This window comes from Anser anser (assembly GCF_964211835.1).
Source record: "Anser anser genome assembly, chromosome: 3".
Lineage (NCBI taxonomy): Eukaryota > Metazoa > Chordata > Aves > Anseriformes > Anatidae > Anser > Anser anser.
This window is the reverse complement of record NC_139722.1, coordinates 50,728,946-51,017,303: the sequence shown is the minus strand read 5'-3', so window position 1 is coordinate 51,017,303 and position 288,358 is coordinate 50,728,946. Positions and strand designations below refer to the sequence as shown.

At 42.1% G+C, this 288,358-nt stretch overlaps 3 protein-coding genes and 2 long non-coding RNA genes across 19 annotated transcripts in view; 4 read left to right on the top strand and 1 right to left on the bottom strand.

Moving 5' to 3' along the window:
* The window catches only part of FYN (FYN proto-oncogene, Src family tyrosine kinase), a 135,413-nt gene extending 37,009 nt beyond the window's left edge, over positions 1–98,404 (top strand). Inside the window, exons 2-14 of one of the 5 annotated variants that reach the window (XM_083831559.1) lie at positions 21,107–21,177; positions 43,307–43,441; positions 58,446–58,703; positions 59,296–59,392; positions 62,887–62,985; positions 64,248–64,351; positions 68,644–68,793; positions 71,881–72,045; positions 76,714–76,893; positions 78,504–78,580; positions 78,677–78,830; positions 86,373–86,504; positions 95,521–98,404. In XM_083831559.1, coding sequence (XP_083687685.1) covers positions 58,457–58,703; positions 59,296–59,392; positions 62,887–62,985; positions 64,248–64,351; positions 68,644–68,793; positions 71,881–72,045; positions 76,714–76,893; positions 78,504–78,580; positions 78,677–78,830; positions 86,373–86,504; positions 95,521–95,729 — 1,614 coding nt within the window. In that variant the 5' untranslated portion in view covers positions 21,107–21,177; positions 43,307–43,441; positions 58,446–58,456 and the 3' untranslated portion in view covers positions 95,730–98,404. Of the gene's footprint in view, positions 1–21,106; positions 21,178–39,608; positions 40,306–43,306; positions 43,442–58,445; positions 58,704–59,295; positions 59,393–62,886; positions 62,986–64,247; positions 64,352–68,643; positions 68,794–71,880; positions 72,046–72,521; positions 72,678–76,713; positions 76,894–78,503; positions 78,581–78,676; positions 78,831–86,372; positions 86,505–95,520 lie in introns of those variants that run through there. The other 4 variants (XM_083831562.1, XM_083831560.1, XM_083831561.1 and 1 more) reach the window with 4 other exon arrangements.
* A 6,953-nt stretch (positions 98,405–105,357) lies between these two features.
* On the top strand, positions 105,358–133,408 carry TRAF3IP2 (TRAF3 interacting protein 2). 3 transcript variants are annotated; one of them, XR_014582242.1, is made up of 12 exons: positions 105,358–105,501; positions 106,664–106,831; positions 115,088–115,174; positions 115,412–116,155; positions 119,202–119,391; positions 121,628–121,803; positions 123,042–123,130; positions 124,549–124,617; positions 126,548–126,664; positions 127,641–127,729; positions 127,829–127,903; positions 132,802–132,866. XR_014582242.1 is itself a non-coding variant. In XM_083830885.1 (11 exons), exons 3-11 carry the CDS (start codon positions 115,159–115,161, stop codon positions 132,946–132,948), a joined length of 1,623 nt encoding a protein of 540 aa, XP_083687011.1. In that variant the 5' UTR covers positions 105,358–105,501; positions 106,664–106,831; positions 115,088–115,158; the 3' UTR covers positions 132,949–133,408. The 3 variants fall into 3 exon arrangements, 2 of the variants coding, with proteins under 2 accessions (XP_083687011.1, XP_083687012.1); XM_083830885.1 differs by lacking the exon at positions 127,641–127,729 and having other exon boundaries at positions 132,802–133,408; XM_083830886.1 differs by lacking the exons at positions 105,358–105,501; positions 127,641–127,729 and having other exon boundaries at positions 106,418–106,831; positions 132,802–133,408.
* LOC310897355 lies at positions 132,599–165,026 on the bottom strand. Of its 7 annotated transcripts, none has more exons than XR_014582244.1 (5): positions 164,594–165,026; positions 153,517–159,790; positions 148,710–148,861; positions 144,918–148,626; positions 132,599–142,527 (listed from the first exon to the last, which is right to left on the bottom strand). It is a non-coding gene; the product is annotated as an uncharacterized lncRNA (long non-coding RNA). The 7 variants fall into 7 exon arrangements; XR_014582245.1 differs by having other exon boundaries at positions 132,599–146,793; positions 148,335–148,626; XR_014582249.1 differs by having other exon boundaries at positions 133,553–134,143; positions 136,556–148,626.
* A 196-nt stretch (positions 165,027–165,222) lies between these two features.
* On the top strand, positions 165,223–287,248 carry REV3L (REV3 like, DNA directed polymerase zeta catalytic subunit). Of its 3 annotated transcripts, none has more exons than XM_083831555.1 (32): positions 165,223–165,492; positions 211,181–211,370; positions 214,778–214,852; positions 216,285–216,445; positions 219,285–219,381; positions 231,517–231,611; positions 232,142–232,246; positions 233,221–233,305; positions 233,391–233,539; positions 233,827–233,955; positions 236,139–236,376; positions 240,245–240,384; positions 243,438–247,638; positions 248,015–248,997; positions 249,601–249,683; positions 250,814–250,939; positions 252,490–252,682; positions 255,083–255,194; positions 264,324–264,439; positions 269,057–269,175; positions 269,805–269,923; positions 270,910–271,051; positions 274,053–274,297; positions 275,301–275,409; positions 276,283–276,489; positions 277,111–277,220; positions 278,282–278,396; positions 280,056–280,193; positions 281,246–281,436; positions 282,322–282,568; positions 283,380–283,589; positions 286,091–287,248. In XM_083831555.1, exons 1-32 carry the CDS (start codon positions 165,354–165,356, stop codon positions 286,229–286,231), a joined length of 9,510 nt encoding a protein of 3,169 aa, XP_083687681.1. In that variant the 5' UTR covers positions 165,223–165,353; the 3' UTR covers positions 286,232–287,248. The 3 variants fall into 3 exon arrangements, with proteins under 3 accessions (XP_083687681.1, XP_083687682.1, XP_083687683.1); XM_083831556.1 differs by lacking the exon at positions 165,223–165,492 and adding an exon at positions 212,483–212,561 and having other exon boundaries at positions 211,241–211,370; XM_083831557.1 differs by lacking the exons at positions 165,223–165,492; positions 211,181–211,370; positions 214,778–214,852; ... (6 more) ...; positions 233,827–233,955; positions 236,139–236,376 and having other exon boundaries at positions 240,254–240,384; positions 243,402–247,638.
* LOC310897692 lies at positions 165,772–204,622 on the top strand. Its single transcript, XR_014582485.1, has 3 exons — positions 165,772–168,726; positions 171,131–189,971; positions 191,269–204,622. It is a non-coding gene; the product is annotated as an uncharacterized lncRNA (long non-coding RNA).
* Positions 287,249–288,358: the final 1,110 nt, after the last annotated feature.

Genomic DNA, 288,358 nt, shown 5'->3' with positions numbered 1-288,358 from the left:
GAGGGAGCTTTAGACCAGCAGTTACAAGCCATCAAGTTCCGTCCTCCCTGGATGTGTAAAATGAATAGGCTTTTTTGTTGTTGTTTTGTTTTAATTTTGCCATATAGTCAAAGCCTTGAGTTTTTACTGTCTCGTGTGGCTGAGGAAATCCTCATGTGTGGAATCCCAGTTTGTGTGTCCTTTTCCAGTATTGGTCTTGAGAGCTGGGGAAATGTATGGACTACAAGATTTTTTAGATAGATAATGGAGCATTTTCATTTTTGGAACATCATTTTCTGCTAGGAACAAGTTGATGCTCAAAGTACTTTCAGAAGGATCTTGATGTCAACAGAAATCTCCAGTGAAACAGCACTCCAAAAAAAGCTATTGGAACTGGAAGGTCTTTTCTTTCTTGAGGGATCTGGCTCAATTTACTAGATTACAGACAAAAGAGCATCATTAGTGCCCATGTTGAACCCTGGGTTACGCTCCCTCTTCATCTACTTTCCTGCAAACACAACACAGGGGGTTGGAAGTGGGCATCTCAGATACCACATAGCATTTGGGGGGGAATGGTTTGAACAGTTTGTTCTCCCCTCTCCCTTTTTTCTCTAAAGAAATATCAGTCCCTAAGAGTTTCTCAAGGTATGTATATATATATATGTATATATATATAGCGAGTTGTCATTCCTACTGGTTGCAGACGCCTGCTGGAGTACTACCCGAATTTGTCCTGTATACTCTCCTGAACGCGGTGAGACCAATCGGATGCTCTTCTTGGGTGCGTTGAGGAACCTTTAGAGTGGCCACAGCAACAAACAGCGTACACACCCCCTGACCTTGCTGTTACCAAGTGATCTTCCTCTTCCAAGCACACGTGACTAATCGTAGCTACAGATAGCTGCAAGGAAGTAGGCTCGAAGGGAAAGAGAAAGCAGACCTACACAGATGTTTTGCATGGTCACCCATGTCAGTCAGGTTACAAATAACGAAAGCTGCTGTGTTTTACATGCATGCATAAATCTCATGGCTGCTTGCAGTTGTGTTTAGCTGTCTGGGTGGGTGTTTCTAATGCAGATTACATTCAGAAATGTATGCGCCAGATATTTAAAACCCTTCTTTTTCAATCACTGGTGCATACCAGAGACTTACTGATTTTCTTTTTCAATAAGAAGCATAATCTAGTTATTTTGTAGCATTCCCTTTCATGAAAGAATGTGAAGTTGAAAGAACTTTGAAGTTGAAATCAAGTTTGAATATTCAAAATGTTGTTGGCTTCTCCCTTAAAGCTGTAGGGCTAAAGTCAAAGAGGTATTTAAGAATTTAAATTTATATCGAATAGGATTTAAGAACCAGATTCATAAATACATTTTTTTGGATTTGTCCCTAAATCTTTAAACGGTAGTTGCCATGTTCGTCTTTTTTGCCACAGCTGAGAAAGCTCCGTACTATCTTTCAGTGTGAAAGAATAGAGGGGAGAGCAGAAGAGTGCAAAAATGCATGAAGCCGTGAACTTGTTAGGTTGCTGTTTACTACCAGCAGGCGAAGGTCTCCCTAGCTGCTGCCCAAAATGTGGGTGATGGAAGAGGAGGTGAGGCTGGAATTGGTGTCCCCAGCAACACGAGCTTCCTCCGAAAGACGAGAGTCATCACTGGCACTGGCCAGCAGCCCTTGCAGAGGAGACTTGCAGCTGACGCAGCCTGCATCAGCACCGGCCCCGAAGTTCAGGAGATGTGCCAACGGGTCTGCTCCCTCCTCAGAAGCCATCCACTGCCCGAAGAAGGGAGTAGCAGCTTTCTAGCAGGAATGAGCACTTACCTGGAGGGAAATGGTGGCGTGCACCACCACAGCACAGATGATACTATACGTTCATCTTCTAGCTACAGCCACTCAACTACTGTTGCATGGCAAAACCCTCGTGCCAGCCCATGCAGGCTGTGCTGGGAATGCCCCCCTTCCTCGCCTGAGCAGAGTCGGGGTATTTCTTGCAGGGGGGCGTTCTGCCTGCTGATCATTCAGGGCACGTGCGTGCACAGACGTGTATCGTAAGATACGTCTGCTTGAGTCTTAGCTGTGAGGCGTGCAGCGCTGGAGAGCCTCTGCAGCAAGTCCCGTGTCATCACTAGAGGCTGACCAGGATCCACGCACGTTTCTGATCTGCTGGGTTTGGTTTCACACCTACTGCCACCGATGCCTCCCTGCCCCCTTCCCCGCTGGGGGAGGATGGTGCAGACCTGCGCTGAGCCGTGCACAGAGCAGAGACCGCCAGTGGTGAGCTGCTGGGAGGAGCGTTGGTGGGGATTTTTGTGTGGCGGTACCTTCCCCACCTTCCCCAACCACAACCTTGTTCATTGCCCTTGCAGTAACTGGGCAATATCACCTGGCGCTGACTTAAACTGAAATTGTCTTTCCTTAACCTTTTTTAAGGACTTCTTTCTGCCTGCCATTATGTTTTTACCCCGTTCCTGTCTCTTCGCAGTTTAAGATTTCTTCTGAGGTCCACTATCAGCCTGCTGTCCAGTGTGTTTCCTCTTTAGTTCCTCTCCCACTAATGGGTTTTTTATAACTAACGTTTCACTGAAATGCTGGAAGAGCATCATCAGCCATGCTCTGAGCAGCTGGGGGCTGCTCGTGGGCAAGGAGTACTCCCTAGCCAGGCACAGGCCTGCTACAGGTGCTGGCTGGCAGGCTTCAGAACAAGAGACGGCATCCCTGCCTGTCAAAGAGGTCACCTGGACCAGCTCCCCAGTCTACTCTTTTAGTATGTCCTGGGGTGTGATGCTGTTTGGGGTTTTGGTTCATTTTCTGTCCCTTTCAAAAGTTTGCTTTGCCTTGAGGTTGAGACTTCTATAGTAGCGTTAAGGTGAAACAAAAGGTCGCAGCTCATTTCTGAGGTTTTCAAACAAAAAGGTTAAATGGTTTGCCTCTTTTATGGTCAACGGGTTTTGTCTCTTTCTGAAGGCCTGCCACGTATTTTCACCAAGGTGTCATATTTTATTTCGGAAGAGAACAGTTGTAACTTTCTAAATGCGGTTTTTGTAGTTGACCCTGCTACCCTGTGAAAAGGAACCTCCTGCATTTTTCTGGCAGGAAGAAGGCAGCTTTACGTGCTTTGTGTTTTTTCCCTGTCTGTGGGAGCCTGCGCCTATAGAAGCGAGTGGGAATTTTCCCACTGATGTTGGCAGGGAGGGTGATCAGAGAAATGCGTAGCTTTGCAAAGTTTCCGTGCTCGGTGTCTCTCGGAGTCCTTAGTGGTGTTGGTCCTTTTGATCTAGAGCATCTGGTTTTCCCCGGGAAGATGATGCTCCATAAAATCCTTGGCGATGAGAATGGTGATTTCTGGATGCAGGGTGATAATAAAAAGTGCATTTCCCCTCAGCAGCAGAAACTTTGAGATTGCTGGCACAGAGAGATTGCCATCAGAAACTCTGAAAGACAGAGGGTGTCAAAACCTGTGAGAGGGGAAAAACACACATAGCTGATGACTGTTTGCCTCATGTTCATTTAATGGCGTGAAACTGGCTTAGTAGAAGCAAAAAACATCAGTAGCACTGAAGGTTTGGCTGAAAGTGGGTGTAGCACTGACAAAGGTTTAGTGCTTGTGATTTAACTTGGTCGACTCACCCAAGTCTTGCAGCTTTTTAATGCAAAGCAGAAGATCAGTTTCCAGGTTAAAAAAAAAAAATAGTATAAAAGCTATCCTTTTTTTCCTGCCAGTATTTATTTAATGTCAGTTTACTTTGTGAGTATGGATGCGTTTAATAAAAATTCTCCATCTGCTCAAGGAAAAAATAGAAGTTGTTAAAGTTCATCTGCAAAGACACTTCATTGTGGCTTAGCGAATGTAAAGGACTAGGAGATAAATTCAGTCATTTAGAGTCTGAAGAGATTAATATTTCATTTTGCCCAGAGACCTCCTTCTAAGTGTGAAGCTTTGAGAAAGGTTGAGTCGCTGTGCTTTGTACACCCAGCTCAGCCCAGGAGAGCTGATAGGACTGTCTGTGCAAGACGTGTCAGCTGCAGCGTCGCCGCATTCATCTCCAGTGCCAAGCAGCTCCAATTACTCTTTGGTCAAACAAACTTCTTATTCATGGAGGTGCAGTTGTTTGCCAGAGCCATTTGCAATCATGTGGCAGAGGGGGCACAATTAATACATTGTAAAAATGAATTATTTTTTAATGGCATATGCTATGGAGATGTAATGGAGCCCCGCTGGCGTTCATCTGAGGGGTGCTGCAGGGCCAGGGCGAGGAGTTGCCAGCTCAGAGTAGAGCACTAGAAATTCTCCAACCACCACAAAAAGAAAACGTGAGCACGAGAGCCCCCGTGGGAACTGTGTTTTGGTTTCAGCACCGTCGGTTAACGTTGTCAAACGGCCTGTCTCAAACTGTTAGGACTGATGAAGTGCCAGTAATTATCATTTAGAAAGCTGGTGGCTGCCAAGACCATCGCACACTTCACATGTGTTGGTTGGGCTGGTTTGAAGTTACTTTGCTTTAAAAAAAAAATAATAAAGAAATTACTGAGCCTGCACTCTGATCCAAGAATAGCGTTGAGTTTTGACAAATGACAGTCGGTGCTGGCAGTAATTATTTTTGGTGCTCGGAGTAGGCTTGGGGGCTGCTTTCTTAGAGTGCATCACCGGTGCTGTTTGTCTTGTGGGTAACAGGGCTGCTGATATCTCTGGGTATTTGCAGCAGATCAAAATAAAAAACAAGCTATGGGGGTCTCCCTTTCCCTTCCTGTGAAACTGGACAGAAAGAAAATTTAAAATAGCCATCGTTAGAAGGAAAAACGTCCCTATTTTGCAGTTAATTTCCAGCCACTGTAAAGAAACAGATTCAGAGTGGAAGGGCTGAGCAGGGCAGGGGAAGCTCTTAGAAGGAGCTCTGTCTGCACGCCACCATCGCTTCGTCTGCTCCCAGCCCTCTCAAGCAGCCTGTGTGTAAAAGCCATGGCTGGAGGCAGAGCAAATGTCATCGATTTCCTTCTGAAGGAGTCCGAGTGCGGCCCTTACTGAGAGCTGAGGATGATATGGACACAGCTGGATCACCCAGCCATTGCTGGGAGAGGAGACGGTGATGGAGGAAAGGCCGTGTAGAAGCTTGCACGGTATTTTTCATATGGAGATTTGTGACTTTGTCAGTCATCAGTGAATAAGCTGGTGAGAAAATCTCTCAGTCACAATGCTTATCGGGTCTGAAGGGCTCCAAGTGTGAGCTGTCAGTCCGTCCAAGAACATATCACTTGTGGGTGTTCTCTGCTTTTCCCTTGAGCATGCGGCTCGAGACAGGTCTGCTGGGGCTGCATAGCCAACCTCCGAAGCTCCTGCTCTCCTGTTCTCCTGTGCCGCTCACCCGCTGCTGCTTCTGCATAGAAAACAAAATGTTTCGTCTCGGTGTGGTTGATTTTAAACTCCAGTCTCTCTGGGATCCAGTGGTCGGTGCAGCAACAAACAGGCGAAGCGTTGAGCTGAGGTAGGGAGGAACAGCAGCGCCTAAGGAATGGGAACAGATTGCCACATTTTTCATCCACACTCCCAACTTGCATCGGATCTACACCTTTACAATAGCTAATGTCATATACCAGCTTAACCGAAGTCTTCATGGGATACAGAAGGAGAAATTACTCTTTTCAAATATAATTTCAGGACCTGTGAATCAAGATGCTTGCTTATGGCCTAGAGAGCTCCAAATATTGCATCATGAAAATTAAAAAGCAAACATGCTGCATTTCATTATTTCATCTGCATGAGCACTTCACTATGTCTAATTCTGTTCATCTGAAATTATAAACAAACTTACCCTGATATAATCTAATTTTCATTATAGATGCCAAATTCTGTTATGCTGGGCAACAAATTGGCTTAAGATAATTCCGTCTTTAGAAAATATAGTTGTAATCAACGGATTTATAGTTTAATAAAGTCTCATGATATATCTGTGCCCTATAGCTTACAGAGCTTTATTTTCAGTTCAGTGCTCCCTTTAGTCTAATTTAGGTTTATTGGTACAATCATTAGATTTAAGATATGCGCTTTTATTTCTAACCAACAAGGGGTGTCAGCGTGAGATATGGAAAGAAGCAGAACCAATTATGAGGCATTTTACTGCAAAGCTGTTGATGGATGCTACCTAGGGGCAAGGGAGAGCAACCAGATCCCGTGTTTTGTCTAGAATTTGGAAGGGGCAGGGGACACTGAGAATATGTAGGGTCCCAACTAGAAAAAGTGAGGCAATTTTAGTCTTAAAAAAAAAAAAGCTTTCGCCAAAAAGCCTTCTGTAGACCAAAAATCATTTTACCTTCCTTTTTCCCCCAGCCAGGTCTAAACTGTAATTTCTGAACACTGTGGTGTTCAGCAGCTCTGCCATACATATGGATGTGGAGAACTAATTGCATCTTATTTGTGGACATATTTAAGCAAGAGAGAAGAGGGAAAGCTAATTGGAAATCTTTCTTATGTGGTTTGTCTGTTTGCGTGTGTGTGTTTTAGTTTTCTCATGCATTTGTTTACCTACCTGCTTGTACGTAAAAGAGTGAACCTGTTATGTTTTGCTTTTTATTTTTTCAGAAGAGCTTTTTGTTTTATTAAGGAAAGTCACGTGCCTGCAGCTCACTCAGCTTCTTTCTTGTCTGGGTAAACTGGTAGAAATAATTTATTGGGCTCAGATAGAAAAAATAAGCAGTAGGGAAAGTCATAAGACAAACGAGATGAAAAGCAGTTATACAAAGAGAAAGAATGAAGAATAGTATTTTTTTCTTCCAAAAGTTTGATGGTGTGGGAGAGCGTAGGCTTGTCCCAAGATAAACTGAGAAGCTTTAGCCTCATTTTAGATGAAAGGGAGGGGCAAGTACATCTTTAGTTGTGGCCCATTGCTCTTTTGTGTAGGAAATAAAGCCTGGAAACCTAAATTAAACTATTGTTTTCTATGCAAATGTGTTTATTTCTTTCCAACATTTTACTACTGCCTCCTTCTTTAAAATAGGTTGTTGGTTTTTGTTCTCGGTGAATGGCTAAGCGTAACAAAAAGTGCCCCAGTTCTGGATTTCGGAGCAGCGGCATGTGCTGGCGGTCGGTGCCAGCGTTCCCTGGGAATGCTGCAAACGGCGTCTCCACGCCACTGTTTTGATTTCGGAAGGGGAATGATTTATGTCCATGCTCCGAGCAGGGAGTGCGTTAGAGGAAATACTGGTGCGTGAACAAATGAACACGTGGTGAGCGACTGTGGATCTGGGTCATTTATAACATGTAGGTGAGATTTGGTGTGACAATTTTGCAGGCTGCTCAAAATCCTAAGCAGGTGCGCACACGGGTGGGGGTTTCTAGCTGGCTGATGTTGTGTGATCAGGATTAAAGTATGTATACTTTTATTTTAGGAGTGTGTAGAAAGCGAGGGTGCGTGAACATGCTCTGGCGTAGGATCTTCGAATGGCGGTTTATCCCTGTTTCAGGGGGCTGTTGTCTTCCCTAGGTATATGCGTTTTAGCATTGACTAAAAGCCCGTGACTAAATGCGGGTGGCCGGAAAAGGAGCAATCTGTCACGGTTACCGCGGCGTGTCAGCAGGACGGACACGGCCGAGCTGTGAGGGACGTGCGGCCGTACAGGCGGCTCTCTCACTGCGGCCGTCTCACCGAGACGCGCCGAGGAAGAATGGTGAGACCCTGTGCGTGGGCTCCAGCCGGGAGCGAAGGCTTGTGCTGACAGGACAGGGAGACCTTATCTCTGGTATAATTGGAGGTAGCGGGGGGTATGGCGGGCACCAGCTTCCCGTTCTCCCCCCCGCCCCACCTCCCATGCTTTTGGATTAAAGAGAGGGTTTCACCAGTTAGAAAGCTGCATTTCATAGGGACAGGAACCAAGAGACAGTTCATTTCTATGGAGGGTTGCTATAAATAGCTTGCTCTGTTAACATACATTCTTTCACCAAATGAATCCTACAAGCAGGGTTTTGTTCCAAGCCCACAGAATACTTTGTATGTCCTCGTCGCTTCACGCGTGCTCATTCAGAGGCCAGCTCTTCCCCCTCTACATGAGAGGTGAACCTGCCCCTTGTGCAGTGAGGCTTGTGTAGCCTCCATAAATGTGCCTCTTTCATTTTTTTCATCGTTGATAGCAAAGGACCACTGGGCGTGTACGTTGTTAAGGCAAATGGGGCGGAACTTGCTGGAGCCCGTGCTCACTGCTGGTTAAAATTTCGACCTCCTCGTCATGGCTTTGTGCCGCCCTGATCTCTCCTGATGCTGCAGCCTTGGTCAGAAGCTGCAGCTACTGCAGACCTTGAGAGCTGCGCTGGGCTTTTAGGAAGCTTGTAATTGCTCCGCTGTGGATACTTGAGTGAGAAAGAGCTTACCCAGGAGAAAAATGTCTTCTGTTACTGCTAGAGCGATGCGAATGCTGCAGAGATAAGCAGTCCCAGCTGTATGGCACATCTATAAGTACCGAGAAACCACCGCTTTTATTTTCTTCCTCTTGTGCAGGCCTAGTGCTGGAAATCCTCTCCTTGGGAGAAGGCTTTCAACTTCCATTTGAATCTGTTTTTTTTAAGCTGGGCTGTCTGAAGCCCAGCCCATGGCCCTTCCCCGCTGTGCATGAGGTGGCTGCTGAAATGTTATCAGAGCTGGGCGATGCGACCTCGAGGTGTCTGTCTGGAAAACGGACGCAACTGGGAGTTCAGATGGTTGATAAAACATCTGTGTTTATGAAGATGCATGCTCTTTCATAGTCTGCCCTTTTTTAATCTATCTGTCTGCTTGTGGGGACCGTACTGTTTCCACTCCCCGTGTGCACGCCTGTTGAGGTCAAACACTTCCCTTTCTCAATGCACTGTCATGTGTGCAGTGCTTCAAAGCACTTGCTACAGCCCTGTGTCTGTGCAGGTGGGTTAGAAGTGGAGGCGAGCTGTGGATGAGCATGTGTGTGACAAGGGGAGGGGAAGCTGACACAATAAACTGGTTGTCATCAGTGGGCACGGAGAGAAGGGTCTGCGGATGTGACAGGTAGCGGTTCCGCCTAGGCTGCCCAGCTGCAGTGCCAGTGGCGTTGTAGGGCTGTGGTAGTCCCAAATGTTGTTGACACTCTGCCATTAGATGTAAGCATACATGTGAGAGAAGTGAACTTGACATTTTTGGCGTGTGTTGGTTGTTTTTAAAACGTTGCTATTGATCTATTGATTTAGTGGCTCCTGTAGCTGCTGCTGGTGATGTTTTGCTGCTGAAATCCACACAACTGACCCTTGCAGCTGCTCCCAGATTGTGCTAATGACTTTTGGAAGGGAAATTAATGAGCTTGCTTTCATACTCGAAAAGAAAAGAAAAAAAAAAAAAAAGTCTTGCCTCTTTGTGGTTCTTAGGCACATATCCCGCTTGTTTCCCAGGGGCTTGTTATGGATCTGTACTTGCAGGGACCGTACCATCAGCCCGTACCATTCATACATTTTCCAGAATTCATAACTCGGTGCCTTTGCCGCTGCGGCCGCGCACGTGCTGCTCTGAATGCTCCTTCTCAGATGTCCCTGCTCCTGGTGGCCCCGTGCCACAGCCGGTGAATGGCACGCCTTGTGCTCCGCGGGGCGGTTTCTAGGGCAAAATCAAACGTGACATTTCCAAAACGCGCGAGTCCAAACTAGTTTCAGCACTGAGAAGCGGAGCCTGCGAGTGCTTTCTGTGTGTTGTTTCTTGCCTTATTCTAAGCGATTTACAGTCCCTCTTACTGGGGGCAGCGCGGAGGCTGAATGTGCTTTTATAAACCCCGTTTACATCTGCAGAACTGTCCCAGGACGGGGTTCCCTGGTTTTTGGCTAGTGGACTCGGTGAGAGCTGCCAGCCCTGTTTCTCAGCCCGCTCCCTGCCGCACTCATTCCCGGGGTGCTCGCGGGCACGGTGGGAGCAGGCAGTGACCCAGATGTGCTGCTCCCAACGTGTCCTTTGTTTCCAGCGCTCGGCACGACGGTGGATTTGACACACGGTTAAGCACACGTCTGTCACCGGGCCGAAACGCGCGTCCCCGGTATTACACGGGCTGTTGTACGAGCTGGGTGACTGCCGACATGGGTAGCTGCTGGCCTGCCCCGCGGGGCGCGTGGCCACGTGGGTGCTGCCCACACAGCAGGGAGCGGGTTGTCACGCTGTGGGATGCCGAAGCTGACGTAGCCCACTTCCTCTGAGAGGTTAAGCACTGTTGTAAAGGCTCCGAAATATATTGCAAATAGCAGTGTTCTGCTTTGGCATCCATTTCTTTATCACAACCTTTTTTTTTCTTTTAACTGCTTAAACTTTCCATGGGGTTATCAGGCAACCATTTTGCTACTGTGGGATTCGCTAGCTGTAATGGTACAAAAAAGGAACAGTGACAGAGCCCTTTTTGCACTTCTGTGTTTGGCAGGAGATGCAGGGCAGTGCTTTTCCTCAAATCATAGTCTTCTGACTACAATTTCATTTTGGGTTCCTTCATCTACAGACAGATCTATTACATCTATATATGTAAATATATGTTACATACAAATAATCTTTCATATATGTATGTATATATACACATATACATGTAAAAAGTCATCACAGAGTCATAGCTGCATAGATATACATATATGTGATTCTTACAGCTGGAACATAAAACTAGTCCTCTCTCTCCTTGTCCAAGCTATAATCTCAATTGGGCTTTCTTCACTTCTTTGTGGATCCCAAGTCATCAAGTCTCATTCAGCATGGCTAAACAGAAATCCATTGATACAGCTCCACCTGCAGCTCTCCCCATTATTTCCCGTCTCTGTTGCCATGGACAACACCGGGGTCCCTCAGCGAGGCCAAAATCTGCATGGGTCCATCTCCAAGTTCCCTTCATCTTCAGTCAGAGATCAGCGGACTCTTCACATGTGATATCTCTTCACAAATGCCCTCTGCTCTCCAGACCACGCTGCTGAAATTCACATCCAAGTGCTCATTTCATGTCTTGAATTATGGCAGCATCCTTTTCTCTGCCCTCTACAGATTATAGTTCTGTCTGTCCCGAATGTCTTTGCTAAGGGAATTTGTCCAGCTCCCTCATTTCTTAACAGTGTAGCCTCCCTTGCTCATTCCTCAGCTGACTCCTTTAAGCACACCAGCCGCCTGTCTTCAGCCCCAAAGCCTTCCTCTCCGTCTCTGCTTTCCACCTGTCCTTCAGGTCTCAGAGGTCTCCTCCTGCCACCCATGCTGCCAGTCTCTCCAGCGGGTACGAGTTGCTTTCCAAATGGCAGCTGTGGGTTTTCTGCGGACCTCACACGCCCCGTTAACGTTGGCAAGACTACTTTATTGTTGTCCTCCAGGTCTTTCCGTCAAAGTACTCTTTCCTTGGCATGTTTCCAAAGGCCCTGGGGCTGCCAGCGTGCCGAGGCTGGCTGGCTCTTGCGCTTGCCCTTTCTTGCGTTGCACACAGGGGTTTGTATCCACCAATTTTCAGCTGGTTTTGGGGCGATGCGGAGTTCCCGCTCCAGGCGCTTCACGATCCGTGTTCACGTTGAGCGTGGCCCTTCCCTTGTGCAGCCGGCGGCTTGGAGGAGCTTTAGACCTCGCTGAGATTAAGCCCGTAGCCAACACCCCCTGCCATTGCAGGCTTGCAAAAATAGGCCAGGCGTGCACGGCAGTAGCGGCGGCGTAACCATGGCAATGCGAACAGGCCGCGTTCGTGGGCGGGCAGCTCTCTCCAGGCCGACTGGGGCGGCTGCGGCCTGGGGCAGGCCGGCATGGCGAGGGTGTGGGGCTGGGGAGGGGGCTCGGCGCCCACGAGCATCTCTGATTTCCCCCAGCTGCGTCGGTGGCCTAACAAAAAGAAAACATTAGTGCTGGAGATGCTGCGTGAGCAGGGACGTGGCCTAGATGGTCCCTCAAGTTCCCTTTAATCCCACGGCTCTGTTTTAACACGGAGAGATGGCTTCTCCCTTTCTGTTTTCTGGGCGCTCAGGCGTACGCTGATCTTCTGCTGATACCGACAGAAGGTCTCTGAATATCAAGAAACCAGAATACCCTCATTAGGGATCCGCTCTGAGGATGTGAGAGTAATATATTGCTGCTAGAGACGAGGCCGGCTTTGTGCAGCAATAAAACAAGAATATTAAACAGGAAGCCAGTGACACTTCTGAAACATGCATGAGACAGTAATCCAGATGCTGTTCTGGGATACAGCACAGCCCTCGAGCCTTACATCTACGCTACTCTTTTATTATTTTTTCTACGCTGCATCTGCGTGGTTGGGGGCGGGGTGGGGGCGCAGCGAGGGGAAAGCCGGATTTTTAGCCTGGTTTCCTGAGGAAGCGGGGGCGAGGCTGTCAGCGGTGCGTCTGCGGGTCAGGCCTCATCTCTACAGCTTGCCAGGCTGTCACCATCCAGGGAGGGGGCTTCTGCCCCCGGCACCTCCTCGCCGGCCGCCGGCGCTGCCCAGCTGGTGCCGACGGGCACCGGGGCACGGAGGCTGCACCTGGTGGCGTGGGGGAGCTTCGTGCCGGAGGAGCTCACGTTGTACATCTGGAGTCACGATTTCCTTGGGTGGTGAACCACCGGCTGCCCCAAACAAGCTGAAAATCCAGGTTCGTTAGCTCCCCCACACAGGCATTTGCTTAATCTTTAAAGCAAGGGAGTAGGGGGTATTGCTGAGCAATACCGCTCAGCATAAAAATGCTCAGTTAAATCCATAGGATATTTCAGCAAAATAAGGGCTTTTGTGTGGCTTTTGTGTTGCAGAGGGGTTTGTATTAATATAGCGCGATCCTGGAATTACAAGAGCCCCGCGTTTGTTCTGGTTCATGCTGGGACACTTGCTTTCGAAGGAGGGACCTGATGGATTTGAGAACAGCGTGAAGGAATAAAGACTTGATCTGCACTCCAGGCTGAAGCATTATGTCACTGCAAAATCTTTTCATTTGTACTTCTGCTGTGTTGTCCTGAGGATTTAATTTCCTGTTTTTCATTATGTGGGAGTCTTTTTTGGAAGCTACTAGAGAGCAGGGGTTTTTTTTGGAAAGTAAACTGTCAAAATACAGTGACTATTTTTTGGTTGTTTTTCCACTTTCCTGAATCCAGAACTCGCCAACATGAAATTTAATTATGAAAATAATTAAATGAGTAAATAAGTAAATCAATGATGTAGCACGGAGACAGCGCTCTTCTTTCCCTTTTCCCCACCCTCAGTCCACCGGCAGCTTTACATAGGTTTTCACACCAGTGCTTCTCTAATTTAAAGCTCTTATTCCTTCCTTGCTTCATGCCATGTGACAAGCAAGGACCTTGTTTATTTGCTTTATGCAACTTGTCTGATTATGAAAAATAAAACAACACAACGTTTTCTATTCCTCAAGTTACAGTATTTTGAAGCTTCCAGAAAGATAAGAAGTATTTATTTACCTTGAAACTTGCAGAAAGATAAAAACGGATTAGGCAAAAATGCTCTCCAGAGCAATCCTTTAAAAACACCAGACCGACACTGCAGCTGATGGGTTGTAACTGCTGGGCTTCCTTTTTGGGGACGGAAGGTGGGCAGAGAGGATGTTTTCTTCGTAGGTTTGCTCTACTCATCTGATCTTGGATTTGATAAGCTCCACGATTTTAAAACTCTGACCTCCTTTTTTTCCCCATCCTTGTATCTTAAAAGATTAATGTGAAGAGGGCAAAAAGGAAACAGTTTGTTTTCAGCTTGTCGTATTTAATCATTAGTTTACAGCGCAGTGTTTTCATTGTTTGCCCCTTAATCACATCGGTGTATTCTTTTCTTGCACTGTTTACTTTTTCCTTTACAGGCTTTCTTTGATACAGAAATAAGTTTACAAATAGCTCGCTCTTGCAAAATTTCAGCATTTTTTCAACGTTTTCTCTTCAGCATCAGGCAATGGGACCACGCGTAGGTGGCGGAGCGCCTGCTGAGATCGGGTGCTTCGGCTCCGCCAGCCCCAGCCCGCCCAGGCTGCGGGTTCCTTGCAGAAAGTGCTGTTCCTTTGTGTCGCTCCGGGGCAATTTTTGAATTACAGTAGTTAGGAAAACCAAATGTGCAAACTATTTTTTTTCCACAGTCAAGGACATAGCACAGGAAGCCACAATAATCTGTGCACATGGATGGGGCCCTGCGCTGCCTGTTCAGTTTCCAGCTGTCTCGTGGCTTGCTCCGTGTAGCTCACACACCGCTGAACCTCTTTGCTTTGCTTTGCTTTACTGCACGGGAAGAAGAAAGAACGGCACCTGCCACGTGCTGGCCTGGAGATGAGTCAATCCTGTGAGGCCAGGCTGCGCTCAGAAACGTCAGGTAGCTTGTTCGGGGGTGAATAATCCATTAAAGCATTGCACATACATACCTAATCCTATCGACTGACTGAACTACAAGAAGTCCTTAGTAATACACAGGATCCCTTTCACCTCCAGTTTGTCCTAAGAATACAGGATAGGTGCTCAATTTCAGTATAAGTTTAAAGCCTTGAAGGAAATTGGCCATGACTTGAGACTGTTTCTTCCCATGGGTGTATTTTTTGTGATTTCTTGCACAGGGGGAATGGCTGACACTGGGGGCGCTGCAACCTAAATACATTTCTTCCACATACAGTGTACATGTGTGTGTTCATTTTTGTTGTATGGCATGGCTATAACGTCCTAAACGTTCTAAAAGCTTACATTATGCTGGCTGCTGTTTTTCTTGCTGTTCTTTTTTCCCCTTTCCTGGTCCCAGAAACAGTCCCCTGCTGTCACTGGGACACGAGGCAGCGTGGGCTGGCAGGCCGGGGGTGCAGGGGAGGGATGCGTGCTGCCTCGCTGCCTGCAGTGGCCTCGCGCCCTCCCTCAGCTCCAGCCGTACCCAGCAGCATTCTTGAGAGCCAGCTAAGAGGGTCAGGGAGTGCGATCTATTCTTAGGACTATGGGACCCATTCATTTCTTTAAAAAAAATAAAATTGTTTGGTGCAGAGCACTTCTCATTTTTCTGTAGAGAGAAATGCGAACACTCTTCCCGCAATTAATGAAGTCATTTTCCTACTGTTTTGAGAACTGAAGTATGTCTCTGCAATCACATGCCCCTCGTGTATTAATGGCATTTTCAGCCTCGGTGCCTGCCCCCTGTTGAGCTGGCTGGAGGTTCCCCTGTGGATCGCTCAGTCCAGGTGGCTGCGGATGCCTGACACAGAGGCCAACCGGTCCCACGGCGCGCGTGAGGTATGCGGCACGCAAGTTGGCTTCCAGCTTAAAAAGGCAGCTAAAAGACATGCTTGCTTCTCTTTTAGGTGGTGTGGATGCCAAAGCTTTTGGGATCTTCTCAGATTTTGAAAGGCAGGATTCATGAGTGGTCTTGCCTGCCTTTCAATCACCAGTTCCCCTTCTCTTTCCTTCTTATGCCACCTCTTCCCCTTCCACTTGCTCATGACAACTCCTAGTTGTCCCACGATGTATTTCATAATGCTTTTGCATCTTCTTATTTGTGGTATCTGCCCTCACTCAGTATTTCTCTTTAAACATTTGCACACTTCTACCTCTATTAGCACTTCCCATGCTGTAGTGCTTAGTTAGGTGCCTTCTTTCTGCTTTCAGCTCCCAGCTTCTTTGTGTTTTCTGCTTTCTCTGTGGGCCTGTAGCTGTCGTGTTACAAAGCAAGTTGACGCCTAGGAAAGCAGCGGAGTGCAAGAAAGGTTTGTTTTAGTTTAGCCTGCCTGAAAGTTGAGAGGGAAAAAGGAACTAGTGTCAGCAGTACGGAGCTGGCAATATCAACTGTGTCAGTAAGGGGTTGAAGCTCTTTGGTAGTGAAGCATCGCAGGGAAAAGGAAACCACGCAGCGTGCTTGGGCAGGGCTGGAAGTAAAGGTTGTGCAGGATATGGGGACCCGCTGACAGCAGCACATACGCTAAAGATGAGTCAGTAGATCTGGTGCACAAGAGATTTAAGTGGCACAGAAAAGAAGCAGTTTAGCTTATAGTCTTTAGCACAGTTTTGTGTTGTGGGTTTGGTTTGTTGTTTTTTCTTTTTCCCTTTTTTTTTTTTTTCGTAAAACTAGAAGCTGAAGCAAAGCCTCTTTATTCTCCTAAAGTTTTTTTCCCTCCTCTTTCCTGCTTCTCAGGACTTGCTGGCACTGCAAAAGTGACCTTGGATCTGTTTGGAGAGTTCCTCCTGCTCCGAACGGAAAGGGCAGCAGTTTGAAAGATGCGGTTTTTATATAGCTGCAAGTTTGATGGTGGGGACAGATGTTTTTGTTTTGATAGCATGAACTTTCTTTGGGACTCTTTTAGGAGAGGGACCTGGTTATCCGTATTTACGTCCTGCAACTGCACAAAGCTTTCAGGTAACTGCTTTAGATACCCAGTGGGGTTCAGGTGGCAGAGGCAGGGTGCCTGCCCTGCTGTGTAGCCACCATCCTCTTTCAAATTTTGTCACCCATGAGGAGGAATCAACCAGAATCGTAATGTTTGGTCTTAGCAGAGTCTTGTAATGGTGTTGCTGTATCTTTTCCTCTGCAGTTGCCCAGGGTCGTGCCTGCCCTAGTTGCACGAGCTGCTTTTTGCAGGAGCTCCTGCCTCAGCTCCCCCCGATGCTGGCTGAGCTTCCTCGTGTCACGCGTGGCTCCCCGGGACCCTCCCCCAGCAAGGAAGAGGCTCGGGGTAACAGTGAGGCTTCTGTCCTTGTCTAAGAGCAAGCCTATAAGCTTCCTTTAAACTGTAAACGTTTTATTGTTGGAAAGCTTTCAGATGTTCACTGGATAAGGGGTCTTTATATATAATCTGGCATCGCACAGTAAAAGATTGCTTTATGTAAGCTAAGTTTAAGATGTGCAGTCCCTTTATAAATTCGTCGTATAAACTCAGCATACAGAAAATTTGCTTCTTCTTGTGTTCAACATTGCTTTTAAAAGGGTTTTCCAAGTGGTTTTTGATATTATTATCTTGTTTAAATAAGATTAGAAATCTTAAGGGGGAAGTATCAGGAAAATGCTGCACCCCGAGCAAAACTGAGCACGCTTCTGTGCGTTTGTTCAAAAGTGTCAGCAACCTCCTGTAGAGTCCTCAACCTGCTCTGAGGAACTCCAGGCCTTGGTACTGTAAGGCTAGAGCAACCCACTACTGAAAAATACTTCCTCGATTAATTCATGGCCCAAAACCTCCTTGGTATGGTGTGTAGCATAATGAACACAAATTATGTTAGAACATTTGAAGAAGGAAGACTGTTGCTTGGCAGAGTAACCAACATTTTCCTTACAAAGTGGATCTAGCTAATTTACGGATTATGCACCCTAGTCCAGGCACTTTTATTTGTAAGCTGTTCTCCAAACTGAAAACTTTCTTTTTCCCAATTTTTACCAAGTAACATTGCAGCCCAAGAACCAGGGATGCGTGGTTCTACTCGAGGTTTGAAAAGGCAGCAACAAAAGCACGTCACTAGTAGAAAACTGTCAGATGTTTATCATCATCTAGATTTCATTCTGTGTCTGAGTATCACAAACTGAATTGCATGTACCGGGATCCATCTGAAAATTATTTATGACTTCAGCCAGTCGCTTCCTCCAGCTGGGCCAAGCCTGCGTGCAAACTGCAACACCTGCAGCATGTACCGGACCAGAATCCTTCACGTAACTGCTTTTATGCCTTAAGTCATGGCTTTGTATGTTTCATACAGTGGGCAAATTGTCACTGAAGGATTTTTGCTTTAATGGAAATCCGTTTTCGTTTGTGGGTTCTTGTCTAGGTTTGTTCATTGTGGACTTGTTCCAAAGATCCTGGAAGTTGGTGGGTGTTAATGGATTTTGGCATGGAGGCTTGGAAAAAGTAGTTACTGTGTCTGCTGTCAGTGATTTCTCTTTTGCCAGTGGTAATAAACTTAATTCTGATCCCAGTATGAACTGACAAAAACATATCTGGAAACTGATGAGGGTAAACAGGGGTTGTCTCATAAAGCAGACAAAGTAAGGAAACCAAACGTGCTGGTGACGTGATTCTACTCACCGCATCGTATTTCACAAAATGCTTTTCTCTGCAGAGAAAGAAAGCAACTTGTACACAAAGCTACTTAAAAGCACCACTAGTATATGTGCAACACTGCAGGGGGTATCGCTTTTTGTTGTTTTTTTTTTCAGTAAAAAATTCCAATTTGTTGAAGCTGATGCTGCTTACAGGAAATGGCTGTTCTTGGCAGACAATAAGCCTGATTATCTCCCAAGACTACTTTTTTTTTTTTTTTTTTTTTTTTAAGTTTCAAATAAAGTCTCTTCTTTGAGATTCAGAGCAATTTCTCACATCTGGTGGTTTGCTAAGTATTTTACCATGCCTTGCCATTTAGGAGAAGATGCTTGGACAGCTTTCATTTGAATGCCACTTCCACGTTGGCAGCAATATGTGTGACACAGTTTGGGGTGACCCCCTTGTAAGCATTTTGGACTGGGATGGGTAGCAAGTCGCAGCAACTTACGGGAAGCTGATGTTGCTTAAACCTAATCCTATTCAATTGATTGTATTTTAAACAGCCTCATTTTGTGTTTGATTTTAGATGGCAAGTGGAAGGGGAGTTCAATGTGATTTTGTTCAGAAAAGGTTTTCATTCACAGTGTTTCTACTTCTGCATCACTTCTAACGTTCGTTTATTTGCACCTTCTATGCTGTTTTCTCCAAAGGTCAGCAAAGCTTTCTGAGAAGTGCTGGTCAGAATTTGTAGATAAGTAACATTATCCAAAGCCCTCAAGGAAGACGAATGTTCCTTCTATGTAGTTAGGTAGAAGGAAAACCATTAAGGCTAAAGCTGAGTTCTGTACAGCCCCTAGACTGAATACAAAGAAAGAGCGAGTAGTCTTTGGTTTTCTCTGCATGTCACATCCAGCCCTCACCCCCAGCTTTGCTGCAGAAAATGCTCCCTTCCCTTCTCCCTCCCTGCCCTGCTGTATCCCCTGATACCTCCTTAGTAGCTGGAGAGGCAGGGCCTGGTTTGCATCAACTTCCAAAATCAAGCAAAAAGCATCCCTTGGAAAAGCTTCAAGCTTCCTACCTGACACCCCCGAACTTCAGAAGATCTTGCAAGACAGATAAATCATATCTCTGCTCAACCTTTTAGCTAGGTACCCCCTTGCCTCGCCCTCTTACTAGTTTTTCTCATACGCAGTTTCTCTGAGGGCTCGGATGAGGCTCCTTCAGCACGTACTAAGGCACCTGCATCCAGCTGGTTTTAATGCTGGCTGCTTCCCCATCCCGATGTGCACAGCCATGTGTACTGGGGTGAGGGAGCACGGCCAGGGCCGTGTCCAGAAGCTACACACAAGCACGGGGGGGGCTCTGCCCGCTTTGGCAGCAGTGCCAGCCTCTGCCTTTCAGGGATTCGTGGCTCCAGCAGCGTGGAGTACAGAGTTTCCCCATACGTGTCGCTTCTCTGGCCTGGTGCAAGAGAAAATAATGAGCTAAGCTGGAGCTGAGGTGCTGTTGGACTGATTCGAACCTGGCTCCTCTCTTAAGCTCCCAACTTTTCTCTATGCAGATGTTATCCAATTAGTTGTGAGGCAGGAGTAGTTTCTTGACTTGATTTTGCTTTCCAGGCCAAATGCCTGGAAGCTAAGGAGGGAAGCGGATGGTACTGGAATAATAACCACCTTCCCCAAGCCTGAGCAAAGTGGTTAAGACCCATCTTTTTTTCAGTGTTATTACAAATTCTGCCAAGCTGTACAATAGATGTCAAGGGAGGAGGATTTGCTGTTTTTTTTTTTCTTTATTCCTTGGTACATCCACGATTTTTTTTCAACCACTAAGCTAAGAAAGCAAGCAGGGAAGAATACGCTGTGATTTGCAGTTTTGTGATTAGAAATGTCTATTCCTTAAACCTCTCACAAAAACGTCTTCTGATTTTTAATGTCTTTTTTTCCTTTCTCTCCCCACCCTGAATTCTCCAGCCAAAATGACATTTCGGCCTTACGAAATCAGAGGTCTGCTTTCTAACTGGGATTTAGAACAGCGTAACCCAGTTGCCGTGATTTTAAAGACGACTTGCTTGCTTGTTCCTTAAGAGCAGTTTTGTTTTCCTAGCTTCTTTTCATGGAACAAGGACCAGTAAAAGCAATTTGAGCGGAGAAGCCATGCCCCCTTCTACAGCATCCTTCACAAAAGGCACTGCTGCAAAGACCTGCTGCTGCTTCTGCAGCTGGGGTGGGTTTTCTCCATCAATAATGCAGGCCCCGAAGTGAGCTGTGCGTAGTTGTAAAGTTACTCATTCAGCAGTAATTTCACAGATGCCTCTCTCGTGGAAAAGTCAGCCATGTACTTGGTGGGGGGTGGGGGGGGAACAGGAGTGTTTCTGAAAGCAGGTCAAATTCAGTCTGACCTCGCTGGTTTGGACACCAGGACGCTGAAATGTGTGCCCTCCTCCGTTTGCTGCACAGCCACCATTCCCAAACCTGAACACCAGCAAAGCCGTAAGCTGCTCCGTCTTCCAGGCGCTTCCAAAATAAATGTTTTAACATCATTGTTAGCCTGTGCTCCACGAGCTCCTCTTTCAAAGATTTCGCCTCGAGGGAAAATGAGGAGTTGCTGTCATTTGAAATTTACTCAGCATTGGCTAAATGATGGCATTTGTCACTTCTGCTCTCCGCGTTGTTCAAACTGGCCCTCGTGCATGTCGGACTGGATGCTGTGTTTGCTTACTTGCTCTCCGCCTTTGTTCTTCTGGAGAGCGGGGGGCAATTAATATCGTCTAAAAATGTAGCGTGGCACAGCCCTTTTTTTCTTTGTGTAGCTTTCAAACGCGGATGCCGTCAAGAGCATTACGTGCATCCCAGTTCAAAAGCACTTCAGTAAAGCAAAATCACTAGGAGATACTGACCAATTTTTTAGGAATGGTCTGAAATAATTGGTGCGCTTGCTTTATGCCGCAGCTTGCCTCGTGCTGTTGACCTTGTATCCCTGACGTCTGAATCACTGTCATGTCGGTGACGGTGATGTGTCTGAGCAGTCCGAAGGAATCCTGCAATTACTTTAATATTTTGCATAATACTGGTGGAATTTGATAATTTGTTGTGAGGGGATCACATCCAATTACCTCATTCATTAAAACAGCGAAAATAGTGGAAGTTTGGAGATATATGCCAGACAGTGAGAAAGAGCTGTAATGTAATTTGTGGTGTTCTACTCACTATTTTTTTTTTCCCTTTCTCTCTCATTTTACAGGGCATGTTTTTGAGCCATTTTTGAGGAAATGTGGTGAAAGTCAACTTGCTCTGTTTTGGGGGAAAATTCTGGTAAGTGGTGCCATCTTGATCACTTTTGGTTTTCAATGACAATTTCAGACAGATTGTTTTAATGTTTATTTCAGTGTTTTTTTCTTTTTACTTGATGGGAAATACAGCTCACAGAGATGTAGTTGATTATATGTATTTTTCTTCCTTTGGTATGGGGGCTCACAGTGTGAGAAGCATTGACAGAAAGCAGCATGCTGGGCCTCAAGGCAAGGAATGTAGTTTCATTTGCTCCAGTGGCATCTGCTTATTGTGTTTGTAGCTGTTATATTCAGCTGAAGAGTGGTTGAGCTAAGATCTGTAACAGAAGAAACACAAAGCCTAGCTGAAAAACAAGGGGAAAAAAAAAAAAGGCATGCTAGAGGTATAAACAATCAGGAGAAAAATAGTAATGTAGGGGGAGCACATACCTCCCAAAGCAGTGGGGGTGTCCAGTCACTGTGAAATCTGTCTGTCTGTTTCCAGAGCATCTGACCAGCACGCTTGCCTCTAGCTTCCACATGGAGCCAGGATGTTTTGCTTATTGCTGTGAGATAAGGAGGCAGTCAGTGCTCCTGTGTGATGTACCAGCCTTCATATTCCTCTTTTCCATCCCATATGACAAACTTTGCTGCTTCTCTGGTTGGTCTCTGGACACCACACTTCCAGAGGCTTCTGGTCCTACTGGTGCTGTGGGAACGTGGCGTGTTGTGGGTGATGTATCTGTGCGGCTGAGTTGTGCCACTGGGAGGAGAAGGAGGCATAGAAGAATGGAAGATAATTAGTGACGTGCCCCCGACTAGAAGGGAGTAGTCCTAAGAAAACTCTTCCTAGTTTTCACTTATCTCCAGCTCAACCTGCAAAAACACCAAGTTTTACAGCAGTCTGTAGATTCATCTTGCTTTTCTCCCCTGGAGACTCAATGCATGCAGCTGTGGCTGGTGCCAATTGATCACCGTCACCCTTGGAAAAAAAAATTGCCTGCAGAAGATTATGTCCTTTCTTTCCCTTGGCCAAGCAGGGTCTTGGACAGAAATTTTTTTCTTCAGCTAGCATGTGCAGATTGCAGATGAAAACTGGCTTATTCTCCACTGGCAGAAGACTTCAGAGTAAGATAGCCTGCAGGGGTAGAAAACTGAAAATCAAAGACTGGCTCTGTGAGAACACTTATTCTTTTCTGCGATTTAAAACAAACAATAACCAAAAAGAAACAAACCAACACCACAAAGCAGATGTTGTTACATCATACAGAAGGATCAGGATTAGCTAGCAGATGTGTAAGTGTAGATCATTTAGCCTTCTGCAACGTGGATAGTCTTAAAGATCAGAAAAGATGACCAAGATCAGAATTTAAGAAAAAAAAAAAAAGTCAGCCAAATGCATGAAAAGCCCTGTTCAACTGTACCTTGGTAAACCCTACCGCAGATCTTTTAAGCATTTTTTCTCTACAGTTTGGCTTTTTTGACAATTGTGCGTGTTGTAAGCTTCCACCCATATCCATATACAGGAAAATATAAATACAATTATTTAACTGGAATTTAGTTGTAGGCCGAAAGATGAGCTATAGGCCAGCAGCATGAACTCATTAATCCATGAGATTTTGTGCGGACTTCTGTTACTGCAAGAGAATATAGGATGTATATCTAGTTTGCTCTTTGGTGATAAGCCCTATACTTGGATACTGGAAGCTGTCCAGTGTCCTTACATATTGGCTGGTCTCTGCGTGACAAAGCCATGGTGCTGTCAGGTCAAGAAGCAGCATCGTAATGCAAAAATGGTGTTTCTGTGTAACACAAAGGAAAATAAGGTTATGGACAGACCCGGTAGTCAGATTGTTGTGTTTAAATTTCCCTTCAAAGTTGCATCAGCTGAGGCTGGTCTAGGCTCCATGGCTGTCCTTAATGAAATAACATAGTTCAAGAGCAGCAAGAGGAAAGAGATGAAAGAAACACGTTTATCAGAATCATAGAATAAATTCGGTTGGAAGAAACTGCTGGATGTCAAAATGCCCACTTAGAACAGGTCCTATTAGATCAGGTTGCTCAGGGCCTTGACTTTCAAAATTCAGCTGCACTCCAGGGGTAGGAAGTTTACACCCTCTCCGGGCACCTATTCCAATGTTTGACCATCTTTAGAGTAAAAAAGTGTTTCCTTGTTGCTTCTCATTGTTACTGCTCACTGTTGATCCATGTGGAGCATCCTCTCTGCCAGTGAGAGAGGGGTTTTGGAGAAGACCCTTCCAACCCCACATCAGCGAAGCTGCTTCCTGTGGCTCCAAAGAAATGTGGTGTCACATAGATGCTGCAAACTTGTCAGTAAGGGAAAAAACACAGTCTGGTTTTACTGAGAGTCTACTTGCACAACGTTTCTCAACCTTTAGTTCATGTTCAGACTTGAGGAGCATGGCTGCTGACTTGGCTGAATCTCAAAACTCAGAAGAAGGTTAGCTGACAAACTGATGCTCCTGAAAATCACCTGTTTTCCTGAGTTGCTCAGAGACATAACCTAATAAATGGAGACACTTCTCCCTGCTGGTCTGTGTACTCACCCTGGAATTTCTTCAAGCCAGCCTGGAAATGAGTTTGTGGCACTCCATGCTCCAGGATTTTGCCCCAAAATTTAATATTGTTTTCCATTATAATATGTAAACAGCCTCTGCAACTTTTGCTTGTTTTCACAGCTGTTCCTTTCCCTCTTTTTACTTTAAACAGTTTGCAAAATCTCGTTTTGAGGTAGAATAATCAGGAGCCTTGACTTTCTTGTCTGTAAGGATCTCTGAAGCATCTCCCTGCCCACTGTAGGTTTGCCTACGGCAATCCAGATTCACAGAGATTTTAAAAATAATTGCAAAAAATACAAGGCAAGGAAATAGTTTTGACCAGTCTCTGTCCCTAACCCACTGAATTCAAGAAGGACTGAGCACCAAGAGAACATTTTGAATTTATCCTGACATATCATCTGAGCTCAGAGGCACAGAAGTTATTTATTCATCCTGGATCAAAGTCCTAGAAAAGGTCATGCAGACTCCAGATCAAAAATCCATTATGGATGTAGGAGCTGATTAGAGAAGTATACTCGAATGCTGTGAGGGAAATCTTGACTGAATTTAAAACTCACTCAGCTGAGCTGATGATATCTTCCTGAGCAGTGTGAGTAGAGGCCTCTTTTGATGAGATTTCTGTAAAGCAGCCTCGTGGATGTCAGAGCAGATACTGCTCAGCACTTACATATTTGACCCTTGTGTTGAACACTCGTGTTGTTCAGCAGGCAGTCATGGAGCAACCATCTCTCCAGCACATGAAATACTTACACAACTGCGAGGAGTACCAGGAGTGCTTCCTTCAGCAGGTGTGATGCTGTACATTCGTCCTTTCTTATAGATTTACTCTTTCCAGGAACTCTGTGAATGCTTGAAACACGGGTCTTGAAACTGAAAGTATACTTGGGAAATCCACTGCTCCTTTCACTCTGAATTTAGGCAGGGGTACCTTCCCAAGTGCTGGGCTTTTTGATGTTTCAGTTGAAATCAGAGATGCTGTGCTTCCATCCGAACACTTGTCAATACATTCAAAGCAACTGCACATCTTAAACAATGGTTTCAGCTATTTTTAGTTGCTCAGTCATATCATGGAAAATTTGTATTTCAGCTGCTAAGACACTCCTCTGGTATTTGGGGGGGGGGGGGAGGTTCCCGTTAAGGACAGTCAGATTCCTCTTTCTGTATTTTAAACAAAAGAAAAATTAGCAGGTAGTGCCTGCTTTGATTTTTAGAGATTATATGAAAACAACTTTTCAATAACTTCATGCATATTAAGTTTGTTTGCCTTTAGAAAGATGGTGATGCTTTGTGCATTCCTGGGTGTCCGATTTCCATGGCACAATTATTTACATCCAGGACGTCTACCAAAAATGCTGTGGAATTTCTTGTGGTGATTCTTCTCACTTGTCAAGTTTCTGACATAAAGTATTACAGATCAACTATGTATTATCTGCAAAGAGCTTGAAATATGTGCTCTTACTGCAAAAATAACCCACCATAACTTGTGCCTCATTACCTGTATTCTGCCATGCCCACGAGAGGCTTTGCCAGAATCATTAGCTGTTCTTTGTAATTATGGATGACCTGGTGTATTTTGGTCCTGCTTCTAGTAGCTTTTAGTTTTCCAGAGTAATTAATTTGGGCACTGACACACCTCATGATGTGCTTCTGTTGTGTAACTTCATTATCTCTTCCTGTTGGCTGACGATTATCGTGCCTCTTTAGGAAGAAAAGTGTGTGGAAATTCTTGAGCATTTAAAATATCTTGGGTTTTACTGAGATTTGCTGCGCTGTGCTAGTAATTCCTCCAATTTTAGTCTGTTTCTTTTCTTCCAGTCTCCTCCATCCAAAAGATGTGCGTGGTGGTGCCACTGGGTGTGGTAAACATTAAAGCTGGTCCATAAGATTTGTGAGGAATGCAGCCTGTCCCCTGCCCAGAGCTCCAGTCCCGACTGGGCTGGGTTTAGTCTGCTCTAACAGTTGTGAAGCTCTGTTCCTCTAGTGGTCAAGGTAACCCCACACAGGGAGGCTGCATTCCAGCCTCTGGCAGAGCAGATCTTTGTTGTGTCTTGGTCTCTGGCACACATTCTCCCAAGTGTTTCCCAAGTCTCGCTGCTAATGCATTTAGTTTAGCTGTTGGGTTTTTGGGAGGCTGAAGTCGAGATGATCCAAAGAGAGTCGGTCTGTGGGCCATCCGTCTGGAGGACCCTCCTGCGTTAGCCACTGGAGAAGAAATAAGGAAGGACTGGTATGACAGCAGGCAATAGAGCACCACATGCTGCTGCACCTCTGGCTTTCTTAGCTGGCTCAGCAGCAGAGACCTTTGAACCATGATGTTATGGCAACTTGAAGATCCATGACAGAATTTTGTAAGTGATAAACTGTTTTTCTGTGCTTTTTTTTTTCTTTTTTTGGTTTTGGGTTTTTGTTTTTGTTAACAAGCTCTCCAAATGCTCCACTGAAAGAAGAGCATTAAATTTGCAAATTCAGATGTTTGCTGTAGGGAGTGTGACATCAACTTTGCTCTTTTCTGCACGTGCTTCGGGGTATTTTTGTCACTGTTCAGTTGATACAAAAACTCCTGCTCCATCACACTTGCGTGTTCTTATACCTTCTGTTCCCCTTCCTCCCCTCCGGAGGACTGAATAAAAATGGTTATGCGATACACTGTAGGGGTCACTGCCATCCAACTTGTTGCGAGCTCAGATTTAGATACAGAGCAGGCTTGCACCTGGTTTCACATATTTAAGTGCAGGTGCAGCTTGCAGCAGGCTGGTCCCACCAACCTGCCAGTGGGATCCTGGGCATTGTAGGTGTAGTCTCCAGGGAATGGAGTCACTAGGAAATATCACTTCTCCAGTGAGCCCATGCAAATGGAGATTTATTTTTTCAGAGGTCAGTAACTTATTACTTGTTTTTTCAGAGGTTGGTAATTCAGTCGTCTTTGGGAGGAGTTTTTTGCAGAGGTCAAAATACAAAGATTTTGCCTTGCCATCTTACAATCTTTTGGTCCCAATGACAAAACCTCTCAAGCTGCTCAAGGAGTGACCAGAGGCTTTTAACATGGTCAAATCACTCCAATTTCCCATGCCTTGTTTCAGAATTAGCTTGAAAAAATCAGGCTGAAGTCATGCCAAAAATCCAAAACGGCAACAAAGTAAAGAAGAAATCTCCCAGCAAACATCCAGCGTGGAGAAGGTTGCCAGAGCTGGAAGCTGTGCCAAGTTTATAATCAGGCAGCAATGGGGTCTCAGCAGGTAATGTTGCCACCCTGCAGCGACCCGTGTGAGAGGCAAGGAAGCAGGATCTGTGATGTGCGGCGTAGTGCATGGAGCGGACCCGAGATTACCAGGCCTGGAGAACGTGATTTCTGTGCATCAGATAAGGCACTGACTGCAGATAAGACTCATGCTAACTGACTGCATGTTGCAATACTAAATGCATCTATAGATACAGACCAAGGTATGTGGACGAGTGTAAATTTCCCCTTCCTGACACGAGCACGCTATGTTTTGTAGTAGAGCCAAGGCACCGGCTTGTTTCTAGAGTTCCTTTTATGAAATCTTGGGGGAAAGGGGCGGTTAATGTAATTCTCTCGACATTAATTCTGCCTCATCAATACTTCATGGATTTAATAGATTTTAGAGCTAAAATCATTTGGGAGATTGTTTTATCAGCCAGGCATAGCAGAGGCTGCTGAAGCTAAATGGAGGACAGTACGCATCAGGGTGTATTATGGGGTACTGCAGTATCCAAATGTAATTACTGCGGGGTTTGTTTCTGTCTGCCTTTTGTGAAACTTTACATTGGGCACTAAATACTTTGCATATAGGCAAGCTACCTCTTTGGTAAGAGCTTGTTATAGGTCTCTAGACACAAGTGTCTGTTTCCACCTCACAGCATAAGCACACTGCTTTCGTTCTTCATCTCCCCTTCCATCTCCCTCCTGCTTAAATGCTCCTCTGGCATGGACATAATGAAACTGCATAGAAAGGAGCATGAAGGGGAGGAGAAATCTCACTGCAGATTAACAAAGCTGAGTATTTCTGGACATTGAGTTATTTATATTAATCAGTTTGCTAAGCTCAAAGATAAAAGAAAGCCTGGGAAGCAATCCAGAAAAAAAAAATAAAAAAAAAATAAAGAAAGAAGACAGTGTGAAGACGCTGCATTAGTGAGTGTTTTCGGGAGGCCTGCAGTGCTGTCTCACAATAGCCATTTCAAAATAAAAGTGAGATGGGCGGATCTGGAAGGCCGGTGCTCGGAGGTGGGGGAGATTCCCGCTGGATGTGTCACACTGGGTAAGCTCGGCTCTGCTGGAGCGCCCTGCGTCATCCTGCAGCATCCCTGCTGCCAGCAGTGAGCAGCACTCCCCAGCTCCAAGGGGTCCCTTGCAGCCGCCGCTGGTGTGGGAAAGCTCTTCCCAAGGCACGTTATCAGGGAAATAAAGCACTGTTAGTGCTGTTTAGAGAATACCCATTTTTAGACAATATCCATGAGCGTAAGAGCATAAGTCTGCGATTATGCTGCATCATCCTGAAAACCTCGGAGCTAACAGAGGTTTGTACAGCCTTCTAATAAGTAGTGTTTTGTCCATACCTACACTGCGCCCATAGATAGGAATATATCTAGTACAGTAAATCATAATGCTTCTATTGTTTTCAGGGAAAATAGTAAAAGATTCAACTGTGTAAATGTCATTCTCGCCCAGCCCACTTAGTACTATGAGACAGGGAGAAGTCTGCTTTGAAATTCTCCCTCCAGCAAAAGCTTGAAAAGCCTCGAAGATTGCGTGCATCCTTGATCACGTCATGCAGCAGCAGCCCTGAGAAATACAAAATCTCGTAGCTCAGTCTGCTAGCGTTTTGAATGCCCTTCTGGGTGTTGAGAGTCCTGCCTTTCTGCTGTTACAAGGTGGTATCTCATCCTGTAACAACTTTTCAGACCATGTCCTGGCATAGGTTTTGCATTTTTTAATCAAACTATTTCTTGTTGTATTTTACCTTGTGCAAAAATCACGACAACCCAAAGCAAGTGGCTTTACAGGTAAAAGGATAAAACTATAAGTGGCATGAGAGTTTTTACAGTCTTTCCATAATTACTAGTTAAAAAGCATGCACGTATCTTAGATATGATTTGAAACATTGCCTGCTTTGGTCCTTGGTTAATTTTTTTTTTTCCAATTTATGCAGTTAAGATGCTAGTTAGAAGGAAGATGATGTGGAAAGAAACTCACACTGCACTCTTTGTAAACATGAGTTCAGGTCATTTCTTGTCCTCTTTTGTTGCTCATCAAAAGTTAGAAGTTTTGTCATTTTTTCAGTGGGAACTTGCACCAAATTCTAGCACAATGTGCTTTAAGCTAGTGGTTACATCAGTGCCCCAGCACCCGTTGCTGCTGGGTGCTCATTCTGGTGAGCTGTAATTGCACCAAATCATGAGTTTTGGAAAGTCCTCCTTTAGCTGTTATATCTGTTGGTTGTGTATGACAATTAGGAGTTGTCCATTTTTTCCCCACAGCTTATTCCATGTTATTAGGGCACTAGTCTCTCTCTACGTGCCATTTACTGTCAAAACATAACTGTTTTATTCCCCATTTCTTCCCATTTACATCACTTGATGGGTTTAGACAATTATGTGTCTTTATTCTTCTAAGATGGAGGCTGAGAGGAGATCCAATACATGAAATTCTGCTCTGTCTATAGAGCAGGATATCTGGAAATACGTCTGTAGACATATAGAAAATGTAGAAACTGACAGCTGAGAGATCCTGTAGACTTCTCATTGTTTTCTACCATGGTGCTCGTGCCGAATCTGTCAAAACACAGAGAAGCAAATCTGTATATGAATGAAGTGGCCTTTTTTACATTGTCTGGGAAGACCAAGCAACATCCACAGTCCTATTTTTAAGACATCCTCTCTGACCATGTTGGTATGTGCTAAGTATCTTTGCAGGAGCCCGAGATCGTTGCATTTGCTTTTTAATAAGTTTTGCTCTTGAGTTTTGCCCTCTAACTGGCTGTAATTACACAGGGAGGCTTAGCTCGGGTCTAACCACCAGCTTTCCTGCATGTCATTAGACGTTGTTAGGGGATCAGCCTGCGTGGTTGTAAATGACAGGATATATCTTCCTCTAATCCTTTTTTGGATGAGGCCGTTTATAAGGCAGGCGTTTCGGAAGAGGGGGAGCACTATTCTAAGCTGACGAAGCAGAAGGAAAGCTTGTGTTGAATCAGGGGCTGCTTGCAGCAACGTTTTGATCGTGGCTCATACTGAAGCACCTTGAAGACACAAGCCCCATCGCTGTAGCGTAACAGAATTCTTGCACGTTAACCCTGAAGTATTCATCATTTCCGTACTATTAGCGTGGCGTGTGCCCTCCGCATGTCTGTCATCCTCTGCAAGCGGTGTAGATGTTATCCAGAAACAGTCGTATGCAGAGGCTTGCCAGGTCACGCGCGGGAAACGCGCTACTGACTTCTCGACGGGAGCGAGTCCTGCACAGGCGCTGTGGCTTGCGGCTTGGTCCCAGCAGCTTCACGTGCCCGATGCTCAGAGGTAGCGCCCTGCCTGTGACCTCCCTCACAGCGGCCTCCAGGAGGGCCGTGTGTCGCGTAATATGCAGAAATCAGCCCACCTTAAAGACGTCTCAGCAGCCGGGCAGGGCTCTGAGGCCAGAGGGCTGGGTTTCGAGGCAGAGATCAAAGCCCTCAGCTGTGCACGGATGAGTGTGCTTGGGAAGAGCTCGCGCAAAGATGGGTTTTGTTACTTTGCCTTTCCCATCTGGTTTACGTCCCCAGACTTGTAACTGCTTTTACCCATGCTTTTATGCAAGTAAGATTTGGGTGAATTTATGTGGGAATTCAGTTTTAAATTTTGGGGGAAACGCAGACTGTTAATCTCGTGTTACCAGACCGCTCTTACAGCACCTTTCAGATTCCAGAAATCAAAAGAAAAGCGTGCTTTCCCTTTGAGGCATATATTTGAGGCATCATTGAAAGTCACATGTACCACAGGAGACTTAGCAAAAGCACAGTGGTTTCTATTGCTGTATTATATATTTCCCTAGCTGTACTTCTGATTAAAGAAATAAATTCCTAAGCCATGACTTTTAACCATCTCTTCTTCTCTAGGAAAACTCTTCATAACCGCAGTGAGAGACCAGCACCAGCCCAGGCCGCTGTCCTGCTTCAGCAGGAGCTGTAATAGTGCTGCCATGTAGAGAATTTTTATGTCAAATTATCACTGCTGCTTCACTTCCACTGTAACAAGCAATTCTCGTGGTATTTTTTTCCTAGAATTTTCCTCTTCTTGTAGAGGATACCCATGAATATATTCAATGTCTTGCTCTCTTCTTTTTTTCTTTTGTATCTCTTATGTCTGGGAAAAATTCCAGGAGCTTTATGGTGTAGCTTTAGGCTCCTCTGGGTTGGAAACGCTTCTACGTGTCACCCAGACAAGAACTGTCCTTGTTTAAAAAAAAAAAAAGAAAGAAAACTCTTTTCAGTTCAGTGATGGAGGAGGAGGAAGGTGCCCTAGGCACAGCTGGCGATTAGTGGTATAGTTTCTTCAGGTTGATAACCAGCTCTGATAGAAATCTGTTCGTTGATGGACAGTTCTCTAATGATACTGGACAGGGAGAGCAGTAAATTTAATATGCTCCACAAGTCAGGGTTGGGTGAAACACCAGAAAACTCTTGGAAGTCTGAGATAAATCCCCTTGGAGCTTGCTTTATCTGCTCACAACTTTCCCTTTCTGGTATTTAACCAAGTTTGAATCCAGGTCATCTCTCCTAGGCTAATCTGTGTCACTGGAGTGGTGGAGTGTGAAGGGAGCTTTTCCTTTTTTTTCTCTCTCTCTCTCACCCGGAACACATAAGCAAAAGAGCAGGCGGTACCGAAGCTGAAATCGTGGCAGTCCCTACATGTCGAAGTAGCTGTTGGTAACAGCAGCAACAGAAATCTGTTCTTGGTCAGTTTGGCAAAGCATAATCTAGCAAGTGACTCATCAAATGTACTTTTGCAGTCGTTCGGCAGGTAATGCCGTACATTTGCTAACGTTAATAAGCTTGACTGTAGCTTAAAAAGGTCCAACAACCTCCAATTAAACTTTCTGTAATTTTCAGAAGTAATTCCTTCTCATGTTGCATGCTGTTTCTCTGCAAGGATCCAGAAACATCCACGTCATCATTTGTTACGTTTAATAGATGTTGCTCATCTTATGCTTAAAAAAGTTTGAGAAATAAAATTATTTAATGGAGCCCAGTTAAATCTTTTGCAAAGGCTTTTAAAGTGTCAGATAGGGCTCGCAAATAGCAGAGACTGGCGCTGCAGATTATTTAAATCTGTATGACATCACCAGTGGATAATTTTTAAAAAAAAAGAAAACATTATGTAAATGTATTCAGTAACCAGTAAGGTTATGTATGTGAGAAATCATACTTTTGGGCGCTTTAAGTCAGCTCACCTGCGTTGTGTTTGTTCTCGGCGGAATACAGCATCTGATTATGACTTGGAATGTCTCCAGAGAGCTCATCTCCAAATTGCTGCCGTGATTTACGGGAACAGAATTATGAAGCTTCTTGAACCTTTCAGAGCTTCCTGCTTCTTTGTTGGTCTTTTTAGATCTAACATAGTTTTAAATACTTCTTAGTGATTAGATTAGGCACAGGCAATTTCCTTTTAAAATTGCCTGAGCAGGCCCTTTGGTAAACAGTAATAACCTTGTTGTGGCTCAATAGGGTTTGGCAGGCTAATTAAAATGGACTTCAGCGCTGCAAATAGGTATACAGGAAAACTCTACAGGTCTGCTCAGAGGCTTGGTTGGGTTTCCATGTATGTTGGTTCAGTTGTGACCATACGTGTCTTCTGTTTATGGTTTCCACTGCAATCTATAAATTGTTTGCTTCAGAAAATCGTAGTTTATAAGTACATTGATTGATAAAACACTTCTATTTCGTACTCCATAACTGCTCCAACCATCCAATCCTTTAGATGGATTCATGTTGATTTTTGCCATCTCTTCCTTAGGTGTTTACATTAAAACCGTTTTAATCCCTGAATGTTCAGGATTTTTTAAGACAGAGGAAAGAGAGAAGAGTTAAAGATTTCACAAGAGTCAAGAATTGCCTTAAGAGGATCTTTCCAAATAAGTCTGAGATTTGTACAAAATTGACGACTGCTTTTTCACGCAGGGTCCGTATTGATTTTGTGCTGCATGACACATCCTGCTAGGTCTTTGTGCACAACAAACCACACCGACCTCCTGACCCTTCCCCTGACAACCTCATCGTTTTCCAGCTGAATGTGCCTGGTCACCCTGCAGCTATCGCCGTAAACACATATGTAACTTTCAAAATCATTTCTTGAGCTTTTTTTCCTCATTTCAGAGAGCGCAGAGAAAGCGGTGTCCCTGTCCGCACACGGGCATACCCACGCATTTCCAACCAGTAGTCAGATTGCTAAAAAAAAAAAAATGCCCATGGGTAATTAGCACTGTGAGTATAGTTAATCGATTTCAAATTAAATGCCACCGGCACTGGCAAAAGGTCACACTAGGTTTTGTTATGGGTTTGAGAAACCCCCGGTTTAGCGTGCGCTGTCTCTGGGAATGGATATTGTCTTTGTATGCTGCCTGTGACAAAAGAGGAGCAAGGACTGCCATTTTTGCAAATTATGCTGTAAAATTTATTATCGTTTTAATATACATCATGGTTTTGCTGTGTTGATTTTAAGAAAGAAGCCCTTCAATGTAAGGAGGCAGTCGTATCTTCTTAAGCACGGAAAAAGGAGCTGGGGCGAGGATGGGGTAGGAACCTCAGCTCTGGCTTCCTAGTCCACCCTTCTCATTATTAGATGATTTTGCCTCCTAGGCAGACAGATTACTTCATATTTTCCTTCATTAATGATTTATCAGACAGCTCCTCCCCTACAGGCTCATCTCTTCTGTTATCCGTGCGGCCCACACAACCAGCAGCACGCAGCTGCCAGCTGGCACACGCACGTGAAGCGCGCGAGCTGCTGCGGCTCCTGCCTCCTCCTCCGGCGCTCTGCCTCACCTGCACGCTCCTTGCTGGCTTCAGTTGCACCCAATCCACAAAATCTCCGTGTGTCCTGTTCTCCTGTCCCATCTCTCCAAGCATAATGTGCTTTTACTACCTTTAATTTAAAAAAAAAAAAAAGTGAGAGAGATGAGGTGACCCCACGTGTGAAGCAGCAGCACTTGTGCTTTTGTTATGGGAATGCTTGGTGGCCTCTGAAAGCTCTGGGCGTTTTGGTGGGAAGGTGTGCTTGGTGGCAGCTTCCATTTTAGTCCCAAGTAGTATTAGTCAAGAAGAGGGAGTGCTGGGGAGAAAATGAAAGAGCTTTGTCTGTGAACAGGAAGGTGTGGGTTGGCTTTAATTTCAGGTTTTGCTATCAGGTTCTTGGCACAACAGCTCTTTTGAAATCCTTTTCCAGTTGTCTGTATGAGAGAGTGATTTTTATCACATCACTAAAGATTAACGCTATTCTTGTTCTCCTTTCTGGTCTCAGAAATCAGTTGTGCTCTGAGGCCTGGGAAAGGGAGTCCAAATGAAATCCCACGATGAAAGGGAAGAAGCCCAGAATTGCTTACCGCTCTCCAGCTTGTCCACCGCAAGCGGGTTGTGACTGGGTACAACAGGGGAGCAAGGGCTGTGGAACAGGAGGAAAAAGCATAACTTAGGAGAGAAGAAGGAACCAGTGAGACTCCTTCGAGTCATTTATACAAGAATGTATAAATCTGAATCTACTCTTGGCAAGTGGCGATTGATAACTAATCTTCTCTTCCCGCTCCCAAACTCGCCCAGCATCTGCAGAAAGGACATGTGAGAGGAATAATAAATCTCATTATTTTAGCAGGCTACAATGGAAATTATGCATTAAAGGTGCAATGAGCACCTCAGCAGGGAGAAACCGACTGCTTCTTAGGATACCTAAAATATCTTTTCACCCTCGCTGTTTTTGAGAACTTCCTCAGTGGTTCAGGCCGAGCTGGAGCTTTACAGTGCTGTTTTAAGAGGAGAGCTAGCAGGAGAAGGGAATTCAGGCTGCCACACATAATGGGCTAGCTGTTCTGTTGTGTGCTGCAAGACTAATCGATCTGAATGCCTTTGGCTTCGGAGGGGAGAGAGGTGGGCGAGAACAGTAGGCGTTTGTGTGCTTTGGGCAGCCAGGTGTCTGCACAACCGGTGTGAGCGCTGAGGGAGAAGAGGCTCTTGCTGCTCCTCGCTGGCCTTCCCGTTCCAGCCGGGGCAGGCTACGGGGCTCCCCCGGGGCTGGGTGGGAGGCCCTGGTGGGGCTGTGCTCACACAGGCCGAGAAAAGAGGTCACTGCGTGGTGGCTCGGGACGAAATAGGGGGAAACCAAGAAAAAATTACAAGTGACTCATTTCAAGGGGTAGTTTGTGAGCAGAGCAAGGAGTTGGGATGCAGATCTTACATGTCGCCAGGCCAAGGGCACAGCCCATCAGTGTCAGCACGACTGGTTCATCCCAGCTGCGTGGATGAGGACAGCACTTGCCATCAGTAAAGCCAAGTGTATGTTTACAGCACCCTGACTGCTTCACAGTAATTCCCTGTACACAGAGCACGTTACCTCACACAGCATGCATGAAGTGTACAAGAAGCTGGTGTAGCACAAAGAGCCTGCACTGAATTTCCACCTAGTGCTAACTGCCTGTGGTAAACCACTGCTCACCAAGCAGCTGTTTGTTGTTTTTTTTTTTCTATGCATCTCATAGCTCTACCACTCACGTTAGAACACAGGTTCTGAAAAAGCAGGAATTTGAACCATGCCATTTCCTCACAAAATGTGTGCCGTGATTTGGTTATGTTACTGAATTGCTGCATTTGTCACTAGTTTCCTGGAAGGAAGGAGAGGAGGATGCTGCTAAGTGCAGCAGATCTGTCTGTGACCTGACAGAATCACAAAATCGCTGGGGTTAGACAGGACCTCTGGAGATGATCCACCGCCTGCTCAAAGCAGGGGCAGCTTGAAGTTGGTATCCCGGAGCTATGTCCCTTTGGGTTCTGAGTATCTCCGACACTGGAGAAATCACAGCCTCTCTGGGCAACCCGTGCCAGTGTTCAACACCCTCACAGTGGAAAAGTTTCTTTTCCTGTATTTAAATGGCATTTCCTGTATTTTACTTTGTGCCCATTGCCTTTTTCTCTGTCACCGGCACCACTGAGATGTTTTGCCTTGTTGTCTTTGCGGCCTCTCATCAGGTATTTGTACAAATTGATCAGATCCACCTCAGCCTTCTCTTCTCTAGGCTAAATGGTCCCAGCTTTCTCAGCTTTTCTTCAGATGACAAAAGCTCCAATCTCTTACTATCTTTGTGGCTCTTTGCTGGCCTCTTTCCAGTACATCCATGTGTGTTGTACACTGGGAAGCCCCAAACTGGACACAGCACTCCGTAAGAGTCTCAGCAGTGCTGAGTAAAGGGGAAGGATCACCTCCCTTGACCTGCTGGACATACACTTTCTAATGCAGTCCAGGGTGCTGTTGGCCATCTTTGCCATAAGGAAACACGGCTGGTTTATGTTCAACTTAGCATCCATTAGGACACTGAGTTTTCTTTCTGCTTTCTAGCTGGTCAGCCCTCAGTATGTTCTCCCTAGCATAGGGTTATTTCCCCCCGAGCACAGGACTTTGTATTCCACTTTGTTGAACTTTTTGAGGTTCCTAATAGCCCATTTCTCCAGCCTGTCAAGGTATTTGTGAATAGCAGCACAACCATCTCTTGTACCAGCTATTCCTCCCAAACTTACTGAAGATGCACATTCTGCCATTTTTGAAGAGATCAAACAGTACTGACACCAGTATCAACTTCTGGGGCACACCACTAATGCCCCCTTCAGCAGCGGGTCCATGTTTTCCCCAGTTTTCCTTTTGCTGCTGATATTCATATAGAAAATCTTCTTGCTGCTTTTCACATCTCTTGGATTCAGCTGCTTTGGGTTTCATGACCCTATCTGACCCCGTTTCCAGCTCTTTTACACTTCCATTTTATGTTTGACTTTAGTCAGGAGCTCCTTGTTCATCCATGTGGGTCTCCTGCTGCTTAGCACTGCTTAGCTTCCAGCATATTGAGATAGAGCGTTGTGGAGCTTCCAGGAGGTGATCCCTGAAAATTACCCAGCTCTCCTGGACCCCTGTTTTCTCCAGGGCTGTATCCCATGCAGTTCTTGTAATCCCTTGTAATTCTTGTAATCCCATGCAATGCAATGCACATTCCTGAAGAAGCCAAGTCTGCTTTTTGGAAGAAAGGCCATCCACCATCTCACAGTCAATGCAGCCAGTATTGCCCCTGACCTTCACATCCCACGGTCCTTGTTTGTAAGCATGAAGTCCAGCACAACATTTCCCATTGTTGGCTCTTCAATCACCTCTCTTAGGAAGTTACCATCAGTGCTCTTCAGGAATCTCTCCTGGGACGCTGATTCCCGTTGCTGATTTCAGCCTTTTCCCATGTTAAACGTGTCTGTGGCTGCTATTTGTGCAAACTACTTGATCATTTTACATGACCAAACTTTTGAACCCCATCCTGAAATGATGTCATGTGGAGAGCAGCTCGCAAAAGAAGGCTATGTGAGGCTTGTACCAAAGTGCAACACGTAACCCACCTAACGTGTTGGGTTTTATTTCCACCTCTTTTCTCACGCTTAAATGTAAAATAAGCATTATGCTGTTGGAACCAGGCAAAGGCTAATTTGCCTCATTTGAATGTGAAAAGGAGCCCACATCCTTCCTGTGCCCTGCAAAGAATGCAAAAAGACTTTACAGAGAAAACAGATGTACTAATATGTATCACTTGTGGGGGGCAGGGGGAATCGGGGTGCTGCCACTAAAGCAGTGCTGAGCTTGCAAGGAAACAAAAGAGCCAGCATACAAAATATTGTGCTGGGAAGCCGACAAAGTTGGGACTGTTCTCTTTCACTTACATTTATGCTCCTGGCATCTGGAGACCACTCTGAAAAATATATACAAAAGGAAACATGTAGCCTCGTTCTTCACGCTCAAGAAAACCTGCGCTGAAGACACTTGGAGAGCTCAAATGCAAACAAAAAGCAGAAGCTTTTGATCCTTAGAGAAAGCTTCTAAATTTCAGGGACAATATTGCCTTGCCAGAAAAGTACGCCACTCCCATCATAAATGAAGCAAACATAACTTTTGGAAGTGTCCATTGATTTTATTTATATTTTGAATTCCCCTACATCTCTTACACACAAATATGAAAGAGTTAGTGCTGTCAGCTCTCCAAAAATACAGGATGTAGTGGGGATGGTTTTAATGGTTTAGAACAGCGTGGAAGATAGACAACAAATGAACTCTGGAATTATTTCTACAGCTGTACAACCCACTTCAGAATACTGTCTTTTCCAGACCAATCTGCTTATCCCTCTTCAAGTACTTCAGTAACGAGCAGTCAGCACTGATCGGTCAGCTTGTGAATCTGCTGATGCTCAAAACTCCCCGAATTCACCAGTCTGCCTGCGGCAGATTTGGCCCAGAAGCATAACAGAGTCCCTTGCCAGTGATTAGCTTGTAGACAGGAGGCAGTTGTTTGTGGCCATTTATAATTTATAACATACGTGTATTGTAGGTCGCAGTAATAAATGGGATTCTACAGGAGAATGAATGCTTCTTCTTAAAAGGCTACCTCAGACTTCCTAAATTAAAAACTGGTTTTATGAAAGCAAAGAAGTGAAATGTGTCAGTTAGTCCTGTTTATTTTTTTTTCAGCGGTAGCATTTGGGGAACACCCGTGGATGCGTGCCATACTTTATGAAGGCATTGTGCTGTTCTCCCTAAATGCAGCATGCAGTTATCTTACAACCTGGAGTACTAGAGCGCAGGACCATAAGAAGAACCCTTCAAAACTGATGCTTCCTCCTTAACATACTGTTTGCATCTTCAGGAAGTGTTCTTAATTCACAGAAGTTTGAAAACTACAGCATTGATGCACAAACTAACGTGTAGATATAAGAGGCTCAATAACCCTGAAAAGAGAAATTTTAAGCTCGCTTACACGAACGTGAATGCAATACAACAGCTTGAGATGTTTGAATGTGGTTTACCTGCAGGCTTGTTTTGTAGGATCAGGCTAAATCAAATCTTGGCCTTGGACTAATATCTGTGTTTTGGAACAAACATCGCAATGCAGCACGCTGCAGAAGGAAGGAAGCAGAATAGAAGCTAGATCACTTTCCTTTCCTGCATTATTTCTTGTAAGCGTAGTCTTCTTACATATGGAATAAACATTTCCTGTTGTAAAAATATTGTAACAGCCTGCAGTAGTCAAATAACCGATAAACCACTGTCACTGAAAACTGGAAGTCAATTAGACTGGCATGTTTAAGGAGAAATGTTCAAAGCATGCAGATGATCAGCAATCCAGTGCTCTGAAAAGGCAGTGAGCGTGCACTACCTGATAACTGCTGTGATTGTCAACAACTGCAGCTTTGCTGTATGGAAGGAATTATAAAACTTGACTCGTCGTGCAAATGGCAGTGTAATGATATGGGCACATTTGGTTCCTGCTTTTTGCTTTGTGTCTTCTATGCAGCTAGACAAAATGGTGTAGGTATCTTATCCTCTCTGTTTCATGTGCTTTAATTCTACTGTGCAGATACTTTATTTATCTCTGTCTAGAGTAATACTGCTTTGTAACACTACTCCTCAAGCTGTCTGACAGCACTATTAAATCCTCGCTGTGCTAACCGCCCTGTCATTGTACCATGATAGCAGCCACAGAGCTGGGAATCCAATTTAATACTAATAAACTTCTATTTTGGTTAAAGCCCCCTCCTCATTCCTAGTACTAGGAAAACGTTTCAACCATGTTTTTGCATCCTGTACAAATGCTTTAAAAAATGTAACAAAACAGCATGAGAAAGTCAAGGAATTCCTTTGGATGTCCAGTCTTATTTTTGACCAGCCTTTGTCCCCTGTCTCTCTGGAGCAGTGCTTCCAAAGTTTTCTTTCTGGAAGGTTGCACAAGGGGCAGAACACCATACGCTACAGTGACTAAAGTGTTTGATAATTCCTGATGATTGGTGGTCTTAGAACCTGAATTCCCTGGACATCAAAACACTCACGTAGGTCCCAATAGGTCTGAAAAAGCCCTACAGCTTCCGATGATGAGGCAAACTGTGGGCCACACTTTGTAGCCGTATTATGGGAGCAGGTCCCATAAAGGGTAGGAGATAAAGGACAGAAGTTTGTTTTTTTCATTTGTGCACGGGTGGTTTAATATTCTAGATCAAGGAGTTTAGTGGCTGTAACATGTAATCACTCATCTCTCAGAGCCCCTGCTTCTTATGGACGTTCAAACTGATTTTTATCTGTCTCTGTCATGGTCGGACAGCAGATGCGGACTCTTATTGTGATAGAGTTACCCACACAAGTAGCTGCAGAAAAGGGAAGTGAGAATCAATTTCTTCACAAGACTTTCTCCTTGGAAGTATTCTAGGTACACAGAAAGGGCAAGCCTTGAGGATGTTAGCTGGTTTTTGCGTGATGGCATTACAGGCAACCTGTCTGGATGGACTGATGGGGAGCTGGAGGAATGGGAGAAAAGGAAAATTGTGAGTTGCAAAGGTGGAAACCTTTCTTAGCAAGGAGGTAGAGGGAGGAGGGGATCAGTTTAGGATTTGCTTCCTTGTTCTGTATTCATTGTACAAAGCTGGGGGAAGAGCCATGTTCAACCCTGGTATTTTCCCATATGAGTTCTAAAAAACTATACTACCTCTGTGTGTTCTTCTCTCTTTCCCTTTCATAGAGAAATTATTTCAGGAGCAACTGCAACTAGTCAAAAAAAAATTATCTTTAATCTTTTATTCTCAGGATCGCCATCGTGGCTTCCTTGATCTGGTTTCCTACCACAATTCATCTTTCTCTTGGAAAAAACTTCCCCAGCTTTCATTCTTGCAGTCCCTGTGCAGAAAAATAAGCATCGCCTCAATGTTTTCTGACATCAAGCTATGTAGCCACAAAGCTGCTAAAGCTTGGGCATTTCAATGAGTGGCAGGGCAGAAATGTGTCATCCTGACCATAGCGTTGAAAGCAGGTCCGTGCAGTACCCTGAATTTTAGAAGAAGGGAAGAGAGGAAAGAAGAGCAGTGCTTTAAGGGGAGGGGAGTGTGTCAGTAAGCATTTTGAACATACAGTGGCCATAAAGGACTGGATTATGCTGTTCCTGGGGTTGTAGATGAATATCCTCTAAGGAGCAGATGTTTCGTGTGAGTTACATGCAAAGAGCAAATTATATATACAAGTCGTGTAAATTTAGGCTATAAATCAAACACTATGTATGTATCTAAACGATACTTTGGAAGAGTTTGTCTTAGTTCTCTGTTTCTTGGACAACATGCGTTAGTTTTGCTGCTGAGAGGTAAGCGTGTGTTTGGCTAGGTTTTGGGTAGCGCTGTTTTCTCTTGTTGTTTTCTTCAGTGAGGAGAGGAGACCTGGTGAAACCCTTTTCTAGACTGTGTTTACATCAGCACATTCGATCTGCCTGCGTCCAAAAGCATTATGTCAAAGCAATTGCCTGCATTTGTTTCTTAGCGTGTTCTCCGGCAGCACTGTCGCTTGAGGGTCAAACTGGAATACATTAAACTGGAACTGGGGCAGAAACTGCAGCCAGCCTCAGGTCAATGATGCCTCTTGAGATCTGTGAAAGTGACACTTCCGGGGTTCATTGCATTCACTTCCATAGCATTGCTGCGTCTGGTCTGGGTGAGCTACAGAGGCGGATGGTTAGTCTCACATTCTCCCATTTAATTCTCTCTCTGTGTGTCTGGAGTAAAAGGACAAGCCTAGGATTGACTTATTTCTTAATATTTCAAAAAGTTAGGGGTTTTTTAATCTATATGCTAAAGCTATTTTCTTCTATACAGTCTCTACACGTTTATGGTTAGGAAATTACCACAATTAATCCGTCCTTTGAAATAAATCTGTGGATTCTGGTTATGTGATCTTTGTAATCCAAGTACTAAAATAGTACATCTTTTCTTATAAGCAAGCCTTTAGAAGGTTTAAAAATTTACTTGGACACATGCTTAACAGAACATCCTAATGCTGTAGGTTGTAGGTGGGATTGTGCCAGAGGAAGGGGGAGAAAAATGCATCCAGGAGGACAGCAAGTATTTAGATACAAAAATGCACTATTCAAACTGTGCTTTATCAGGCTCTGATTCACATTCTATTAGTAGCTCTGAAGCCTTTCTCTTCGACTTTTCCAAAACCTTTGCTTCTTTAGTTAATAAAGAGTTGCTGATCGCATACTTTTGAGCCTTGAGATCTGTTGAGAGGAATACCAGGTATAGCAGAGACCATTTGGTGTTGGCATGTGTGAATGCATGTGCATATGTATACACATATATATTACACTCAGACGGGTCTTTTTACTGCCTAAAATTTTCACGAGCTTTCTTGCTTTAGTTCACTCTACGGAAGTTGTGTATTACGATCAGTTTACTGAGGATGGGATGCTGCTTCTGGGTCTGTAACCTGGTAGCACAATTTTACTACATAGTGTATGCTGTGTTTTAGCAGGCATTGCTCAGTGAAAGGGACTGAAAGTTTGGAAAACGCATTCTTTTCCCACCTGTTGAAGAGAAAATTATCTGTAGAATCATCAGTCGTTAACTATAATGAAATGTTTGTATGAAATAAAGCCTTTTAAATCTTGGACAAAAACCTTGTACCGTGTCCTTAAAATCCATCAAAGTAAATATTGGCAGGCTGTAGGACAAGGCAAATTCAGTACCCAGTGCACGCCGCAGAGCACGCAGTCCTCAGGAGCCCACCTGCCAGCATCCAGCCTGGGGGCACAGAGCCAGCAGCTTTCTTGGTGGCACCCAGGTCCCTTGGCAGGGCCATCCATACTGAGACAGCACCTCAGCCCCAGAAGGCTGAGGTTTCCCCCGGTGTCACTCAGTGTGCCATGAGCTGGTCCTGGCTGTCAGAATTACTGACAAGAGGAAAAGGAGTGAGTTTTTTTTAGTGGAAACAAGACACTGTCTGATGCTGTGATCGCTCATCTGGCCTCCGATGTTTTGCAGGCAGTCGATCTTACCTGAAAGAGCTCCTAATAACCAAAGCTGAATGGGTATGCATCCTTTTTATATAAACCATGATCATCTTCACAGCTTCGTGGAGATGGCCAGTACATCACAACACGTGGTACAAAGTGGTTAATTACCCATAACTGATCATTACTTTAAAAAAAAAAAAGCCCCTTTGCAGTCTGGATTGGATTAGTTTCCAGTTCCAATGAGTTTTCCGTCTTTGCTAGATTAGAACCCACAGTTATCAAATTTATTTCCCATATGAATACTCCTATACTACAAACAAAATTAGAAAATTGCCTTTAAGCTTTTTGTTTATAACGAAGCCTTCTGCTCCTCAGTGTTTTCAGTTCTTCAGTTGCTCTCCCCTGGCCATTCTTCGTTTTTTTTCAACACTTCATTTGAAAAATGGAGCAGCAGAACCTGATACATTATTCAAGTAGCAGAGGAACAAGAGCCAAATACGGAGTTACTATAACCTACCTACTCATCTTTTGATTTTCATTTGTTTGTACAGCTGAGGCTCGCGTTAGCCCTTTTGGCCACAGCCTTGCGTTGGGAATTCATGTTGAGCTGATTGCCTGCCAGGACGCCTGGTCTTGTATTCAGTCTCTGCTTCGGAGGATAGAGTCCTCTCTCTCCCTCTCATCCTGTAAGTATGGCCTGTATTCTTTATTGTAATACAATGGTTTTACACTTGGCCATGTTAACACCCAAACTGGTGCATCCTGCCTTCTCCAGTTCCCACTTGCTCTGTCTCAGACTCGTCCCTTTGTTGTTTGTTTTTTTTGCTGTCCCCACTCTTGCTATCTAACCATACTTAACTTTAATCCAGGTCGCTGATAAGCCTATTAAATAGCAAAGGGTTGATCATCAGTTCCTGTGGGAACCCAGTAGGAACCCATCTGTTTGCTAATAGTTTCCCATTTAATGTTACACTTGGACTTAATTTATTAACTTTTTAATACATTTAATACGATTGTGGACTCAGAAGTGACTTCAGTATAAAATATGTTCCAGTTTTTTGCATGACCTCATGTAGTACTCTCCATGTATAGAGTCTTGCTGTCCATGAATGGATGGAGTGTACTCCGCAGGGACTTTAAAGCATTCTGTTTCGTGATAAAGATGTTCTACAGACAAAGACAAATGACTTAGGCTTGTCATACTGTCAACAACGCTGCCTTCATCAAGTGAACTTGTAACGTTTGCAAGAAATTATATCAGATTACTTTGATACAGTCTGTTTCTCTTAAAGTCAAGTTGATTGACTTTAATTGTAGTGCTTTGAAAAAATATATATTTAGTCCTGTGTTGGCTGTTCTAACCTATGCAAAATACTTAAAATAACAAACAAACAACAAAAAAAACTAAGCCAATTAAAACTAAAACTAAGCCAACTGGCCGGTAATTACTTTTTACCTTTCTTAAGCACTGACCCAACATGAACCATCTTCCTGCCCCTGGTACATCCCCAGCAGCCCAGAACTGCTTAGAAGTGGCAGCAGCAGCTCAAAGGCTTGCTGTCTGAAAGCTTCTGAGACAAGTTTGTCTACCAACTAATTGGAAACACCTAGAATCTTGTATACATTGCTTAGCGTCCTCTCTAAGTTGCTACAGTGGTGGGAAATTATTTTATCATGATCGTAGACAGGACACCCGGCCTTTTACTTGTGTGCTAATCAAAAATATTTACTAAGTAAATTCTGCCTCTGTTGTATTGTTTTGAATTATTCTACCACGTGTATTGCTTAGAATCTGTCTTTCATAATCTGCTTAGAATAATAAAAAATCTCATATCTGATTTATCTGTCTTAATTTTTCCTAGTATCTTCTTGCCTCTTTGATATAATCTTTATCTTGTTATTATCTTTTCCTCTTTTTCTCTTCATATGTAGGTTTTATATATAGCACATTATATCTTTTTTCACTTCCCTGGTAAGCCCAGCTGTTGGTGTTTTTTTTTCATTGTGCGTTATTTTTATCTATCCTAGTCTTCTTTTCACAGTTGTAACATTGTAGGCATTTAGGAAATGTCTTAAACCATTCACAGATGTCAGCAACTTTAAATTCTGTCTACAGCCTGATTTGACTTCCATTTGCTTCAGTTTTGTGAAATTCCCTCTCAGAAAGCACGCACTGTTTTTAATTTATGTATAGATGAAGAGTGTATGTTCATATAACATATACAATTTTACTGGTCTGGATTTGATTGTAGATAATGTTAGCTATTTGCACAGAAAGTGTCAGTGCTTTTCAGTCTAAACAACCAGTAACCTTCTAGGTTGTGATCATTTCCTCTCTACTGAGACAAGGTCTGCAGCAGGGATTGTCTGGCTCCTCTGTTAAACCAGCCACATCATATGGCCAGCACTGTGCCATGCTTGTGCCAGCACTGCAGCTCCTGCATGTTGCTGTCCCTGGGGCTGGGGCAAGGAGCAAGTCACCCAGTCCTGCTTGCTTGACATGGTAGGCTAACCACGGGGTTTAGCAGTAAGCTGTGTAGTTTAGCAACATCCCATAAGCTGTTCACGTTGTGGTCAGCATTCTGTGAACTCTGAGTTCTCTGTTCCCTTCGGTGCTGCAAGGTCTACATTGCATATGACTCATTGGCAAGTGTCAACTTACTGGCAAGAGGCACTGAAGAAGCCAGTTATCCTAACCTCTACTGTGATAACAGCAGCCTGTGGCAGATGCCAGCTAATACCTCAACTTGGGTGCATCTTGATTCATAAATATCCGAGATTCCTTACATTACTTACTTCCAAGTTCTCAGTCACTCAGACATCATTTCTGACATACACGGTCTGTCAATTCCCCTCTTCCACTTGGACTTCTTGAGTTGATTACAACTATTTCTTTTAATATTCTAATAACCTAAATCTAGCCAGTAGTTTTCAGGAATATTCATCTGCATTGCTCCTCTGCAGACAAAGGGTTTATCTGTTTTTACAGATGCTTGTAGTTAGCATACAAGGAACTGAAAAGGGTCATCCTCTTACAATACCTGCTTTGGTTAGTGTTGTGCTTGGTACCACGGTTTTGTGCTGAATGTGCTTTTGGTTGCATATTTAATCTGGCTTGTTTTGCCAGCCTGGTTTATGGAGTGTGTATTCTTTGCCTGTCGAGAGGTCACTTTTTCTCTGCAACACTCTCTCCCCATGGTCCACAAATCTATACTCTGTGCTATTCACCTAGTTGTTAACTTCTGATTTTTGTCTTTTTGTGCGAGGAAACAGGGAGGAAGTCCAGGCAAGATCTCCAGATCTCCTGAATTATCTGCAGTTGTGTAGTCTACCAGGTGTATCACAAAGCAGTCACTTCTAGTGAAGCCCAGCCTGTCAGCTCCAGGTTATCATCCAGTTCTCCACTTCCCTTTTGTGTCTTAAATACATAGAAACAGAAACCTCTGTTGTCCGCCTCTTCCTCACAGAGTGCTCTTTTCATTTCTTTCCAGTGAGGATGGTTGGAGCTGTCTGCAGGGGCACTTTGGGTCAATGCTTTGTTAACTGTTCATACTCAGAGAACCAGTCAAACCAGGGAGGGCATGCGGGGAGTGTGAGGGGGAGATCAAGCACCATCTGCGTAATGCTGCCAGAGTCTAGGGGATATGGATGTGCTTGTTCATGCATGAGCTATGGGCTTGTGGACCACCTGCTGGGTTTTGGGCCCCAGCGCTCCCTTGGATCACAGGTCAAGGAACACTGTTGTAGATAATCCTGCACGCCAGGTTGAGCAAATGTCCATTTGGGCAAACATCCACACTCTGTTCTGCATGACTAGCAGGATTTTCAGGTGTGTTTTTAGACATTTGCAAATGTACCTTCATTCACAGGCCTGATTTAAAGCATAGTTTCTTTTCTTAAGCATATGGACCCTGAGAAAGAAAGAAAGTGGGAGAAAAAAAATAATAAGTCATACTTCTGGGTGGATACTTCTGGCTTGAGAGACTATTAAGAAGTATTGGCATTTGCTGTTTTTATCACTCACTGAGTCAGAGAAAAATAATCTGAAAGAGACTAGTCCACACTTCTGAGCAGAGGCAGTGCCATGTCTGATGGCTAACCTTCACATGGCCTTAGGCCGTTTTGCTGTCCTTGCCAGCAGAAAGGATTTTCATCCCTGACACCAATGTAAATATCCACAACTGCCATTCAGTCCATTATTTCAGTGTGACTTTCTGCTTAGGCCGTAAAGGATTAAAGTAGGACCTCCTGTAACTGCAGTGAGCAGATTGCAGTAGCTTTAACCTGAAGGACCAGGTTCTGACCTGTAGCTGAGGGTCGCTATGCATGAATATCCTTTGGAGATCATTCCCAGAGCAGTATGGGCAATAACCTCAGGTTCATGATGAAATCAAATTAATGCATCCTTCTCTGTTCTACTTGCCCTCAGACATGGACGTAAAGCTTTAAAACAGATCTGCCTGCCATATGTTTAGCAATACTTAAATATTTTGATCAATGTGGAAGGCTCCTGTAGCTGTTTGCTGGCTTCCTTTGGAAAATGCACGTTATCATAGCAGGATCTATTTTCATGGCCCTTAGCTAGCAGCTGATGTCTTTTTAAGCTCCATCTTCACTGGCAAACAGAAGGGACTTGCAATTTTTAGGGTACATAGCAAAACAGAGTGGGGAATCTTCAGTCTTAGCGGCGTCATAGTTGGACAGCAGAGGACTGCATGCATCAGCGCTGCCACTCTTCTGTATGAGAGAATGCAAGTGAGGACCTGTCTCCTTCTGTGTCCCATTGTCCAGAGTGTTTATCACTGTAATCTCAGCCTCCTATGCTCTCATTTCCAAATTTCAAAATCTCTGCTAAAAAAGGAAGAGATGGTAATGTGTCGTCTTACAATCCAAATTCATCTCCAGGTAGCATCTCAATTCTTGCCTATCAGGTGAACACAGTTTAACCTGTGTGCCTCTAAGGTTATTTTCCGGGCCAGGAACAGAAAGACTTACATATTGCTTCCTGTGGAGGGCTGACCCCAGCCAGCAGCTAATCTTCCACGCAGCTGCTCATTCACTGTCCCCCATCAGCATGGGGGAGAGGATCAGAAGGGCAGAAGCAAAGGGAATTCATGGGTTGAGATATATAGGGTTTAATAACTGAAGGAAATGAAAAGAAAACAAGTGATGTAAAGGCACTCCCTCACCAACTCCCACCAGCAGAGCAATGCCCAGCCAGCCCCTGAGCTATGGCTGTTTTCAAAAACTCCCCCCCAGTTTTATGGCTGAGCATGATGCTATATGGTCTGGAATATGTCTTTGGTCAGTTTGTGTCAGCTGTCCCAGCTGTGTCTCCTCCCAGCCTGTTGAACACCCCTGTGGTGGTTTTACCCTGCAAGGTAGCTGAACTCCACCACAACCTCTCTCTCAGTCCCCCTCCTCAAAGGAAAAAGGGGAGAAAATAGGATGGAAAAGGGCTCAAGGGTTGAGATAAGGACAGGGGAATCACTCAACAATTATCATCATGGGCAAAACAGACTCAGCATAGGGAGGTTAATATAATTTATTGTCTATCACTAGCAGACTAGAACAATGAGAAACTAAAAGCAAACTAAAAACACCTTCCATCCTCTTCTGCCTCCTCCCTTGAGAGGCACAGAGGAACAAGGAATGGGGGCTGCGGTCAGTCCCTGAGGCTTCATCTCCGCTGCTCCCTCATGGTCACTCCCTGCCCCTGCTCCCCGTGGGGTCCCTCCCACGGGATGCCGTCCTGCCCGAACTGAGCCTGCGGGGGCTGCCCACAGGCAGCAGCTCTCCAAGAACTGCTCCCACACGGCTCCGTACCACGGGGTCCATCCCCCAGGAGCAAACTGCTCCAGCACGGGTCCCCCACGGGCGGCAGCTCCCCCCAGACCCCTGCTCCTGCGTGGGCTCCTCTCCACGGGCTGCAGCTCCGGCCCGGGGCCTGCTCCTGCGGGGGCTCTCCATGGGCCGCAGCCTCCTCCAGGCCACATCCACCTGCTCCACCGGGGGCTCCTCCACGGGCTGCAGCGTGGAGATCTGCTCCGTGTGGGACCCATGGGCTGCAGGGGGACAGCCTGCTCCACCAGGGGCCTCTCCACAGCCTGCAGGGGAACTGCTGCTCCATGCCTGGAGCACCTCCTGCCCTCCTGCTGCACTGACCTTGGGGTCTGCAGGGCTGCTTCTCTCATTTTCTCACTCCTCTCTCCAACTTGCTGTTGCACAGCAGTTTTCTTCCCCTTCCTTAAATCTGTTCTCCCAGAGGCCCACCCAGCATTGCTCACTGGCTTGGCTCTGGCCAGCAGCAGGTCCCTTTTGGAGCCGGCTGGAGCTGGCTCTGATCTGACCTGGGGCAGCTGCTGGGCTCTGCTCATGGAGGCCACCCCTGCAGCCCTCCCGCTACCAATACCTTGCCATGTAAACCCAACGCAACCCCCAGCCTCACGTCCATGGAGGCAGAGTAAGAAACAGAAAAATCCTTGAAGCTGTGAAAGCACTGCTCAGCAATGGCTAAAACACTGGTGTGCTGTCAACATATATTGGTCACAAATCTAAACCAGCACCAGACTGGCTGCTATGAAGAAAATTGACTCCGTCCCAGCCAGACCTAGTACACTCTACCTAGGGTAATTCGGCTGTTGTGCAGTAAAACCACAGTGGCAACAGTGATTGTGAGAAAATAGGTCTCACTTGCAGCACCTTCATTTTATTTTCTGTGTCAGTGTAGGCAGAGTTTTAATGTCTTCCTGCTACTGATGTAGTCTGACTTCAATACTTCAGTTGTTCGCTGGCCTTTGTCACCATGTGGTTGCCATCCTCTCTGGAGGTCTCTACCTGTGAGTATCTTTGCTCTTGTAGCTAAAGCCAGTTGCAGTTACGGTGAGAAGACTGGAGATTTTTTTGTGACCTGGCCATAAGCAAATTTTTGCTCCTGTTAAGAAAGGAGATAATTTTTTTTTCACCAACATAACTTGACAAATTAAGTAATCTAAGTAACACTTCTAAAATACTAGCAGTAGTAACCTAGATGAAATGCGAGCCCCTTTGGGAGGGAACAGATTCTTGAATGGTCTCAAAGCAAATTCTCTCCTTGTTTGAGACTCAGCTTGTTCCCATTTCCTTGCTGTCACATCCCCGAAGTTCTTCAGTTGCAAGCCAGAAATCAGACAAGGCAGAGAAGCTGTTAGTTTAATTTGTGCATGGGCGAAGAGAGGTGGGGAGACAGCAATGTTTGTGTTTTGTGGGGCTTTTTTTGAAAATCTTACTCTGTGCTTCTTACATGTTCCAAATAAGCAAACAGGATAAACTTCTTCATCTCTCCCTTTCCCTTTTTCCCCTCCCTTCTCTGCCCATCCTGATTCACATTTTGCATTCTCCTCTGTGCAGCTCCCATACTGCGAATCAGATGAACACCCATTAATCCTGGGTAGGTTCTAAAAATAAGAATTGAGAGAAAAAAATCAGAAGTGTGCATCAACCTGCAATCATCTTTCTGTTCTCTTAGGGGAGAAAAGAAAGAGGAAATCAGCAGAGACACTGTTTCACTTCTTCTCTTTCCTAGATAAAATGATTCTGGCATTTGCAGCAGTTGTTCTTTTGATACAGGATTTCTAATTTATATACTTAAAAGGCACTTTAAAATTTAGGCACATTAGCTCAAAATGCTTATGCAGACCATCCACCCACTTCTCTCGGCTAGTGAATAGAGCTACCACAAGCAACTTGATGAAGGAGGAACGTAGCTTGAAATCATGCTATTGAATTTACATTGTCTTCTTGTGTGTTACTCAGAACCGAGGACAGACTCATCCTTTCTGAGTTTTGCATTGCAGAGTAAGCAGTGTGTTCACTGTGTGTAGTTGCTGCCTTTAGCTGTTAATTTCAAATCTTCCCTTAACTCATTTTAAGAACAAGAAAGAGAAAAGAAATCCTGACTGAAGGTTTGAGTCTGACTTGTTCATCAGTGTGAATGTAAAACCTGCAGGCACTCCTTATCAACTTGGCTGTAAGTAAGCTTCTTTCTTTTAGATTACAACTGCAGTCTGGATGTTGGTGGCAAAAGGAAAAAAAAAAAGAAAACATGAGAGAACCTCTCCTCACAATTGATCTTTTCTTTGTGCTGCATTTTTCCAGGGCATTTTTTTTAAAGAAACAAATACACTAAGAGAGTGCAACGTGTAACTCAACTACTGCTACTTTAAGAGATTGCAGGGTGAGATGTTTTTAAAATTACTTTTTATGTTTTGTTCTGTTTTATTTTTTTCTGAAAGGAGCATGTCACAGAGAATGGAAAAGAATTTGCTGTGTTTTTTTTTTTAAAAAAAGACAAGGCCATGACATTCACAGACTCGGCTGACAAAGGAACTAGAAAACAGAGAGGTGGCAAGGTGTCCTTTTGTTGGCAGGAGGGTTTGTCTCCTGTTCTTTCCTCAGTTGCACTGGGAAAGCTTTTGCACTGCGAAATCAAAAGCACAAGCTTTTGATTTTGACCGCTCAGACAGCTGCACTGTGCATGTGCATTTCCTCGCGGCCTTGCCAGGTGACCCTCCCCAGCCAGCTACCGACCACCACCACCACCATGGTCCCTCCAGCCAGCACCACATGGGGAGGCTTTTACTGTCACTCCTGCCCAACTGGAACACCGACTTCCTTTTTCCTCTCTAGTCTGTAATAAACGTGACCTAGTTTTGAGTAGTTCTCTTACACTGAAGCAACACAGGGGCTGGAGAATGCCGGACCCACTGAGCAGCACCAGCAGGGCAATGGGGCTCTTTGTCAAGACATCATCACTCTTTCTTCCTGGCCTTCAGTGGTCCTGCCCTGGGGAAAGCTTTGTTCACAGCCTCTGAAAGAAACCAACAGTCTGGTCGTAGTTCAGTGAAATCCTTCGGCTTGCACCTTCCCTTCGCTGGTCCTGGCCTCGGAGACTGGCTGAAACTGAGCAGGCAAGAAGCAGCACAAATCTTAGTCTTGCATAAGTGGCTTTTAGTTCAGGCCCCAGAGGGGGCAAGAAGGGAAGGCAAGCACAGCTGCGGACATGTGTTAGAACTTAAACATGGTCTGTGGTGTCAGGAGGCTGCCGTTTCCACAGCTGCATCCCCCATCACGCTGTCTGTGGGGAGGAGCAGCAGGACGGACAGCGGCACTTCAAAGCTCCCTGCAAGCTCTGCTCTTCTCGTGGCCACAGGAGCTGCTCATTCTCCTGAGTGTCTTCGGGCACCATTGCAGAAGACATCCAAAGCAACTTTATGCCGACAAGAAACAAGAGTAAGGGTGCTCCTACACGATAAAAGGCATTTGCTTTGAGCCAGAGCAGTATGGCAGCAGGAGTTCATCTAAGATGGCTCTTCCTGCTGTTCCTGCCATGGAGGTTCGCTGACACTGAGCATTGGCCTGCTCCTGTTGCCAGACTTTGGGCTGCTGCAGGCAAACAAGCCATTAAAATGCAGAGATTTTTCTGTTCGGCCCACTGAAGGAGAAACTGGGGGTGGAGCTTTAAAGGACTCCTTTCAAAAATCAAATGAATGCAGCCCAAGCATTTTTCAGTGCTGTTTTTCTTGTGAAAATGCAGTTTCAGTGCATTCATTGATCCTGAAACATAATTGACCTGGTACATACAAAACTTGAAGTTTTGCCCTGTTGTTTCAGGCCTTTTGTTCAGGCATGCCACATTGCGTATGTGAGATTTTGTACATATTCTTAATAGTCACAATACATCCAGTTGTAAGATTGAGTCTTCCCTGATCTCCATTTTTAATGCAGTATGATAGGTGTAGTGCACATGTAGGTTTGCAGGAAGCCTATACAAATCCCCCTTCTCCATTGTCTTTTAAGGCTGAACCAAATCTATCACATTACAGTAAACTTCCCTTCTGTCTAGATTGAGACGTTAGTTACATTGGTTCTGCTGAGTATAAAAATGGTATGTGTTTATACAGAAATCAGTAACCTACCAGCCCGAGAAATAAAGAATAATGCTCAACAGTTCCAGTTATGTTACAACATTTCTTGTATCTTTCTGCCCTGCTCCATGACTCCCATAAGTTGTGGAATCCCTGGTCAAGCTGGAGGCAGTCCTCTAACAGGTCTGCCAGGGTCCGGTACTCCCTGACCGGTTTCTTTGAGATATTCCATGTGTTGCTTTTGAAACAGGCCCAGACTGGATTCTGGAAATTCAACGTGCTACTATCAGCGTACATGTAAGTCAACGAGAGGTCAGTTAGCAGGCTCCGTGAGAATTCCCAGTCTATGTAGGACTAGTTTTAAGTGCCCGTTTGTTGCCCATCTTGGGATGCCTTCCTATGGCTTGTAATAGTCAAAGTGGGTGAGCAAGAGTTTCCTGAAAATCGGATTTTTTAACGTGTGTCAGGCTTATGTTTCAGAATACTTATTCCATCGGTTTCTCTCCGGGGAGCTACTAATGGTGACGTGAAAAGTAAGATGTTTCAATTTCAGGATAAATTTATGTGTTGATTATTCCCTCTATCTGGCCTGCAGGAGGCATTTCCACAGAAAGCTGAAATCTCTTTTAACAGTTCTTGTAGTTCTTATTCTTGGAAAGCCTTTTCCGCTCTTCTTCATCTTCACGATAACCCAGAATGTGGCATTTTGAATATTAAATCCTACTGTAACTCATGAAATTTGGCTTATTTGATGTCACAGACTGATAATTCTGTGCTGCTTTCAGCAAAACATAAAACACCAAGAAGATATCCCTTAGAGGATGTTTTTCTTCACTGCCATGCTGGATGCAAGCCTTGGTTTGATTAGCAAACACATTCACCACAGAGGCTGAATAAAAGCCAAGGATTTTGTTCTTCTGATTCCCTTTCAACATGACTGTTCTTTAATTTGGCTTTCCTGCTGGTGCTTTCCAGTCAAGATTTGTAAGGTTTGGTCAGAAAAAGACAGTTGACAGTTACCATTCATCCAGTCTTTCTCTTTCATATCTCTCACTTACTTGAAAGAAGTTGTCATGAAAATGCACAATCAGATTTCCTTCCACAGAAAGCTGTGCAGAGGAAGAGGAACAAAGCCCTGTGGGCTCTGCACTCACTCCCCATCTTTCCTGCCGATCGAAGCTCTCTCCCCTGGGGTGATCTCCATCCCCAGGCAAGGGACGCCAAGGAGACCATGGCATGGGTGGGAGTGTGCAGAACAGTGGGATGTTTCCCTGCATCTCCCTGTGTACGTCCCTCAAGCATTTCAAGAACCCACTTTCTCCTAGAATATTCAAAAAAAAGCATGTTTTGGAAAAGCAGGTTTGGGAAAATTCAGTATTTTCAGCCACTAGTTGCAAAATCTTTTGGAGAAACTTCTGATGCTGTGAAGCAATGAATTTACACCGGTTATCCTCCCATCCATCTCTTGATGGTTTGCAGCTGCAGAAGCTAGAGTAGGCCATGGTTTATCAATACTTTTTACTTTTCAAATATTACACGTTGGAGCTTTTCCTTTTAAAGTAGAAGTACGAAAACCAGGCTTTTTCTTTCTAGTACTCTTGGACTTTCCTTAGGCTCTGATTACCAAGCAGGCAACAGCACCAAACATAATTAAGGAGCTATTATTATATAAAATAATTAGTAGTGATGAAATTAATTTTATATCTTTGTCAAATAATGGCATGTCAAATAAATTTGTCAAATAAACCCATGTGGGTGGAAACTACTCTTCTGGTTGAACTGATGTTGGATTACTTGCAATGTAAATGTTAGAGTCCAAGAAATGTAACAAGGTCAAGAAAGGAGACAAATAGTGGGTATTTTCACTTGTCTCTGAGGAAGTCTCAAAAACCATGTAAATGTTTTGTATTTTAATGAAAACACATTTTATATTGCCCTTAAAAATGCATCTTTAAAACAAACAAAATCAATACGTTTGCATAAGAAAAGTTAATTTTAATTAGGCTAGTTACATACCTTTTAGCAGTTCCAGTGGCAAATTATGATAATGCTGCATGACCCCATAACTCGAGCATCTGAGAAATGCTGCCTTTTCTAATGGAAATGGAATAAAATCTTGTTCCTTTACCGTAAGTTGCACAGCATGTTGGTTGAACAACACTGTGTGCTCGTCTCCAGAGAATTCAGTGTAAAACAGCTCCAGATTTTGTTTTTTTGGTGATCTCAGAGCTGGCTGAATAACTCCAGCCTTACAGAGCTCCAAGTGCTGACATGCAGGGTGAGGAGACTTTAGGATATGAAATGCCTGCTCTGTGATACTGAAGGAGATTGCATTTTGGAATCCATTCATTGATACAAAGGCTGATGCTGAATGGAGGTTATATTTATTGTCTAGGAAAACCCTGAGTTAGCTGAAATTGCTTGAAGCGTGCACATGCATGCATGTATTCTCTCACATTTAAACTCCCCCGACACAACCTGGCTAGCTGGCTTCTTTCAGCCAGGAATAAACAACTTCCAAGGACTTGGCTCAAAAAGATGCATGCATGTAACACCCTCTGTCACATTTTACAAGAGACTACAATCAAGTAGTCTTCATGCTTGGATTGTCTGGACACTGTGACAGACTGGAAAGGGGCAACAGAAAGAAAAAACCCTTTCTGTCAGTCACCGACTTTGCATCAAATTTTCCTTCCCTGTGTGCTGCCATTGCAGCAAAATATAAAGGGAGAAAAAAAATACCAAGGCACTGATAATTCAGTGGTTTTCTATTCATATCATTCCTTATAACAATAACCCCCCCAAACCATTATTATTCTGAGACTGCTGGTACATACGTGTACCATCTCCTGGTTTATTCACTTTCTTCAGAATTAATGCACTGAAGGATTTTATTTTTGCAGCAGATTTTAGTTTTGACTTTTTCCTCACCATCTGACTAAAATTAGTAAATTAAATGTCCTGACAGCCCTCATGACTTGATATGTGAAATCTTCCCAGATTTCAGTGGAGGGTTTTTCCCCTGCTCAGCTGAAAGTTTGCAAATGAGCAATAGGGCTAGCTGAACAAGAATTCTTTCATATATATTTTTTCATGTCTGCAAAAGCAGCAGCCACAAGAAAATCTCTTTCTCCTGTACTATTCTAGACTTCGTGTTTCCCATCTCTTTCTTTTACTTTCATTCTTTTGCTTTCTTTTCTACTTTTTTTTTCCAGTGAAAACACATGGGAACAAATAAGAGGAGAAACAGAGCTGGGAGAGGGAAGGGGAGGAGGCACTAGAGTTTCACAGGGAGGTAAGGTTTCGAGGCAACAAAAAGGCTGCTGAGATTCTGCATTAAATAGTAAAGCCTGCGTTATCACTTCACTGGTTTGAAGTGAATGAATGTATGGGCCAGCACTTGCACCCGTTAATCTGAGCACTGCAATGGCTCGCTCTTCCCCATCTGAGCCTCCTGATCGGGGATTCCCCCACGGTGTCACCCCGTGTGGCAGCATTTGCTCTGCTGCCTGGGCCTTGCTTTCTGTGCACGGGTCCAAGCAGCAAGTCCCCGACCCACCCCTCCGACCCGATGTGCTGCGCTGGGCTTCCCCTCTTTCTTGCCCAGAGAAGCTGTGGATGCCCCATCCCTGGAGGTGTTCAAGGCCAAGTTGGATGGGGCTCTGGGCAACCTGCTCTGGTGGGAGGTGTCCCTGCACATGGCAGGGGGTTGGAGCTAGATGGTCTTTAAGGTCCCTTCCAAGTCAAACTAGTCTACTAATCTGTGCGAGCTGGCTTGGGCACCTCTGTACCCATCACAGTCCCTGTGGGATCCTCTGAGGTCCCTGACAGTCCCAGAAATGGACAACCTCGAGCCCCGGCACAGTATCCCACACCTCCAGCCCCAGCACAAAAGTTTTGGTGTGGGCACGTTGCTGAGTGAATGAGAAGTCCTGAAGAAATGGAGAAATGCAAGAAGAGCACCTTCAAGTTAAGCTAAGAGCAGGAGACGGTGGATGTGTGCTAACTGCAGGCAATATGGCTCAGGGAAATACATTAAAATGGAAATTGTTTTTCAGAACAGGCTTGCAGAATAGCTGATGGTATCTTCAAATTGTGGAAAACACCCTTCAACAGAAGGTTTTTCTAATTAGGCTGGTTAGACTTACAGAGCAGGTGTCTAGGTGTCTGTGAACTGTCACAGACTAACAGGGAGCTACCGCATGTTTTTCAACCATTAGCAGCAGAGAAATACGCTTTTTCTGAATCCCAGGAGTTTGTCAAAGCTAATTTCCTGTGTTGATGTTCGGGTAAGGCATACAAAATAGCCAGCCTGGCAGATACAGAAAAACAAGGATATTTGAAAAAGGATATGCTTCTTATTTACTCTAAGTGACGGATATTGGCTGAAAAGTGAAAAGAAATAAGGGGGGGAAAATGTGTTTTTCTTTTCTTTTTTTTTTTTTTACCTGAGCTGTGCATTTTCTCCCTGCCTATGTATATATTCTGGAGAAAGTATGTCCAGCAATTCAATTTTTAAAAAAATATTTCTCTGTTGTCACTGCTCTTTCTTGCAGCCTGAGTGTCTAGAGCACAGTGCCTGTGTGCCAGGTTACATGGCACCATAGCTGTTTGGATTAAGGGTCCATCCAGACAGGTATCTGATTCCCTGGATACATCACGCGTGACTTCAGAAACTTTGGTTTTGTGCCAAGATTCAGCTTGTGTCACAAGCAAAGCGTTTGGTAGCAGCAGCACGTGAATCCTACAGTGCTGGAGCTCCTAGAGGAAAAATAGCAGCAGGTAGCAGAGCTGACCTGACAGAGGGCTGTGCCTGAATGTGGTGGCTCACCCTCTGTCTCCCTCTACAGACTGAGCTTCTTCACACAGAATTAGGCTCTTAACTTGTCTGCAGATAAAATTACAGGAGACCAACCCTCCAGGCCCTTGCAGTGCCCCTGGGGGATGGTGAACATGAGGTTATGAGAATTAGAAAACTTAGAGAAAACTTCTCCAAAGTGAACCTTCTCAGTTCCTGCAAGTCAGGAACCTGGGCTTTGAGACCGTCTGCATTTAATGCATTAATTCCTCCATGACTTTCTCTGCTTTCTTAGATCATTTATGCTTTTGGCCACCCCAGCATCCGGTATCAAGACGCCTTACCCTTCAGTTCGGCATAGCATAAAGGAGCACTTCCTTTTGTTTTACATCTGCTATCTGATGAGTTCCCTCCTACTTTCCTGTGCTGTGATAATTATCAGCTCATTGTATCTGCTTTTCTGTCTGTCACGCAGAGCTCCAGCAATGCAAAAAGGCCGTATTGCCTTTACATGAGGTCAACAGGAGCTCTTGCATGCTTGGCAATGTCGGAAACGAACAGCGAGTTAAGTGCCTTGCTCTCTGTTTTGGAGCCTGACCTGAAAACCTCCATCAGTATTTTTTGACTGTGTCTTTGCCTGGCAGTTGTGCTCTCCTGGCAAAGGGTGAGTGAGGGAGATTTCTTCCTCCTACCCACCTGCAAGCAAGCAATTTTCAGCCTTTGAGCTGAGGCTGCTGTAAGAACAGGTGGGACCTTCTCAGCCCTGGTGGGAAACCACCATGAGGAAGAATTTGATGTGAGCTTTTCCAACCCGTTGCTGTTTATTTTCAAACAGGTTGTCAGTGTTTCGATTTTTTTTTCCAAAATAAATAAATAAATAACTAGCTTTTGAGCAGTGAACTTAGTTTGATCCTCATCATATGCGAGTTTGAGAGAGATATGGTTATGATAAATCTATGAACGGTTCTCTTTTCCTTTCTCCCGCAGGATTTTAGATAATGGGCTGTGTGCAATGTAAGGACAAAGAAGCAACAAAACTGACTGATGAGAGGGATGGGAGTTTAACGCAAAGTTCAGGCTACCGCTATGGCACAGATCCCACGCCACAGCACTATCCGAGCTTCGGTGTGACTTCAATTCCAAACTACAACAACTTCCATGCCACAGGAGGCCAAGGACTGACAGTGTTTGGTGGAGTCAACTCCTCCTCTCATACAGGGACGCTGCGTACAAGAGGAGGAACAGGTGACTTTCAAAGTCTTGTTTCAGTGCACTCGTTGGGCATCAATCACGTTATTTCACTGGGGTCGCAGCTGTCTTGGCATGCTCTTTTGTGTAAATGCAACCTCATTAATTAGTGCAAAGAACTGAAGTTGGGGTGGAGCTGGGTCCTCAGCCCTGCCTTTGCAAACTTGCAGATGCTAGTTTGCTTGGGAGATGAGAAGTTACACAAAAAGCTTGGCCAACTGACCACCTCATCCCTCTACCAGGGAATGGAAGGTGTGGTCTGAGGCACCTCAGGTGGTTAACAGGAAATATTTGGTGTGGGTATGTCTCAACTCTCTCTTCAAAAACACCTTGCCTAATTGGTATCCCTGCTTTGTGTGGGGGTGCCAAACCAAGAAGACTGATGAATCCTAAAATCTGAAGGAGGTGGTGTACCCACTAGCTGCATGAAAGCACCAGGATTAGTAGGAGGCTAAAGCAGGAGACTTCAGTTTATTTTTCTCCCCAGCAACTGGAATGGCTTACATTAAGCTTAGCCACCTGCTCTCTTGAAGCTCATTTTTCTTCCGTTTTTGGTGATGGAGTGTAACTCACCTATCTTCTTCTTTAGGTGTAACTCTTTTTGTGGCGCTTTATGACTATGAAGCAAGAACAGAAGATGACTTAAGTTTTCACAAAGGAGAAAAATTTCAAATACTTAACAGCTCGTAAGTTTTAGGCTTGGGAATATGCTTTTTAATATTTTTAAACTTGTAGCAGTGACAATTATATTTGTCTGCTTATGTTATTAGTAAAATATAATGTTGGATATTCAATATATGTAGGGCTTTTACTCTACTTGTTTACTTGTCTTTGCCTTTCAAGTGTTTATTATAGAAAAACAACAACTCAACCACATGCAGCTTTACTTCAAAAGTAAGCATTAGATTGTGTGATTCACTGCTTACGTTTCATAGTAAACTCACATTCAGACCTGAGAGTACCAGCTCTGTGCTTTACCAGAAGCCACAGAAGTTCTGCAAGATTTATACTAGCACTTTCTGCAATCTGCTGCAAGTATCTCTACACAAGAACAAGCTAAAAACCAATTCACAAGAGAACTTGCACAGACTTGCATGTCAACATACGCTTAGAAGTGACAGTTCTTTTTGTTTTAAAGGTAGGTGATACAATCTGAACTTGCTAGTAAGTTAAGTGAAAACACATCACTGTACAATTGCATTTCATATAAAAACCACACTTTCATCCTGGAAGCCATCAACTTAAAATTAGTTTTATTAACTGTCCAGAGGAAAAAAAACTAGCAATTTAAAATAACATCTAAAGTTACTGTGCTACTGACCTATATCAGAACATCTTTCAGTTCCTGGCTCAAAACATAAAGTTGAAGGCTACGTACCATGTACAAGTAAAAATGGGTTAACAAGCAAGTATGTAGCTTTTAGAGGCTTTGTAATATTGCTCTCATCTTTGTTTCTTATACTATGTGACAGTGAAGAAAATTCATCCCTGGTGCAGCTCCTGTTAATTTTAATAGAACAACTCCAGGCTTGGAGCTGACTCAATGTGAATTAAAGCGGGGAAAAAAAATAATCAGGTAATTCTGGGGAATATTTCATGAAGCCATGGAGCTGAAGACCTTTGATGTAGATGAAAGCACAGAAACTTCAGTTACAACTAGTAGAGGGAGCAGCACTTTAAAGACCTCTCTGCTTCTAAATTACCACTTGGAAAAAAAAAAAAACTTTTTAAAAGTGTTATCCTTTTTTTTTTTCATGTTGCCTGCTGCTTTCCCGACTTTATTATGTTGTAACCTGAAATAAGTAGAAATTGCATGCATTGTGAATTCCTTACACGTGCCAGCTGATGAAATCAGAGGGTGCTCACACAGACATGACGAGCAATGATACTCAAGAGTCGGTGGGACAGAGAGATTGTGGGTGGTTGTGGTGCAGGCATTTTAATGCAGGTAATTACTGCCAGGAGGAAGGGTTTTTAAGAGAAAAAAAAAAATCATTCAGTGACTTTCCTGTAGGATTACAGATGCTCAGTTCCCATTGCAGCCAGCTCTGCTTATAAACACTGGACCTAACCACGCTCCTGGAGAACTGACAGCCAGGCTGGGAATCTCCAGGGAGCAGCTTTTCTGTGAGAATGTTTTGTCTCTTCACTTATATCAGAAATGACATGAAAGCAGACCATTTTTTGGAGTTTGCCACTGCTGCTCGCAACAAGGAAGTACAAAAGTGCACTAGACCAGTTTTTCGGGAATTTTTTGAGAGGGTCGGGTTTTTCTTATCTCTGAATGAATGAAATTTGATTTGCGCTTTGGGTGAAAAGTTCAGGTCAGCACCACCTGAAATGGCACACAGAGGGCATCCCTGCCATTTGATGTCAGAAGTGGTCCGTTTCTGGGGCGGTTCAGAACAGACTTCAGAGCTCAGAAACACCCCACCATCCCCACGGCCACTCCTGCATGCCCTGGCTAGCTGCACCGACTAGCCTTCTCCTAACTTAGGCTCATCAGGTGGGTGTCTGCTGTGTTCTTCCTCCTTTCTGGCAGAGCTTTGAGAGATTCAGGCTTCTCTCTCAAAGCAGAGGGGGGTTTTCCTGATGTTAAGATCTAGGGCACGTCTTTTTTCCCTCCCTAGGTGCGATGAGATACCTCCATCTAGTGGACTGTCTGTGCAGTAAGGAGAATAAATGGGAACCGGTGATAATGGTACAATTCTGCTGGCTGTTCATGACAGCCATCAAGGAGCTGGACTATTTATCAACCATGGCATGGCATAATCTCTCAGAAATCATCTGCAGAGGCATATGGGGGTAGTGTTAGCACTTCAGTTGGTAAAGTTAGGGACATAAACAGGGTCATTTGTCTGACATACTAATATACATGTAACGTGTATTAAAATAGTGACAGCTGCCAGCATCTAGAAAAGCTAGTTGTTCTTCAGTTTTTGAGCTGTAGGATTGGAAACATTTTTTTTTTGATTCGTCACAGCTGTTTTCTAGTTGTTTTCTGTATTCTTTCTAGCTGTAAAAGAAAGTGGAGTTGAAAATTTAAAATAAGAGAGCTCACCCTCACACAACCTTTCCTGCCTGTTTGTAATAGTCCAGACAATATACTTTCTTTAACTGATTGCTTATTGAAGAGGCAGGATTTTCTGAATTTTCTGGCCACGTTTGATAATAGCGTTTATTAGTAATAGCATAATTTAGTGAACAAATCTTTTTCTTTTCTTTTCTTTTTTTTCAGAGAGGGAATCCAAGAATTTTCTAAGCAGTCCAGAAGTAGAAAAAAAGAATGCTTGTTAGGACCAGTAGGAGTTACATATCAGGGAATTTAGTACTGAGAACCAAATACAAATTGCTAAATCCCAAATCATTGCATCCTGATAAATGTTTGTTAAAGCTGTGAGTTGTATGCAGCAACATGCACTGTCTAAAGGACGATACCATGTCCCACTGTACACGTGTATGACAAAAATTGATGCTGAGCCTGTGGAGCACTGCCATAAGGTGGTCCTGCATGGACTCCTTCATATTTAAATATTGTAGAAAAATGTGTTTCTTTTTTCATATTTAAAGACTGTAGAAAAATGTGTTTCTTTTAAGTATTTAATAATGCAGCAAAGTCCTTTGCTATTTAAGGTATCTCCTCCAGGTGGCCAGGAGAGGTAACCTAGAGGATGAAGTGTGATCTTTAAGGGCAACTTAAAACTCTGTGTTGATAGGTGGCTTTTTATTGACTTGGGGTTTCAGATGGATAATGCTTGTGGAAGTCTGAATGTCGTGTTAAAATTAGCAGTGGATCTGAGTGTGTTCAATTTTGCCATTCTCCTATAAGCTCTCTCAAGGGTCTGTATTAGAATAATTGCTATGGAGACAGTTTTCAATATTTCAGTCCAAATTCAGCCGTAACCAAACCTGATTTCACTGGGTTGTTACGCCTGTTTATGCCATTACGCTCCATTTGGAAGGCTACGTTCCTAATAATTACTGAAGTAATAACGGATGCAAAGAAATATGTAGATTATCGTGGCTGAGATGCAAACAGCTTTCTCAGAAGTACACCCATGACACAGAGTGAATGCTGCTGTGAATTCCTGCCACACACGTTGCAGGTGCTGTTAGCAGTAAGAGCAGTGTCTGTACAGCTGTGTCTCTCTCTCACTTTTCCTCACATCTTTTCCTGCAGGGAAGGAGACTGGTGGGAGGCCCGGTCCTTGACAACAGGCGAAACTGGTTACATTCCCAGTAATTATGTGGCTCCAGTCGATTCCATCCAAGCAGAGGAGTATGTTTTCTTTTCACTGTAAAGACCCATTAGTGCTGTATTAGAAGAAGATTTGAGGAGTTTGTTTTGATTGATTGCAGTGATTTTTCAAATGGCTCACATTATTTTTATTTCAATTCTTGACTGCACTGATAAATAATTAGGTAATTAGTAACAAAAGCAGCACAAGCTCAGTGCTTTTTCAATGTCAAAACATAGGAAGAAAACGTAAAGGAACACTGGTCTGCTTCCTTTATTCGAGTGTCAGATAATTTCAAGCTTTAAGCAAAAGACGCCCTTACGTTTCCTGAAACGATTTGCAAAAATGTTTGGAGTCAATTAGTGTGCAAACCATCTCAGAAACGGGGCACATTGGATCAACATATACCTACCTATACCTACAAAGCGTAGAACAGGACGCATAATGAGGACATATCTATGCAAAGAATGGAGTGATGTGTGTATCCATGTTATTTCCAGTGTCTGAGTTACATTGGAGTAGCTTATGTGTCTGAGCAGGTAGAGCATGGCAGTGCCACAAAGCATGGCTTTTGGGCATCTGTACATTTTCTGAATCAGCTCTGCAAAAGGCCATGGACTCTACTGTTGAGCTACTACAGTTTGTACCTTAGTTTACATTTTGCTGTAGTTCATTGGCATTTTTCTGATAACTCAGTTATAAGGACACAGACATCATCTGGAATGGCTCTGTCTTGATTGCTTGTGAAATCAAAAAAATATATATTAATTGCTGCCGGAAAGAAAAAGGTATTGAAATTATAAAAGCTTTATAAAACCACAGTAAAGTGGTTGCATCTGGTCCTTCTACTGAGGTTTCATAGCTGTGCTGGAGCAAAAAATGTTGAATACTAATCTGTCGCTATATAAGTCAAATATATAGTTTATTGAAATATCTGTAAAAACACTGCTTTTCAGCAGCAGTGCATTTTTCTGCCCTCTTTCTTGCCTACTCCTTCCCACTCCAAGTCTTGCTTACAGTTTGTTCAAATCTGGCCTTTTCTGTGAGACACCAAACAAGCATTCTCAGCGTCTACTGATTATAAGCTTAATGCACAGGTTACAGTACAAAATATATAATATCTACTTCACAGATCTGTCACATTACTTCCATGCCACAATAAAAGAGACATAGTATGACAATAGTGGTTGAATATACTTGACTAATCGTAGTTTTCACAAATTGCCTACCATGTCTGAGCTCTGTGGCACTATCCAGTAATCCTACATAGCATTTTTCTTACTGTTTCTGATGTTTCCTTAAGGTGGTACTTTGGCAAACTTGGCCGAAAAGATGCTGAGAGGCAGCTGTTGTCGTTTGGAAACCCAAGAGGTACCTTCCTGATCCGGGAAAGTGAAACTACCAAAGGTATGCTGGCCAAAGCTTTTCTGACTACAAATGAGAAGACGTGAGAAAAAATCACGCTAAGTTTGTAAAATACTGTTTTCAGTGCTATGAAGGCAGAGAAAAGTGTCGTGTTGCATGTGTGTGTGCTAGGGAATTAGATGGAACACCCTGAGTTATGGAGTGAGTGTCTGAAGCAGAGAACAACCCAAGTGCAACCCATGCCAAGCTCAGCCCGTGGCATCTGCAGTTCAAGTCGTGCTCAGGCAGGGTGCTCTGCTCTGCTGCCACACTCTGAACATTGTGCTGTCTCTCTGAATGTGTTGAGGTTAGCACCGCTGCAGTGGAGCTGGGTGGAGTCGGGCCCCTCAGAACAGTACTGTGGGGCTGACAGAGACAGAGCTGGCTAGCTTACTGGGAGTAGGTGCCGGGAATCTGCAGTGTAGTTGGGGGAAAATTACTGCTTCCTTCAGAACAAGCAGAATATCTGGATCTTCTTGGCCGCAAGATGAAAGAAGAAGTTTGTGGGGGAGGAAGATGCTGATTATTATTTTGGGAAGGTTAGGGTTGGTTTGTTTTTTTGTCTTTCCTCTCTGAAATGCTGGATCCCTGGGGAAAAATAGTTTTAAATTCATAGACTAACAATGAGAAAACTTTAAAGTACTTATAATGAATACATTCAGAAAGTATTCAGCTGTATACATTCTGTTGAAATCAAGTGGAAGGATGTATTCTCCTCCTCCCCTGTAAAAATACTGGAGGCATTCCAGTTTTCCCGTTGGGTGCTATCATTGCTTCTACATTTAGTTCGTGAGGCCTGTCAACATCTTCTTCAAAGCTTCGTATGTATGGAAAGATCTTTCTAACTCATACAGCTGTTGAGGAGAAAACATGCAACTAACTGAAAACAAACTTGGCCATTTCTCAACTAACCAGCAATCTGAAACAATAGCTCTGGGAAGTCACTGGAATTAAGTTCTGAAGTCTAATGATGGTTCATGTAATTAAAGCACTGAGTTGTCAGTGCTTTGATCAGAGTACACTCTGTCAGCTCGTGTTAGCATGCAAAGTGGTTGGAGTCATGGCTGGAATAAGGACTTAAAGAAGCACCACTTCTCCCTTCTCTGTCTGAGCTACCTTCAGGTGCTGCATTCTGCCTCCTGAATTTGTCAGTTTTAGAATTTTGCCTACTGCAGTCACAGGAATCCTCCTTCACTGTACCGACCTCAGAGGACCATTAATGATACAAAGTCCGCCTCAACATGCTGTTGTTTCAGACAGCTGATTTCCCGTCTTGCCACCCCGCAGCTTCATCATCCTTTATCTTGCAGTGAGACACTCACAAGGACCAAGATGTGCCCAGACTTGCTCTTTTTCTGCAAATAGCCTCCACCTGTCCATTTTCACCAGCAGTTGTTGCTGTGTATGTGAGAAGCAGGCAGGCTTCTTTCCACTCCGCCGAGTTTAAGAACTCTCTAATACAAGCATGCTTGGATCCTAAAAACAAACACAACATTGTTTCTCTAAACCCTGTTATCAGTTTAGTCTGTTCTGACCTTCTTTACACAGTGATAGGGGATATGTTTTGCAGGACTGTTTACGTAGCTAAGTAAGTCAGGTTTTTTACTAGAGCTTCTTGTAATTGGGGAAAATGGAGCAATCCATCCATCATGGTGGGGTTTATAGCTGCAAGCTGAATTTCTCTATATTAAGGCTTAAGGCTTCCTGCATCTTCAGGCTGAGTTTGCATCACAGCCATTGGCAAAAACAAAACATGCATGTTTTTTTGTCAGAAATGCCTGTGTCCCTTCTCATCTTTGTGGTGTGTAAATATGTTCTCAGAAGACAAAAAAGGGAGTTTGTTGTTCATGGGAAAGGAAAAAATCAGCTGGGAGGACTGCATGGTGCATTATCCACTAAGCCTTCTCAAAGTGCCTTGCCCCAGCTAGTCATCTTGGGCTTGAGGCAGGAATTGTTTGGTGACCTAGAATTGTCCCGTCTGCTTTAAATAATAACAATAATAAAATTAATCAAGATCATGTTAAAAGTATCATCATGGATGACTTCAGCATGAATTTAACCTCCCTTGATCATGGTCGCCTTCTCTCCTTACTTCCAAAATAAATCAGTCAAAGCTGGCTTTTCATTTCTTTCAATGCCTCACTACCAAGGTACTTCATCAGCTCTTGTCTGGATAATCCTTCACCTGGTTTCAATCTCCACCCTCCAATGCTGTCTGGTTTTAGGTTCGTTTTTTAAAAAATTCATTAGAATGATATATTGTAATGCCATATTTCTACCCAAATTTTTATTATGTGTATCTTTTATATTTCAATCTATCAGCGGATAATAATGAGTAGTCTAAATAATCAACAGCCTAAATAAATGAATAATAAAATCCATCTTGGTTCTTGTTTTTGTCCAGATTTGAACTAAAGCTCCAGTCCTGCAACTTGATCTGAGGTCATCGGGGGTCCACGAAGGGCCACCCGCGCAGATCTGATTGCAGACCTGGAGCCAGAGATTGTTTACATTTTCCTAAAGAATCTGAAATAGTGACCAGATAGGCAGGGAGTGTGACTAAAGAAAATACAGCTGCTGCTGTGTTTGTGGATCAAAACTCACAAATGCAGAGGTGGAAAACCCTGCCTGGAAAAATTTGAAAGTAGGCAGACAGTGTACAACCAGCAGTGCTGGTACAAGGCATGCACAAAATTAGCTTGCAAATCCCCCAAAAGCTTTGAACTCCTAGCTTAGAGAGATGTGCTTACTTAGTGGGAGAATCTCCTCAGAAAAATAACCTAAACAAACAGTATTTTTCTACACTTAGAAATAAAAACCCTGTCACTTCTCTGAGGGTGTCTGCCATTCACATAAAACAGAATCATGTGTGTAAGTGCTGGCTCTGTTCCTCCTATTTAGAGGATAAACAACAGGGAATTTGAGAAGTCCTTGGTGTCAGGGAGTCAGGGTGGAGAAGTTTTGTTCTCCACTGCTGCTCCACTCAGTGGTGAGCCATTTACCAGTGTGACCTGTTGCAGTATAACACAGTCAGATAAATTTTAGAGTCCCGTAAAACATCCTCCTGGGGAGACGTCCAAGAAAGACATTTTATATCAGGAATCTCAACCACGTAACTGTGGGGTTTTTTAAACTATTTCATTTAGCTGGAGATGATTCTGGAGGATGTGAATCTGTCGTGTGTGTTGAAAAGTACTGTGATTTGGATCATCAGTAGTCAGCGCCATCAGACTGTAGGAATCATTCTACCTTTCAGAGTATCCAAAATTGTCTGCTGGTGGTTTTCCTTCCCTGTTCTTAGCTGAAATGGTTACCAGCGCAAGCAGCCTGGACTCCAGAAGGAGGACCTTTCTGACATCTCTGCAGCTGCCAGTTACCCTTGTATTTTTCTTCTAATGCCTGAATTATCTTTGAATAAACACAATATCCATCTAAGCCCCGAGTGAAGACATGACTTCACTGCCTTTGAGACGGCCATGTTTTTGCTCAGAAAACTGCATTGTGCTGTAAAATACGGCTTCATCTTTGAATCTATGTAGAACCAACAGATCGGTGTCACTGTATCTCGAATAGGACTGTGCTTCAAATTAAGACGCCCGAATGTGTAGGTCCCCATGTTGGTGGCCCAGCCTGTGGGAAAACTGCTGCCAAGCAGAATGTCTTGAGGCATCTCACATGGCCCTTAACCCCTGTGTTTGGGGGCAACTGCATCTGAATCCCATCAGTAAGCTCTAGAGTTCCAGCACGGATTTGTGAAGTGAAATGTGCAATTCCTGCAGGTCTTCTGGTGTGTAGTATTAGCAGAGTACAACCTTCCCAGGACTGTGACGTACAAAGTATGCTAATTTGTTTGCTCAGTGTTTGTAAAGAAGCTTGGGGTCCATCTGGGTGACAACACTACCTGTATGTAAAGTCATTATTTCCAGTGCTTCCTATGAAAATCTTGACATTTACCACCTACTGGCATTTACCTAAAGTAGAGTATTTGCAGTGTGACCTGGCACTTAAAATGGGAAAAGTTAATTTAATAACCTGAAGCACTAAATGTTAAAATCTGAGTTTTCATTTACATAGACATCCTGATTTCTTTCCAGAAAAGTATGAAAGAGACACGGTGTGAACACTAAAATTTCTGTGATAACCTACTTTAATGTGTTAGATTCTCTTGTTATTTTCAAGATACAATAGGTATTTTTGAAGCAATTTCTATTTCACGTTATAACAAGTGACCAGCAAATGAAAATTTGTGTCTAAAAGCCACTTACAATTTTTTCTTTCTCCTTTTCTTGGAACAGGTGCCTATTCCCTGTCTATTCGTGACTGGGATGATATGAAAGGAGATCATGTCAAACATTATAAGATTCGCAAACTTGACAATGGTGGATATTATATCACAACTCGGGCACAATTTGAAACTCTTCAGCAGCTGGTTCAGCATTATTCAGGTAACTTTTCAGATAATAGGTAGCACTCTTAAGTACTTTAAAGCAAGTGTTTACTGCTGAGCTGACGGATGTGTAAGATGCCCTAAAGAGTCATTTGAGCTATGTCTCTTGCTTGTTGTAATGCATCTTCCATTATCCCTTTCCCATTACAGTTATAAATGGCTTTGAGTGCTGTTCACAGCATACAGTGTCTGAGCTTTTAAAAGCTAGCACTCTACTGAGGTAAAGGCTTTGCCTGCTCTCCCTTTTCTAAGCAAACAGAATTACTCAATTTGACTAGCACATCTGAATTCCCTCTGCATAAGCGAGTGCTAATACGTACCTTTTGCAGCACAGTATTCCTAATAAAGCAAATAGGGAATTGCATTGTGGAATTCAGTCACTTAAAGCAATGACCAAAAGGTTTGCGTATATTACCTGACTCAATTTTTCCCATTGAGTTTGTGTTCATTGTGCAGAGTATTTACATTTAAATTTTAATTGGTCTAATTTTAAAAATAAATACAGCAAGGTGGGTGTTTCTTTATGCATACTGTGTCCACCCACCAGGCTCTTTTTTTTTTCTTTCTAAATTCCTGTGATTAAAATGTAACATGAACTATTCAACCCAAAAGTGCATCCTGCTGTCACTGGGGACTGGTATACAATAGTTACAACTAAAAAAACCCCAGACCTCTGCATAAGACCACTGGTTTTTATGTAGAAGATTGCCATGCTTCTCAGCATGGGCATTTTCAAAGCAGAAGTTTGAATTTTAAATTATTCTTTTTATTTTTTCCTCACTTTAGCTTTTCGTAATATTAGCAAGTGACCCCAAATGCTCGCTGCTCAAAAACTTTTCATAAATTTTACTGGGAAATCAACTTCTTTGTGGGGTGTTTTTTTCCGTATTCTTTGTATTCTGTCTGCTGTATTCTTATGCTATTCATACTAGACATCTGGCTGTCTTCTCCGCCCAGTTTCTCGTGGGTGTATGCTGCCTGGGAGAATTTCTAGCTGTTTCTGGTGACTCTGCATTAAACTAAGCTAAATAATGTATAGAAACTCACATCTAAGCATGATAATTTTCAAACTCCTTATATCAACTGGTATACATCAACTTTTAGTTATCTGTGGTCAAAATATTTGGGTTACGTATTTCCCATGCACAGATGCAGAGACACATGTATCTCTGGACAAATATGGAAAAAGTCATTTCCTTGCAACACAGAGACACGATTGGTGAGATCCAGGCAGGGTAGCTCAGGAGTGCATGGTGCAGACCCATCCCACAGAGGTTTCACCTGCAGTCTCCCATGCCCAGGTAACCTACGCCCAGCCCCAAATGACTCAAAACATAAGCACTGCCTCTAACTACCTGCTCAGCACTCTGGATTCAGGGAGATAGGTTTGTGACTAACTAGATTTACTTCTGGAAAGAACTCAGCAATGCCCAAATGGCTCTGTAAAGATCAGCATGGTTCCTGAAGAACCACTGCAGTGTCCATAGGTCAGTGCCTCCAGCCTTCATCCCATCGCTGTCCAGTCCTGGGTCAGGAGTTGAAAGTACCAAGTGTAGCTTTGCACAGGCATAGCCCAGGTATCCCTACGCTGCACTCCCATCACATTGCCGAGTACCCCTGTTATCCAGACTTATCCCAGCCCCTGCTTACCTGGATAGTAAAATTACCTACTTCACAGATGAGATTTCCAGGCCAAAAATATTGAGACCCACAGGGTGTCCTGACATCAGGCTGAAGTCCACTAACAGCGCGCTTGGAGTCGGAGCACCATTCACCATTCCCTAACAGCAAGTCTGTCAAGAATAAGTATTGTTCTGGTGCGTGCAGCCCAGGCTTACAGGAGCACCAGCATGCCAAGTTGTTGGGTTGTTGTTGTTGTTTCAATTAAAGAAGACAAGGAGGTCTTGAAAACCTCTAGTTCTTCTCTGCAGCTATCCAAACTATAAGGAAGCTTTCCAGATACTGTCCGTATTTGGAGTAGTCCCTACCCTGATATTCCTATTGCAATTATCTTGGAATAAGATGTGCCAACTGACCAATCTTCCCCTGTTTTGTGGACTTTGCTGTCTTGCTACAGGAAGCCCAACGTTCATGTCAGGGTGTCTCTGGGGACTGACCCACCACCTCATAACAGCTGTGCTGAGGAGGTAGAGTGTGGTGTTGCAGGAACTTTGGTGCTTGCCCACCCTGTGATGCTGAAACACCTTCCCAGAAAGAAATCTTTCTCAGCAGAATAAGGATTGTATTTGAGACTAAAAAACAGTAGCAGTTCCCCACCTTGTCCTGCTCTACTGCCCCTGTTTTAAGATGCAAGCTGCTCTGCAAGCTTTGTATCATAGTCTACTTTGTGCTGCATAGTACATTACACAACATGTATGTAAATATATATATATATAAAAACCATTGTTTTTACTCTGGCTAAAATATTTTGTGACTTTTGTCACAGTTCAGTCTTCTGTGAAGCTTTGCAAGAGATAAGTGTAATGAATCTGCCCCAAATGATGCAGGACTGGCTTCATGTACTAATAAAGGTCTGTTTTAAAAATAGTGCAAGAAAAAGACTGCTAGAGGATACCCAGAAAAATACATTTTCACAGAACAGGGTATAAAAAATACCTTTTCAGAGGTCACATCAAAAAAATTGCAAAAGCTCTGCCTAATTTTCATCACTGTGATTCTCAGAAAAACTGAATCTTCCCTATGTTTCTTTTACTTAGTTCAGGAACAAATCAGCTTGTGAATTACTGACAATTTTTTAAAAGTTATACTGTACTATACTATACCAGTTACTTATGAAGTTATCTTAATGCAGCTTTGTGGGAGAAGGGAAATCCTGAGTCCACAGGAGAAACCATTGATGGTCACCTTCAATTGCAGGCTGTGGAAGCAGAAACTAAAATATTTCCTGTTCTGTCTCAGATGAATATGTTTCAGTGTTCAATTTCTAATCTTCCAGGATGCTTTGTGGTATGCAACTAACAGCTGTTGTGAGTAGCATTGTTTTTATGCTTACTGTTTTTGTTTCATGTCACACTTTTTTTTCTTTCCTCTTCTTTGCTGTTGGCTTCACTTCTGGCTCCATCAGAGAGAGCTGCAGGTCTTTGCTGCCGCTTAGTAGTCCCCTGTCATAAAGGAATGCCAAGGCTTACTGATCTGTCTGTCAAAACCAAAGATGTCTGGGAAATTCCACGAGAATCCCTACAGTTGATCAAGAGACTGGGAAATGGGCAGTTTGGGGAAGTATGGATGGGTATGGAGCAAAATAATTATTCTAAAATAGCTCTCTGTGTGGGGATTGCAAGATGGAAGGTGAAAATGTAGGACATCGTGACCCACAAGAAAAAAAGAGCAAAGCTCGAATTGTTAGGAGAAATACCTTTGGAACCACATCTTTGACCCTGGAATTATTTAATTTAATCTTCAACTTTTACTGTAATTGATGGCAAAAGAAAACTGAAATTTCATGTTTCCTTGGAAGGCTTCAATTATGACAAATTACCACCATTTTAATAATAAATCACAGCTCACATAGCAATCTGTTAATTATACCAGTGAGCCTTTTTCTGCAAGCTAATAAAAAAAGTCTTTACCTTCAGTATCCAAAAATCAGTGTTTGCAAATGAACTTTAATGCAGCACTGAAATACAAGTCACCTTCCATCTTTCTCAATGCATGCATAATTTTGGATTATAAGTGTGTTTTTTTTATTAATTTCCTCTCCTATAGAGAAAGCTGATGGTTTGTGTTTTAACTTAACTGTGATTGCTACGAATAATACCCCACAAACTGTTGGATTGGCTAAAGATGCATGGGAAGTTGCACGTGATTCATTATTTCTGGAACAGAAGCTTGGTCAGGGCTGTTTCGCTGAAGTGTGGCGTGGTAAGGCAGAGAATATATTTTGCTTTGGATGGATCTTTTAAGGCCCTCTTGGCTGAAATGAGCATTTCAAGTAGAGATCTTAAAGCTAAAAGATCAGAATAATACAAAATGTTAGTCTATGTCACCTCAAACAGACATACATACAGTAATCCCCATGGAAACTTAGTTTCATTTACACACACTGATACGAGAGTTTAGGGCTTTCAACTTCATTAATTGCATTGAGTTTATTTGAGTGACTACACAGTTGTCAGATTTTAAAATAGAAATGATGCTAAACTTTTAAAGCAGAATGGCTAACCAGAAATTAACCTGTTAAACAGACATTTTTCTTTCCTCATTTGCTTTAGCACTGGTGGGGTCAGATCCTGAAAATGCTTCCATCCCCTCCCCCAGACTTAAAACAAAGTATCAGCAAGCTAATATTGTCAAGCTAGCTTTCCCATGCATCCACTTCATTAATTCTGTTTTGAAATTTGTATCTGCAGCAGAATCCTGTAACTCAATATGGAGACCAGGGACAATAGAGTCAAGACTTGCCCAGCCCAGCTGAACCCACACTTTGAAGTCCAGAAATACTGACATTTTCCAAATCCACTGACATTGTTTTCTGCCCACTTGCTAGCTTTACTTACTACTCCCTTTCTATGGGCCTCATTCTTTTAATGACTACAGAACAATAGCAATTAAAAATATATATAAATCTTAGAATAGCCATAGCATTGAAACACAATGTAGTGGCCATTTAATAAGAGGTGGGCTCAATTTTGGTGCCAAACTGCATTCTGTGTAGCCTCTTTAAAATGTCTGATTCAAATAAAGAATCACCATATGTTGTTTCTTTACTTCATAGTCATTTGGTGGAGTGCTTTGGTCGTTCTTTTTGTTGCAGCAACACAAAGAATGTAAAACCAAAATAACCAGTGGGTTCTCCTGGGCTCTTGCAGCTGTTTTCCGTTGAAAGACTACAGCAAGGAGCATGGCAGCAAGTCTCTGAAATTTGTAGAATGTGTTTGAGCTATTACCAAAAAAAAGAAAGATAAAAACAAACTGCGTTTTATATTAGCATCCCTATATAACTGCAGTTTCACCTTCTTGTTTTCCATCTTGAATGCACGTGAGAGTTTCAAGTTGATGTTAATAGTTAGTGGTCAGCTTTTTGTGCCATGGATCTTAAACTGTTACAATAAGCTAAAGTAGCAAATGCAATTTAAAAAAAAAATCAGCTATGGGAAATAAAGTGCCAGGTGGCAGTACCAAATACCTGTCAGAAGTGGAGAAAATATTATTACAATTGTGACATTATTTTTCCTAATGTAAAGTAAAAATGTTAATAGCCCTGAAGCGTTACCAAATTGGAATAGATTAACACAGTAAAAAAAGAATAAAAAAGACATTAAGTAGTAACTAACTACCTGCAGGAGGAGTTCAGAAGGAGGGCTCCACTAATGAAAGTTATTTAATTATCCATGAGGTATAAAAATACCAAAACACAACAAGAAAATTTAACAATTCGGTTGAAATCTGGATGAGAGAATAAGTTAACCTTTTTGTCTGATTTTCTTTTTTTAACCACAGGAAAAATCCTAGTTTATTAATGTCAGTGACAAAAACCCTGGTGTCCGTGAGGCTCGGGTTCTGCCCCAGTTTGTATAACTGGTGGTGCTTCTGCGAGTGACTGGGACCAAAGCGCTCTGCGGGTCCGTGTCTCAGTGGCTCTATATGGGACACGCTCCCTTTCACCCATCCCAAGAGGTTTTGGCCACTCTGCTTGAAATTAGAAGGGCATCCATTAGAAGCTGCATCCTTCCCAGCTTGCACGTTAGTGCCACTGAAGTGGAGCCCTGCTTCAGCTGTGCGTTGGAGGACTGGGTGAAACCAAGAGCTCAGGAGCCTGCCGTAGGTGCTCGGGACATTACTGCAGCACCAGCAGTGGTCACAGCACCTGGCACTGAGCTGGCAGAAGAAAACCAAGGCGCAGCGGAAACCAAACTCACACTGCACACTTCTGGCTAATATACATCTCAAGCCCTCCTCAAACAGCCTGTAGCTGCATGAGCAGTCCTGGAAGCAACAGGCAGCATTCGCAGTGGCTCCCCCACCGCTTCTCCCCTGCCCCGGACGAGGCGAGATGGCAACTGGGAACTGACTGCTCACACAAAAAGCGACCCACTTCATTTATGCCCTGGCAGGCTGCAAAAGCTCACAGTGAAGTTATTTTGGCTTAGCCAGTTCCTGCACAGTGGCTGAGCCACGGTAACTGATTGTCAATGTGCTTCTCACAAATACATACTAGGCGTTACCCTTTTTGTTGACACCTTAATTTATAGAAGCTAGATTTGAGCCTCAATCTTCAACGTACTTTGTAGGTCTTCTGCTATTTTCATGCTCATGTGCAGCAGCGTAGATTTTTCCCGATACAATTTACATCTGAAGTCACACAGTATTGCTCTCCCACCTTGTTAAAACGCAGCTCCCTGTCAACAGATCACACACTGTATGGGATCTTTGGGATCTCAATCAGAAGAATGGCACGTCTGCACTCTACAATCAATGAGTGCTCTACAGAGAGACGATGGGGAGAGCGTGGACTGCTTGTAGCTGCATAAAAAATATTTTTTTAGTTATTTTAAAAGTAACTTTAAAAAAAAAAAAAAAGCATTTACCATTGCTTCCATTGCATTTGGCTCCTCTTTACTGTAGGACCATAGCAGTGAATTTATCGGTAAAGACAGTCAAGAATTTTTCTGAACACCCGTAGTTCTGTGTGTGTCTGACAACTCCACAACGCTGTATGAAAACACACAGCTGAGATGTTTTCGTCTGGACTTCTGCCAGCTCACAGAGCAAGCTGCTGGGGATCCTGCGCTTCCAGGGCTGGTGGCTTCAGCCCTCGCTGCAGGCTGCTGGTAGCTCAGGGCTCCCACTCAGCTCCACGGCAGCCCAGCCTCTGAAGCAGGGTTCTGGGAAACCTGCCCCGGGGACAACCAGAAGGCACTAGGGAAGTGATATTTCTGCCCGCTTTCATTTTCTGCGCTTTCCCTTCCCCTGCGCCCCAGAGAAGCCTGTTAACGTAGGTAGCTGTTTATTTTTTCCTTTCCGGTCCTCCCTGTCCTCCTTGCAAATTCCCAAGTGCCACCCCACCTCTTGTGGGAAGCCCTGAGTCAGCCTTCCCCGGCTCTCCCCAGGTCCTCGTGCAGGCTTTTGGGGTCCAGAGCCAGGTGCCTGCCTTTCCTTTCCCTGCACCCCAGCACCCCAGGGCCCTTTTGGCTCTCCCCATCCTGGGGCCGGTGCAGGCACAAGGATGCCCCAGCCCCTCAGGAGCAGCTCTGGCACATCCTCAGCCCCTCTGCCCCACTGTGAGGGTTGGTAGATCGTGACGGTGGACCATGTCAGTCCTAACCACAAGCAGAGAACAAGGTGAGGTGGGCAGGAACCTCCTCATTTTCAGCCAGCAGCTGCCGGGCTTCCAGGGGCGAGGAGGGGAAGGGAAAAGACACATTTCATTCTGGAGACAGGCCCATGTTTGTGAAATGAAATCGATTCCGAATTTGTTCCTTGGGAATTTTTCTTATATATTTTTTTCCTCTGACTCAGAAGAAAAACAAAATGTCAAAATGTCTTGCAAATGGAAAGTTCTGGGTTTAACCAGTTCTGTTATCCAAAATCTGTGACTGGAGCTGTGTTGTTGTCTGGAGTCATTACTTATTAGCAGGGAAATACATAAAGATGGATTTCAGCAGTCCTGTATTTTTTACTCAGAGGAGGTTTCCGTGGACATCACTGGAAGCGTTGTCTGAGTAAGACAAGAGAGATCACACCCCAGTGCCAATGGGAGTATTATTTTTTTGGTATAATAGAAAAAGACTAAAACATGAGGGAGGCGTGGGAGGAATGTAAATGAAAAGGCAAAATGTGAAACCACTCTTAAAAAAACAGTATTGTGTCCTTGCTAGTTTACTCCTCCGTTTTATGTATCAGTCAGAAAAAGGAGCAGAAAATGTTTAATCTAACAACTAAATGTCTGTGCTTGTAGGTACGTGGAATGGAAATACTAAAGTGGCTATCAAGACTCTGAAGCCTGGCACTATGTCTCCAGAGTCATTCCTGGAGGAAGCCCAAATCATGAAGAAGCTAAAACATGACAAACTGGTCCAGCTTTACGCCGTGGTATCTGAAGAACCTATCTACATTGTCACAGAGTACATGAGCAAAGGTGAAGCCAGAGCTGCTGCCCTTGATAACAGTATTTTTTCTTTGTCGAAGCTCAGAGGAAGTCTCTGAGTCTCATACAGAGTCATCCAACTCTTAATGGGGCCCAAAAACTAAAATCCCCTAGATGTACAAGCAAGAAACACATAAAGAAGTTTGCGTGAGGTGGAGAAGTGAGAAGCCAGTGCATCTTAAGTGTTTCCAACTGCATCATTTTAATATATGATTTGCACATATGATTCTTTCCTCTTGTCTTTTCCCTATTCTTTCCCCTTCCCTTTCTCCTTCTCCCTTCTCTTTTTCTTTAAGCTACCTAACTGGTAACAATGTAGTAAAATGAGAAAAGAAAAACTTTTAGCTCCATCAGATCTCCAGCAGGGGTGCTGAGAGTAGAGCAAAAAAATCTGCCTGTTTTGGAAAAGCAAAGGAACCAAATAGGAAACATAAGTTCTCACAGGGAAGTTTCATTGTACATTGGAGGATACACTCTGAATTTTTCAGTACATTTTTTCAGCCTATTTGGAGTTGATTTTTATTTTCCTGGCAGGTGCCTGCCCACCTCCCTGCTCAGAGGCATCCAAGCACTGACTAACTCACACTTTAATCATATGTCTTAGTGACAAGCATGTGCTTTTTCCCATTAAAAGAAAAAAATAAAAAAAGAAAAAGAAAGAAAGAGAAGAACAACTTCTCAAAAGCCTTTTGAAATGTGTGGTTTATTTTGGCTTAGTTTACTATTTTTTACTGTACCATTTTACGTCTTTGTTTCTGAGGTTGAGGCTGAGGATTTATCAAGGGAGAAATGCCTAATCATCTGTCTTTTCCCCTTATTTATTAAACCAATTCACTGACCTTATTTAAAGGAGACTGCTACACTTCTCTGTTTAAATAAAAGATTGGGAAGGGAGCTGTAGCATTCTATGCTATTTTTAAAAGCTACAGGGGACTTCCTTGCTTTTCGTTACAAAACGGAGTTGTGTGCGTATTGCTTTTGCTAAAAGCACTTCCATTTGATCTCTGCTTGGTCTTCTCTAGTTTTGCACAGTGGTCATCTAAAATTAATGGTTCATGCTACAGCTAGTTTTTTGTTAACTACAGAAGGAAGGCTACCAATAGTGTGTTACCAGTTTCCTAAAGAAAATTAGCCTTTGTTAGTGCTAGCCCATTTGGACTTACCAGGCTCCAGGCTGACCTTTCTTTTGGAGCAGGTTGAGCTGGGATCTGACTTTTTCCATAGCTTGTGTGGCTTGGAACCAAGCTGATACTTTTCAGCGAGCTGAGGCCTTTTGAGAGCAGCAGGTATACAGTTTCAAAGAGCATTGGAAAAGTTAAGAAAGATCAGCTTTCTTAGTAATGGTCAGGAAAATTAAAAACAACTTTCTTTTTCCTGCAACTTTCTTGGGACTAGTGACATACTCTTCTGCAAGCCGACCTTAATGCAGAGTGAAACAAGTATAGTAGGAAAAAAAAACTCTTGTGTTTGTTGTTGTTTTGAAATTGTCTCCTTGAACTCAAAGTATTGTTGTCTTTAATATTACATATATTGTTGCATCTCCAACCTGATAGCCATTGTTTCCGTAACATTTCTGTATTGTGTCTACTTTGCATTTACAGGGAGTTTGCTAGATTTCTTAAAAGATGGCGAAGGAAGAGCCTTGAAGTTACCGAATTTAGTGGACATGGCAGCCCAGGTCTGTTTTCAGAGTATTGAGCATTTAGGTGCGCGTGTTGTGTAGCCCACTGATGTCCGAGTTCCTTTTAAAATGCACCCATTGTGTTTCATGCAGGTGGCTGCTGGCATGGCGTACATCGAAAGAATGAATTATATACACAGAGATCTGCGATCTGCAAACATTTTGGTGGGAAATGGCCTAATATGCAAGATTGCTGACTTTGGATTAGCAAGGCTGATTGAAGACAATGAGTATACAGCAAGACAAGGTACATACAGCAGCAAGAGTAGCACTGAGCATCATTTTTGTGACAGGGAAAGGAAGAGTAGAACATCATTTAAAAAAAGAATCTCTCTCCTGTGCTTTGGAGTTGCCTTCAGTAAATCTGGAACTCCTAGCCCAGAACTCCACTGCTGAATGCATCCCCTACAGGGGAGGTCTGATTAGTTGTTTTTGTTTCATTTTGGTCGGGTTTTAAATGAAAGATGATGAATGGGAGCAGGGGTGGGTGAAGTGACAGTAAAGATGAGATCCTCATGGTGCTGTAACAAAGAAGATACTTTACTTCGCACAGGAGAAAGCCTGACTGGGGACAGAAAAGCCTGTCAGCCAGTTCTTTAATAGGGTGCCTTCTAGTATTTACTAACCACTACCAACATTGCTATGTTATTCTTGATTTCTGTGTTTCAAACTGGTCAAAGAAATCTGTTTGAGAATAACGTCTTTATGCAATAGAGCTGTCTCTCTGAGAACTGTTAACTTTGAGAATTTAAAGTTACTTTAATAGGAAAGCCGTTTTCCAGTGCCACACAAAATGCTGGGCACCGCCGACCACTGATATGCTGTAAAAACAAATCAAAGAGTACCATAGCTTTTTGAAAAAGCATGCGTGTGTGTGTGTGTGTGTGTTCAGGCTGAGGCATGACACAGGCCCTTTGTAGTTAGTTGTTCTTTACAAGTCATGCTTAGTTGTCAGATGTTGGTCCAAGTCTGCAGAGCTACGGTTTTGTTCTCCTTCTGCTGGCAGTACGCTGGTAGTGCTTGCTCAATATGTGTCGGTAAATACCGCTCCGTCCCTTTTCAGTTCCAAAGCCAGCGAGTGTCTTACTAAACCACGTTGTATGTCATCAGAAGGTGAGGGTCGGCTGAGTACTTCATAACCCGTGTTTACCCCTTCCTATTGAGAGTTTTTTCTCTTCACCAGAAGTCCCTCTTTTAGCACAAGTTTCGCCATTAACTCTTAGGAAAGGGCTAATCTCTTTCTCTAACTTTCAAGTGCTGACAGAACGAGCCAGAGAGTTTCCAGAAAACCTTCTTGCCTGGGAGCAGAAGCTCTCCCACTGATCACACCCCTCTTAATTGCTGCCAGCAGTACCTAGTCACGGGGACGGGGAGCACAGGCTGCATCCACGCTAACAGTCGCCAACTTCACATTCAGGAGGCGAGCCCTGATTATTTCGTGGGGGCCCTTAAGGAACCTGTGGTAGGTACTAATGCAGAGCTAACCGCTATTCTGTGGAGCCTGAGGGTGAGAATTGCTCCTTGCTAGCAAAATAGCCTCGTGTCATTCTCTCTAGGTTAACAACAGTGTCTGCAAGCTCTGCTCAGCAGAAAGCTGCCTTCTGGCCCTTCCCCTGTGCAAAACAAGAAGAGTTTGTCTTGAAAAAGGCAGCCAGATCCAGTCTGTAAAATGGCTTTGAAATCATTTTCTATATTATCTTCATTTTTGTCTGTTTTACTGCCATGTCTTTTTTCCCCTTTGGAAATGTCCTAGTGTATAGTTTGACAGGACTAATTATTTGTTTGAATAGACAAGTATGTAACCTACTTCTGGCCAAATCTCTTCAAGCTCATGATCCTTAGGAAATCCTCTGATGACCCGGTTGCTTCCTGGTTTAAATATCTTAGAATAGTTGTGCCCTCTTGACGTGTTAAAAATCCATAAAAACCTGACTGACTGATGTTGAGGAAAAGCTCAGATTTTATAAAACAATAAAAGTTATTGGGTTTGGGGTGGGAAAGCTTTGAACTGCAGAAAGTGAAATGGCAGGACTGACAGGGGGAGGGCGCATGGTCATAGGTATGTCCTGCTCATGGAAATCACTTGTATTGTGGAAAAAGTGGCTGGGAAAGGGGGAATGGCTTGGCCTTTAGCCTGTACCACTGATGCTCGGGACACCAAGCCAGGTAGGCAGCCAGGGTTGAGCCTAGGAAGTCCAATTTATTGAGGAAGAAAGACTTCTAATACGCTACTGGAACTTTTCTCCAAGTGCGATTCAGTCCTGTTTTGTTTTGTTCAGCTTCGGTGGCGACCGCAGTATCAGAAGGAAATGGTCGCCTGTGCTCGTTTCCCATGACCTATTACTTCGGCCTCCGAGGGGATGCATCTGGGGGCCGCAGTGTTTATCCAGCCAGCTTCTGCCGCGGTGGGAGTTTTGACACGGGAGGAGAGCCCGGCTGAGGGAAGGAGGTGGGGAGCGCTGCAGACCGGCAGCTCCTGTGGGAGAGAGGAAATGTTTTGCCTCCTGAAATCTGCAGATTAAAGCCTTTGGCCACTCTCTCCTCAGCAGTTTTGCTTCTCAGGGCTTAAGTGTGTTCATAGGGAGCTTCTTGTCAGCCTGAGGAAGAGGTGGTTTTCTCCAGCCTCGCTTGATCTCCTGCTCCCTTCCCCCACTGTCACTTTTGTCTCCGATTAAATATTTTGAAAGGAAACAGATGGGGATGCTTTGAGCCCCGGCGGGTTAGAGTGCGGGATTCCTGAACCTGTGTGGGTATTACTCAGCCTGGTGGTAACGTTTTACCGACCGGCTTATTTTCTTTTTGGTTTGAACAAAGGAGGCCCGGCCGCTCCTGATTTATGAGAGGTAAATAAAAAGCGGTTCGTTGTCTGCGCTGCCGTTTCTCAGCAATCGTCAGGAAGGAAAGAGATGGTCACACCGCTGATGATTTAAAGTGTGTGACTAGCAGCCGTACACCGCCATTAAATAATACCCCCCCAAAAAAAAAAGTTCTTGGCTCGTAATGAACATTTGGCTCCTCTTGCTCTGAGAGGAAGTGAGTAATCAAAGGGGAAAAACATGCCTATTAAAGTGACGCCCATTTGAAAGGCTGCAGTGGAGAACTGTGTTGCTGCAGCCTGCACCGTCACGGCTTGCTTCTTCTGGCAGTCGCTGTTGCAACATCTTTTCCCCCCGCACAGTGTCGGGCGTATTCAGTCTTGTTTCCTTCCATCCGTGATTTTGCCTATGTTAGCCTCGCAAGGCGAGCCTCGAGACTCCTGGTGTTCTGCAGGACAGAGAGAAACTTCCTATCACCTCCGGCACAGGGTTTCCCAGCTCTGCTACCCTCACACTAATCTGGTTCACAGCTCCGCGGAGTTTTGGCCAAGCACATGGCATTTTTGTGGAGAGTGCCGAGTGCTCCACAGAGCTGCTGGGAAAGAACTGTTACTATTCTAAGCAGTAGCAGCTGATACAAATTTATATTCGCCATAATTAAAAAAAAAAAAAAAAGCAGAATTATTTTCCAGGCCATGATTCTACTGCATTCACTGGCAGGGCCTGCAGTAGCACTGCTCCGAGCACACATGAAACAATAAGGATCTTGTGCCTACCGGGCAACTCAGAGCTATTCTGGGAGCTCTCCTACATGTTTGTAAACTCTCAGATCACTTTTGCCTCCGTAGTGCTTAGAAATACCTCCTTCCTGCCCGGCTTAGAAACAAGTGATGCTTCTTATTTTTGTTTCCTCGAAAAGAGCGGGGATTCTTTTCCCCAGCCCTTGTGTGGAGGCTCGGCTCCCAGCTCAGCAGCTCCTCAGAGCACTCGTGCCGGCCACCAGCAGTACCACCGGCTACAGCATCCGTGGCTTTGCCCTCGCTCTGTGCCCAGCGCGGAGCAGGCAGGACGGATGGCTCCTGCTTCTCAGCAGCAACCCCCGGGGTCCCAGAGGGATGGCAGAGGTGCCGTCTGCTCCGCAGCGAGGAGCGGGACCGGGTCAGCAGGAAGCTGAAGGAGACAAAGACACAAGGCAAAGGCCAGGGCTGCGTTTGGGCCTGCGGTTGTGCGCCTTGTTCCCTGCTTCCTGGGGAGGGATCAGCCTCCGTAGCCGGCCTCTGGCTCCTGACGTTTTGCCAGGCTTGTGAATTTCACGTTATTTCTCACAGCACAAAAAATGTAATTGCGCAGTCCCTCCCACACAGCACTTACCATCGCCTACCGAGGCTGACTCGTTTCCTGTTACATGCTTGCTTCAGCATTTCATTTCTACCTTTAGCGGCTTTCCCTTTTCACCCTCGGGAGCAATGCGGTGCTGAGCTGTGCCCTCCAGCTCTCACCCAGCGGTTCCCATGTTCCCGGCTCCTGGCACTGAGGGTGCTGGGCTTGGTTTTAAGGTACAAGAGGCAGCAGCTTCGTAGCATTTCTGGAAACACGGCCGTTATCAAGCCGGCAGTGGCTCTGGGGCATTAATCACAGAGGTTTCTGCTGTGTCGAGATTGAGATCTGACAGACAAAGCTCCGAGAGATTTTCGCTGGCCTCAGAAGAAACCGTGCGGAGAGCTGTGTGTCGAGGGCACTCGGCTATCCCAGCCCCCTCTGCTCCTCCTCCTCCTCCTCACGCAGCCTGGCTGGGGTGGAGGAAGACTCAAAGCAGGGGCAGGGGCTGTTTTTCCCAGGGGAGCCCCCCTGGGTGGGAGGTGACCTCCCGGGTGCGAACACCGGGGCAGAGCAGGGCCCGGGCTCACAGAAATCCTCAGAGGCAGGAGGCAGGGCCACAACTCTGACCCAACATTGTACCAGGAGCTTTGGCTCGCCGCACAGTGCAGAAGCCCAAGAAAGGCTTTGCCTGTGCTGAAATGTTGCAAAAAAGGGATAGAGATAAAAGCCACAGATGAAGACCTCGCTTTCGGGCAAAGACAGGCTATCCTGATCTAGGAATGCAGCGTGAGATCGGTTTGTACAGACAGAATTACTGACTTGCTAGTTTGTAATAAAGCATGTTCCAGAAAAACAAAATAAAATAAAAAAGAGACGAATCCCCCCCAGCGATGCGTTCTGCCTTGACAGAAGCAGATAGATAGGCTGCCTTGTCAGCTGGGGTAATTTGGCTTATCAGATTTATTAAGATGCTTGTCAGTACTACACATTTTATCTGATGATCTGATGCAGTAATTTGTGTGCAGCACGGAGTCAGCTTGTTTAATAAGCTGCCGAGGCCTGGGCAGGGGGCTGCTCTTTCTAACCACCGTGCTGTGTGTGTGCAGAGGCCGCGTGTGAGCCAGGAGCTCTGCTGAGCAAGGGGAGCAGCGTCCGGCCTGCACGAGTGTCTCCAGCAGCAGTGGGGAGGCTTCGGAGTGGTGCTCAGCGCCTTTTGGGGTTCTCTGGCCCTGCTGTGCCAGTTTGCCAACTCTCTCGGACCATCTCGCCTCCAGCATGCCTTGCAGGGCCAGAAAACCACGAGGCAGGGCTCTGCTAGCAGCCTCTCTGCCAACCTTTTCTTCCCCTCCTCTCCATCTATCCCTTCAAACTAGAGTTCAGGAAACACTGCGAAGAATGCAGAACGTGATTTTTGTGTAAGTTGTTTTTGACAGAGTGTCACCTGCAGCAGGGGCAGTATGGCAATGTGGTGATGTCCTGTAATCAGAAAACCCACAGCACAGACTGTTAGTCTTCTCCAGCAGTGCTCCTCACGTTCTGGTGGGATTTATACTGCTCTAGCTCCTGGAAGAAGGATGCACTGGAGTTGTCCCCCCTTCTCACCTAGTTACCTTGCTTCCCATCTTCCCATGGTCCCTCAACACACCACGTATTCACCTCCTCATGCCCCACCAGCAGCAAATGTGGAAGGTAAAAATGCTGGGGGAGTTGACCCCAAAGGAGTCTGAAGAGATTTCTGTCCTCCAAAGATGACTTGTAGGCCAGTCACCGCCTTTCTATCTGACTGTCAGGAACAGAATCATTGAATGGCTTGAGGTCAGAAGGGACCTCTGAAGGTCCCTCATTTGGACCTCATTTGGTCCAAACGGGAAGCACAAGTGCCCATCTTCCCAGATAAAGACAACTGATCAAAAATAAATAAATAAATAAATAAATAAATAGATGTTGAATATAATGTGTGCAACAAATGAACAAGCAAACCCTCAGGCCTGGCCATCTCACACACCACCAGACACTAGGCTGCTGCAGAGACCTCAGACATCCCAGCCATGATGGATTTTAAAAGAAGATGAAGTTCTGCAAATTTTGAGTCTTGTAAACCAAGATTGGTCCCATGAAGAAGTGTAAGCTGGGGAGACTGAGGCCAAAGCTGAGCACCTGAATTATAGCTCCTGCCTGCAGGCTAACTAATGGAAATGCAGAAGAGGCAGGCTGTTTTGAAAGTGAATAGACATCCACAAATCCTTCAGCACCGTTGCAAATCTAACCACTTATGTGTTGATGCGTAACTAGCCTTAAGTTCCTAACTTCAGGCATTAGGGATTTGAAGCTCTGTCTTATGTCTTTTAATATAGCAGTACTTACTTGAGCATCTGCAATTTTTACTAGAAAAAAAAAAAGTATTTGTTTCTGAGTAATATTCTCTCCTAGGATCAATTACAAGTAGGGTAGGAAAAAATTTAGCACACCTCATGTTTTACTAAGTAAGGGGATGAGAATTGCCTTGTCTGCTTTGTACTCTTGGTCCAACTCAGATTGCAGCATATAGCAGAAGATGCAAGGCATCAAGCACTGGATATGGCAGCAGAACAGCGCCTGCAGAGAACTGTAAACAGCACCATAACTTAACTCCCTGAGAGTGATTTGTCCACGTTACAATTTCCACACTCCTCCCGAAAGCTAAGGGAGCTTTTATGAGAGGATGGTGAGAAGTCAAAGTCAGTATGTTTCAAAATGTGAGTGTTTGTCACTTGGGATCCGCAATAAGCAACGCAACTCTTTTGCCTGTATGTTAATACAAGGCACCAGGGAAATGTCTGCATATTTTTTCATACATACTACAAGTTAATTATTACCACAAGACTTTTCTTTAAAGTCATACTGAAAATATTTTCCCTAAGAAAACAGTAAATGATTGGAAAAGCAAATAAATCAGAGTTTAAAGGCTTGTTATCGTACCATCCTTACCACAACTGGCTCCTGCAAGCTCTGTTGATGGATGAGCGCATTAGACTGCACATATTAAAGGCACACAGGCTTTTCAATGCCAGGAGCTTAAAGTACACTGTCAAGTTATAAATCACAGGGCAAAGTTGTGCCTTGACATCTTTGCACTCCAAGCAACTTGAATGGCAATCTTATTTTTAAATCCTTGCATGTTTCTAATGAAATATTAGGTTTGGTTTTAATTTACATTTTTACCATGTTTGCTTGTTTTGTGTTTTGCTCAGTTTGATCAGGGAATCTGGGAGGTACATTTCTAATAAATCTCACGCCTGTTCATATGTGCTAACTGTGTGTGACTCGCACATGTCACAGGGAAATGTTAATTTGAAACACTTCAGGAGAAAGAATTTGTATTACATTGAGCTTACTGGTTTTTAAACCTTTTTTGCATTATGAAACTTCAAATCCGAATTAAAACATCTTAACCCTCTCTTGGGATGTGGGGACAAACCCACTCCTTGCCTGCTAAGTCTTTCCTTCTGCCCTACACGTTCCACCCGTCTGTGAGCATCCTCCATGGACCTGTTCGCTAATACTTGTGTGCAGCTCCGTCAGCCTGCAAGTGTTGCAGAACAAAACAGCCACCTGCGAAGTGGTACTTTGATTCCATCTCTGTTCTGATTAAGATTTATTTCTTCCTTCGCTAGGTGCAAAGTTTCCCATTAAATGGACTGCGCCAGAAGCGGCACTGTATGGACGGTTCACAATAAAGTCGGACGTGTGGTCTTTTGGGATCCTACTGACAGAGCTGGTAACAAAAGGGAGAGTGCCATACCCAGGTAAGAAAATAGTCTGAGCCCTGCATCACCTGGGAAAGGAGTGGGAGTGAGGCATATGCTTTAATTGGAAAGTGTGTTTATTTTCATTGGGCTCAAAGGAGGACGGTTATCGTGCATAGGTTCTGCTTATGCTTGAAAGTGGTCCTGACTGAAAGACAGTATGTGATCATCACGATAAAAGTAACAAGAGGCAGAAAATCCAACATACTCATTTCTATTTTTTTAATTGTTTTCAATTCATTTACTTTGTAGCAAAATAATGAAAGCAAGGTAAAACAACTACATAATGGAGCAAATAGCTCTCCACAGTATTGCATTCACTTTAAAATACCAACAAGCTCCCAGAGTAGCATTACTGCATTTATTCTGTCAGTCTGGTTCTGTACAAGGTCTGATGACTGTCTGAGTGTCTGGTATTACCAAATCTCCTTCTTATAAACTGTTAGATTTCAATCCTTGCGTTAGACATGGATGGAAAGGAAAGAAAAAAAAAAGTGTAATGTGCAGGCCAGAGCTCACGGCAAGGTCAGAGAGGGGCCAGGTTCTCTGCATGGGGGAACCGGAGGCCCCGTAACTCTTTGTTGAAAGCCTGCCAAGTATCCCGTGGATTAAGATTTGTAGCCAGGGTGACTGGATCTGCCTGTGCAGAAAGAGCTTTACCTTCTGCTGCCGCCCCTGGAGACTGCAGGCATTCAGGTAAAGAGGAAAGGGGTGAGGAGAAAGCAGTGCGTTGCATGGAAAAGGATTTAATCCCTTTGTTTACCTATCACCACGGATACTAACAACAGGGCATCTAGCTGCATCTTTATTCTTTTGGGGTTTTAATTCCCTACCAGTAAACCTTGGCTGTGTACGCCAGAGCTGATTTAGCAGAAAGTGTCCTAAAGCAGTTTCACGCTCCCAGTCTGTGCTGTTATCAAGCAGGCAGAGCCACATATCAAATCCAGCAGGAAAAGCATCAAGGTGGAGTCCAATTTATCCTGCTGTATCTCACGCCACTTCAGAAGGCTGAGCTCAGCAAAACTGAACTCCCAGAGCTTTTCCAGAAATTTCAGCTTTGCTAGTTCCTAGCGGCCAGCAGCCCCTATTTGGGAAGAGAACACGGGGACTGGAGGGGTTCTCATGATTGGAGGTGAATTTTGGCATGATTAGCAGGGAGCAGCTTAGCAAAGCTGTGACTGTGCCAGCAGTCACAGAGCTGAGGTAGCAGAAAGTGAGGGGGTGTGTTTCTGTGGGATGGGTGAATCCCTCTGCCCTGCACTTCCCCGTGTGGTTGAAGAAAGGGGGGTGTTGCCACCGCATGGAGCAGTTGTGTCAGTGGCAGGCACAAAGGTCTTCTTGCCCTGAGGATTACTGGGAGTGGCGTGGGGGAGCAGTGGTTTCCAGGAGGTTATTGAGGGCTAAATGAGCAGGCACGGACTGTGTGCAAAGGTTGAAGATAGAGAGAAGATGCGTAAGACATAGCTGATAGGGTGTTATTTCTATGGGATGGGCACAGATCCTGGCTGGGGTGCAGGAAGAGGATGCTCCCGGTCAGTACTAGCAGGCTTGCTCTGCCAGCCAGGGCAGAATTAAAGATTTGGGTTTTTTTGTTGAGCCCTACGTTTGTGGGGCAGCATTGCTCAGTGCGTAGCCTTTTGTCATGTGCATGAGCTCAAACAAATACACACAGAAAAAATACTCTTGGAGGCAAAAGTGTCCGTCTAAGCCCTGTGTTAACTCACAGGTTCGTAATTGAACCCTGTGTTGGCCAGGTCAGTAGAGGACATCTGCACTTCCCAAGTGTTTCTTTCCCTCCCTGTGGGAGAACGAGGCCACTGGACGTGCACTTAAGTGCTTGCAATATATAACTTCTTGTAGGACCCATGACAGAAATCTCAGGCATGGTCTGTGTCCTGAAAATGTGGACAGTTTTATTAGATGGCAGTCTGAGCACATCAAAGACAGCTAGCGGCGTCTCTCCTCTTTCAGCACCATCCTGCCCCTTCATCCCTCACTGCATAAAGCCCTCACACACTGAGAGTCCTTCCGGCTCATTCTCCCCTAGCCACGCTAGGAAGTCATCAAGAAGCTAGAAACGACTTCTTGCATGTTACATAGCTCAGAGTCAGCAATTTACTGGATGGTCACGTACTTCCTTGGTTTTGCCCTGCCTGAGCTCTGCACCAGGGCTGTTCCTTCCTGCCAGGGCTTCCACCGCTGCTCAGCCAGGCCTTAACCATTCTCGTGATCACCTTCACTCCCCTCTCCGTCAGCTTTACCTAAGAGCAGGCTCTATTTCAAAGTGTTATTTCCAAAGCCTTTAGAGATTTCCATTAGGCCTCATTTTCCAGACCCTAAGTGGGGAGGCGTTTGTAGGCTGAGGCAATACTGGAGAGGAACTGGGGATTTCTCTTGAGGCTGCCTGTGCATGTGGGATGGAAAGAGGGCTCAGGTGAGAAAGTCCTCCTACGTCTCTGAGAAAAAAGGCTCTTTTCCCCAGCATAGAAAAGTTCATCCATCTCCAGCTTCATGCTGGGGAGAGGAGGGACTTTCTGGAAGGACAAGGCTTCATGAATGTTGGTCCCTGACTGGGGCAGGGTTCAGACCCACCCATGGGACTTTTCCTGCCTTCGTGCCGTGGCTTGCATGAGGAGGAAGAGATGGAAGTTCAGCCACTCTGAGAGGCAGGACCGAGCCCTTCCCACACACATCACAGCAGACAGGCTGTAGATGAGAGAATGCAGTTCACTGCTGACCAACTTGGTGTGTGGATTTGCAAGCTCTGAACAAGGTCAGTTTTGAAACAAAAAAGGTCATGGAGCTGACACTCTGCTGTAATACCCTTTTTTTTTTATAGTGGTGGGCACATTGTCTTGATGTTCCTGTGTTTAGCATGTAGCAGGCCAGGGAGAGCAGGGAAATGTCCTCAGACAAAGGAATCGCTCTCTTGCTTGACAGTATCTTGGTGCATGGAGAGTTTATTTACATCTGCACCCTGGTTCTCTGGTGGTAACCGTGCCCATGGGGCGCAGTAGGTGCCAAGGCCTTCTCCGAGGCCTCATGCCTTAGAGAACCAGGCATTGTTCTAAGTTTGCATAGAAGGAGGGAGAAACACCACAAGGACAGAAGGAGAAGGCAGGCAGTTACTAGGAGGGGCACACACTGTGTATGGAGTTGGCATTCCTTGTCCCCCAGATTTCAACCAGATGGATGACCCCCTTTTGGAAGAAAAGCTGCAGCAGGGGCAGGACACAGGAACAGTAAAGATTTTGCTGGCAGAGGTGAAGATCAGGCTAGAGTTCACAATCAAGCCTTGCCCCCAGACATTATAGCTCCCACAAGCAAGACTGACTTTTTGACAGCTGCCCCCATCTCCATCCTTTGACCAAGCCTGTTTCTCTGTCAACAGACATAGCGCACTGCTGTCCAACAGCGCTTTCTCATTCTTTTCACAAGACAGCAGGTTGGAATAAGCAATGTTCACAGTCTTTCTGTGTGCTGGGGTTCTATTTTCACTATCACAGTGGGGAAATAAAAACTGGATATGGGCAGAAGAGGAGCCAAGTTTAAAAAATAATCTGCTTAGTCAACCTTTTTCAGGTTCTGTTTCTTTCCACTTTCACAAATGTCCCCTTGGATCTTAGTATCTTTTTAATGGAGGTTAAGAGTCAGAGGCTGCATTTCTCTAGCAGCAGTCAACATGTGTGTTTGTTTGTTTTATTAATACGTTGCCTCTTGGATAGACAAAATTCTCAGCTGCACTAAACAAGCACCTCTGAACTTGCCCCTTCTGCTTTCTACTGAACTTGTCACATGGAAAGCATTTGCATTTTATGGCCAGTGTGACAGCCACCACGATGTTATCCACATTGCTGCCTCCAGCCAGCTTGGTCTTCAAGTTTGGACTCCAAGTAGCTCTGCAGTCCCTGTTCAGCCTCCTCATCACTGTGGGAGGCTGGGGCCAGAAGGCTGGGGCCGAGTACACGTCAGTGACCCAGCACATGTGGGTACCATCGTCGTGGATGGTAGCTAATGACTTGAGAGAGATGCGTACTCAGCACATAGCACAGGTAGGCTCAGGTGGGTTTCTCTGTAAGCAGGAAAGCTCAGTTCACAAATGCTACATCTCAAAGTTGCAACTCTTATACCACGCAAATTACAAATGCCTTATTTATATTTTAAATACCTTTAAATACCTTATTTAAAATAACAACAAAAAAAAGATTTTGATAGCTTTGTTTTGTGGGTGTTATGCGGGTAATAAGTACTTAGGGATTTTCAGGCTTTAATTTCTAAATAAAGTGGCGTGACTTCCAGATGTTTAAAAAGTTTTACTATTTTTGCACTGGAATAATTAAGTTTGTATTATTCTCTGTAAAAAACGTCATCATGCTTCAAAGGTTGTCTTTCTTTGGGAACGGCTTTCCCATTCCCTTCACTGTACTATTTTTCTAGTGTATGTCATGGTCCCCTTTCCTAAGCCCCCCATCCCTCTCGTCTCACCTGTAGCTTTTCTTTGGGGCTGCCCCCAGAGTTTAGGAATTCTGCATCTAGAACAAACTAAACAAAACCCACAAATCAACCTCTCTCTGTTTTACCTCTCTGAGAGTGCCAGTGTGATCCAGTCCCTATGGACAACAGCACCGTTTTACCTTCTCAACTGCACTAGAGATGTGCAAACCTGTCCAGGTCTGAGGAACCTGTGAACAAGAGCAGAGGCACAACTCTGGATTCTTGGAGAACCTGAAAGACAGCATATCAGGGAACAGGCAGCAGCTGAGCTGTTGTTTTAGGAGTCCTACTTTAAGCATTTGTGTCTGTATTAGTGTTTGGTCATTGGTCTGAAATCATGCAGTGGGGGTTGAAGGAGCATAATTCTCAGTCCAACACAAGAAAATAAGAATGAAGTGTCTTAAAACCATCACTGTCCTCAGTAGACTTCACGTTGCCCAAAGTAATCTATATAACATAAGCTTTGGGTGTGGGGATGCTGCCTAGTTCCAGCAATCTTGTTTCCTGCCCTCTGGAACAGCAGCGTTGCCCAGGTCTGTGCTATTTGCACATCTGCTGTGTTCTGTCTAACCAAGCTCCAGGGTTTTTTTTTAGCCACAACTGGAAATTTTACATCCCCTTTTATGTCACCATAACTCTTACTATTGCAGCTTTTCTAGGAAGATTCAAGCAGCATTGCCTTTTTGTCCCCTGTCTGTATGAGCAGGAGATTTTTATTGTATTGAGCTTTAAAGAGGCCATATCATGTGGCACCCTAGGACTATTGCAAGTTTCACTAATAAAGCTAGATGGTGGGAACTTATTTCATTTTCGATTTTCTCGGGGACTGAGTAGCTAATGAAAAACCCGTCTTTTGGAAATTGGATGTTTACTTTTGGGTTCAAATGCTAATTCTAGAAACGTTATGAGCACAAACTGATTTTCAAGCAGGTGAAATAGCTGTAGTCAACAGAAGAACATTGCTGAGTAGTTTATTCCACAGACTTAGGGCTTTTTTAAATAAACTTTTAAGGTATCTAGAAGCGTATTGCAATCAGAATTTCATTTATTATTTACTAAAAGAGTTGAAACTCTCGGGTATTCATTAGAAGAGAAGAGTTGTACAGGCTGTTCAAATATTCTCTCTGTGGTGTTAGAAGTACAGATACAACAGGCTCCTGCTATCAAAAGAGAAACACTAAAACCTGTAGGATAAGATAAGCAAATCCAGATAATAGGTTTGTAAACATAAATAGCCCATTAAGAAGTAAAAAGCATACCTGAAACATTGCTATTTTTATAAGTCTAAGTAATCATACAAACAAGATTAATATATATATATATATATATTTGAATCTCCCTTTTAAAATTAGTAGCACACATCAAAACCAACAGAATTTCTTTGGCAAAAGGATTCTGCAACCCTTGCTGGACACATGAATTCCAACAAGGAATGTGAGGATTGCTCGATTTAGTTTCATATCTGGGCTTTACTGGGAGGGAGGGGAAAGGACAAAGGCAGAGAAGGGCGTTTTCCTGGATTATATTGTGATGAGCAAAACCTGGGACAGAAATGACTGTGACTCCAGGCAGCAAAGTCTCTTTTATGTTCTTTTCTCTATCTTTTTAAAAGAAAAGGGAAGGGAAGAGCTGTTTGTGTTTTTATTCCCCACGCACCCCTCCTCAGGGTTTTCCTTCCAGCACAGAGTTTGTTATCAAGTTTCAGTGTGCGCTTGCAGCACCGAGTAATACATTGGATAAAAATACCAAGCATTTGATATCTTAGAGTAACAAATCAGTTGGGAAGGAGCTTTCCTGCTGCTGTTGATTCCATCCATGTTGTACTTAAAGGGGTACTGCCAAAATAAAACCGAAGAATTCAGTTTGTTTGGGGGTTAGGTATATGCAGTAGATGAGTTACTGGTAACTCTTATTTGCATAGCCTTTACTGTGTAAGGGAAGCAAAGCAAAGAAGAACTTGTTAGCCCAAAAAAATAAGGTAATTCAACTGATTCAAAGACAAGGGTGTGAAAAAAAAGTGCGTAAAACAGTGCATTTTTTGTTCAAAACACAATTTAAAAGAAAAAAACTAATAGTAAGAACACAACATGAGCAAAATGCTATTTTTTCTTGTAGCATCTCAAAAACAACAAGGCACCAGAAGGTTTGGGTTGTTGCTGCCTTTGGGATGGCGATGACTCACAGACCACTAGTATTCTTTTTCAATTTAACAAAAAAAGTAGAATACGTTTGAAAATGTTCTAGCTGAATAACGAGGAACATCCAGAAGTTTGTTCTGCGTGCGGCGAGCCTTTCTCGTTTGTTGTGAGCCCGTGTGACCTAACAGCATCAGTTTGAACTTGATAGGCCAGGAGAACATTAACTCCACGCAGAGTCTGATCTCTGCAGAGCACCATTATTGCTCTGTTTCCATCACGCTGTAGAGCTCTAACCATTATGTCCCATACAAAGTGTTGGTTCCTCCTCATAGACACCTCACACCAAAAATAGCAGGTGATAAATTAACCCAAGAAACCAGTGCCAAAGGGCTGTTCTGCAGGGCATGGAATACTGTAAACCTGTAATCTAACCTTTCTTTTTGCAATTATTGCTGAAGGAGATAGTAAAGAGAGGCTCATAGGAGGATGAGGCAGTTTTCTGGGGAGGTTCCTCCATGCACAGCAGGCGGCATAGGAAACAGCATGTCAGTACTGGTTTGGAAATCTAAGGTGATGCAGTAGGCTAACCAGAACTGTGAGTCAGCCAGAACGTGACCAAACGAGAGACTAAACACTCGTGGGGCAGCCCGTGAGAAGCTGGGAAAGGGAAGACAAGCAGCTTGTATTTGACATAGTAGGCAACGAGGAGCAAGTGGCAAGGCCATGGAAGGGATGGTTACAGCAAGAGGCTAGGAAAATGATCCTTACAGAGACATTGCAAATGGATTATCAGCAGGAGGAAATTGCCCTGTCAAGATAAGAGGAAAAGTTGTGTTGTAATCAGAACATGAGATGAGAATCTAGATGTGGGTCGTCAGGAAAGGCTGTATCTTGCAGATGCTTCTTTCAAAACATCTCTAAGAATTAAAAACAACCGGGATGTGAGGACACAGGGTAAAGACCAGACCCAAGGATACTGCTGAATTACCAGCCTAAATGCCACTCAGCGTAAGGATACTGCACCCACCAGTCAAGGTGCAGAGTAGACAAGTGAATCTGTAATGAAACAGGTGCTTGAATCATTTCTCACAAGTAACTTCAGCTAAAATATGGAGTGGAAGGAAGAGGTCCCCTGAGTCCTGAACATGGGATCGTCAAGGGAGCACCGTGAAGGAACTGGGTGGCAGGATGGCGTCCTGGAAGCCAGGGGGAAGAGCAGCCAGCAGAAAGAGCAACACCAATGCACTTATTTCTAGATTTGGTCACGGAGAAACTTCAGTGGCCCTCCTGGTTTTCCTGCAGCGCTGCTTGGCAGGGCCCACCAGGCCTGGGCAGTGAAGTCTGCAGATGTTTTTCAGCAAGGGACTGGGGCATGAGTTGGCAACTGGCAAGCGTAAAGCTTGTAGTCAACGTGTGTGCTTTCTCTGAAATATTTCCGCATGCCTGTGGTGCCAGTGTTACCCTTGGTACCATTAAAAAGCCGAAGGAATGAATGGAAGAGATATATATAACGGAAGAGATGTATGGAATGGAAGAGATATATAAAGCTGAGGTTGACTGCAATTAATGTACGGTGAAGAACACTGTACGGTGAATTGTAACGTGTAATGTAAAAACAGCAGAGGAAACAAGAGTTGAAGGGGTTACATAGAAGAAAACAAGATAGCAAAGGGCCTGGCTTACCTCTTAAACAGAGACGTGCATGATAGTATTTCTTTCTTTACTTAGAGAGAACCATGGTTCTGCCATGGAGCTGTTTGGCTTGGCATTTGTCTCGTCTTCTGACCAGCTTTGTTCTGTTCTGGGGCGGGATGGAGCAATACAATAAGCTAGAAGCAATACAGCACAGATCATTAGCAGTAGCAAGCTTCTGAACTGACGTGGAATTAACGCTGCTGGATGTGCCTGGTAGCCTAAAGCAGCAGAGTCTGTCATCTTTCTTAGCCTCTGCAGCACAACCTCACAAAGCCCTTAAAAAGGGGACATACTTGGACTGTTTCAAAAATTAATCTTAATTTCTAGAATTTTGAATGGTATTTCTCATAAAGCACCCATTTCACATAAAATATTTCGTGGCCACTGTTGCTGGGGAGGGAAGGTGCCAAATCCTACCCATTTTGAGTAAGCCAAGAGGGTAACCATGGGAGCAGCATTTTAGTCATCACTGGATTTTAAAACCCTCTACAGAAAAAGAAGGTAATCCAGGTTACTTTGCAGGAGATGGAGAGCTGAAACAGGACATGGAGGTGGTTTGGTTTTCTTCTCCTCTTAACTGAAAGAAATAAGGATGGTTGAGAAACTCGTATGTGTTGTAGAAACATAACTCGGATATTTGGGTTAATTTTCTGGTAATTCAGTAGCGTGGATCTGTCTGTCCTTAACAGGCATGAATAACCGTGAAGTCTTGGAGCAAGTAGAACGCGGTTATCGGATGCCGTGTCCTCAGGACTGTCCCATCTCCTTGCACGAGCTTATGATCCACTGCTGGAAAAAAGACCCAGAGGAGCGTCCAACTTTCGAATACTTGCAGGGCTTCCTCGAAGACTACTTCACTGCAACAGAACCCCAGTACCAGCCCGGCGACAACCTGTAAATCCCTGGTCTCCACACACTGTCACAAATTGCCAGGTGTTCCTCAGCCCTGCCCCGCCTGCCCTTCAGCTTCCAACCCCGTGATCGGCTTCCTAAGAGTGCAGCAGCATCTTCCAGCACCGCCGTGCACAGGAGGGGCTGAAGCTGGGAACTTCCGCAGCCCTCACCTATGACCACTTGTCCTAATAATCTGAATGTCCTGGATGAAAAGGAGAAAAACACTTGTTTTTTCTTAATCAAAGACTCCAAAACTGCATTGTATTGATGTTATGTAAACTGCAAAACCTCCGTTCATTGTAAATAGTAACTCAGTGCCAATAACTGATCCTAGTGCTTTCCTTTTTTTAAAACGCAAAACCTATGTGATTTTAACTAGTCTTCTCCTGATTCAACTAAAAGTATTATTTTCCAGAAGTGGCCTCTTTGTCTAAAACATTTTTTTTCATGTTTTAACAAAAAAAAATAAAAAAAAAAATCAGGACAGGTGTTTGGTTTTTTGCTTTTTTTATATATAAAATATATATAATATATATACATACCTGTACATACAGTATATGGGTGCTATTGCAGAGGAAACTCATTTTGAATGGAATGAATCCTGCTGCAGCAGTACCCAGAAAGTGATAATTTTACTGCAGACATGAAAACACTGGTGGGATTCTGAAAGCCAGTGATCTAATTTTTGGCTTTTGCCAAGCATGATTTTTTTAAATTGGATTGCACTTTTTGTTTATGACTATGTACCTGTAGATGGTTGTAACTTTGCTCTTTCAGGAATCATGTGCTGTATTTACAGTAATGTTTCCAATGTTTGACAAGTGTGTGATGATTTGTTCTTGAAATTAAAATGAACATATTTAAAGCAAGAAAACTACACCATCACCGTTTGAACTGGAAAATTGAAACTGCAAGGACTTCTTGTATCCAAACATGTATACTGAAATGTTTCAAAAAGATTTATTAAACCGTGTAACCACATTCAGATGGTCTTCAGATCATAGCATTTTAGCCATGTCCACCTGCTAAACTGTTGGTCACGCAACTAGGATTTTTCTGTTTTATGTGTAACATTTTTCCATTGTAAAATAAGTGTGTTAAATGTCCTGTACTGCTAATGAAAGTACTTTCTCTGTGTCTGCAAGTTCTCCAGTGGAATTACTATGCACTTCTTTACATTTCATGGGGGATGCACAGAACAAAGTATTACCTTTTCAGTTGTCTGTACCAGCCTTGAATTACTTACGTTTAACCAAAAAAAAGTTCCTTTCTATTTCTATTGAGTTTTTAATACTGAGTTGCAAATTTTAAAGTCTTAATTACATTTTGTTATGGTTTATTTGCAAGTTTACATTTTAAAACTGTTTAACTTTCTTAATTTAGTAATTAAAAAAAAAAAGAGCATTTTACATTTGGATAGTTGTTCTTTTGTTTAAATTGTGGAGGTAACGGTGGAGATGAGATAAAAACTTTTCAAGAAGGGGTGTCATGCCATTTGGGGTATCATATTTAATGGGAGTATGCAGATGTATGGGTCATCATTTTCTGAATTATGAAGTAATATTATTTTAGGCAGCTGGAGTTCAACTTTAAGGAATATGGTTGAATTCATGGCTAGCCTCTCACCTCCCTGTTCTGCAGAGCAGTTTATTCTTTAATAGCTCTTTTGCTTTTCATGTGAATACCTTTACAAGTGTTGCAGGAGAAAATTTCTATGCCTTGTATTGTTGTTATTGCTTTAAAATATTGCAGCCATGTAAGACTTCATGACAGTTGAAACCTTTTTTTTTTTTTAATTATTTAATAATTAGGTTGTGAATTCATCGTTTGAATAGTCACACATTTTCTAAAGGGAACCTTTTTCAGTTTCTGAAATCTAACACAATAATGAATTGGGATTCAGAAAAGAAGTTGTCGTCATTGTTTTAATACTTTCTATACAAAGCATCAACTGAAGATCCTCTTGCAGAGGAGTGTTCCACACTTAGCCTTTCTCAAGGTGTGAATTTATACAGCCACGTTGCTCAATACCAGATTTCCGTGACAAATTGGTTAACATTTTCCGTGTAGAGTCTGTAAGTAATGTTATGTACATGCTGTGTTCAATGTTTCTGTACCTGTAGCTGTGGGACACCGAAGAGGCCATAATTCTTGTGGGGCTTTTTTAAAACCAGTCTTAACACTTACAAGGTGAGTTGTGGTCCTCTTTTTTTCCCACAGCTACCCCCCTGCCTTAAAACATCATCCACTGAGCTGAGCACTCGGTAGTAGCTCAGCTGGCTGGTGAAGCCAAAATGTACCGTACTCAGACAAGTGCTTGGCGGCAAAGTGTGGTCACGCTGCCAAGGTCCTTAGCAGTCGGGATGAGGCTAAAACATTTGGGGTTTTGCCTGTGTTTCTCTTTGGAAGTAAGACTTGGACAGGGAGTCGTCAGGATTTTATGGCCTTTCTTTCTGATTCTCGGGTTTGCTGTTCGTGTATCACATTCGGTCTGTGAGTACGTCGGTCTCTGCCGCATCTCTGCCTGCAGCTGGCTTGTGTGCAGACTGGTGCCACTGCTGAGTGGCAAATGCAGACCACTTCTCATCGGTAGCTCTTCTGCTTCTTTTTCTTAATGTCGGGAGTTTTGTTGTTTGGGGTTTTTAATCTCTCAAATAAAAACATCAGCAAAAATTTAAACAAGGTTGTTAGCATTTTTGCTGTAAGTTAGTATAAAAACTTTTCTTAGGCACTGTGTATACAGCACACATAGCTGGGTGGTGACTGTAAAAGTAGAACTATCAGATTAAAAATATCCTCTCTAATAGTTTTTTTTTTATTAATGTAAGGCTAAATAAATCACAACCAGAGAAAAACAATTGGCCGAAAGCTCCCCACACCAACCCACCTCACTCCTAACCAATCTTTGGTGTGACAGCGAAGTCCCAGAAGAGCTGAAGGGACTCCATGGGGTGACCCAGATATCTCCAGGCCAATTAATCCAATACCAGTCCCGGGAAAAAATGACCAGTAAAAATGCAACGCTGCCACAAAAGGGATGATTAATACGATTAATGCGTGTTAATGTATTCCTGGGGAAGAAAATAATGTGAGACTTGGTGGATCTTCCAAAAGATCCAAAGCTTGTCAAAGGCACTAACATGATATCCTTTGGCTTCTGCAAACAGCATTCTGTTTAGTTCTATGTGGCACTCTAATTTTGGTTTAATTACCACTGTAAAAAATAAATACAATGTAAAAACAAAATGGAAGACTGATTAAATGTTAAAATTACAAAAATAATCATATATGAAGAAAAAACTTCTCCGAAGAGGGTGTTTCTCATGAAGTCTCTAGGCTGGAAAGGACTAACCGCAGACCAAGAAGGCGGATTGCTAAATGTTTTTGACCTTGCCACATAACTTGAAGGTGAGTTGGAAGTTGGTCAAATTTACTTTAATATGCACCATCCTTTTCTCAACTGCTGCAATAAAGAATGCGGCATGCTAATGATTGCTACCACATTGTACCCTAAGGGTTTAAGGGCCTCACGTGGGGCTGAGCCCAAGTATACGAGAGCTATTAGGATACACACGGTAGCTCCTCTTCTAATGTGTAGACAATATTCATTCATCAAAGAAGGCTTTTCCTGCCTAATGGGAAATTGCCACCAGCAGTGCAGACAAAAGAATATTTATTTTCCCAAATCGTGTCAGTTTGAAGGTCTGTCTGTCTTTCAAGAATAATTGAAGTCTGTTTGTAGCTCAGAAATCTCATTGTGTTCTGCAATCTCAGAAAGCAGTGATTATAATTTCCTGTGACTCATATGCAGGGAAATTTTATCACTGAAGGGGCTTCTGTTAATCAGGGCAGTATTCCCTGCAATCAAAACTGAAGAAGGGGGGAGACACGCTTTAATTTTGGATTTTCCTGCACAGACCGAAAGAGAATCCATGCAGCAGAAAAGGAAGAAAGGCTCCTTGCCAGGATGCCACTTGCATAGGGCGTTAGTCTCTCCCTCCCAGTGCTGCTGAATTTATCAGGAGAACCTCTGACAGCTGAAACCAGGTTACTGAGATTCATTTTGAATGTGAGAGGGGAAATGCTAGCTTCACTTAAGTCTGTGAGATGTTTTCTGTTGGTTTTTAATACAGCCAGTGTTCTTGTGCGTGTGTGCGTGTCTATCTATCAAAATGCAATTTGCACACAAAGGCATCTATACCTACACAAACATCAATCCATCTCCTCGTATTCTCCCCCTGTAGCTGAATGCTTAACAAAAATGCATTTGTAAGACCAGGATGTGAGTGGATTAGAGGACAGAATGGTGTTGATAACAAGAGAGCTTCTCCTTTTTCCTCTTCTTCTGACTCCTTCCACTCCTTCCTCAGTTGCAGTCCTTGCTCCCAGGCCAGGAGAGGAGTGGCAGCCGCAAGCACTGCCGCTGCAGCCCTGTGATGGTTGGGGTCCCCAGCCACTGCAAAGAGCAACCCGCAGCTGATTTCTGAGTCAGGAAGGGAAAACATTTCTCCCAGGGACACAGCCATGGCGCGGGGCCTATGGGAGTTCACAGGAGGGCCAAAAGGGAGAAGAGTGCCCTCCCGGGACGGACGTGCTGTTAGCTTGTAGGCTGTGCATCATGTCACGAGCAGGGAGTTGTAGAGTTTGCAGCACCAGCTGTGCTTGCAGTGTTTGCTTTCCACTGTGGCCAGGGATTTATTTATGTGATCAGATTAGAGCAGACTGGTGAGCCTGAACTGCAGTTTCTGTCACCAAATGTAAACATCTTCTCTGTTGCAGGGATGATATAATAGCATATATCCAAGATGATGGTCAAAAACTCACGGGAGTCTGTGACTAAAGGGAAGATGTTATATCTGACTGACTAAGCCAGACGGGAGTTTGATTGTTCTGCTCATTGTTGGGAATAACTCAGCATTAAGCTCTGTGAATAGCTAAAAGGGCAAAGAGCAAAGAAGTGAGATTATCCTCCTTCCTCCACGGCAGTGCTATAGCTTGTTGAGGGCTCTGGTCTGCTTTTTTGTGAGTGTGTGCATCAGCATTGTTGCTGAGCCCCTGCACCCAGGGTGTTGTGAATTTTTGGCTGCTGGTTGTCACATCTTCACACAAAATCCTTGAGGCCTGCAATGGATGGATTTTCTTTCAAGGGAAAAAAAAAAAAAAAAGATGCAGGGAATATTTCAGACTATGTTGAAGCCTTATCTACTGACTCTGGGGTTCACCCTCACACAGAAGGCCTGCCCAAAAACCTTGGCATCCCCTACTCTTTATTCACAGCCGCAATTAGGGCTCTGGGCTGCCTTCCAGCCCCGTTACACCACTGGATTCCCCCAGCTAGAAGTTGCTGCTTGTCCAGGAAGGGCCCCTGGGTGTTGGGAAATGGATGCAGTGGTGCCTCCATCCCTGATGTCCCGTTTAGCTCCTGGAGCATCCGCAATCCTTGCTGTTAGCAGCAGCTTGGGCACGACCTCACGTAGCTGAAAATGGGTCTTTGGCCACCACTGATCTGGTGGGGACTGCACTTACACAAGCCTCAGCCCCCAGCTGTGGTGCTGACCCAGAAGTGGATGCTAACTCCTGGTCTCATAAAAACCCAAAGAGCCAAACCAGGGACCGATTTGCATTTTAAAGGCAGATGATGAGGTATGTTTGATCATATGAGAACTAAAGTTTTCCCTCAAATTCTCATGCCTCCCAAACGCAGCAAGGCCTCCAGCCGAGCTTTGTATATGACCTCATACACATCCAGCGTATAAAACTCGTACCGCATCCTGAACATTTGCATATGTTACACGTCTTTTGTTCCACTTGGGTGGCCATCCCATCCCCTCCCCTTCCCCCTACCTCTCGCCCCATTACTCACCCACATAGCTCCCCCTGTACATTACTCTAAACGTGTCGTTTCTGAAGAAATACATATCCTGGTCTTGCAGAGCGTGGGGGTTCTGTTAATTGTCAAATGTTGAGTGGGTAACGATCAATGGAGGACTAATTGGAAGCAAGAGGGAATAAAATAGGTATTACTTAGCTCCTGCTCTTAATTAAGAGGATACATAATGCTGTGGGGAAAATCTTAACAAATGGCAGGAGGGTTTTTCTTATTATGCAAGGTTTAATTAGAAGCTTTGCATGAGCTAACATATAGGTACTGTTTTCTTTCCTTTCAGGTGTCTCTCCAGGGCGTGACTTTAAAAATGTCAAAGCAGGAGCCTAAAAAAAAAGTGGTAAATATTTTTGTAGGCATGTGCCTGACACTCTAAACAACAGGCAGTGGAAGAAAGCCCCAGTTTCCCTCACAGAGCAAGCAGTGAGGATCTAGCCAAATGCAGACAACTGGGAGAAAGTGTAGTTTACCTTACACGTAGGAAGATGGAATTAAATGCTCATTGCAGTGTCTCCAGATTAATTCACCTCACTAATGTTAAAAGTTGAGCAATGCGACAGTGCTTTATTTCAAACAGTTAATCATTTGGGAGCAGAAGCATTTATGACTGAGTTAGCTCACTGAATATATAGATGCAGTAGAAAATGCAAGAAGCAGAACTAGACATTGACATTATCTTCCTGATTTGAAAAATAAATATTACAGCTCCTGAAGGACTACCAACCACTTTTATAAAAAAGCTCCACGTTATCTGCCTTGCCAATGAAAACAGTCATCCTGCGTCTGAATATTAATCTGTACTTTCTATGATGGGCCCATTATGACACAGCACATTCTGCTTTTCAATAACATACAGATGAGATACTAACTTTAAAGTGTTCTGAGTTTGATCCAGTGCTCAGTGAAGTCAATAGGCAGACTTCAGAAATATAAAACAGGCCTTCAGAAAGCAATTAGGATGGCCCGGGTTTGGGGGATGGGGAGGCATTTGAAATGCTGGAATAAACTTAGGTACCTATTTTCTACATTTCCTAATCCAGAATCAGTTATCTGATAATGGTTTCCATAAATTTGCAGGTTTAGGCTGGACCTCGTCTTTGCTTTTATACCCACTCAGCAGACAGTGCTATTAGCACAGTTAGCTTTCGTGCATTTGGGTTTTTGTTTTGTTTTGTTTTTGTCAGGCTTCTAAGAATGTACATGAAGCTCAAGTGAGAGGAAAGGCTCCAAATGAAAAAGGGAGGTTGAGGGGATACCTCATCGCTGTCTACAACTACCTGAAAGGCGGTTGCAGTGAGGTGGGTGTGTTAAGTCTCTTTTCTCAAGTAACAAGTGATAGGACGTGAGCAAACAACCAAGTTGTGCCAGGGGAGGTTTAGATTGGATATCAAGAAGAATTTCTTCACAGAAAGGGTGGTTAGCCATTGGAACAGGCTGCCCGGGGAAGTGGTAGAGTCACCATTCCTGGAGATATTTAAGAGACATGTGGACGTGGCACTCAGGGACATGATTTACTGGTGGACTTAGTAGTGTTAGGTTGATGGTTGGACTTGGTTGATCTCAAGGGTCTTTTCCAACCTAAATGATTCTGTGATTCAGTGATTCTAAGCACCTGATGGTCTCTGTGGTTTGGCAAGTTAAAGAAGGCACAGAACCAGAGTTCTCTGCTTGCCACTGCAGGCACTATTAGGTCTGTAGGAGTGATTTCTGGACCCAGAAGCACTCACATAAGGGCTAGTTTTCACACACTATCCCCCCAGGCATCATGTCCTGAGGAACCAGGCTGCTCTGTGCTTCCTTCTCCGGGCCACCAATGCCACTTCAAATAAAGATATGAATATGTGGTCAGAATGGAAATGACCCCAAGAGACTGAATGCTGAGTGAAATAGCATTAACACCTAGGGGCATTTCTAGGTGGCCAAGTACATATGGAGCTAGTGGAGAGATTCTAATGAAGAGCCACCAAAATGATGGAGGGACTGGAGCACCTCTCCTATGAGGAGAGGCTGAGAGAGAAGAGAAGGCTCAGGGCCTCTTATCAGTGTGTAACAAAATACCCTGAAGGAAGGGTGCAAAGAGGATGGAGCCAGGCTCTTTTCAGTGGTGCCCAGTAACAGCACAAGAAGCAATGGGCACAAACTGGAACACAGGAGGCACTTCTTTACTGTGAGGGTGACTGAGCATGGGAGCAGGTTGCCCTGAGAGGTTCTGAAGCCTCCATCTTTGGAGCTACTCCAAACCTGTCTGTACATTGCCCTGGGCAAGCAGCTCTAGGTGTCCCTGCTTGAGGAGGGAGTTGGACCAGATGACCTCCAGAGGTCCCTTCCAGCCTTAGCCATTCTGGGATTCTGTAGCCTGGTTTCCAGGGTATAAGCAATGGAGACTAAGAGAGGCCTGTCCATAACTGTTGTCGGAAAGGGAGACCACTCCACCATGTGAAGGGAACGATGTTCAATGGTGGTACAGCAGAGTCCTTTACAAACAGCCCTCAGCAGCAAGGGACAACATTCCCAGGGGCAGGCCCCTGTACAAGGCCCTGATTTCAGTTCCTGCGTGGCCTCGGACCCCCTTCCCCACCATGGGGTGCAGGATGCAGCAGGGCCGTCACAAGGCCAGTAAGCAGCCGGGCTTGGTGCAACGCGGGGCTGGGCCATTCCTCCTCAGGCCAGCCCCATGCCCAGCTTGGGCAGTGCTCCCCAGCATGGCCTGCCCTCAGAAGGACTCAGCTGCCCCCACCCTGATCCTGCAGCCCGCATGAGAGTGAAATGCAACCTTTAGTATGTGAATTTATTTATTTTTCGCAGATCAGTGATTCCTATTTTGGGCCTGATGCCACGAGTGCAGATGAGGGCTTGCCACTGTCCCTGGCAGTGCCCTGGCTGCAGGAGCAGGTGCCACCACTGCAGTGACAGCAGTAGTGAACTGTATCTCCACTGATCCTTTCTGAAGGAAAAACAGGAGGGAGCGAGAGTAGGGCAGCTTTATTACAATTCTCCCATCACTTCTTTCAGGAAGGCACGTTGCATGTCATGTCTGCTGCCTGTGCCTGTGCCTTTCCTATCCCAGCCATGTCCATTTCCATGGTAACTGAGGGGAAAGCAGGAAAAGGCTGCAGGCATCAGGGCCATGTCCCACTCGACACCTCTCCCCAGGCAGCACCACCACCCCACAGGCCTTCCCCCCCGCCAGCCCCCACACTGGGGCAGCCTGCCCTGCCAAAACCCCGGGAGGCCCCAGGCACCAAATGCGCTGGTGGGCATAAGTAGCACCACCTGACCCAGCCCACCATGAGGCACAGGGCCGCAAGGTGGTGGCTGAGGGTCCTGTGCCCTCACAGGCTCTGCCATGAAGCCCCCGTGGGGATGACCGATGTGTGTCCCCTCCCCGTGCCCCACGTCAGAGGGGCCCCGAGCGTGTCACCGCCACCATGCAGCCAGGAGCCAGAGAGCCCAGCCCAGCCCCACACAAGGGGTGCAGCCACCAGCACCAGCCCTGCTGCATCTCTGCCCTCGCCATTTCTGCCCCTTTAGCACTGGCTAGGCTCTGAACAAAGCCACAGTCCTGGGACAAAAAGCCACCCTGCTGAAAAAGCCACCATTAGCAGCTGTCAGAGCGATCACAGTGCAACACTGCCATACAGGAGAAGCTGTACAACTGAGTGACAACTTTGAGCTGACTTGAACAGCCACAGCTGTAACGCCACTAAGGATGCACGTGTTAACCGAAAGCAATTTTGGCTTCAGCCCAGTAGCGTGACTTCGGATGACCCAAAAGGAGGGCTTGGTGTCCTCGGCGACGGAGGGCGGGGAAGAAGAGGAGGAAGGGGCCAGGACTATCAGCTGGAGGGCCGGGCTGAGCTCCCGATGGACAGTGGGTTTCTCTGGGAAGAAGGTAAGCCTGTGGGGGTACTCAGGCCATGGGACAACACTGCACTACCGCGGATATAATCGCGTTTAATGCTCAGCTTGGAGGCACCCGCTGCTCCCAGCCATTAGATTTTTCCCCCTGGAAATCTGGCAGTAGCTCTCTGACAAGAGGAAATAAGTATCTGTGTCACGGCTTCACCTCATGGCCACACATAGGGTTGGCAGGATGGTGCGCATTTGGAGGGGGGATGCCGGGCACATGGCTCCCTCCTCTGCCCCCCATGCCACGGGAAGGGCGCAGGAGCAAGAAACAGAGGCACCACCCGAGCTACAGACCTCGGGGGGCGATTTAGACATCCCTGCGTGTGCAGGCTGGCCGATCAAGCGTTAAGCTGGCGTGTGGTGGCAGCCCGTGGACGCCTGAAGGATGAAGTACTGCGCACGAGTCGCAGCCAAGACAGACTCCTCCTAGGGTAAAACTAAGAAAATGTAGGCTAAAGATCAGGAAGAGCTTCTTGGCAGGGAGGTCTGCAGAGCGGGGAGGTCAGGAAGGCGGTGTAGGCTGGGACACACAGCTGCGTCCAGCGGGAGCAGCGGGGACCGCTGCCACGAAATGGCCGGCGTGGCTCTTAAAAGCCCACCACGCCATGCTGCGAGCACCGGTCTTACTCGGCTTTCAGGAGCAGTGCGAATGCATACGGACTTCAGCATGTATGAACAGAGCATTTCTTCTCCTTTGAGGCACGAAGGAAAACTTGGAAGTGTCTAAAAGTCAAACCTAAACAAAAAAAAAAAATCAGACGAGAAATCGTTTTTTTTGTTCTTTATATAGTTCTTGCAGTCATCATGTGATTTTCTTCGGTAGGCTGAATCACAGTTGGTTTAGTGTTTGGGATTGACAGTAAGTAACCGGGGATTTAAAAAAAAAGGATGACTTTTCCAGTGAGCCACATTGTTTAGGAATCATACTGGGTTTCCCCTACAGTTATTTATCTGTAGGGCTCACGCAGAGGCAGCCTGGCCTCCTACGAGAGAGGGAGAGAGACGCACACAGGCATTTGGAGAGAGTTTTTAAGCTTCAAAGTGTCTCTCCTCCGCCGCTGCTTCACTCCCCCACAGGAGGTTGCAGACGGAGGCTCTCCACTTCAGAGTTGTGATTTGCATGCCTCTTCCACTTCCTGCTACAGAGCCAGTTCTGCAGCTTACCTGGGAGAGGAAGAGAGGCTGTCGTAAAAGGAGGAAAAAAAACGGCCGAGGAGGGAGACCCGGGTGCTCGCAGAGCGAAAGAGCGCGTAGGAGACACACCAGCCCTTTCCCCTTCTCTGGCCAGCTGAGTGAGCCTCCTCAGCCACAAGGTAAGAAGTGTTAAAGATACTGCGCTTTTCGGTCCCTGCTTGTGATTAGCTGTTGACCCACTTTTGGCTCTCCGTGGGTACACTTTCCCTCAAATTTCTCTCTTCCCTCCCTTTTTTTCCCCCTCTCTCTCATCTAATGATAGACCGAGTTTCACAGATGGTTACAACATGTTTCAGCCATTTCACTGCAGGTTTTTTTTTTTTTATAATCAGGAGAGTTTTGGGGTAAACACTGGAAATGGACACGCCTGGTGTTGAAATGTTGTCCTGCGTATTTACATAGCTGCCTGGCAATGCCTGTCAGCCAGGCCTGATCCCAGTCCCTCCCTGCACGGCTGTACATGCCGAAGGCGGCTTGTTCGCTGAGAGCCCTCCCCTCTCCTCTGCCCCTCTGCAGCTCTGCCACGGGGCTGGGTGCGGGCACGGGGGGCTCTGCCTTGGCCCCCACCGGGCACTGCTGCCCCCAGTGCCAGGGGCAGCTCCCAGCAGCGTCGGACAGGTCCTCAGACCTGGTAGGGGAGAGGTCGGTGGAAAGCGTGAAGAAAACAGGTTTCTAGACCTGGTTCGCACAGTCCTCCACGGCGTTGGTATGGAAACGGTGGGAGTGAGCCAGCGGTATTTCTTTTTAATTAGAGTAAAATCAGCCATATAAAAATCACTCCGATTTCATCCCGTAGCCGTTTGTTTCAGGACATGGGTTTTGTGGGGCTAACATTTGCTGGGTAGAGAGAACAGCGGATCTGGGCTTATTGATCCTCCTCCACTGCCAGTTACCGAAGGACTGGAAATTCCCAGTCCCTGTAAGCCCCACGCAGGTTCAGGGCCTGGCCTGGATGCTGGAATCGTCTGCTCGTGTGGCCATCTCCCTGGGAGCGTGACAGGGAGCACAGAGCTGCGTGTGCGCTGTCTGACATGGGCAGCGATGCCCTGCAATGACCCGAGGGTGCTCCAAGCCCCATGGCACGGGGCTGGCTCTGAGGCATCCTCCTGCTCTGCCTGAAGCAGGTGCCAGCCCTGGTGCCTCGTAAAAAAGACCTGTTGCTCCGTGAGGAGATCCCAGGTGTGCCCCCACGCAGCCCCCTGCGTGCCTGGGCCACTCGCTGTTGGTCACTGTCATGCCCCCACGCTGGGGAGGCCCCTGGGAAATGGCCAGAAGCCTTTTTGGTTGGGGTCAAGGAGACAAAACTCTGTTTAAAACAGCACTGCAGTGGTCAGTTAAGGTGACAGTGTTGGGTCAGGACCCAGGATCCCAGTGACACCCGTGGCAAGTTAGGGCTCCTGATCCCTCACCGATGCCGGTTTTTAAACGCTCATTTCTCCTGCAAGCGTGTGGGTGCCTTTAGCAATGCCGTCATCTGTGTAAGTCAGGCTTTAAGAGCTCCTGCCTGCCTGTCTTTGGCCAGGGGCTGTGCACACTGCGGGGAGGGGGGGGGGGGGGGCAGAATGATGCTGAAGACAGGGATGCACGGGGTGCACACAGCGGGGTCAGCGCTCCGGTGAGCACTTGCTGACACTGCCGGCTGTTGGCAAGTGTCTGCTAATTGTGCTGCAGCCTGTGATACCATCAGTCTCTGAGGTCAGCTTGCTCTTGCTGAGTGCCAGCAAAGTTTTGAAGCATAATGTGCTATTTTTTTACTTCCCCCCCCCCCACCCCCCCTTTAATCTTTCTAAGGAAGGAAACAAGCATGTGCAGTTATGGTGTTCGTGCCTACGAGTGCCCCTCACCACCAGCAGTGGCGTTTGAAGTTTGGCAGAGGGTACATGTCTGTGAGATATATACATTTCTGCACGTGTCATGAAAGCAAACGAGTGAGTGTGAGAAAGACTGTTATCGCACCAGCTGAGGGAGACACGTCAGGTCCCCGAGTCTTCCCCACACCCTCCCACCACCCACACACCCGGCACCCCTCACACTGCGGCACGGGGAGGGCGAGTACGTCAGCCCTGCGAAACGCCACAGATTTTCCCTTATTAGGAACCAGTCGGTCCAACATAAGGTACAAAGCTATAGGAAACCAGGCTTTCGTGGTTCCCAAGGAGATTCGCTCCTCTCAGGGTGGTTCCCCCATGCAACCCCACTCAGCTACCCTAAATTCTGCCTGTCAAGAATGGTTGCGTGTCAGGATTTTCAGATATACTGGGATCATGGGATATCCCAGTTTGAGGGTTATTCAGTGCCTATGGAAGTTTTATCGGCATCGGAAATGGGTGGGAAATAATCTCCAGAAAGCAAACACATTTTTAAGGTGCCTGTTTGTGGATGTCTAAGATCATTGCAGACATTTTCGTATTTCACAAACGTGGAAAACTGGCAAGGAATTCTACTTATATGCGAGATATCTGTTTGGATCCTTTTTAAGAGTGTTGCACTTCTAATTTCTTAATACTTACTGTCTGGTGCTCCTTTTACGTGCATATCGAAGTCTACACTCAAAGAAGTGAAAAGACGTTAGTGCTGAAAAAGAGGATGTGATGTTTGCCAAGCAGGGAGGCGTGGAAGCATGTTCTCCCGTTTTCCTGGCGTATGTAGACTTCCATGTCATGGCTGCAGGAAATATGTAAGAGCAGCCGTACAGTCAGCATGGAAGAGGAATGTTGTTTTCATATTGTTTTTCTGCTTCTTCCAGAAGTTGTAAAAATAAAAATTACCTGCCCTAGAGAGTTTAAAATCTGGGCTCAGAACGTGACACATTGCCTCGGTCTTCACTGGGGAAGGTACCCAAGGGAGAGGGGAAGCACCTGTGATGACAGCAACCCAAATTCTTCGTGGTGAAGTGAAACTCTTCAGCTTGGATTTCCTTGTCTGTGTTTATTTAAGTTATAGACCCAAAACGGTTCCCACATTTGCACTTGCTCTTCCTAAAAGGATTTGTCTCCGTTTTTTGGAGGAAAGTTTTGCCTAGCATTTCTGTAGAGAAAGCTGCGCTTGACACAGTGTACTTAAGCACTTGCACTTATGTGACCCCGTCGCAACAGCATTTGTTGCAATCTCAGTGATGTGTGCATCCTCACGACAGCTTGCAAACTCTGCATCCAATTACTCCCATCCTGCAGATGTATATCTGCAGCTCCAGAGAGCTTAAGTGATTCAGCCAAAGTACAAGGAATTATATGGAAATGAAGAAATTCCTATCAATCCCCACCCCTTGTGATCTCAGCTTTGCCTTAATCTAAATCCGTGCTATTTCAGAAATGTCATGGCTGGTGAATAAAAAACCTTTCCCTTGTGAGCTATGCAACGACGAAGGTGAGGTTCCTTTCTCATCCTAATATTTTCTTTTTTATTAAGGTATACAAATGTATCTTTGATCAAAAGGGTAAAGATATTTTCCCCCTCTCTGGAAGTGGCGGGGAGTGCAGATACACTTGCGTTGCAGGTTTTCTCTTCTGTTTCTTCACTGACAGGACTTTCCTAATCAAAAGCAGATCGGTGGTATGTGTTTTGGGACAGTGCATCCTGACAAGCCAGGGAAGTAGATGGAATGCCTGATGGGTTTCGCAATTGGCCACAAGAAAACTGCAAAGATGGGGCCAGACCCAACACTCTTCCTCTCCCCAGCCATCCCCTTGCCTCTGCTAGACGTTTCTTAGCAGAGTTTGGCCCTTGCTTCAAACTTGGATGCTCAGGCCTGTCCCCACAGACCTGCAAAAGAACTTGTTCCCCTCCATTTATGCTGTCCCTGCCACTTCCCAGAAGTGGCCATCACCAGCAGCGTGCAGGTCACAAGGAGGAGACAGCGGCTGCGAGGGCAGCAGCGGGGGCAGCCCTCCCTCGGGGCTCTCAGGCCGGAGAAAGAGAACTTCGCTGGGTCTGGGAAGCCTTGCAAAAGAGCTGGGACGTTTCTTCCCAAAAACTTGGGTCACTGCCTGGCAGGTTGCTGAGCACCCACCCAGGAATGTTTTTTGCTGAACAAACACACATCAGAGAACTCTGTGTACAAGGAGAAGAAGGAAAAGAAAGAGAATGGATGGTTTAAGGAGTTTCCTCGTCATTTTTAAGAGCAGCCCAGGCCTGGCTACTCTGTCCCTTTAGGAAGGGCCTCTTCACTTTATTACAGGCAGGAATATAAGCAAAAGCTCCAGCTGGTTATCAGTAATCTCCTGCATAGTCATCGGTGCAGGGGGTATATTAAATTCTTGAAGCTTCCTGGCAATATCACAATCTGACTTGAAGCTGCAGTGGCTTTGGAAATGAGGTTGGGCACGATCTACATTCTCCGGTGGTCTTAGTGCCAGAAAGGGATCAGGCTACGGGTTTCTCTGGATGTTTCAGTATGCTGAAGCATTCCTTTACCCTAATTCTTCAACACTGGGGACCTAAGCAAGTTATTTTTCTGTCCATGGCTTTACAATACTTGCAGGATAAGTCCTATAGAAAAGTCGAAGGAGACCTAATGAAATCATAGACTGTGAGGCCACGTAAAATACCGGGATAATGGGCTCAGTGCTGGTTTTTGGTTTTCCTTTTTTTTTTTTTTTTCCTAGGAACTGAGGGGCGTCAGTGGAGCAGAAACAACGTCCTGACACACTGGTGTCAGAGGAGAAATGTTTCTGAATCATCTGTAACATTTCTAGCAGAGTGGGGATTTCTCCTGGGAATTCCAGCCCAAACACCACCACCGGCATTGCTCAAAGCATTTCGCAGGGTTAACTTATCCACGGGGCTCTCTCCACAGACAGAGCTCTGCTGTTGTAACAGCTTCCCTTTCCAAGCAGAGCTGCTGAGAGAGGAGGAGGAAGTCACTTCTCCTCCTCCTTGATGGTGTGCCTGTTTTAACACCAAAGCCCTCGGCCCCTTGGTGCCTCCTACCTCAGCCCCGCAGGAGCAGGAGCTGTGCGTGGGCATCAAAGCTCAGCTTTTGATGCTCAGCTGTCCTGCAGCGGGATAATATTTAAAAAGCTAGAAGTTTTTGCAGGGAAACACATAGGCGACGGAATCAGGTCTCTCTTCTGTCTGACCAGGCTATTTTTACTCAGATATTTGCAGTAGTTTTCATAATGTTTAGCTCATGTAACACAGGAAGGAGATAAGGCAGTCATTTAAATATTTAGTTGATTGAAGAGATAAAGAGTCATTTGTCCTTTTAGAGGGCCAAACTAATAGGAAATACATTTTTAAACTGTTCTGAAGTAAGCATTGTTTCTGCCTGCGTTGTGCCTAGTATTAGATTCACATAGTCTGTGCGTGACCCATTTCGCAGATAGCCAGCATTAACGATGCAACTGAAAAAAAAAGGCAAAAAACTTTGAAGGTTGTAGCCTCCAAAGGAATTTATTAACTTTTAAATCCCATCGGACAGCTGGTCCAAATCCTGCTGAAGGCAACAGAGAGATTCCCGTTTAGTTTACTCAGTTTTGGATTGAGTTCCTGGTTTCTCAGTAGAAGTGCGTTTTGTGGTGCTAAACCAAGGGCTGTTGAATATAGAGGATCTGAACTCAAAGGGGCATGTTGATCTGGCTATTTGAGAGACTACCAAGAAATAGCATAGTGTAACAGGCCTTGCAAATTTGTTTCTGAGAAGCCGTGTTTGGGTGTTGGCTAGCGATTGTATCTAATGGTGAGATGCTCAAAGCGCGTTGCTCAAGAGGAGGAGCTGCACCCAGGCACCCCACGGCAGAGCTGGCTCTCTCTGGCCACCAGGGAGGATTTCGCACGAGGAACCCGCTCGGTGGGGCTGCTGAGCGGTGGGGATAAGGGCTGGCAACACGATTTGTGCCGCTCGCCTGCGCGTCACTCAGCCCGTGAGTGGGCAGGCAGAGATACCCACAGGTCAAAGCACGCCGGAGCAGGCACTCGGAGGCCAGGTGGTCTAAGGGCCAGCCTTACAGGGCCGTTCAGGTGAGCAGATACGCAAAAGGCCTCGCAGGGAGTAGGGCGGCTGGCCCTCACAGCGCTTCTGTGCGGCTGGCAGGGGGCCGTGCAGCCGCCTTGCAGCCCGGAGCACCGTGCAAACCTGGCCTCGCGCCGCGCTGTCCCGCTGAGTCACGGCCCCAGGGAGGCACCCATTTCAGCTCTGATCCGGCCAGAGTTCCCAGGCTCATAGTGCCTCGTCACTGCCGCAGAGGAGAGCGCAGCACATGTCTCTGTCACGATCCCGGGCTGATAACGAGAGCTCAGAGTTTCCTCTTTCCCGTCTCACCAGTTATGAATCAGGGAACCCTGACTCAGTGAGCGGGACCGGCGACGGGGACGTGGCGCAGAGGAAAAGTGCTGTGGGCCACGGGAAAGGAAGGCTGCGTGGTAGCGATAAGCCAGCTGTCAGGATCTGAAGCCTGGGTGCTCGTGTCGGAAGGAGCTGGTTTAGGACAAGACCCTGCCTTCTCGTGCGCCAGGGTGCGGCTGTCGGAGCAGCAGCGTGCTCGCTGCGCTGGCGCAGCTCATAGCTGCTCACAGGACTTGTCTACATGGGAAAATTTGCCAGCGTAATTACCCTGCGGTAATTATCCTAGCGTAACTCTCCCCGTGGATGTGCTTATTATAAGACAGGATGTGTATTTTGAATGTATGGTAAATCTGCTGCATAGGTGGGTTTTATGTTACACGGAGGAGGAATATTTACATTGCAGCCCAGCAGCAGCAAAGCACAATTTTTATCCTACTTCCCAGAAAATGTTACACCGGGAGTTTTCGATGCCAGAGGTACTTTCAGGGGGAAATACATGTCAGTCGATCTGATCAGCGTGAACATAAAGCCTTGCTCTTGTCCTGTAGCACAGGGCACGTTCTTTGCTTTTCCAGAATAGCTGTGGGAGCCAGGATAAAGGCTGGGACACTGCCTTGTGCCTCTCCGTGAGCCTGTCCAACTGTGTCTAATACTGTGGTTATCTGAATACGTTCTTCATTTGACCTTTCTGTTCAAGCTACTGTGACTGAAGCTGGGCAAAATCCTTGGACCCCTGAAGTCTCCTCAGATGTGTTGCGATTTCGACTTTCTGTACCAGGCTTTCAAGTCAGATTCTCTTGTCAAACATTGCCATTCCCATTGCTTGAGTGCTCAGACCATTCTTCTCCAATAACACTCCTGGGATTTTGGCTTCTCCCATGTGACAGAGGGAAAACAGCTGGGGAAACGTTGAGTACCAGACTTGTTCCTCTGTACCCCGTGGCAAGGGATAAAATCTGCTGGGAGCAAGGTAACCTCCACCCCTGCACCAGAGGATGCAGATGTCCGCAGAGATCAGCAAGCTGACCTCAGATGTGCTGATACACTTCTGTGCCACAGTCTGGGGAGGCAGGGGCTCGGGTATGGGAAGCAGCACGGCTGCATCAGCACCCTGCCCCGCTGTGCTTCAGCCTCGATTGCCTCCAGCTCAGGAGGAAGCTCGCCCTTTGGTTTGGGACCGGGGGTGGCTTCCAGTTCCTGCCCGAGCTCGGTTACCATTTGCTTGAGCCTCTTCCCACCGCAGCACCCTGTGGCTTACGGATGTGGATATGAATAAAGAACACTGCACCCAAAGCTTCTGCTTCTGCTTCTGCACCTCCACTGTCCAGCAATGTTTTGGTCCAGCATAAAACCAATGCTCTGTGCAAGCCTGCAGCAAGGCTTGTGCTTCTCATCCCAAAGGGTGGTACAACGAGAGCATGTCATTCACCCGTCACTGCTGCTGTCATTCTGGAGCAGAGGCATCTGTCATCAAGGATCGTTTGGTTAGACCAAATTTACTGACAGCACCTCCGAAAGGAAGGCATGATTTTGATGTCTGGAGCAGAAGCCAATTCCGAAGAAAGGGAAAAAATAATCCAAACAGTAACTAAAGTTTCTAAATTGTCTTATAATTCTCAATAACTTCAAATAACAACCGTGCAATAACAGCATGGATGAACTGGTTTGATAAAACAAGCAGAAACACTTGGAAGCTAGCTTTGGAATTGAAATTACTCAGCTAGGTGTGTGGTGAAGTTTAGATCCAAGGAATCGGTATGAAGGCATTATTACAAGGTCTGGAGTAAAATATTGCAAATGATTGTATTCCCTAGAATATGCCTGAGCATACAAATCTCCAGATTTATACAGCCTGCCTTTCTGTCAGGTGCAGAAATTACCTATGAGAGACAGTTCGTGTGCTTCTTTTTTCCCCAGTCTCAGCAGGAACAGTAAGTTCCAGAAATCCCATAAAAGTGTCTGTTTTGCGAAATGCAATTTCCAGAACTCTAACCAGTATTTCTTTTCCAGTCTCTGAGATGGAGTTATTTTGGGATTATTGCCTGTGTGAAACTGTACCATGTTCACAAGAGTACTTTCTCTTGTTTTCCAGTTTGTTGGAAAATTCTGGCCTTGCGCTAAGGCAGTCGACTCTCATTTCTGGTGTGACCACAGAACCTGGAAATGGCCTCCGTGTCAGGTAAGTCCAAGTTATAAATCTGCACTAGCCACACTCCAGCTAACCCTCCGCTGTCTTGCTTTGCCAAAATTCAGCCAGACCTTTCTTGCTGTTTTCACCCTGTCTTTTTAAAACATGTAAATATAAAGAATGCACATTGCTCTTCAGTATTCCAGCTCACCATCACCGAGTGATGACTGGCAATAGGCACTGGTCTGTCCGGCTGTCAACCTAGTGTTTCTTCTTCCACTTTTTCAGGCACTTTTGTGAGCCGAAGCATACCAGTGGAAGTCGATGAATCCATGTCGTGGTCCCCATTTCCTGAAGGTGTCTTGGAAGAGGCTTCACAGCCTTCTGGCGAGGATGTGGAGGACGAGGAGCCTCAGAGACGATGTGCTGCTCGAACACCTGTGGCTGATCCGTCGTGCCTCTGCAGAGCACCAGCACATCACCAGCTGCCCGCGGAGCCAGACAGCAGGCTGTGGTCAAAATACACCAATCCTGATGGAGATGGGCGCTTCTGTTCCTCTGGTGAATCAATAGCTGAAGTATTTCACCCCAAGATGCATCTTTTAGCTATGGACAAATCAGGCGTGCAGCCAAGACCACAGCTTTCAGCTGACGCTGGGCACAATTCCAGTAAGTCGGAGCAGAGCTTGTCTGATGCTCCCGAGCCCTCACCGGAGGAGAGCAACAAAGGGAGTTCACGGTCACAGCAGCCCTCGGGAAGCAGACCCCCAGCTGAGCCGGCGACGGTGGACACGGGGTACAACTCCCAGTCGCGAGACGTGATGGGCATCAGGCACCTGGAGCCCCCCTTACCGCTCGTGTCCGTGCTGAACCCCCAGGACCTACCAGGGCCGCTGATCTCCAGGGAGTTTTTTGGACCTGAGCACCAGCAGTACCCCGTGTGCCAGCACTTGCCCCATCCCAACGCTTCCCCGCAAGCCCACGGCTGCTTTGGGCACCGCTGCCCGGCAGAGCAGCACCTGCAGAGCCCATGTGAGTAGCACTGCCCACCCCGAGGCAGGTTTTCCGGGGGCATCACAGCCATCGTTCACTAAGCTGGCATTTTCCTACTGTGCTTCCTTTGCAGCATGCAATTATTAATATTTGCAAACAATTACTTGCAGTTGACTTTATATTTCCAGGTTTTAGGGTTGTGCAGACGGATTCTCTGATGCAGAGCCTCTGAGCCAGAGAGAAAGTTAAAGAGCTCACAGTTGCTCATCAAATAAAGGCTAATGATTTTGCCTAGAAACTAGCCTTTGTCAGTCATGCTGAGCATACGCAGCCTTCTCCCTGCTGTTATTTCATATTCTAGTCATTTCCTTCCTCCTTGCATCAGTCATTCAGCAGCCTCCTATACCGACTTAATTCCTGTTGTTTTCATAGATTTCCTTGCTCCCACTTGGATCCCCGAGGTTGAGAATTTCCTGCCAGAGTCAGGATGGGTGCTTACCCTTGGTCTCTTTAAACAGTATCTACCAGCGTTATGACCAAACTAATCCATGTGTTTTATTTCTGTATGAAAAGAGCATGACATCCATCAACCTCATTTTTTCTGTTGTCAGCTGAAATGGAAGCTCATTACTTAAAATGGACCCCTCTCAGCTGCTGGCGATTGTATCACTGAATGCTGATGTGACCCAGTCAATATGGGTGTTTTGGCTCTCGGAGACTATGGCGCAGTTTACAGGCTGCTATTAATTAGTATTCCTTTTCAGTCTGCGAGATTTTTATCTGTTATGAAGTGAGCTTTGAACATTCAACAGCAATATCATTGTTTTAATACGATTTATATTACATTAGACACAGGAGACCCCAACCAGTTTGGAGCTCGCTTTGTAATAAAAAGCTGAAGGCCTGTTCTGATAACCCTTTTTTCTTAACCTTCTGTTGACTCCACAGCATTTATATTACATTTGTTTAACGAGTTTTCTCATTCCAGCGATGTCAGAGTGTCAGAGCTGCAGTTTTCACCTCTGGTCTTGGGGCTTTGTGATGGGGAAGGGGCTACAGATGGACTTCCATCAATGACTGGGGCTGAACATTTGCACAATGTCCCCTGCTTTTCTGCACGTACCTTCTCGTTTCAGTTTAGCTTGAAGCAGATGAAGAGCTGGTTGCACAATACCTCTCACTGTTTACCTCCTCCACATGTGGGCATCGTGAGAAACAGGACAGTTACTGAACCAGGCCGCTTTATATCAAAGCAGGGGCTCTGAAAGGCTTTCTTTAGAAAAATCGCTGGTGTTTCAACCATATCCAGAGGGCAAAAAGGATAAAATAAACTCAGATGGCTGGAGCAGATTTGGTCAGGACCAAGAAGCTGGCAACTGTACGCCTGTTTCTCACATGCCTGGTACAGCATAAATCACCTCTTGACAGCTCCTTGTGTTTCAGATAATGGCTGGGCAGTGGCAGCCCACAACAAAGCCGTGCAGTTTGTGTGTCGCAACGCGCCTCTCCGAGCACTAGCAACAGTGTGCATCATGCCCCTAAGCTCTCAGCTGGTTCTGAACACCTGCTATTTGTGACACGACAGCAAAACTACTTCTGAAGTCAAAGAAATCCTCGCAGCAGTGCTGGGTAACCAGGGAGCACTAGTTCAGATATTCATATACGAGAGCTGTTTGTGTGTGAGGCCGCGCGTGCTTCACCACACTGAGCTTTGAGCAGCAGTGGTTGCAGCCATTAAAACACTGCAGCATCAGAGGGAGCCGAGGGAAGCTGGTGAAACTCACACCGGGCTCCTCACCTGTAAACGAACTGAATCTCTCAGAGCCTTGACAGCTTTCCCGAGGCTGGTCATGAGGAACCTATGAGAAGCTCATAATTACTTTCATTTTTTTGTTCTCCCAGCCTCTTTCACCCTGGCCTGTTACAAACAGTTAAGAGTGGGGTGGGAATATCTCCAAATACAATCGCAAGAAATAAGATGTCGCCGACTCACAGTTCCATCAGAAACCTCTGTAATTGTGGGGTTGGTTTTAAAGTACTGGCTCCTGGAGTTGGATGATTTCCTTAATGCTTTGTTTTCTTTGTTGTTTCCTCTTTTATTTTTTTAAACCTTAGTCCTCATGGCTGATAGGAAAAGGAAAGCATGACACCAAAATAGCAAAAAGGATTTAAAAAAAACAATCTAGAGGGGAAAAAAGAGTGTTTGAGCACTGCAGCCTTCTGAGCCAGCTCATAACACCATAATCATGCAGTGCTAATAAGCCCTGCCAGGCTGGACTTTGATCTGCACACAGCAGCTTGAAAGTGTGCAGAGCTGCTGCCTAATGAAAACTGCAAGCAGAAAGACTGAAAAAAATATATAGTTTTCCCCATTTGGGAAACAAACAGCTTACATTGCTTTCTCTTTCAATTTATGCCAACAGTTCCACTGTACATTAGTTATTAAACAGCATTACGTGTACCCAGCCAGCAACAGTCAGACTTTTCAGAATTGCTTGAGCAAAATTGTTACTTTGGGTTTCCCCTGCAGTCTCCTGGATGGCAACTGGACCAGCAGCAAGACCTTAAAAGGTCAGCTAGGCAGAAAATTTGTGCAGAGTGAAATAACAAACCGAGAGATTATTTTTTCTCCTTTCATTTAGAATAATCACAGTCTGTTTAGCCTTAGTGTTGCAAACTGATTTGTTCCAGGATTTTGCATCTGCTTTCATGAGAATGTTGGGATGATTCATTTTCTCAAGTTATTGCCAAAAAGAAATTAAAAAAATAAAAAACGCATCCAACACTGAGGCATGTTAAGTGCAGGGACAAAGCAGCCCTGAGTATTTAACTGTCAGTTGTCCCAGTAGTGCAGCCCACAGCAGGGATCTGAACCATGTCATACGTGAAAGGGAAACAGGAAACCAGACCATAAAATGTTCCTTAATCTCGCTTCTTTCAGACTCAGTTACCTGCAAATGCTTCCAAACTGCTCGGTTTCCCTAGAAATGAAGGAGGACGTGCCTAGAAAGGAATAAACACAAACTGATACAAAAATGTGTTGGCTGAAATGATAGCTGCTGCCTTTATTTTCTCACCTTCCCAGATGGCAGAGCTCCTTACCAGCATTTTGCACATACGTCGCAGCCACTTCCTCCCGTTCCTGGACCCTGCATGAGGGTTATCCGCCCGGCCCAGCAGGTCATCCCAAACTGCTCAAACCTTCGTGCTCCCCAGGGCGCTGGAGACCGACCACCCCAGAGGCTGTGCTCCTCCCCTGGTCCTCCTCGGTTCCTGTAAGTATGCCTCCAGGGGTTTGAAGCTCCTCTAATCTCATTCTGTGGGTTTTTAACTGGTAATTCTGAAGCCTTGTAATGTTAGCATGCCCGGGCTGCAGGGGTAGGGGTTCAAGATGCTGGGCAGTTTTCTTTATTTGCTGTTTTACGTGCAGCAGGGACCTGACCTTACCCTGAAGAGTTTCAAAGCCGGTTACCCGATATGTTGTTACAGCGCACCCTGAAACTCATGCATTAAGGAAGAAAAACACTTGAAAGTTAAAGAGATGGGGCTGATGAGTTAAAAAGGGGCTGAAAATGTTTCATTTGAAACTTTAGAGCTCTCCTGCTCGAGTGCAAAGGTCAATCTGGCGACTCGCTGCAGTCTTCAGCTTTATGGTGTACCAGCCTGGGCTGCCTCAGGCATTGGCTTTCAGCAATTTCCTTCTTATCTCTTCCGTAGTGCAGAGAAAAATGGAGAAAATCTTGTCTGTCACTGATATATCTCTCCATTGCATTTTGCAGCGTTTTCTATGATTTCTCGTGTAGTAATAAAGCACATCTTGTCTACCACTTTTCATCTGGGTTTTTTTGACTGTTTTTCAAATATTAATTTACCGTGCCTCCTATCTCCCTCCCAGTGTAAGTGCATCATTAACAAACGGGAAATATCATCTATGCAAGGTTTTCTGCAGACCCGGCTGCCTGAAGTAAAATTGAAGCTGTAGGTAGTTAGCACATCTGAAAAGCAGGCTGCTCTTATTTAAGTGACAACATACATTAAAGGTGCTAAACTTACAGGCATCCCTGTTTGAAAACGTCCACTTACGTGACATGGTCGTGGCAGAAAACCAAGAGAACAGGCAGGATAAAGCAGGATGGACAGCGTGACATTATGATAAGTCAGTAGCAGCAGCAGAGGTAATTGCGCTAAAGAGTTTGTATGAAAATGCAGAAACACTGAGGAACAGCAGGTATCCTATGCGTTAGTAAAATTTAAAAAGACTCCTAATTTTTGGCATATTTGTTACATAAGGTAAAGTTTCGGGAAGATCTGTAAATTAACTACAGGGTCATTTTGTGGCCTTTGATGAGGTGTATGTTGCTTTTCTTGGTACTTCCTTCTGCTAAAAGGAATCCACAATACCCGCTCTCTGTCTTGTGGCTACGTTGCTGGTGTCTGCGTGCTGATTCCAGGAACGGCAGTTATATGTTGGTAATATTTGCCTATAGAGGGTTTTGTAACAGAAAACATCTGTACCAAAATGAATAAACCAAATCTTAATGTGACAACAGAAAACATGCTGTGCCCAGACTGTCATCATTCATTTAAGGAAGGCAAAGAAAAAAAAAGAGAGTGGGCTTGATTGACTAAATATCACTGCTCTGTGGGGAAAAGCCCTCAGAGAAACCTAACACTCATCCAACAGATTCAGCCCAGCAGATTCAAATTACACCTCATGTAAAAATCTGTGTAGATTCTCTTTCCTAATGACTTCAACTGTGAACCCAAAGCATGGTAGGATAAGAACTGCTAAGCTTCCTGTAATCACCCCTTTCTCTCTGTTTGTTACAGTAGAGCAGATATTAGGCAAGATTGCTGCAGGTCCAGAGCACAGATTCCTAACATGACAAATCCTCGTTGGGTCTGCTGTTGCTGGTTAAGAAGTTGAACTTATCCCTTTTGAAAAACTTCGAGTTCTGTCCAAAACTGGAGGTACTCCGAGCTGTACCACAGCTGGAACTGGAGTGCTCTGTACCCAAATTTTCCTGCTCCCCACCTAGCATCGTGTCTCCTGTGCAGCACAGGACATCCTGAAAGCTGTGGTGCCATGAACATGACTTGAGTTGTCACGAAGCACCCTGTAGATAATGGGAAGAGGTTGCACAAGTGCCATTCTGCTCTGGTATGTGTGCAACAACATCCATGGCACAGCATTATTTCTTGCTCGGAAATGCTCTTTGCTTCTGTTAATTGCAAACTGAGCAGCTTTCAGCTACGAGGTACATTTACTTCCTGTGGCTAATGTTGCATCTGCAATAAACTGTGTCTTGTGGTAGACTGTCACCAAGGTATCAAGAGGGCTCAGATCAAAAGATGCTGTAGTAACTAAGTACAAATGCCAAGTCTATCATTTCTACAAGAACTTTTCTTAGGTAATATGCAGACAAAGTTGTCAGTTTGTTATTAAAAAGAAAAACCTGAATTTTACCTGAAAAGAAGTATTTTTAAATCCTCGCTTGCTTTTCTTTGTAGAAACCAGATCTACAACCAGCTACCTCATGGTCAGCTACCCCCCAAGGCATGTGGCCCGGATGAAGCATGCTGTTGTCCTTCTGACAATTTTCCATCTCCAGCTGCTGTCCCAAGACCTCTGAGTAACCCTGCAGCCAAGGGAACTCTGAGAACCAGCAATTTGCCGGAGGAGTTGCGTAAGTGGTTAGCAAATTTGTTCTGTGCGAGATTTTACAGAGCAGCTTCACAGCCTTAGGTGGGAAAGCTCGGGGGACGAAGTGGGGGTAGCAACATTAAGACACAAAGACAAGAAGAAAGGAAAACACTGGATGTCATCACATCTGTAGGGTGTGAGCATTCGTGTTTGGTGGAATGGAATTATTCCCTTGAATTCTGAAAACATAATTGTCATTAATTGCTTGTTATTTTGTTTACTGAAAATAAATACCGTTTAGATTGTTTTCATGACTTCTTGCTAAACAGGATGTCCCTCTGAGGCAGGAGGCACTGAGGCTTACAGTAAAAGACTAATAACAAACAAAGCCTTAGGGATAAAGTGTTTCTGCCTGTCCCAAACCAGACAAAAATGTGAAGTCTCGACCTCAGTTTCTCCCTGACCTGGTGAGTAGAGACGACTTTGGGTCAGAAGCTCACGGTGAGGGCCGAGGGCATCATGAGCACCCGCTGAGCTTCTTTCCTTGCCACCAGCCCCTGAGACACTTTCACTCTTCGGCTTTTCTGGGAAAGTCAAGTCTCAGAAAAGCTGGCTTCCTTCTTAATGCCACACTGGCCGGCCAGTGAGATATGCCATTGCTAAGATCCCTCCACATCTCTCCTGAGGTTTCAGTTTTTCCTTTAGTCTCCATTTTTTCACATGACCTTTCAAAGCCCCACATGACAACTTTCTGGTTTGAAAGACTGAGTTATGACCCTGGAAACCACTCTTGTATAAGCCCTACTTTATCAGTGTGTCCTAGATAAAGGAATTACTGGATAATGTTGTGTCATTTTTGATACCCATGCAGCTGGTTTACCTTGACCACATGGTTCTTTAATGTGTAAGAAAACTCCTTCGACGTCGGTGAGAGCAGCTGAAGACATTGCTGTCCTAGGCCTTCCATCCTGCCCTGCACAGGAGCTTGTTGCTGCTGTAAGGGGAGGCTGTGCAGCACCTGTGTGGGCTCCTCCAGCTCTCAGCTGGGTCAGTGAGGTTTTGGGGAGGCTGGCTGCACCTGGGGCTAGGTGGCACGAGCTCTGGGTGAGGGCCCAACCTCACATATGCCAAAGGGATGGGGAAAAAAGAAGCTTGATTTGTAAATTTGTTTTGTAAACAATTTAGAGGCACATATGTGGGCAGAACCCGCAGCACAGCAGAAATGGAGGCCCTCGCACAGTGTATTTTAAATGCTTTGCATGTTCATATGGACTCTTTTAGGCAAGGTCTTTATAACCTATTCCGTGGACACAGCGGTGGAGGTCATGAAATTTGTGAACTTCCTGCTTGTAAATGGATTTCAAACTGCTGTAAGTATTCCTTCCGGAGAAAATTACTTTCAACCAGGGAAGAAAAGAGACACGTTTTAAAAAAAAAAAGCAGAGGGCATACATGGTGCATTTAAATGCTTTGCTGTTTATCGCTGTAGTTTGTAGATTAAGGAGGCTACAAATGGAATGAAATGGCCTCGGTTTTAAAAGCTGTAACTTAAATGATTAGCCATTTCATTTGCCCCTATTTTAACTGAATTTTATACTTTGAATTGTGTTTTAATAATGACCCTGGAAAATTCCATTTAGTGACACCAGATACCAGACGGGCAATAATATGAGTTTTTGTGAGCTATTCCATTAACGTCGTCTCATATTTGGTCTGTAATACCAATATTAAAAAAGGTCAATTTTCACATTCATCCCATCCGAACTTCTTTTCTGAGAAGGTATTACATCGTTGGTTCTTCAAATGTGAATACCTTCCTGCTAAATACTGATCTAAAATCAGTGTATTTCACACAGCTTAATGAAACAGTCCATCTCATGGTTTCATTTGCTTTGTTATACCTTTGAAAGGAATTCAAAAATCACTGGCCTGAAAAGGCCTGTGTCCTACTGTCTAATCCCATAAACCATCCAGATTTTCATTTAACTTCTCGTGAGCTTGCTTCATCGTAACTACCCCCTCTAAGGGACCCGTCCATAGAGAGTCTAGGATTCAGCATTCGTCAAAATCTTGATTCATATTTTCTTATTTCAAGCCCATATGCTATCTGACCCCTCAACCTTCACTCTGGCTTCAGTTCAGGAAAGCATTTAAGCAAGTGGCTGTCGTTAAATTGAATGAGACTCAGTGGGGGTTCTGTCCATGCTTATTTATCTTCATGAATCAAAGACTTTTTCCAGAGACTGAAATTATATTTCTCCCCAGCAGTTCTGTACTATGACCAATTCATAAGAAAGCTCAGGGCGTCATGGAGGTACAGAGTAGAATGCTCATTAATAGCACTTTTGCTGGACAGGCAATTCTTGGTGCATGCTAAAGGAAAAAATAAATACAGCAAAATAGCCCCCAAACAGGGAAACAAACGTGTTCTCTGCTTTTAAAAAGAAAAAAGAAAGAGAGACTTGAGAGTGGAACACAATTCTTCTATCAAAAGCTTGGAGAAGTTAATAATTACTCCATTGGTCACAGTCCTTGATTGCCAGCTCCGGGGCTCACTGAGTGTGCAGGGAGCGAGTGGTGATGGCTGCATTCAGCGCTGGCAAGTCCTCCATCTCTCTGCTCAGTCTGAAGTCTGGATTGCTGCATCCAGTGCCAGTGACCTGCCTGACTTCCCAGCGCACGCTCTGAAAATTGAATGTGATGTAAAGCTAAAACCTGACACTCGGAATATATCCTTGCAGCCAGAAGGGCGTAAGGATGCTCACCACGGACTTTCATTCTCTTACAGATTGATATATTCGAGGACACGGTGCGAGGTATTGACATCATAAAGTGGATGGAACGCTACCTAGGTGATGTATGTAAAGGCAATTTAACCTTGTTCACAGCAGAGGTGACCTGAGGAAAATGGCTGAATTATTCTAATAGTAACAGGAGCAGCATCAGAATGCACGATCCTACTATGCCCTTTCCTGCCCCTACTGGAATAGCAGAGGCCTGTGATAGAAAGCACGGGCAAATCTCACTTGCTTCCGCTTCTTATGGTCTCAAAACTCTTTAGGAAATGAAGTGCTAATCCTGGCATTCCTGACAAATTCTAGCGCTGGCTGTTAGATTCAGCCTGAAGCTGCCATTGGACAAGTTGTTCCTCTGTCTCATTTTTAAGCAGTGTGTTTTACCCATGCATGAATATAATTTTATCTGGCCTCTGACTCACTCCAGGCAGATCTCCATGGCTTGGGAACAGGATGACAAAGTGGTGGGCTCTCCCCAACCCGAGCAAAGCAGCTCAAGCTCCCCAGCACAGCACTACACAGGTTTCCTAAAAGTGGTCCAGCAGGACACCTTAGCTCCAGCGCATTACCACACAGGCCTGGTGCTACTGCGTGCTCAGCCAGCCTGGGGCCTCTGCTGTGGCAATGCAGTCATGCATTTTGGGGTTTTCATCAGGACAAATTAGGCTTGGACTCACCGTGTATAATTGAGGTATTGAAACTAGAAGCCACAGTGAATTTGCTTTGGCCAAGAACACCATTAACACTTAAAATACAAATGGGCAGAACTCCCTAGGGACTCCTGCACAGTCAGTAGGAGAGCCTGATATGTGCAGAGAGCAATTCCCCCCTTGCACATAAGGATCCTTCTCTGGCTGCCCCCCTGGAGACGTCTGTTTTCCTCTACTGCCTGTGGAGGCAGTTTCTGACTTCTAAACCTTTACACATGTGAGCAAGAAAGGACTGCTTGGACACAAGCAGGGGGATGTGTGCAATCAGGCATGTCTCTGCAAACCCTCAACATCTGTAAATGCTTACATGCACATCAGGCAGAAGCAAAAGTAATTCTGGAGTATGTTAAGTCAGTGCAAGGGATAATGGTTCTTTACCGTATTTGACCCTGTGGTGGGGCAAATTCCCTTGATATTGCACAGAAGGAAAGAGTTAATTAGGTGCCAGGCTGACTACGAGCCACATACTTGGAAGCCTTACACAGCCTGATGTGGCGGGGATAAAAGACAGGCCCTAGATAAACAAAAGTAGGAGGCTTTCATCTGCGAACCTCTTCACTGGCCCACCACTAAGAGGAGAGGGATTTCCCAGATATGAAGGACGGCCTCTCTGTGGAAACCTGAGGTCAGTGAGCCTGGGATTAAACAGGTCACGGTGGGACCCGGGCTGTCCCAGAAGGGTGAGGAGCACTGCTTTCAGCCCACCGCAGCAAGGTGGCACAGAGCCACCAGGTACCCCTAAACCTGCCCAGGCTGTCTGACACAGCCCAGCTCCCTGCACAGTCACCTCTCTGCACGCCTCATGCTAAGGATCAGCAAGAGAAGTTCCTCTTTCTGCTGCCAAAAGCCCTAGGTGTAGTTTCCACGGAAAACTACCTTTAGTGGCTTTGTGTATAAAAAGCCATAGATGGTTAAAAAGATGCACTTTTCCATAAGCTGTTGGAAAACATTTAGGCCTGAATTTGAGGATAACTTTTCTGTGTATGTACATACGCACTCCACGCTGATAAAAAAGTAGCTTTCTATTACAGGGATTCCAACTGTAAACTGGAAGCTGCTAATATATCTCTTGACATTTAGATTTTCTATATAATGCGATCTCGAGAAATAAAGAGGACGAGTGTACGAGTTCTCCTGTATTTCCTGCCAGAATGAATGAGATCCTCTCTCGTTTGCCAAGAACATAAAGATCACTTAAAACACAAACTGGCAGATTTCCGATCTGCCTCTACCAAACCCACTGCATTTCCCAATTTCATAAAAGTGCTTTTCTCCCTAACAGAAGACGGTGATGATAATCATAGCAATCAGTCCAAAATACAAACAGGATGTGGAAGGGGCTGAATCCCAGCTGGACAGGGATGAACACGGCTTACATACTAAATACATCCACAGGATGGTAAGCAAGGACATGCATTTACTGTTTTACAAAGACTCTGTCTCTTCTTCTCAAAAGACAAATCTGTCTCCAAATGGCAGGTTCTTTGCTTTGTTTTCACTAATCCCCATAGTTAAACACCCCCCTTTGGAATTCATTAATCCTCCCTCTCATCAGCTCCGTATGCTCATTAACATCTGCTAAGAGGTTCAAGAAAGAAAAATCCTATTAAACGTGCTCATCTTATTCTTCCATATTCTTTATTGTTCTATGTATATTTCCTCCTGCACCTTCTCAAGCCCACGTTGCTCTATCATACAGCCCTGAGCACAATCTTACCTAATGCTGCCTGACCTTCCTCCCCGTAAGGTCTTTCCTCGGGCAGCAGTAAAGCTGGCTAAAACATGAAATTGCAAAGCAAAGGCCAGAGCTGCAAAGGGGGGGCCCTGGGGGCACAGGGTGGCAGGGGGACAGTGTGGGGCACAGAGGCCCATCTCTGCAGTCTGCCACAGGACGGATGTTTAGTTCAGCAGAGCTCACAGAGCCGTGAAATTCATCCTTTCTCCCTGGGTTCACAGTCTGCCTCCTTTCTCACCCTATAACTGGTCTGGTCCCCCCGTTTGATGCTGCAGTCATACTTGTGAGAAGCTGGCATCCAGGGGTGAGCTCTCAGCAGCATTTTGCTCACCTCTCTACCCCCGGGAGCCTGTGACTCATTCAGTCGGTGTCCTGGGGACACGGGGGACGAGCTGAGCCCCAGCTCAGACATGGAACAGGGACACAGGGGACAGGCTGGGACCTAGCTTGGACGCAGAGCTCGCCTCCAGCTGCAATCTTTCACCCCATTGGAGCCTGAACAGGGGCCTTGATTCAAGCTTCATTGGTTCTAGAGGGATTTCATGGGACTTGCAACTGCAGCTAAAACCACAATAATTTCATACCACAGAACTAAATGCTTAAGAAATGTTGACGGACCTTTCCTGTATCCTTTCTGTAGTAAAGAAGAATCAGATTAAGTGGCCAAACAAAACGATACCCAGAGTCCAGCAGCAATAGATCAAATCACTTAACAGAAGAGCAGTTTAAGTAAGCAACCAATGTTTTTATGCATAGGATTCGGATGCATGCAAAGCAAAATGGACATAACCTTCACCACAATAAATCTGGCAATTTGTTCTATTCTAGATGCAGATCGAATTTATACAACAAGGAAGTATGAACTTCAGATTCATCCCTGTGCTTTTTCCAAATGCCAAAAAGGTAACATACAAATATGTATATATATTTCTCAGATCATTAGACATATTATTTTGATCACAATGCACCAGAAGAAGTCTTAAAAACCAAAAACTTCATTTTTTGATTTTTAATATCCCACTAGTAATATTCCAAGCTAAATTTTACATGAAAAGTTTGCAGTTTTATGTACATACAAATAAAAGCATTTCACCCACAATATAAATCTAAATACATAAATGTATTTCTGAGGATGAATGTATAACTAAAACACAGATTGTCTTGAGCATTGAAAGAATTTAAATGGAGAGAGACGATCTATCCAGCAAGCATACTTTATATATTAACCCTTTTATAATTTTGTCCAGATGTAGCACTGATGAGTGAGATGGGCGAGATTTATGACCGATTTGAAGTGAGGATCTGGAAGAGGGCGGGTTGAGAATATAAAAATAAAGAGGATAATAAATATTAAAGTACTAGACCATCACTTGAACTTTGATGGGCCCATCAAAGGCAAACTGTAAGGTTTTTTAGGACTTGCAATTTCATCTGCCCTCCTTATTGAAGATTCATTTGAGAATAAGAAATACGTAAGGCAACAGATTCCCTTACCCTTCTTCCTCATGCTGAGAGAATCTCTTGGATTTTTAAAAGATCAGAAAAGTTAAATGGCTTCAGTTACAGCTGAGAAATGGCATTCTTACCCAAACTTATAATGGGTATATTGTGTTTGTGTTCAGTTTTCCTTGTTAAATGCTGCGTGGCACTGTTGGGTAGCTGTTGTGTTACCCCTAGGTACAGCTGCATTTTGGAGGAGGACGGACAGATTCTTTCAATTTATTTGGGTGCCCAGAGTTTGGATCCTAAGTCAACATTTCAATGATGTTATCACTGACTGTACGGTTGTGAAATCTCACAACACTTGTGGATTTTAGTGTGATGAAGTTCTTTATTTAGGCCCTGGCTTAGTATAAGCTCGTAATTTTGAAAACATGTTCCTGGGTTTGTAAAATATGTGGGATTCTTTGGAATGAGCATTACCTCTGGTATTTCATGTCATTCAGCTTCCTTCCTGAATGATCGCGGTCTGTTACTTGCATTAAGTGTGAAAAGCTCAGAGACGGCACCGGTGGGAATTGAGCGGACCAAAGCAGCAAACTGTTCAGGGTTTTCGGTTGGTCTTTGCAGCTCGGTGTGAGGGCAAAGGGCAGGACTGCTCCTAATTTCGGGGGCTCCTTGAGTGGCTGCTATGCGAGCAGACCCTACAGCCTGCAGCCATTTGGCGCACGTGACGTTAGGGGCCGCAGAGACAATTGGCACAGGAGGCACTACAGCCTTCTTTGGGCCTCAAGGCAAACACAAGAACAATAAACTCACGTTAAATTTGGCTGAACTTTATGTATCAGAAGACGTACAGCATATAGCAGCAGCTCTCGGACAGTGAACAAGGAATTTCCAGGGCTGGTTTATTCAGCTGCTCTTATCAAAGCATCAGTCTCCAGGCAGCCTTCCTGCCAATCACTCCGCAGTCCACATCACCCTTCAGTTTTTCCAAGGCTGCCTTTCTCACCTAAATTATGCAGATCAGCATTTTCTGGTGCTGTTAAGGTTCGCTCTCTTTGCTCACGCGTTTCTTTGGTACATCGTTTACCTTCATCTAACGAGCTAGTAATAATGTGACTGGGGACATCTTGGGTGGAAGGAGCCCGCCGGCCCTGAGGGATCTGGACGAGTTGTGGTAATGCAGGCTGTAGAGGAGTTTAGGTACCAGTACTTGTAACACTTGCACGTATTCCAGGGCTGAAAAATGCCGTGTATATATACAGTGAGATGATGTCGGCAGGCAAAATACTTCCATTTTGTCTTTTTTACACTGGACTTTTCTCTATATGTGTAAGTCCTGCTATACCTGACACCGGAAAAGAGCAGGGAAGCAAGGTTTGGAAGGTTTCACTTGGGGACGTGGATACTAGATGAGTTAATCTCATCTGAAGTACATCATAAGACACTGATGGTATGTGAAAGCTAGCTGACCTCCAAGGGGAACAGATCTATGCGATCCAAAGAACGTTCATCGGGAAATCGAATAATGAGGGGAAAAAACATGACGCAGAGTTAAGGTGGAACTGGCCTTTCCAGCTTCCCATCGTACACTCATAAAGGAAATCTGGGTCTTGCTGGTTCAAGGCTTGCATCAAGCCAGTCAACAAAAATCTTATCTTCCTGATTTGGTCACCCGATGACGGGCGCCTTAAGCTGTGATTGCCCCAGGATGTTCGCTGCCTCTCCCTGGCTGGGGGTTACAGGCAGAGCGGAGGCAGCGGGAGGGAGGTCGTGAGCAGGGTTTGTGCCACGGCGGCCAGGACAGCTCAAACCAGGCTCCCCCACACACAGCCCTAAACACATGGCCCTGCTCTCTGCACTAAGGCACTCTGCCCTATTCCTATTCCTCTGATCCATAAAGTTATCAAGTGCTCTTTCTGTGAGGTTCAGAATTTCCTCCCTGCTCACAGATACAGATCTGAATTGAAAGAAAGAAGGAAGGAAGGGAGGGAGGGAGGAAGGAAGGAAGGAAGGAAGGAAGGAAGGAAGGAAGGAAGGAAGGAAGGAAGGAAGGAAGGAAGGAAGGAAGGAAGGAAGGAAGGAAAAGAAAGAAAGAAAGAGAAAAGAAAGAAAGAAAGAAAAGAAAGAAAGAAAGAAAGAAAGAAAGAAAGAAAGAAAGAAAGAAAGAGAAAAAGAAAGAAAGAAAGAAAGAAAGAAAGAAAGAAAGAAAGAAAGAAAGAAAGAAAGAAAGAAAGAAAGAAAGGAAAGGAAGGAAGGAAGGAAGGAAGGAAGGAAGGAAGGAAGGAAGGAAGGAAGGAAGGAAGGAAGGAAGGAAGGAAGGAAGGAAGGAAGGAAGGAAGGAAGGAAGGAAGAAAGAAAGAAAGAAAGAAAGAAAGAAAGAAAGAAAGAAAGAAAGAAAGAAAAAGAAAGAAAGAAGAAAAGGGCTGTAACCATCTTCCCATTACTCCCACCTGGTGTGACAGCTGGTGTCACATAGTGAGGAAGGGGACACAGCACTACAAAGTCCCCTTCTTGCTTTCTCCACTGTTCTTCTAGATCAAAATAGCAACTCTCACTACCCCTTGCCCCCACACACCTCCGTCATGTTAAAATCATTGCCAGGGTTGATTAGCATGCAGGTAACTTCATTCTGGAGGGACATTAAATGCAATTGGCCACAGGACCAGCTCTGGAAGAAAGGCACAGAGCCTGTCTCTGGGCATAGTGTGCCTCTGTCCTTATATCCCCACTTGTCAGTTCCTTACCTACTATCCATTTCTCACACTAATTTCCATCTTTTCAAGCTTAACTAATGATTTCCCATGTGGGCTTATATCAAATGCTTTGCTGAAGTCCAGACAGACCAGGTCTACTGCATTTCCTTCCTCCAAAAAATGGAGCTTCTTATCAAAGACAGATAGAGGGCTCGTTTGGTAAACCTCTATATTTTCTCACATTTCCTTCTGTGGCTCTTAACGAGATTTATTAAAGAAACACATTTTATTTAATGAGGGTGTACACACGCATGCAAACATATTCGTGTCTTTCTTTCTCCCAGTAACATTTGAACCTCTTGGCCGGTTTCAAACCACTTTGTCAAAGGAGTAGAGTTCACAAAGATTCAGATCCATTCCTACGCGAAAACAGACTTGCAAGCAGAGGCAAGGAGCCTTGTTAATGACCCTACTAAGGGGGCTGCTGCTTCCCCTTTGTTGGACAGTGGGATGTCCACCTGGAAGAGCAACATTTTAAAACCACTGCTTTGGAAAAACCCTTCACTGAAGCCTCCACCTTCTTGGGCACAGAGAAAGCGGGAGGCCAGGCTCAGCTGGCTCTGCCCCTCAGCATGCTGCTTGTTCAGAAGCCCGGTCACACCGGGGGGGCTGCAGGTGCCCGGGCCGCTCGCCTCCTCCTTGCAGTAAATCCTGCAAACCCACCCAAGCGGTTAATTAACGCAAACCGCTCCCCGTGCAGTGGAAGCGCTGCAGCCCGGTTCCTGCAGCCGCTCAGGCCGATGAAGTGACAGCCAAGTTGGAAAGCACGAGGCTCGGGAAGGAAGGGTTTGGCCTGCAGATGGGCTGTTTGCTGGCAGGCAGGACACGCGCTGCCCATGCCAGGGCATCCCCCCGGCGAGGCGCCAGAGCTGTGGCGTACGCCAGCGGCTCTTTGGCCTGGGAGGGACCGTGGTGCTCTGTCACCATGCAGGTCCCTGGTGGCCCCAGCTTCGTCATGTTAACGGGCATCGGCCAGCCCTGTGACAGGCTGCATCTCCCCCAGGACGCCGGGAGTGCTGGGGGCTTGCCCCCATATGCCTGGAGATGCTTTGGCCTCTCCTTGAGCTCAGCGCCAGTCTCAGCCCCCGGCTCTGGGTGGCCAGAGGACACCATGCTTGGTGAAGGCAGGTGCAAGGCGGGAGAAGGCCACTGGGATGAGAAGCGAACCCTGTGGGTTCTCCTCCCAGCATTTAACACGTTGTGCGGGTCCTTCAGCAGCTACTAAGGGGGAAAACATGGGTTGCAGCCTTTCCCTGGTAGGGGCTTAAATGTCTCCCTTGTCTCCTCAGTGTTTATTTTCACAAGCCTTTAGACGCCTATCACTGAGATCAGAATCCCTTTGAAACGTGGTGAAATTAGCCAACATGATGGCAGAACAGAAAGAGAGACAGGCAAGCTGTGAGATCATTCGAAGTTCATTTATTTAGGAACCCAAATACAATTTTGAAGCCAAATTAAAATTTCTTGTTGTTACGGAAAGTGTCTAGAACAGACAAAATGAAATCTTGCTTGGCAGAGTCTAATGAAATCTGCAAGGTTCTGGTACAGATTCAGGAGGATTTATGGGATTTCACTTCTTTTTTTTTTTTTCTTGTTTTTCAGGAACACGTGCCTACCTGGCTGCAGAACACTCACATTTACAACTGGCCAAAGAATAAGAAGAACATCCTTTTGCGGTTGCTGAGAGAGGAGGAGTATGTTGCTCCTCCAATAGGACCTTTACCGACACTCCAGGTTGTGCCGTTATGAACATTATCACTTAAAGTGCACAAGAAGCTTTGTTCTTAAAGAGTTGTTCTTGGCAGGGAGCCAGCCTTCTTCCAGATGGCTCTTTTTGATGACAGAAGACACTCTTTCTGCTAAAGGAATTAGCTGTCTCGGGTAACTCAGGCTCAGCTTGTTCCCCACCATGTTAAACACCTATTTCTGAAGCTGATGGGGCAGAACTCTTTTCTCCTAGATTTTTTAATAAGCTGCAAATGGAAAGAATGTCCGGCTTTATTGTAACATCTGTTTTGAACATATTCCTTTATTAGTCAATATAGCAAACAAATACCAGAAATAATGTTGCAATAAGTGTAAAATGAAAATTGCATCCTCCTTTGTGCTCAGGGTTTCTTCATAGACATTCCTGCCGTGTACAGCATTAACATACAGTCACATTGTACATGCACTATTAAATATATTTGCCTTTTGTAAGGCTACCTTATACGTTGCGGCAGTTTTTATTATTGCTGGGAACAACAAGGAATGGGAAGGGTGGAGTAACCCAAGTTTTACTTAGACTGTCTTGCATCAAGACACTGTCTTCAATTAGAGGCCTCTTGGATCCGAAGTCTCTGGAGCTCCACTTCCTTACAGCACAGCCTCTAACACCTTCGGCATATCACAGCAGCAGTCCGCAACAGGACAGCGAAGTGCGCTGCTACGTGTGCAGTCAGCGCCCTGGAATGCTGCCGTACTTTTACAGCGGGCCTTCAGCTTCATGACTGCTCTTCACCCCTTGTTTAAAACAGCATGTCAAAGAGGGATTGCCAGTTGGAAACCAGGGATTGTTAGGAGAAATAACACTGACTCCTACAACGTGCAGGCAGTATGGAATAATAAAATAATCAAAGATGTTGGAGAGCCATGGGGTGTTGGCAACCGGGAAGGCTCAACATCATCACATCTGCTAAAATCTGAGCGTGTTTTTGCAGAGAACATAAGCATTACTTCGGTAAGGCTTCTTTATTTCAGTGCTTTAACCTTTACTGAGATAACAGTGCGCCCCGTTGGCTTGAAATTCCGCAGCCGTCATCTTCTGAGCAGTCACAAGAACAACCTGCTCTGGTGCAGAGCACTTCATGCCTGCTCAGTACAGTCTCTTTCCAAGATCCTCTTTATTATTTGTTACAAAGTGACCCAAATACAGCTTCACAAAAAAGCAGGTGTGTTTAGCAGTCTGAAAAGTAAATTAACCAGAAGTTGATACTCCTGTTACATAGCCCAAATTATTTAATTAGCTTTCCATCAAAGTTGTGCCTGTATGGTGTGCTGATAGAGGATGTGCTTCGTGCTGCTGACAAGAAACAATTAAAGAACCACCTTGCAGCTATACTTGGGACAAATTTTCATTTATCAGGCATTTGCATACAGAGTTACAGCTGCCTGAGAGCACTAAGAGAAGGGTGTATCCAGTGTTGTCAAATCTTATAATTGTGAATGTGGTATTTGCTGTGTTTCTGCCCAGTTTCTAGAGGAAAGCTCAGCAACCGAAAGAGGCTAACACCTGCCATGCTGGCAGTTTCCAGGCAAGGCACAGTTCTGTTACGCTGTGGCACTTCTTCCCATCTACTTGGGGGGGGAGTGACATTTTCCATATGATAAAATGAAAAACAGCTTCTAATTAGGAGAATAATTTTCTAGTATACGGTCACAAGTCTAAAATCATGACCGAAATCCTTCTTAAAAGGTCAACAAAGTGAAGACAAAGAGAGGGGAGGGAAGGGAAAGGGGCTTGGTTACCTAAACATTGGCATTTGGGGTCACTTGGAGTGTCGTACAACTTCGAGCTCAGCCTCCGTGCTAGAAAATGCAACTTTCTTGGATTGCTGTGGCATGTCTGCCAGCCCTGTGCAGCTGTTTCAGGTACTTCAAGATAACTAAAGTGTTTTAACACTCAAAAACAATCCCAGAATTCAGAACGTGCATTTTTTAGGAACGTTCATATTTGGGGGAGCACAAGAGGGAGCTTGAGGTTGGAAATGCGGGATGTCATCTGGCAACAAGGCCATGGTACAAGATGTTGAAGGCACAACCAACCAGGCCAGGGAAATCCCTGCAGGAGACAAACCCAAAGGCATGCATGTGTAAGACAAAAAGATGCTACCCTGTGCTTCTTTGCATTTTATTCTAGCAAAGACAAAAAAAAAAAAAAAAAAAAAAAAAAAAAAAAAAAAGATCTAATGGTTAGAAGCTAAAGTGACACGAATACCTTCCATTTCTAGTTTGGTTTCTGAAGAGAGCACCTATTGATCGACCCATCTCAAATGGCTTCTGACCCCAAAAGCCAATTTCTACCACATTTGTAGGTGGCATCTCAAAGACACTAAGTGCCTGTAAGCTTCAGGGAAACAACGGGGAAAGAGAAGCACCCCAAACCTGCGTGGCAGGAGGGGCAGCTGCCATCTGGGGCCTCCGTCTCTTCCCGGAGGCTGGCAGGAAGGAATGAGAGCTCCGTGCCCCATCGCCTCCCCCGGCCCCGGCAGAGCTGGGAGGGGACTGGGAGGGGATTTTTGGGGTGCTCAGCATGGGTGGGAAGTCTGGAGGAGGAATCCGTAGGAAATGAGGCCGCGTTAGTATCGCTGCTTACAAAGCCGCGTGTTAGGGAGACCAGTTGAGCGTTCAAAATGATTAGCAAGGCTGGGTAGTAAATTCCTTTCATCATTTTGGCTGTCATCCTAAAATATGTGCTCTAGATTTACCACAGATTTGCTTGGTTTGGGCCAGGGAATTTCATTAAGTAATTCCTGCATCATGTGATACACAAGGTTGCATTAAATGGTCCAGCGATCATTTCTATTCTTCTGTTTCAACGATCCCTGTCTGAAAAACAATGATTGCAGAGCGAGGGAGAAAAATAAAGCATTGGCGTTTAGGAATTACAAAGAGCCCCATCTATTTAACTGCAGGGATTTTTTTTTTTTTAATTGAATAACAATTCCCAGGATCCATTGATCTTTACATTAGTTAGAGCATCCTACAAGGACAGAAACCATGATGGGGAGAGTGTGAGTAATGAGCTAGCAGCCTCATGAATCATTTCCCCTAAAGCTTTGTATTTGTAGCGAGACAGATGGTGGGAGCTGTGAAGAGGGAGGAGAAAACAGGTTTTTTTTGCAAACAACAAAAGTAGGGATCGAGGACAGTGAAACAGAAATAATCAGCAGGTAAGGGAGAAGAGGCTGAAAATACACAGGCTGTTTCCAAACCAGGCTGTTAATGTTAAAATAGATGAAGGTTACAGGAAAGTACAGGAAGGAAATCAGAGAAAACAAAAGCCTTGTGGCTCAGAGAGAAAAAAAAAATCACAAGAGCAGCCCTAAAAATGTGTTTGTAGATGATCTCTTAAGTCAGTTATTAACTTTACGTGTAAATAGTGGGGAAGTAGCTCAAAGTATGCAAGTATCCCTCCCGCAGGCTGGCACCGCTGCCCAGCGGGAGCTGCAGGTACCGAGCGTGCAAAAGGCACGCCCTGAAGCGCTGCAGAAGTGCTGGGGGTTTCTCTCAGTGCCTGTACGGCTGCAGGGGGACGGGAGGGGAAATACATCGTCCTCACGTGGGAAGTAAGGAGCAAAGAAAGAGGGCTGCCTACCTAACGGTGGGATGAGTGCGGCATCAAGAGACAGAGACCGCTGAGAAGCAGCCTGCCTTGCAGGTTTGCAGAGAAATCGGATGGCATTACACGCGAAGATCCTCGGTGCGAGTCACCTGTGTGACAGGAACACAGCTGTAAGGTTGTCATCCCGCAGCTAAGCCACATCGGCCTCCGCGGCGAGGGGACCGCATGGCGGTTCTGGTACAAAGGTAATCCCACAAAACCCCGCGTGCAGGGCATGAAATGCTGCCCTAAGAGCGGCACAGTTCTGGGCTGGTGGCTCGTAGGAACGCTAAGGCTTTGGAAAATATCTGGTCTTAAAGGCAGGGAGCTATGGGGCCTTGCAGTGCGAGAGGCCGACCGGGGTAAGGCAGGAACACAGGCCCGGGAGAGTCCCTCCGGCTCGGCACGCAGAGCAGGTGCGTGTTATCTCACAGAGCAAACATCTCCCCCATCCCTCTCCGCTGCCCACACCTGCGGGTTTAATAACCACCACATAAATAACTCGTGTTTGGGGAAACCGCCCCTGCCGGGCAGGCCACGGCTTTCTGCAGCCTCCTCCCGGCCTGCCTTTATCACCGTGCTGCTCCAGGAGAGCCCGGCCACGGCACCCGGCCTGTGGTGCTGTCCCCTCTCCCCGGCCCCTGGCAGGGGTCCCCGGGGATTAACGGGTGGGCCCGGGGATCCCAGGCAAAACACGGGCGCACCCCGCACACCCGAGCAGGGCGGGCTGCTGGGGAAGGGGAGAGGGGAGGCCCAAATCCTGCTAGGGAGCGGGCGACTTTCCAGCCCCCTGATTTGCAGGTTAGGCAGACGAAGTCCTCTCTGCTGGATCGTGCCAGCCTCCTAAGGTAGAAAAAATGCGGTGGGGAAGCCCCAGAGCACACAAAAGAGTGCTTTTTTTTTTTTTCTGGGGCTGTAGGAAAAGATATCGTAACGGTAGACACCGGACAAAAAATAATGACTGAAATAGTTCATAATTAAAAGTGATTTAAAAAAACTCATGACCAACGCCACCTGCAGTGAGCTCATTCTGGCCGTATTTCATTCTCTGGATTTTCCTTTTTTTTTTCCTAAAGTACTCTATTCTGGAAATACTGACTTTGAGGCTTCCTTCAAAGCTATCTTCTGTTCCTTGGGCTGACGGTTCTTACAACGTGTCCGTTCTATTTTTCGTCAGCTACCTCCAGTGAAAGCCCCCTAAATGCGGCGCTTTGTGACGGGCGTGTTTGGCATCGCAGTGCTCCAGCGTGCCGGCCTCGGGATTTTCAGCAAGCAGCGGGTGCTGCAGTACGCTGTTAAAGAGCCTGCGGTCTTCAAAGGAAGCAATTTAGTGAGAAAGACTTCTAAAAAGATAACACTAGTGGGGATTGAGCTGAACAGCCCAGGAGTAGCTAATGCATTTAAAGGGCCTTTCATCCCCAGGCTGGCAGAGAGAATTCAGCCTGGCTTGGTGCTGACCAAAACCACTCGGGTTAGGGGCTGGTAGCATCGCTTAAACTCTCAGTGGATGCTGCGTGCACCTCGCTCACGTACAGGAGTGCACGCAGCCACAAGCACGCAGCACCCACCGCAGCCTTCCTCCCAGAGCTGCCCCCCAGCCAGGACGTGCAGACACTGACAGCCAGTCTCAGTATTTACACCAAAACCAATCGTTCTTCGATGCCAAATTAACAGCGCTCAGAGGACAACCGACCATTTCTCTTTAAAGACGACTAAAGATATCCCTGCCTATAATGATTTCAGATGCTCAAAAGTGTATTTCCCCATGTACAGGGCAATGGATAAGGCACTGAGAAATCATTTAGAAGAAGAACATTTATCTCCATTTCACTACCGAATTGCTGCAGACAGCAGAACGCCATCAACTCGCTCTGCTCCAGGTGCCTTACCTGAGGAGTGGAGATGAGAGCAAACGGGCCACTTAGGTGAAGTTATTTGAGGCTTACTGACAAGTACTATGCACATACAAATAATTTGTATTTTTATGGGTCCATTTTCCTCCCACTCTTAGAACTGAGATGCTTTTTTCCCGAAGCACCGTCTGGTGTCGGAGCTGAAATAGCAGAAACCCAGGAGTGAGACGGTCCCAGAAGAGACGAGATGGGGTCTTTGAATAGGCACAACAGAAACTGGGAAGACAGATGGGGAGCGTGATAAAAAGGTGAGAAGGAAGAAATCAATTATAACGTAATCAAATTGAAGGAAGTAGCCAAACTAACCAGCTAGTATAGATTCATCTTTTTTGTTACGTGTTTTATGTTGAAAGAGTCAATGGTAAATTATTTTACCTATTTTTAAAATGAAGAAGAAAAAGACAGCAAAATGGTATTTTCCTTCAGGCTCGTGTGTCCTCCTTTAACTTATCAGTTGGAAACCAACCCACTGAAGCAGCACCATCCCTGCTGGTACGCAGCCCTAGCAATGCCAGCTTGGTGCACCAGTACATCTGTGGCCAAGAGACCCATGGTTTTACCGAGACAAGACAGCCAGGGTTAAAGTACAAGGAGAGCAGCGACACAGCATCACCGCATAACTCTGCCAGTAGGAATGAAATCCGTGCATCCCAAACCTCACGTCTGTTGGCGGACACAGTCCAGGCCCCGTGCTCACTCTGGTCTGGGCCCAGCAGCAATCAGCAGGACGAATTTTAAAGCTCTGGGCTGGCTGGACTTTGGCACTGGAGAGACAGGCTTCACTGTTTTCTCAAAGCGGTACCTGGACGATGGCATGAACCTTTTGACCTGCTTCACTGGAGCTACTGTAGGAAATAAAGCATAATCCCCATCAAACCAGCTTGCTTTTTTGTTTCTGTTGCCCGTGCTGCTCAGCCCTGCACACCTCCCTGTTTTTCATGCCTTACAGAGCATGTCGCCTCAACCTACTTGATGCTTCTCGTTCCAATGGCAATTTCCAGCACAAAAAATTCATCTGGAGACCCACGTCAGGCTCAGCCTGTGCGTCCCCATGCAAAGCAACCTTCAATCTGGTGTGACACTACGCCGCTTTCACGTGAGCTTGGGAGGTGAAAGAAGAGGTGCAGCTGAGCAGCACTACTGCCCGTAGACAGGGTGCTGCTTGGGAAAATGTTCCGGGCATTTCTACACTAAGGCTGGTCCGAGCCAACGTACGTGGTGGCACCCAGACTGTCCTTCAGCAGGCAGCCGAAAGGCAAGCTTCTGCATGCCCTCGTGAGACACTGGCCGTGAAATAACATCGGTGACAAAACCCAGGGAGTGCCAGAAAGTCTAGTGTCACACCGCTTGTGGCAGGGCTCAGCAAAACCAGTGCCTTCGAGGAGCCTCCACCTGCCGGTTCCCGGCATCCAGAACAATCCCTAGGTACATCACGGGGAAGGGCATCTTACCTCACCAGGCGCGGAGCACACAAACACGAGCTGCAGACGGCACGTGTGTGTGCTCCTAGCTTGTCACACACGTCTAAGTACTCCAAACCCTAGCACACGCTGGGATTTAGCAGGCTCTCAGGGCGTTTTGCATCAGCCGGATGTCAGCTCTGCTACTGTTACGCAGAATATGTACTATTGCCCTGCTAAAAGCATGGTTTCGCTTCTGATTTTTTTTTCCCACGTGCTTCCATTTAAGCATCTAATCAAACAACGGAAAGTATTTTCTCCTGTGTCATCTGTATTTCACAACACTCAAAGCAGCCATGGAGATAGCTGCCCCGTGCGTAGCACGGAAAACCAGAAGGCTGTTCTTACGAAGAGCTCGCAGTCCCGCTACGCGAGGGATTTGAGAGGCTAACCAGAGTCCTGCGCAAATTATCTGTCGCCTCTTTGTAAGCCCTGCTTCCTTTCTTCATGTCTGAATTCAGACTGGGGATAATGAACTTCCTGCGTCGTACCCTGAGGTACAAGGAAACTCATTGTACGCTAACCCAGGAAGAGTATATCAGTAAGTGGTTTATAAGGCAGCTCTGACGGGTCTTGTTAGAATGACTTATTCTCCAAGTTCCAGTGGTTTGATTAAGTGGATCATGTGATAAGCACTTATAATGAACTTCTTCACATGCTGCCAGGGGAAACCCAGCAGACAAAATGCTTAATCCCACGGCATTGCTCTGTGCATAACAAACTGATTACAAAGATGGAAAAAGCACGCAATTCATTGGCTTCTTCTCCTGCTCAGGACAGCACAACAGTGTTGTACAATTTTCCTTCGGCTGCCCCAAATCGAAATATCCTCGCTCCTAAATCCAGTTCAAACTAGCGCATTTTTCTTCCTGCAGTTTGCCGAGCACTCCACCAGGCAGATTACAGCTAAGTGTAACCATTCGCAAAGCACGCCTTGTCATGCCTCTGAGTGATTTTTTTCTTATTAAAGAAAACCATATACCCCCCCCCAAAAAAAAAACCAACAAAACCAACCAACCAAACAAGAACTGACCATAAACTCATGAGTAACACAAACTAGTTTGATTTATTTTAAAACTAAAAATCTAAGTCAGCCTGAATTGCCGCAGGGTAAACCTCATTTCACTGGCAACAGTGGCAGAGGTCAAAGAGCAAGCCCCGCTCGGGAGCATCTCTTGCAGATTTGGCCAACCCCTCCAGGACCGATGACCAGGGTAAGACAACAGCACCTGACAGCTCTGACCTCTCCCCAGTTTGTTGTTCCATGGGATGGATGTGCTTTTTCCAGCCCCATCAGCTGGCAGAAATTGTGGCGCTGCTTCTCGAAGGCCAGTGCTGTATCCCTGGCTCAGCTGGTTGCTGCAGCAAGTGTACGACGGACGGGGTGCCTTTGAGGAAGTCTCCTTCAGGTCCTGGGACCAAGGTGATGGGAAGACCCCAGCAGCCTCTGCTCCCTGACCAGCAACACCCGCGTGCTCCCATTACCATGGGCAACACTACTATGTTCAGGTGTCAGGATGGAGGGGGCGACCATTTCAGCTGCGTACGGTACTGAATGAGCACGGGGAGAGATATGTGAATGGTGGGCTTTAAGTGAGGTAACTGGTTTTACTTGGGACCCTGAAATCAGAAAATATGTGACGGGGACACGGATGACACCTTTCCTTTTAGCTCCTTGCTGAGACCAGCTTTGCCCCAGACCCAGCAAGCAGTAGCTGACTTGGCAGCAGCTGCAAAGCCAGCCTCAGTAGCGCTGTCCTCAGGCCACCTCACTCCATGTAATCCCCTGAGCAATCTGTTCCTTAGGGTCACGGGGAGAACCATCTTAAAGGGAATTGCTTCGGGAGCTCAGGTGGCAGGAGAAACAAGAGGGTGAAGGGCGGTAAGCAGCGTGCCACCTCAGCGCCCGTCTGTCCTGAGCATCACCAGCAGGTGCGACATCTCCCTTGACACGTGGTGGAACCAAGCGGGCAGCGCTACCTCCGTTACCACACTACAGCCCTTGCCTCTCCCTCCTGCTCTGCAGTCGCACTGCGGAGTGAATCACAGAATCACAGAATCGTCTAGGTTGGAAGAGACCTCCAAGATCACCGAGTCCAACCTCTGACCTAACACTAACAAGTCCTCCACTAAACCATGTCACTGAGCTCTACATCTAAACGTCTCTTAAAGACCCCCAGGGATGGTGACACAACCACTTCCCTGGGCAGCCCATCCCAATGCCTAACAACCCTTTCAGTGAAGGAGGGCTTTATCCATCAGTTCTGTTCTGAGGAACGGTCCGGTGGTTACGGCACCTCACACACGTTCTGGGGGATGTGTGTTGTGTTTTTTTTTCAGGCAGCCAACCTATAAATACACCTGCAGCTTAACATGTACATCAAGCTTTGTAGATCAGCTTTCCTATACAACGTTACCAGCCATTACGTTTCCCCAGGTCACGCTATTTCTCAATTAATGGGATTGCACAGGTGTAATCAAGGGGATAATATGATACCAATCAGCTTTCATCAGCAAAATGCTTGTCTCCAGCTGTGATGGCATGGGAGAAAGAGGGCCTTATCTTGATTTATTTTCCAGCCAATTCATGCACCTATTAAGTGAGAAAAAAAGTTATCTTTAAAACTGTATTTTCTATGCAATCAGTAAGAATCAATAACTTCAAAATTATGATACTGCTATTAGGTGCAGTCATCGGAGATGACTTAATTGTAATTCTGTGATTCAAGTGAAAATTTGCTCTTTGTTTCCACTTGACAGGGAAGTCTCCTGGAAATGTTGGCTCATTGTCCTTAATCACGTTTTGATATTTGGAACTGAACATACCTCCCCAAAGCATTCTCTTCAATTCTACTTGTATGTTTGGTGTTTCAGATTATATACGGATGTTGAACACGAAAGACTTTTTTCCCCCACTTCACTTAAAACATTTCAGGTAAGAATCATTTACTCTTAATTCTACTAAGCGGCTAGAAATGAAAAAAGCCAGGATGTTTTTTTTTATGTTAAATTTGTTTCCCCTGAGCTCCATGTGTCCAGTTTTAGAAAAATGAATTCATCAAATTCCACAAGAATTAATAGAGGCTTTTGAAAACGTGAGGCTTACTGAGGCTAGGTATTCCAAATAGAGAATCAGGCTATGGTATTTCATTTTTCAGTCCTCTAGCACTACATAACTATTACAAAGGTGTATTGTGAGACTTTAATTTCTAAATATTTAGCAGCTGAAGAGCATCAGTGAGTGCTAAGTAAAATTTCTTTTAGACTTACTAATCTTTACCACATCTTTTCCTCCTATGTGACAAAGCAGATAGAGGTGCTTGTGGTTTAAAAACACGGACACCAACCTAGCCATGATCTAGCTGAAATTTTGAATCAGATCATTTGGAGTATCATCACGCTTTTTACTACTCTCATACTTGTATGTATTAAATATGGTCTACAGATTTCCTGTGTAGGCCTGTCCCCACGGACTGAAAACCTGATGTACACAACTCATAAATAAAGCTAGTGAGACATGAGCAAGAAAAAGCATAGCATACTTCTGGGAATCACTCCAGGAAAATAAATGTGCAAGATGGCACATCACCCTACACAAAGCTGGCAAAGGTAAAGTAACATTTGGGTTTGATCATTACAGAAAATAAAATAATTCTGCGTTCATATGTACGTGCTGGTCCTTCACTGAAAGAAAAGGGCAGAGGTAAGACTGGAGTTTGACTTACAAGAAAACAAACCTGCTGCTAACAGTTGTAGCTTATTTAACTAAACTGGAGAATGAAGTCTGAATTCGATCCCTAGCTTTCAGAAGGCCTGTGAGTTCTCTAGGAATGGCCACCATCATTTATTTCCTGTCTCTGTGCTTCACTATTTGTACAGCGCATGCTTCCTTTTAAGGGACCATCTGAATTCCAGGTATACCTTTCCCTCACCAATGACAATGCATGATTTTATACAGAAGTAGCGTTAAAACACCGTAAAGAACATAACAGAAACAATCAGCTTGCTTTCCTATAATGGATTTGGATGAACATATCCTCCCGTTTCCATCTGTGCTTTATTCTCTTTTTCTTGAGAGTATGGTATTACATTTATTGGCACTGACTTTCCTCAGAGCTTATTCTTTTGCTCTCCTTCTGCTCTGCTCTATTTTCCCAGTCTTTCTTACTTTTTTTTTTAGCCTCCTTAGTCCTTATTTTCCCATCACCCTGTGCGATATCTACTCCCCGGTTTTGTTTACTGTTATTATTTACGAGACACTGAATAAGTTCGAGCAACTGTATATGACAACAATATGATTACCCAGAAATTATTTAAGGGATGAATTGGCAGAAGATACATCCTGCAAGCATGCAGATTGGAGACAGATGTGTACCTGGGTTTTGCTTGGCTGTAATCTGGAAATGTACAGAATTCTTCGAGAGCAAATGTGAACTTTTCTTGCCAATTTTTATTTCTGTGTAGATTGGTCCATATTTTTGCTTTTAGGGATGAGGGTTTACCTCCATCTTAAAACTGTTTGCCTGGCAATGCATTGAAAATTTTACTTGGATTCTTAAATATCTGCACTTGCTGTGCAGGCATAGCTTTAAAACAAGCTATTTATTTGTAAGATTGAATATCCTTATGCTATCAGATACTGTTAGTTTAATTGCACAAGGAACCTGTAGAAAAGCCTTTTATGCCTCAGAATGAATGAAAAGTTACTTATGATACAGCAACGAGAGTTCTAGGAGAGGTGTAAATGCGTATCTGCCAGAGATGAACATTTATTTATGTGGTATAGCACATATAAGCCTTCAGGCTCCTTGAGATTTTAATTTGGGCAATAGCACACGCAGTGCACCCTATGTGTATGAGAATTTCCAGGTGTGCAGGACTGTAACAAAAAGAAAATGGGAGGCTGGATGGGATATGCACACACCCAGCACTAACCAATTACTGATAGGTAACATTCTCTAAGATCCTCCTCCTGGCAGCTACCTGCATGCAATACATCGCCGTATTTCCATCACAGTGTCATCCACAGCAGTCATCAGTTTCTTCCATGGCAGTCTTGTGGTTGTGGTTGGAACATCACTTACGTTTCTTCCCTCCAAAAGTTGTTATATACTCTACGTGACATCCATCAAATTGGGAAGACAGAGCTTCAAGTACTTGCTCTGTAGATGCCTAAGATAAATAATTTCCTTGGTGAAATTCCCAACGCAGACGCTGCTGACAGATCAAGATCCGATGCTTTACCTGGACTGTGACCTGCCATAATCTTAAAACAGACCTGCAGTGGGGAATACAACCAGGTAGGAAATGTCAAATGAATGTCTTAAAATACTTCACATTTCGTAGTTAACAGGGTAGTGGTTACACCCCAAGTGTGGAGAGATGACGCTGCCACCTGGAACGTGTGGTCTGAGGGAAGAATATGGAAAGACGGATTTTCTAGTACAGATGGAGCTCTGTAACCACTGTTGGCAGAAATCAGAGGATGTCATTACGTGCTCTGTAACCACTTACAAGAGAGGGATCAGCTCCTCCTTTGCTCCTCTCACTGTTGACAGCCTCCAGGAGGTCATTTTAGCTGACAGAAGTCATTGAGAGCATGAAGCTGTTGCCAAGGAGGGGGCTGATGGGTCCAGGCACAGGTTTCAGTCTGAGGTAGGAGAACTGTCGTATTTACCTTGCTTGGATCCTTCAAGAATCAGCGAGGTGGGAGAAGCCACTAAGTACAGACTTCGAACTCCTTTCAGCCTTTCAGGATTGGCTACTGCTCTAAAGCCAGAAGATAGCTTAAAATGTCACGCAGCAATTCCTTAAATGTATTCGAGATATTTCATAGCTCTAGGAGGAAAATCTCATTTCCTTCACCAATTAAATTTGCCTCATAGGCCTTCTTACCACTGATCAAGACCAAGTGAAAAGCAGGACTTCCTATACTTAACAGCCATCCAGCATTCAGGATAGGAGAGGAAACGACTTTAAGTCCAGATATCAAACTGTTCCTTTGTTCTGTGGCTCCGAATGCAGAGAAGTCCTTAAGGACTATCCTATTCAGGATGTCTGGAAACCAGAACTCTTTTGGCAAGTGTAGATTAAAAAGATAATTTTGCTGAGTCCTACTGATTTTGCCAAGTAATCTGCTAATTAGAAGGATTGGCAGGTAAGTATAAAAGGAAACACCTATGCCTGAAATGCAGAAATCAACTTCTTGTTGACCTGAAGATGTCAATTCAGGACAACTCTGTTTTGAGAAGATGCCTCCAAATATTCTTGATTTCCTGTCTGTATTTCGAATAGGAGTGTCTGCTGAAATCTTTTACCCAGCTACTTTGTAGACTATGCACAACACACACACACACAAGACTTCATGCAGGTATCATAATTTAATTTCTTCCTGGAACAGACAGCAATGCCACATTCGCACCGTATTGACACGAAGCCATATAAGATAGCTAACAATCATGATGGCTTTTCTGTTGCAAGTATTTGTCCACTGGAAACTGGCTTTAAGGTCTGACCTAACTGTAAAGAGGCCATCCAAAAACTACCAGATGATAACTTTCTGTCACGACTTATATGCTGACAAGATATAACCCATATCCCACAAGTTACTCATTTCCTACAGGAAATTCATCTTCACTACTATCATCTAACAGAATTGCAACTACCTATTCTGCACTGAAGTATTTGTCTGCTTTTTCTTGTTTCAGTCTAGCAAGTGTATTTCCCCTGAATTGTCAGTATTTTTAGAGTGAAATGAGAGGTAAAGGTTCTGTGCTTTGAGAAAGTCAAAGGGAAGTTCAACGTCTACTGCAAAAGCAAATCTCCTTGTGACAGTGTGCAAACTGATGGGTTTCTGTAGCTGTCTCCATCATGGAAAAAAAAAAGAGAGAAAGACAAATTGATTAGTATTTACAAAGTATTCAGCTAATCTTACCACTTGACTTGCAAGAAACTCAGTGACATGTTTTTGGTTTGTTTTTTAATCCTCAGTATTTGGATGTTCTTTCTCACAGGGTAAATAACATCACAACTATGTTTACACTGTAATGGAACGAAAAGTCCTTCGGACCAGATGTAAGCACACCATATTCTGCACCTCCTCTGCCCAGGCCCTATCTGCTCCAGATATATTATGGCAGCAAGGACTGCCAGCAGAATGCTTGTGAGCATTTCTGTGCTAGTGCGCTGAACCACCAAGCTCACTCAGGTACCCAGGTGCCATGAAGCTCTCAAGAAAAGGCTGTGCGCCCACATCTGTGGTCAGTCCTGTACGCTTGCAGTACAAAATGTGAGTAAGTGTGATTTTTCAGCAAGGTTTCAGGTCAGGTCTACTTTTATTGGAGTGCAGATGAAGGTCTTAAGTGATTATGTAAATGTACTAATTATGTAAATCTAGAAGACACGACAATTAGAATTAAAGCTGAGAATGTAAACGTGGACCTTGTTATCTTGCACTTGGAGAGAGTGTTATTTTTCTGAACAATGTAGCACATGAAAACCTCAATTCCAACACAAATCTTTACTAACAAATCAGGTTGATGGGCGGTAGGATAAAGGTTAACCATAATTTGTTATTTACAGTTTTCAAATTCATATACAAATCCCTGTGTTCTGAGTGCTAAACTCTTATGCCCGATACATATGTTGTTTGTTTTACCAGATTACATGTGAATGAAAAGAACAGCTGTGACCTCTCCTTGTACTTTGAAAGGGCTCTGACAAAAACAAACAAATCCTACTTAAGGAAAAAAAAAATCCTTAATTTGAATTCATTCATTCTGCATGTGTAAGGACCTGCAGAACTAATCCTACGTCTTTATCACATTCAAAATTAATAGTAAAAAGGCAGCTAAGGTAGAATTACATAGCTGTTCATATTCAGATTGGGCGTTTTAACACTTCAGTTATACCACCATTGTCTCCTAACCTATAACCAAACTCACTGTGAACTGGTACAATGTTCATACAAGCATCTACCTAGGCTGAAACTGCGAGTTCAAGTAAGACCATTTCCTCTTTCTATAACCTTCAGTTACCTAAAACATGTCATTAAAATTATTTTTCTCTTTGCATACATAATTTTCAAAATCCTTTGTTGGATTGGGTGTGGTCTTTTAAAGCATAATGATTAAGCTGCTACAAGTATGCAGCTTATTTCCATAAAGTCACTAATATTTGTGTATCTGCACTGCAGGCTTACGTTGCTTTTATTATACCAAATGATTCGTACCAAAGAACAATAGCTAAAGGTATACAAAAACGGGGCATGCATAGCCCATAGTTAAATGAGAACAAAGCCCTGTGTAGTCTTTAGCTGAAGTTGGTAAATGAAGCAATCCGTGTAAGTTTTGAATGTGACCAAAACACAACGATATATATATTTCACCATTAATTACTCACTGCAATTACTGATCATCATCCCTTCTCTATGCCTCCTGGACTGCATGCTCTCCTTTTTTCTTCCCCTCAGAAAATACAGCTCTTCAAATATAAGCGTAAGTAATGAGAATACAACAGCAACAACAACAGCAGGCCTCTGAACTCAGCTGGAGACAGAGGCTGCTTCCTCGCCATCAAGAAGATTGTGTTGATCAACGCGTCTTTCTGTGAGGCAGCTGCTCTCGGCTTCTGCTAAGCTGTGCGCTCAGTGTGGGACGTGGAAGAGAGGAGATACGGGTGCTGGGACGGGAGTCTGGAGACAGGAAATACTGTAGCTGATATTCTGGTGGGGACGGAGCTAAGGAAGGAAAATGCAACAACTGATTTGTGACTCACTGACACTGTGAATTTTTCTTGGCCTGTGAAAGTCTGATGATCTCTGTCTTTTGGTCGTCTTCCACATGCTCTCACTGCTGTCTAAGCTTTCCCATGTGTCAAAGGATCCAAATGCTTCTCTTCCACTGTCTTCCAATCTGACTGAGCTACCCCTGTAGTTAAAAGGCACAGGTACATGAACAATGTGCATTTTCAGTAACAAATTCTGCAGCTCACTGAAAGCCAGAAATTAATACTTTTAAGTAACAGAGGAGATTGCTTTGTTGTCTACCAATTTTGTTAATTTTCACATGTAACCATATTTAAAGAAATTGAAAATATACAATGAATTATCTAAGCCTGTTATATAACCTCTAATTTTTTTTGAAGGAACAGGCAAAGAAAGCAAGCAGTACATAGCTGCAGCTGGCTGTGCTCATGTAATCCAAACATCTAATAGCTCAGTGTTCCTAACAATAAATAAGTGACATTAATCTACTCTGTATCAACGAATGTATTTGAACTCCTTAGGCAAGTTTTGGGATTAAGCTGATGAGGCATGTGGTACCTAAAACAAAACAGACAAATAAAAGATGAACATTTTCTGAACTGTGCTACCCATAAAGGATAGGATAAGACAGGACAGGACAAGATAGGACAAAATACGGTAGAGGGAAGGAGTGACTGGCCTACAGCATTCTGGACTTTATTCTTTAAACAAGCAGAGTAACTTCCCTCAAAGAACACACTGTGAACTGTACAGTCTGTGACAAGGCACCAGGCCCGGTGAGATAGCCAAATGAGCTGAGCATGCCCACTTAGAGTCCCCTAACGTCAGCAGCCACATTAGCTTAATACCCAAAAGAGTGGTAAGAATTTATTCATCCAGCTGTGAGAAACTGCAGTAAATCCATCTGTGCCATTTTTCCCCTATATTCTCCAAAGTTACATAAAACCAACCCTTACTATGTGGTAAATATAATCCTCTCAAAAAAAAAAAAATCCGAATCTGAAATAACGTGTTAATTTACAAGATGATTAATAGTTTTGCTGACTGGTAAAAATCCGGTTAGAGCAGCTAGGGTATGATGGCTTTATAGGAGCAGGATGAAGTTTATTTGATTCTCTGCAACTGCGTGTCCTCAATTGAACCTACCAATCCTTCGCTTTGCAAGGATTGTAACTCATGCTGCAGTTGGATCAGCCTCCATTTCTATTTTTAGTGCAGATCTTGCTCCTTATTTAGTCCTGATTGCATAGCCAGAATTGCATTCTCAGCAGCTCAGTGAAAAGCCTGCCTGTTCCATTTTATAACTTTTCCAGACAAAAAGATGGGAAGCCCGTAGCTTTCCAAACAGTCTTATTTTAGGAGCTTGCAATACGATACAGTCCAAAACCCAAGGGCCGCATGAATCCCTGCTGAAATACTACTGACTTTCCTGGATTTTTACACAGAATGAATTTGGCTGCTTGTAAGTTAACCAGGATGATTATTTAAAACAAAACAACAACAAAAAACCCAGCAACCTTCTTCACCCTAAATGCTTATAGGATATTTATTGAAACCCTAATATACATCTGGATCAAATTCTCTAGACAACATTTTATCCTCTTTAGATTCATAGTTTATAAATCTAATTCATGGAGGCAACTACTAGCCAAAAAAAGAAATAAAGAAGGAAAAATGGAAAACGTTGGTTTTGAAGAATCTCTGAGCAGGGATGGCCACACAGAAGCAATTTTCTGCCCCTCTATTAAAAACATAAGGACGTGCTTGAACAAAATTTTCCCACTATAGCAAGGACACGTAGGGCTGCTTTAGTTCTCTGTCTGCATCAGCTACAGTGCTCCACCTTCGCTTACAGCGTTTGCTTCCGCAACGTCTCCTTAGTGAGAGATACTTGGTAAGTTTTACTTCTAAGTGTTGCGCATAAGTGTAGGGCAAAAACCCAGGATTAAGATGATCAAGGCCGTTGTTATGCTGTAAACACAAAAACTACACTGCTAATACATGTAAAATACACCTCTGTCTACACGTACTGACACATGTTGTCAGTGGATCTGATTTCCATGCGTGAAGACACTTTGCATCTTACTATACATCTGAATTATGCATACCTGCAAAGAGTGTTTTATTCTTAACCCAAGGTAGAATCATATCCTCATGTGCAAAGATCTCTTCCTAGACGTCATCCTAAACCCTTGCCCTCCCAACCTGTAACAAATTGCTAAGGAATTGTTATGCTAGTCAGGCAGCAATCGCTGAATTCAGCCATCTTTATCGTACGTGTAATGATATCCAACGCTCCTCTTGCAGTGGGGGAGATTGACTGCAGATGGAAATTTCCCTCAACTGCCCCCGTTTTCAGGCTGTTGCCTGGTCCTTTTATGCTACGCTGAGAAGACAAAGGCAGATTCGAAAGAAAATTAACTGGAGGAGTAAAGGAATTAAAATCAGCGAAGGAAAAGATGGACTAATATATTCTTATTGTACATTCAGTAATTTAATTAGCCCCCAGTCAGACAGTGGACAAATCACACAGCCAATACAAAGCAGAAGGGCCATAAAACTACGCATTCAGCAGATCTGCATTTGCATGTTTTGTGTTCCCCAAATACCCGATTCATTCCGTGAAAATGGAAGGTATTCCAAATACACGAAGTCAGGCTCTGTATCCTGATTTAAATAACTCAGGGATTGAAAGAGAGAAGTTGAATGCCACGAGAAGTACTCAAGATCATTATCTCTAAGGCAGGAGGCTAGAAACTGAAAGGACTAGAAGTTATCAGCTGAAAATAAAAGACCCAAGTACTTGAAAGATTGTTTATCCTTGCTGACATCAGGAATATTGTACCCTTGTACCCTAAGTGGAGACAATGGAAATTTGGGTATTCAAGATACGCAGTGGCTGTGGTTTTCAACATCACACATAAAGCTGAAACTCTAACATATCATGGGGAAAAAATATTTACAAATACTGGCACTGAGGTGACAGTGCTAAAAACAGGCTAATGGAGTCATGATGCATGGTCCTATAAATCAGGAACAAACATTCTGATGCAAATGTATCTAAGAACAGAGCTTTATTTTCAAAGTGCTGTGAAGGCCACTCAGATTTTTTACAGGTAACACTGAAAGAGGCTGAAAGGACGTGAAGTCCTTCAGAAAATGGTTAAAAATATAACATAGTCAGACTTCCTTTGACTCCTTTTCAAGAGGCTCTTCTGTGCTGAGGCGTGGCAGAGGTCCCCAACAAGCTGATGCTGAGCTGCAAGGGCCCAAGTCACTGTGCAAGTCTCCCTATCCTTAAGAGAATATGCCATGTTCCAGGAAGGTTTGCAGAAATCTTCCACAGGGAAATTCCAAATCTGAGAATAAAACTTGTAGGAAACACCTTAAGGAAAGATTTGCTCTAGCAAGCCCTTGGTTTGGACTTTCTTATGAAATGTCATTGTCTGACACCATAGTATAGCGCAAAAAGATATCAATTTACCTGCAACAACATTCGGGACATAATTTTTCATAATAAGAGTGACTGCTGAATCCATTTGGAAGAAAAGCTTGTCTAAGTGTACGGAGCTTTGTTTGTAATTCAACACCATAAAGAGCGCCCTGACAGATGACGAGAACTTTGTGTCTGATCTAACAACTATTTCTGTATTTTGTTAGCAATGACCAGCTCTGTGTTTTGAGTTAGGAAATGTTAGAAAATTAAAATAAAATTATTCAAGTGCCATTTTAAATCAAAATGAAGTAGGTCACTTTGAAGTCAGCTTTGAAGGCCAGTTTTGTTGTCGATTTTTTTTTTTATTTTTTTATTTTTAAATGAGAGCATGAGTCTGTTCCCTCAGCACCACTTAATCACTGGTAACTTTCATGAAGAGCAAACAAAAGGCCTCTTTTATTTATCCATTATGTTACTAAGAGGTGAGAACAGCTTGATGCAAATGAAAATCATTAAAGCATTCTGCACTACCATTAACTGAGTATCTGTCTATGCAAATACAACACACAGCCCAGTGAAACTGCAGCCTCATGACCTTCTGCATTGAAAAATCTATGCCCTGTGACTCTTAACCCCACAGCTGAAATACTCTGTATGATGTGCCTTAGCAAGCGCTTAGTTTGGATAGGCATGGAAATGGAGTGCAAACCATTACACAGAAACAGATTCCCCTCAAACCATTACACAGTTTCAGGTTCCCCTCACCCTGACTGGGCAAGGGGTAACAGCAGAGGTACCCGATTCGTAACAGCGCTACGGTATGAATAATAAGCAAAAATGTGACGGCCCAGATCGGAACCCGCATGCAGTTACACCCAGAACTCCACTCAGGTACGTAGTCCCATTTAAGACAGCATGAACATATCACAACGCAAAACCGTAAGCGGTCTGTAGGATTAGAGGCCTAATTAGAAATAAAACCTACTGCCCTAATTCTTTATAACTTTGTGCTTCGTGTGGCCGTTTATGCCCACGCAAACCGAGTACAGAACACCACTATTCGCACCAAGTAGCACTCTACCTGAATGACAAAGATGGGTAAATGTATGAAACTGGAGAGTTTAGTCCTCCAAGAGAAGCAGTACCTAGCAACAGGAACTCACAAGAACCCTGCATTCTTCACAGTTTTAACCACAGACACACTTATGACAGCTCGGAAGGCAGGTTACAGAAGGCTATTTACTGCTGCTCAGTCCGCCTCTCTCCTTGGTGAAATTTAGGTCAGTCATCAGGCACAAATTTACATCTGCTGCCTGAGAGCTTTCCTAGAACTAAGTCTTGGCAGAAGTTAGGGATTTCTCCCCCTCCTTTGGGACACATACCTTTGTTGCCTACTCTTACATCATGGCACAGAGGTTAGGACTATGCATTATTCAGCAGCAGCTGGAGAGGAAACCGTAGATGGGATTTCAGGCATTCCACTGCTTGAAGCACTTCAAACCAGCCTCTCCCGTCTGGTAGGAGGGCACCCCCATCAGCAGATGGTTGCATACCAAGTATCTCGTAGCTCCAGCTTGAGATTTTGCCAATCAGGGCTGGGGAATGGAAGACTTTGAGGCCAGAGACAATAAGGATGCTTTAATCTCCTGGGCCTGTTTTATATGTTTTCATTGAACAGTGATTATACAGCTTGCACACATAGCACCGAGTGGAGGGACTAAGGACTCCTAGGCAAGTGCCCTTATTACTCATTTATTTGGATGTTACAAAGAGTAATTAATGCATTTGAAGCACTTTGAAAAGAAAGAAATCAGTGGGACTGAATCTAAGACTTTTAGAAAAAGTCTTGATCCGAGTTTGGCAGATTGGCACCTTTACAAAACCTTATCTGAGACACTGCTGCCCTGCTCGTGCTGTTGAGCAGAGTGGTACCACGGAAGAAGTTTGACCTCCAGACTGTTCATCGCTCACGGTGTCTGGGTGGGCCCGTAACAATCAGTGCCCCCACAGGCTCAGGGGACAGCCTTTGGACACAGGGAGACCCAGCAAGCTCCCTAGTCCGTCGTTAGTTCACAGGATATAACAGGTAAGATACGGTACGGAACGTTACAAGGAACCCAATGAGGAAAGCATGAACTCTGCTCTCACAGGACACTTACTGCCAAGCAACTTGGATTTATTTTTTTTTTAACCTCTGAAGTAACAATGTTCTCATTTTATAGATGATTGAAATAAAGTTAGCTAGAAATGTTTTGGTTTTATTAAGGACATGCTAATAAATTATGCCAACAATACAATATTTACAGAAATGCTGTGACTCTAACATGCTTGTTCATCTCCTTTTCCATCAGGACGTAAGAAGAAAAGCGTACATTTCCAGGTAGTGCACTTTATCCCTCTCAGCAACTACTTCCATGTTTTTTTCCTTATCTGAGCAAAATTTACTTTTAAACAGAACCATTTAATTTTAAAAATGCTAATACTTTCAAAGAGTGATAAAAGATAAAGCTACTCTGAAGGAATTTGCAACGCATGGACGTTGCTGATTTCTTTTGCCTAAAAGAACCAATTTTTGCATTACTCCAGGCAAAAAGCAATTCCGTACCAGCCAGAAAAAGACAGAATTAGAGAGCTGACTGGTAATCTGGTGCTGGAGCAATAGAGAGAAACTCAGGTTGCTGGCAGTGAAATCTTTATCAAAAAACAGATTTTAAAAATTGCAGCTAGAACATGTGATCTTTAAACAGGGTGGGTTTTTTGCCAACAACAACTAAGTCAAGGTGGAGACTTTTTGGTAAGAAATCCAGTTTCCTTTTCTGAACAAGTAGACATTAAAAAAAAAAATCTTTCTGCTGATTTTAAGAGCTTTTTCATTGCAGTACAAAAATATCTTTTTTTTTTTTTAAAATGGGTACCTAAAGATTCACCCAGAATAGCCACCATAACTGCTATCTTCACGCAATGAGGAAGAAAAACAATCAAGAGATGCAAGAAAGGTATCGTCTAATGAAAGACATACCCATTTCTCTCAAAGCGCAAGAGGTCTTGGCACTGACAGTTGTTTCCAATGTCTAAACCTAAGTCCTTATTTCAGAATGATACAGTTTTGCAGACGAGACCAGGACTACATTTGATTTACTGAGTGATTCTCTTCTGTTTCCTTTTAAAGATAAAGAATGTGTTTAAAGCTGAGTGTGAGAATGTGATCACTTCTTGGAAGGCTCCCTTTCCTCTCTGAACAATCTGATACCCTTTCATTTTACAACATAATCATTTCCTATTTTTCCTTAAGTGTTAATACTTTCAATCAACGATTTTTCTTTGAAAAAAAACAACATGGTCCTAATGAGAACAAATCACGTAATCATTAGAGGAAAAATACCAAGCAGGTCAAAAGCCTAAGTTCTGTCCTGAGAAACACAGCTACTCAAAATGCTATCTCCACAAAATAGCTTTTGAAGTAGTATAGGAAAAGGAAGGTGACGGTGCTGTGGGTGGGTAGACTGGAATATGGCACAGTAGGTATTATTTTAAGGATTTTGCTTAGTGCTGTTTAATCTTATTAGCCAAGCCATCAAATTAATGCTTCTGAAGGAAAACAGCTATCACTGCTTTTCTAACTGCAGCAGCTGCAAGACTACTCAAGAAACACAGACCACATTGTAACAGAATCAAGTCTCAGTCACTTAACTGCACAGCTTCCAAAGTGAATGTATCTGATTTCTCTACTTGACTACAAGTCCATAACCAATATCCATAATTATGGTGTCTTTCCTTTCAATATTTCCTAACTTCTAGTACCGTATCTCATTAGAGTAACAGATCTACTCTATAAATTTGTATTCTTCCTAAGTTTGTATCTCGAACAGTATCTATCTCATGCTTTGAGATACAAAACGACCAATGTACTGGTAAGAAAATTTATTTTATTTGCCAGACTCCAAAGTTGTTGAGGTAGGTCTGTCTGCTGAAGGGACCTGCACTTGTGCAGCATCAACCTTCAGCAGATATGACTGTAATCAGTGGACCATAACAATAATTATCTATACATATCTCAAGCACACACAGAAGTATTTATATAGGACATCTGCATGTAGGAAGACCAGGTTCTGGAAGAACTTCCAGTAATATCTTTCCGGGATTACTTGTAGCCACTCTGTTTGCATTGCCTTTTCCCAGATGTGCCATTTACCTAGCAACATCTAATAATACTTACAGTACTATTAACTAGCATAAATACTAGTATTCGCATCTTCAAATGGAAGCGTGCTTTGATTTTGGAAAGAGTTAGGAAGTGCAACTGTGTTAACTGATGGATGTCACACCAAAATAAAATGTCACTAGTTGCTGGCTAAATATCAGATATCTAGTGAATAGTATCTACTAAATAGTTCCATGGTGTTCTGTGGCTTTCTGCATTTTAGGAAGATACATCTGAACGTACGTACACCATTCTTTTCTCCTGCTCCTGATTATATATTACACCATAAAGATCTGCACTGGAGGAAGCAACCCCCTGAAAACACTGAAAAGCCCCACCAGTGTGAGTACAGAAAAAGAGTACTAAGCTCATTACTAAGTGAACATTTTCTAAATCAGGTTTTCAGTAGTTGCCACATATAATTAGGGTTTTTTTTTAGTTTGTTTGTTTTTTAACATCTAGGTAAGAACACTACCTTTGAAATTCTAAACTACACTAAACTCAACTTTAGGCCAAGCAAGTCTGAACATGTTAGCCTTAAAGGACAATAGAACCTTAGGCAATATTTAGCTTACCAGAGAACAAATAACACTCTTCCCAAAAGCCAAAACAAAATACAAGGTCCAAAGGAAATCTTTACATATTACATACTCCAAGTTCAGGAAAGCATTTGGTGCTCTCACGAAACCTCCAAATCCCTCAGAATGTGTTGGATAGATTACAGTGCTGAACGAGAGGCGATTATACAACAAGCAAGGACTGTGTAAAAATTCTGAAGCTTAAAGAAAACAGTGAATATTGCAGGGCTTGAGATAAAACTGTAAAAACTGTCAGCAAATAAAAGACTTCTAGGAAAAAGGACATGCAGCAATGTATGTGTGTGTGTGTGTGCGGTGCCAAAGGAACTGTTATGAGGCCTTGTTTTCTTTGACGTCTTCATTAATCTCTGAGCAGCCAGAATGTGGACAACTTTGAGGACATGGAGATAGCTCAAAGTAATTTACTGTGGCTCAAATGCAGTCAGAAAACAGCAAGATGAAGTTAAGTTAAAGAAAAAGCAAGCTACTGCTACGGAAAAGACTGAGAAAAATATTCTGGAACATATTCTGGAATGTATTCAATAGGATGGAAATAACCCCAAGGCATAATATTTGTAAAGGATCTAAGGATAACAAGCAAGCAGAAACTACAAATAAATTTGTAACAGAATACCAACAAAAAGACTAATTTAGATTTAACTTGCATACTTGGAAGCATTGTATCCTGCAGCAGGAAGATAACACTTTCCCTCTCTATAGCTCTAGGGCAGACCGTAGAACATTTTCTTTATGAACAACTAACTAAGCACTTCAAGCCTCTTAGTGAACCAAACATTAATACCCTCTGGCAATTCATTCTGCCCTACACATGGAGGTCATATGGATGCCTGAAACAAAATAAAAGACTGTATGGACATAAACCATAAATTCTTCATCCACGCTTTTTGTAACCACACCTGGAATTCACCAATGAGTTCTAGGCATTTTACCAAAAAGATCTCAGCAAATTGGATGGAATTCACATAAAAATAACAGAAATTCTTTGGGAGCTGGAAAGACTCAGAAGGAAATGTAACAAAACTCAGCAAGTGTAGCTTAAGGTAGGCAACTAAAGGGTTCAAAATGCTATTTTGCTTAACATTCAGCTTGTTCTGGAAAATTATTTGAAAGAAACAAACACCAAAAAAGAAAATAATTATATGAGGTGATAAAAAGTTATACACATATAATTAACTAGGAGCAGAAAGATTCAGACAATACTGGAAACATAAACTGAGTTCTAAAGTACGGGTAATTGTCCTAATGGAAAAAAAAAGTAGGTATCTGGAACATATGCAGCATAAAGTATGCACCCATATGTTACAGGACCCAATGCTGACAGATATGGGCAAAGCATTTAATTGGTCCCTCCCATCTCTAATTTAATCTTACAGCACTTTAAGTTTACTCTGATGGTGACTCTCCTGTCTCTTCCTGGATAACAGATGGCTGTCATATTGGACTGAGGCTTCTTTTGCTTTGTCTGATGCAAGAATGGGGAATGCCTCCCGTAAGTCAGACTACACGGCAGAAAAAATACAGCATTTAAAATGAAACGGGTTTCACCACTTCCCATCCAGTCCCATTTCTGTGATTCATTCACAAAAACACATTTCACATATTGAAACAACAAAAATTTGAATCACTGTACGTGCATGTATGCGCCTACATAAGCCACAGTAGACTGATAGGACTTTTTGCAGTTACGCTACTTGAAATTTTTCCATTATGAAATCTTTTTTAATTACTCACTATTTGAACTATTTGGGCTAACTCTCTTCACATCAGACACATTCCTCCATGGAGAGTATCAGCTAAATGTTTTGGCTATTTATCGGAACAATAATATGAAAAAATATGTTATGTTTGCTAATTTAAAAACAATTCCTACAACCATTTACCTGAGCTCTATTGCATGGAATAGAAACTTCAGTTTGGAAGGGTTATGTACACACACACACACGTGTACAAATAAATGATATGTATTTTAAGTTAGTCCCATCGAGTCACACATATTTCCTCCCAGAAAGGCGATGGAAGGATCATCTACACCCAGCCTCAACTGGTAGCTCTGTTGTAAAAATAAACCAATGACTTTTACTTTATACAACAGAAGCTACTCAAACGCTCAAATCCTTCCCCATCACTCCACTATTTGCCAGTAACCCTCACTGTCGAGCACACCATTCCCACAAACAGTATTAATGTTCAAATATTAGATGTCATTATACACAATTTTCTCTTTTATGTCCATACCCAACTTTTAGTCATTAGACCTAAGCAGTAGACAGTTTTATTTTTTTAATCACTATGATTCAGCAATACCTCTCATAAAATCAGCTCTAGCACTACTCCTCAATTACCTAAGACTTAATCAGTTCATCTTAATCAAATTTCATTTATGAACTTCTCATCATCATACATACAATCAATAAACCGTACTTGTTACTATACTGTTAGCTGTTCCCTAACAATGTGTGTTTTCTTGTTATGCTAACCTGAACTCATTACAGAACCATGTAAATATTTGTTCTTGACAACAGGTCATTCTCCTAGCACGGGAGGGAACCTCAACCCATCCTGAATACAGAATTCTGTCAGCAAAGAACAGATCAGGAATATTGTCTTATCTCAGGAACCAAAATGAAGTGTTTACTGTCAATTTTCTTGTATGACGTTTGCAACCCTAATGCTGTTAAATCAATAAAGACACTTTTTCAACTAAAAAAAAAAAAGCGGTAAGTTCTGCTTTGTTACATACGTGTAATTCTTTATTCATTTTTACATTTCAGATGATATCATTTTCTTGAATACTTCAGTGTTTTCCTGTACGCATGTTCACTGGTAGGTTTTTCTGATGCAAGGCCAAGGCAAGACCTGAAAATGATGGGGAAAAAAAAATACCTGTTATTCCTGCATAACTTTCCATTAAAACATTAAAAAATTCTCAGCTATTTTAAAGTTCAAAACCTTGCATTTTATAAGCAAGATATTGCGATATTTCTACTATATAAATCCAACCCAGACAATTCTTACATATGCCTGTTCTACAAAATTAAGGTTACCAGCAACTTTCATTTATATGCTAAATAAGAATAACCGAAAGACACTCAATTGGTAGACTACTTACAACTTCCAGTTTTATAGTTCTCTTTTCAACACCATCTACTGTCATTTCCTATTAGCAATTCTTCATGATTCCCACTAAATTTGTCATACGGCACTAGTCTTTGCTAAAACATTACAAAAATACTTGAAGTATCAAAGCAATTGAGACCTAGGTTAGTCTTCCCATCAGGTTTCTAGTGGCAAGACACTGTTGGTGTAAGACCATTAATGAAAAGTGTTACTGCCCTGCTTCTGATAGAACCCAACGGCATCGTACTTCAGAGCCAGTTGCCTACCCGGTATCTTCAACAAGAATTTTATTTTTTTTTTTTAAGAGTTCTCCTGAATTAGGATCTTAAGCACTATTTCCAAAGTACAGTTACCTCCACAAATGAATTCTGCAGCCCAAGTGGCACTTTAAGCCAGCCTGGTATCTTGAGAGTTGCTCAATTCCCTGGTGTTCATATACTGTGTTTCGATTTTTAGCTGGTAACATCCACACAGTACTTGACTTTCCACTGCTATGATGGGCACGCACAACGCTGCCTCAAATTCTGTCCAAAGCAGGCCTAGCTACCTAGAGCATAAGAAGGGTTTGTCAGGACTGTCATATGAAGAATCTTCCTGTGTATCTTGCCTAAGATGCCCAGTCTAATAAGTATTCTTAAAACATTAAAGACAGTCAGAAACTAATCCTTCTTAATATTTTGCATGGGTGCATGAATTTATCCATTAGCCTGCTGTTAAGGCACCCATATGTTTATCTGTTTTCAAACCCCAAATCTGCCTAACTTAGAAGAGAGAGCTTTCCTTGCTCTTTCATCTCCCAGACAAGATCAAGGTTGTACTGGGCTTAGGTACCTAACACTAAGAAAGGACTCCAAAGTGAGAATCCCAAGAGAAGACTAGACCCTTACTCCTTTGGGCAGGGGAATATTTAGGTGATACTTTCTCAGCATTTCTAGACAGCTTTGAGCCTAACATGAGACTATGGATTCTTACACGTGGCAAAGCAAGTCAAAGTTTAGTAGTCCGGCACTACACAGCATAGCACCCAACACGTTAGTCTGAAGATTTAGCCTTTATTCACTTAGCCTGTGGTGCACACAGGGAAATTCAGTTCCTGTGCAATGCAGACGGACTGTCTAGATCGGGATGCTGAGCGTACTAGACACTACTCCAGACCAGTACGCCCAGGTTTTCTCCCTGCAGAAACCGTGTTTCTGTAACCTGAACCGACACTTGAGAAGATACGGCCCTCACCCGGCTCTGGCTCTGAAACACAGTTGGAATAAATCCAGGGCATCCTCAGGCAGAGAGAGCACTCCAAGATTTCAGAGCACAGACCTTCGAAAAACTGAGTATCTTGGAAATCACTAGGAACGCAAACATGGATACGTAAGTCAGTTTTAAGTTAAGATGTCCTGTACAAAATGTTACCTTCTGGGTGACAGTTTAACCTTTTAATGCCAATTTTTTTTAGGATCTTGCTATTATAATTAGATATTTGGAAGAGGTGGCTTTTCCCTGCCCCCTACCATGTTTAGTTGCTAGCTGTCTGCTCACATTTGCATTTATCATTTTTTTGTGAACTGCAGGTATCATTTTGTGAACAGTTTTTCTAAGTAGGCATATAGTATGGACTAAGAGAAATAAGGCTGACATGTCTTTTGTTAAAAAAGAGTAGCTGTCCTGATTTTACGCTACATGGAAATCCTAACTTTTAAGACAGCAATCAGTTACAGTGATAACTAATACTACTAACGCTCCATTTTTTACTGTACAGCTGTTTAACTGCATGATTAGAAGCAGTTGTATATGCGAGCTTGATTATTTTCATGCAAATACGTGGCTGGCTAATGGGGAGAACAGCTGCTGCTTAGCAACTGGAGGAGAGAGAAAGGGGGTGACTTGCTTTAAAACTGACTAAAACCTTACAGAGTCCATACAGAGTTTGAAGACAACAGGGGAAATGGGTGACAGTGCTCTCTAACCACGACGCTTCCTTTTGCGATTTTTGACACCCTAGGACGTTGGCATCTTCAGGTAACAAGGGATCAGCTACGACGAAATGTGTATGTAATAGCCGTATATACGCATGCACGAACAACAAATAAAGCGCGTACTAAAGCCAAACCCTGACACACAAGCTGAAATGTAGGAAAATCCAGAAACAGACTTTGTTTCCATCACCTCCTGTAAGGGTTACTGACAATACCATCAACACTTTTTTGACTTCGGCAACTTAAACGAGCGATCAACTTAAGCTACCACAAGCCAACATTGCTGCAAGCAGCGTTCTCTTTTCCTCCCTGCTGCTCAAACTCAGCCCCTGCGCCGCCTCCTCCACTCTGCAAGCACAGGCACTCACACACCTACATAACGAGGCAGACAAGGGACCTGCTCTAGGTTAAATATAACCCCAACTTTTTAGTTGGATCACTTTTACCTGGCTCAGTTCCCACATCCAATTTATTATGCAGCTATTCCAATACTTGCACTACCATGAAGAGGGAGGCAGGGGACCTCTCGTGACAGTGCTGACTCAAATCTCTTCCGAAAATACATTCTTACCCCGGTGTGACCTTGCAGACAATTCTTTATTCTGCTTTCATATCCTTCTTGCAGTCAAAGTGTGTTCTAAGAAATGAAGAGAAACTGAAAAAGTATAGCTCAGAGGAAGTACCCAATAAATGTCTTCATGACTAAGACTACCACTTGGATCAAGCTACTTACATCAAAAAGGAAAGACCCTTAATTTTTTCTTAAAGTGCCTTGCAACACATTCAGAAATTGAATAAATAGCCCATAGGAACAGGAAGCTGGCTCTTGGTTAGGTATCAACTTTTCTTGTCTCGGTCCCACTGCCTTCCTTTTTGCAACAGTTCCTCCTAACTCAAAACACAGCCCTCTCTGATTTAATAAACAAATTTTTTTGGTAACAAAATAGAAGACTGATTGATGTGCTTCAGTGACTCTTGCTCTGTGCTTCTAAAAAGTTTGTTATTCCAGCTATCTACACTACCCTGTCATGGGCGATTGCCTTCCCTTCAGCCCCTTCAGCCGGGCTAGCAGATGTGAACTTGTGCCTGCATCTCATACACTGCACTCGTTCAGAAGAAGCCAGAATCCTCCAGTAGCTTAAACGCCTTGGATTATATTCCAACCCAGCTGAGGTGCAGCTACACTCATGTTCTGCTGCCTGTAACAACACAATACGGTACTGGATTGGTACCTCCCACTACAGAGGTGGACTGCTGATATTGCAATACCTTACACCTATGCAGGAAGGGGTGCCAAAGCACATCTGCCAGAGTTCAAAGCCATTAAGATCTCACTGAAATATGGAGTGGTTGGAAGATACGATGTTGAGGAAGTCCTACTGTCACGTGAACAGAAAGACAAGAGCATGGAACGAAGTAGTGTCCATACCAAAGTCCAATGGAAAAATCAAGAAAATGTTAATTAAGCAGCAGTACAAAATGTATTAAAATAGCACGGGCTAGAAATTTTGTTTGGTAACATGCTTGGCAACCTCCTAGTGATTTACTAGTCTTCATGCAATTCAAGTGATCATAAAAGAACATTCCTTCATTTCCAAAGGTTTTCCAAATATTAGCCTTGCAAAAGTAAATATCCATCAAAAAATAAAAAATGAAGGTGTAGCTCAGTTATTCTTTAGTTGAAAACAGTTTAGGTTTCGGCCCTATTTCAACTACTCACTTTTATGATACAAGATTTTTTGAAGACTAGGTAGTTTGACGTTGTTTCTGCTTGCATAAAAATGAGTTTACGGGAAACAGTGGTAAGGTAGTGAAAATAAACAGCTTACTAAGAAAGAGTAGCTGAACGCTTACCCTCGGAGCAGGCAGGCAAGCTTCCTGTTCATTACAATGAAAAAACGAAGGGTAGCAACTGCCTGACCTGCCTTTTGTTTAAGCCCAAACCCAAAACACATGTAAGGAAAATGCGAAACACATGTTTTACATGTTGGGCTTCTGTCGGGTTTTATAGATTCGTACACCCGGCTCTTGCCATCCGGTCTCGCACGCACACGTAACAACCTAACTCTAGGTGTAAGCATGCTGAATGTCCATACAGGTGGGTCCCCCGCACCGCCGACTCTTGGTTATTTCCCCCACACCTCACCTCCAAGACAAAGAGGCTACAAGGGGGATGTGACCGGGGGGGTTGTGCCCCTTTTGGAGGGCAGCCTGCCCCAGCCAGCCGCACACCGTGAACCACACCCTCCTGGAGGCCCGGGGGGCGGCGTGAGGAGCCCCTTTCACCCCTCCACCCCCACCAAATTACGGCAGGGCACTAAGGAAGGAGGCCGGGCCGTGAAGGGAAGGTGAGGGCCCGGCCCCGCCCCGGCCCCAACCGCCCCCACCGCCGCTCCGGCCACAGGGGGCGCAGGCCCCGGCGGGCAGGGCCGGGGAACGGCATCGCCCGGCTCCCCCCCTCCCGCCCCCGTTGCGTGTAGTTCTGTTTTATTTTGCTTTATTATTATTTTTTTTTTCCTTTCAGTCTCGCTGCCGGGCTCGCCGGCCCCCGCAGCGTGCCGACACTCACCTTCCCGCAGCGAGGCGGCTCGGCGTCCAAAATGGCGGCCGGGCCCGCCCCGCGCCCCGCCGCGGCGCTGCCTCAGCCCCTCGGCCCCTCCGGCCCCCTCAGCCCTCGGCGCCATCGGCGGCTCGGGGCTCCGCAGCCTCGCCCTCAGCCCGCTCGGCCGAGCGCCGAGCCGCGGGCGGACATTTCCCCTCGCGCGGCCGGGGCGGGGCGGGAGAGGGGCGGGCGGCGCCTTCCTTCCCCCCTCCTTCCCCGCACCGTCCTGCGATGGTTGCGCCCGTGACGCCACCATCATGGCAACGGCAGCCGCAGCGCGGAGCCGCCGGCCAGCCCAGGCCTCCTCACGCGCGGCGGCGGCGGTCTCGGTGGTGCTGCTGCCGCCCCTGAGGCGCCGCCGGCCGGCGGGGCCCTGAACGACCCGGCCGGGGGAGGCGGGGGGGGGGGGGGGGGACGGGGCGAGCGCGCGCACGCGCCCGGAGCGGCGGCGGCGGCGGGGGGGGGGGGGGGGGGGGAGCGAGAGGCGGAGGGAAGCAGGCAGGGAGCGCGCGGCCGTGCGCGCGCGCGCGAGGAGGGAAGGGAGAGAGGAGAGGAGGCGGCGGGCGGGGGGCTGCGCGCGCGCCCTCGCTGGCTGCGGCGCGCGGGGGGGGGGGGGGGTGTCGGAGCCGTTGCGGGCTCGGCGTCGGCTGCGGTCGCGCGCCTTCGGTGGCGGCGGCGGAGGTGGAGGCGGCGGCGGTGTCGGTGCGGGCTCGCGGCGGGCAGCACCATGTTCTCAGTGAGGATCGTGACCGCCGACTACTACATGGGCAGCCCGCTGCCCGGCCTGGACCCCTGCCAGGCCCACTTCCGAGAGGCCCCGGCCGGGCGGGTGCCCGTCGTCAGAGTCTTCGGCGCCACCCCCGCAGGTAAGGGACGGACGGACGGACGGACGGACGGACGGACACCCCCCTCACCCCCCCCCCCCCCCCACCCGCTGCGGCGCGGGGCCCGCTGGCGGCGGGCCTGTGGCCGCCCGCCCGGCGGCGCGGGGGGAGGCAGCTCCTGCTCTTTGTGGCTGGGTCGCGGCCCCTTCCCTTCCCCTTCCCTTCCCCTCCCTTCCCCTCCCTTCCCTTCCCCTCCCCGCCTCTCACCTGCCGGCCCCCCGTGAAGGGGGAAGGCCGGGGGGGGTGTGTGTGTGGGGGGGGGGGGGGGGGTGGCACTCACCCAGCGGCTTATTTTTTTTAATTATTATCATTATTATCGTCGTTATTTTCCCCGGGGGCGGCGGGTGCTGCAGTGCAGAGGGGCACGGCCCCGCCGCCGGCCACCCGTTGCCCCCCGGGGCTGCCCCGTGTCACCAGCCCCCCGCAGCCCCGCCGCGCTCGGGGCCCTCGGCGCCCCGCCGACCAGCCGTGGTGCCTGGGAGCGCGGGTTTCGTGCCCCTTTCCGTCTCCCCCCGCGTTAATCGGCGTGGTTTTTTTAAACAACAGCCTCCTCTCCGAGGTGTTAGACGTGCGAAGGGGTCACTGCTTACGTTCCCTTTATGCTTACGTTGTATAATGCTGACCTTGGGGATTAAGGCATTTCTCCGTGTTTTATTGACGCGCTGGAAAAGATACCGCTCGTATACGTTAAAACGTTAAGCAGGACAAAAAAACGTGTAATAAAATAGCCCAGCAATAGCGTCTTTCCTTCATCCACTTACACGGCAGAACAGACATTTTTCATTTTTCCCAATTATCTGTTCTCAGATACAGAGAAACGTGAGGTATTAAAGCTGTTGTGATCTGGTGCATCTCCAGCTCCGAATTATGAAGTGGATGAGTGGGATTAATAGGTACAATATTGAGGTAGTGAGGCCTATTTTATTGTAGCTCTGATTTTGCATACAAAGGAGATATTATGTAATAATATTTATGTAATGGCATGAGTAGCTATTTCATTATTAAAAAATGTAGAGCCTGAGGTTGTCTGGCAGGTAGCAGGCTTTGTGTGCGTGCGTGTGTGTGTGGTTAACTCATTAAGGCTTGTTTTCTTTAAAGAAAATGTTTAGGCTATGCCATATCATGAATGTGGCATCCTAAAGTAAACAGTGCAGTAGTTTAGTTGTCCAGCTATTAGGAACACAGTAGGAAATCCTTGGCTTCCCAAACCATAAGCTTTAATGTTAGTTTGCATAATTGAAGTGTTTCTAATTCATCTTGGTTAGAAAGCACGTTTTACTATAGCCTGCAAAGGAAGCATGACTTGGCTATCCTCTCTCTATTTCCTTGTTAAACTTTTTTACGGCTCTCTTCTTTTCGGTCCACCTAATGTTCGTTCATTGTCTTCAAGAGTTTCTTATTGCATCTCTATTTAAAAAACAAAAAACAAACAAACCTGTAAGCCTGTCTTCAGAGGTGTTGGGAGTAAGCGGTCATTGTCAGAAGCAGAGTGCCTGACCTCAGACAGAGGGCTATCCAATTCGTGCCTCGAGAGTCAAAATATAAAATGAAATCAAGTACAGTCACATCTACGTTGATGTTTTCCTTGAGGGGAAAAAAAAAAAGGTAAAACCAACTTGTAATACACCATATAGGGCAACAGTGTGTGCTTATTGTCTGGTTTACAGGCACCGTGATGCTTGTCTTCACGTGAGTTGCTCGGGAGGAGAAAAGCCCCGTCTCGTTGGGTTTAACATGTACGTCTTGCCTGCAGGACAGGTGTTCAGTTGCCACGCTGCCTGCGTGATAGCAAGCCACGAGGTCTGTGTAGGCTGCTTCACCTCCGGCATGATTAGCTCTGCACGAATCTTGGTATGTTTAAAGCTGCGCGTCCATGCTGTGCAGCTAATTGGGAGTCAGGTTCAGACCAGGCTCCAAACTCCACCTGCTGAGTGAAGGGAGATTGATTGGTGTACGCGAGTGGTTTATGCAGATGTTCAGAAAGTTAAAACGTCTGGCAGCAGTGTATCTTGTGTCTGGGACCAGCAATGGACGTTGGTTCTGAAGGCACATGCTCTTTCTGCCTCCTCTTCTGCGTTCAAAGAGGTGTATGAATGGCAAAGGTTGCCAATGTTCTTATCTTTGAGGGCTTTTTTTGTAATCCTATACTTAACAATTGATTTAGAGATTGTACTGGCAAACCATTCCAAAATTGAAGTGGTTTGTGGTAACGGTGGTTGGGGGAGGTAAAACAAGGCTTCTAGTTAAAAATAACGAAGGACTGAACTCCCACAATGAGCTGTATTTGTGATAATGCTCGACAACTTCTTTAGGTCTTTTGAAGAAGAAGAAATGTCATTCTGTTCAGCAAGACCATGCGAGTCATCCTTTGGTGTCCTACATCTTTGCTGAATAAGAGCTCAAAAGGCAAGGAATCAAAACTTTCCTTAAGCCTAGAGCCCGCCTACTATTTTCTGTTTTTCTGTGAAACACAAAGAGCAGAATTCTGACTGCGATGGCAAACGGCGAAGTGAAGCACTGCTAGAATTCCTGTTTGAATGCATCTTAGCTGGTTAAGCCATTTCTTTTCGTTTTAGCGGTTTGGTGCTTGAAAAGAAGACTTGCACGTCTGTTGGCATAATGAATCGGGCAAAAAGTAAAATTTCAGAAATGCTGCAACGCTGCCATGGTGGTAGTACAGTAAAAGCAGTATTAAATTCACGCTTTGTTGTATAAGATCATAGATACTATTTGATGTAGACATCTTTGCATTTCTAAAGGAGTCTCGTGATATTGTTTAAAAACAATAGGGTTTAATTCACTAGGTAATGCTTAACTATGAAACAAAATTTCATTATCAGGCAGTATTTCTGTTCTGCTGGCTAGCAATTTTTGTAAACGCTTTTTAGAAAAAAATAAGCCTCTGAGAAATGGCAAGGCCTGTTTGTAACAATGAAAGCATGCTGAAAATTGAATTTCTGTTTATGTACGGTCCTTTCTTTAATTGGTGGTTTTTGAGTTGTCATTCTTGTTGCTGAGTCGTGGCATGTGGAGCTATCAAGGTTGTGATTTATTTCCTGCTAGCTCTTGGCCATTTCAAGGTCTTGGAGTTTTTCCACAGGATTTCACCGACTACCTCCAAAGAAGTATCTGAATGCTCGGCTGCGTGTTTGTCAGGTGTTGTTCAACTGCTGAAAGACAGAAGCAAACTGTAAATCCATCCATAAAGAAATCAGGGTGAGAATACGTGTCGTGTTACGGGAGACATTAATAAATGAGCTGCGGTTGCTAAATTAATCACTTCACTTAACAACACTGAGTCCAAGTAGCTGAGGACACTCTTAAGCCACACAGAAGATGTCTGTTGGTGCACGATAATGCGTATTTTAAATGGATAGTTGAAATATTTAAAAAAAAATAAATAATCAGAATTCAGATTTGGGTGTGATTTGAGGCTGACGTGATAAATTCTACAGAAATAGGTGCATGTTTTGAAATTGCTTTGAAGGCTGTTAGGCTGGGAAATGTTTGTTCAAGTGATGGAAGAGACTTTGGAGAAGGCAGATTAGAAATTTACCTTAGAAAAAGTGGTGTCTAATTTGAGGGATAACGTAAGACTGCTGTTCTCAACTGCCACTATTCATCTCTTTTTGAAGAATTTTTATATTTTGTGTTACGAAATCACTGATTCAAGACTGAATCTTACTTCAGGGCAGCACAAAAACTCAGCTGAAGAAGAGGATGTTTTTAAGTTACTTTTGGCCTCGCGTTTTTCTGAGGCTGGGCATAATTGAGAGCAGGGGTTTGGAGCCAACCAAGTCTGAATGCGTCTCAGGTAGGCAGCTGAGTTTGGTTTCTCGGTTTTCCGAGAGGAAAAAAGCAGAGGCAAATGCTCCAGCTCAGATCTGGCTCCCTTCCAGCGGCGGTAGCTCTGCTATGACTCAGTGAGGGGGCCTGCTTATCTTCTTCTGTTCTTCCCTCCCCTTTCCCCCTTCACTGACCTGGCTAGGCTGTATATCTGATCCCATCCCAGTGTCTCTCTCTCCTCCCTTGCTGCTCACTCGAGAAGGAATGAGCTCATCACAGGAACTTGCTGCTTTTTATGCTCAGCTCAAGATTAACCTTTTTTCCTCCCCTCATTCTTGCTACCACTCCAGACACGTTGTCCAGCGCTAGCCATTCCCCGTAGCCTCTTGTTTCATTACCCCAGCGTTCGCAGCCAGGGATCCTTCTGGTTGCCCCTGCTTCCAATGTTCAGTTCTCCAGGAGCGGGCACTTCTCTTACGGTCTTCCAGTTCCTTCACTGGGGGGATATGAGGATGCAAAATAGGTTGCAGCCACTGTGGTGTGGCTTATGCCTCTGCCTTACCTCTTTATTCTCCTCCCTCAATATACCCAGGTACAACTGGCCTGGGGCTGCACAGTGTAGCTCCACTTCCAGCATACCAGTTCTGCATTGGGCAGTGGCACGCTTCTCATGCTTCTAGAAAGCTAGTTGAAAAATAGCCTTATGCCCATTTGTTTCGCTTTTCTCCAGAGATTTATAGTTTCCATAAGATGTGAACAGGGCTCGAGTAGGAATTGAGGAATTTGGGATAAAGTATTTATGCTGAGATTGTTCTCGGTGTTTGAGGTCTGTCGGTGATGTGATTGGAGATCACTAACCAGTAACTTACCTGATTTTTAAAAATAATGTTTTCTAGTCTGTTTTTTTGTTTCATTTGTTGGTTTAGGGTTTCTTTTTGTTTTATATTTTTTAAAAACTGTACTTTTTTTTGGAGGCATTTGTTACCTACTTTGTATAGGTTGCCTGCTGAGGTGTTTGAGCAATGAGAGGCTGCCTGAATAAACTGTGAGATTCTGCTCTGCTGGTATGAAAATCGTTAAGCAGCGAATTAAGTACCTGTGTATATGTAGACCTGCTATAATTGTTTCTTAAATAAACCTTAAAATACTGTGACAAAGTTGATATTCTAATTAGAATCCAACCATTGTTCTGTTTGCATCTGGCGAGTAGCTCCCGGTCAAGTCACTGAATGTTTGTGCTCTTGTAATTCAGTCAGAAATAGATGTGTAACTGGCACTATGTGCCTAGAACCCCTTCAGCTGTTGTAGAGTCCCGAGTTTTTCACAAAGTAGCCGGGTCCATACTGAGTATTGTCCACAGTACCTGACTTGGAACTCATTTCTATGCTCAGCACCCCTGGAAGCAGCTTATCTGTCTCAGATACCACTTCCAGTTCTGCTACATATTTCTTGTGGGTCTTTTTTGGCTGCTTGTTGAAATATTTTCTGTTTCGGTGTGTAAGAGGAACCTCCTCAAAATAACACGCTGGGCTGAAAATAGTCGTCTCTCTTATTTTTACCAGAGTAGCACATGGATGTCACAACTGAGGTTGGCAGGATTAGGCAATGTGTAAACACTCAGTGAGAAACAGCTCCTGCTTAGTAATTTTTGCAGTCTGAGCAGACAAGATAAATCTCTGGAAGAAGGAAGCAGGTGTGGTAACACCATGCTATCCATTTCTTCTCAGTCTCCTCTTTCAGACTTCCAGTATCGATCATTTAATACCCTGTTCTGCTAACTGTTGTCATTACCCTGTTTTTGTCCTTTCCCCTTGATTGACTTGATTGACCTCAGCGTGCCTCTGAGAAGGACGAAGATGACAATGAAACGAACTGTTCAGAGAGAGGCAGCAAGAGCGCTCGCGCTGAAAGATTTATGTTGGAAGTTTGGTCTCAGATGAAGCAGCTGAAAGCTTTCGGAATGATTGGACGGCATCACTGGAGATTCAGTCTCATGTTGTGGGAGATCTCCTGATCAAAGTCTCAGGCCAATTAGCAGCAAACCTTTGAGTGGTTTTGGTTTTTTTTTTGGGGGGGGGGGGGAGATGTTTTTGTTTTTTTTAATAAAGCATTCTGCGTCTCCAGCTGTCACAAAGCCAGCCTCTGACAAGCCTGCATCTCTTGCGCTTCACCTGTCATTGCTGGACGTCAAGTTGACCGTTGATGGACTTGCTTCTTCCTCTCTTTGCCATGTCGTATGTACCGTCCCTGCATATTAAAGCTGTGTGCCTTCCTTACGTTCCTGTGTACATCTCCTCTATATTAACTTGTTCTGTGGGGAAAAATTGTTTCCCTGTCTATTGAATTGCTATCGTGCATTTCAGGAACGTATTCTTGACAGATGGCGAGATATACCTGGGTAGAGAAAAGAATGGATTTGCATAGGGTCCCACATCACATCAGTAGCAAAACTGATAATACAGTGAAGCAGCTACTGTCTGCAGGCAGTATTTTTTTTCTATGATACTACCCTGCCCCATGATAAATTTATGTAAATAGCAAAATAATGTTCCTTTATATGCTGAGAAAAGTTATAGTCATGGTAACAATTATAACATTAAAGCCTAGACTTGATTAACAGAGTCCAGGGACTGGCTGGCAAGATCTGCCATGAAATCTGCATAGTTAGGCTGTAATTGCACTGTTGCTCATGATACCTCTGTGTATTCTGGTGAAAATAATTTTGCAGAATGCAGAGGAAGAATCAAATCTGTGAGCGTACAAACAGGCAATATTTTCCTGCCTGTGCTACAGTGACTTTAAGGATGAGGATACAGCCCAAAATATGCAAGAATCTAAACAAATATCAAAAAAAAAATGTACAAGATAAAGGGATTGCCTGAAATGCCAGCGTTTGCACAGGCTTCATTCATGCATGCTTGTTAAGCTTCTCTTCTTTCAAGAGCTGTTTTTTTACAGAGCAGCTATAAGGTGTGTTAGAAGTTTGTGGGTATTTTGGCAGAGTGCTTAAATAAAACCTCGCACTTGATGGCCCGGAGTGGCTCATGAGTTATTACAGAGCCATTTGATGTCTGCATGCTCCTGCTTTTCCCTGTCCTGCCATCAGCGTGCAGACAGCCATTTCAGATAACTTCTTCCACCACTCACGTATGTATGCAGCCCATAACATTGCCTGTGTGTTTCTGAGCTCACGTGTGTGGCTTTGGTGTGCGTGTGCATGCCCTCTCAGATTTTCAGGTTGTGGAGTCTCCCTCCTTGGAGGTATTCAAAACCTGGCTGGACGTGAGCCTGGGCAAGCGGTCCTGGTTGGGCCAGGTGACCTCCAGAGGTCCCTTCCAGCCTCAGCCGTTCTGTGCTTCCTGGGACCGCTCCTGTCAGCACGAGGTGCTCCGTACAGCCTGTTCCTGTGTCCAGGGCAGCATGGTGGCATCCAGAGGGTGCGGGAAGGGTGCCAGCAACATGGCTTTGAGTTGGTTACGTTACTGCTGTAAAAGTTCCTGGAAGCTCTTGGTAGTATTACCGAAAGCCAGTAGAGATTTGGAAAGAGTATTCACTACATATACCATTGCTGGGTTGGGCTTGTCCCTCAGTGACAGGTTCTTTCCCCCCAAATTACAGAGAGAGTATGAGCAGCCACTGCTGATTTACATTCAAATTGCACCTCTATACTGTTTGCTGACTAAACGAGTGTTTACTACAGCAAGGCTGCATGTCCTATTTTAGGTGCGATATCAACATGCAGTACTCGGTGCGAATATTGAAAGGGCTGTGTAATGTTGCACCTAATCCATAATACTTGGCATTACTCCTCAGGGGAGGTTTACAATACAAGTTTTCTGAGTTTTGTATAATGAGATGTATAATGAGTCGTTCATTTTGTGTTTGAAACTACCTAGGTAGTTTTCTGTATAGCGCCGATCCTATTAAGCAGTGGGAATTGGAAACTGATTCAGCCCTCATTTCTGCAGGTACTGCCTTCAGATCAGTAATGAACAAATTTTTATTGCTGCCACCCCTATTATATTTATTATCCAGATGAGGAGGTTATTTTGTGGAGTTCTCAATATAGCAGCTTTTACGTTTCCGTTTTAAAAGTTACCTATTTAACCTCGCAAAAGTGTTACAAGAGGCTCTCATTGCAGATCACTCTTCCTTCGTGTTCTTCTGTGTTGTGTTTTTATCCATTGACCATTAAGCAAGAGGTTCTGTGAATTCATGTTTATAAGCAGCAAAACCCATTTTAATATCTGTAAGGAATTAGAAGGGATTATAGGCTCTTTCTTATGTTGACATACACTGACAATATTTTATAAATACTTGGAATCAAATATTTTAATATTTGAGCTGTTTGAATTAGCTTTATAGAACTATGGCTTAACCGTCTTTACTGTTAGGCCTAAATCGCAGCAGTAAAAACAACCCAGGGCTGCTCTGAGAATTAGCTGTTTGTGCGTTTCCTTCAGCTGAAGCGTGGTTTTGCCCTCAGATTAACGCTCACAGAACTGCACAATTGTTGAGGTTGGAAGGGACCTGGAGATCAGCTGGATTGTCCAAGCAGGGTCACCCGGAGCAGCTCCAGGGACGGGAACTCCACGACCTCCCTTTGAGTTATAAGTTGTTGTGTTGTGCTTGCCCACTCTCGCCGTTTTAGAAACAGAACAACAACAACCCGCTACCTTCTCAAGTTTGAGTGGAATTTCCCATGTTTCAGTTTGTGCCCGTTGCCACTTGTCCGTTCACTGGGCACCACTGGGAAAGAGTCAGACTTGTTCACCTCCCCTGCTTCCCGTCAGGGATTTATACCCGCTGATAAGGTGCCTCCCCCAACCCCAGTCCTCTTCTGCAGGCTTACAGGGTCGGGGCTCCCACAGCCTCCCCTTGTGCGTCAGGTGCTGTAAGCCCTCGGTCGCCTTCGTGCCCTGCCTCCAGTGTGTCCGTGTCTGCCTTGGACCTGGGAGCCCGGGCCTGGACCTGGTGCTCTGCGCGTGTCTCGGCAGTGCCAAGGAGAGGAGAAGGGTCGCCTCCCTTGACCGAGGTGGTGTTCTAGCGCAGCTGGGGATGCTGCCGAGGCGCGTTGCTGGCTCACGTTCACCCAGGACCCTGAGGTCCTTCTCTGCAAAGCCTCTTGTACAGATGTGTGGAGTCGTTCCTCTCCAGGTGAGGACTTTGTGTTTCCCTTTGCTGGACTTGCCGATGTTGTCAAGGTCCTGCTGAATCTCACAGCACAGCCCTCTGGTGTGTAAGGCACTCCTCCAATTTTTGTATCATCTGTAAACGTGTTGAGGGTGCACCTGTTCAACGTCCAGGTCACTGAGGTAATTGTTAAACGGTACTGGCCCAGTATTGACCTCTGGGGTATAGCACAAAGGGCTTGCCTCTGTGTTATTGCAAGACTTCTCCCCCTCATTCACGCTTAATTTCTTACTTCACAGCATAAGTCAAAGCCATCTCAGAGCTCTTTCTCCACAGCGTGTTTTGTTGTTACCTCTTCGTTTATTTAACAGTGTCATCCTCTGCGGTGACTGAATATGTGCTTCACGTCATCCCTGCTTACAGCCAGGTTTGTTTTGTAGTGTTTGTAACACTTATATGTAGATACCTCAAGTAAAGTATAACTGTACAGACCCCAACATTATTATTTTTACATTCTCTATTTTTTATGGTGTGTTTTACCTGAACAGAAAACGTGGGAATGATACAAAATAACTGCATCATCATTTGACTAAAACTGTGTTCTGTATCAAGAGTTACTTCTTTAAATCCTCCCATTTTCTCTACTTCGGGTAAAGTGGCATTTGTTGTGAATAAAGTAATTTAACTTCCCATGGTGATTCAGGCCATTCTTTATTACATTTTTTTAGGTATGGTTCTTCATGACTTTGTGCATTCCTGTATACTAGACAGGTTTGTAAACCTGCAAATCCCATGCAAAGATGACCCTAGTATCATCACAGGCTGGATTCCTGTTTTGAGTCTGATGCAGTAAAAAAAAAAATCCAAACCAAAAACCTTAGGTCGGGTGGGAAGAAATAAAGTTCTGCTAAGCATTTACAGATTGTGCTAGCGTGTCAGATTTTGGTGAGCTTGTGTTCTTATGCCAGCAGTTGGAAGCCTAATCAAAGAAAGAAATTGGTGTTTTTAACCACTGCTGTAATAAAGATGAAAGGCTTAAGAACAGAACCCGGTTGTTTTAGACAGTGTGCAGATAATGGTGGGTAGTCCTTGCTCCAAGAAAATTGTGTTCTGTTTAAATGGGACATTAAAAGGTGTAGAAAGAGTGATATGTTAGGAAAGCAGATGGCGCGGCGATATTGCTAGTCATTATTTTGAAGTGGAATTTTGTAGGAGGGATTGTCTGAATGGAAAAACAGGACGAGGGGAGGACGTGTTGAAAGGAAAGGCGGGAGCAGACGGGGATGTGGAGAGCATGTGAGGTGAGGTGGGGAGGGGGAGGCAGGCAAAACAATGCTGAGGGCCAGGCCTGTGGAAATGTTGGATGTTGGAGCGGCAACAACAGGGACCAGTTGTCTGAGGCTGCTCCCTTCTGGTTTCACTTGCTTTGGCCCTTGGGGCTGGTTCATCCCCTGGAATTTCTTCTCTCCAGCCTGGTGGCTGGAAGCAGAGGAGGTGTTACACGAGGCTTATTGCTCTGTGCAATGGGAGAAGAGGAAGAAAACAAAGCCCCCGGTAGCGAGAACTGCCCAAGAGGTGTGGAGCGTCCTGGAGAACTACAATATCCTCAGGAGGATTTGCAGTTTGCAAGCATCTTTTATGTTGTTGGCTTTCATGAAAACTCGTATCACTGTTTTTAGGTGAAGGGATGTGAAAACGTGAATAAAACAAATTTTGAATATCCTGTGTTCGTCTTCCCAATGTATCAGTGGCAATAAAATAAAATGAGGCACACTTCAAGCCTGACGCTGCAGTGTGAAGCATGCGGGAGAAAATACATCTTTTGTTGGCAGAGGAAGATAGATGGGTCCACATAACACGAGGATGTATGTGGCAGATGTGTAAATTAAAAAAGGAGAGGAATGAATCACTTCAAGTGATCATCTCTTTAGTGTAAATGATGCTTTCAGTAGCTTGCTCTCAGGTTGTGTTCCTCAGTTGCCTCCGTACAAACCTTACTCATTTCGTGTAAGCTCGGTGTGTCGGGCAGGGAGACGCCTTAGCAAGGCTTTATTCCTTCCAAGTTCATCTTCAGCATTTTCAGAATGTCGTTCTCTTACACAGCCCACTAGCAATGCAGTGTTTTAATTTGATAAATAATCTGGCTTCTGTAGCTGTCTGACTCCTAGCAGACTGTTTAATTTCACCGAAATTTTGAACCCTATAGTTTTTAAAGAATGAGTGATTGCATTTCTTACAACACCCTCCCAACGAGAGATTTAATATTTTGATAGCAGTACCTTCATGGTGAGAAGCTGAAGTGTAGGCATGTGAAAAGAAAGCTGTGGAGATAAAAAGGTGATGGAAAAATGACAGTAGACCAGAGTGAAGGTGGCATGGGCACCTTTAGGACCTTGAATAAGGACTTTCTTGTGTGTGACTAAAAGAAGGGCGAACACCATGTGATATGCGTACAGAATGCTCTAGTAGATTCAGGTGACTGAGATATTTCTTGAAAGCCCAATAGTCTCATGTCCTGTGTTCTCACAGATACCCGCAGTAACTATGTTGTGAATGAGCTGAGCGAGCACAGTAGCAGTTAACCTTACTTGCAGCTTTACCAAATGCCAGGGAACACTTTTAGAAGTTAGAAGTCTTTTATTTTCTTAGTCTGGATGCAGTTCAAGTGAGCAGAATAATTTGCATGTTGCGTATTACATTCTCTGTTACATGGTAGACAAATCTCACGCAGACATAGCATCATTACCATTTACGAACCTTCTGCAGGACTTCTTAAACTCTTCTGAAAAACATTTCATTCTTAAAACAATCTTAAAGGAGGGGTAAAGGCTTAGTGGGAACTAGGTCAGCATTCACAGGGGGTTGGCTATCAGGGTGGTGCTTGGGCTGTATGATTTTAATCCTCTGGTGTGTATACACGTCTTTGGCTCCTGTGCGAGTTCCATGTTAGCCCAGGCATAGGGTTTCTGGAGTAAAAAGCTGATTCATCGCTTAATCAAGTGTCTATATCTAAATACTGTCCTCTTGTTACAAATAAAGCTTCAGCTATTGCAGCATTCATAAATATAGGCGGAAATGTCAATGAGTCTCTTTCAGTTCCTTTTGAGACTTTGTGATAAGTTGGTTTAGGAGAAAATCTGATGAATAAGATTGCATTATAATGCTTTTATCATCTGAAGATACTTAATTTGATACACAGCAGTCGGGGGAAGCACAAGTAACGTTTAAAACTGTCGTACAAATCGTTGGCAGTTTTTGTAGCTGCTCTGCAGCAGCCATCAGTTAAATCTCAAAGCTTGATCGTACAGTTGAATATGTGTGCACGTCTCTAACATTATTTCCAATGAGCTTTCAAATCTAGTAGCTTGCATTTTTTATTTTATATTAATAATTTCAAATGTTTTGTGATGTGCAATATTGACTGGGAATTTTAGTCCAAGACTTTGGTGCAGTAGCAGTCGCTTTGCATGAATGTGGCTTTCTGAAGCCATTCAATTTTTTTTTGCCTTGATTTTGTACAAACGCAATTGCGCTAGTGATTTTACACTAGGAAGTCACTCAGAGTTGCAGGGAATGGGAAAGAGGAGGGGAAAGATTGATGCAATACATTTGCAGAGCTGAGGAGGTTTGGGGGATTTGTTTTTATGGAGGTAGACTCAGTCTGTTGCCCTCAAATAATTGGGTTCGTCGTGCTACTACAGCATAATTTAGGTCGTGACTATTCTAGAGCTGAAAATAATGTTACAGGGTATTTTGTGAGCTTATATTTGATGTTGTAAGAAGTAATTGGAGAAGGGTACACGATTTTCTACTGCTTTTTTATTCTTAAATATTTCACGTTACAGAAGCTCTGCAGAAGAATTCTGCTATGTTTCAGTTGATCAAAACACTACAAAAGGCTGTTGCTGGTACTGGAGAGAGTGTATTCATGTGAAGATTGCAGGAGGAGACATACAGAGGACAAAAATACAACTCAGGGAATTAGAAGTCCATTGCATCTGCAGTTGCGAAGGAGTCTCAGTTTTTTTCCTTCAAAGCATTATTAGAAACAGTTTCTAAATTTCTCCAAGTATGTAGTGATTTGTTACAGATACCAAGCCATTCCTTACTGTGAGGAATTCATTACAGTACCGTATGTAGTTAGATATATTCTGTTACTCTGAGTGTGAGCCTGGCTCCTCAATATCCGTAAATTGTATGTTTAAATGCAACCCCAGAACCACAGTCTTTGTGATGGAGTAGAACCCAGTGTAGCTGTTACAAATCTTATGGTATCCAAAATTTTATTTGAAGCTGTGTTAAAATTCAGTATGATTTTGATTTTTCACCTCTTCTTGCAGTTAAGTCATAACCGGAAAATTTTTCAAGTGTTGTATTGCAAGCATTTATTTTCATACAGCATCCAGTGATCATTGGAGGCATGTTTTTAGGATAGGTGAGGAGGAAAATATGGTAGGGAGAGCTATCTCCTAAATCTTTAGCTCTGTCAATATTTAGTTACTGGAGTGACTGGTTATGATTGCAGCCTCTTGTTGTTATACTTGGAAGTGTGTATTTTATATGTTGCTGTGGGTTCGTTAGAGAAAATGAAAATGTTGGTAAAATATTGTTTAAAAAAATCAGTTTAAAAAAATAACTGTAATGAAGGGTGACAGTGTTACATATACAAAGGGAATTACTTCTAGCAAACTTTTATAAAGGTGGTGCCAGTTCTCTTTTGGCGTCTGTTTTCTACGGGTTCTTAAAACCAGGTTATTGTTACTGATTTGTCAGCTCAAATCTGTTGGTGGCACTGCTGCTACTTGCCTGGATGTTTCTAAGCTGAATCTTACAATGCCAGCGGAAAGGGCAACATGGTGTGGTTGTCATAGTGGTAGGGAACTGGACCTACCTTTCGGAATTCTCTCCTCATTCCAGCTAAGGGGAAAAAAAACAACACAAAACCACCATTGTTATTGCTGTTAGAATACCGATCGATTATATTTTAAAAAGAAAGATCTTTCGTTTCTCCTTGCAGTGCTTGTATTGCTCTCAGTTTTTGAAAGAAATGTGAGAACTTAATGTGGTTTTAACTATGTAATGTCTTTAAAAAATCACTTTAGGAAAGAAAATGAAATTACACATTCTGCAGTACAGCAGCCGTTTTACAGTGTCTGATTACAATAATTGTTTTCTTCCAAAGCACTGTGTTTTAAGCACTCTCTAATTTTAGCCTTTAATGTATTGTGATTATTAGTACACAATATGAAGGAACTTTATATCCTCTGGTATTATTTGCCAGCCAGGATTGGAACTGAAAGGAGAGAATATGTGGGTCTTTGGTGGATTTTGTTTTTTCTATGTAAGGAAGCAGTCTTTTTTTTTTTTTTAACCTTTTTGTTTAGTTCTGATTATTTTTGAGTTGACCAACAGAATTCACCACCATGGTACATTACATATATTACAAGGAGAAAAGTGTGTTTTCATCGACCTGTGTTTTAGTAGCTGCCAGCATTTAGAAGAAGGAAATCTCCAAGTTGATGTTGGAGGCTGGCCATGTAAAAGGATAAGGCGCCAACTGCAGGGAGCGTTGTTTTTCTGGCAAATAGCTTCTGTGTACACTCATCCCTAACTCGGAATTAAATCCGATCTGAGGTAGTTTCCGACTTTGCGAGTTACTTGAAGTTCAGCTCTGAATTAACGAAGCACAGGTCACATCTGTAGTGAAGATTGTTGCTGTTTTGACTGGGTTTGTGGTTGTGCAATGCCTTCAAGAGCTCTTTGTTCCATTCAGGAACTTTGCAAAGAAGCTCGGTTGCAACTGGCCGTCAGTGCCTCTCATCGCTAACCTCTATGGTTAACTGTTTAGCTTAAAAAAGACTTCTAAAATCAAATCTCACAAGGCCTGGGGGTACTTCTGCGTAGGCCTAATCACAGACAAAAGGCTTTACTCCGAAGAGGGTTTGTAAGGGCTGGAACTCATGTTGTTTTGTATTAAGATTTGCTCAACCGGTTAAGAAATCTGTAAAAAGTCAGACATTCCCTACTGTTGCTAAAGAATATGATGAAAATGGAGTGACCCTCTCCAAAAGTGAGAAATAAACAACACAAAAGAAACTAGATACAATTAAAACACAATTTCCGTTAGCAAAATGTGGAAAAAAGTGAGAAATGTAGTAAAAGATTATAATTACTGTTTACTTAGAAATAGGCTGCCTTTTTTTGAGGCGGAACACAAGTATTAATGCTCTGTAATTGTCTGTTGTTAACAGAGATCTCGATTCCCTAGATATTGAACAGTAGCAGCCACAACAACAGGATTAATGTGTCAGATCTCACATTAAAGATTTCTGGTAACTAGCCAGTTGCAGGAAATCATGTATTAGATCTTTCTTTGTTGTAAGACAGCTTCTTAATATTTGGGATGTTATTAAAATTTCAAGCGACAGTTCCTTGGGTGCAAAGTAGTTTGTCAGTAGATTATCTAGCTAACGTGGTTCTACAACATCAAGACCTGATCTTTAAATGTATGTAACATTCACGATTCCTATTAAATCAGGGTATTTCTGGCTGCGTCCAGGAGTTCCGCCCTTATGGTCTGTCTTTTTTTTTTTTTAATGGAAATGTGCTACAAATGTTTTTCTTTAGAAACAATAATTGGAGTCCTGTTTCCTTCTAATGCGTAATTGTCAAGGGTAGTTACTTATTTGTAGGGGAGAATAGACAGAACTCATAGTCTTATTTCTGCTTTGCGTGTGAGGTTAAGCTTTTTGTTTCTTAGGGTCATAATTTTTATGTGATTGGCATTTTTCTTGCAGTCATAACTTCAGGGATATTTTCTCCTCTCCCTATGGGAAGTTCATGTCCCAAACCGAATTTTAGATACCGCGTCCTGAAAACCTGGTAATGGCAAGAAAAATCAAAAGACTTGGCATATCAAACCGCTGCTCTTTTAAGAAGTACCTGTGTTGTTTGGTCTTTACTTTGTACTTTTGCTAATTAGAGTAACTGTAAACGGGATTAAATTCTTGCTAATTCATTCAACTTTGCTTTTCAGGATTGTTTTCAGACTGAAAACAGTCAATCACATGCAGAACCCCTTTGAAGACATTTGACTTCTTGAATTTTCTCTTTTAATTCTACTTTCTTTTGGAAGGATTTGTGTGTGTTTCTCATTTATAGACTGCACGGCCATATTTCTGTTTGAGTGTCATGCATACAGTTAGTGAATGATCTTGTGCTTTAAATTGATTGGGTAATTTTTAATTTGGTAATCAAGAGTGAGGATTGAATGACTTGTACAAGGTCATGGAGTGGCTGAAGTGGGATTCACCCCACTTTTCTTGCCTTTGGGTGTCTTAATCGCAGCGGCATTTAAGATAACGGTACGAGGCAGTGCCTCTAACAATTCCTCACAAGATCCCTGCCTTTTTGCCATAATTTTGTGTGCAGAGTTGTACAACGAAAGTAATGAGAAATAGAGTGGAAACAGACATTGTGGAATATGTACTGAAAAGTCATAAAACAAAGGGTGTTATTAAAAAGCTATATTTTAGGGGGAAATAAAGATGTCCGTTTTCATCAATTTCAGGTTATTTCATTAAAGTTTATGCTTTTTTCAGCACATGTATTAGTAAGGTTTTTGAGTATTCTGTACTGATAAATGATTTAGGAGTGACAGCACAGCATTTTGTTTCCTGAAGATTTGAGTTTTGATCGTGCTGCGTCTCCTAATGTTTTGACCCACTTTCAGATACTAGGCTGTATGTATGCTAGTGCACTTCCACTTTCTAAAAAAATTATTTGAAGGCTAGTCCCTGACATAGTTTGGCTCACACAGTTCCTTTCTTTAACAACAACAACAAAAAAAAATCCTGGACAGGGAAACTTGGCAGACAGTCATATTGGAAAATAATAAACATGCCTCTGCCAGAAGTGTTTGAATTTGTTACAGTCATCTGGTCTGGACTAGTAGCTGCTTAGAGATCTATGAATAGCAACAGGAGAGGCAGAGGAGCAATTTTTCTACAGGCATAGGGTTGAAACGATTCGTATTTGGAAGTTTGCCTTTGTCATCAGAGTTGGAAACATAGTTCTTCTCTTAAAGTTTTTCTGGGGAAATTAATAACATGTAATATTAGAATTCAAAAATTTTGATGGGACATTCATTTTAGTACAGGGCAGTGGAGAAACGCCCCTGGCAGCACTGATGAATGATGTTCTGACCAAAGATAAAGGAAAAAATAGCCTAATCTATGTTTTTAGATCTCAGGGTCTTTTGTTGCTTCTGATGGTGCTTCTTTTCTACTTCTCCTAGAAACAAAGGAATTCTTTGTCTCTCGAGGGGCCGGAGCCCCAGATGTTCCTATAGGCAGCTTCTGTTAAGAGTTGCCCAGGCCTTACTGTTACCTTCTCTCAATACAGGGTTTTCAGGTTGGTTTCCCAGTTCACGGCCATCACTCTTATTAATATGACGTAGCGGTCACCTTCTGTGTGAGAAGTTCCTGTTGATCTGGGGTTTGCTCTGGACACACTTCTCATTTATTTTACTTCTGATATATTTAAGTTAATTGATCAGGATTTGAAATAATAACTAAGTGTTGTTCCCAACTATGCAAATACTTTTTAAACACATGTTTATTCCTGGTTATGGTCATATGTTTCCTCCAGTTGTCCAAGTGTTTGAGTGTTCACTGGAAGAATAAAAGTTGAAGAGCAGTAAGATGTTAAGAGTTCAGATTTTGTTTTGTTCCAACGATTTCCTGTGACACTTTGGAAGACGCTTCTGATATCTATAAGAAGAAAATAAAGCAGAAGAGAAAACTAAATTAATAAATTGGCAAAGTGCTGTCCACATAGTCTGACCAAAATAATTTAAATCTACGTTATCATATTTTTACCTTTTGGTCTAATTGTCAATAAGAAACATATCCCTTCTGTTTCTTCATTGTCCTGGACTTTGTCTCTGCTATCAGTATTTCCAGTTTCTTCTGTTGTGGGTGCCAGAACAAGTTGAAGTATGTCTGTTGTTTCTTAAACTCGTTGTTAATAATAACATCTTTATCATCCAGAGGGTTGAATTAAACTTACTCAGCTCTTCTCACAAGGGCCAGGAGCTGGGACAGCAAAATAGATTTCAACATCTAAAATAAAAGTCATACCATTAGTAGTGGAAATAAAATCCAAGTGCTACGTAAATCTGCGACTCAGGAATGGGATATTTGTGTTCTCTCATACGGGCGTTCTCAGAGACCTCTCGCTTTTCAAAATTGAGAACACCCTGAGAGATGATGGTGACTTTATACTCCAGCAGCCCCCAAACATTTTTACTAATTAGTAATGTTTATGGACTGTGAGTTCACTGCATCAGCAACTGTCCAACAGACCTCAGTGAGTAGAAAATTGGAGACATGATTTGAGAGTATGCTTCTGAACTTGTATAAACTTATTCATCTGTCTCCTGACACTCATTAGAGTGAAGTTGTTGCATGACTTCAGGAAGACAACCTTTCTTTTCAACTCTTGGAAATTTAAATAATTGCTTCTGAGGAGGACTCTTAAGGGCTCTCTTACGGTGTGCCTTCACTAAGCAATTAGTAGTAGTGCTTTTGGTTCTTGCCCAAAAGTGTATCATACCATTTATATTAACAACCTGCACATGGTTTCAAATTCAGTCAAATTTACTGCCTTTTGGGAAAGCCATAGATTAGAATTCAAGCACGTTTCTTACTCAAGCTTGCTGTGACAATGCAGGTAAAATTATTTAATGGCCTGTAGTCTTCCAGTCCTCTTGCTGCAGTTCTTGAAGGGATCACGAGCAGGCGTTATGGCTGGTAAAGGCTCTTGGAGGATCTCAGCATGAACAACTGGAATGTGCCACTGGAGGTAAATGGATGAATGCAAAAGGTACTGAGAGAGCAGAATTGCAGTTTTGCAAGGCTGACCTGGATCTTCAGGTTCATTTGAGTTCTCATGAGGAAAACATCAGTACATTTGAATAAAACAAAAGCTATTTCCAAAGAGATGGGGGCAATTGCATCTCTGAAAAGGAAAAAAAAAATACATGTTCAGTAGCTTCTAGTAGTCATTGTTTTCCTTTGGTGCTAGCTTCTGGTATTCCAGTAGTTGTACCAAAGGAAAACAATGGTTTCAGAAGATTGCCATATGTCTATTCTGCCATCAGCTGAAAAAAAGACCTTATAAATGCTTCTGTTTCTGTAAGCCCTTGGGTAAAAAGCAACAGAGTCAGTGAAGAAAGCCAATCAGTATGGAACTTACTGGTTTCAAATGTTTGCTTTGCAGTCGTTTCATTAAAAGTTACAGTCGAAGCAGATAAAATCACATCTCGTAGCTAACCTATAGCGTTAGCCCCAAGTTTTACCTCTGTTCCTTTGATAAAGAGATTGCATCCTGTTTACTTACAAAGTGTATGTTGTCCTGGGAAATGAATGGATTGTTTTGCTTTGTTTTGACTGCTTCCCATTTTGAGCTGACATTTAGTCTTAAAATTCTCCAATGTTCTTTTTGTTGTCTTGGTTTTCTTTAGGTCTTCACTACCCATGCTTTTGTATGAAAAACCCTGTAGTATGTAGTTTTGTATGAAAAACCCTTTGATTAATACAGTAAGATGTCTGTATTTTATTTAGATGTTGTTTCTTCAGTTATCAGTGTGAAGTGAGGAGCTTAATGAAGTCCTATAGGTATCTTAAATGTGGGATGTCTTCCGTCCTATTACTAAAACGTGTAGCATTTAAACAGGTAAAAATTGTGGATTTACTTTGATCCAATTCAATGGTTGTATTTGGTTGGTATTTTCTCAGTGCATTGGAAATGCATATTCTCCTGCATTTTTCAAATCGAATTGCTTTTGATCATCTATTGAAATCAAAGACTTAATGTAGTGTGGTTTGAAATAGTTGTCTTTAAACTTATATAGATCTTTGATTCCTTTTTCTAAACGTGGTAATCTGTAGACTTAAATTTTCAAAGCCTGAATCAGTAAAGTTCTCTTAGTGGAACTATGTATGCAGGTTTGTATAATGTATACTATTCCTTGTCACCTTCGATTTAAGCAGGATCATGTGTGAAGACAGATTTCCTAGAATATTAGCAGCAATCCCAAAGGACATGAAAGAAAACACTTGGGAAAACAGGTAGAACTGTGATTTGTCTTCTTAGCTTTGATTTCAAATAAGAATCAGTTCTGTAGTTGTAATTGCAAAGAAACGTTCAACGCTAAAACTAAGTCAGTCCGATAAAATGCTGTCAGCTTGAGCTTGTAAGAGAGCTTGAGGCAACAGCTCTGAGGTATGAACAAACTTGTTCTTAACTTTGTCAATTTGAGTGCCAATAATGACGTTTTAAAATGTCAGAGTATTTTACTATTCTGATTTTACTATTTACTATGACCATTCATCAAGCTCTAGAAAGTAATACCATGATGCATCTTCTCACATTTTGTAAAATGCAGAGCCTAGACAGGCTGGCAGAGTCAATGAAATAAGCAGAAGTACATATGTACACGGGTAGTAAACCAACCAGCAGCAAACTCTTAGAATTGATGTGACTTTTCTGAAATAAATATTGTAAAAGTGTAGACATACTGATATATTTATTTTCAATTCAGGATGTTGTACTTACAGGGCATACACGCGTTCATTTGTGAAGTTTAGAGCTACTTAATTTCTTGAGGAAAAACTACCTTCACTGTTTTTTCTCTTGTTTCTCTTTTGTGTTAGGATAAAGGTTAACTGTGAATGAATGGATTCAACTTTTGTCAAAATACATTGAACTAGAAGCTCAAGTCAAATCTAAAAAAAGAAAACAAGAACAAAATATAAAGTAACATATACCTCTATACTTGCAGATAGTTAAAAGCTGACTGGACAAAGTCCTGGGCAACATGTTCTAGTTGATCCTTTGAGCTAGCCGATGTTTCATCTAGTTGATGCTTTGAGCAGGAAGGTTGGACTTGATAGATCTCCAGATGTTCTGTCCACAACTCTTCTGTGATTCTGTTAATGTGACAGAAGTATTGCATTTCAATTAATTGAATTAAAATAGTTGGATTAAAATATCTGACTAGCTTATATTTGAAAATATTTTGTTCTTTGTTGAAATAGTTCAACTCGTTCTGTTGTATTCAATGAAAAGAAAGCCACTTCTACCTAGTGTTTATTCATAGAATCTAAACTAAAACCAAGTTTTGAGCTTTGAGCTGATTGAAAAAAATGAAGATATGTTCTGCATCTGTTTGAGAGAGACTGTCACAAACTGGATTTAGAAAAAAAAAATGTAATTCTAGGTTGCTTGCTTTTCTATTTCCATGGTTTGATTTTCTGTTAAAATGCTTGTGTTGTACATGGCTTCCTTAACTTTTAAAACCATTTAATTGAAATGATGTTAATGGATTGCATCAAACTTAAAAACCTCAGTGTAAGTTGTTGTACTTTCAAGCTTAATCCTTAAAAGGTTTGCTTTAAAAGGAAAGGGTTTGTTTGAAAGTTACTTAAATGGAAACAGTTTGGCTTTATGGCTGTCTCCTCCTAATATGACCCTATCAAAAAGGTTTAATAGTTTTTTGGTATTTAGTTGCTGAGGCTTTTTTTGTATCCATTTTGTGAAAGAGTCAAATGGCACTGCCATAAGCACTTAAGTGATTTAAGGCTCAGGGCTGGGCTGATTATGTTTTAGTTCGCATTGATTGGTCTTTTCAGAAATGTGATTTGTCGATAGTACTGACATAATTTGTGCCTGCCTAAAAATGTAAGTGTGACAGTTGCCTCTTTGGATATAGGACTGTGATTTTAACCAGGTGGAATTAAGGGAGAAATTCAGCGCTGCTAACAGGTACACCGTATTTGTTCATGGTGACACACTACAGCTGTTCCACTCGAGCACTGCAGACTTCTAAGAACTACCAGAGTTTGACAAGAGACATACTATTAAGGCAGTAAGTGATTAAATCTTCAATCATGGAACAAAGGCAAACAGCCAACACTTGGTAGAATTTGCATAGTTCAGATTAAGTTACATTTGATTGTTGGCATTTAACAGCTCACTTAGCATGCAGAGTATCCCTTTAGCAAATTTTCATTTGTCAGTTTTGGTGATTGCAATGAGTACCAAAGAATTTTAAACTAGGAATGCTTCAATGCAAGTACAAAGATGCAGAGTATGACAGTACTCTCTTAGTCCTGCATGTAAAATTCTAGCATGCAGACATTTCAGCTGCAGTGCTGCTGCTTTGAACACACACACACGCCATATTTATGTAGTATATCTAGTTAGAAACGATAATTATCTTTTTAAATATCCAATGCATTTTGCATTTAGTTTGTTCTTTTTTACCTCTACGGTAAAAATATTAATTCTTGCATGCTTTTGCACATGTGTTTTTGATATTGTAATTGATGCATTTTTATGTTTTTATTTTTCCACTGTTTGTTTTATTTACAGCTTTATTGTTCTTGAGCCATGTGCCATGAAGTATAAGTATATTGGTTGTTTCTGGCCTAATGAACAGCAATATTCATTGCAGCTATAATAAAAGTAAGGAAAGTAATTTTTTAAGGGTATAAGACACAGAATTGCTGCTTGGTGATTTTAAAAAAAATAAACACTGTGATGTAGAGAATTCAAGGTCAAAGTTTCCCGATAGAGCATATCACCTGGTGCTATATGCTTTCATGTGTTTTGAATTATAGTATGTGGTTGCAGAATAAGTGCTGTTTTTTCATTTTTGGAAGAGTTTAACTTCTAGCCCCTTTAAGGAGCATAAATATTTCTCATGCTTTCCAGGAGAAGCTACTGGTTATTGTATTTATAATAAGCTATTTTAGTGCAAGTTTACTGTACAATTGATTTGTATCGATAAAGCATAATGCTGATAGCATTCGAGGAAGGCAAAGAATTACAGAAAGTTAAGTAATGCAACAATCACACATGTAAATCACTCAATAAAGTTTGGATATTCAAACAGAGAGTGACGTATATAAGAACAAAGCATGTAAGTGGTGTCCACTGTATAGAAAACAATGGCTGTGACGTGAATTTTGGGTGATTGCAGACAAGCAGCTGAGCGAATCTCGGTGTGATGCTGGAAGAGCTGGTGTCATCTCCGGTTACATTAAGAACAGGAGAATGCTGAGGAGGTTGAAGGTAGCATTTGTGAAACGTGTGGTAAGCAGTGTCTCTGACTCCTGCACCAATGTATTTTAAGTGATGTTGAAAAAATGGAGATCAGAAGAGAGCTCAAATATGCTTTTCCTCCTCTAGAGGATACTAAGACATGTTTTCATTAGATTGTACCAGGAGGGTGGGGAAGTTCTAGTTCTGTACTAGAAGTTCTAGCATAGTGGGGGGGGAACAGAAAGAACAAATACCTTGTATTTAAGCTAGTCAACATCTTACATACTCAAGAAAGGAGGAGTTTTAGAGAGTGAGGCATTTGGGACTGCCTGCTCAAGGAAAGTGGTAGCTGTCTCTTCTCTTAAAGCTGGACATTGATCTTCCTCCTAGAAAGGACTGCTTTTGTCATGTGAGCTGCTGTGAAACCAGGTTAACTTGTAGGTCTGCAATAATCTGGAAGGCAGATACAATGATCACGTCTTCCCCCATACATTAAAGTACACTAAATATCAGTCCACTGCATCAGTTCAATGCAGAGCTGCCCCTGGGCACAAGTTCTGCTTCTGCTCCAGTCTCAGCAATATGGACTGCTAATTATAGGCGTGCGAAGGAGGATTGGAGATCGAATTCCCTGTGAGCCTCCCTCCATGCATTATCTTAGAACTTAGTGGCTTGTGCTGATCAGAGTTACATCTAAACAGCTGACCCCAAGAATTGGGGATATCGATAAATGTTGTAGTCAGTCTGCTGGGCTACGAACGGGGTTGGGCTTGCTGTAACCGAGAGCTCCTGCGAGCAGCTCCACTCTTCACGGTGTTACCCTGTGGTACCAGCTAGGCAAACTGCCCTGGCAGGAGCAGCTGGTACCTTGTCAAGTTACATGCTACTTAACCCTGATGTAGCTTGTGCGTGTCTCAGGGATGACAGGCAAAACAAAACGCCTGCGCTTTCAAAAGCATTTGAGCAATCAATTGCTGCATCTTCACCTGGTGTTACAGCCACCGTTCGCCCTGTCACAGCGGAATCAGGATTGGAAGCTAAATGTAACTTTTCTGTGAAATGTCTCTTCAGGTAATCAGGGTTTCTCTCCGCAATTATCTTAGTATCTCGTTAAGGGGAAAGGAGGTTAGTGTCACAGAGCGGAGAAGCCTGTATTGCCTTCCGAAAGAAGCTGTTAAGTGCACAGTCTGAGTAATCTCTGGGTCAATAATCAAAACTTCTGAGATCGGCTTATTCTTAGAAATGCAACTGATTAATAATTCAGCATGGCAGGATTGGATTTTTTTGACTGCTTTTGATCTGAATGACGATGCCTGCACTGTGCGTGCTCTCATCTAGGGTAGCTCCGAGTATAACGGGCAAGTGGCTTCAACCTGCTGTCATCTGCTGCTTATAAGGCAGAAACCTGTGATGTCTGCGTACCTTAACTCGTAGTGAGTAACCAATTCAGTTCTTGGCTTGTAAAATAAATGTGATTTGAATGGAATTTATGCACCCCTTCATACTTTGATTAATAAAGGAAAAATTATTTGCCAGAAGATCACTGCTCTCTGTCTCATCCACCTCTGAACAACGTGCAATTGTTCCCCTTCTGTCAGCAGTCTTCACCCGCCAGTTTTAGGGTTCAGGCAAGTAGAAACTCCAGCAAAACCAGGCCAGATCTTCCTTTTCGAGGGGTAAAAGACAGGCTTGAAAAAGTACTTCGCTAAGAAGACATTATATCCTAGTGGCAAACTATCAAGGCAGTCTTCATTGTGTTTCTCATAAAGCTTCGCAGCATAGAATCACTGTGATTTGGTTGGTTTGATGTTTCTGATGAAATATTACTGTGGCTTTGATTCTTTAAGCAGGAGGTTCTCCCTAGGCAACTTTAGGAAGGTGACGGCCATTGACCATTCCTCTGCCTAAGGAAGGCAGTGAAATTTATGATTTAATTTATATTTTATCAAATTAAGTATTAGAAGTGATTTTCTTTGTGCTTATGAAAACATCTTTTTTTTTCCTCAATTTCAAAAGGAAGTGATAGTATGACAAGAAGTGGTGCTCAGTTTGTTTCCTTTCTATCTTAGTGTAATGTTTTAGATTGGATGGTAGTAGGAAGAAACCTGATTTAGTGTCATGTCTGGTAACTACAGTTTGTTAGAAAAATGCATCTCGTGGTAAGAACTTGAAATTTCACCCAACTCCTCCAAATCTTTATGTATGTACCACGTCTGTTAAGTGCTATTCAGAATTTACATGGATGGGGGACTCATTTTTCCATCTTTTACTGCTGTGCTGCTTTGTAGCCCATTCTAGATGGGCACAGCTGACAGTGCTCCCAAAACACTGCAGGGGTGTTGTCTGCGTACCCGCTGTCTTGAAGTAAGATGAATTACCTGCCGAAGGTGTCCATCTGCCCCATACCTCTTTTGACTGTAGAGGGAGCATAATGCTTAAGTCACTGTGTGGATGAGTTCCGTGTGTAAAAGAAAAGGTAGGTCTGTGGACCAAGAAAAAAAAGACTCATCTGACTCATTATAGCAGGTATGTGTGAAATTCAGGCTGTTAGAGATGCTGGTGCTATTCCTACTATTTTCTATGGTTCTACCTGAACACTTAACCTCTTCCTCCCAAGTCAGACTTCAGTGGTAGGTGTCTTGAGGCTCCTCTTGTTGTTCAGTTCATGTAAACGGTACGGTTCTGTTGACCATTAGACAGATGAAAATAAATGTATCCTTTTTTCCTTAGGAGACAACAGTACAGAAACATCTTCTTGGAGTGAACGGTAGCACAAGGCACATGATAGAAAGTTGGGATTCAAGTAAACAGTGAAATGAGTCAAGAAAGGGAATTACCAATAAAGAGCCTCACACAGACAAGATGCATATGGTCTGAAAGTGCAGGCAGGTAACTAGAAAGATTAACTTACTTATGCACAGTGTGATAAACAAAGTGTATGAACAAAGAGTAATTTTATCAGTATATTGTCTTTTGTCTACTTATTTTTGCAATAATTGTGCCTCTGCTGGAATAATTGACTGGGAACCAGGAAAGCTTTAAAAACTATGTTGACCATATTATTTCCATCTGAACTTAGATAATAGTTCGTTAGATGTTTCCATTAGAAAAAGGAAAGTTATATTTATTCATGTTTATGGTGTACACTGGGAGCTTGTCTGCACAATTTTTTTTATAAGCAATGAGCTGCAAATTACTGTTAAGCATTTCTTTTTAACTAGAATAAAAAGACTTTAGAAAATACCGTGTTTTGTAATACACATCCCTAGAGCTATATGTCTTCCAGTTGAGTGCAGATGTTAATTATTAGTTGGTTAACCTCAAATTTCTCTGGAGGAAAAATGTAAGCCTGGTCACATGGCAGGCCACAATGTTGATTTCTATCATCAGTATTTGTTAAAAGTTTTGTTTTCTTTCAACAATAAGCTTACTTTTTTTCCAAATGTTCAAGTAAGCTGGTGTTCTTTTTGCATGCCTAGCTACAGATTGTGGTGGGTGTGTCTCAAATCCTCTATTGGGGGTATTACAATTAGATTGCTTTTGTTTCACTTTTTTTTTTAAGTGGTTTGATAAATTATAGTTCTGACACAGTAACTAAAAAGTGTGCTGTGCTATCCCTGGGGGATGCGTTGCTTCTATTGTGTAGATGTGTTTGAAGATCCACTGCCAAGCCGTTTTCTTGTGCTGTGATTTCTTTCTGAACTTTTTTGCCCATTTGTTTTCATTGTATAAACCCGTATAAATAAAGAACGTTCCCCAGACTGGCATTAATTCACTTTGGGGGAAAAAAAATCTTACTGTATGAAATTTTTGTCATGTCTGAGTTCTTCTTAATTCTTCTAACCAGTTTGGGAGTTGTGGCTATATTCTAGTTAGTAGGTGTTCAGGGAACCTGTCTTGAAGTGGTGCACTTGAAACTGTACTTTCTTTCTTCATTTTTGGGGTATTGTGTTCCCATTGCCTTAAAGTATGATTACATGATTTAACATTAGTTATTTATTTTGTCTGTTTACGTTATACAATAAAAAACTGCAAGGTATATAAAACTTTACTGGCAAAATTCTTGATTATATGACTTTAAAAAAAAAAAAGTGAGAAGAAAATGTGTTTCCCATTCAATAACCAGTGTCCTAACTCAGATCCAGTATATTAACACTGATAGAGTTGCTCTGCTTTTAGAAACACTTGATTTGCTTTATACTCTGGATTGATTAGGTCTTTTTTCCGAATGAACCTCAAGCCATCTTATGTTGTTTACAAGTGATAAGAATAGTAGGATTTGCATCTTGCAAATGTAGAACAAATCCCATTTCATTTTATTAGTCGTTAGAACTTACTTGCTTTCTCAGTCTATTTTCCAAAGCAGTTGTAAACTGCTGTCTGACCTGCTCGCTTGAAAAGCAAGGGACATCTAGAGATTGTTTTTTTTTTTAATTTTCTTGTAGTACTTAAGAGTTTTGCGTCAATAACCAATAAAAGACCTCACAGAAGACTGTTTGCCCAATTATGTTTTAGTAGGTGGTTAACTGGCCTTTTTGCTATTTCCTTGTATTTGCAGGAAATACCACTTTTTATCTCTTCAGCAAAACCGTGCACATATGGATGTACATACTGTCTGACAGTTCCTTCCCACTTTCAAGAATGTGGCAGTACAGGAGCGTGCTTTCCTTTGCTTTGGAAGCGGTGAACTTTTAGGTTACGCTTTTGAATGCTGCTTAAGCTGTCTCTTTGCTGGCATTGGTACTGTACAAAGCAAGAACTGCTATCTGCCTTATGCAGCTTTGTGTGCATGCTGGCACAGTAATTTGGGTGGCAACGGTGAACCGGACTTGGGGAACTGGTGTATTGAAAAGAGTAATCTTTTTGTAGGGTGAATTTTTAGCTAAATCGATGTTCCATCCCAGTTCTTAGTGCATATGTTCAAAGACTTTTACAGTCTCAAACAAGAAGTGGAGAAATGGGGCAAGAGCAGATGACTGTGGCAGCTTGATTTTCATCTGATTTTGTCTCTACAGCTGAATTGCTTTTTCTAAAGAATAATCATTCTGTATGTCAAGTCATCTCTCAGTATAAATACACAGGCAATATCTTGTATTTAAATGCTTGGAGGACAATTTTTTTTTTTCTTTCCTTCTGCTATATTTTGCTTTTTTCCCCTCTTTTCTTCACCTCTCCTAGAGGAATAAAGGTGCTAAAATTTAAAACTAAGGAGCATATATAGCAGGTTTAATACTTCAGTTTTATACAGCAGTGTATTACTTCATTTCTTCCTAAATGGTGTTTATGTTAAAAGTGGGGGTGGGGGAGAAGGAGGTAGTATCTTGAACACTGAGATGTTTTCCATTCAGTTTAGCATAATCTGAAAACTCAAATCTAAACAGCTTACTATATGCAAGGTTCAAGTGATGTTTTAATAAATCTCTTTTAAAAGTTATTTTAAAACATAATAAATTAGAATATGCATATTTTCAACAGTACAGTCATACATCTTTTTACATAAATGTGACATTTTAATTTGCAAAAACTAACCAGTGAGCAAATGCTTGACCTCGTGTATCTACATACCTTTATAATGTAGCTTCTGCTGTGTTAGTGTGAGAGGTAAATCTCTGCAACCAACTGCATTCATTGCTTCACCTTTTGATACACTTGTTGATGTGTGCAGATGCTGAATGTGCAGTGCTGTCATAAAACTGTGTTTAGGTTAAAGTTCATAAGGAATCTAGCATATTAGTCATTCCAGCCACAAGGTGACTCCTGCTGTTAGGTCACTCTTGCAGAACTGAAATTGTGCAGGAAAGAATAGATAGGCAATAAAGGACAGAATGCGGAGATGGCCGAACCCAAGGCAGTTTGTAAAGAGCCAGGTTCCCTATTTTTGGCCTGGCCTGATCATGACTGAGAAGATTAAATAGTCTGAGAGGTGTCAGTTGTGCTGAGGCTGAATTTACCGTCAGTCACTTTGTGGTAGGTAGGCAGTTGTTCTCAAACATGACGCGTTTAAGAGCTGATGTAGGAGCTTACACCAGTAAAGCATACTTGCCATCATACCATTCATGGTTGCTGTGTTCTCTAAGTTGTAGTAATGCATTGCTGGTTCCTGTAACAGTTATTATGACTTACCAGCATCCTTGAACTTTTATAAATTGATGTTTTCAGCTTGACTGCATACAGCTTTTACCTATTTCAGACTCTCTGGTTATTCAATCTCTTATTGTTAATTGATTTGCTTCTTTAAACTGTTTATCAACATGTAGGAAATCAGCAGAGAAGCCTAGCTGGAAAAATCAGCTACATCTCAGCAGCGAAAGAAAAATATGGGCCAATAATGGCCCTGGGAAATACCAACAGAAATTTTGATAATAAAGACTTTAGGTCCTGCTATGTCCTGAGGAAGGAGTGGATTGCTCAAGCTCTTGATCTATCTCAGCAAGGTCTGTCTGGTGGCATTTAATGGCCAGTTCAAATAGGTTGTTCTTCCTCTTCCAAATTGCCAAATTTTAACTAGTTCCCCAACCCCATCGCCAGCCCATCTCATCTTTTCCTCATCTTCTGTAGGAGTTCTGCAGTCCTTATTTATCAGTCTGTTGCATGTAAATTCCTTCTTAAAAGAAAGCCAGGGTTGCAGTCACTAAATAGTGTGAAGGTATGCCAGAATTCATTTTCCTTGTGTGAAAGCATTAGAGTGGTTTTCAATAATGGGATCAACTGCTATTTTTTCACATTCTTTCCACCAATTAACACATGGTACTTAGTGACATTTTATCCAGTTATTCAATTGCTAGGCATAATCTTACCATCTACAGTCAAAAACGGATTCCAAGTAAAACCTTCACTTTATGAGAGGCTTTCTCCTGTAATACTGATGTATTTATAATGTTTTGTGAAGCTCCCCACAAGTCAGAGCTGAGGTAATGTTACTGTCTTGTACGTGAAGAACTGAGATTCCAAAATGCCAATACTAGAGTTAGAACTCTTGGAACTCCTGCGGGGTCTCGACCCCAAAGTATCAGGGTTTAAGTTTCTATATTATTGCTGTGCTTAATGATTTAACTAAAAATGTTTAAAACATGCAAATGTTCAGCAGTTTTCTAAAACATTTCTGTCTGATTGAGTATAAAAAAGACTGTCTTTTTTTTAACTGACGACTGATTCAGCCCCAATAAAATTCCAAGAGAAAGGTGGGAATGATATCTGTTTTAGAATGACATTCATCTGCCTCGGTGATGAGTCTTCCTCTGTGTTGATGCCTGCTGTGCTTGCATGAACGTCTAACTACGGTAACAAACGGGATGTGTGCGTTATGTAAGCAATTCACCCGGCATGCAGCTCTGACGTGCTTGCAGATTCCAGCTCTCTCCTGTGTACCAAGTGAAGCTAAGGTTCCATGAAAGAACCGCTATCAGTTGCACAAATAAACTTCATTTAATATATATACCTGAGGAGCCAGAGGCTTTCATAGTAGCAGCTAGTTCAGGTTTCTCTCGGTAGATGGGCTGTTTGAGCTGCAGGTTGGATTTAGTGTGGTGTCAGGGTTATCTGCCAGACTGCTCTGTCTGTCCTTCCTGTTGTGCTCAGACTCCTGCTTCCTGTCTTCTCCCTGAGTTTCTTTGTCTCTCCATTTATCTTCTTGCTCCCCCACTCCATGCGCTTTCTGCTTTTTTCTTCCTATGGTAGCAGGTTCCCAGTGGGAGGGCTATTGAAAACCTGAGGGGGCAGGTGGCCTTAGTATTTCACTGCAGTTATTTTGCTCCTTCTGCACACTGTAGCTATGCTTTCAGACAAAACCACAGAAGAAATCCCTGTTATTGCTCAGATTTTATTTTTAAAGGAAAAGTTTTACTTAAGGATGTGTGGCTAGATGGCCATATTTGGCTTTGCTTAATTTTAGACGTCATTAAATGTGCTAAGGACAGGAATAGCTACATATGTATGGTAAATCTTGAGAAGAAAGCTAAATTTAAGCATTCTAGTGTAAAATTGCTGTCGCTAAATCTGACAGCAGCGTATTCAGGAACTCCTTAATTCTGAAAAAAAACCCTGTGCCCACGCTTGTCTTTTCACGTCGTCTTCCGTGGGACTGTTTATGGGATGAAAATGAAGCATCTCCTTTTATGTAGTTTAGTAGTCCTTGTTTGTAACAGCATTTCTATACAATGAGAGCAATTAAAACTTTTTTACATAATGCTTTATGCAGAATATTTGAATACTGTAATCTCAAGTAATGCTAAATCATCATCGAAAATGAATGTTACTTTTTTACAGTGTTACTTTAGTGTTTGTTTAATTGGCTAGAGAATCCGTTACCTGTTTTCAGTCACTAAAAATATGAAAATGCAGCTCAAAAAAAATTGCAGTTGTCTGAGTCATTTTAATGACATGATTTTTTTAAAGAACTATAACACGTGAAAACTTGTCCGACTTGAAATATAATATGCCATACATCTGAAAATTAAAAATCTAAGTAGGTTTTTAAAGCTAACTTGTTAGAAACAGTCTCATCTAAAGATCTTTGCAAATGAGCAATTTTCAAAATAATTCATAAAGAATTTTATTAATAGTATCACGTATCACCTTGTCACCAAGTATTAACTTCTCCTTTCTTCTTGTTGATTCTACAGTTTCCCAGGTTTTTCCCTGTTTTTCTCTGAACAATGTGCTACATTAGAGGAAAATCAGATACATGAACAGTTTCCTTATATAGCACTACTTAAAAAGTAATGTGGTCGTCCATATAGTTGCTATCATAAGTATGTGGATCCACAGTTCATTAAATCATCAATGATAACGGCGTTAAGTGTCTTCCAGTAGGTATAATCCTAGCAAGCTGCCTGAGTCGTGAGTTCACAGTGATCTTTCAGGAGCCTGAGCAGTGCTGGTAATTCCCCAAGTACACATACTCGATCTCCTCCTCCTCCCTGAGTTCAGTCTGCTGTGGGCCTTTCAAAACACAGGGTGGAGGGAGCTTCTGAAGCACGGTATCCTGACTCGTGAAAGAGCAGGAGATCTCTGAAAGCATTAACAGAAAGCTACGTTTCAGAAAAAGTAGGGGTCTGGTGGTGAGAATTAAACATCTTTTCTGACAACACATCAGCCAGAAGGAATCTGTCACGCTTCTGTTGCTATCGGTAATGTTCTAGTCCGGATCTTAGAATTTTAAGGTCAAATGTGAAGAAAATGTGTTCAGAAGAAAATTGAAACACCTACTTCTGCAATTTATTCTAACACGGACAATCATGCAAGGGCATTACTTTAGGTACTCGTTCTTCTTGATTTGGAAAACAAAACCTAGTTTTTGAGGGCACTGACACAGGTATCTTAACAAAAAGTGTAGTTTGGAAGTCTCTCCTTAGTAGTCATGTTCCCAGGAGAGCAGTGATGTGTCTCCAAGTGTGGCTAAGAGCTCCCTCATCTACTGCTTTTTACAACTGCAGGATGAGCAAAGTTGAAGTGATTATGATTGTTGCACAAGATTTAATTTGTGGATTTATGGTTAAAAGGTGTTAAAACGTACTGCCTACATATCACTGCTGTCATTGGGCTGGGAAAAAGGGTAAGCAGGGGGAGATGGGAGTTAAATCTGAACAGTAAAAGGCAGGGGACGACTGGTATTAGGTACTCCCTCTACTCTGAGCATTTAGTGTATTAGCTTAAAATGTGAAGCTAGATTGCTAGCTGTCTTTCTACCCTTGTTCTTTTTAATTATGTGTGAGGGAGAGCTTTTGTTTTCCATGCAGAAAGGTGATCAGTAATTTGAGTAGTGCTGTGCACAGAATTTCAACATTTCAAAATTTAATAGCCAGTGAGATGACCCTGTAAAATAGGAATATCTGCATTGGGTGATATTGCATTAGCAACAGATAGTTCTGAATAACACTTCTTAAACATTTCTTAAAGAATGCAGACATGGCTATAAATACCTTGTCTTGGCAAATGAAACATCCAGTCTACGCAGTCTGCAGTCACTCTGAAGGTTATTGAGTAAATACAAGCCAACCACATGAAATGATCTGTACAAGGCAAGCGGTCTTTGGATACGTGCTTTCTGTAAAGTGCTCAAATGTTTAATATTTTTTTCTGTAACACTGAGACAGAAAAGGACCTTGCAATTTTAATTATGGGAAGAACTAGAACAGTGTGTATGTTACCAATTAATGACTGTAACAAGCCTAAGATAAGAGTGCTACAAAGGCTGGGCATTCTTTGCAGAAAGAAAGGCTAGAGCAGGCAAAAAGCCATGGAACCCTTCAAGTGCTGCCAAGAGACAGCAGACTTTACAGAAGATGAAAAGAGGGGGATGGATGCCTAATTCAAGATGAGGAAGTGAAGTAGCATGTTACAAAAGAAACCGAAATAGGAAGTAAGATACTTAATAGTATTGCAAAATGTGCAGAATAAAATAGTAACACCAGCTGTATTACTGAAAGAGCATTCATTTACATATTTTGCAATATATAAAAGATCAGAAGGCATAAAAAGATCACATTGGAAGAGTGACAGATGCGGTGCATGCGCTTAGCATCTATTGACTTTAGTGGATGTCTAGATCTTTGTTTACCTGGAGTAAATGAAAAACCAACAGCTTGGTAGAAACCGCAGCTGAGGGCGTGGTGGTGATCTGGGGACTATATTCACAGCTGAAGACAAAAAGCTACAATACAGATTTCTTTGAGATATAGTGGATAAATTGGGGGAAAAGAGTAAGTGTAAAAAGAGCTAGTTTCATTTACTTTGGTTTTCAAGGACTTTTTTTCTTGTGTAAGACTTGCCGTCATGTGTCTTTTGACAAGCAAGGAGGCTACCTAGTAATTGAATAGCAAGCAACATAAAAATACAGAAATAATGTGTGATTTCTATATTCCATGCTATTTTAGTGTAAAGGATGAAGAGATCTTTCATCAGAACAAAAAATGATACTGAAAAATACTGTAACTTGAATATAAGTTTTCTAATGCTGCTTTTATTTCTACAGTTCAAAACTATTATTTTTGCACTTGCACAGTACCTCTTAAGTTAATCCTGAATACCTATTGATGATAAGTATAATAATCATTGAACAGCTGTTAAACTGGAGCAAAGGGGGTAAAAAAAAGATCTGGGGAAAGGCGGACAGTAAGATGGAGCATTTTTCAGTGTGCGGCTTTTCTATGGTACAAACTGTAGAACTGCTGAGGATTTACAGTTCTGCGAGATGACTTGGGATTCAGACCACCAGCTTTCAGGAATACAGCTTCTGTAAATTATTTGTGGAGTTGCTCCCTCTGTAACAGCTCCATAGAATCGAATTTGGCTGGGGATTGGTTCGTAGCAAACCGATCTGCTACAGCAACACCAGCTGAAAAGCGTTTCCCTCGTGTAACTGAAGGGTCTTATCATGAGAATCCATAGGGAAAACTTAGAATAAGGATTTGAGATATGTACAATCTCAATTTATAGCATCGTTTGAAAAAGCTACAATGGATTAGAGTACTTTGAGGCCCGGCCTGCTTGCTGGAGTTTCTTTTTCCCACACTTGGAAATGTCTCGAACATCCTGCCCCTTTGTGTGTAGCCTTTCTTGGAAGACTCATGAGCAGGCGTATCTGTCACTAATATATTTTTAGATAGGTTCCTTGTAAAGGATATTACTTTCTTCCACATCATTTATTATTGTTATAATACAACAAATGGACAATGTTTATACCATTATGGTATTCAATGTAAGTTACAGTAATATGGCTAATTTATGGAAAGTTTGTGGTCAAATATGTTAATGTTGCACTGAAAGTTTTTATTACCTTGGGCTCTGAGGGTACGTGTTGTTTTATATTACATTAATGCGGGTAGGCTGAAACTTCTACTCTGAATAAAAGTTTAAAGCAAATATTTTCAACTGTAAATATGGAAATCTTCTGGTGAAACTGTAGATTACTCGGTAGCAGGTATGAGTCAACTAACACAAGGACTTGTTTTACTTGGTTACCTTTTTCAAACCTTCTGAAATAGTTTTTAGGCTTCTGAGGTTGACAGCCAGAAAATTAAGTTAATTTATTGTCCGTTAAAATTGGTTCAGGTAATGAGAAACAAACTCGGACATAAACCAACACCTTTCTTCCCCCTTTTCCCAGGCTCAGCTTCATCCATCACACCAGAGTCCCCAAACCACCCCACCCCGTCCTGTAAGCCACACATGGAGGATGACGGGGGGAGGTTGCAGCCAGTGTGTGTTGGTTGCTCTCTGCCACTCCGTCCTTCTGTCCTGCTTCGTCTCCGCCGCTCCTTCACGGTCACTCTCTGCCCTGGGTGGGCTGCCCACAGGCAGCAGCTCTCCAAGAACTGCTCCCACACGGCTCCGTACCACGAGGTCCATCCCCCAGGAGCAAACTGCTCCAGCACAGGTCCCCCACGGGCGGCAGCTCCCCCCAGACCCCTGCTCCTGCGTGGGCTCCTCTCCACGGGCTGCAGCTCCGGCCCGGGGCCTGCTCCTGCGGGGGCTCTCCATGGGCCGCAGCCTCCTCCAGGCCACATCCACCTGCTCCACCGGGGGCTCCTCCACGGGGGGGCTGCAGCGTGGAGATCTGCTCCGTGTGGGACCCATGGGCTGCAGGGGGACAGCCTGCTCCACCAGGGGCCTCTCCACAGGCCGCAGGGGAACTGCTGCTGCCTGCCTGGAGCACCTCCTGCCCTGCTCCTGCACTGACCTGGGGGGCTGCAGGGCTGGTGCTCACTCCATGCACTCCCAGCTGCTGTTGTGCAGCAGGTTTTCTTCTTCTTTCTTCAAACAGCTTTCCTAGAGGCCCACCCAGCATTGCTCCCCGACTTGGCTCTGGCCAGCAGCAGGTCCCTTTTGGAGCCGGCTGGAGCTGACTCTGATCTGACGTGGGGCAGCTGCTGGGCTGTGCTCGCAGAGGCCACCCCTGCAGTCCCGTTGCTACCAAGCCCTTGTCATGTAAACCTGATAGATAAGAACAGCGGTTGTTTTTGTGGAGCATGTTATCTAGCTTTCAGCCAGAGGAATAGGCTGAGATGAGACATTTACCTGTGAGTAATGCAAATGCAAAAAAAAAAAAAAAGGCAAAAAAGTCCAAGAGGTATTCATGGAGTTAGTTAGTCCTGTTTGAAGAATAGGACAAGAGAAAGCAAACAGAATATGGTGTCATTTATTTGTTAACATAAACAAATCTGACTTGTGAGAGTGTTTATACTCTACAGTGTATCACTTCTCTGGGATTACACCAGCATGGTGGTATTCATGAATTTATAAATATTCAACATTTCTGAATAGTGTCTGTGGAAAGGTAATGCTGATGAAAACACTGTTAACCTTATCACAATTAATGTCAGGTTTTTTTGCCTACAATTTAGAGTAATAAATGGTCTTTGGCAATATCTTACGGTGTGTTTTTTCTAACGTACTATCTAGCTGACAGAAGAGTATGTGTTTTCTTCTGGTTGAACAAAAATGTTTCAGCTGGTTTTGTCTGATGCAGGAAGACGAGAGTCGTGATTGGAATGATGCGCGCACTTTATAGTACTTGTACAAATCATGTGCATACACTCATATAGAGATCGAAGTTCAACTTCAGTTAACAACAAACGAAACTTGTTCTCCTTTGGATATATATGCACCGATATCCATTTATATGTGATTTGTTTTACTGTCATCAAGAAAGACTTATAGCTAAGAGAACTCTGTGTAGCAGTAATGGTTTTTAATGAAAGCTAGTTGAAAGGAATAGGAAGAAAGAGGCTGTGTGGCTACTCTGCTTCCCGTTTTTATTGCTGACTTATTTTTCCATCTTTTACGGGATGCAGTAAAGCACACACACCACTAGCTTATCTGGCAGTGGGAGTAGGAAATATTCTATTTTATATTCAGCTGTGCTTTGGTCGGTGTGGTCTAATACAGCCTGCCTCTCTGCTGTAGTCATAGGGTTACTTTTTCATAGTGGAATAATAGTTTGGCCTCTGTTGCCAGCCTGTACATGGCAAGAGCCTAGTATGACAGTTAGGATCTACAGCTAGGACCAGCTGCATTTTCCACCTTCATGAGGTCATTTTAGCTGGCATCCTATCCAGTGATTTTTGACACTCATCCTAAAAATATTACTGATATTGTCCAGCTGCTTACATGAGCTATCTGTCAGTAGAGGAAGCAAGAATAACATTTTGTATGGCTCATTTTGTAGATGGGTATTTGATACACAAATACCAAACCTAGTCTTGTATGTCCGCTTGTTTGTACTAAGAAAAGAAGAAAATACTGTTGCTCTTTCCTCCTAATTCAGAAATCATCAAACTTACGAAGAGTGGTTTGTGCATAGCTCACCCTTGATCTTTGAGGTGCTTAAATTACTCGATCTCCTTCATTTCAGGAGACTAATAGTACTTTAAACAAAATTCCGCACTTCTGGACTTTCCTGATTCTGGTTTGGCTGCTTGACAGTAAATTTCCTGAGTTAGATTTTTCCTAGAACCTCCAATATGTATTCTGTTCTTTTCCTTGATGAGAACTGTAGGTAATTGTTATTCCTGTCTGACGGTGTGCCTTTACATCCTGTAAATGGCTAGGTTTATCAGTAGTACTTCTGAAACTGGAGACCAGATTATTTTCTAATGTCACATCAGGAGTTCAGAAAAGGTCCTAATCAATTCAAGGTAGGAGCAGGTAGTTTTACGGAAATCATCAGAACAACCTCACTGAGTTGGCATATTACTGTTTCAATTTCTGTGCTTTTCCTTGGGTTTATTTGTTGCTTATGTGAAAAAGGAATATTGGAGTCTGTTACATATTTCCGTATCGGGGGGGGAACTGTTGAAAATCCTCAGTAAGGTGAAGAGAGTAGCCTTGCTTTGGCAGCATACAATTGATAATTTCCATCAACACCAATGCCCAGTGTGTACTCAAGGGAGAGCAGCCACAGAGATTTTTTCTTTTGTAAATACCTCACAGTTAAAAGTGTCTAATGGCCTTCAGTTCTGTGTGATGATTGTGCGACTTTCCAGACTGGAGAAAACAGGATTTGGTGAACCAAATTGTCTCTTACGTTTCGTGTTTCAAATGACTGACACAACTTGTATTTGCTGAGAAGAAAGCTTGCCTGTAAGCACATTAGTTGAGTAGATATCATTTGGCGATGTGACAACTGAAGTGTATACTTAAGCACTCAGTTAAATCAGTGTTTCAAAGGTAATTTTGTTTGGTGTTACCTGGGCTATTGTCTTTGAACCTCTGAGCAGTAGAAACAGTCCAGGGTTCTCAGACCTGTGGGCCTTGGAACTTAAAGAATTTCAGAGGAATTGGTCATTTGAAAGATAATGGATTCAAGGAAGCATGTTGTTTCAGTTTTGGTGACGTGAAAGTGTTAAAGAAAGCTGGGTACAATTTCAGAGTTTCTTAGTGTGACATCAGAAAGGATGCAGGGGACCTGCTACTCTAAGAATACGTGCAGTGGTGAGATTCTAGGTGTACAAGTTGCTTGTGCCAGTTTGCTTTCTTTTCACGAAGGCTTGCTGAGACAGACATGGCAATGTCCTCAACAGGATACTGCTGCTCATGTGAACGCTTCATCCTGTTTTTCTAGCTGTTGCACACTCCGAGAAGCCAACTTTCTGCCTTAGTGTTCTTTTTGTATATTTATCCCTGTAACAGATCTTTCAGATATGAAAGTACTGTTACAGCTGTTTCACAAGAAAGTGCATCATCTGTGGTAAGCAATTTGCCCAGGGCCACACATGAAGTCTCCCTAGGTGGTAATTGAAGTCTTCTCTTTGCTTTTAGGCTAGGCATTACTTCAATATGCACCTAGCAACACGGTTTCCTAATTTTAAATTACAAATGGAAAACCCAGTCCTTCTCCCCCTCTAAGGATCTCTGCATCAAGGGTGAGGAATAATTGAGCTGTAATGAATCACAGGCCCTCATCTTCCTAATGGATAAACTTTATTTATTTTTTTTTTCTTTTCATGAGAGTAGAGGTGTTGCATGTTAGAGGAAACAGTTACTGACTGACGAATTATAAACAGTGGCACGTCTCTAGCCAAACACTCCGTTTGGATTCAAACAAATTTAATTAAACTATTTTTCTATTCCTTTTACAAATGTTACTGAAATAAGTGTTTTCATATGTGCCAGAGAAAAACTGAAAGCTTTGACACAAGTGTGTAATATTATATATGAAATATGGTCTTTGGGCTCTGTTCTTGATTTTGTTTTGAGGTTATCTTGCTGATGGAAGATCTTTTTCTATTATTGTTTCTCCAGTATCCAGTATTTAAGACTACAATGCGTGTACTCCTCCCTTTCTTCTCACCCTCTTAGAAAAAAGATGGCTTGATTTAGGACTCTGGGAAATGTTGAGTTTTCACTTAGTCACAGAAGAGATTATATAAGTGTAATATACTACTAAAGGACACTTCAGCATTCAGAGATGAAACTCTTATGTTTTTAATGACGTGGCAGACATTGTAAGAGAGAAGGACCTTCCTGAGTTATGCTAGTGAAGGGATTTGACTTCATCAGAGTATTACCTTGTTTCTGAATTCATGTATGTGATTTATTTGCTTTCTGTGTGAATCAAAGAGTGATGGCTTTCATTTAGTAGGTTGTATTAGCAGTATAAGGCAGTGGAGTCCTATCCATTTTTAGTAGCTCAGTATTGAGCAGTATTCAGTGATCAGTGTCTTGACAAACTCGCTGCAGTGAGTGAGATGGTTTAAAGTGTCATCTGACTTGTGCAGGGGATGCTCATACCGCTACTAGCTAGCAGTTGGGGTAGAATAAGTTGTACTACTCTAATATTTTTACCATTTGTTGTTCTAGTATTTGTGCCATTTGCAAATTTTGATTTTTAGATTATTTTTTCTTCTAACAGAATTGTTAATTCTCTCACTCACAGTAGTCATTATCACTTACAGGGTTGGTGGTTTGTGGTTCTTTTGAAAATTTTAAATCTAGGTAGTTAAACAGTTACTTGAAAATACCTGTTCATCTTTTAAAGATGCCAATGTCACATCTTCGATTTCTGTTGAGTTTGCTTTACTATTACTGGTAAAGGAAGAGCATCTCTTATGCGTGCCCAGCCTTTCTGTGACACACACTTGATGCATTCACATGCATTCTTCCACTGATACAATCCATGCTTAATTAGTCCTGCCACTGTACAAAACTGCACTTAAAGTTCTTTTAGTAGATCGCAAATGCATAAAAAGCCCTTTGTCTTCCATATTTTACATCATTTTCTTAATCTCCAGCCAGAATTTTCCTAAAATCTTGGGATTTTGCCATGTAGTTAAGTGCTGCTGCCTTCTTATTTTTGGTCCCATCCTGTTGCATTGTATGGTGGTGGGGGAAAAGTGTGTCATGGTTCAATAATTAAAGTAACAGTTCTAGGGAGAGTTTCAACAAAACAATGCTCATTTACGTATAGGAATGGATTTTGTGCACTTGTTTCCTATGGCTCTTGCTTAGCTTCTTATAACGGGGGTATCTTGTTCTGCAGCAGAAACACCACAGCAAAATATGGTTGCTTGTAGACCATCATTGAACTTTTCTCTAATGTTGTGTTTATCTAAACTTAGTTTTTTTTTCCTAAATATGAAATGAGATGATATCTGTCATCTGTTCAGCGTGGAGAAGAGACTCGGGGAGACCTTATTGCAACCTTTCAGTACTTAAGGGTGGAAAGATGGTAAAAGACTTCCACCGAGTCCTGTAGTGGTAGGACAAGGGGCAATGGTTTCACATTGAAAGAGGCTAGATTTAGATAACATATTGTAAAGAAATCTTTTTACCACAAGGGGTGGTGAGGCACTGACAGAGGTTGCCCAGGGAAGCTGTGGATGCCCCATCCTTAGAAGTGTTCAAATCCAGGCTAGATGGGGCTTTGGGCAGCCTGATCTAATGGAAGGTGTCCCTGCTTCTGTCAGGGGTCTTGGACTTTGGACTAGATGATCTTTAAAGGTCCCTTCCAACCGAAACCAGTCATATTTCCATAATATTTTTCATGGTTTTCATTTGTGCTGAAATTTGTCCAATTCAGTCTTAGCTCAAAGCTATTTTTAGAAGTTCAAAGCAAAATAAATTTTATTTTCAAATTGAGGATAAGCACTTCTGAGGATGCTGGAATAATAATCCTCAGGTTCTGTAGCTTGCTGTACTAGGAAATGAAGTGTACTTAAGTTTGAGCTGGGGGTTGGACCAGATTATCTCCGGAGGTCCCTTCCAACCTCAATCATTCTGTGATTCTGTATAGATTGCATCTCAGTTTTAGCCGTGCCCCATCATCCTGTGTGGCTGAGCCTTCTGGTGGTCAGAAGAAATCAGTTCCCGAGTAGAAGTCTAGTCGCTTTGCAATCCTTTATGCTCCTGGTTTCATTTCTCTTCTAATCGTATCGAAGATTTCTGTCTCAGGCTTACCACAGCTTTTTCTTCTTCTATTTTAAATGATACCGTAGAGCAAGGATTATGTTTGGTATGTGTTCCTAATTGTAATGCATATAGCAACCAGCTTCAAAAATTAGCAGGCTTGATTTCTTAATCCCTGTCTCATGGGTTTCAAGTGTACAAAATGCTATGTTTGGCTTTAATGCTTCAGCAACATTTATGCCACTTGCTTCGGTAAGTATGGGTTTAGGGCTCTGTCTAAAAAAATGCTAAGGCTCACTTTCTTTACTGTCTAAAAAACTAAATATTTTTGACGTATCGATTCATTGTTATTCTGGCTATTCACCTTTATCGACGTTTAGTTTCCAGTTCCTTCTTTTCTTGGAATACAGCCAGTTTGCTAGTAGAGTATCTCGTAACATCTCAAGGTTTTGTGTAGTGCTTCTTTTCTGTGCTGTAGCAGCACTTCTCACGTTCATTCATTCACTGCTTCGTTCAGTGCCTGAAAAAGACCTGTGAGTAAGCCGCAGCTTTGCTTCCCAGCTTGAGCCTCTTCGAGTCACGTGCTGGAGTGGCTCGCTCTGTGACTTGCAGATGGCTCAACCAGTGCAGGCCCTGTTCTTTAGCAGAGCTTGGGCTAGAGAAGTTGTCTGGGCAGCAGCCGCAAGCAGACCGATAGCCCGTTATCACCACCAATTGGTGTATTTACGTAGATGTTGCATTCATTTATTAACGAAGACATCATATGTACTGCTCGTGTAGAGAATGGTTGTGATGTACATGCACGGTAGGTCCACAGTGGGGCTGTAGCATGAAACCTTCTTCTTGCAGAGGAGAGGCAGGTGGCCTGTCTGGTCTGAAGACCCTGGGAATCCCTCTGCATGGCTTCAGGTTTGCCTCAGGAAGCTGAGGGGAGCAGCCCCGCGACCTGGATGGCTCTTCTCCAGAACGCGCTGTAGAGCACTGCTTCCATTGATTCGGCAGATGCAAAGGGACTGATGAATAGATGTAAAAATAACATCTGCAGGGCCCTGTAGGTGGTCGCTGTTGTTCCAGTGGTACAAATTTGCTTCTGTCTATATCTCTGAAGAGAAAGAGAAACATGAGATTGACGTGTTTAAAGCATAAAACCTCTTAACCTTATCCCAGGCCAAGTTTTTAATTTATGTTAATTGGTAAGTCTGTGTGGTCTGAGATCCTCAGCGGGTAGATTTGTTTTCTTCTTGTGGCTCTGTTGGAAGGGATCCACTCAAATCCGTAGCGGCGTAGTGCAAACCATGGCCACTGCTCCTGGGGTCCAGCCTCAGACCCAACACCACAACCTTTGGTGCAATTTGGGGCTTTTACTTCAAGGACAGGAGCAAATGACTCTGTGCTTACATCAGTAGGGTAAGACTCGTAGTAATGCAGATTGTAAATAAAAATAGAAGTATAACCAAATGCCATGACAAATGAGTTAATGCTGATAAGGATCAAAGTGAGGAACCGTATAAACCCATGCAACTTGACAGCTGCTAGCCTGCTTGCTTTCTTGGCAGAATCAAAAACGAGGATTGACTCAGTGTGTGTGTTTTAGAAGATTTCCCTGGACTTAGATGGCATTTTGATTCTTTGGTCAACCGAAAGCTATAGTGTTTTCCATGGTATTGGTTCTTTTGGTGGGTTTTTTGTTTGTGCACAGGAAGGGAGTACAGGGCAAGGGGACAGAAGGGAATAGAAGGAAGCTTCCTCTGTACATGTTCTTTTTTATTCAGCAATAAAGTGGTGTTCAGCAAAAACTGTTCAATATATGCAATTGAAATGGATATATATTTTTAATTCAATTAACTTGACTAACCGGATGCTAGCTATAAAAGCTTTATTAATTGTTCTCCATAACTTGAAAGGAACCTGAATTTAAATAATAAGTTCAGACAATCTCCCTGTTTTACGTAGTGCTTTGTAATTTTGTTTTGTGGGGGAACGCGATTTAATTATAATTAAGAATAGTTTGGCAACCATTAAAGCAAAGGTATTTAAGCATTATCCGAAAGAACAAGAGTTCATAGCTACTTCTGGAACACAGACCCAAGTGAAGAACTGATTTGGCTTGACAAGTTAAAGGTAACAAAAGTGGGAATTTTTAACATTCACAGGGGGATAGACCTATATATCTGCCAGAAGTTCTTATTCCGTACCTCCAATATCAAGTATAGTTCGGGGTGGGTTGGTTGGTTCATTTTCTTAATGCCTCAGTAAGCATTTGCAGAAACATATATGAAAAAAAAAATTGAATTTTTCCCTGAATGTCATCCTTGCATACGTTTTAAAAAAAAAAAAAAAAAGGTAAAGGGAAAAAAAAGGAACTGCAGAGGTTTAGACCACTGCTATTTTTAACATCGGGGTTAAAAACTCTTTATTTCAGTCAGTCTTAAGTACAGCCATGGGGAGACACACATCTGTTGGTGACTTCGTACAGAGAATTAATTGTCTGCCATCACTGCACAGATCAATACTGTCTCAGTTCACATGCTGCTAATAGATGAGTTTTCCCACAAAAAGGTGGCAGAGGTTTTCCTGCCATAAAAAGCCGCTGATTCTGTCCTTTGTTTTGCCATTCAAAAAATTCTAGTTCGTATTGTTTAGTTTCTTTAGTTAGTTTGGTTTCTTTAATGTGGGCAGATTTCATCATACGTGACCTTGACGTTATGAATGTGTATTGTGTACTTGGGTTGTATTTAAACATCGCTGAAGAGACTTGATGGGGTTGATTTCCAGGAAGTAAAAAGAGAAAAATCACAGTGGAGAACGGTCCCATGTGCTAGCATCCTCTGAGCCATTTCTTTCACTTCTGGACATTACGTGAGAGACTGATAAATCTTTGAAGAAAGAACGGTGTATCTGAAACCCAGTTTGGTAGGGGTGTTTTGTTTTGTTTTGTTTTTTAAACTGTGCTGCTTGTGGTATTTGGAGGTACGGGTTTCACAGCTGTAAGAATTGACAGACGTCCTGACCCTGGAAGCCTGTTCTGCTTGCTCATTAGAGGACTTAGAGCTCTCTTTACTGGGTGGCCCGTGGTGCGCCCGTGCAGATGCGAGATGAGTGAGTGAGTGTTAAGTAGTACAGGCAAGGTCCCTCTGCTGAGAAATGATCTCAGTTTGGAAGAATAAACTTGTGGAAGTCTGTTCATTGGAGTTGTGGACCAGTGAGGCTGTGCTGCCTCCCTGCAGTGTTATCTTGTGATTGATGAAAGCGCTGCCTGTAGACACTGTTTGGCTGCCTTCACGCAGAGTGCCTATCCAAGCAGAATACAAAATGCTGTTCTTTGCCTGTCACTGCAGTGGGATGGGGGATAATCAATGTGTGCTTACAGTAGTTTTCTGCGAACCTTTTTCACTGACCAGTGAGAAGTCATGAGGACTTTTGCGGGCTAGGAGGGTGGTGATGTGGAATTTGTTAGCTTCAGGAGTGAATGCATGCTCTGGTGTCTTATGGTGAGGAACAAAAAGAACATGCGTTACAGCTGAGACTAGCCAAAAAAATAAAAATAAAATGGTCATGCTTGGGATATCCCAATCCATGTCACCGTCCTTACCTTGTCCAAAACAGAAGCTTGAGCTGTGGTCTAGGCTAGCACAAAGGTTTTCATGGTGTGGTTTTTTATTCTGCTGTTATTGCAAACTCATGAAAGCTGATGCTGAGGAGTAAGCATGTTGGTAGAAGTTTAGAGACCTGTACTGACAGTGGAGACCTCACAGAGATTCACATACTGAAAAAGTTGAAAATCAGTTTGTTTGTTTGTTTTTTTCTACGTCCTAATTTATCCCTTAATGGCTAGAACATTGAATGTCCAGAGCATCCACCATGTCATTCTTTTTTAATTTCTTGTTAGTTATATGCTCCTCACAGTGAGGAATGGGAAGAATTTTGATATCACAAAATTTTTACAAGGGCTGGGAAACCATTAGCCATCCAACACTAATTAACTATGCAAAATTATTCTCAGAATGGTGTTGTCTTGTTACTACAAATAAAATCATTAGGGTCATGCTTATACAATAGCAGAATTTGCCACTGTGTATGTCATCTAACCACATCTGATTCTTACTGCTTTAGTCAATGAATCAAATGTGAGAACTGCTCTAGATTGGCACCTTTGTATGAATTAGACCTGAACTTGTTTCAATTTACCCTGACAGTGGAACCTGAAAATATCGTGGAAAATTTTCAAATTCAGGGACTACTTAAAAGAAATAATGATGTAGTCGTTCAGAAATAAAAGTTTACCTTCTCTTTTTAGGTCAAAAGACTTGTCTCCACTTACATGGTATCTTTCCTTACCTCTACGTACCATATGATGGTTTTGGACAGCATCCAGAACACTATCTCCGCAAAGTGGCATTCAGCATTGACAGAGCACTTAATGTGGCTTTAGGCAATCCGTCTTCTACTGTTCAACATGTTTTCAAAGTGTCATTAGTATCCGGAATGTAAGTATGACCTGCTACGGTTCTTTCTGTTATTTGTTTGGAAATGCTTTTTGCAGTTCGATTTAGAAACACTTAACGTGGACTTGGGTGACTGTGGTGCTCTTCCTTTTTCTTTTTTTCTTTTTCTCTTTCTCTTTTTTTCTTTTCCCCTCAATGTGTGATTTCCTACAGGCCTGTACAACTAAAAAACTTTTCTCACTTGCTTTGATCTAACATAATCAACAGTTATGCTTGACACAAATGGTTGGCACAACATTTTTTCCTAAACTTGGATCCTACTGCCCGTCATGTTTCCAAATCTGTTCCTTTGAGATTTTTCTGTCTCTGCTATTACAGCAGTACTTTCCAGCCAGCATTTGCTACATGTCTGGGTTATTCTAGGTTCCCTGTGACCAAGCACGTCTTGCAGGAGTCTGCCTCCAGGTCTTCTTTTTTTGGTCATCTAAGATGGCCCCTCTAAGTCTACCACAGAGACTGTCAGGTCATGCTTATCCATCTGATTCTCCAAGCAGCACAGACCATGAAGACGAGGCTTTCACTTATCTGTCAAGCTGACTGCTCTGTTTTTATTTAGAGTAGCTTTCTACTGCTGCTGAAACTATGTATTATTACTGAATGTTAACATTTTAAGGATTCTCTTGATCAATTTTTATTTGACTTGCATAACCAAGGACTGAAAAATATGTCAAATCATGGTGAATAATAGGAAGCTGTCCTGGTGGAAAACAGTTAATCTGTATATGCATTGAATTTTTCATCTGCAAAACAATGTAAATGCTAATTTTCAGTACTGTGCAGCACTACCTTTTACTTGTCTTGTTCCACGCTCTGTTGAAAGACATCCTTTCTAACAATTAGTTTCAGGAAGATAATCTTTCTGTTCCCAGCTAGCTGTAGTGCTATCTTCTAGATATTGCTAGCAAAGTGGCTGCAATACCTTTTTTTATTAGTATTTTTAATCAGAACTTTGTTTTTCAATAGCAGGAAAGCTAACCCACCGTATCTTTTATTTCTGTTATTTCTTTGAGAGCTATGTGAACATTGGCATAGCTTGTTCATGTTTAACCCAGGCGGATTAAAATGTTGAAGGCAATCTTTCTTCCTCAAATCAGTGAGAAGGCAGCAGACACAGAGTAGGAGAACCTGCCTCTGTCACCTCTCTTGCCGTAGAGCTTCAAGTCATTATTGAAGGTGAGATACTCACTGCCTCAAAGAAGCATTGGAAAGACTGTTTCAAGTATTTTCTTTGCTTGCATAAGAGGCTGATGCGATACACCTAGCAGAAATTGCAACACACCTTCATCTTTTAGCTGGGTGGATAGACATGCTTATGTAGTGACAGAAATCTGTTCGCTTTCTTCTGTTCTGACTGGAGTCGTGGATGTTAGAGTGTCTCCGTGGTGAGAAACCTGTATTTTTCTTTAAATCTTGGAGATTATCTTACCTGTTCCTTTCTGTATTAGTAGGAAAATTGTTATGTAATAAGGGTGTTTGTTAAACCTTTGCAGGTTTAACATTGGATTGTTGTCGTGTTAACTTCCAAACATAGCAGAAGTCCAGGAATAAACAAGAGGTTAAAATACGCTGTCCTTTTGCATCGTGTAGTTAAAGTAGGTGTTCATATCTAACCTTGAAGGGGTCATAAATCTTACTTTCCCTGTTGTGCCAGGTCAGTGTAAGTATGGATCATTTGCCATGCAAGTGCTGACTTTTTTAAAACCGGCTTTTAATTTACCTGCCTACAGCATATTGAGGCATTATAACTCAATGTGTATAAACTGCCATTAAGTTTCCTACTGTTTCTGTAAGAGATTGCTTCGTTATATAAGATCTCATTTTCTCCTTTTCAGCACAACAGCTCTAAGTTTGTTGTTACAACTTAGCTCAGCTTTAATAGCACAAACATCTTTTGAAACAGTTCAGTATAAATGTGTGCAAACATAATCGTATTAAGGACAGCAGTGTTAATGCTGTGGTTGTACAGTTCTGTTGAGTTTGCATTTCATTTAGGACTGAAAACCTTCTTGCTACCTCATTTTTTAGACTTAGCAAGTAAGCATCAAAGCTGCACTTTCTAATAATATCCTTGACTAAGAGATTTTATTTTATTTTGGAGAGCTAACATTTAAATGTATGTATTCACGAACTTCTGTTGACTTCAGTCACGATTCCTGCAAACGATAGGCTTCTTGCATTTACCCAATGTGTTGAATTATGGCCTGTTTCCTTAACATGCTGTATTACAAGCATGTTAGATTAGATTAGCATTCTTGATGCTGAAAAGTCAGTAATTCAGTCAAGTAATACCAGAATTAATATTGCCTGTGCAACCTCAGCTTAATCTTGACATATTCATTATGACATGTATTCTTTAATTGCATTCTCAAATCCTATTTTCTTCAGGATTCATGCCTCATTTAGTGCACGAGATGACTAGTAATCACTGGAAAGGGGCAGCTATTCATTCTTTTAAGCTGCTCTCATTGTTCGGTTATTTACATTACACAGCCGATATTTATTCATTTACACCTGATCTGCGGAATTAATGTTCTCAAGGACTTTGTTAAAACATTTATCAGAAGAGTTGAATGCTGTTTTGAGGCAGTCCAGCGCTAATAAATGCAGTGAAAGTACTATTATGATATGACATCAATGTGTTTACATGGGGGGAAGGTAAGAAACAATGCTAAGGCAGAAGTGCTTAAGTGAATTTTTGTTAGATATTCCGACGTGCACAGAACCTATTGTTTTTATCTTTAACATTATATTGGTAAAGTAGTGCTCTCTTTAGCATCAGCTGCAGCTTTGAGTACTTGGCATTTCACCAAATAAAGTGGAAACTGTTTTAAATTAGTCCTTCAGAAAAGGAGTGGCAACATTGAAAAAACACTACCTACCTGTCATTTTGTAATCTTGCCATCTCTGGCAAACTTGTGACCCATGGTAAGAGCTTCCTGATGAACCCACCTACCTGCATTAGACTGAAATTTCTACTGCAAAGTGTGCAGTGTAGCCCTGTCTTACCCCAGCCTCTGCATTCTTTTTTTCCATTCTTGCTTTGCCTTCCTCCCCAAATTCACATGTGCGTGCTCCAGATCTGACCCCATCGAGTCAGCATCTTTTATGATATGTCTGTTCAGAAATGTGTGATGTGTTTTTAATAGTGTGTAAAGATAATGGTTTAAGATTCTGTTTTGAAATTGAATGACATTGTATTATTAAGTAATACATTTGGATTATAGTGATTTTTGGCCCAGTGCGTGGGAGTTTTCAGTCTCCTGGATATGCAGTTCTTCTGTGTTCTTTTTTTCCCCCTCTGGATTTTAATACGCTTCATGGTAAATTGCAGCAGAATAAATGCCACTGTATAACTGGCTAGCCTCTTGCTTTTACTTCTTCCTCTCCAGGCCTTTTTATGGTTACCATGAAAAGGAGAGACAGTTCATGAAGATCTATCTTTACAATCCTGCAATGGTTAAAAGGTAAGGCTATGGTGGTGTGAAGTTCTAGCTTGTATCTTGAATAGAAAAAGTAATATTTGGAGCAAGACTCAACAACATTTTAACAAGAGAAGTATTGTTCAAGTTTTTCAAAACAGTGAGAAAATTACTAATTCTAAGCACATCAATAATCTTTTTAAAGGAGTAACACGTTAAGAAAGCAAGACCAAATTATACGTGCGTAGTTGTCTTAACTGTAATTACTCTGCATTTGAACATACTTGCATCAGGTTATTTTTCCTGTAACGCCTAAGGAAAATGATGTAGTTAGTACATGTAGTGCTCTTTCATATATTATGAAGTGGATTTTGGTAGTTCTTATGTTTTAGATTCCTGTACCCATTAATAAAATTAAAATATACTTAGAAAATTGGATAGTTTTTGTTATTAGATAGTTTCTGTATTTCTCAAGAGTAATATCCTATAAAATAAAAGCACTGTTGACCTCAGACTTCCTGAATTTGCTGCAACTACTGTGACAGTAATAAGTGAGGAGGAATGATTTCTCAAGCATTGATTGTCCGGTATTACCTATCAAACTTTTTTAAAAGATCTAATACGTGATTGTAAGATGGGATTGCCTGTTTTTGTTCTAGGCTAGTAAAATTCCACATTATGTTAAATTTCCATCTTAATGTAATCTATGTGCATGTATGACTTGGTGACAGTTGTTTGGACCTTTTACTTTGAAACTTCTCATGTTTGAATTACTCTTACCCAAATAAGGACTGACACTTCACATAGTTTATTCTTTTAATCTTAGATAAAACTTTATTTTTTTGAATACAGTTTATTGCATTTAGAAATACTTAGTGCTAGTCTTTGATCTACAAATCTCATATTACTTAGGGATAAATGTATTGCACCAATACATAATTATGCAAATACCTGCAGTTGCTTTTTAATGTGCAGGTGTTTAAAACAGCAGGTTTGTCATGCTTCTGGGAAGCTATTAAAATGCTGCTTCCACATGGACAGTTTGAAACTTTACAAACATGCAGGACTTCATATATATGCAAGGGAGAACTGGAGAGAAATTCAAAGTTATTACTGGTTTGTAGGCCTACAGCTGCCGTAGTTGTTTTGTAAACGGATTTCCGTGGACCACAGTAGCTTTGGACATGTTGCAAAAATAGTACATGGTATGATTTTTCTTTGGAGGTTTTGTTTTATTTTTTTTGTTTGTTTGTTTTAAAGCTGGAGGATTTACAGCTCCTTTGTAATTTACACCCAGTGTTCATTACCAGGAGACATTTTTGTGGCTCCTTTATTGTGAAAACAAAGCTCTTAAGATTTACGACTAAAGCAAAATTTAAGAAGTTTACATACTTTATATTTTGGTAAAATCAGACATCAATATTGTTGTACAGGAAACACAATTGTTGTTTTATGTTCTATTTGTTTTTAATTTTAGAGTATGTGAGCTTCTGCAAGGTGGAGCCATAATGAACAAATCTTACCAGCCTCATGAAGCCCATATTCCCTACCTCCTTCAACTCTTTATAGATTACAACTTATATGGAATGAATTTAATAAACCTGGCTGCTGTAAAATTCAGAAAGGCACGGAGGAAAAGTAAGGAGTTTTTTCTTAAGACTAAATAATTGTTCTGAAAGCTAAAAGCTAACATTTTGAATAAAATGTCACTAGTTGTCGCATTCCTGCCATGGTTTGTGTCTGAATGGGTATTATATCTTGTTTCCTTATAATTTGTCTTCTGGGTCAAAACAAATTCCATGTGTAAAAATTCTGTTTTTGTATTTTTTTTCCTTCTTGTGCCTGTGTATTGGGACTGGAGAAAAGACAATCTGAAATTAGATGCTATGTATCAAAAACCACATGTTCTGTCAGCAATGTCACTTTGACCGTTTTCACAAGATGTTCATCTCTCCTTTCAAGTTAGACATTTAAAACAAAAATTATCATTTATAGTGTTTGGTATTTGAATTTCTACAAAAGATGCATAGTAATTGTGTTTCTTTAATTTTACTGACATTTGTTTTTCATCCCTATGCCAACTTTAATTCATTTTTTGCTGTAGTAATGACTTTACAAAATTTTAGCTAGATTATAATGTTCCACTGTTTTTAATTGGAATGCTTCTGCTTGTACTAAGGTCATTTGCTCACTGTTGAAATTTGAGGTATAAATGTCTGAGCAATACCTCAATGGAGGTATTTTTCATTTTTCGTTTTAAAAATTAGCTTGGCATTTGGAATGTATACACTTGGATAAAACAAAAGATTCGTAAGAACATCCATAATTTTATCTAAATGCTTCAGTATAAAGGGGATGTAGCAGTAGGAAAAACATTATGTCTTTGGTACTTACATTTAGAAAAATAAATGTTGTTTTGTTAAATCATAATTGTTCTTACAGCTAAAGCAAGATTTTAAAAGAACAGTAAAGTACCTTTCTGTAAAAACAGGAAATGAATCATGCTGACTTTAATTCTTCCCATTATTCTTATGCATATATATCTAGACAGCAATAGATTACTGCGTGGAGTTTCATAACATCTAAAGAAAAATACTCTTTCCATACACAGCAGTAGGCTGCACTTTTTGGTGGTGTCATAACTGTAGAAAATCAAAAGCTCAGCCACAGCATTTTCAGGACCTTCAGTCCTGAGGAAGTATAGTCACTACCTGTCGTCTTCCAAACATCCAAAGTTTTGGATGACATTCTGGAGACACATAATCCAACTTATTAAATAGTTGCTCACGTTGGTTTTCCATAGCCCTTCTTCCTTTCCCTTTCACATGATAGTTGATAGAGAGGTAAGCTGTTTATATTCTCATTCATCATTTATTTAAGAATGAGAGACCAAGTCTTGAATGGGGAGGAGAGGATGGAAGAGTAGTAGCAGGGGCTGAAACCATCGGACCTTAACTTCTTACAGGGGAGAATCCAAGAGGATAAAAGCAAAAAACAGACTACCTTGTCCTCGCTTGATCAGATAATAGAAGCAGTGCTCCTCACAGGATTAACACTGCTTTGAGTGTCTCCACATCATGCTTGTAGCCTGCCTCAGTTGGCTGTAGCCCCCAGGCAGAGGATTGCTATCTACTACCCCTAGCAGAGTGGCTGAGCAACAAAGGGGTTTGTCTCTGCTACAGCCTATAGGCAGTGCTGTTGAGAGGCCAGTCCTTGCACAGCAGACCTAAGAAGAGCCATCCCTTCCCAGCCCAGACCTGTCAGACTGGTGAAGAAGGCATGGTCTCTGTTTATGACTGGCACGCTTAACCTGCCTGCTTGATAATTTCTGTGTCTTGGGTGCACACATTCATTTTAGTCAACTGTAGTTTGTGCCACGCAGGCCAGGCTGAACTGTGTGTCCTAGATGGCAATATAAGCCTTCACCTAAATACGTGCAGCATATTTATTTTTCCTCCCTTGCAGACGATGATCTAAAAATCAGTTTGATGAGGAATAGAAACATCCATAATACATCTGTTCCTAAATGTAAGTAGGCAGCATCAAAAGCCTGTTTCCAGTGCTATTTTTGTCACTTAGATGAGTAGACAGTTTTGAAGGCTGAGAGAGGTCAGCTGGTAAATTTGTAGTAACAGGAATACACAGATATAAGCTGATATAGCTGAGAAAATTCAAGGTTCAAGCAGGTCTTTTATGTTGAAGTGGGAGACTGAGTAATTTTTCAGGTTTTCTCCTCCAGTTTCCTCTCCAACCCCATTCCAGGGCTTTTTTCTTTCCTGTGCCACATCCTGTGTATATTGTCTTTCCTTCATCTGAAGAGCAAAGGTTCAGAAGGAGACCACAAAGGGAGGTGGTAAATCTTCAAAGGGGACTTCTCCAGGATGACCTTGGAGCACACTTCCTTACACTGAAACCTCCAAGCAAGTGTTTTCTGTATTTGTAGGTCAGACAACGTCTGCCTTCATTGTGGTTTTCCACTTAACTTCTACCATGCCACTACTTCTGGAATGTATTGTATTGTCTTTCAGCTCATGGTTAAGAAAGAGGAAAAGCGTGAAGCAGAATTTAGTGTTTACTTTGGCTTCTAATTTCCATTGGGATCTGACCTGAGGACCCAGACACTTGGGAATCCTGAATTTTACTTAAGACTAAGCAATGATATACTAACGTACTCAAAAAATAAAAGCTAGAATTTAGCTTAAGGTATGAGCAAATGACAGCAAATTCAATTCTAATAAAGTTGGTGTATTGAAAAAACTTTTCTTGTATGTGTCCACATGCAATTAAGAAAGCCAAGTCATTTCAATGATAGTGTAGTTATTCTGAAGCTAGTATCATGCAGTGCAGTTCATTCTTCAGAAGCATTTTGGCTGATAATATTAAATAATAGTTGAAATTATGTAATTATATTTGTAAAAAAATTAAAACATTACTGAAGCATACATTAATTAATTTATCATACTATTTTTCTTTTTAGGTGATATATCAGGTGCAAGTAAACATCACAGAATTCATTTTGCAGAAAATTCAAACAGCACATCTTTCATTGAATGGGATGAAGATGAAATACCAAGGTCAGTGTGCCTAATTTTTTTTAACATACACTGTATTTGCTCATTAGTAGCAACTTCTATGTACTACAGGGTTCCAGTCTCACATTTAAAGGAACCCTATATACAGGGTTTAAAATGTTGTGGGTTTTTTTGTTGGGTTTTTTTGTTGTTTTTTAAAGGCACTAAGGTGACACAGATGATCATTATTTTGTTTCTTAGTATTTTGCCCATCTGAGACTTTGTATCCTTGGTTAAATGGTGGGGAGAATCTAACTGGGAGTTAACAATAACAATATATAAGGCAGATTCAGTTTTCTGTTTCTTAGAAAATATGTTTCTAGCTAACGACTTCTGATGAAAAGCTAAACTAGTTTAAAAGTTACAGCGAATACTTACGCATCAGTTCACAGATTCTGTTTTTGTAATCACCCTTAACTAAGATGAATAGTGTGCTGCCACTGTTGTAATTTGTCCATCTCAGATAGTAGCTATGTAAGAATCTCCGCTTAGAATTCTCATGCTTGTCTGCCATGCTCTTAATTTTTTCTAGACGTTTGATAGTCTACAGCTTGTAACAGCTTTGCTTCTGTAAGAAAAAGCATGTATTTGTTTTTTGCAGTTGAGAGAGAGAGGGAGGGAGGAAAACAGCCAGTATCTGCTGCAACCCAAATTTGTGTAGTTTACCCGTAACAAATCCATTTTTATGCTACTTTTTAATGTTTGATATGTCCTTTTAAATACTCTGTCATCTAGTAGTCTTAGTCTTTGGGTAGTTCCTGTCATTCTTCCCTGAGCAGTTTATCAGATTCAGCATGTGACACTGCTTGCTAGCATTATATGCTGGGATCATTCACTTCCACAGAAGAAAGCAAGTCCTTTAAAACAGATTTCTTATCTTTCCAGTGTGTTAAAAACTTGAGTTTGTGCAATGTAATGTCTGTTTCTATGATACTGCTACTCCTACTTTAAGGAGATTTTGAAACAACATTAATCTGATAGTTGTCTCATGGTTTTATTTGTGCTCAAGTAATAGCCATTTTTTCTTGGGCTATTACTTCTCACGTTCTGGGCTGGTTCCTTCATTCGTAGCACATTTTGACCTTTATCTGACTAGGTTATGTGAGCCAAATTACTTGACCTTTTTGGGGGTACAGAGGTGGATCATAATGTAGGCCAGAATTATCTGATGTTACTTGATGCATACTGGGGAAAGCAGAAAAAGAAAACAAATAGCTCTCCCTTGGCTGTCACACCCAAAGAGGGATGTGCCCAGTGCTGTAGGAGCCACGGGTGTCTCCTCTCCAGGCTCTCATGTTCATGGCTCTGCACACAAGCCTTCTTTCCCCCTGCTTCCATGCTTTTGTGTATACAGCCAGGGGTGCAACACCTCACTTGTGCCATCCTATCCCCAGCTCACACACACACTTCAACAGTGGCATGTTAACAGTAATGGGGCAAATATCAAGCCTGTCCGTTTGTTCTTTTGCCAGTAGGAGTTTGTTCAAATGTGAAGCCTGCATATTACACACTATTACCTGTCCTGGGTTTATGTGGCAAGGGCTTGGAGGCAGGGGGCTGCAGGGGTGGCCTCTGTGAGTAGAGCAGAGCAGCTGCCCCATGTCAGATCAGAGCCAGCTCCAGGTAGCTTCAAAAGGGACCCACTGATGGCCAGAGCCTAGTCACAGGGAGTGATGCTGGGTGGGCCTCTGGGAGAGTAGATTGAAGAAAGGGGAAAAATACTGCAGCTGGGAGAGAGGAGTGAGCACCAGCCCTGCAGCCCCCAAGGTCAGTGCAGCAGGAGGGCAGGAGGTGCTCCAGGCACGGAGCAGCAGTTCCCCTGCGGGCTGTGGAGAGGCCCCTGGTGGAGCAGGCTGTCCCCCTGCAGCCCATGGGTCCCACACGGAGCAGATCTCCACGCTGCAGCCCGTGGAGGAGCAGTTTGTTCCTGAAGGATAGCACCCCACAGCATGGGCCCACGTTGGAGGTGTCTTGAAGACCCCACGCTGGAGCCAAGGGCAGAGAGTGACTGTGAAGGAGCATTGGAAACGAAGTGTTAGGGACTGACCACAGCCCCCATTCCCCATTTCCCTGCGCCACGTTGGGGGCGGATGTAGAAGAGGATGAATGGGGGGAAGGTGTTTTTAGTTTGTTTTTATTTTCTCACTGTTCTAGCCTACTAGCAATAAATGATATTAATCTCCCTATGCTGAATGTGTTTTGCCTGTGATGATAATTGGTGAGTGATCTCCCTGTCCTTATGTCAACCACTGAGCCCTTTCCATCATATTTTCTCCCTCTTTTTTCTTTGAGCAGGAGGAGTGAAAGAGTGGTTGTGGTGGAGTTCAGCTGCCCAGCAGGGTAAAACCACCGCAATACCAAACAAATTCTCTTTAGTGCGTTATGCAATGATACTGGTAGTTCTCTCCCTGACATCTTTTATAGTCTCATTTACCATGTCACTTTGTCTCTCAGTCATTTTAGGATTCATTAGTACAAGATGTTTCTCCTCTTCCATTTTTTTCCAAGTGGTAATATTCTAGTTGGAATCTCTTATAAGTTCACGTAGGGTCTTGTATCCCATTTTTTAATTTCATCGTATTTCTCTTATTCTAGTTCTCAGTTATTCAGTTCTTGTTTTATGATACTATGATCTGGCAATGTATCCAGTATATCTACCAGACTGTCTTATCAGCATATTTCATTAGTACGTTTCTGGATTTCCTGACAACAATATTAATGAGATGACAAATAAACTCAGTCCCATAAACTGATCCATATTCCATGCTAAGATTTTTTTTTATCAACCCTGCTGTCTTTTTTGTATAACCAGTAGGAATTTTGCCTTTAGCCAGCTTTTTACTTGCTTTAATAATTTAGGAACTAATTTACATCTCCTCCAACTTAAATTGCTTCCCATTTGATACTGTGTCAAACGTTCCTTTGTCTAGAAAATTAATTATTTTATTAAAGGTTTTCTAGCATGACTGTCTTCCATGTGCTATAGGATGTACATGTCACTGCAAAGTAACAAACCTAAACTCTTTTCTGTTCATGATTTTGCTTTATTCTAAATCTATACAAAATTGTTTGCCTAATTTCTCCTGGATTAATTATGGGAGACATCAACTTAAAACAGTATTCTTGTCATTATAACCATATTGTAGTTTGTCTCAATTTCAGTTTGCCTTCCTACTTCATTTCCCTTAAAATTCTGAAAACTTCCATCTGCATTAGTTTAGTGGGCCCGTAAGCATTATGATCAACCTTGCTGAGGGATAGATCTGACCCAGATGGTATAGGAGATGTCTATCCAAGAAAACCCTTGTAGTTGTTACCTAAAATGATTGTGACTCAGGTTTGTTCCATGCCGTTTTATTCTTGTATTCTGCATTACTACTGGATACATGTAAAGGTGTCCTGCCTTTTCTTCTGTTCTTCCTTAACAAAATATGTTCTATACTCCAAACATTAGTTTTCTGTGTATAGCTATATCAACAGCTGTATTAGTATGTACTTTGCTGTGCACTGCCAGCACAGTCCCTTCATGTTATTATTCAGTTATCTTGAAGAGTTCAAGTTAAATATTTAAGTGCTTTGTGAATTGTTGAGCACAAAGTTTTTACTTACTGTATTTCACCATTTGAATGCTTGCAGCCATACTTGGAGTTTACATGTCAGTACTGAACTCTTAAGTCTTTGCTCTTCATTTGTATCATATTAGAAGATCTCATGAATCTGTCACACCTATATGTATTTTAGGTTGTTAGCTGGTCTTTCAAGAAAAAGCAAAATGGGAAAACTGAGTCAAATGTTGTTTGAGACCACAAAATTTATAGGGCTGCCTTGTATTAATGATGGGGATATCTGTTTAGAATCATTATTCTTGGTATTGCATACATTCAGAATCAGTCTTAGAGATAAATTCTAGCGTGTATCTGCCAAGTCCTTGCTGCAGGTGATACCAAGTTCTCTGATTTGACCAAGCTGTGCCAGTGATTAGTCATTTCTTGACTTTGTGGTACAGTATAGTAAATGGTTGAATCTGGTGCCTGGTATTTAATATACAAAACATTACTCACAATTTATGTATGTAACATTAGCAGCATTTTGCATGAGTAAATGCCAGCGGTGAATTCTTACTTCAGAAAAAAAAATTGAGAACCGTGCCAAAGTTTCTTGGTGACTGAACTCAACTCCTCAGTGCTAGGTAGCACCTTGCTACTGTACCGCTTCTCCAGAACACCATTAACCCTGCCATGTTCTGTCTTGCTTCTGGTAAATACCTGAATTACTAATGACTAACTTGCTGTTACTGTTAGCTTACTTTATTAAGCCAGGGGTAGTTTTTTTAATCTAATTCTGGAGTAATTCTGTTATGAAGTAGACAGATGTCCAAAACCAGTACTGCCCAGGAATCTCTGATGTTGTAAGGTTTTTAGGTATGATACGTGCCAGGGTTATCAGACTGGAACCTGCAAAGCCAGCCAAAAAATAGGCAGTAGTCACCTGAACCTGACAGTGCTATCCAACAGCTTTGACAAGAGGAATTCTTCATATGGGACACATTTATGTTTATCCCTCAGGTAGCTGATAATAAATGATGAAACACTTCCATGGGTTCCAGTGAGGACTTTCTGGTAAACATCAGGCTTGGAGTGATCTGACAGTCAAGTCTACCACTTGGACATGGTGTGTTAAAAGCAGAACAATTGGCAGGATGTTTTTTGAGAAAAGCTTTCTTTTTTAAATCCTAGATCTGCTACTGAACTCTATTTTATGTGGAAGTGGAGAGGTCTGACAAATAACACTATTGTGCAGTCTAGCAGTTATATAATGTTAAAGATTTCTACTAGTTTTCTGGCTGTCATAATTGCTTTTCTCCCTTGTCAGAATGTACATGTTTTTATTTAGCCACTTGGCTTTTAGCAAAATACGTATATTATTCAAGTCATTGGAACAGCTGCAGACAAAGAAAGTTTTTCTTCCATGAACAGAATACGAAATAATAAAATTACTATGTGAAAGGGTAGAGTCCTTGTCAGTGCAGTTGAGTGACATCTCAGGTCCTCTGTGGGATTCATTTTATATCTGCTATCCTCAGTTTAACATTATAAATACCTGAGACAGTCATCACAGAACTCATTTCCCTAGCCTGTCATTAATATTGGTGAATTAAGTTACCGACCTTGATGTCCATTCTTCAAGGTTTTTGAGGGCTTTGATCTAGAAAACTGTAGTGGGTAATTTTTTAATACTGTGTCAATTCTTGCTTTAGTTCAATGTCTCAGCACCTGAGGAACCAAACCTTGGTACTTTCTTTGAGTACAGTGAGCTCAGCTTTCATCCTACATTGTTATTATGGCAGTGGATAGTGCCAACAAGCTTCTACTTTCCTCAAAAATTAGGATCATTCTCTTTAGCCTCTCTGCCTTGTCTCAAAATAATTACAGAATCACAGAATCGTCTAGGTTAGAAGAGACCTCCAAGACCACCAAGTCCAACCTCTGACCTAACACTAACAAGTCCTTCACTAAACCATATCACTAAGCTCAACATCTAAACGTCTTTTAAAGACCTCCAGGGATGGTGACTCAACCACTTCCCAGGGCAGCCCATTCCAATGCCTAACAACCCTTTCAGCAAAGAAGTTTTTCCTAATATCCAACCTAAACATCCCCTGGCGCAACTTTAGCCCATTCCCCTTCATCCTGTCACCAGGCACGTGGGAGAATAGACCAACCCCCACCTCGCTACAGTCTCCTTTAATATACCTATAGAGAGTGATAAGGTCTCCCCTGAGCCTCCTCTTCTCCAGGCTGAACAAGCCCAGCTCCCTCAGCCGCTCCTCGTAAGACTTGTTCTCCAGACCCCTCACCAGCTTCATTGCCCTTCTCTGGACTCTCTCGAGCACCTCCGTGTCCTTCTTGTAGTGAGAGGCCCAAAACTGAACACAGTACTCGAGGTGCGGCCTCACCAGAGCCGAGTACAGGGGGACAGTCACTTCCCTAGCCCTGATGGCCACACTGTTTCTTATACAAGCCAGGATGCTGTTGGCCTTCTTGGCCACCTGAGCACACTGCTGGCTCATATTCAGCCGACTATCCACCAATACTCCCAGGTCCTTCTCGGCCAGGCAGCTTTCCAACCACTCATCTCCCAGCCTGTAGCTCTGCTTGGGGTTGTTGCGCCCCAGGTGCAGGACCCGGCACTTGGCCTTGTTGAACATCATACAGTTGGCCTCAGCCCATCCGTCCAGCCTATCCAGATCCTCCTGCAGAGCCTTCCAACCCTCGAGCAGATAGACACATGCGCCTAACTTGGTGTCATCTGCAAACTTACTGAGGGTGCACTCAATCCCCTCATCCAGATCATCGATAAAGATATTAAAGAGGACTGGCCCCAGTACTGAGCCCTGGGGGACTCCACTAGTGACTGGCCTCCAACTGGATTTGACTCCATTCACCACGACTCTTTGGGCCCGGCCATCCAGCCAGTTTTTAACCCAACGAAGCGTATGCCAGTCCAAGCCATGAGCAGCCAGTTTCTTGAGGAGAATGCTGTGGGAAACGGTGTCAAAAGCCTTACTGAAATCAAGGTAGACCACATCCGCAGCCTTTCCCTCCTCCACCAAGCGTGTCACTTTGTCATAGAAGGAGATCAGGTTCGTCAAGCAGGACCTGCCCTTCATAAACCCATGCTGACTGGGCCTGACCGCCTGGTTGCCCTGCAAGTGCCGCGTGATGACACTCAAGATAATCTGCTCCATGAGCTTCCCTGGCAATTGATTTGGAGCTTAGTTACAAAGGTACAATGGATTTGTATTTCCATTTTTCAGCATAGTCTGCAGGTATAAAAGGGAATTTTAAATGAATTGATTTGAATATCTCTAGTATTCTAGACATGGCAACACAATGTTTAGCAACCATGATTTATCTTGCTTCTCATCAGAGTAAACTTTATTCTTGTACAGATAGGTTGCCTCCAATCCTGTGCTCTTCGGTTAAGCCTGCCTTTCATACATGTGTATTACAGGTTGTGTCTTGTGAACAATTCTATCTACATTCTGTTTTACAAAATGAAACCTAGATGATATGAGAAGTGTTGGCTGGGATATGGTAAATCTTATTTTCTAACCTTGTTTTAGTAGAGAGATTCTCAAACCATGATTTTGAGATTACATTGACATTGTCTTTTTCATATGGTATAAGCCCAATGATTGTTCTTATCCGTATCGTATCCATAGGGCAATCTGTGATGAACAGACCACTTTGAGAATCTTCCAAGTCATAATAATTGCTAATCACCTAAAGTAGTTCATGTGTTCAACTGGCGAAAGTTAGGAGACTGGATATTTTCTGGCATTTTCATGCTGACTTCTCACCTGGTAATTGCAGCCTTATAGCTGCTCAGGATATGTGATTTGATTTAGGAGTATTGGGAGATGCAGTGACGTGACATGAAAAGTGTGCATTCTGATCATATTGTGGATTCGTTTCTCAATTCATAATAATTCATAATGTGACTAGGAGGGAAGGGAAATGATGGCAATGGATAGTCCTCATGTATGCATTAAGTATGCATTAGGGCATGGACAGTCTGCTTCTGGTGGAAGGCTGAGCTGCTTTGATTTAGTTCTATGATCTACTTTTTTAATTATCACAAAAGATCTGAACCAATACTGCTGACTGGAGGGACTGGTAATCATATGCTAATACGTATCTTACAGTCATTAATGAATTCTACATAGGTGCTTCACTGCTTCTGCTGGACTACTTTTTGATGTTTAAAATAAAGAAATGTCCTGCTCTGCATTCTTTTCCTCTAACAGAGCAAAAACCAAAACCAAAAGAAAAATGCAATAAATTTGCAATATTACATTTATGGTACTAAGGCAACTGCAAAACTTGACATCACAAATTTTAAAACTATGGCTGCCCAGAAATTATTCTGCAAACTTTTTCTCTCAGCTTTTAAATGATGTTCTTTCAAAATATTGAGTGTCTACCAATTTCTAAAAATTTACTTTCATGATACCTATTCCTTTTTTGTTATCCTTCATTTTAGTTCTGTTTCTCATTTTTATAGTATGTATAATACAGGGTTTCAGTTCCCAATAGCATTTCCCTTGTTATAATGTGATACAAGAGGAGAGCAAGGATGATTCTTGGAAGCTGAGTCTGCTGTAGACAGGTTGAGGTTATCACAGAAAACACCATCAGCCTACTGTAGAAGAATATTTTTTCCTTACCCGAGAAGTCACATTATGCATCAGTTGACCAACCAAACTAGAGCTTTGCATTACTGTGATACATGGACAGAACCAATGACCAAATAACTATATATCTCCTTTCAGTGCTCTCTGTCTTTACACCCATAAATGCCAATATTTTAAGATTACTTAAGACTTGTTTAATTTTCTGCTTAAAACTCGAACACTGGTTTTATTTCCATCTTGTCATGCAGTTCTTTGCCTAAACAAAGCTACCAAGCTGTAAGTGTATAGAAATGAGACTTAAATAAAATAGAAAAGATGAACTGTTTCAGAACTTCATTCTTTTATGTTTAAAAATAATTTTCTTATTTACTTAGAAGGTCTCAGTGTTCTCCCCAGCAATGCAGGAAGCTATTTCTGCATTACGCAAAATGCAGTTGATATTTCAACTGATAATATTTCTTCATAGGTTGATAAATATATACAGGAGTAATAAAGTAGTTATAGCCTAACAATTTCAGTTTTCCCTCTACATAATAGTGTGATCAAACAGTCTTACTAGGAAAAGAATTTGTTTTCCAGTGCCTTTCTTAATCTTTATGTAGTTCCTAGGTTGGCTTTCTGGGCTGCAAGTGCACATTGCTGGCTCATGTTATGTTTCTCATCAAGCATCTCCCACACCCTCACGAGTGCTTTTCTGCAGGCATGCTCTCAATCCATTTTCTGACCAGCCTGTATTTGTGCTTGGGATTGCCCCGGCCCAGGTGCAGGACTTTGCATTTGGCCTTGTAGAACTTTGTGAGTTTTGCACAGGCCCACCTCTCAAGCTTGTCATGGTCCTTGTGAATGGTGTCCCTTCCTTCCAGCATGTTGACTGCACCACACTGCTTGGGGTTATCAGCAAACTTGCTGAGGGAGCACTCAGTCCCACTGTTCATGCCAACAACAAAGGTGTTAAACAGTGCTGGTCCCAGTACTGACCCCTGAGGAACACCACTCATCACTGATCTCCACCTGGACATCAAAACGTTAACCACAACTCTTTGAGTGTGACCGTGCATCCAATTCCTTATCCACCAGGTGGTCCATCAAATCAAATGGATAATGGTCCATCCATCAAATCCAAGTCTCTCCAATTTGGAGACAAGGGTGTCACACAGGACAATGTCAAACATGTTGCACAAGTCCACATAGGTGAGGTCAGTTACTTTTTCCTTATCTACCATCAGTGTAGCCATGTTGTAGAAGGCCATCAGATTTGTCAGGCACAATTTGCCCTTAGTGAAGCCATGTTGGCTGTCACGAATCACCTCTTGGTTTTCTATCTGCCATAGCATAGTTTCCAGAAGGATCTGCTCCACAGTCTTGCCAGGCACAGAGGTGAGACTGACCCACCTGTAGTTCCCTGGGTCTTCCTATTTTCCCCTTTTACAGTCGGTGGGAACTTCACTGGACTGCCCTGACTTCTCAAATACAATGGAGAGTGGCTTAGCAATTTCATCCACCAGTTCCCTCAGGACCCTTGGATGCATCTCATCAGGTCCCGTGGACGTGTGAACCTTCAGGATCTTTAGATGGTCCCAAAGTGTTCTTCTACAGTGGGCAGTTCTTCATTCTCCTAGTCTCTGCCTTTGCCTTCTGCAGCTTGGGTGGTGTGTCTAGAGCCCTTGCCAGTGAAGACTGAGGCAGGAAAGTCATTGAGTACCTCAGTCTTTTCCATATTCTGGGTAACCAAGTTTTCCATTTCCTTCCAGTGCGGGCCCACGTTTTCCCTAGTTTTCCTTTTATCACTGATGTACTTACAGAAGCCTTTTTTGTTGCCATTGACATCCCTAGACAGATTTAGTTCTATCAGGGCTTTAGCTTTCCTAACCTGATCCCTGGCTGCTCAGACAATTTCTCTGTATCCCTCCCAGGCTGCCTGTCCTTGCTTCCACCCTCTGTAGGCCTCCTGTTTCTGTTTGAGTCTGACTAGGAGCTCCTTGTTCATCCATGCAGGCCTTCTGGTGTTTTTGCCTGACTTCTCTTTGTTGGGATGCATCCTTCCTGAGCTTGAGGTGATCCTTGAATATTAACCATCTTTTTTGGGACCCTCTTCCTTCCAGAGCTTTATCCCACAGTATTCTACCAAGCAGATCCCTGAAGGAGACTGAAGCCTGCTTTCCTGAAGTTCAGGGCAGTGAGCTTGCTGTGTGCCCTGCTTGCTGCCCTAAGGATCTGTAACTCCACCATTTCACAGTCACTGCAGCCAAGACTGCACTTGAGCTTCCCATTCCCCACGAGCCTTGTTGGTGAGAACAAGGCCCAGCATGGCAGCTCTCCTTGTTGGCTCCTCTATCACTTGGAATTTATCACCAACGCATTCCAGGAACCTCCTGGATTACTTATGCCCTGCTGTGTTGTCCCTCCAACAGATACTGGGGTGGTTAAGGTCCCTCATTAGGACCAGGGCTTGTGAATGTGAGGCTGCTCCTACGTGTCTATAGAAGACCTTATCTATAGATAGCCCTCTTAATTTATCCCACTCCCTACACCCTTTTCTTCTTTTGAAGACAATATCTTAGCCTTTGCCCTTTGGGCAGTAGGACCTCAGTTTGCAGAGGAAAGGATTGTTCTTCTGGGGGAACCCTGGAAAGCTGGGGACCAGAAGAAAGTGAGACGAAGGAAATGTTGCACGCGTTTGGAAGTATTCCTTCATTTGGCAATTCACTTACATCATGGACTGTAGGCAGGTCTTTGCATGGGCTGTTTTCTGAGAAGTCGTCAGAATTTTGCTCTTAAAACATATGCGATATGTCTAAGCAGTTTAATTTTACCTTTCTTTCAGTTTTCTAGCTAGCTTAATACTTCATTTTCAGAGAAGGTGTCAGGGATATCTGGCTTTTAAATACACCTGCTGCCTCTTTGCACTATACTTCCTTCTATTCAGAGCTTACAGAGAGGATTGGAAATACGGATGAATTATATCTTAGATTCTACACTGAAATTCTTGAGCCTGTGTTGTTGTTGTTAGAGAATACATGCAGATGTTGTAAGTAACGAGATAATTAACCTAGACAGAGGATCTTAAAGATTATCCTATTTTAATTAAAGAATAGCCTATTTTAGTTGTTGATAGCATTAAAAGGATTTTCGCTGTTTCCCTAAAAGTTTGCAAAGGGTAAACAGACTTTGACATAAACCTGAGAGGTTTCTCTTTCTTAGCCTTCTCCATGGACTTTTTAAATTTAGCTCACTGACAGCAACAGGTGGAAGGCCACTGACCTTAACAGATATGTCACTGAAAAGAAAGATGATCAGATCACTACACAATAAGCTTAAATCTGTTTCTTGTATTTTAAGTCTTTACCAAGCTAGTTATCCCTAGTTGTGCTTATGTTTGGGATGCTAATACCCGGGTCATATTTACTAGGCTTTCCCCAGGCACACACCCCACCCCCTAAATAAAAAGTAGGTTGTGAAAAATAAAACATTTTTTGCTTCACTTCCCTTAGTAGGAAGTTTTACACTGTTTTGATTGCTCTGAACTGTGAACAAGGAAGGAAAGTTCTTCCTGATACTTCTTCTGGATATAAGGTTATGCTAACACAGGTGGTCTATTGGCTGAGAGTTCTACAGACCATTTCATACCGTATTTGATGAGGAGAACATTATCATAAATGCTGTAGTATTTAGTATTGTTTACCACTTCTTTCTCTTCTTCCCACCAAAGAAAAAATGTAATCCCTTTAAACTGAAGAGACAAATTCCCCATCTAATTAGATTTGGATATAACCATTAATTTAAGACTTCGCAGGTGAGGATGAGAACTGGTAATTCTGTATTCATTTACTCATCCTCATCCCCCGTGAAATACTTTAGATGTTAGTTAAAAAACAGTGATGATGAATGTTTTAAAATCAACATACTGATAAAATTAACTGACATTATTTATGTTGTCACAGTTCTTTAATGTTGAAAGGTGTTGAGCCACAAAGTACCTGTGAATTGGAGGTGGATGCAGTAGCTGCTGACATTTTAAATCAACTGGATATCGAAGGTGAAGTATCAATAACTTTGCACATAAAATATTTTAAAACAACTGTATTGTCATCTCTTTGTTAAGGTTCAGTTTAGTTAAGCCACAGTCCAGATTCCAGATTTCAGTATTAGTGATCTGCTAACATATAACATTTCTAAAGTTAAAAAAAAAAAAAGAAGAAAGCAGATTTTGAATATAGTTTATTTTCAGAGCAATACAAAAAGGGTTTTGTTAATCTATAACAGAAGGCTTCAGACCTATGAGTAAAATACCAATGTCAAGTATGCGTACATACACATACACAGACAAACTTGGTGAGAAGACCAGCAAAAGCTAAAGAATTTTCTAGAAACAATTAGGAGTTTTATGCCATAACTTTTGCATAACACTGAATCCTTGAGTAAGGCAAGAATCGCAGTAAAAATAATAACAGGTTAGAATGACAAAAGAGGTGGAAAAGTCTTTTTTTTTTTTTTTTCTAATCTGGGGGAAAGAATGCATTTCAACATGCTGACAGACTTCTCTTCATGTATTATTGTGTACTTCAGCCCAGATTGGCAGAAACCCTGGTTTGCAAGCTATATGGGAAGATGAGAAGCAGCGACGGAGAGAGAAATGTGAATCTTCTCAGATTAAGACATCAGATTCACAAGGTAAAAAAATAAAATAAAAATAAAAACATCACCAAACATATATTATGCAGCTGTCTATCAAAAAATTTGAATGAGAAACAAGCAGGAGGTAGAACTGAAAGCAGCGTGTCAAATTTCAGGGCTTTTTGGATGTACTGTTTTGCTGCTCCAAGTTTACTGATTGACCAGGATGTGTATTCCAGATTTAAAAGTACGATACAAAACTTTGCCTAAAAGCGTCTTGATTCAGCTAGCTGCAGAGCATTCTGCAGGATAAATGGTGATGACAATTAAGATTGTGTGCTGTGGATGGAAAATATTTAAATGTTTAAATACTGGCAAAATTAAATCTCTTATCCTGAAGCTTTCTATGGTAGTTTATGCATAAGGCCAGTTCCTTTGAAATAAAGCTAAGGTGATGTTAGATGAAAATCATAGAAGGATAGAGAAATCCCTTATTTTTATGTAAAATTCATTGCACAGGGAAGACTGTGCTCTGCAAACTAATTGTATAATGAACAAGACTATTCTCTGTAGAACCTAGGCCTTGTTTCTTTTAAAATATGAATGATATTTGGCAAGCAAATCAGAGGACTGTAAGAAGGAAAAAGATGGGTTTCTGGCTGAGGCAAACTGCTTTCTGATTGCTTTTTGTTCCTGTGTTTCTCTGTAATTCTATTCAGGCTTCATAAACGAGAATTCTCAAAATTGTTCACTGATTAAGTAGTCTTTTCTTGGATGCTCACCTTGATGTAATTGCCACATGATTTTTAAATGCTGTTAATACTTGCAGTTGAAAATGAGATCAGTGGGAGTAGATGAAGTATTTTCAAGTTTTTGAATACACTTGAAAAATCAGCCCTCAAATTTGACACTTAAAATTAGCGGACACTTCCACTTTGAGCTATTTCCTAATAGAATTAGGAATTTTAGCCTCTCTCTGTGTTGTTAGGCCCAAGTAAAAGTGAGTAACATATCTTTTTTAAATTTTAAAGACCGTGGATTTGTGCCAGCAACAGAGAGTGAAAAATATTTTCAGAAGAGACTTAAAGAAATCCTCAAGCAAAATGACTTCTCTGTGTAAGTGCTTAGCCATTTGCCATAAACTATAGTATTCTGTGTAAACCTTAAATATGCATTTAAAAATTGGTTTTCAATTAACTAGAACGTTGTCAGGATCAGTGGACTACAGTAATGGATCAGAGGAGTTCTCTGCTGAGCTAACACTACATTCTGAGGTACTTTCTCCTGAAGCCTTTCAGTGTACGCCAGCTAATATGGTAGAAGTGCATAAAGATAAAAAGATGAACAAAGGTGAGTATTTTTAATAGCATAATTGCTTAGGCATAAATCTATGTCATGCTTTGGCTGTATATGCTATTAGCAGAAGCTAAGGAATATTTGATTGTCAAGTATGAAAAAACCTCTGAAGAGTAGTTTTACTTTTATTTTGTTGTTAGAGTAAGCCTTTTAAAAATTGCTACAGCAAATAATGGAAACATGCTTGAATAGTAAAATCCATTTTAAGTAGTTTGCTTTCATACTGTATTGATGTCTGTGACTGAAGTTTTATCCTTTTGCTTTTTGTTTTTCTTTTAAAGAATCTAATAGGATGCATACTGATAAAGAAGAGGAAGCACTTATTAATGAAGAAGCAATTTTAAACATTGTGGAGAATAGTCAGAATTTTCATCATTTGTCTCAAAGACTGAGTCAGACTACAGTTTTCAGTGAGTATAATTGGAATGTCTTTTCTTCTGGGCTGTTTTTATTGTTCCAGTCTTCATTGTGCTCTCTTACCCTACTGGTTGTGAAAGGAAGTATTTTATCTCACAGAATTTGTCAAGCAAATAGAAACTTCACCTCCGCCACCACAAAAACATCTTATTTTCTAATAATGTCACCAGTACAGTGTGTTTGTAGAAGCTACTGTGCTTTACTGGTTAAGTAAGCCTGTCCTCTTGACGGGTCAGCTCAACGCAGCCTCTTGGAGGGAAGTACTCTTCCTTATGCTCCTTGGATTGTAGGACTAAAACTATTAGACTAAACAGGATTTTGACTGTCTGTCAGTGATATTCTTGCAGTTACCATGTCTTTTTCACAGTAATGGTAGAGAACACGCTCATGGGCTGTCTTTAGAATTTCTGCTGTCTGGAGATACTGGGCTATGGTAGGATGCTAATGAGAGGCAAATTACAGAAGAAATATTTCCCAAAATGTATGGATACAAAAGAATGGTTGAAAGCAAAGAAACGAGAACAATAAGATATTAAAGAGAAGGAGAGAGACCATGACAGCAAACAAACATGAGTGGCATGAGGGGAAAACAATAATAGAATAGCACTACAAAGGAACTTGCATGGAAAGTTACTTCAGGTAGAAATGCTATAGGGGAAACAAAAGGTACATAGTTCATGCTATTCTATGTATATTCTAAGAAGGTACATGGAAGCTGACAAACATATGCACTGATTTTTGTAGTGAAAAGGTTATTTCGAGAGGTTGAGAAATGGCTAAAATTATACGGATGTGTCCTGTGTCTGTGTGTTTGAGTTGCTCAACTAAATAGGGCTGTTGAAAGGAGCATTTTTTTCCAGTGGGTAGGGAATCAGATGGAAATCTTATGCTTTATTTTTTTGTTTCTTTTTCTGTCCTTTTATCTTTTTGTCATGTGGCTACTAATGGCTGGTGTCTCATGTTACCATCAGTTTCTCATGTTCCTTCATAGCATGGACTAGTCTTTACTATGCCTTTGTAGAGTCAAAGTGCCATAGGGGCTGTGAAACACACTACTTCTGCTGGTGTGAAATATATAATAATGTTTACATTAATGGGAAGTCAAGTTTGGAGGTTAATGACAGGCCTTATGAAGGGCAAAGAAGGCAAGAAAAGAAAGTGAAGTTTTATTCAGAACTCCAGCCAAGGCTATGTTTTCCATTCTAAATGATAGTGTGGTGTCTTGTGAAGCGTTTGTAAAGCTTGGAAAATGCCTTCCTCACAGATACTGAGACCTATATGATTCTCAGGATCACTGTAAATCGTGATATTTCCTGAGGAAAGAAAATAGACATTGTAGTTCTTCAGCCAGAGGAAAAGGAGAGAGAAGTAACAAAGATGCCTAATAGACTGGAGACCATAAATTGATGATGAGGTCAAATCAAAGGTAAACAGGAGGAGAGTGATAGAAAAATTATGACTTGGAATGATGCTTAAGAAATAAAAATGAAGAATGAGAAAACATGCATGAGTTAGTATAAACTCAGTTCAGACAAAGCAAATCAAAAATAAGATAAAAGGGATGAATGAAATCATATGAACTTTTGGTGTGAAATAAAGGAACACAGAAATAGAGTAGGTTATAGTAGCAAGAAAGGGGAGATGAAGTTAAGCAATAACAAAAGGAAAGAAGGACCAGTCAGTAAAAATTAGCACCATCCTTCATGAGATGCAGTAATTGAAAGTCTTCAAGCAACACAGAGAAGTGCCCAACAAAGCTTAGCGCAGCCATTGAAATGGAGAGAGCAAGAGAAGGCAAGGATGCTTCAGAAGATGGCACGCATGCTGAAATGAAAGGGGAGAGTGAGGCTTTACTGAACAAGAGGAGGTATAGGAGGGTGGAGGCCAAGAGAAGTGCTTCCATTAAATCCTACTACAGTTGGAACAGAAGGGCAGAAATAAAATAAAGATTGTCAGTATTCTAGATAAAGAACTAGAAAACACAACAAATGGTAAAACTGTAAAAATAAGACAAGTATGAAAAGTGCTTTGTTTCTGTAGCCACCTTGCTTTGGACAGTAGCAAGCTAGTAGATTTTTAAATGTTGAGGGTTTTGTTTTGTTTTACCAGGAGAGTATAACTAGTCATTTACAAGTAGAAAAAAATATCAATTGTGTTTTGGGGGCTCTTTCTGCAGTGAACAGTAGTGCTGATGATGCCATGATTGATCTATTGGCTGGTTTGGAGAATGATGGCTATCAGATGGGACATCACAAAACACTCTCTCACCATCGTTCTCTTGGAAGCTGTCGAAATTCTCAGAACAGTGATGATGAAGAAAATGAGCCACAGCGCGAGAAAGAGGAAATGGAACTTAGCTTGGTAATGTCGCAAAGGTGGGACAGTAGCATTGAAGAGCCTGGGCCAAAAAGGAGGTATATATGTGATTTTCTTTCCATAATGTGTTCTTTTCTGGTTCCTTTCTTCCTCCTTTTTTCCTCCTCTCCTTCCCCCCCCCCCCCCCCCCCCCCATTTTCAAGTGTGCTAATGTGAACTGTAGAGGTGTCTCTGTTGAAAGCATTGAAAAAAATTATGCAGATCTTGGGACCGAGTGCAGTTGTGCAGCTGATGCTGTGACTCACCAGTTTCATATTGCAGATATAGGTGAAATGTTTAGGTTTGACTAGACGTAAGCTTCTAGCTTGCTGTTTGGGGAAAAATTGAGTAGTGTGGGTTTTTTTCTACAAGTCCAGATACGAAAATTTTAGTTGTAACCTCTTTTTAAAGTCACACCATGAATATAGGACAAATGTGTGTTTCGTGCATGTGCCTTAACTTTCATTAAAGTGAATGTTTAAGAAACATTCTTGCAAAGACTGACCTGACCCAGAATGGGTGTTCTTCTCAGAACAGGCATTTGTTTCCATGCTCAAAGCTTAAATTGAAACATGAATGTTGCTCACTTTGTTGGACTGCTAAAGGTCAGCAGCTTGAATATTTTTAAGGCCAAGATTCTTGGAACACCTTCTCAGGTTGTAATGACATTTTGTAGTCTGCACTGATGACTGTTGAAAGAAGCTATATCCAGTTTCTCTTCACTCATGCTTTAGGCAGACCTTCTGGTATTTATAATTCTGAGAGATGAGAAACTTAACAGATGTAACATTTTGCTATTTTTTTAATAGAAAATCACAATTATACTATGATTCAGAGAGCAAGAGAGGCATAGAAATATTGAATCTTTTATTTTGTGAAGGCATGCAGAAAAGTTGTAACAGAATCCAAAGTTAGATCATTAGTCTCCTAGTTCTAGAGATACTTCATCTCTAAAGTAACTTTTCCTATTTGACCTTTATTTTCTTTTTTTTTTTTTCCTCAGTACTCTGGAAAGTTGAAATTTCCAGAATCTAAAACACTTAACATTAGTCTTCAGTTTAGTGGCAGTGTAGTGGCTAGTAAAACTAGCCTATATCTTGCAGAATTTATTAGCTTGGGCATGGCTCTCTATTGGCGTGACTGTACAATTTCTGTAGTCAAGTAGATTCTGAAGCAATTAACTGTTTTTATACGATAAAGAATCCAACTTAAAAACTCATCAGACATGATGAGTTGGCTCATGAGTAACTTGCTCGTGTATGCCTACATCTTCATCTCAGACAGAAAGCACTAGGGAGAATGTACATAGCAAGTGCTTCCACAGAGTCAGATGATATCTAGAGGGAGTTACAAGCTTTGCTTCAGTGTGATCTCTTCAGAATTTGGACTGAGTTCAGAAGAGAGCATGGGTATCTCAGCCCCCTGTATGATTCTGGTCATGCATGAAGAACCAGTTTGAGTCTGACGATGGATCCAACCCGATTCTGCTCATGGTTCATTCTATTTGTGCTGCTTCTTACTGCATGCATACATACTATGACTTTTTGTTATTGGAAATCCACAAATCTTCCATTATATCAAATAATACATTGAGATAATGGGTTGCCACAACACCCTAGTGACTAAATTAAACAGCTTGGGTTTGACTTGTGATGGGAGATAAAAGCCCAGCGAGACACGAAGAGCCATATGGTGGTGTCATGCTGCGTTAGACAAATTTTCCTGGAATCTAAATGCTAGGCTTGAATGCAGAGAGATCCAAGTTGTTCTTTGCAGAAGTCATCTCAAGCCTGACTTGATTTACTAATATTGACAAAGATTTGCTTTGTGCACAGGATCATAACATAATCCCAGCTGGAAGAAACATCTAAATGTTACCTAGTCAAGTGCTGTGGTCAAAGCAGCTTTGACCAGATCAGCTGCCTAGGACCTTTTCTTGTTGAATTTTGAATATCTCCAAGGATAGAGGTTGCATAGCCTCTATGGACAACATGTTCCAGTGTTCAAACACCCTCATGGTGAAGAATTTTCTCCTTATACATGACGTACCCTGAGGCAGCCCTGTGTCCACTTCCCCTTATCATACCACCACGGCCCTCTGAATCTGTTTTTTTCTTTACATCTACCCACTGAGTCTCTGATGAGTGCAACAAGATCTTAGTTTTTTCTCAAGGCTGAACAAATCCTATTCCCTTAGCCCTTCCTTATAAATAATGTGCTCCAGCCTCCATTCACCTTGGTGGCCCTCCGTTGGATTTGCACCAGTTTTGTCAGTGTCAGCCTAGTAGTGGGGAGCCCAAAACTGAGCCCAATACTCCAGATGCAGCCTCACAGCTACTGATACTGGCTCCAGTCTTGCAGTCTTGCACCTTTGCTACAAAGGCACACTGCACACTCAGACCCCAGGGCTTTTACATCCTTTTCCACAAAACCATTTCGTAGCTAGGTCGCTCCCTGCCCGTAGCAGTGTATGGAGTTATTTCATCTAATTTGTGTGACACTGGATTTGTCTTTGGTGGAGTGTTTGAGGTTTCTGTCAGTTATTCCACAACCTGTTGAGACCCCTTGGGATAACAGCCCTACTCTCCAGAGTATTGGTTGCTCCCCTCAGTTTGATATTCACTTGCATGTATAGCTGAATGTCTTTGCACTGTACTTTTCCATGTTTTGTGTTTTGAGAACATAGAAGAGGGAAAACTAAATTGACTTAGTTCATGGCCACTGTGAATCCATCTCTCCTTGTTACTGAGGTCTCTCCTCCAACCCATGCTGCTTCCAGACTTTGAGCTTATTGCTCCTGAACTAATAAACATGGCTTCATCCAAGATGGTTCATTGCTGAGCCCATTCAGATGTCTGTGGTGTTATGATGCATATAATTCATGATCTAGTTGTACTCCACAGATAAGAGTTCTTCAGAAATAGACAAATTAGCAATTTGCAAATTAGCAAATACACTAACCTAAATGACTTCAAAAGCTTGCTGTTTACACCTTCTAAGGTACTACACAATAATATTTTTATATATGTCAAGCTGCTCATCTGTTGAAAAAATTCTTTACTAGGATAGATTTATTTTTATCTTAAAAAAAAAAACAAAAACAGACGAACAAAAAGTTCTTAAAGATTTATCTGGACTCACTTCTTGTAACCACAGGATAACTTGCCACTTCAAAGAATTAAGTCTATCTCATGATTTATTTTAAAGGAGAAGAAATCAAATTACTCAGTGCTTCTAGAGTGGTAATTTTCATATGGGTTTGTTTTGGGAGGTTTTCTGTTTTATTTTTTTCCCATTATATAGTAATTCCACCTTAAAAACCTGGAAAAAATCATCAGAAGTTTGTATTTGTAGATTTATTCTTTTTTCTCCAGCAGATTTATGACTGTATAAACAGCAGCTTGGAGCAGTTAATGTAGAGTGGTTGAAGTATTAGCAACAGTAACTTCAGAATATGCAAGGAGGGGTGGAAACAAACATTTCTTTGGTGATTGTGCTTTAATTAAGCCTGCCATGAGAGAGAGATTCCTTAAAAAAAAAAAAAAAAAAAGCCATTTCCTAAAAGCTAAACTGAAAAGCATGTTGGACAGTTGCTTTAGTCCTCAAGTTTCAAGCAATAAAATTAAATTTCAGTGAAATTGAAGCAAAATCAAGCATTGAAATCCCCTAACTTCTTAACCTAGTGATTTCTGCTGTTCTTCTCTGTAGATTTTAGAATTTTTACTACTTTCATTGCCTGTTAAAATAATAATAATATTTTGAGTTTCTTAGTGAGAAATATAATAGTTTTTTTTGTTTGTTTCACTTTGCTTGCCAAAATTTCACAACCATATAACATCGCATCATTTTGATTTTGAGATTCCCTGTGGCTTTAGGTATTTTCTACTTGAAGTATTCTGCATTAATTAATTCCTTCATTTTCTTTAGGTCAGCTGGCAAAAATATGCATCGAAGTTCAACAGAAGAGGATTCATCTTCAGAGGAAGAAATGGAGTGGAGTGGTAGCAATATGCTCCTAACTAATCTCTCTATACCTCAGTTAGATGGGACTGCAGATGAAAATGGTGGTAAGTAAATAGAAAAATGGCTTTGGAATTGAATCACTAACTGGGTCATAGTTTGCTTTCAGATCAATTTGCTAATTCTTGAAAGTCCTAAGCGTCTTCGATTCTTGTCTCAGCTGGAAGGAAATGTATTGCAGTCTATTGCAGAAGAAGGCCCTTAACATCTTCCTTATCAGTCAACAGTATTGTAATCCCATCATCTACAGTGAATTAACAGAATCTGCATTTCGTATTGTATAAATGGTTCAAAAAGGGTATTGTTTAATAAGTTTTAGGGAGAAGTTCTTTGTTGCAAGGGGTATTTTTCTGTTACTACTTGTTCTACAAATATGGTGCTGAAATTAATGATTCCTTAGGACCATTTATCCTGCTGGGGTTTTATCGTATGTAGTAAATTTATTATTGTGTAAATTTAGATGGTTAACTTTGCTTTGCAAGTATTTTGCCACCCATACTAAAATACAGTGAGCCTTTGTTTGAGCCTGTGTTACATTCAGCAGATTGCATGTTCACATCCTGGGATTGCATGAGTTAAAACTATGCAGTAGAAGGCTGCTGCAGAAGAAACTGCCTTTCAAAAGTCTATTAAAATATTTAAAAAAAAAAATAATTCGTAGAGATAGGTCTTGCCATCTCTTTCTAACAGGCTGTCTTTGTTTGAAATAACCTTGGTTACTAGAATGCACACTTTGAAATTAGGCAAATACATAACTAATATTATTTGTTTCATTAGCCAAGCTACCTACTTTCATATTTATAAAATTCTGAGTGAAACAATGTCAAATGTACATATCCTGGGGTGGGGGTAGAATACGTCTGTATCCAGAATTATCCTAGTATTAAGTTCATTTTTGTTCTTGGTATAATCAACAGTAATTGATTTTCTTTGTTTCGGAGACGTTGTATTACTCATATTTCATTGTCTTTAAAATCTGAAATTAGTGGTTAACAATGCTTTTGGTAGAAACTTTCCTTAATCCATAGTAGAAACTGTTTAGTGTAAAAATCTTGTTGGCGCACATGCGTGTACCTAATATCCTATTGCTGCATTTCGTCTTAGGGGAAGGGATATAATCTGTTATATATATTATATAATATATATATATATTATATATAGAAGAAGTTATGTATTTGTTAGAAGTTATAACAGAAGTTATGTATTTGTGTCTCTTGAAGCTGTTTGACAAAAAAAATAAACATCATGTATCAGTACACAAAATATACCTTAGTATACCTATAAGCAATTCTGTATTGAAGAAGGTGAGCTATATGATCTTAGTATGTAGGCAACCACAACCATTCTTTCATGTTCACTGTTTAAAGCATAGTTGGCTTTTTTCCTTTGCTTTTATGGGTATAATAGTAGGATTAATACATTACTTGATGTACTTACTCATATGATTGGTTTTGCAAAATGCACAATTGTGATTTCCTTATCTGCTATACTTTTTAACTTACTGTAAAACGGGATGTTTCTGGCTAATGAAATTGTATCTTAAATCATTGCTTAAATTGTAGAATAGTCTAAGTATTTTGAATATTCACATGCAGGAAAAGAATGTCCACTTAAAATAAGTTTATTACTGCTCATTTAATCAGATATAAAGTAACTTCTACTATATATAAACTTTGTAAAACAGGAGATACTCAGAACAGATCTCAGTCCAGTTCATCTGAATTTTAAAAATGTTTATCCACACATGAATCTCAGTGTCCATAACATCTGATTGATTGATAGTATTTTTGCGGTTTTCATGTGTGTCTGAATAGTCAGGTATCTTGCAAATGTTCATTTGGCGTTTCACTGAACTCCCATTTTCTTGGTCTTCAATTAGTCATCCTTGTTCTTTGTGTGGATACTTCCTCCTACTCCCAAGAATCACAGGCTGCATCTCCCAGCTGTGCTTCACAGCTCAGTGACTCTGTGTATGCATTAGGAAGTGTTATTAGAAACAGATTGAAACTTCCTTTTATTTTCTCACCCAGCTACAAATAAATTGCAAAGATGAAGGCACTATGAATCTAAGATAATCCACAAATTAGTTTAGACTAAAAAAAAAAAAAAAGGCAAACACTCAAAGAGTCTCACATCTAGTATGACAGTTTGCAGCTCATGCTTCCAAATCATACAGCATGTTTCATTAACTCCTGTTCCCCTTCAGCATTTCAGCTAGAGTTGTGGGCACATCAACAAACTGCCATGTGCCAGGAGCTCTGTGGTATCTGCCTCTGCAGTGGAATAAGCTCTTTGTAGTTACTTTGTGTTGACTATAGTTATGAACAAGCATACGTACTGCAAAGCAGATGTTAATTTGTTACTTACCGTCTGCCTGCACACACTTACCCTGCAGTAAATGTGGTGAAAGTAACAATGAAAGAGAGGAGAAATAGTCCTAGTTCATGTCACGAGTCTGCACAGACAGTTATCACAGCACATGCTGGTTGTAGACCTGTATGGGAAAGTTAATGTGTGAATATGAATTTATAATCTAACTAAATAGTGCAAGCTCTTCACATAAACGCCTGAATGGATCAACCACAGGATAGCTGATCCAAAGCCCTTGCTGTGTTATAAGCTCATGCTTCAGCTTTCTTTGAAATGACTTTTCTATATGGAGAAAATCATCTAAGTACATTCCCTTGTTTTTTAGAGCCAGTAAGTATGCGTACTTTTCAGGGACAAAGCAGGATACGAGCTTTTCTAAAAGTAAATCTCTTTGTATTTGGTTTTTGGAAAATGATTTTAGAAACCTTCTTTCAGAAAGCCAGCATGAAATCTTTGCCAAATATATATGTCCACCATTTATGAGTAATTAGATAGAATGTCTGAGACAGAAATGTACTAATGATGTGATTTTGATTAAGCAACTCATGTACTTGGGATCTGTAGTTGTCATGATCATAAATGCAATATGAGTTAGAAGAGGTTTTGATGGGTTTGTTTGTTTTTGTAGGGGAGGGCTTTCATGAAAATATCATTAAAAGGGTTAATACCTTAGGTGTTCTTTTTTTTTTTACAGGAAAACTAGAGTAAAATTGCTTGTCTTCCATTTCAGACAATCCTTTGAATAATGAAAGTTCTCGAACTCACTCCTCCGTCATTGCAACAAGCAAAATGTCTGTAAAGACCTCAATCTTTCACAAAGATGCTGCTACACTAGAACCCCCGTCTTCTGCTAAAATTACTTTTCAGTGTAAACACACAAGTGCCCTTTCTAACCACGTTTTGAATAATGAAGATTTAGTAGAAGATCTCTCGCAACCAAACACGGAAACAAGACCTGAACTTTCAGTCCATTCTCTTACAAAAGAAAGCACTTACACAGCAAAGTACCCAACATCATTCAGCAATAGTACCCATGCGGAAAACTCGCATAAAGAGAGTAACAAGAAAGATACCCTCCCAGTTCCTTCATGTGAAAATAATATTTTTGAGTATGAAGATGATATTTCATCAGTGAGCAGACAAATACCCAGCAGGAAGTATACTAGCATCAGAAAAGCTGAAAAGGATGTCTCTTTTATGCATGTGGGCCGCCACATTGGTGACAGCATGTTGAATAAAAACTCTTTTAACTTTTCTGATTTGAGCCACTCTGGCCACTCCAAAGGTAAAATATCCTCTGAAGTAAATGAAAAATCCAGCAGTGCAAGTATAAATAGTTTTTTTCCAGCAACAGTTACAGAAAATTGTGAATTGGTGTCTTGTTCAGGAGGCAGTCGAACTGTGGTACATGCACTTGAAAATAACACTGATGAAGGTGGCCTTAATAAGCTTAAAATTAGGTATGAAGAATTTCAGGAGCATAAGGCAGAAAAGCCAAGCCTCAGTCAACAAGCAGCACATTATATGTTCTTTCCTAGTGTTGTTCTTTCTAATTGTCTCAGCCGACCACAAAAGTTAGCTCCTGTAACATATAAATTACAGCAAGGCAACAAACAGTCCAGGTTGAAGCTGAATAAAAAGAAACATAGTTTTATCAATCATCAGGAGCCTGCAACTGTAAATGATGTTGTATCAGTGAAGGAAAGCTGCTATACACAAGGTAATGCTTGTAGTAATATTCCTGATAAGGATAGTGCTTTACCTAGTGACTTAGTCCAAGTTCCTCTTGAGGCTTTTGAAAACAAAATGCCTACAAGTACTGCTAATTGTAATGACTGCCAGATTGGAGATGGATCTCTTGAAACTGAGCAGTCATTTGGATTATGTGGGAATAAATACACACTTCGAACTAAACGGAAGGTAAATTATGAGACTGAAGACAGTGAATCAAGCTTTGTCGCACACAACTCAAAAATTAATCTACCTCAACCAATAGAGAGTGTTGAAAGTTTGGATGGGTCTCAGAAGTCTCGAAAACGTAGAAGACTTTCTAAAAAATTGCCACCTGTTATTATTAAATATATTATCATCAATAGATTTAGAGGGAGAAAAAATATGCTTGTTAAACTAGGGAAAGTAGATTCTAGTGAGGAAAGAGTAGTACTTACAGAGGAAAAGATGAATTTATATAGAAAGCTTGCACCTTTAAAAGACTTTTGGCCAAAAGTTCCTGACTCTCCTGCAACCAAATATCCTATTTATCCTCTAACACCAAAGAAAAGTCACAAAAGGAAAGCAAAACATAAGTCCACCAAGAAAAAAGCTGGAAAACCGCAAAAAACAGGTAGTAAAAATATTAAAAGAACTTTATCTTTAAGGAAAAGGACTCATACAATTCTTTCTCCTCCTTCACCGTCATATAATGCTGAAGCTGAAGACTGTGACTATAACTATAGTGATGTTATGTCTAAATTAGGTTTTCTTTCTGAGAGAAGCACAAGCCCAGTAAACACATCCCCACCTCGCTGCTGGTCTCCCACTGATCCAAAAGCAGAAGAAATCTTGACCAACATGGATAGAGAAGCTTTACATACTAGAGTCCCTAATATGTACAACAGCAAGGCTGTTAATTCTAGCGTAGGAAAAAATAGTAGAGCAAAAACTCAGGTTAAGAAATGTAAAAAGAAATTTGCTAGTCCCGCTGTATCAACCAAGAAAAAGAAAAAGATGATTCAGGCTGATAAAACAGCAGATGATGGAAAGAAGAAACCTAGAACAAAGCAACGACAGAAAACAACAGAAAAAGTGTCCTCAAGAAAGCGCATGGTATTTAAAGATGAAAAAGGAAATACTCACTCTACCACAGAAGTGAAGTTTGTGCTGAAACGTCAAGATCTGCCTGAGATTTCTTACAGCGCACAGCCACTTCATAATCCGAAAGATGGTCCTATTCCTGGCTATCCAGCAGGATATCTACCATCGGCACAGCTCCCTTCAGGAGCTGATGCACAAGGTAATTCGTCAGGCTGTTTTCACTCATTGATGGAAATTGATAAGCCTATAGATGCACAGTGTTTACCTGCTCCTCGAGAAGATCCTCATTCATCTCTCATGTCTACTCCTCCAGCATCTGGAAGGGAAGTACCAAAAATGAGCTCTCAAAGGCCTAGGACTCAAAATGCTGTATTTAGAATGAAGGAACCTGCTCTCATTAAAAACATATTTGACCCGTCTAATCACTCAACTCAGGTAACACAGAATGCGCGCATCTCTAAAGATAAGACTTCTGTAAAAGCAGAAGAGATAAAAAATTTGCAAAATAGGTATTTACCGTCAGCTGGAAAATTAAATGAAGCTCGTGACTCTTTGGACACAACAAAGATGGATCAGTTGCATGCCACTAACTATTTGCATTGTAAAGACAATAATCAACAGCAGATTTTTTGTTTACCAGAGGCTTCCAAGCATTCTGATCCTTGTTCTTCTATTCTTAAGTCATCTGAGGAAAGCCCTGGGCCTCTTCAGTTGCCTAAGAACTGTTTTGTAACCTCTTTGAAGAGTCCAGTGAAACAGTTAAATTGGGATCAAAACCAGAGAGGATTTATTTTCGACATGTCACATTTTAAACCTGAAACGGTAAAACAGAAACCTCTTTCAGAAACAACCATGCAGCCAAAACCCATCTCTCAGTATAAAAACAGGACTATAGTGGCCCCGTCAGTGTTCAGTGAAGGACAGTCTGGCCTAGCTGTTCTGAAGGAGTTGCTCCAGAAGAGGCAGCAGAAAGCTCAGAATGCAAATGTTACACAAGAACCATTACCGGTTAAAACACAGCTGAGCAGAAGTACGCCGTGCCCCGTGGAACAGAATAAAGCAGTCAAAAGGTCACGGACAGTCACATCGCCTAGAAAAGCACGTGCTCCCAGGAATACAAAACCTAAAGAAAAATCAGCAAAGCTTTCCAAAATGGAGTCCTTAAGCCAGCAGGTCTCTAGTCGCATCGATCATTCTGTGTCTGATGACAGCCCCATTTTTTTTTCAGACCCTGGTTTTGAAAGCTGTTACTCGCTAGAAGATAGCTTGTCTCCAGACCATAATTACAACTTTGATATTAATACTATAGGGCAAACTGGATTTTGTAGCTTTTACTCTGCAAGCCAGTTTGTCCCAGCAGATCAAAATTTACCCCAGAAATTTTTGAGTGATGCAGTTCAAGATCTTGGTTCTGGACAAACAACAGAAAATGACTTTCTGCATCATAATGACCAAAAATCTGATGAAGAAAAACAGCATTCATCAAGCACAAGTAAGTGGATAAGATCTGGTTCTCTGAGCCCTGAGCTTTTTGAGAAAACATCACTGGATAATAACGAGAACCACTGCCATAGCCAATGGAGGAAAAATGTTCATCCTTCAGCTTCTAGATCTAACTCTGTCGATACCTCTTGTACGCAAGAGACAGAGGTTTGTTTAAATGAAAAGTTCAAATTGAATAGAAGTACGGTAAATAAGGAGAGATTTCTTAACCTTCCTCAGCCAACCAGCTCAGACTGGATTCAGAGCCACATGAGAAAAGAAACCACTTTTGAACCCTGTCAACCACTTGATTCTGTTAATACCTCCTTTGCATCCATATTGTCTTCTCCTGATGGTGAACTTATAGATGCAGCCTCTGAGGATTTAGAATTATATGTTTCGAGAAACAACGAGGCATTAACTCCAACTCCAGATAGTTCACCAAGGTCTACCAGTTCTCCCTCACAATCAAAGAATGGAAGTTTTACACCTCGTACTGCTCACATTCTTAAGCCGCTCATGTCCCCACCCAGCCGTGAAGAAATCATGGCAACTTTGCTGGATCATGATCTCTCAGAAACAATTTATCAGGAACCATTTTGCAGTAATCCTTCCGATGCTCCAGAAAAGCCAAGGTACTGTGTTAAAGGCGTTTCTGTCTACATATGCTTGTGATTACATTAAATTTAATTTATTCCTGTAAACAAATTTATGCTGTTACGTGGCACAGATGCATGAAAGATTCCATCTGATATATCTATATTTGAAGCTGAAAATTATTGTACTTCTCCTGCAAATACCCATTTTCATTCACGACACTTTCTTTTTTTATCGTTTGATATTATTGCAGTTAGTGGAAGTCTGCCTACTTGATTTGTAAAAGAGAGATACTGCCCACAGGAATTGCATTGTGAAAAAACTAGTTAGCAGGACTCTGCTTGCCTATTATCTTGAGGACTGCCTGCAATTCAGTTTAGAGCAAAGCAATAATTCAAACTATTTTCTTTTCAGGGAGATTGGAGGACGGCTTCTCACAGTAGAAACTAGACTTCCAAATGACCTGCTTGAGTTTGAGGGAGACTTCTCATTAGAAGGTCTACGACTCTGGAAGACTGCGTTTTCAGCAATGACAGAAGGTCCTAGACCAGGGTCACCTCCTCGTTACAGTCACTCTACTGTTAATAAAAGAGAAAGTAATAGCCATAAAACTAGTGAAGACAAAAAAATAGTTATAATGCCATGCAAGTGTGCTCCAAGCCAGCAACAAGTTCAGATATGGCTTCATGCCAAAGAAGAGTATGAACATTTCAAGAAATTGCCTAAGAATCATCCTGCTGAGCTGGAAAAGGCAGCTGAGAATTTCAGCTCCACAGTATTGTCTGGAGAGAAACCTAAAGAAGTAGTAAAAGCAACTAAAGATTTAAATTTGTCAAGCCTGGAAGATGAAAGACCTGTTGTGCCTACAAAGGATTCTCCTGCTTCTGTGGCAGATCCTACAAAAATACAAAGCAAGGAAATGTGTGATAAGTCTGTAAGTACTACAGGAAATTCTATAAATATTAAAAGTGACATAGACTCCAATAAAACTCCATCTGAAAGCAAGATGCTTACTCCTTCAACACTAGAACGGGATAAGGAGGAGGAGGAAGAAGATTATTATGTCAATTATAGTTCACCAGATTCTCCAGTGCTTCCACCTTGGCAACAAGTAGCATCTCCAGATCCCAAGCAGTCCAATGCAGAAGATGCAGAGTGGAAAAGTCAGGATGTTATTTTGTCTTCTGTGGAAGAAAATGATGTAGCACTTGTTGGAAGTGCACAAAATTCTCCGTCCACCCAAGAGGATATCAAGATGACTTTTGACATGTCTCCATTTCCACTTAGTGAAGATCCTGGAAATTCTGAATCCGTTTGCTTACATAGTACACCCATCATGCAAAGAAAAAATAGTGATGGAATACCTGAAGTTTTGGGGTTTACTCCTTTATCAACAGGTAAACTCATTAACCGATCTTAATGATACTCAAAATGTTTTCCTGAATATGATAAGATACATTTCTTTTGACATGTTGAGAAAATGCCTAGATTTTCACAAAAATTTATTTAAATTAGTTTGGGAAAGGAAAAGGCCTGCACATCGTTGTTAAAGTAACTACTTAATTATGACAAAAGTCTAGTAGCAGAACACACTTTTGCTTCTTGATGTTGTTTAGTGTCTGAACTCCAAAATGCTGGTTAAAAAATCTATTTAAAAGTATAGCTTAACTTGGAGGATTTGAAAATCTTGTTTGTTACATTGCTTTTAATAAGTTATATATTACAAACATCATTTAAATGTAGAGTGTAAATAACATTCTGATGCTAGAGATAAGGTGTGGTAAATTATTGGCTGTGTACTGTGCATTCCTAAACGTCCGTAAATACTAAATCGTAATAGTTGTGCTTTGGATTGGAGAGAGAATAATGTTATATTTGTTTATATGTTATATATATGTTTATAATGTTAACCAAATGCCTCTGTTTGTTTCCAGCATGTTGTTTAATGTCTAGACAATATTATTGAGGCTAAACAGTTTTTCACTTCTCTTTGTTTGCAGAACCAAAAACCCAGAAACTGTGTCATAAGAGAGGAAGTAATACTGATGGTCTTCGAAGAGTACTTCTAACCTCACAAATGAAGGTAAATAAAGATTTTATGCACAGATGTATTTTTTATTATGCTACACTTACATTGCCATTCTCTTTCTAACTAAAGAAATCTTTCTCATAAGTTAAACAGATACCTTTAATACATATTTTTTGGAACTTTTTAGAATTCTTTAGGATAATTTTGTGTTGTTTTTTTCTTCTGTTATTAAGATCTTGAAAAGATATTTAAGATGAGAGGGTGCAATTGCTGTACAGTCAGTATACACTCAGGAAGAAGAAATAAGTTTTATTTGCAGAAAAAAACAAGTTGGATTTTAAGGGTATGTTCTATATTTTACGGCAGTGAAACACTAATGAAACAATAAGAGACACCATCTAAGAATGTTGTGTCGCTGTTTTGTTTACAATATACTTTTTAAGTTCTGTTGTGATTTCCCTTTAATACACACACACATACACATATATATATATTTATATCTCTGTGTGTTTATATTAGTTTTCAGACAATGTTTTAAGCATTTTCTGAAAACATAAAAGACAGTGAATGGCACTGGTATGCTGACAGAGTAGAAAGGGAATGGATCATGTGAAATGATAAGACTGGCATGTTTTCCTTAAAGAGTATTTCTGTTCCCCTTACCGGAAACAGAACACTTGGTTAGGTGCATCATGGATCTGACCTGACAGTCTTTTCTTTTGTTCTTACTATACTGGTATTCACCCAGTTCGAGTGGGTAAGTGTACCCTTAATTCAGTGCCATTATAAAGTGGTGACCAAAACAGGGTAATTTTAATATGAATTTTTGGTCAAGAGCAAATAGAGACTTAATGGTTCTGTTGTCCTCAGGTTTCTAAGAAAACTGACATGAATTTATTTAAAAAACAAAACAAACAAACAAAAACACGTATTTTAAACTGCCTTTGGCTTTACTATGATGTTTCGTTAACATTATTCCTAAAAAGGAGAAAGATACAACTTTTGTTTCCAGGCTGCAAAATGATAGGAATAGTGAAAGCTTTCTTTTAGTAATTGTAGTGTAGCATTTTAATTTTGATTGATAAACTTGTATTTAATTTTGACACCATTGTGTATTTATTTAGCAACCTGCAATTTTTTCAATATGTGTGTGTGTGTATGTTGCTTTTTTTGTTGTTCAATAGAATCAGTTTGCTGCCCTTGGTGCTCCAAAGATAGAGTCTTCTGAGATCGAAGGACCATCTTTAAATAACACTTATGGTTTTAAAGTCAGTGTGCAAAACCTGCAAGAAGCAAAATCTCTACATGAGGTAATTTACATTATGTGTTATTTTATAAAACGATAGTTCATCAGACTAGTTTTATAATGGCAGTATTTACAAATCCTTTCCTCCTGACTTATAAGTAGTCAGTTTGTGATGTCTGCAGCTTTAAGTAATTGCTGTACTAGTTTCAACTTGATCTCTACATGCTTTTATTTAATAGTGTTGGACTAAATTTCAGAATATTTTGTTGAGTAGATGGTAAACCTTCCTTTAAACAAACTCTAAGGGGAAGATCAGGAGGAGGAAATAGTAGGGTTTTCTATAAAGATATTACTGGAAAAAATAGTTGGTCGTAACTTCCACAGATCATTTCCTTAACAAGTCTTCTGACCTCATTCAGTCAGTAGTCCCTCCTTGTATCTCTCTCCACGTGGTAACTTCTGGATCTGTTGGCCATTGCTGCTGCATTTAACAGAGTGCTAGATACCTCAAAAAGTGTTTTGATATGTTTTGTGTAAGTCAGAGCTTGGTCTGAGGAGAAAGATCAAAATTAATGCTGGAGAAAGGGATGTAATGTGAATGCTGTGCTGCTGCATTTGGCTGCTGACTGGCCAGCTGACTCACAGACAGTCCCTGTGCCCATGACTTGGAGTTAGCTGTCAACCAACTTACAGATGAGGTCGGGAGACAGTTTTATGTGCCGCGTAGATAATGTAGGAGAAGCCACAAGAAACTAATGATATTGCAGGAAATAGAGATGTAGCTTGGTAGAGCAATTCTATTTCAGTGATGGCTCTAGTGATCTAGGACACAAACCCACAGCAAATCAGACTGTCCCCGAGGCAGCTTGCTTACTCAGATGTATTTGTAATTTTTCTCTTATAATCCTCCCAACTCGCTCATTAATTTTACCAACTATATCATGCAAGACAACACAGAAACAAAATAGTGTTGAAACGGCATTAAATACTGTATAAATTAAAAAGTGTACGATAAACAGGAATTAGCATTTTCTTAATGCAAACTATTTTGCAAAAAGGTATAGCAACATGATGTGGAAGTTCATTTATGCAAGTTAAGGGAAAAAGAGGTATTCTCCACATCTTCCTTTAAGTGAGTTAGTCTTCATGCCTGTTTGCAAGTTTGGGGTGAGGGAGGGAAAGGAAAATAAAGAATGACAGTGATATGTTGTTCCTGAGTCGTTTGGTAACTGAATTTGCCCGATACACTAAGCTGTTTGAAAATACTATGAGAATTTAATTGTTATTGAGCATTTCTGCTTATTTCTATTTGCTTTGGATACAAGAAGGCAATACTCAGAAACAAATACTGAATTTTAATAATTGAGTATAAAAATGCATTAAATGGTAAATTTATTTGTAATATGGTGCTTTTTGCAAAAAGGTGAGGTCCAGAGATGCATGTTTGATCACTTCTATTAATTTTCAAGTGTGACCTCTCAGTTACAATATAGAATGACCATATGAAAGCTTGTCATTAGTTAATTTGCATTAATAATCTCCTCTTTTTTTCTTTTTTTTTTTTTTGAAGAAAGCTCCAAAGCATACTAATTTATTGTATTTATTTGTTGGTAGGTCCAACACCTTACCCTCATCAGCATGGAGTTACATGCTCGAACCAGACGAGATTTGGAACCAGACCCGGAGTTTGATCCGATCTGTGCTTTATTCTATTGCATCTCATCAGACACAGCACTGCCAAATACTGATAAAAAAGAAATCACTGGTGCTATTGTGATTGATAGAGACAGGACACTCTCAAGCCAAGGTTCCTATTTCTTTTTTTCTTAACATACTTTACAAAAATACTTGTTTCATAATAATCAAACAGTAGCAAGCAAAATATAATCGAGTATCTATATTACTATTTAGCTCATTTAATTTTGTCTTGTTGACTGTTGGATGAATGGCCATATTAAACATAGAGTTTTCCTGCTTATATCTTCTAAAGAACTATTGCATGGGCTGTAAACCACAAATAATATACACATGTGCAAAATATCTATGCTTGCATACTTGTGGACAAGCTCCTGCAGTGTTCTGAAAATATAAAGAGGAAAACCTGCCTTTAGTTTCCTACTCAAATTGCTGGATAGCTACAAATAGAAAATGTTAAAAGCAAGACAGTATGTTTTATATTTTACTTAAGGGTTATTTTTGTGGTTTTATCTGATCCTTTTAGGATCTAAACAGGGGCCCTTATTCTATTGTACCTTTTTGGCTTTGTTTAGACCAGTGATACTCAACCTGTGGCTCTAGAGCCGGATGTGGCTCTTCATGGCCCTACAGGCGGCTCTCGCAATGTAGGCATCTGATCGGCGCTCCACTCTATCAGGCAGCGCGGGGAGCACTGAGCAAATGGACCAGCAGTGTGGGAGTCGCTGAAGTTCCCCCTCCCATAGGGGGAAAGAAAAGGAGCTGCTGGGATCCCCCCACAGGTAAGAGTAGAGATCACCTCCCACCCAGCAGCCGTGGGGCAGAATGGGGAAAAACTTGCCCTTTTGCCCCTTCCACCCCTCCACCTCACTTCTTCCTAGCAGCCAGAAGGGGTTGAAGACAGAATGCTGCTGGGAGAGAGGATGCTGATGTGTCATGTCGTGATGTATCAATATGTGATGATGATGAGGCAGCATCATCACACATTGAAGTGTCATGATAGAAAACAAAAATCACACTGTTGATACTTGATTTTTATGGTGCTCTACAACTCCATTTAATAAAGAAGTGGCTCTCCAGCTGTTAAAGGTTGAGTACCACTGGTTTAGGCTAGTAAAAAAAATTGTCCTCTTTCCTTTAGGGTTTCTTTGGCATTGTAATAAGTATTAAACCACAAAATACTGTCTAAAATTAAAAAGTCTGGACAAAAACCTACCAAAAATAAATTTAGCATTAAGGCAACAGCTCCTTCTTTTACCAGTTTATTTTTCAAAGTACCGTGGATATTTTATCATGTTGCACTAAGTCCTTACTACTCTCAGTGAAGTTTATTCTGATATTATATGCTTGTTACTATCTTTAGGAAAATTATCTCCATTAACTTACTGAGTGAGATTTGTCACAGTATAGAATTCTGTGGCTCCCTAGGTGCGTGCCAGTCTGATAAATTATCAAGAAAAAGCTTTCTGTAAAGAGGTCCAATAATACTCTGAAAAAAAGGTTCTGATTTGTTTTTATTAGTGAAATGAAATGATGTTTAAATGTTCATGTGACATTTCTTGCTTTCATTGATGTGGGCTGTCAGTATTTCCTTGGTTAGAACTTTTTGAATTCCCTGTGGAGTGACTTGACATTAAGATACACCTTTTTTTCCCTTTTTGTATTATTATTGCTTTGCAAGTTACAGTACCCATTTTAACATTTATTTCTGAAAGCATGTGGGTTTTTTTAATTATCAGGATCTTAAGAATGTGTCAAAGCTGAATGCCTTTTAAAAACTGCAGATTGTTACCTTAATCAGAGATATTACAATCTGTTGTACAGAGAAAATGAAGAGACAGAGTATGTGTTGTGTATTATTCTTCACTTAATTTTTTTTTGTATTCAGAAAGGCAAATGCTCAGTTCCTACATGAACATGAATTTAGCTGTTACACACACATTACCAGTGTAGACACTCTTAATTTGCACTGTGAGACTGTGAGCACACTTGCTGATGGTTTTCCATTTCTACTGGTGACTTCACAGTGTTTTTAAGAAGTGTACCGAAAAACAGAACTATACTGTTATGTAGCATTTCCATTCCTCAAAGCATTTTACAAAGAACTACTCTAAGCTAGCAATTAAAATACATATTTTGCATGAAAACATTGTGTGAGTTATCATATAGTCCTTTAATATTTCTTATTCAAAAATAATTCTCTAATATCTGGACTCTTGTGCATTTAAAATGGTGACACATCTTTTGAATTAAATTCATTTATATGTGAGAATTTGTGTGAGATTACCGCTGTAGTGTAATTTTACCAAGTGAAATGAACAAACTTTTCCACCCAAGATGAACAGAATAAGTTTCTGGAATTAATTGTGTTAATAATTAATGTTAAAGATTAAAATAGATGTATTCCTTGTTTTACTTTATTTTTTTTAACGTTTTATTCTATAGCAATATTGTTGACTGAAGTCATGGAATTCCTTCTAAGATGTAATGATTTGTTTTACTTATTTTCTAGGGAGCAGAGACCAAGCACCCTTGCTCACAAGATCTGGAGTTACAGGACTAGAAGTCAGTTACGCTACTGATGAAAGAACTCTTTTCCAGGAAGTAGTGAATATTGTAAAAAGGTAGCATATCTGTACGTTCTGCTTTTATTTTTCAGGCTTGGTACAGCAGATTTAGTTCCTTCAACCCCTACCAGTCTCTCAAATACTGATTTTTGTTGTTGTTGTTTCCCTCAAAGGCTTATTTCTAGAGTGGACAAGCATGGTGGTCTTTCGAATAAAAATACTTTTCTGCTTTTCCTTTTCTCTGACAGCAAGCACATTCAGATCCTCTTAAGCAGCTGAGTTACAGTCTTGAAACTAATCAGCCATATCGGTAATCTTCTTTAACATACAACCTTTCCAGTTAATCCCAGAATTCATCACACATCTCTCTCTCAAACTCTCAGAATAGTAGATATTAACAGTGCTGAGAGCTATAGAAAACCCCTTAGACAGGAAGATTTTTTCTAGGGACTCTGAGGCAAGGCATAAAAAACTTCTGTGTTACTGAAACTGCTGTGGACAAATTACGGTAACCAGTAGTTGAAAATTAGTTTCCTTCATTAGTTTTGTCTTCTCTGAATGGAAATCCCCTGCTCCAACAGACTTGGAAAACTGCTGGTTTTCCCCATCTTCACCAAGGCTGGGAGGCCTGTTTTGCAGCCCTTGGCTTTGTGAGCAGGTAGGAACCACAGACTCCACAATACCACAGTAGGCCTTCAGGCCCTACTGACAGAAGTGCAAATCCATAAAATTGCAAGGAAAAAATGAACAGATTTAAACTAAGAGTCACCCTGCTGGAATACAGGCTCAAGAAAAAAAAATTGTACTAGGCAGAGTACATTTGCAATTCTTTCTCTCTCCAACCAGAAAACCTCTGATGAGAAAGACAATGACCAACCCCGTGAAGCCAGAATACAAAAAGAGTTGCTGAATGCAACCAGCACAGGGTGGGTCCTGACAGAGCAGCAGATCCTTGTTCAGAGAAGACAAAATTCAGGTAAGGAAATAATTTTTTTTTTCTCTTTCTTGGAAATCTAGTGCTCCATCAAACTTAGGAAAAATACTGAGAATGAGAAGCTGCCAGTAAATTAAAAATCCTCCACCAGTTGTGGGAAACATTAAAGAGAGAGTGTAGGAAAGAGAATTCAGCAGTTAGGATATATATTTCTTGCTGAAGAACAGAAGAAGTCTACAGCTGTACATACTGAATGCATTACTGGATGAAAAAAGCATTCAATTTTTGTAGTACTCCAAGATGGAATATACTAGGTTACTGACTGACAAATCTCTTAAGAGATGCTCTCTTTCCACACTGTGCTAGTATGCCTTTTTGACTCAACAAATTTATCTTCAAAGGTTGAGTCAGGTAACTTGTATTCCCAGAATACAAAAGATTTGATCTATTTATGGAGAAGGAGGAGACTGCTATCTTATATAATTCTTCTTAGTCTACTTCCCTTCTCCATCTATGCAGTATGACCTAAGGAGTCAAACTTCTACTGAATTTTCTATGAAAATGCTTTTAAAACTTGGACCACATCTACGAACTGAAGCTCTTTTTCCCTCTTATTTTCTCTAGCATGGGCCAAAAAGAATATGAAATTTTGCTGGAGTAAATAGTTTGTAAGCACAAAATAAGGGTTTAGACTCAGAGTAGCTTTAACTGATGGAAGAACTACTGTAAAACTGCCTGATTAAAAAGTAGTGGACTGCAAAAGTTTTCCTCAAGAGGAAATGAACAAGCCAACAGCTTTAATGGAAACTTTCAGCTTCAGGAATTATTTCTAAAATAACCTTCTGTTGTGCTTTTTAAGCTCTTTTTTCCAGCACAGACTAGATACTCTGGTTATTCTGGTAGGTTCACTTAATAGGAGGTCTGATAGGTCAGAGAAAGGAAACAGGCCACGTTCAAGAAGCATTACCACTTGGGGCTCATGGAGCAGTGCATCAGGCTAGAGTGAATGACAGAACTTCTATTCAGTCTTGATTGTCAATACCAGCTTGTTGGTACACTGAACAGAGTACATCATCTGTGGAAGGAATTGTCTTATGCTGTCCAATTGAAGAATTCTTGTTCCCATTTCTAGTCATTCACTTATCAGTTGGCCTAATTCTTGCTCTTATTTCATATATGTTGTGGAACGTACTCATCTGTTTCAAGTTCCAATCTTTCATTTCTCTGTTTAGGCCTTTGTTCGGGTCATTGAATATTAGAAGTGGTTGATTCTGTCACTTTTTGTCAATAGATGTAAATTCTGGTAGAGTACATTATAGAATTCCTCACCATTGTTTCAGCATACGGATGAGGAGAGGTGATTCTGCGAAAGGTTTGCTTTATGCAACTTAGCAAATACTACTTTATCACTTAGCTCAGCAGCCTCTTCTTCCATCAGAAATCCACAAGTGTTAAACAACAAAGAGTATCTATACAAATAATCTTTACAGTGTGCTGGTTGATATTGAGGGACAGAGATGCTAAAATAAACTAGGGTTATAGATCTCTACTACAGGGTTGGGAGATCCCCAGTTATAGGGAGGTTGGAATTAGATGATCTTTAAGGTCCTTTCCAACCTAAGCCATTTTATGGTTCTGTGATCAGTGAGGTTTTAATGCTTGAAGATGTTTTATTCTTGGGCTGTACCACTGGTCCTTTGTCAATGAATAGCGTTTCCCAAAGCTAATTTTTATAGTGGAGTTAAAGTTGCTGTTTTGTATGTTCATCAAAGACAAATATTGCTTCAGAAAGTTCAGTGGAATTGATTAGCTGAAGCTGGATTGAGTTATACTTCCACTGTGAAATTGTTTACTAGATCTGAACGCGCACAGCAAGATAAGCATTTTTCCAACAAGACAAAGTAAATGCCTTGATAAAGCAAACAGCAGGTTAATTGTTCTCCTGTGAAATGAATAGAGGTCGTCTGTGATTAATTTGGGGCAGTTGGCAAATGAAAATGACATCCTGAGGCCTGCAGAGCAGAAGAAAACTTAATTGTTCCTTGTCTGGAATCACGATCTGTGATTTCATCTATGATGAAAACTACCATATTTGTCCAAATATTGAGGGCAATAAGTACCTTTATTTCTATATTATTACTGAGTGTGATTCAGCTGTGGAATGGGAGTACTTACAAGTGTGGGTATCAAAACTATTTAAGAACAGCTGAAAGAAAGCACATCATTGCAAAGGAAATTTGAGAATTCTCTAATTCTCAAAGATACTGAAATACTGTGTTGCTTGAGGGTTGAGAGACAGGGAACAGTTGGAAATGAAGAGCAAGGGAGGTGAGTTTCGAGGAGGCAGGGAAGAGTAAACAAGTACTTGGAACAAAGAAAAGCACAATTAAAGTGATTCTTGGTACCCTGACAGCTGTCTAGGAGTTTAAGAGGAAGCTTCACGTACATATGTCCAGTTTTCCCATCTTTGGTAAGCTGTCCTCTGTAAACAGGAAAGTAGGACCAGAGCTCAAAGCTGGCATAAAGCAACTGAAAAACAACCTGCTTTCCATCTTGTGCAGCCAGTGAGGGTGATCTAGTAGCCCAGAGAGCCAAGTACAGGAGTTGTAGGCCCTTTGGATTTGCCATAGGGGAATTTCTTTTCTATTTTTTTTTCCTTGATACGGAGCCTGTATCTTTATTGTTGTATTAAAGCATTCTGTGATGCTACCTGAACAGCCTTCCTGAATAGACCCTGTCTTTATCAGAAGGTGTCAGCTTCAGAGAGTTGGAGAAAAACTGGAAGAATGCCTGCAAAACAGAACTACCTCTCTGAATCTAAGGGCACAAAGATGGGTAAACACATTCACATAGCTCCATAAACCCGTCTGTACAAAAAATAGAAGAGCTGGCTGTTGGAGGAGAAGGAAGGGAATGCTACAGGAATGTTTGTCTTGGAGAGGTTAAAAAAAATGGCAGGAAAACTAGAGATATCCAAGCCTGATGGAGCAGTGGATTCCCATGAAAGAGAAATTAAATGTCTGGGCCTCTCTTTCAGTTTAAGGCAAATTATGCCTTTCTTCTGTAAGTGCAAATACCACCAGGTAGCAGAAAAGGGCTGGTCCTGCAATTATGAGAGGAGCAAGATTTGGGGAATCTATGTGGGAATGCACAGTCCCCATCTTTGTGACACACAGAGGATTTGTAAACAGAATGGGCTTAAATAAAAAGGTAGTAGATTCACTATTACTTGTCACTCACTAGCCACCAACTGCGCTTTGTCCCCATGGAAGTAGTTTCTGGTAAAAGTATAAAAAACAGAATAAAGCTATAAGATTTTCTTTAAAATTTGGGGGGATGCACCATTTGTAATTTATTTAGTTGTTAATACTTAATGTTTAAATGTTTTGTCTAATGTTTTTCTTGTAAGATACAATGCTAATCAAAATTTTGTATTAAATACAATGCATTATGTTTGTTCTTCTGTAAATGCTCTAGCGACATTTCCCGTACAAAATAGAGATGTGTTTGTTAATCTAACCTTCTTTTCCCAGTCTAGTACCATCTTCTGGGGAGTACTCCTGTAAACATCTCTGCTTAATGTCCTTTATCAACTTCATGGATTTTTGTTGTCCAAAGCAAACTGGAAAAATGTTCTCAGAGATTTCAGTTATATGTTTGAGTCACCAAGTATTCTGCTTTTGTCTGTGTTGTAGGTCTGGCCTAATTTTTTTCCCCCTTTTTCTCTCAATTTTAGCTGGAAGAAAAATAACAGTCAGGAAAAGCAGACTCATAATAGAAAGGAAGGCATAATTGGGAGCTTTAGTATTCATTCATGAAATTATCACACGAGAAAGTGGAAGAGATGGCATAACAGCACATACAACTTAGCTAGAAAGGAAAATAATTTTATTTCTTCTCTCTGCAGCATGTATGAGTTGAATGCTAATGCTGTCGTGTGTAAATCCTGCCAGTATGAATGCTGCTTTTCATCTTTGCAGAGAGACTGGCAACAGCATGCAAAGCAGTATCAGGGCCCATCCTTTTAACAAAAGAGCACTGTGTTGGCAGGCACACCTCATATTCCTGTCATGTTAGTTCTAGCCAAGGGCTTTCAAGTATCAGTGCTGCAACTTAGTAGTTTCTTGCAGGTGTAAAAGCTGGTCTCATTACAATTTCTTTTAATAAGACAGCTTAATCTGGTGGTGAAGACCAACTGGATAGTATACTGTAAAAATTGGGAGAAGGGAGAATGAGGAATATGAATTTGTCCTCTCCTTAGCTCACAGCCTCTCTTCTTTATGTTACAACATGAAATGGGGAAAGAGACAGATAAACTTCTGTTGAGCTCTCCCCATGTTGGCTAAACCTTGGGTTTACCTATTCTTTTCTCCATTTAAAATAATAACTTCTAGCTCCAGTCACCTCTTCTCTAATAGCAAAAAGAACAGCACAGGAGCTCTCAACAAAAGACACACTGGCCCATTGGTACAGCTGATACATGGAATTGGGCCGCAGGAGAGGGCAATTTTGCTACATAAATTGAAACAGAGTTGATCAGCAAGAAAATGATCAGGAAACAGCAGCACCTCATGTCAGGTGCAAGAAATCTAACAGGTCTGTTTCCTGTTTCCTGTTTCATAAAGTAGACCTGACTACTCTCATGCAGGAGTTCGAGGGGTCAGTGTTGTTCAGTAGAACAGAGTTTTACTTGGAACTTAATTTTATTTAGGTATTTTTTGCCTTCAAAGATAATTCAGAGATACACTTAACCAAAGATTGTTATTTTGATTGTAAAGTTAAACAGCTAAGATCGGAAGTATCGAAGTATCCACAAATTTCTTAATACTTATAGTCCTTTGTGCATATGCATTCTCAATGCATATAGATGTACGCAAAAAATACGTGGATGTGCAACTATTACTGGAGGATCTGAGCAACTCAGTTGATGGTAGTGTGTTTAGCATTTTTTTAATGCTTCCAGAAGGATGCCACTTGGATACAAGCTTTAAATATGATTAAATGAGGCTAAGGGACTATGTTTACAGGGAATTACGCTACAGTCTGAATTTACCATTTGCTAGCTACTCTGCCTTGATTTTCCATGTAGATAACTTTATATGAGAGTCATCTGACTGAAAGCTAGAAATCTGTACTTAATTGTCCATATCCAAATAGCTAGTACCCTCGTCACAATGTGTGTTAAATGGAAAGAACCGGATCTCATTCTGCGAGAGGTGGCTAAAATATAAGGGATAGTTTACCCAAAGGTAAACTTTTTCTTCATTGACAATAATGAGATTAGCTTATAAGACTTCAGATGCCTAAATCAGTTGGAATGAGACCCTTCCCTTAGTACGTGTGCAGTGTCTAGTTGGGAAGGAAAAGCAGGGTAGGTAATGCACTGCAAAGTGATAATCTCTGACTCAGTAATGTGCCATTACAGGCAACCTTTACCTGCCTTGTCAATGCAAGGCTGAGTTCAAATCTAGCACATTCATTTTTTAATCATTTGAGTGATAAATTTTCCAACTTACATGTAAATTGACATTAAAATTGTGTCAAAATATGTATTTTAAGTTAGATCTAGCAGTTTATTCATGTAAGAAAATGCATGTATCTGAAAACGCAAACTGAAGTATTTTAATGTCTTGTCTTGTAGAACATCTTCACATCTGAAGGATACCAGAGAAACAATTCTTGAGATTACATGCAGATGGTCTACAGAGGTTGTTTTATTCACTAGCTTAAAAGTGAATAGTAAGATTAATGCAGGAAGTGATCGAATGTTGTATTCAGTTGCAATACAAGCAGGGGTATTTGCAGTAAGAATGTAATACCCACCAAATTTTGAATAAGTAGGAAGTGAGGGGAGGTAATACACTACTTCTGCAAGGAAAAACACAAAACACTTCCTTCATCACAGATGGTAGCTGCTAGTATAGTTACAGTGACTTGCTGCTTCCAAATAGTATCCTGGTTTCTGTTCAGAACTGAAGTAAAAGAGCAAGCAACCCATGGCATAATAGATACTGTTTTCTTATCAGATAAGCAGTTCTTCACAAGTTTCACATTCAAGCATGCATCTGTTGTAGAACTTGTAAGCGTAACATCTTGACCTGCATAAAATATAGAAGCATTTTCCGTTTGGGGCAGTGTGAAACCAATTTTCAAATATGAATGTAAATAAATGACCAGTCCTGTAATGTTTTCCTTCATTTGAAATAATAAACAGCATTTTATGGTATGCTGGTACCTGGATAGTTTAGTTATGAGAATTAGCGTGAAAATATGTTAATTTTTTTGATGTTTATTGCCTGACTATATAAAATATTATATGATTTCTTTTGGTTTCAAATCTTAGATCGAAGCTATTCATAGTTTCAGAACCTCAGTTGACAATCATTGTGTGTTGTGTTGATCAGCAAATAGTGATCATTCTTCTTGATGCTGTGATTCTGCAGCTGGAAGAAACTGCAGGCTAAATTCATTTGTTTGTCCGTTCCAAGTTCCAAGTAACTTTGGTTTTGTGCCACTGTGTGCTGTTCGAATGGAGAACAGAAATTAGTATTTATATTTCTTTTGCTCCAGATGATCGTTACCTGTATCCAGAAACAAAGAATCATTTCATTTGACATTACAAGCAAATAGCAAAACATCCCCCAAATGCAAAGTTCTTTTAATGGTTCTTCTAATGTCTTTAGAATGTGAGAAATCAAAAATTTACTTTAAAGTCTTCTGCCTTAACAAAAATTGTATAAAAGCCTTTCCTTCAGAGGTAGAAGTAGGTGGTAAAAAGGATTTTGCAGATTTTCCTAGGTGATGCAAAAGCCCAAACTGTAGTAAGGAGATGGTCGCAATGAGTTAGAAGATTCAGATACTTTTCCCTATATTTTTGACAAAATGTTAGTGTCTGTGGCAGAAGTGTGGAGAGCCTCTTGTAGAGCTATTCTCAGAGTAGCTGCTTACTTTAAAGTGAGTTGTCATGCACCTTTGGCTGGGACATGTGAGCAAGGAGACGCTTCCATGTTAAATGAAAGTCTGAATCTTCATTTGTCATGTCTGTGACATAACTTTAACTTAAGATGTGGGGAAGGGGTATTTTCCTATATCGAGCAGTCAGCAAATGTTGGCCTTTTTTGATGTGTTTAAGGATGTAAAAAGTAGAGACCCTGTCCATAAGCCAGGGACCCGACTTCTTCCATAACCAAGGTTTACAAGCCTGTATCCTGTTGTGGGGTTGGGCATGGACTGTGGGTGCAGGACCCACATTATTGTCCAGTCCTCTACCTCCTTGTCATCATTCAGCTGTATTGAATCCTGCCTGCTGGGACTCAAAACCGAGCTATTTTTTTTGGCTATAAAAATAACAGAAATCTGTTTGGGCGGTCTTTTTCTGCCCAACACAACAAAGTTATCCTTAAGCTCTTCTCCTACAAGTGACCAGCTGCCCAAATCATGACTTCCATTTTTAATAGTGCTTAATGAAAAGGTAGATGAAACAGGCTCCTCTGAGCCAATTCCTACCTACACTTTGATTTGAAACCACCTTGCTTGTCCTTCTGTCTAGTCAACTCCTCTCTGAGGCCTGAACTGGAAGATAGGCAGTGACAGTGTTGAAAAACAGCTGTCTTTTCTTTCTCTTATACCTGAGCGCGTCAAATTTTCTACCTGGCATGAAGTACAACGTAAAATCAGTTTTTCCTGTGTATCTTACAGAAAGAAAAGGCTACCTTAAAGTAAGAGGTATTTAAATGCAACTGGCAGATGAAGTTGCCAGATGAGGTTGCCTTTCTCCGTGTCGCTGACAGCTCACTCAACTGTCAGTTGTAACTTTCCCAATAGGGTCATCATTTAGGACCAGCAATGTCCTCTGATTATTATAAAATACACTACAATATGCAGGACACACTGGTATTTGCAAAACATTTGAGTAGCTGAGTAGCAAATTCTATTCTGTTTCATAAAGAAAAATAATACTGCAAAGTTTGAGGAATGGACTACACTTCATTGCGGATCGGTCTTCTGACTACAATACCTAAAACCTGATAGATCTAGATTTTGTTCTTTATTTGTAAAAGCTGAATTAACAGAAGTATATAAAAAAGAATTGCTTTCCCAATGAAAATACTACTCCTAATTTTTTTTTCACTTGAATGCTATGAAAATGCTTTTCTGACCATGATTAGAATGAAATCCTGTTTATTCTCTGCTCATGGAAAATATTTTCTTAAATAATATGAAGCTCATTTTCCTTTTTCCCCCCTCTCTAGATATGACCCAGACATTTTGTTAGGCTATGAAGTCCAGATGCATTCCTGGGGTTATCTGTTACAGAGGGCTGCTGCATTAAATGTTGATTTATGCCAGATGATTTCTCGCGTGCCAGGTAAGTTACTAATGTAGGGTTTCAGTTCAGTTACAACGGAAAAGAGTCGAAATCTAAAAATAAACATATAAATAATGCAGAGTACTTTTTTGTATGGACCTCCTTTTTGTTGTTGCTGTTGTGTTGTTATAGCTATAATCACACACACACACACAAAAAAAGATACTGGTTTTCAATGTTTTCTGAATCTTGAAATTTCTTGTGTATTCCACTTCTGGGTGTGCCCTTTATGCATGAACCTAAGCTCATTTTGAATAGTTGTGTGTGTTTTCTTGCCAGGCCCCCATTTTGCATGCTATGCTGCATCCCAAAGTAGAAGGGGTATAGAGCTGCTGAAGCTTCTCCCCAGCTCATCACTGAAGAACAGTCCCTGTTTCTGTGCGTTGTGTATCTTTTGGTGTTAGTTCTAATTGTAATTCCGTAGCATAAATAAATTACAGAAAGATTTCAGGTCTTGGTGGTGCTTCTGCTACCTTCTCTTGCTTCTCCTTGGCTTCAGTCATATCTATGTCATTCAGGGTAACCACCATAATCATAGTATGTGGTTTCTCTGACTGGAGTACAGTGACATAAAGATGCTGCTGAGCACTATTTGTCCTGGTCAGCAGCTCTGTAATAAAAGCCTTGCTTTAAATAGCCATTCTTGTGCTTCAGGGAAATTTTACTGTTCCAGTTGCTGATGCTTTCCTCCAGCATTCAGAAAAAGATCTCTTTGTGGTGGTGTTTTCTTCTCAAGAACATAAGGAAAGTTATCCAGGAGAGTAGTAAGCCTGGTGTCTGTACTTAGCCAATTAATAGAAACTATAATTCTGGAGACTGCAATTAGTGAACAGCTGGATAAATATATTGCCCCAAGAAGATTCAAGATAGCTCTATGAAGTGAAAAACTGCCTTAAAAATGTGTCGTAGCTCTTTGCAGTTGTCAAAAAGATGTGGATGGGGGAGATAGGATTTTTGTTAAAAAAAAAAAAAAAAAAAGCTGCTTTTGACAGGGCTCTTGTCAGAGATCTGTACAGAAACTAAATAGCCATGAAATAAGAAGTGTTTGCCTATGATTGTCCTTTTAAAAACTTGGTCTTGTTACTCTGTAATGGTTGAAAGAGCAAATGAATTATTAAAAGATATGGAGAAAATAAAATGAAAAACAAGAAATATACATGAAAAAATCTGTAGTGTGCTAGCACATTAGATAGTGGGGCTCTAGCCTCTTCATAACCTCTTGCCAATCAAAATGGATATGGGAGAACTGGTAAACATGAGGAGGGTAATTCAGATGTGGCTAATGATTTAGTAAGGTATGATTCCAGAATAGACAGACCTCAGTAAGAATCCTGTGAAATCTTGAGGGGTATAAAGGGAAATACGGCTTGGTTGTTCGTGATTTTTTTTTCCTGACACAAACCAGAAATCATCAAATGAAGCTAGCAAATGGCAGCTGCAGAAGAGGAGTTGATTTTTCATCCCTGGCTTGTTGAACTATTGAGCTCCTTGCCGGAAGACAGTATGAATGCTTTAAGTTTGTTTACTTCAAGAGAGAAGTTCTTGGAAGAAGAATCCATTGGGTACTATTGTATATATGAAAGTAATGTCTGGCCCAGGAGGCTGCAAATTGCTAGATGTTAAAAGAGCTTTAGAGGGATTATCTGTAATTTGCTTCCCCTATTTCTGAGGCATCTGCTTTTGGGTACATGATAGAACGTGATACCGGGATAGTTGCATCCTTGGACTTACCAACGTAGCAGTAGCATCTTTTATGTTGGCATCCTATCTGCCTGGGCAGGAGAAGAACATGTTTTAGAGGAGCTAAGTTCACTCACTCCTTCCTTGACGTTTGAATATTTGTGCACTCCTTTTATACTTCCAAAACTTTGGATACTCTTGGTACCTATGACTTGTTTAGAAAATGTCTGAGTTGCAGAGACCACCCAGGGACAAGAAAACGTAAGAACAGATTTACATCTTCAGCTGAAAGTTGCTTGTAACTGGATCTCAGTCTATTTCTAAGCATTTAATCTATCAAAAGCAGGCGCACATAACAGTTTAAGTGTGAGCTGGTCATCAGAGGTTACAACAAGTTTCTCTTTTCAGCACAAAGATCTCAAATTTGTGCTGCAGGAAAAATAGCTAATTGGATGAACCTTGTTATTAAATTCCTTTGATGGCTTGAACTGAGGTGATACAGTGGTTGCAATAATAATGCCTTTGGGTACAATCTTAAGATGTATTGAAGGATGTTCAGAAAACCTTTTGACCTACCTTGAGATTAGCAATCTCTTTCGTAAGAGTAATGGTAAGCATTGCACTCAAAGGTTTCCTAAACCTTCAAAGATCACAAGGGCTTACTGCTCTACTGTGGAATTATGACTCAACTATTTTTTCATTTCAGGATGGGTTCATAACTTCAGTTCATCAACTTGTGTGTCTGCTTTTGTTCTCAAAGGCTGAATCACAGCTCTTGTCTTGCAAGATAACTTCGCCTGCACTTTGGTTGTTGCAGAATCAACAGTTAAATCAGCAAAGCTCTAATTAGTACACACCTTCATAACATAAGCTGTTGTTCGAATTACTAGAAGTGGAATACACATGAAGAGTTCCTTAAAGAAGGGTTACCTCTGTAGGAACTGTCTGGTTCTTGGTGATGTCCCTGTGTATTTCAGAGTCAGGCTTCCATCCCTACATCTATGGGGTCCTACCTACACAGCTTGGGTTTAGTTCTAGTGAAGGAATAAAGGGTTGTATTACTTAATACCGTTGGACATAAAGTGCAAGAGGGCATGCAGGACATAGGCATGATCTCCACTGCACTGTTACTCATAGTACATGAGTTCTTGTGCTAGGTGTTAGATGTACACCCAGAAGTGTAATACATAACACTTAAAATATTTCTAAGAACCAGGGTTATTGTAAGGTAAGTATCTTCTTTTGTTGAACCACAGGAGAAAGATAAGGAAATTCACACTGAGCTCCTCCCAAAAGTGTCATGCTAAAAGTGTTGGCTTGCATGCATGACCATAAACATACAAGTGTGTTCTGTGTTGCTTTGTGGCCTTCTTGTCCATGGGTTTTACCCCATCTGTGTCCCTCTTGCTTTTCCAACCCCTATGCTTCATATTTCCCTCCCTTCTTCACATGCTGTATTTTCAGAACAGAAAGTGCTCCTTCAAGCAGTATGCTCCTCTTTCCTCCTATTGAAATAAAGATGGAAGGTACTTTTCCTTCCCTTTCCTGTGATTTCAACTTAACAAAAGAAAGCTGGACTTCTCTCTGGTTTTGCTTTATTGGCTGAGTCTGGTGCTGCCTCTGCCATTTGCAAGTGAACTATTCATAAGTCATTAGGACACACCACAAGAGAAGTGAGTACTGTGCCTGTGCGTAGTGGCATTTTTTGTGTGTGCACTGTGGCCTCCTGTTTCCTCCTTTGCATCACAACTCAAAGATAGGGAGTGGGGAACAGAGGATGAGAGGAGACTTCTTTTCGTTTCATCTCACACACTTGGAAGGTAGGAAGACTGCCCGGCTCTCCTTCTCTATACTTTGTTCCCAGAGAGGCTCAAATGGTTCTGGTGATATTCCCCATGCCAGCTGTAGAGCAACTGTGAGTTTTTGTGAGTAGGATACTGTACAGGCATATCTGATAGAGTCAGAGTACCCAACCAACAGTTGAAAAATAGGTATGAATGTAGAATTGTGGGGAAATTGTCTCAAAATGATTTCTTCTTCCGTTAAACTAAAAAGAAGGAACAAGACTAGAGGTTTGTGGAGGTGGCCCTAAAAGCACCTTGATTAATATATCTAACAATACAGAGTGTTTTCATATTGAATTTTAAACTCTATTATGCATTTAAAAAAAAACATCTATGTAAACTCAGGAAAGAATGTCAAAGCTGTAGCCTTAGGTTTACTGAAAGAAAGACATATACCAAAAGGACTGTCCTCTCTTGTGTAGTAGTATTTCAAAGTATATTTAAAAAAAAAAAAAAGGCATAAGAGGTTCTTTTCTCTACAGCAGTCACTGTTACAGAAAGAGTCACACTGTTCCTTCTGCCTCTGCATTTGTTCCTTCCTGTATCCTTCTCTCCATTTGTGTTGTCCAGAAATTACGTCCACCTGCTCCCACTCTGTTTTGCTTTCACAATATAAAAGGTGCTGAGTTTTCTCTCCCATGACTTGGTTCTGATTGTGGAAGATCATGAAAGGTAAAACCTTGAGTTAGAAACTCCTTAGGACAGAGATCGCTTTTCTCGTGTGTGTGTATTGTGCACTAACGTGCATGCAGCTAGCTCTCAAGTAACATTCAGCACTGCTTAGCCAATATATTCACTACAGAGAATATATTGCCGTGAAATGACTGAAATGACACCATTTCAGTGAACCCAAAGTAAGAGTTATCTTCAGAGGGATGTGCAAGAGTGGAAAAACATGGGGGAATTTTATTTAGCAGTTTTGTAGAAGACTGGTAAATAAATAATCTTGTACAATCAGTAACAGTTTTTAGGAATTCTTATTTTTCTAGGAATTCTTATTTTTCTAGGCAGCTCAAATGGGCAGAGAGATAACTTGATCTGATGTTGACTGTACTGTAACTTATCTAAATGTATTTTCTTTTAATGTCTTCAGATGATAAGAAGGAGAACAGATTTGCAGCTGAGCTGGATGAATATGGGTCAGATACAATGAGTGAAATAAATATTGTTGGGCGAATTACCTTAAATATTTGGAGAATGATGAGAAATGAGGTAACGTTAAAAAACAGTTTAGTGTGTTAAATTTATGTGTTTTTTTTAATTATTGGAGACTTTGTTGAAAAATTCATATAGTTTATATAGCTCTTTCTTTTTTGTTTTTAATACCCTTTCAAATACAGCTATCTGCTACTCTATGAGAATGGATTTTGCATATCACTAAAACGTAAAATACTGAAGCCATTCTCTTCTAGTATTGTTTCTTAATGATATTCCTTTATACTTCTTTGTGGGTCTTGAGAACAACTTATCAGTTATAGTAAGTCAGCTATTATGGTGCTTGTACTAAATTAAGTACTTGAAATTATTTTGAGTTCTCATACTTACTTGTTCTGCTGTTTGTGACCTTACATTCAACATTCAGCTGATTGAGTCTTAACAGACTTTGTTCTGACCAAACAGATCTTTGTGATCTATTTAATTCTATGTAGTCTTTTCATTTGATGAGGGATATTCTTTCATGACTTTTAAATAGTTAGGGACTTCTAAATATAAATGTTTACACTTTGGTAACAATGCTAATAAAAAGGTAATAAATCAGTTGTTACTATTTTTTAAAAGCATAGATTTCTTTGACTGTGAAAGACATTATGCATGTTAACACATTCTCTGCATTTTTACAGGTGAATCTAATGAATTACACCTTTGAAAATGTGGGCTTTCATGTTCTTCATCAGCGTTTTCCTTTATTTACTTTCCGAGTTCTTTCTGATTGGTTTGATAACAAGGCAGATGTCTACAGGTAATCCATTCTTACGAGTTTTTTTATTTGCTCTTTTTAAGGCCAGATTCTTAAAATTGTATAGGTATAAGCTAAAACCACCATAGATAGAAATCACCAGTTTAGCTCAGGTACTAGAACAGTCTACATACAGCAACATGACCTTACTTTGCTGTCCTGATGTGTTCTATTGTATGGTTATACCCTCAATATGATATCTTTGTTTTTCTATTTAAAAAAGCAAAGCTATTTTTCAGTTGCAGTCTCAACATATCTGAATAGATCTTCTGTTCTGAAGTTCTGTAAGGTCTTTATTTGGTATGTAGTATTCATCAGAAGGATTTCTTATGAACTGTCAGGTTTCTGTTTTACTTCACAGTACATGCAAACCAAGCTAGGCTTAAGAATAGTACAAAACAGTGTACAAGATGTTCAGAGAGTAACTGTAGCTGCTTAAAAATACCTGTATATGACACGTATCACAATGGGCTTCACTCTTCCTTGGAGTGTTTTGGTATTGTGTCATGTCAACAATTCATAATATACTGTGAGTACTGATTTGAATGTCTTAAATAACATGTATTTGTTTTCTTAAGTACTTTTGGACTGTGTGGAAACTTGGCCTAGTGTTGAAATTACAAATTTATATTCAACAAATACAGAAGGTTGTTTCCACAGAATTCCACTTGGGAAGGAAAAAAAGCAAACATGAACAGGTGAAGAAAAACTCAGGTTTCTATTTTAGCAATTCTTTAGGGTGGTAAGGCAAACAGGATATAGAATGTTATTGAGATATTTCTTAGCATTAGGTTCCTATACCACGTTGTGTGTGTATCTTTAGAATACGTAAGTATATGCTTGTGCGCCACATTTCTGAAAGAGCTGTATAAAAATGTCCTATGGGAAATTTTATTTGCTCATTTGTAATAAGCTGTCATAAAAATACATTTTTCTTAGAAAGAGCAGCATTGTTCTGATTGTTTATAACAAGGTGTTCACTTTCACAGATGGAAAATGGTTGATCATTATGTTAGTCGGGTCCATGGGAACCTCCAGTTATTAGAAAAACTGGATTTGATTGACAGAACAAGTGAAATGGCAAGACTTTTTGGCATTCAGTTCTTACATGTATTAACAAGAGGCTCCCAGGTAAGATTTAGTTTACCTTACACTTCACAAAAGCAAAATAGTCATTACAAAATGTTTTAGTTCTTCAATATTTTCAGAGTCAGTGTATGTATTTTCATAAGGTCAGAGGACTGTTTTGTATAATAAGAAATTGAAACGTTAAGAAAGGCAGTTCAAATACAGTAATAGTTAGTCTCCAGAGATTAAAAGTAGCTGTTAAAAATAGTTAAGACTGCCCCAAATATAATTACTACACTGAGTCTCCTCTAATGACTTTGAGAACACTAAATTTTCATTTTAGGTTGATATTTTTCACACTTACATGAGTTTGAAAGTGAACACTTTATAAAACATTAAGAAATTTAATCAAACATGTTTATAATCAAGAGGTGAGATGATTTTCTTCCATGGGAGGCAAAGCTGCATTGACTATATTGTAACTGACATTTCCTGCGAAGCAGACCACTGGGCAAGATTTGATGATGAGACAGAAATGGCTCTGGCTTTATTAAGTACATGTGTAATGCAAGATGCATGGTTCTGTTAACTTGACACTAGCATCAGAAGAAAAGTGAGCAGGACAGATTTACCCTTCTCTTTCTTTGGGACCACAGGAGTTTTCATTAATTAGAAAGGCTTTTCTTGCCCAGGTTCTGATTGACTAGGCTAACTAAGCTGGTTTTTTTTTATGACTTCACATGAGCCTTGAACAGCACCTGAAATTAGAAGACAATTGCTCTTACTCACGTGTTAGCTTCTGTTGTCTTTCCTTTCCTACCATAATTATTCTTTCTTACCATCTTTCTGCTTAAATAGACATTCAGCTAGCTGACCAGGATTTGATTACTTTGCCAAATTCTGTCAACAGAAAGACAACTTAAAAATTAATGACCTAAACAGACCAACATTGTATTAAGGCAGCCAGAAACTAGCGTGTCAGTTCCTTAACAATTTCAAAAAATTAAAATGAATAAAGACAATTTTAAAATGCTGCCACTTACTTTCTGAGACTGCAACTGCCTGTGTCATCTCTCAACCCAACAGAGGTTTTTGCTGGTACAGAGCTCTATACTGGCCTTATTTTATTTTGATTTTTCTTTTACTGGTGAGGAGCTGGAGGTGAGGAGAAAGGGCTATTCAGCGGTTCAGCTCCCTGAACTGGCTTACCATACCATCAGAAAGGTACCACAAGGGAAGAGAAATGCACAGTTAGGGACAGGGAGGGTGGGCTGGCATACTGCCAACGTAGATATGCTTAAACTATCATGATTACAGCCTGCGAAGACTGTTCTGCCTGTCATTTTCTCAAATGGCTGTGAGTGGGAGTGAGCAACAGAAACATGCAGCATTTTCAATCCTGACTGTTCTTTTCTCTTTCCTTCTGTGCACGTATTTTTTTTTTATCATTGAAACTTCCTAGATCACAGAAATGGCAGTTGCAACAACTCCAAGTTACCTCAGATAATCCTTTTTTCACTCCAAAGAACAATCACTGCATCTTAGGAAGATGTTCCTTTTCTCCTTATCTGAAACAGATGTTAGAAAGGATTTCTGTACTAAGAAAGGATTTCAGTTATTTTAAGGTTTTTCTTTTCAAAATTTTTCTTTCATTAAGTTTTACAAGACTGTTCTAAAGGTGATTTTCTTTTCTTTTATTAAGCTATTTTGGATATTCCATAGCAGACTAAACAAGTCTAACATGATATGGTCGTAGGCATATAGGCTATTAGTCAGACGGTTGAAGAACTTGCTGAAAAATAGAAAAAAAAATTAGTTCTTGCACAGTTCTGCTCCCTGACCATCTCATCACGCATCTGAGCTCATCACTGGATACGCATGTGCACAAGGAAGGCAGCAGCAGCTTAAGCTACTGCACCACTGCACTTTCAAACTCCAACCTGTTTGTAAGGTCACAGGGTCTTGTTAAAGCTACTGATTTTGTAAGTTCATTTATAAAATTAGAGTTAATGAAATGTTACCTAACCAGTTCAGTACAATGACTGAATATATAGTGCATCAGGCAGAGGGCTTGTGAAGAGTTATCTAGTTGCTGACAAAGCAGAGGATTTTAGGATTATGTAGGATTGTTCTTTGGTAAGGCAGGATTTTCACTCCTTTGACATTTATATACTTAATTTTCAGCTGTTTATTATTATTATTATTGTAAATACATACAATAATATGAGTATGGGGCTATTAGTGCTTCTAAAGCCTTACTATAACATTGTAGTAATATATAAATGATTAGAGATAAATCTAACGTGGCAGCCTCCGTAGATGATGTTTTGTGGTATCTTGAACAAGGTAAAAGTACTTAAACTTTCTGTTATTTTATCCTTCCTGTAGTATTTGTGGCATCATGAGGGAGAAATCATGGTACCCAGTGCAAAGCTTTAAATGCAAAAAATGACTTTAGAAATGGGCCGACATACTCTTCCCTTGGTTCTTTTGCTGCCAAGTATATTGTAGTTACCTTGTACAGTCACAAACTTGGAAGTAAAATTGCTACCTTACACAGCTTGCTTGTCATTTTTCTGTTTTCTTGAATAAAATTTCTGTGCAAATTCCTATGGAAAATGGTAAGCAAACCAACTGTACGTTATATCTTTTTTTTAATGTTCTGTAAGTCTAACAAAAATACAAATTAGCAAATGCTCATTCACTGACTGTAGCATGGCTGTATAATTTTTTGAGCCTGCTGGATTTTTAATTTTACCCTGAGCTGGATGTTGTGTGTTTTTTGTTATTATTATTTTGGTTTTTTTCCATAGATATCACTCAGAAGTACTTTGTTTTTTAAAGTTAGGGCTAAATGCTGAGGAAACACAATGAAAAGTTCCATTAAGTGTGATAGAAAATATACATTACAAATAAGAGTATAGTTGTTTATTTGGGAAAACTATTTGTCTGTACCTTAAATTCAGGAAATCTAAGTGCGTATTTATATAATTTTAATACATCCGTATTTATTCTACGTTTTTGGAATTATAGTTATAATGACTGTATCCAATCTGTTTTGCAGTATCGTGTGGAGTCTATGATGCTACGTGTTGCAAAGCCAATGAATTATATTCCTGTGACACCCAGTATCCAGCAGCGAGCTCAGATGAAAGCCCCTCAATGTGTTCCCTTAATAATGGAGCCAGAATCCCGCTTCTACAGCAACGCTGTTCTTGTGTTAGACTTCCAGTCATTATATCCTTCCATTGTGATAGCATACAACTACTGTTTTTCAACCTGCCTGGGACATGTTGAAAACTTAGGAAAGTAAGTTATTTTTCTTTCCCTTACAAACTTTGATTTGGTAGAGACTTCAGCATCCTTTGTAAGATATTGAGAACCCTTGGTTATCCTTGGAAATTATGGATATGTATGAATAGCACCATTTTCTGTTAGAAAATATGAGACGGTAAAGATCAACCATGGGGGTGTGTGCATGTGTGTATACACACAAACACATGCACATCAATATGTGCTTTTTGATTACAGAATTAGTCTCTGTTCTGTTAAAATAATAATAGTAATTTGTGTGTACGTGCATGTGTGTACACATGTTGCATTGCTGTGTTGATACTAGTTTTTAATGTTGCTTCAAAATAAATTGAAACATAAATCTACTGTATTTTCAAAACTGGACTAGTATTATTCCACTGTATGTTCATAAATTGTTGTGCTCTTTTAAGAGTTGCGGTTCACTCTTGTCTTAACTACTGAAAATGAAAAAATACAATTAGTTACTTTATGTAGCACCTTTTATTGAGATTAACAGTAAATGTGTTAATTGGAAAAAAGAAGAAAAATCCCACTTCTCATTATAATTACCTTTATAAAACAATATTTGAAAGAATGGAAAGGTGCATGCAGTGATTACTAGGTGTCACCAGCAGGCCTTCAAGTTTCTGATTGGAAATTCTGAAGTCGTAGGAAGAAAATATATGCAGCATGTTACTTGGTAGACATGCATGGTTTCCATACAGGATTAGGGTGTGATTAGAGGCTTCCACTAACTCAGCATTTGGAAGTAATGTATTAACACACGGCAGGTAAATTACACTGTGTGGAATTCAGACGTATATTGCTGCTTTTCTCCTAGAGTGTTTTGCATGTAGCTAAGAAATTTAAATGATAGTATGTTTGTTTATACCTGAGATTTATACCTTGTGATTCTGTCCTTGCTGGCATTATCAGCATTTTAATGTGAGTTGATGTTTTTGCTTCGTCGGGCTGTAAATGAATGAATCATCTTCATATTTAATTTTCTCTCTAATAGATACGATGCGTTCAAATTTGGCTGCACATCTCTGCGAGTACCTCCTGACTTGCTTTACCAGATTAGGCATGATATCACAGTGTCACCCAGTGGAGTGGCTTTTGTCAAGGTAATGACATTAGTGCTCTGTGACAGGCATTTTTACTTCCTGTTGGTTGTCTAGCTTAAGATCAAATTGATGTTGTAGTTTATATTTTGCTGCATTAAGAGCAGACAGAAGAGGGGGGAGGTTCAGTCTCTCATTTCCCAGTGTTTGTTGATATTTGTCAGCATGCTGAACTTCTGACAGTTCAAAAAATAAAATGTCATCTTCATGCTTTCATTTATACCAAAGGCTTATTTCATCTATAATTAAACTGTATTTTACTTGTGCAGTTTGGGGATCAAACAGTAATTATCTGCGTGTAACACTTCATTCTCCTGCTTGAAAAGCACAATGCTTTCCTAGACAAAGAGTCGTGGTTTGGGAGATGAAACTCCCTGACTTGCTTTTTATTGTTCTTATTTTATGCTGTGCATACTGCTGGCTGATATATAATGAAATCAATAAATATGGCCTGGAGCATATACAAATAATGTGCCAGTCATCAGCATATGTATATTTAATGTAAAACAAAATTTTAGGTAAAGAAAGCTTGCAGAATTTTAAAAAAATAATATTCCTTCACCTTTTAGCACTTCGAGAATTAATACAGCAAGTTAACTATTGAAGTCCCATTTTAGTTAATAAGGTTTTCTAAACATTATATTAGCAGGGCTGATGATAACAACAAAAAGCTATTAACCCTGCCCTTAAGAGCTTTGCATATATTCTGTGTTGCTTGTAATATTTCCATGACGAGCCAAACCATTGGTGCCTGGGGCATCTTGCTAATTATTCATCTTATCGGTGATTATCTCATAGTTCTAGGTTTCGCTTCTACTCTTAACTGTTTTGGTTGGGCTTTTTAACCTTTTTTTTTCTTTGTTCCCTTTATGGCAGCCTTCGGTAAGAAAAGGTGTGCTGCCAAGAATGCTAGAAGAAATCTTGAAGACTAGGATAATGGTGAAACAGTCAATGAAGGCTTACAAGCATGACAAGGCTATAACTCGAATGCTTGAAGCTCGGCAGTTGGGTCTTAAATATATAGCTAATTTTACATATGGTTACACTGCTGCTAATTTTTCTGGAAGAATGCCATGCATTGAGGTAAGGGTTGCAGATAACAATACAGAAAAACAGTGGGAAAGACACAATTATTAAAAAATAGTAAGATAACATAGTATTATTATTTGAAACATGTAATCAAAGTACCATCATAAAAGCTGTTTATTTGTAGTACTGTTTTTGTTGTCCTTTAAAAAAAATCTTTTCCTATTAAAAACATTTGCAGTTGGCATTTCTGTAGAAGTCTCTCCAAAGGTAGACTGCATTGCAGTTCTAATGGTGGAAATAAAATAGAACATTGTAGCTCTTTGATACTTGTTATAAAAGGAGGAATCAGCAAAATCCAAGAACTGGAGAAAACAAACCTAAGCAATCTTCTCATGTTCCTTATACTGTTCATGTGCCTACAGAAGTTTAAACTAAATTTTATTTTCATTCCTTTGGTAGTAACTTGGTCATTCTTCCTTTAATTCCTGCTATTTTAGGGTGATGTAAGCAACCTTTTTAATTTTTATTATATTCTTCTAAACAATGAAGTACAATACATTATCTCAATATAATAATTTTCTTAAACAGATCAAGCCAAGTTACCAGCATTTACCAAGAGCTAGTATTGGTTTCAGCAATAAAATAAAGATTTTCAATTTCTCTTTGACATTGCAGCTTGGTGATAGCATTGTCCACAAAGCCAGAGAAACATTGGAGCGTGCTATAAAACTGGTGAATGATACCAAAAAATGGGGTGCTCACGTTGTGTATGGTGATACTGACAGGTAACTAACAGTCTGTATCTTACAATGTTTTAAAATCGTAATAGTTCTTCATATATATATTTTTCTGTTGTGTCAACATGATTTATGATACTGGAAGAAGTAGACGAACCCTCTTTGGGACATTGCTTACTGTCTTGCAGAATGATGCAAAGTAAAGAATGTTCATTTTCCTGGAGTTTCTTTTAGTATTCTTAGAAAGCACTTTGAAGGTTTTCTTTCTTTTGTAAATTTTATGGAACAGGAAGGAGAGGATAAATAAACACGTTTTTTCAGGTGTGAATTAATACAAGTCATCTTTATTGAATGAGCATTTTTATGCCTGTTTCTGATGCCATTTTTATTTTGGAAAACAGAGTGATTTATTATGTATTAGGTATTACGCATTGATGCTCAGTTGAAGGCACTCTTTTAAGTTTCGTAAGTGGATCAGTTCAGAAGCAGCCACCAAAGTATACAAAGATATGCTGCATGAAATACATTATATAAGTAGTTCCCCTTTCTTAGTCAATCATCCTTCTAAATGATGGCCATGCTGTAGGCTTACCCATCTCTGGTGCTAGATTTGGGTCGTTTCTCAGCTATGGGAAACAGCTTATCTGGTTGTTCCTCCTTAATATCTTGTGAATCCGGTGAATGATTTCAGCCAAAATTGATGGAAGATTTGAAATTTTAAAGATACTAAATTTGTAGTAGTTTCACACACACTAAAAAATTACTGCTGGGAGAAGGAAGTAAAATCCTCTTGCTGGCCATAGTGAAAATAAACAGCGTACCCAGAGCTCTCTACAGTTCTCTCCTGAGAACTCAGAAGTTTTGCAGTGCCTGGAGCCATCACATTCCCTGCCTACAAGAGAGCCCCAGCATTCATCGTGCGTTTGGCACTCCTGATCTCAGACTGAACACTGAATCTTCTCAGGTTTTTGGCTTTTCAAAATGAAGGCAAGGAACAGAATTGTTAACAGCTTGCATCTTTGCCTTGCCACCAGGAAGCTGTAGCTTATAAGCTTCAGGAACTATGCTGAACAGATTTGTTCTTATTTCCTATGTCTGATTTCTTGTAGCATGTTTGTACTCTTGAAAGGAGCAACTAAGGAGCAGTCTTTCAAGATTGGTCAAGAAATTGCTGAAGCTGTAACAGCAACAAACCCCAAACCTGTTAAACTGAAGTTTGAAAAGGTAAAAGGAGAATGTTTTACTGCAAGTGTGTTGAGTGAAAGCGTTGTTATCCTAAGAACAATGTGAAGATAAAAGATTTTTCTGGACATTAACTTCATGTAATGATATACAGCAGTCGTGCACCATACTGTTTCTGCACGTATGTTGCCAGCTCCTTCTTAATGCTTTAGCGACCCTGTCAGAGGAGCGCTGCAGAATGCACCACAAAAAGAAACATTCCCTTTTTCACATCTGGATGCCTGGTGGCTTGTTACCGTGGCAGCACCAGGCAATTTGAAATTCCCATCTCATCAAGTTTTGGAAATGTCTCCCTCGGTTTGATATTACATGCATGTTACCAAACAAATGTGGGCAACTTGGTAGTGAAAATGTACACCATCCCTTGAAGTGATTCCAGTGCATTAATTCCTAGCCAGATGTTTATTCTTCAGTCAGCATTAGCACACTTCAGGATATGTCCATGTGATACGTATACATATAAAATGAAAAATCATAAACATTCATTCAGCAGGCTTTTGAAAGAAGCACTAATGACTGCAAGCCATAGAAGAGCAACGCAATGTGATACTAATTTTGATGGAATTTTATCCTTGGAAAGTCATTAGTAATTAGTTCAGATGCTCTAGACATTTTAAAAGTACATACCTGATTCAAGAAGTTCAATCAGAATTCATATGCAAATTACCATTTCTCAGTGAAAATACAGTAGAAAAATATTAACTAGAAAAGTCAGAATACCTGTGGAAGGCACAGCAACCTTTCCTCGCTGACTGATATACAGAGACCCTTCCCGTTTCTTTGAGGTAATCCCATGTCATTAAGCTGAAGGAGTAATTAGTCAGAAAAATTACTAGGCGTAAAGATACGCTTGAGCAGATGTCCAAGTGCTTCACTTCAAGTGCCCTTACTCACTTTTGGGTCAAAATACTGAGTTTTTTGGAGGCCTCCTAAGACAGGAAGAGGAAAATGTATAACATACACAGCCACAAAGCTGGAGCATCTGTTAAAGAAGTGGAACACCTATGTGCAGGTGTCTAAACTCACTGCTCCCTCTTCCCAGCAGAGCCCAGAAGATGTGGCGTTGTCCTAGTAATAGTGAGAAGCAATTGTTCCCCATTCTTTCTTCTAAAACTGCTCAAGGAATACTCAGACCATCAAAAATGAAGTAAAAAGTTGGAGAGAAGAAGCAAAAAGACCGTGACCCTAAAAATCCATTTATGAGGAAACTGTTCTCTAAGCATAGATATCCAAAAAGCATGCTTTCCCCAAATCAGGATGCTAATTGATTTTAGACATCCCGTAATTGGATGAAATTTGAGATCAGAAAGTTCAAACACCACTACTTTTGCAGAGACAGATTTCTTCTCTAATGTTTAAAATGAAGTTGTTGTCTTTTTTAAGAAAGAGAGATAATACATTTGCATTAAAAATGCTGGCAGATGCAATCCAAAAAAGTAAGGATGCTCAGATTATACTGTGTATCACTTTGCATCTGAGCTTCAGGTTGCTTGTCTTTTACAGCTAGATGAAGTACAAAGCGATTCGAGAATGGAACACCACCGAACCCCCCTGAAACCATTTATGTTCAGAGCCACCTTATATTCAGTACTGTCAACAAATACAAATGTCAGTGGGCTATGTTCTTTTTAAACATTCCAGGTTTACTTGCCATGTGTCCTGCAAACTAAGAAGAGGTACGTGGGTTACATGTATGAAACACTGGACCAGAAGGACCCAGTATTTGATGCAAAAGGCATAGAGACCGTCCGAAGGGACTCCTGTCCTGCTGTTTCCAAGGTAAGATACTCATGCATTCTTTCTGAAAAACATCACAGTATTCTGTTATTTCATTGCATTTTTATCCTTTCTCAGAGTCTCTAGTCTTTGTTAGCTGTCTGAGACTTTGTTTTTCTGGTATGAGTAGTTTGGAAAACAAATTGAAGAACTTGTGCAGCATTACAAGGTTTTGCAGTTTCTACCTTAACAATTACTGTCTTTTGGCCCCTAAAAAAAACATAAAAACCCTCAGCTCCATGTAAGTTCTCTAGAAGACCATCCTTGATCCAATTCGCTTTACGGGGAAGTAAGTTAAACTCCAAGGTGAGTGAGGCAGACTTTTCCCTAAAGGGTGTTTGCTAAATGACTCACTTACAGAAATCAAGTTCAGCTGATAATTCATTTAAAATAAAATTGTTTGTTTATTTTAAGCTGTGTATTGGGATTTTAAAAAGAAAAGTCTCTTGTTCTTAATCAAGTCAAAACAAATTTATCCCAATAAGAAAGGTAACTACTTAGGATTTACTTCCATTCTTCTTTTTTAATCCCAATTCTTTTGTTTGTTGAGGCAGTCAGAAAGTCGTACCAAAACATCTTAAATGACAGGAAAAAAAAAATCTGTCATACTCTGAAAAACCTCTGTAATTGCTGAAGCAATCTCAGTGTCTGAGCATGGTCATGTCATGAAAGATGTGAAATTTCAGAAAGCTGACTGATTGACATTGGGATTGCATTGCTATCTTAAATATTGTCCAGTGTCCCAGGCACATTCTTCTTAATCCTTATATTTATAAATATGAATTACTGTCAATAATGTCTAACTCATTCCTTACAAAAAGAACTAGAGTGAGAAGAAAATACGTGAATTGCAGGCTCACGTTTGTGTCAACCTGAGAAAAAACATTCAGTAACATGTGAGTGGAAGAGAGGGCAACCTGTTGTCATATTAACATCCTAGTTCACAACTTACACTTCTCCTAAACAGTGTATTAATACTTGCATATAATTTAACTGAATTATTTGGAATTACTTATTTTTGAGTTAAAAATAACCTTTCTCCTTTGGTTGTAAAGATACTTGAGTGTTCTATCAAGCTGCTATTTGAAACACGTGACATAAGTCAGATCAAACAGTACGTTCAGAATCAGTGCATGAAGTTACTGGAAGGAAAAGCCAGCATACAAGATTTCATCTTTGCGAAAGAGTACAGAGGGAGCTCTGCCTACAGACCTGGATCCTGTGTACCAGCCCTGGAAATCACCAGGTAATAAAATTAAGAAGTGTTGATCGTAGATTTTCCCCTTAACCTTTGTCCTGGCAAGTTACAGGTAGCAGTGAGATGTCTCCTTCAGGTATTATTGCAGCAGTCGGCCCTGACTGTCTTCTGTGTGTGGAGAGAGATCAGGTATCAGACAGTCCTGGAAAGCCGTTCCTTGTTCCTGGAAAAAGCCAGGCATGTTCAAGTGTAAGGTCTCTTGTCAAGACATGTCAAGACTGTATAGTGATGTGTCCTCTGCTATTACCAATGCTTTTGTTTTTGTAAAGGGGCTTGATGAGCAGCAAAAACGTTGCTCGTCGCTCATAGATATTGCATATGTTAGAGTTAAAATTCTGTAATACTAATCTCTCTCAGTGCTGTGAAACACATTACCAGGCATAATTTTTCATTTCTTAAAAAGTAACTTACACAGTGTAATAAATAATGGGAGCTGGTTTTTTGCCAGTTTTACCTTGCTTAGTATGTCTTCAAATTAAGCCAAGCTTTTTAAATAAATAAAATTCCTCTCCTGGATTAATTCCTCCTTCCAAATGCATGGTCCTTTGCTTTCTGGGTTCCTGAGCTCGTTTTAGTGCTGTGGCTGCTCTTTATAAATATATTTCTTTAAAGACGTGATAGAAAGCAACCAGCATGCAAATCCAAGTGACCTGAAAGAGGAGGTGTCTTTAGTGTTCGTGTTCCAGGTTCTAAAACTTGGGTCTGATCCTGAGACAGATTAAAAATAAAACAACTTGGTCCTGTGCTTCCCAATAGACGCCAACTTCAGTCTTCTGCAGAGCTACTAAATATCACCAGATGGGGAATTTTCACAATTGTTTCGCTTGCTTGTAATTTGCCTCTGGGTGCATTGTAAAAAGTATTTTTAAACAGGAGAATGCTTGCCTATGACCGTCGCTCTGAACCACGAGTCGGAGAGCGAGTGCCCTATGTCATCGTGTATGGCATGCCTGGACTGCCTCTGATCCAGCTGGTGAGACGGCCCATTGAAGTCCTGCAGGATCCCAACCTGAGGCTGAATGCCACTTACTACATTACCAAACAAATTCTGCCACCGCTGGCCAGGGTCTTCTCGCTGATCGGCATAGATGTCTTCAGCTGGTACCACGAATTGCCACGGGTAAGTGTGTTTGAGGACAAACAGATTACACGTGCAGCGCATCTATGCGGTGCTGGGTTTTATCTTGCTTTTTCACAGAATGAGGCTTGTAGGAGGTAACAGAGGTTAGTTATTTTACGAGGCAGTGGTCTGATGCCTAAACATGCAGGCCTGATTCTTAGATCTTGTGTGTGATTTTTTCACTTAGCAAATTTTTCCTTCTGTTCAAGGCTGATCACGCTGATGTCTTTATTTTCTGACTCCTTTTGTAGTTCAAAATAATATTTCGCTGTAATTGTTCATTTTTAGGTAATAGCTGTATATGCATCTATCTGGCTGTACTTAATTTAAATTTCTGCTCAGTCAATGTTGGAATGTTTTTCCAAGATGTTCTGAAGATTTTTCCTCTTCATAGAAAAGGTGGTAATGCCAGAGCAGCAGGGACACTTTTTTAAAAATCACCGGAAATTTTAAACTGGTTGTTTCCAAAACTGCAGCCACTGGAACTGCAGCAGGATGTGTAGCAGCAGGTCAGCACACAGATGAACAACTGCAGGAAGCAGGGTTTGAGATGAGCTCAGGAATTTACCCTGTGATTTAGGATTTCTTTAGTTAGTCTGTTTCTCTTTTCTGGTGAGCTTCCTTGTGAAATAGGTCATAGTGTGTGGGCAGGCGCTCCTCAGAGCGATGCAATCCACATTAGTAATTTGCATGTGAACCCGTGCCCCACAAGCTATGTTATGCTTCCATACTCCATAAAAAAAGTCTGCGTAATCTAGGAATAATGCAAGCTGCTCTCCTCAAAGTTCCTTTCCTCTTACTTTTTTATCAGATTCAAAAAACTGCCTCCACTGCCCGCAGTGAGCTGGAAGGACGCAAAGGCACAATCTCCCAGTATTTCACGACCTTACACTGTCCCGTGTGTGATGAACTGACCCAGTATGGGATCTGTAATAAATGCAGAAGCCAGCCACAGCATGTGGCAGTGATTCTCAACCAAGAAATCCGAGAGCTGGAGCGTAAGCAAGAACAGCTGGTCAAGGTATGATTAAAGCATTGTCAGACGTCTGTCAGCCACAGACAGGGGCTGAAATTTCAAAGCAGCGTGTTACTGAATACCCTCAACAGAAAAAGGAAGTGCAGCCCTGGTGTTAAACGTGTTATAACTTGTTTGCTTTTCCCGTTGCCGTTGAAGGCAGCGTAGCAGCTGTTACTCTCCTTAGCTTTGCATAAAACTGAAGCCAAAGGGGGCGGAGAGGATCTGAACAAAAGATGCTTTTTTCCTTTCTTCCTTTTTTTTTATTGTTAAGAATATCTTACGTGTTTTTTTAGGTTCCTTTTTATAACAGTGTTGATGGCGGGTTGTAAAATACGTTGAAAAAATCAGCTTTTGTTATAAAATAACTGATGATGTTCCAGAAACAAAAAATGTTTGTCTCAGAAAAAAATATTTATCTGTGTGCATAATGTGGATATGTTCTAGTCTGGGGTTTTTTGTTACCTTTCCTCTTGATACAAATTTTCCAAGCTGTTTTTTTTCCCTTGAGCTAGAAGTCGATTAAGAGGGTAGCTGACTGTGCTCCCAAATACGTTATAGCAAAGCACTGTGCCTCCCCTTTCGGAAACATAAGTATGCCCTCACCTACTTTTTGTACTGCAGTAGTTTAAAATTAACATTTGGGTTTATTTTTGTTGTTATTGTTAAAATCATTTTTAGCACTCGCGCATGAACCATTTTGATTACTTGCCTGAATTGCAAGGATATAAATGCCCCTGTAATCTGGGCATTAATTAGCTACGTTCCTACGGGGCTCTGTTCCTAGAAAACGATTATAATTCTCGATTCATAAATACCACATTACTAAGATGTGGACTTCTATTTTCTTGCTGTATTTTGCAATAGTGGCTCTCATCTGCATTGTAAACGACAGGAAAGGAAAGCGATGCGTTTTCCTGTGGTGCCCTCGCCCTTTTACATTGCCTTTGTTCTGGAATAAATTAAAACTGGGCGGATTGGTCCGGCCCTGCGGAAGGACCAGGGGTTTTGCTCTCTTGTCACTGCAACGTGCGCCGGGTCAGCAAGGCCTGGGATCCAGTTTTAGTCAGTATTTGATGACTCGACCTGTCAGTACGAGCATGTGTCCTGATCTAGATGTGCCTCATGGCGCAAATTCTTGGCCCTCCTAGATTATAAATGTTCCAGAGCCAGCAGAAAACCGATGTATCAGTTTAATGCCACTGAATCACATGTTATTTTAAAACTTGGCTTAAAACTTAGCTGCCCTAGGTTAGGGCCACAGACTTGTTCACAAGACACAAACTGAGCGTTGAAAGCGTCTTGAGTATTATTTAGTTTGGTCCCATGGTTTCAAACCAGCCCCGGCCTCTTTCAAAAGATCCAGGGGAGACGGTAATTTCTGAGGCTCTGCTGGTGGTTACAATTCTAGCACAAACCCAATTTAAATCCTGAAGGTCGCAGGTGCAGGTCAGGGGGCTGGTGTCAGCACAGCCTGTGCGACCTGGCTGAGCGGGGCTGCTCCTCCACAGCTCCTGTCTGCGTTTTCAGTCTGCAGCGATTGAATCCTGCTGCAGGTCTGGCTGAGGGCTGCTGGTCCAAAGGATTCTCACAAGGAAAGAAAGACAGGAACTAATTTTAAAAGCAGAGGAAGGGCGTTCATTGATCCGATTTTGACTTCTTGCTCAAACTATGCAAATGGTAGGAGGGCTCAAAGTTTTTGCGTTAAAAAACACAGGTGTGGAGGGGAAGCAAATTGCTGAGTTTTTGGAAAAACTGTTGGGGGTGGCAGGCACTGGAAGGGTTGAAAAATAAAAGAGCAAAGCAGGGGAGTTCTCTTGAAAACTAATCAGAGCGTGTTTTCCAAAAACACCTTTGGAAAAACTCTGCCTGCTGCTATTTTATTCAATCAAGTATCTCACGTTAAAAATACTTTCAAGCAGCGTTGGCTATGTTAATGAGCAGTTCCGTGAACAAAGAGAACAGTCAGACCTGCCTTTGTGTTTAGGTCTTGGGATTGATTGACTCTGACTTGGAAAGTAAAAGCTCTAATTGAAGCTTATCTTGAAATAGGAGTAGCTTATTAATGAAGTCTCTTTCCTGCATAGCAAGTGACTGCAGAATAACAGTTTTTGTCTTTTTCCACTAGGAAACTTTTCCACAGGGTAGGTTTATCATGAGTATACCACACTGCCCCCACTTGAAGCCACTCAGCCATTTAGCATGTTTTCCCAAGTGCCACCACGTATGAGTAGACATGAAAAACACGCTGTGTGGCCAAGCTGTTGACCTGTGCCCAGCTGGCAGCAGATGTCTGCCTGCCAGGCGCTAGCACCAAAATTATCTGCCTGGCAGGGGCAGGAGAGAGCCGCCTGGAGCCTCTGTGCTCAGGAGAAGCTTGGTGCTGGCTGCCTGCAGGGCTCTGCCTGTTCTGCTGCTGAAACGTCAAGGACGCAGTAGTCTTGTAGCTTTGTAGCCTTGCGTTAAGTTTAAAATAATCTGTTTTCCTTTTTTCATACGCGATCCAGATATGCAAGAACTGTACAGGCTGCTTTGATCGACAGATCCAGTGTGTCTCCCTGAACTGTCCCGTACTTTTCAAGCTATCCAGAGTGAGCAGAGAATTATCAAAGGCACCGTATCTTCGCCAGCTACTTGACCAGTTTTAAATGATCTGTTACAGGATTCCAGGTGCTATTTTTTTTTCAGTGTTTACCACACTAAGACTATTGTGCATGGTGCTTTTTCAACTCATCTAGTCCAGGATTTCCATTTTAACTGTTGGGTTTGTTATCTGAAGAATAATGAACACTTATCCTAACTAAATTAAAAAAAATAAATAAATACATTTGTTGATCTATGAATAGCTCACTTTTTAAGATGTACAAATTCCTTCTTTCTTTCATGTTTCTAACATACTGTTTTATAATGCTGATGTTGAAATAGCTATGTGTAACATCTTGTAAATCCATTTCAAAGTAGAAGTCAAGTTTACTTCCTGGGGGAAGGAGCACTGAAGACCTCTTGAAACGATAAAACCATTAGTGTGTGTTCTTGAACTGTCAGTATCAAGACGTGTTATTATATATTATCCATTCACTTTATAATTTTGTCTGCGAAATATTTTGTAAATACACTTTTTTACTTTTCAAACAACTGAGTAAAATAATGTGCAATGACTTTTATACAGATAATTTTAAAGTTGGTTGGTATATCTCCTCCTAAGTTTTGCTTGATTCCAAGTAGATTGTTATTTTGATCAGACTGTGCAAACAGTAGTATCATGTGTAGCATTTTGAAACATTATTTTCTAAAAATTGCTGTCTTGCTTTAGCTATTAATGGGGCATTGTGAGGAACTGTGCAAAGACATTTTTGTTACAAACCTGTGGGACTGTTGCAATACTTTAAATATAAAATTTTATTCCATTTTTGCTTGTTTTGTATAGACATTTCTATTGCTTCTAAATATGCTTAAAATATTTTCTTTCCTTATGTACTGTACAGTTAAATCTTATTTGCCACCATCTTGACAAAATGTGTATTTAGAATATTTGTATAACTGTATAAAATGGAAAAGGAATTATGTGGTCAGTGCATTGTTTTCTAAACTGGAAATCATTTTGTTTTAGAAGTTAATAATGGAAACCATATTAAAGTTGAATAAAATGATATGGTAAAAATCTCTACACTGCTTCTTTGTAACACCCAGTTGCAGACACCTTTGTCTCCCTCGTTATGCACACGAATAGCATCAAAAGCAAGACTGCTGACAGCAGAATTCACAATTCAGTCTCCAGCCTGAACTTTGTGATCTAAAACCACAGTATCAATTCCTGGAGGCCTTCTCCAAAGAGGAAGAGAAACATTTCCAGTTGTTTTCCATTAGTCTAACCAGGAGTGAGTTTTATATTTAGAAGTCCAGAGTAGCTTTTAAAAATAGAACAAAACTTTATTTACATAAAAGGAACCTGAGTGCCTCCTCCAGTTCAGCATTTATTACATTCAAGATACGAGTCAGTCTATTAAATTTCACACAATACAGTACAATGTAAACCCCACAACAAGCAGAATAAAACCTTTCCATATATATAACAGAACATACGCAGGTTGCTAGGAGCTTTTATGCAAAGTAACCAAAAAAAAAAAAAACAAACCATCAAGGCACAAAATTTTGCCTGCTCTTGCATTCTTGCACTGTATGTATGGGTCATTTACTGAGTAAAAGTGCAAATGCCAGGACCAACGCCTTGGTGCCTGCAGTACAGTCCAGCCTCTGGGGATGATTCAGGGATGAATAAAAATATTACGTGACATTTAACGCTAAGACTTTACCTTTAACACTGGAGGAAATGGGCACGTGACCATCTTCAACCCACTCCTGTTTTTATAGACAAAAATATGAATGTTATTAAATTCAGATACCTAACCCACTGACCGCAGCTCTTGTCCCCTGCACTAGGATGAGTTTCTAGCACAAACAAGGCAATAGGAAGGTCATACAGTTTACTGTATTAATTTCAACCCATAACACTTAAAAGATCCTCCATAAAGCTTAAACACTTCTTTTACCCTTAACTTAAAAGGCACTGTAAATAGATCCTCGCTTTAACTGTAAGACTACGTATGCCACGAAGTAATTTATGTTGGAAATATAAACATATGAAAACTAATTCATTTTCTAAAACAAGTCTTGAGGAGCACCAAAAAGCCAATTAACTAGGAAGAAAGCTGCAGCCTTGAACATCAAGGCTGGAGACCTGCTATGAGCCAGCCTCATCACTGAAAAGTCTTCGA

Excerpts from the sequence above, each read along its gene's own strand:
- TRAF3IP2 (XM_083830885.1), top strand. Across the intron at positions 116,156-119,201 it reads GCAGCACCTGCAGAGCCCAT|ATGGCAGAGCTCCTTACCAG; the intron begins GTGAGTAGCACT and ends TCACCTTCCCAG. Across the intron at positions 124,618-126,547 it reads TGGAACGCTACCTAGGTGAT|AAGACGGTGATGATAATCAT; the intron begins GTATGTAAAGGC and ends TCTCCCTAACAG.
- REV3L (XM_083831555.1), top strand. The coding sequence starts at position 165,354 with ATGTTCTCAGTGAGGATCGTGACCGCCGACTACTACATGGGCAGCCCG. Across the intron at positions 250,940-252,489 it reads AAGCAAAATCTCTACATGAG|GTCCAACACCTTACCCTCAT; the intron begins GTAATTTACATT and ends ATTTGTTGGTAG. Across the intron at positions 282,569-283,379 it reads GGTACCACGAATTGCCACGG|ATTCAAAAAACTGCCTCCAC; the intron begins GTAAGTGTGTTT and ends CTTTTTTATCAG.